Raw genomic sequence first — 212,581 nt, 5'->3', positions numbered from 1 at the left:
GGATAGACTTTTAGTTCTTAGAATTGTCTAGTCCTCATCATTAAATGAAAATTTTTCTGGCAGACCACTTACACATGAGAATGTAGCTGCACTTGTCAATCATTTAAATATGTATTTATCTGCATATACATATGTTAACTATAGCAAAAGGTATTTGAAAAGACATACTATAAAATAATTGTTAAAAATATTATCCGTTAAACCAATACTTGTTTTCAACAGATGTCTCAAGTAGTTGTTTGAGTATAGTCTCTGTACTATAGATTCAGATATAACTGTAGTTTAATGAGCTTCCTAAAGACATCCACAGACACCAAAGCAAGAGAAATCAAGGAAATTGAGTCTGTTGCATTCTGGAGGCAGCTATAAGACAATTTATCACTTATGAAGGGTCTTCAAAAGCTTATGAGCATTTGGGACACCATATATCAGAAAGTTCATAAATGATTCACCAAATGTTACAAAAGGAGGAGAATGATTCTGGATATCTTAAAGTACAGTGAAATAAATCCAAAGACCGTTTTGGAGTAACAATGAAACTGAGGAATGGAAATTGCATGTAAATATTCTCCTGTCTTCTCTACATATACCTTCTCTTTATATCATATAATGGTAAAATAAAGCTATGGCTTAAAAATAACATCACACTGCGTACAGGGAACAAGTTCAAAGGGACAGATTTTCTGTGTTTCTGAATTTTGTGCTTCTCAGTCAGTAAGGAAAGGGAAGACACAGGGCTGACAGCAAGGATAGAATGAGGGAAACACGATGCAACAGCTCCCCAACCATAGCTGCCGGTCTTAATGGGGGAAGCGACCACAGCACCCTTGGGAATGGTGATGAGGGGGACCCCAGTCCCAGTGGAAAGTAGGAAGTATTAGAGCATTTCCCAAGCTGCTGACATCTGTTATAGCCAAAACATAACTACAACAGCAAATAATTTGTACTACTCTTCCAGTTCCTCTAGCCTCCCCACTGAGCAGCAATTTGCTACAGGAAAGAATTATGTACCTATTGAACAAGATTTCTTGCAGTTCTTGCACTAAGGAGTGCCTCTATCCTGGCCATGAGAAGGTTCATCTCAGGGCTCACACTGTCTTTCACACTACCCTTTATGAATTGTTTATATACTATAGACACTACTAAAAGTGCTCAGGATGATGCGCATGAAGATGTTTCCTGTAATCATGACTGAAGGCTTACCACATCACTTCATACCTATGTTTATATAATTTTGGAGGTAGATTGGATTTCCAGGTGCTACTAAACAAGTACACTTCAAAAGGATCAGGAATATATTTTTTCTTTTTCTTCAAGCAGAGCATGACCAGACTCTCCTCAGTGGTGCTCATGACAGGACAAGAGGAAATAGGCATAAACTGAAACATGTTCAATTCCATCTAAACATGAGAAAACACCTTGAGGGCTACTGAATACTGGAATAGATTGTTGAGAGTAGTTGTGGAGTCTCCAGTCTTGGAGACATGGCCCTGAACAACCTGCTCTAGCTACTCCCCCTTGAGCAGGGCTGTTCGAATCTACAAGTTAAGTGTAACTCACTTCACTGTTTAGGTGTAACCTCAACTATTCTGTGATTCTGTAATTAGACTACCTTCCTTAATGCAGTCATCATGATTTATGCCTTTTACTTTGAAACTGGAATACTGTAATTGATTCAATAGGGCAAGGCCTCATGACCACTGAGAGAATGAAGCTGTTTGAGCTGTTAAAACCTAACGATGAAAATGAGAAACCAAAAATCAAACAAATCACATCAGTGTTTCATCCTGACTTGGTTGTGTTTGAGGAGGAGTCTTACAAGAACTGGGCTAACTACGTGTTACCATCCTGGATTTGCCCTAAACGAGAGACTACATCTCTCCCTCTCTGTTCCACAGTGAGCAGCAGAGGTGATAGAGGGAGCTGTCTTGCACTGGCAGGATTGTCTGCCAGCATCTCTCCCCACTGGCACATCCTCCCTCTGATCTTTAACTGGCAGGTGTTGCTAACTTGAGCAAGTCTAGAAAGCTGCAGGAATTTCACAGGGGAGAGATATTGCTGAGAAGATTCTCTTTGGAATTAGAAGTGGGTTTACTCTTTCAAATGTTCTGAAGAGAAGCACTATCTGCTGTTTGCTGCACAGAGTTTGTAGGCATTACTGGCTTATGAAAGGGTAATTTCAAAGAATGAGAAAGATTGTGAGTATTTTGGTTGAAAACATCCTTTGTCTTTCTATGTTCCAAACAAACAGTTTAAAATTCAGCTTCTTTAGACTCTGTTTTCTCCCCCTAATTGTTAGAGATTAAGGGCCATTCAAATGTGATGGAATATTTTTCCCCTTTTCAAAAGCCACCCATAGAGAAATGTTTGGCTTCCCTTCAAACGGAACAGTTCAAAAAGAAAGAACTGGTGAGCACAGGGGTTAACAACAATTGCACTTGAAAATGATTGATACTTTAAAATGACTAGGGGACTGGGTTTATACTTGTGAAAATGGAACAACAGGTACAGCAGAAAGGCGGCCTCATAAAATGTGATTAGATTATTAGCAATAAAACTTGCACACATGGAGTTAAACGTATTTGTAGAGAGGCCTCAGCTGTACTGGCTTGGAGGAGTGCACCTGTTTAACAAAAAATTTGCCAACAAAATGGCTCACTTAAAAAGTTGATGAATAAAACTAGAGATTTTGATGTTATACTTCCCAAGGTGAGCAGATTGTTTTTGGGTTTATTTTAATTATGCTTTTCAAACTCCTTTCAAATGATAGTAATTTAAAAAAACCCAAACAAACCTGCACAAAAACCTCAATACCCAAACAGACAGAAAAATCATTAGTAATTTTAAATATTGTTTCTATATCATTGGAACTAATGGTAAGTATTGTCTATTTCAAATGTTAAAGCCTTAATAAAAACTGAGTATGTATTTAGCCAGCCCTTTCAATATAACATTACTGAGGTATTAATATACCAAGATGCAGCTTCCCTACGCCACCAGAAAAATGATCCCATTTGTTATCTTTCCAGTATAGCAAGCTTTTTCATCCATTTCTTTTACAAGCTGCTGTTGCCACTATTCTCCTTGAGGAGTCTTGACACTTACTCAAGCTGATGGGCATGCTTCTACAAACTGCTGTAGAGGAACTGCCAAACCTGTTTTCTACCATAAGTCTGGTGCTTTCTCTAACTCCTCATGAATTTGCTCTTAATATATATATCATTTCATTATGTATATGTTATTGTGGAAATTATGTGTCAAGTGTGGAGCAAAAAAAAAAAAGCTGTTTTCTTTTTTGCTCTCTTGCTGAAGTAGACAAATATTGGATTTAATGTACAATAGAATTCCATTGCACAATATGGCTAGAACAGGTGAAAAAGCCTGTGTTTTAAATGTAAACTTTTCTAATGAAAAAATAAAAGAAGAAAAATTAGTTGAGGATGCTAATAAAATAGTAGAAAAAGCCCTTAAGGAAGTATGATGGTGTTGAATGTGTGATACAGGCCAGTTTTTAACTGAGGGAAGAATGGTGGTATTAGTTAAAACACACAAGATACGGGCCCAGAAGCAGAGATTATTGGCCATAGTTCTTGTGTTTTGCAGACAATAGGAAGTAGGGGTGTGACTGGCCATCTGGTCTGCATGCTCCAGCTCCAGCTGTGCTAGCAAGCTTAAAGGAGGAGCTGCAGCTGTGTAATGAATATTTACAGCAGAGGAGGGTGTGATTTATGGCAAAGATAAGAATTGATGAAAAAGTAGGACTGGACATGCTTGAGATTTAAGATGTCATTTCAAATCCTGTTGTCTGTGATTCAATACTGGACATTTCCTTAAAATATTCAGAGACCTGAAAGAAGACATTTGATTCATAAACTTGCTTTAGTGTGTGTAAATACAATGCTGGGAATTAGGCAATTACAGTTGCCCAGGTCCAATTGTTATAAACATAGTTGCACAAGCACAAGAGTTTCCCTGCTAAGTAGAATGATCAAAAGGCTTTGATAACTTAGTATCTAAGAGTTAGAAATGTATTTTAGATAGTTTAAACCGTGAACACCTTGAGTACAATTAATTTGATACTATTCATGCCAACGAATCAGACTCAGAATCAGATCATCAGATGGCCTGGGCGGAATAACAAATTATCATCACAAGACATCTTCACTGATGTACTTGTTGGTATTTAAAGTTTTGTAGAAGAAAATAGGATTTTTATAAATAAGATTTCTTTGTATTTACATACATACATATATGTGTATAGCAGATGCTAAACAGTTCTACCTACTGTCCCTTCTAAAGAGATGTGGTCAGCCTTCAGTCATGATTACAGGTGAATAAATAATTATAACTGTCTTAAAGTATACCTTGTCCTTGTTATTTAGCTGCCACAGGTAAAGCTATTTGTGATGGTCCATATACTGGTAGAGAAGTACTAACCTGCCCAGCAGTTACAAGCAGGCAGCAGCTAACCTGCAGTTGTCACAGCACACAGTACCAGCAAAAAGTTAACTTGTAACTGTGTGGAAAAAGAATTGCCAGCAAGATTTCCTCATTTTTTCCTTGCTGAAGAAACATATCTTGGATGGTAGGTACTGCCTTGAAAAAAATATTTAGCTAGAAGCCTTTGAGTGGGAAATAGTCACATTCTTGGTTGCTTTTCCTGTGCCCCAGAGAGTTTGTGACAAGCACAGAGAAGTGTGAAAAGCTTTGATATTAAATCTAGAGATAACATTCATCTGAAGAGTTGGTGTCCCTGGAGATTGGAAGGAAAGTGTTATTCTCTAATATTCCTTAAAACACTCAGAGCAAGTGGTTTTATTCTGTCCATGAAAACATTCTCAGAAACCTAATTCTATTAAGTGCTACTGCCTTAAGAAGCATTCATTCTGTAAAAAAAAACATGCCATAGGAAATCCTTAGATATAAGGGTGGAGGTAAGTAGCTGGCATTTGTTTCTAATTCATGTTTATTTTATTTCATTGCAAATTCTAGTTTGTCTCTTCCAAATGAATATGGAACATTTCATTTGCTGATCTTCTGCATTAATGTGGTCAATATAATTGGAGCTGAAGTGAGTGTTTGCCAGACTTTCTAACTGCTGCCAAGAAAAACTTGGGTGTCATTTTAGAAAAATCCATGGGTGGAGGAGGACGAGATCATGACCATCTGTCTGTGCATCAAAGGATATATCATTATAGGGGAAAAATAACTTCTCTGTTGTGTTTGCCAGCCTTGTTCCCCTTCAAAGTAAGTTCAGTTAGTACGTTTGGAAGACAAACATCTTCAAAATTGTCCTGTGGGCTCAAACGTTTCTTGGAAGGAAGTTGGGGAAAAATTTAAAGGTCAAAACTGCACAACTTAGAAGTGAATGAGATAGCATGAGAATAACATTTGAGGAACATTATACGGTCTCCTTCAAAACTTCCCAAATGCTTTCTGTTGCATCCTTTTCAGTTCCAGAATGTACCAGGTAGCCCATAGGAAGCACATAATCTCTTTCTTGTCCTGAAGACAATTTGAACACATTCTGTGCCTCACAGCATTTACAGACTTCTTGACTTAGCATTTAACAAAGGGACAATAGACTAACAGCTTTTGAGAGATGTGACAGTAAATATGCACCTGGACCTACCTGAGCCTTAGAATTTCTGGTTTTGGTCATGATAATAGTCTGAAAAGTAAACATTCTGCCAAAAAAAATTGCACAGACAAGTGGGGCCTTATCTGTACTATAGCTAATACTTTGCTCTTTTTATTTGGTTAGGTTTTTATTTAATACACTGCAAAATTAAAGTCTTGGCATCATGCCAAAATCCATCATAAGCAGCTAAACTAGGAATGTCTCTGAAAAGCCATCAGTCCTTCAAACCTGGAGTCACTATTGCAGTCGTGCTGCAGACTCCTTTATCAGTAGTCACTGTGACATGAATGTCTCCCTGATGAGAGTGAAATGACAACAAATGGAAAATGCTGGTAACCATGGGAGCTCTGTTTAGACTGCCACTTCCAGGATGCTACTGCTCTAGTTCAGTCTGCTACTGTACCCATTGCAGTTCCTGGAAGTTCCAAATTCTAGCATGCTCTCTCATCAAAATGTTTGCATTTTGCAGTGTGTGACATCTAAGTCCAGAAATTATTACTTAAAGATATCACTTGGGCTTCTCTGAACAGGAATCCTTCATAGTGTCAGTCTTCAAAGGAAACAGTTACAGTTCTTATCAGGAGTGTGGAGATTTTCTTTCTATTGAGATTCTGAATTCTCTCCTTCTTTGAAGATAAGAAATGCCAGGCTATCACAGCTTTATCTGAATATGAATGGGTCCCTGGATTTGATAAACTGTTTAGGGCTACCAGGATCGAATCCTAAATATGTGTACATTGAGAGTTCAAAAGGTGAATTAATTTCACCTTTGTATGCTTGCTATTCTTGATGTCTATCTTTCCTAATAATAAATAGTAAAATTTAAAAACATGATGTGAAAACAATTACAGCTTTTTGGAGTTATACTTCCTGCTCCAACATTTTAAAATTAAAAAAGAAAATATCTTACAGGCAGATCAGGGTGTGACTTTTGGGAAAATAATCCATGTTTCATTTTTAATAAATGCAAAACTATGCACAAGTGAATTTTCTAAATGAAGTCAAATGTCAATAGCATTTTTCACACATTGAAATGTAACAAACACAGTGTTAATTTGCAGTGCATTCTGAACAGAGTCACAGCATTCCACCACATCTGGAATCTTTGCAGATAGAAATATTACAAGTTTCTTCCTAATAGTAACTACAAAGTATTACCTCAGCCTCATGTAATAAAATGCTGTCTTGAAGATAAACATAAAAAAATCTAACCACTGAATAAAGATTTTTAAGCAGTACTGACAATTCAGAAAAATTATATTTTTACATTATTGAAGTTGAATGATACCCTGAAAAAGATCTCAAATTCTGCAAGTTTTCTTCAAAATCAAAGTGTTTACTGCAATGACATGTCTGAGTTTGCTAAAATATTTGTTTGCATGAGGCTTCTTGAATTACCATCTTTCTCAGCCCTTAGTCTTGAATTTTAACAGGATTTGTGTATTCAAAAAAAAAGTTTAAAAGAGTAAAACCTAGTAATCAAGCACTCCTGTGACACTTGCAGAAATCTTGTGGTAAAGAATGAATTTGGTTCATTATAGTGAAAAGTGTACATATACATACAGTTTCAGAACACTCTCCTAGGACTTTTATGAAAAACAAGAGTATAAGCCTTTCTGCCCTGCCACTCTCTCACAGTCTATGTGGTCAACAAATAGCTGACCACGATTAGTAAAATTTACTGTCTGAGATAAGTAATAGCAAATCCTGTAAAGCAGCAGTGTTAGAAATCTGCGTGGAGGATTGAATTAGAAAATTGCCAGAAGTTCAAGGGCCACATCCATTTTGCATAAAATGAAGCAGATGGTAGCTGACTTAATCTTTGATACCATGGTACAGTCCACAGAGATTATAAATCCCAGCATGAAACACTCAATTTCTATCTTGCATTGAGCAGGTGATAAAGATATAACATCTTGCAGATATTTTGAAATACCTACTTCAAAAAAAAGCTCTATGATGCATTCTTGTTTCTTGTCTACATTTTTCTAGCAAAGGTTCTGGTTTTAGCACCAGCACCTAACAACAGCTGATTAGCATCCACAACTAATTGGCAGTTTCTTAGCCATGTTATTGGAGCTTTGCCTATGCTGGCCCAGAGATTCCCTGTTTCTCAGGAAGCCTTTTTTCTATGTTACACAAGCATTTATAAATCTTCTGTCATTATATTTGATCTATCTGATGCCATTCACAGGCATAACCAGGTCAACCAATAGAACAAATGCCCAGTCCCTATTTGAAATTCTTACACTACTCAAGAGCTGGTGGGATATTAACATATTGCTTAGGAGAGGGTGTCTTGGGTTGTCCCCGAGGATCATCATCTAAGAGGTATTTTACATGACATGAGTGACTATCAGCATTTTTGGTTGAGAGTGTAAGAGATTTAGAGCCTAATTCAGCAATTCTTAAATTTCAAAATGTTTCCTTTCATATTAAGCAAAGCAAGTAAACATTTTGAAAATGACTCTAAATCAAACTCTTAATGTGTACGTCAAAATTTCAGGAAATCCACATCATCTACACTTGCAGACCAAGGAAGCTTATGATAAAACCATGTGTTATGAATAGTACGGAGTAAGTCACTCCCTGTAGACCGCTCTGTGCTGCACCATATCAACTTAATGTTGGGCATGATTCGTGATTTAATTTAAAGGATCTTAACTGGTTTTAGTTCTATTGCTAATGTTCAGATACAAAATACTAATCTTAAAATACTGGTATTCCAGCCGGAAGAAGGCTGAAGTCTGAAGTCAAAGAATAGAATAATCTTGTTAATTGTTCACAACTTGTTAATGCAGTGTGAAATCCATTGGATATCTGGTAATAAAAATTGTGTTGTCCTTTGGAAATACACATTTTCTGTAATAAGATTTAAAATGTAAGTGCTAGAATATTCCTAAACCTTTAAAATATCCAACTATGATATTTGGAGATGTTTTACTTTCATTTAATTTGTAGACCCCTATAAAGGCATAGATGGACTATGACAGACTTTGTCAGGAAGTAGTTCAAACACGATTACTGAAGACTGATCTTTAAAAGTAAAGATGACTAGAAAGCATCTGTAATGTGAAATTGTGGGTGCTTCTCTATCTATCTTTTCCTAAAAGAAAAACGGACAATGTTTTGTCATCCAAAGCTATAACCAGTGTTATTCAGTACTTGTGGAGCCCGGCCCATCTGCTTTGCTCTGATCTGACTGCACAGAGCAAACTCAAATCTGGGTGGGTTACAGGAAGCAGAAATCCCTGGCATTGCTGCATGTGTTTGAGGCCCTGCTGCCCTTCTCCCACGCAGGTGCTGCCAAAGACTGGATGTAGCTTTGCAGCTCTGTACTGCTTGTCCGGGTCTCTGGCTAAACCCTTAAAAACTGTCTGAGAGCTGAGAAGCTCAAATACTTTCTTTGTTGGAACCCGACGAGGCTGCAGCTCTTCCTGTTTGTACTTTCCAATTTTTCATTAATAGTTCCAATCTCATGATGTGGTAACAGCTACAGAGCCAACTACTTGTACCCATTGCTTCAACTGGAACAGCATTAGAGCTGCTATGATTTGTGTCAGGGTCTGACTCAGTGCAAAACTTCAGGGGCATCACTGCAAACTAAGGTTTTCCATTTCTCATGAGAACGTCCCCGAGCCTATATAAGCTGTAATATTTCAATTTTATAGATGAAAGAGATCAAATTATTTCTTTTGATATTACAGACATGTCCAGAATATCCAGAAATCTCTGTTCTTGCCCTAGTACTGCAACAGGAAAACAAAAAATCAAGGGGAAGAAACATTTAGAAATTACTGTAACTGCATCTTTTTTCTCCCTTTGAGGATTTTGTTTTTAAGCAATGGCTTCCTCGCACAGCTTTTAATACTTAACTAGTCATTTTCATCAGCATGGAGTTGTTCTAATTTGTTACTTCTACGTGCCAATTATGAAATATGACAGAATTCTAAATATTTAATAGGAATGGGATTATTAGCAATGTGTCCTTGTTGCATGCTGCATTGTTATCCTCTTCAGTATTGTAAAATATATGATATACCTGTAGAAAAGAGACCTTCGTAGAGCATACAGATGGCATTGAATTCCTAAAGCAGTCATAGGTTTGCAAGAGTTATTCTCAAGGTCTCAATACAGGTTTTTCAGATTATTATACATGAACATTGGTGAAAAAAGGCTTTGCCATCTTTTTTAATACAACAAGTCCACATATTATTTAAGGAGACACTGGTACAAAATGATCAGTTTGATTACACCCTAAAATTGATGTTTTGGTTGGTATTCAACATATAGTAAGTTTATAATTTAATATTTTACTGTATGGGATATATTTCTTGTAGATTATAATGACCCTCAGGTTATTTAGGTTCTTGCTCACATTTAAAATGAATTCCTCTAATATTCTTTGAGAAAGGTCAGATTCAGACAAAGGTGTATAGAGCAATACTGTCACTTAAAATGGAATAGTACAAAACATTACAGTTTAACACTGAGAATTGTGTAGTGAGACCTTTGGTTAACGTGCTAACCTGCTGAATGAAGATTATTATAGTATCTGGTAGTCAGTGCAAGAACTTGGGGGTGGAAAGCCTCCTAGATTATTCACTTGGTTTTGGTGCTTTTTGTAAGAGAAATTCATGGTGTGAGAAAAACAACACCTTGTTTACAAGGTGATATATGGAAAAAGAAGGACAAGTGCTTTATGGCTCCTAAGGTAAGCTTTTCCCACCAAAAGAGCTAATTCTAGGTTGGCAGTATATTTGCAAAGGTTGAAACTAAAGTTTCATTGGCCATTTAAAAAAATGTAGCAAATCAGTGTTGGATTTTGATATAAGCAAGACATAAAAATAGAACAGCAGCCCAAAACATTCATTGCTCGTAGGAAGACACACAGAGACAAGCTTGCAAAGTACTTTGTGTTGTGTTACAGGTCAAGCTCTGCCAATGTTAAATCAGTTGTGGGAAGAGGAAAATCATTACAAAGTCAGATTTCCTGTACAGAACATCTGGTGAGACCAATAGAGTTACTCATACAACAAAGAAATTGCAGCAACCATAGACAGAGGCTGCATTAAGAACAATTAAATTTATTATATAGTGGCCAAAAAGAACATGAAATGACATTATTTCTGAGTTGCTGGGGTGAAGTGAAATATGTGGTTCATCTCATGTAGTAAAAGCAAGAGTTCTGCCAAAACAGCAATGAACTACCCACCTTTTTTTCTGCTGCTGAATGTTCTCAGGGCCACCAGTGACAAAGATCAGGGCAGTGGCAGTCACTGATTCCTACTGCCTTCGTGGCACTGTAAGTCACAGCAGTCCACCTGGGTCTGCTGAAGCAAAAGCTGATTTTCATCTCTCATGGGTCTTCTCTCACTTCTGTGAGGCTCTACCACAGACCAGACTATCTCCTGTGCCCAAGTTTCCATTTATTCAGCCATCTCGCCATCTGGATCTTGACTACTGCAGATATAAAGCAAATCAAAGGCATTTTTTTAAAGCTTTTTTCCTCATTGAATGAAGCCCTTCCTCCTCACTTCAGCGTCATGTTGAGATTGTGTCCAGGTGACAGACAGGATAGCAATTTTTTCCACTAGTCAAAAAGAAGACTCACTTCAGACTATTCCTTAAAATTCTCATAATGTCCACTTTCTCACTATACCTTATTAAAAAGTCCAACAAGAGTAATCAGAAAGCAAGCACAATATGTGCATTGGAGAGGTGGTTTCCTTGAAAATGCTGAATGAATTAATGTATTTTTCAAAGGGTGAGCATGAAGTCTAATTAAGATCTGGCTTTTCATAAAAACATGGAAATCACGTGCAGGGTGTTCTTAGCGCTGATTTCAACTACCGGGAATTAGAAAATGGAATTAGGTTGCAATATGCTGCATTTGGATGATTGACTTCTTAATGACTGATGAAAAGAGAAAAAGTAGTTAGGCAGAAAGAGTACCAAATAAATTTGGGTTGGTTTTTTGCTATGAAAAAATTCTGAAGATGCTGTGTCCTATATCTGTATGGGATAGACCATAGAAGAAAAGCATAACTTAAAACTGATGTCATCACAATTATTGCTATTCTGCACCTGCCTAATTTCTAGTTGCTTAATTTAGTTGTTTAACTCCTCTTCAGACAGGATTTTAATTTATGGTATCTGTTGCCCTTTCCTTGGTATTTTCTAAAATTCATAAGAAATGGAACCAAAACAATAAATACTTGGGTAAAGACACTGCAGAAACCTTTCTAACTTAGAAACATTTTATTTTAATAAGCTACAGTAGAAATTAGTAAAATTAAATAATTTTTATGCAAATCAGCACAATATTGTATTTTTATATGGTGAGGAAACTATGTTGTGTTAATGGACACAAGAATATCTGGGGGTGGATGTTTAAAATGATAAGTTTATCATGTGGATACATTTCATTCCTCTCCAAAATAATACCAAATTGAAAGTACCTTAGAAGAATTAGATGACTGTATGATTCCACGGAAACAGTATCACTTCCCCTATTATAGATCATTAGGTGGCTAACAATGTGAATGAATGTGGCTGCTCCTGCAAATCGTTTTCAATTAGCTGTTGAAATAGAAAACTCATCTGAAAAACTGCTCTAAAATAATAACACAAGTTCCCCAAGTGAGCGCTTTGTTACTGAACAACAAGAGCAGTCCTGCAGTTTAAGCCACTAGAGACAGTTTATAATTAATGCCTAATTTTTCACAGGTGCATTTTTTAATATATTTTGTCAGGGTATTGGCATTTTGTCTGAAAGTTGCAGCTTTAGTCCACACAGTATATATAGATAGAAGCAAGGTGTGATGTTAAATCTGTAAGTGAATTCCACTTGGTTAAATTCCAAAAAGATTATTTTATTTAAAAATTAACTTTCTGTCAATGCCAATGAGTCTTCTCTAGAATAACAGCTCTGAACAGAAGGTTAAGTACCATTGCTTCATATATGCCACTTCTTGATATTCTTCTTGAGATCTCATACTTCTCTTTCCTGAAAAGTAAAATATTACCCTATCTTGAACCACCAAAATGATGAGCTGTTTTTCACTGACTTGCACATTAGCCTTTTAAAACACACATTCTGGGGACTGGCAGATCTGGTGGGTAATTCTGGCTTATAGTAAAGGATATGCACAGTGTTTACAGTAGTTTAGAAAACACGCCAAAATGCAGTTTTTTAAAATTGTCAGATTCACATAGGTATCTTGTTTATTGTAGAAGGTTAATACCTGTACTCTACCTGTCTAAACAGAAGCAGAGCAGTTGACTGATTCATTGTTAATGCTTCCCAAGGAACCCATACCCTAGAAGTGGGACACTAGAGAAAACTACTAGTCTGACATCTTTTTGTTTGTGACAACGAAATTATCTGCAAACCACAAATTGTTTAGGGCTTCAGTGTGTGGCTAGGTATTTAAGGTCTAGGAAAAAAACCTTCTACTTCACACAGATTTGTACTAATATAGTAGCATAATTAAGGAAATCACCCTGCAAATGTCTCCTGCAGGCACATAAAAAACATTTGCTAGAAATCTGTGTGATGCAGACTGTTATGATCAAGATCCCTCAAAGAATTCTGTGCAGCTTCTGTTCATCTGTATTTTTTTGTCAGAATGGATCTTATTGCCATTGCATTGTTGTGATTTAATGCTGCTTATTCATATAATGTAAAGTTAATCTTTAGCTGTTTTAACACCAGAATGGCATTTCTGTTTTCCTCAGTCCCAAGAATTTTCAGCTAGTGCCTATGTAATACTATCAGTTGCAATGTCGTATGAAATTCCAGTTTCTCTCCATGAATCCTCACTCAGAGATCAAACAAGCATCTGTCAAACTTAGTTGTCCTATAACTCTACTGTTTAAGATTTAGCTCTACAGTCTTTTATTGCTCTGATGACGTGTTGGCCTCTATTGCTACCAGCCCATTATGTGAGTCTACAACACACAGCTATTACCTTTACTGTAGCTGGGCTGAAAAGTTATATTGGCCAGCCAGACACAGAATTTGAAGTGAGAAATTAAAGGATATTTTTACTCATTTTATGCATTTATGCAACCCTGGAAACAGGGATAATAATAGGGTATATTGAGCGGAAATAGAGCAGCATGGAGTGTTGAGATACAGGAAACAGAGCAAAGATACTGAACTGGAAGTAAGGTTAGCACAGAAATTGTCTTCTTTCCCTCTTATGTATGCTGCATAAAAAGAGCTGTAAGTTCTAGTTTAAGACTTAAGACTATCATCATTTTAAGAATACTTGTCGGACTAAGAAAAGTAATACACAGATATTCAGCAAAATAGTTCTGTTTGTGAAAAACAGCTAAGAAATGTTAGAGGTGATAGAATGACACACAGAGTGTCATTTGGACTTTAGCTGTTGTTTGGGAGCCAACTCAGACTCTGATTGCTCATGTGCCATCCGTGGCCTCAGAGCTCAGGAGTTACTGGGATATAACGGTGCTTTCCCTTTCTGAACTCAGGTCTGTGAGAATCACAACGAATTGTGATTCTTGCTTGCAAGCTGACGGAAGCCACAGAGGCAGCATTTCTCAGACCTCTCCTGGAGAGAATAAGCATCTCTTCATTCTAAGTTTCACCCTGGGTATTTTCTTTTACAAAAATTTGAAGTTCTGTATTACTTTAAAGGAGTATCTACTCTTTTATCAAATTTGTCTCAAATCAGCCTATGTGCTCAAAACCTGTTAATAGGGCATGTGTGCTATGGTTGCAAAAATCTGCTTTCCTTAGTAAACTGGGCCAAATACCTCTAAGAAGCCAAATGAAAGTTTAATCTTTTAGAAATGACATTTTAAAAAAATAATTTTTTGTAGACAAGCCTACCAAATTTAATATCATATTAATTCTACTGTTCAAATGTACAGGAATAAATAAGAAATTATATTCTTTACATTAATTTTTGACTCTTTCTCCATGCTTCTACATGACAAGTATGATTTTCCATCAAGCTATTTAGAACACCTGAGATATTCCCCAGCAAATGATGGCCTTGTTTTCTTCAGAGCTGAGTCAATACTGACACCAATCAGGCATGCATCACCATGACATTCAGATGCATTTCACATTTTGATTGAAGTACAAACCACTCCAGGCTGTCAGACACATGTAGTCCAGGTAGGATGCATGTATTCTGCTTTGCAATTTGGCAAGAGAACTATAAACTGGCTAAATTTTAGTCAAGGACCAAATATTCAAGAATCTGGAGATGACGGAGAGCCCTGATAATATCAACTCTGTTTTAGAGTTGCTGCTCACAACTTTGTTTTGTAGCTTTTCTTGAAGAGTACAAAAAACTTCTCCTAAGAACACTATATGCCCAACAGAAGGGACCATGAAGTAAAGACAAACAAGTTGACTTCTGAATACTGAGGCAAAAAGGAAATAGCTGTGTAGATATGAGGCCTGTTGGACAGCTTTATAAATAGCAGTCAGTGGATCACAAAACATATGACAAAAATCCCCCAAACAAAACAGCACAATCTTCTTTTTTTTTAAATAAGGTTTTTAAAAATACATACTTCTACTATTTTAAAGTTATCATTCATGTGCTATGGGGGAACTTTCTAAAACTGAAAAAATGTTTATCTTCTAGAGACTGCTCTCAGTAGAACCTGGCAAAAAAAACTGTTCAAAGAAAGGCAATGATACAGTAGTCACATGAAATACGCAGAATATTTAAGAGGGCAATACTTTCTTTTGTTGGTTCCTAAACTTCATAAAGCAGTGTGAATGCAAAACCCCAGGACACAACTGGCTAGATTCATAAGCAAGAAAAGGAAACTGGAAGTGATACTGCCTTTCATCCAAAAGTCCAGTCACTAATGCATTCATCTGGGAGAAGGCACTAGACAGAGAAGACCTGTGCCTGTTTGAGGAGATTTTTAGCAGGGATTTTGGAATAAACCTCCTTGTTTTGTTTCATGTAAATGTTCACTGAGTCAGAATGACTCAAGTCTGATATGTAAACCAGGAACTGGGGAGGTGGGGCATCCTAGACTTTTAATCCCTGTTCAGATAGACATTTAACATTCTTAAAGTGGAACGGCTAAATCAGAGAAGAGCACTCCAAATATCCTGCAAAACTCTGGTTAGATCAGACCTGTGGGAAATGTTGAGCCTACGAAAAATAAGATGTCTCCCCTTACGGACTGTAACTGATTGGCTACTGGACAAAACAGCAATCCCCGTTGTCTTCTGCTTTGTTATCCTAATATTTTCTTTCCTTTCAGTTTGGCAGCCAATCTGATAAATAAAAATCAGTTATTGGCACAGATTTTATCAGAATTCATGGATAAGTTTTAAGACATGATGATAATGCCAAGAAATTAGTTTCAGTTCTAGTTTTCTGAACAGAAACTGTGAAGCAAACACATGATTAAAGAATATAAAGAAATTTAACAATGTAACAGTGTGTCACTTTAAGGAGAAAGTGGTTGGTCCAGAGTTGCTGATACCTCAGCAGAAATTTTGAACAATATTGTGCTAAAGGAATATTACATTTAACAGATTTTCTTTCTTTATTGCCTATTCTAAGTTTTGAGGTTTTGGATGATGAGAAAATTCTGCTTAGAAGCTTAGTAATGTGTTTCTATGTTTATTCTTCAGGTATTTTTAATATCTTCCCAATAGCAACTCATTGAGAGGTAATGTGAGTTATTTTACGATTTCAAAGTAGAAATATCATTTATCACTTCCAGTACTATCTGCAATAGTTTAAAAGCTGCATTGGAACATTGTACTTCTACAAGTTTTAACTCACTCTTTTGGAGTTGTCTTCTCTCTTCTCTCTCTTCTCCTCTTCTCTCTTCTCTCTTCTCTCTTCTCTCTTCTCTCTTCTCTCTTCTCTCTTCTCTCTTCTCTCTTCTCTCTTCTCTCTTCTCTCTTCTCTCTTCTCTTCTCTTCTCTTCTCTTCTCTTCTCTTCTCTTCTCTTCTCTTCTCTTCTCTTCTCTTCTCTCTTCTTTTCCGGAATTATCCTCTTTTGTCTGCTCAAATGAATGTGGTTTGCTTGTGGGATCCTATATGAGCAATGGTTAATATTTTGCATGAGGTAATTAATTTTTACAAATCACAACAAAAGGAAGCATCACAGCATAAATTTTCACTTCCTGTTAACAAGGGCACATGCTGTTGGATATCTGTTCACCATATTTTAATGAACTACAATATCTATCTTGGTAAAATAACATATCTTTCTTTCTCTGACAAGGCTTGTGAGAGAGGCAAACCAATCTAGCAGTAGGCTTCTTGCAGTTTAACTGTTGTCAGTATGACAACTGCTGTCAATAAGACAACTGCTCCAATAGATATATATTACTCACTTTTTTTTTAAAGCAGTAAATGTGACTGCAAACTTTACCCAGTAGTGCAATTTTTCAACAGGGGTCTCCAGGTCATTTGTTGAGTTGGTGTTATGTCACCTTTCATGCTATTTAAGGCTTCTGCTAATATAACAAAGTCTGGCATCAACTCAGTGGAACAATGTTCTTTACTACTGAATAACTTAATTGAGTGAAGTGGATGCAGAGGCTAAACCAAATAGCTGTTTGCTTGGATTTTCTTTACTACGTGGATTACACACAGCAGTAGACATTTTGGATTGAATTTCTTCAAACAGGAACGATAAAAATCCAATAGACACGGTGTATGCCCTGTGTCTCTGCTCTGAGAACCGGGTGAGCAGTTGCAATAAATGGATGTACATAGTATCATTTTTCCAAGACCAATTTCTTAAATAAAAACTAAATTATCTCAAGTCTTATTTCTTTATGTTAATCTACTGAACTTCTTTCAACCTGAAGTTACCATGAAAAACTGCTGGGAAAAAAAATTTTAAGAAAGATTTTTCTTTTGCTTCCAAATGAACAAACTGGATTCGTAGCTCTGTAGCCATTTTCACTCTGATACAGCTCATCCGATTCAAACATTTCTTGTAACTTCAAGCAGTTTAGACTGTGTTTTCATCTGGTGAGTTAGGGTAATGTTGACAGGAGAAATACATACACGCTGATGAGACACTGCCTCTCCTAGATGCTAATTTTTTATTATTATTCTGCATAATGATATGTTGGAAGGGTTTAAAAAGGTAATTTATGGTTTGGGTTGGTGTTTTTCTCCTCATTTACAGAAGCACACTTTTAAAGACTGGAAGCTTACGCTTTCTTCAGGGTTGCGTACTTGAGACTTTTCATATTGTCTCAAAAAGGACACTATAAACATGTTACATGTGCCTAACAAGCATTACAAAATAATGTTATAAACAGATTAGATCACTCCTTAGTGTTTATACTTGTGCCAAATTCCTGAAGCTATGATACTGTAAGAACAAGCCACAGCAGACTAAATGCAATCAATTTTACAAGTGTACCTTATGGAATATATGAGTAAACCATACATGTGTTGAATAGTGTTTGTGTTGCAGATGTTCATTTAGTATCTGTTTGTGCATTCATAGTTACAGTCTTCCCATCTGAACATATCTATTCTAATGAAGCTTTGGCAGCAGCTACAGTTGCAATGTCATGCAGGTTGGTACTTGCTGTCTGTGCCTAGAGCCTCAAAGAATAACAAACAATATTAAACAAACCCAAACTTCAGTGCTTAATGAGCAAGATGTCCCCACTCTGCTACTGACATAAAAAATCAGGTTTTTTACTGACATACAAAATCAGGATGAGACAATTACCCTCTGATTCCCAGATCACATTCAAATAGTGACCAGACACAACATGGAGTTTAGCAGAGTTTAAAATAAAAAAAAGTAATAAAAGAATCATCATTAGGTGTATTTGTCACTGTAGTTTAGTAGTGCTTTCCCCAGTTCTTTTAACCTGCAGCAAGCAATAGAAGCAGTTTGGACCATTGAGGGATACAGCAATCAGTCGATTTCTCTGGCACAGATTGTGCTTTTTAAGACAAAACCCAGAAACTGATGAAAGATTGCTGTCAATACCTCTCTAGAGGCGAAGGAATGTCTCTTTAGCAAGTGAGTCCCAGGCCAGTAGACAGTAATAATAGATGAAATAATTCAGACTAGTTAACTTTCAAGCTTAGCTGTACTGCTATAGTCAACAGTGCATGCATGCTGCCTAACTGCATGAAATACAATTGTTCTCTCAGCTTCTGCTAAATTTTTCTTTAAAGTGTATCATATGTTTGCAGTTTTCCCTGGTTTTTTGGGTTTTTTTTGTAATTATGGGGACTACTTACTATGCTTTATTAATTTGTGTTTTAGAGTTATGAATGCGTATTAATTCTCACTTCATAAACTCTGGTTTGCTCCCACACCTCTGTGGGATGGTGTGAAAACATGACACTCAAACCAATTTGTCCAAGGACTTAGGGCTTTACAGAACAAACAGTATGCAATTGTGCACCACTGGAATGCACAAATTTAATTACAAAAATGTGCAGAGTTGATATTGGTTTTGTTATTTCAGAATTTTTCAATGTTTTACCTTGTAATCTTAATATTCTCTTTATGTTTATCTTGCTTTAGAAGGAACATAAACACCTGTAATGATTTCTCAGTAGGTAGATTAGTAGTTGAAAATACATGTTTCAAGTAAACGGACTACTGCTTAGAATAAGTTCCACTCTCTGGCTCCCACCTTTTGCTCCATTTTCTGCCAAATACTAAGAATATTTATTTCTCACTTTTTTCTTCCTTTCTTTGGCAGAAGGACACAATTTAGTAATTGTTTAACTACTAAACTGCAATAATGAAATTATTTAATGGCATAATCACTAAGCACCAATTATTTAATTACTAGTGGTTTTTTTTTCTTCACTTCTCTAAGGTTCCAAACTACTCTGGAAGCATCTCAAGGCTAAAGATATTATTTAAAATGAATAGAATATTTTCCAGGCTAAACACAGTACTCAAATTTTAGAGCTTAAGTTCACACAGAGGTGGACACTTCACTTATTCATCTGAAAAAATACCTATATTTGAGAGAGAATTTACACTAACTAAACTGTGTATTTCTGAAGGCAGTTATGGCAGATAATACAACAATCAGTTGTGAGAAGTATGGGCTGAAGAAGTTGAGATATAGATTACATATGTTTAAGTCCTTTTCTATTATTTATCTTTAAAAATGACCAGAAATATTTTCATATTTTACTAAAGGATCATACTTTGGTGGTGGGTTTTATTGTTTGTTTGGGTTTGGGTTTTTTGGTGTTCGGGTTTTGTGGTTTTGGGGTTTTTTTCGGTGTATGGATTTTGTGGTTTTTGTTGGTTTGTTTTTGTTTTTTTCGGTTGTTGTTGTTGTGGGAGTTTGTTTGGTTTTTGTTTGGGGTTTTTTTTGTTAGTTGGTTCGTTGGTTGCTTGGTTGGTTTGGGGTTTTTTGTTTGGTTGGGTTTTGTTTTTTTATTAGTATAGAATGGACAGCAAAACTGGAAAAAAAAACAAATTCAAACTCAGGAGCATTCTTAGTTGATGGCCAGGGGGAGACCGCACTATAGACAAAAAGGCTTGAGAAAAACTGCATTTCTTAGTCACCTTTCGATTCAGAAATTTTCATATGCAAATTCTTAGGCGAGTGAAACCGCAGCTCTTGGAGGTGCTGTGCTCCAGGGCTGTTTTCCAGCGACTGTGGCTCCGTTGCCGAGGTAAGGCTGTGTCCAGCAGTTCTATGACATCCCACTGAAAAAAATGGGAATGTTTTACTCAGTAAAGCTTTAGAACAGTTGATCATGTATTTGACTGATATTTAACCCAGCGGGTATATGAGAACACAGGTGCACAACGAACCTTCAGTCTGAACAGCGTTTAGTATCTATGCTGCTCCGCTGACTGCAGCAGCACGCTGTGCGGATATTCTCCGCTGTCTGTATTGGATGTTAACTCTGGGCACAGCTGTCCCTGGCTTTGTTCGGCCACACGGCTGTGGGAGTTCCTGGTGCTGCCGCTCGGGGGAAAGGCCTGAGCGGCCCCCCGGGCTGCCCCGCGGCGGCACCGCCAGCTCGGCGGGCGGGGTCTGCGCCGGGGGCCCCGCTGAGGGGAACCGTGCTGGGCTCTGGGGCCCGTCCGGGACCGGGCCGCGTTTTTGAGGAACCCGTTCAGGGCTGGCAGCTCCGGGGGCAGCTGCAGTTGGAGCTGCAGGCTCAGCTCTGGGCGGGCGGGAGAGCTCTGGCAAGAAGCCATGAACTGCCGACCCTTTGCCCAACAAATGGCCCGGGGACCTGTGGCCTGGCCAGGTGAGGTACACACAAAGACGTGGCAGGAACCAACGACCCCCCGAGTTTTGTGCCCTTAGACTGTGAGGGTATAAAAACCCAGAGGGCCCTCCTGAGAGGCATCCAGCTCGAGTTGCTATTTTATTATTTAGTTTCTACACCATGATTAAATTATTTTAAGAATAGGGATGTCTGAGACATTGCTGTGTGAGACCTGTGGCCGAGCTGGTAAGGAAATCTGGTCTGTGTGAGTGTGGGAGGTGCAGCTACCAAGGGGCTTTGGTCCCAGCTCAAGTGGTGCAAATGTGACAGCCAGAGTGGTTCCTGAGTGGTGGAGCATACAATCTCAGAATGGTTTGGGTTGGAAGGGACCTTAAAGATCATCTAGTTCCAACTCCCCTGCTGTGAGCAGGGACATGTTCAATGAGACCAAGTTGCTCAGAGCCCCATCCAACCTTGAATATGCCCAGGGATGGGACAGCCAGAACTTCCCCGAGCAACCCATTCCAGGGCCTCACCACCCTCACAGTAAAGAATTTTTTCCTAATATCTAATCCAAACCTACTGTCTTTCATTTTGAACCCATTCCCCCTTGCCCTGCCACTACATGCTTGTGGTAAATAGTTTTGCTCCATCTTTCCCATAAATTCCCTTCAGGTACTGAAAGGTTGCAATTAGGTTACTCTGAAACCTTGTTTTTCCAGGCTGAACAATCCCAATTCTCTCAAGCCTTTCCTCATAGAAGAGGTCTCTGTACCTCTGATCAACTTGGTGGCCTTCTCTGGACTTGCTCCAACAGGTCTATGTCCTTCCTGTGCTTGGGACTCCAGAAACAGATGCAGTACTTGAGGTGGGGCCTCACCACAGTGGAGGGGCAGAATCTCCTCCCTCCCATGCTGCCCACACTGCTTTGGATGCAGCCCAGGCCATGTTTGGCTTTCTGGGGTTTAAGTGCGCATTGACGGCTCATGTCAAGCCTTGAATCCACTAGCACTCCCAAGTCCTTCCTAGCAGGGCTGCTCTCGATCTCTTCAGTCTTCAGCCTCTCTTGATACTGGCTGGTTTCCCTAATAGCATGGCAGTGGCCCTGTGTGCCCTCACCAAAGCAGTGAGCAGCCAGCACAAGACTGGGCTGGGACTGCTGGGCATGAGGCCTGGCCCGTGGCAGCAGTACAGTACTGGGGCCTGAGGCCCAAAACCAGCAGCAGTTCCTGGTACTGGAGATATGAGAACCTGCGCATGGTGGCGGTGCTAAAGCACGGTGTGAGGCCCGGCATATGACGGCAGTTACTGGTACCGGGGTGTAAAGCCCGACACACGACGGCGGTGCCGTCCCGGGGTGTGAGGCCCAGCACATGGCGCCAGTCCCGCCCCGCCCCGGCCCCGCCCCGATCGCGGGCGCCGCGATGTCTCCGACCCGCGGTTCCCGTCAGGCAGCGCGCGGGGCCGCGGCCGCCCCCGCCTCCTGCCCGCGCTCCCCCGGCGGCGGCGGCGGCGGCGGCGCTGAGGTGGCGCCGCGCCCCGGCGAGGTGAGTGAGGCGCCTCAGCCGGCGCTGCCCCATCCCCCGCCGACCCGGGCGGCAGGGCGCGGCGGCCACGCCGCGGCCCCTACGGACGCGCAGCACGGTAAGGTCAGCCCGCTCCGTGCCCCCGGCCCGCCCTGCCGCGCTCCCTAGGCGGCGGGAGCCGCGCTCGGCGGGGACGGGCGCGGGGGGATTGTCGCCGGCGAGACCGGCGCCATCTTAGGTCGGAGCGCGGCCTGGCGTCCCCGAGTGGGGCCCCCGCGCTGTGAGGGCTCCCGCGAGCCGCCCGCGGGCCCCGCTGGCACCGGCCGGTTCTGCCCTCGAGGGCGGCCCGGGCAGGGCTCGCTCCTCCCGCCGCTGGCCGCGCGGGGCTCTCTATGGGCCCCGGGCGTTAACAGCAAGAGCGGTGCTGGCGGCGCGGCTTGGCTCGGCCTCCTCCCCGCCTGCTGCGGTTTTGCCGTGCGGGCCTCGCCCAAACACGAGCCCGCAACCCGAGCCCAGTGCCGGCGGTCACCCGGCGCGGGGGGCGGGACGCAGGGCGGTCAGGCTGAAGCGGCAGCTGCTCGGCTGCCCTCGGGACTCCGCTGCTCCCACGGCCTGGCACCACCGCGGCTCGGCGGCGTGAGCTGCTGGCGGGCTGGCACCGCCGATATTGCCCTTCCCTAGGCGGAGCTTGTGCCTTCTCATGGCACAGAGGGCAGCGTTGGCTGGTGAGGTTTGTGTTTGAGGAAAGTTGGTTTATGTTTTGGTTTTTTACAGTTTTTAGGTGCAGTTTCAGCTTGATCATTGTTTCTTCGTTACTAAACAAATGCAGCCCTCGATTAAAACCCAATTGTTCCCAGTCTCGGTGGAGCTGTGGATTGCGCACCCTCATCAAATAATGTGGTGCAAATTTATGTGCCTGCATGGGACGTTATCTGAGAAATACAACGTGTCCATTGTATGATCTGTGTTGTAAATAAGATAACTTCTCTGGGCATTTGAAATGCAGGTATTAAAGTGGGGGGGAAAATTACTTGAGTAACAGATGATAGTCTTACGAGGCGTGGCTGAGGTCACTTGGTCTGTTCAGCCTCAGAAGAGGAGACTGAGGGGAGACCTCATGGCAGTCCTCATGAGGGGAAGAGGAGGGGCAGATGCTGATCTCTTCTCTGTGGTGACCAGTGACAGAACCCAAGGGAATGGTTTGAAGTTGTGTCAGGGGAGATTTAGGTTAGATATTGGAAAAAGATTCTTCACCCAGAGAGTGGTTAGGCACTGGAACAGACCCCTTAGGGAAGTGATTACAGCAGAAAACCTGACACAGTTCAGAAGAGTTTGGTCAGTGCTCTCAGACACATGGTGGGATTGTTGGAGATGTCATGTGCAGGACTAAGAGTTGGACACTGTGATCTTTGTGGGTCCCTTCCAACTCAGAATATTCTATGATTCTATTATGGAAGGGTGACAAGGCTAGTCTGAAAAATTTGTGGTTAGTGTAAATGTCCTCACTCTTTAAGCTCGCTATCGGTTTCATATTAGTTGTTTGATTTTAAGACAATCCAAGGAAATTTTGAGTATTGCAAGGCTCACTTGAGCTTAACAGTGGAACAGATAAATTTCCATTTGAAGTAATAACTGGTTTTTCCAATAATTCTTAAGTCCCATTGGGGCTGCATCTACCGTGATTTTCTGTAGTGCCAGTTTCTGTCCATCCTTAGGGTGCTCTTCTACAGATCATTCTGCTGTTTTCACTATAGCTGTTACTCTTGATGCATTTACTAACATTATATCTTTTTTTGTTGTTTCTATGTGAGACCTTTTAAGCTCTAACTTTAAAAAAAAGAGGTTATAAATACAACTAGCTTTTAATAAAGTTAGGTGTTTTTGAACCTAACTACCACCATAAAGATGGCTAAACTAGTGCTTCTAAAACAATTACTTTATCAGAAGCTTGTTGCTGTTTTGTGCAGTGAGCTCTCATTTTTTTGTCTTTTATCAGGTTTAGTTCACCCCTTTTCTAGTAACTATAATAGTGTTCCGGGGACTTGCAGTTTTGCAGATTGTTGGTTATTAGTGCCTGCCTGATGAACTTCCATGGCTATGCTTAGTTTTAGATGAGCAGTTGCTTTTAAAGCAATATCTTGACATAACCTAATGATATTTTAAAAATGTTTTAAAGGACTTGTTCATGATTTTGATGCTTTACCTTACAATACTGGTTTCAACACTTTCTTTGAATCTATGCATACAGCATTGCATTGGAGTTTTGGATCTCTCAGATGCATGGACTACCTTTAAGGAAATGTGTGTATAAACATATATATGTGCTTATACATATTAAAAAATGAGGAAGATAAAGTCTATTGTCAGTTGGTTTGCTTTTCTTATACTGGTGTCTGCACCTCCGCTGGGAAATATTTGAGCAGGGTGGGGGAAGGATTCATGGTTGGTTTTGTCTTTGACAGCAGCTGCTAGCAGGATTCCTAGAACACATTTTGTGAGTTAATGTAGTTAAAGAAGCTAAAAATTTGGAAGCTGTTTGTACTCTAAAAATGGATGTAGATGTTTCATTTGGCAATGGAGACCACTTGCAGGAGCTGTTCCTGCGCACCTCCTCTAATCAAATCCATTACCCCCTACTGCAATTTCGATTGTTCAGGCTACAGATTTTTGACCTCTCAATTGTGCCAATAAAACTTTTACTGGGCCAGGTTATTTTTAACCTGCTCTGCTTCGCACCATAGTTTTGTGCAAAGTTGTGCTGGCACAACTGAGGAAGCAGTGCAGGAGCAGGGCAGGAACTCATTAGGCCAGCTTTCTTCCCAGGAAAGAAGTCAGGGAAAGCTTGGCTTCAGATTATAGCATTGAAATTTAAAAAATTAGGTTAAAAGATGTGAAATTAATCTTGATACTTTCCTTTTCAAAGCTGCTCTGCATTTTGAGTCACCTTCCTGATTCATAAAATGAAGTATCTATAAGAGGTGTCACCAGTTACTTCGTGTCACTTTCTAAAAGCACATGGCTATGTTATCAAATTACTTTTAACTGTATTTAAGAAAAAAATCAGCTGTATTACAGTGTAGGTGAGGTTATCACATGTGTCTTTTTAGGATTCAGCTAACATATAGATTGCTTGTGCCTATTTTGTGTTTTTAATATAAGTTGCATTGCATCCTCCAAGCACATTTTATAATTTATTACTTTTTTCCCCTGAGGTCAAGTAAAATTAAATTCTGAAAATAAAAACTGCTCATTTATGTTGTCTGTTCTATAAAAGAAGTTTCTGAAATAGTAATTTATTTTGCCTTAAAATCTGTTAAACTTTAGAACATATTTTTTTATTTAATAACACAAAGAGTGTCCTACAGAAAAGAAATTATAGAGTTAAGCTTTATTCTCTTTCCAAGACCTGGCATGTAGCCCATGTCATCTCTGTCAAATGGAAATTCACTTCAGAATCTTCCTTTTTTCCCCATACAAGAATTTAGTTTAGTATCTTGTTCTCTTCTTTCCTAGCACCATGTCTAACTTCAGCACCCTAAACTGATGGAGGAAGCAAAGAAAGAGTTTAGCTTTGCTACTTAATTTTATCTCAAGACTTAACATGTGCTAACACCAGCATTCCCATTCTCATACCAGTAGAGGATGATTCTGTCTGCTTCCCTGTTACAGACTAATTATTTCTGCAGTCTTATTAGATTATTAGTACTCTGTAAAGAAATAGCAAAGTTTTTTATTTATTGTTCTGTTCAGAAATACTTTCAAGATTATGTTAAAGAATGTTAAAAGAAAGAGAAAAACTTTATTTGCCATCTCTGTTCATTTAAAAAACAAATAAAACCAGTTGTGATAAGAGATGCTGGTCTTAATTTGGTTAATTCCAAAAGGTGCATATTCTTCTTTACTGTATTTGTACATGAGTTATTTTTACTGCAACAGAAAGTCTACAGGCATGAGGGACTCAATCTAATGAGATATATGAGAAATTTTTATCGAGTCTTAATTGTTAATGAAAGCAGTATGCAATGCATTGTAGGTATGGCTTGGGGATTTTGCTGTTGTGTAGTTTTTTTGTTCGAAATGTTTTTTGTGGGTAGTTTGCTTGTTGTTGTTGATATTGTTTTGTGGGGTTTTGGGAATTTTGTGTAGGTTTTGTTGGGTTTTAAAGAAAAAGTGACCATATGGGAAGTCCAGGCAAAATCTTGGAAAATTCTGGAGGCTGTGGTAGGTTGTGGATTAGGGTGGGGTTTTGTTTTGTTTGTGTTGGGTTTTTTAAGATGCAAAGAGAATAAAGCTGTAATCAGTGTTTCACTAAGTCAGTTGTGCCAGATAAATTATGTGCTTTGTAGAAGGCCCTTCACATTTCTTGTGAATTACTTACCTGGAATAGGAGTATTTTTTAGAAGATACCTTTCACTGTGGCTTCCACTGAGGCTTCCTCTGATAGTTACTGGTGTTTTATACAAAAATAGGTTAAATTCTGTGGAAGATGTCTTTGGTCTTTTCTCTTCAATAGGAAAGATGAGCATTCAAGTAATTGTCAGAATGGTGATGTGGCATCAATCTTTGAAGATCTCTTGTATCAGATCATGTTTGATCTATAAAGAACAGGAAGGGAGGGAGACCATTCTATGGGAATTACTGAGTACTGCAGTATTCCTTACTGAACAGTGAAGCATTTAATGAAAGTACTGATTGTTTGCCTATGTGTGTTTTTTGGTTTTTTTTACTGTCTAGTCTCAAGATGGCAGAATTATTTATGGAATGTGAAGAAGAAGAGCTAGAACCCTGGCAAAAGAGAGTGAGAGAAGTGGAAGAGGATGATGAGGATGATGATGATGAGCCAATCTTTGTTGGGGAAATCTCAAGCTCGAAGCCAGCTACTACATGTAAGACAACACTTTTCCATAATCTAAAACAGAAATTTCAAGGTATAGAAAGTTAAACTTAGTTTGAAAGTATAGAATTTTTATCAGTATGACTTAAGAAATTCCCCATCTTAAAGCTGTACGTCTCTGTCTCACTGAAAATCAGAATTCTTAAGAAATTTTGTCCGAACCCCAGGTTCTGGTTACCTCTAACCTTAAATCTCTGAGGTCAAAATAAGGACATTTGAAGGTTTTAGCATTAGTGACAGAGTTTAGAAGCCAGTATATACAAGGCTGAAACCCTGCATGCAATTGCTCTTGGTATAGTTAATATTTAGTTATATATTTGGGAATGTCTGCCTGCTAAAAGAATATGCATGAATTTAAGTCTTCCTGTTACAGTCTTTTTTTTTTCCTCCACCTCTTATTTCATATGTTGATGAACGTCATTCTGGCAAAACCAAGGTAACTGTGTTAAGTGTCTATAGTAAAAGCAGAATCTGGAAACTGTTTAATATGAAAATTCTGAAAATTTCGCTTCATCTGTGAAGTAGGAGATTTTTTATTGATAAATTTACCCATCCTTTGTGAAATAGAGAGGTTTTTTTCATCAAGTTCTGGAATTTTCTCCTAAATTCAGGCAGTGCAGGGAGTGAGGTTAGGTGGTTGTGATGACAGGAGATGTGTCTGGATTCCACATTTGTCCTATGCTTGGGCTTTGGCAGGTAAGTAAAAGGAACATTTTTTTGTTGTTGTTACATTAATTAACTTTAGTAATGAAACTTTTTGATTTCTGTGTATCCATCTTGTATCAATTTTCAAGAGCTTTGACCTAAGGTTTCCTTAGCAGTCACATACCCAAGACTTTGCCTGGTAAGGTTTACTGCTCGCAGTTTCTGCCTCATCTCTGCTATGCTTGTATCCAAGATTTCCTAGTAGTTTTCTGAACGCCTGTAATTTGCAGTGGAGGATCTCAAGACACAATGTTACACTAGACTGTCTGTCACACTGTTGCGTGGATTTCAGAGCTGTCATTAGCTGTTCAGTCCTTTTATTTCACAATACTTTCATCTTGTATCTATTACTTTGTTGCTCACTAGGATAGTAAGTTTAAGGCTTCTTACACTAGGTTAAAAAAGTGGAAGCATGATTTTAAATATTAAAAGAATACTGAATCTGATATTTAAGTTCTCTCACCTGAAAATATTTTTTAAGAGTGAGTATTTTAAAAATACTCTGGATGCCTTGAAAAATGTGAAGAATATTTTAAAATTATTCTACGTTTTCTGCTGTTACAAACTTTTAGAATGTCTGAAATACATTCTAACTGTTTTCTGGAAGGTCCAGAGACCTCTGATTGCTGTTGGTCATTGGCAGTAGGTCGTGGCATAGGACAGCTATTAAGGCACTAGCATGTGTTGTAACAATAAATATGCCAAGTTTGATTGCAATTGTTGTAGCCTCAAGATTTTTTTTGTAGTCAAAGGATAGAAATAATTCAGGTGAAAACTATAATTTTGGTATGATTCTGTGAACTTCAAGAACTTTGATAAAAGATAGAGACTTAAAATGTTTGCTTCTTATTCTAGTGCTGTCGGTCCTGACACAAGTAAAATCACTTATGGTATGACTTTTTACTTTATCTTTTTTCCTTCCCTTTCCTCAACTTTTCTCTTTTTAATCTTCTACTTCACTATCAAAAACAGCTATGGAAGAATGGCCTCAGTTCTTCTCTGGCTTGTAAGTAGTACTACCTGGCACTAGTCAGGCTTCAGTTTGTTATTGGTGATAGGCAAGATACCATGAACTCAGCTTCGCTTATCACTGTTTAGTTTGCACCTGATCACATGAAATATTGATGACAAATGGAAACTCACGTGTAGGTCTTAATTTTTCTGAAAGGTCTAGTTTCTACAATGCTTGCATTTTCTTAACCTTTTCCTGCAAGTACAATCACTAGTTTTTGTACAGACTGTGTGGGAAACTTGAAGGAAATAGTTAAAACCCCAACTTTGACCTGCTGGCAGAGTGTGGTGTAGAATCAAGTGTCCCTCCTGATGTACTGGGGGATTATTTTGGCTGAGATGAAAAGTAGTTCACACTTTGTTCCCTTTACCTTTTTCTGCAACTGCTCATTATTCCTACGGTTATCACTTGTTGTTCTTGCTTCCTTTTTCATAATGATACAAATCTGTAATTTGTTACTGCTTTAAAATGTAATTCTGCATGTCAGCATGCTTATGCTTCAGTGGTGTTTTACCTGAACAGGACAAATAACTCTTTGATGGAAGAGGGGAAAGTGCAAATCAAGCCTTTGATGAATCAGTTGAGTTGTGTGAATGTAGTTTATAATTTCAAATAACTGGTTTCCTGAAATGATCTTTTTAAAAGCAGTAAAACTTTCCTTAGTAAATTAGCATGTGTGCACATCAGACTGTCTTGACTATGCTTTGTGAGACCTAACTTTCAGGATAGTTTTTCTTCTGTAGGTAGATGATACTTTAATTTAATTTCCCTCTGGAATTCATGTATGAGGTATAGATTTGTTAACAATCACAAAATGTATGTGTTCAGCTAAATACCAAAATAATTTAATCCTTGTTTGTAGTTACTGTTATGTTGAAGTAAATATAGTATTACTGTTACAGGGCCAAATTTCATCATATCTTAAAAAATGCAAGCCTGTTTAAATATGTTGGTTGCAGCTGCTTTTTTGTTAGTGTGATCTAAATGCAGGTGGCAGGTTGAAAGCTGTGGTCTTCGGAATTCTACTGCTATTAGATTTATTTATCAACTTGAGAAATGTATGCTAATGAGCCATTGCTGGTGGAAATAGCCTTAAGGTTATTAAACACAATGTGTAGATACTCTAATGGGTGTTGTTTGAGAACCTGATGTAATTTGACCCTGGTTTGAGAAGTTACTTCAAGCCTTGCTGGTTAGATATTGGAGAATCAATCTAATTTCATATGCATATTTTCACAGGTCAGAGCAAGCAACTTGTCAGCAAGAATCTGGGGATAGAAAAGTATTTTGATTTGATGAGTATTTTTGTAATGTTTTGGAATTGTCAGAAACCTCAGACTAAGTCATAAAATGTCAGGGACTATCAGTGGCATTAGTTAGGGAGCAAATGTAATTTAAGAAATTGCATGTGCTTCTGCTGAGCTAGAACTCTGGACAGAGATTACCATGTAGGATATGTAAGAAAATCAGTGCTCTTGTAATGCAATTACAGTATGACTCCTTTGGCTGCTGATCTGTTGATTCTCCTTTCACATTGGAAAATGGCTATCATGAAGTCTAAAATCCAGTTTGTAAGTGCTGTATTTTGCTAATACAGAAGCAAATTGTGTTATTGCTGGTTTAGAGAAAATGCATCCTTTAATGTAGAGCAGTTCTAGTATTTGGGAAACATTATTACATGTGAGAAAGAGACATAAATAAATGCATTATAATCAGCAAATTAAAATGTTAATGAAATGTCCTTTTTTTTGTTGTTGTTTGTACTCTTATGTGTGTGTTCATCTGTCTCCAAGAAAATAAACACTGAGATTCTTAAGCAAACTAGCTTAACCAAAGAGGAGTGGAAGATTGTATCCTAATTTGTACAAATTACACTTGGTTTTACCAGGTTTTTGTTGTAGAAATAGTATTTTAATTTATAAGTCAAATCCTAATTGGCTCAATTAATGTATATGGAATACAGCTTTTAAATTTGAAAAGCAATGAAGCTATTAATTTATTTGCAATTAAGATAAATGTAACTTTTGACAGATATATTGAACAGAGTCAACCTCAGCTCACCACGAAGGGGGATACAGAATGGTGCACCCAGTAGAGGTACTTTATTGTCCTAATATGGTAATTAAAACCAAAAAAATCCACAACACTTATGAAACATTTGATTGCAGAATTATTTAAAGATAACTTTGGAATCCTTTGCAGCAGGTCCAGTCACTACATTCAAGTCTGAGAGTCAGCATTACACAACGCCTGCCTCCAGCCCTGGTGCCGTGCCTGCTCTGTCAGTCTTTCCAACTGTACCCAGACCTGCGACTGGCTTGGTGGGAGTTCAGCAGTTGGCTGTAGCAGTGAATGTTTCAGGAACTTCACAAATACTGCAGAGACCAGTTGCTGGATGTTTGTCAACACAGCAGATGCCTGGGTCAAGTTCTGGCATAACACAGCCTGTTAGCAGACCTGTAACCATTCCAGTAACAACACAGCCAGCATCAAGAAATATCACAGTTCCTGTAGTGGCTCAACCTGTATCCAGGCCAGAGACTACTGCAACAGCGCAGCCTGTGATACTCAATCAGGTAAATCTTTATTCATTTAAAATGTAAGAGGTATGATTACTTTTGGAATAAATTAATGAAGAACATACTCACTCATTCTAGTGTTTTAAAGATCTGGACTAGATTATAGATTAGCATTACGTAAACTGCAAAGATGCTAGGACCATAACCTTGCACTGGTAAATTAAAATATATATTGGGAAATACTGATTTGGAAGACTCAAAGATGATAGCTTTAGTAAGAGTAAAATGGCATTAAATGAAAATCCTAGATGCTAGAGAAATTACTACTGTTTAGATTCTTTGTGTTCTGTGGAGAAATGATGCAAATTCATTCTCTAAATTTTGCAGATTTCTTTGCTCAGAAATGGATCCTCTGTATTGATAAAATAATTTCATTTTTAAATAGCTTGCATTTAGTGTGTAAAGCAACTTTGTGGGTTTTCCACCTGTTTTTTACAGTGCCTTGCTTGGGATTTTTGGTTCTAAAGAGCGTGCTGTAGTGGTAGTTCCTTAGAGAGTTTTGCTTTTCATTCATGTGGCACAGGAATGAAAACCTTGTGAAACAATAGTATGGTAAAAATGTTTAAGCAACCAAAAGTTGCATGATCAGCAGTTGAGACAATTTGGCAATGTATTTGTTTTGCTTGAAAAGCCTAAGGGAGTTGTGCACTTAGGTCATGTATCATAGACCTTCCTGATTTGCCACAGAGCTCCAGAACGTTGCCATGAAGGAGTTGAGTTAGATGCTGGTTTTGTTGCATTATCTATTGGACACATGAGAGAGAGAAAGAGGATTAAAATTCCATATTTGTATGAGGTAAACTATCATGCAGTACCTTTATAGAAAATAATTTACTCTGAAACTGTTCAGACAATGTGCCTATAATACTGGCTGCTATGTCAGGTTAAAATGAAGCCTTACAGTATGCACCATCTCAGTTGTCCATGCAAATAGACATACCTGAGGTTGTTTCAGTTGTTAGTCTTTTGGTGTAAATAAAAATCATGCAGCCTAATGGATTCTGCATTTGCTGAGCAGGGCAATCAGTCTGAATGAACAGAGTTAATTAGGCCATTAAAACATGCGGACTGGAATTGGGTGTTCTTAAGACTTGTGGCTGAAAAATTGCTGATGAGAGGCTGTATTTTAAGAAAAACAGAATTAAAACAATGCAATGTAATAATTGCCTATAAACTGGCTAGCTACATCTTCGGCAAATTCAGTAGGAAAAAAACTCATACTTGCTGATTTTGAGTCTTCAGCAGTTGATTGATAGTTTGCAGAGAGAAATTGTGGATGTGTCTGGTGAAGTGGGTTAGCTAAATTAGTCTGTCACTGTTAAGAAGGCCTAAGAAATGATATAATTAAAAGTCCAGATATCAGTAGGATATCAAGGTTGCTTCTTTAGTCTTCTTAAATCTGTCTTTTTAAAGCAAGATAGATTAATACAGGAAGGATTGCTACTTTACATGATGGTATACACATATTTCAAATCTCTGAATTTTTTTGCAAGTTTACTGATGACATAGTATGCTTTATTTAAATCCTTTAAAAATGTGCTAGTATGTCCTGCGGAATATTTACTGCAAAAGAAAGCCCTCTCCTTTACTTCCCTCACACACACATACTCATGTTTTTGTTCTAACAGAGAAAACTGGTTAGGGGCTTCTGCATTGTTTTTATGACAAAACCTCAGAGTAAACAGAGCTAGGAAAGCTGAACTTTTCCACGGGGTATATGTAAGCTGGATGTAGCTCATCAAGACAGTGATTTCCTTTAAAGAAAGCATGCAGAGTGCACTTCTTTTTGTGAGACTTCTTTCTCATTCATTGAGTTTATGTATGTCACAAATGAGGCTTTAGTTAAGTATTTATAGTGTTACTTTGTCAAAATCTGCAGGTTGTTTTTCCATGGCAGAGTAGAGAAACAGCTATTTGAAAAAGTTGCAGCCTGAAATAGGACATGGAAAAGGTTCTTTAACTGTGTATTAATCAGTTCTGTCTATTCCAGGTTACACTGACATGCTTTAGAAAGTAATGCATCCTTTTCTGGGTTAACCAGTGCATACAGATTCTGTGGTCTCTTAAAACTTCTGCTGTTTGTTGAAATTATCATCTTGTACAGTTTCTTTACTGGCATTTTGATCATGGTTTTCATGAGCTCTTAATTTTTTTAAAGCATCTTAAATGTAATATACTGTGTTTTGGATGTTAAGAAATTCTTGAGTACCTTTAGGAAGTTTTGTTTGTGTTTTTTTTTCCCTTGCTTAAGACGTGGTAAATCTTCCATCTCTTCAGCTTAACTTTTCTGGATTCAAAACTGTATTTTCACTTTCAGCATTATCTAGAGTTTGTTTTCTTGTTTATATTGTTATTACTACTTGATGATGTTACACTTTTTATGGAGGAAGAAGCTTGGTTGATGTGCCTTTTTTTTGAGAGGTACTATAGTTTCTTGGGGCAAAGTTCTGTGATTTTTAATCCCTCCTGCCATATTGTCATTTGCTTTCTTAGTATTCTATGTATACTACCTGTATTTTGGCTCATGTCCTTGGTTTGAATTTTCTTCATTCAAGAGCTCTTTAGGGTCTTTTGGATTCCTCAGCCCCTCCCCATCTAGTGTTTGTTTCACTGGGGGCTGCTTTTTTATAGTGATGATTTTCTGCCTTGGGCTTTCTGTGACATTTTTGTTCACACATGTTCTGGTTCTTCCCAACTTCGTGCTTCCCAAGTGACAAAAGCTTCAAATAAGTTTTTCTGGGGAGTGTTTGTCGTTTGGATCTTCACCTTCCAGGTGTTGAAACTTACCTTTGAAAATACCATGTTGTGAAGATCACTGTGAGGTATGACTGACTAGACACTGGCAGGACCCCTTTTTAGCTGAGCATCCTTCAGAGTGCCTTTGCATTCTAAATACAGTGCAATATTTTTTAATCTTAGGATGTCAAAAGATTTTTTTTTCTCTGGGAACTGGTTGCCTTTGATTGTCTACTGGGTTGAAACACCTTATCAATTTCTCAACAGGTCTATAATTTGGCCCTTGTCAATGTCTGGTATTCCAGTTTTATCACTGAAATACCCCTTTCCAATCACATGCTTGATTCGCTGACTTCCTAAGTAAGTCAGTCAATTTTTTTTTGTGTTGTTACTGTACTATGTGCTATGTACTAACTGCTGTGCAGTTCCAGAAATTCAGAGATGATTTTTATTTCAGTCATACAGTTTACAATAGTTTTAATTCAGTCAGAGCTACTGTTGCATTTCATTGCATAGGACTGTCCTCTTCTTTAAGAAAAATTCGTCCTTAGCAGTGAAGATGTTCCATAATTCAGTGTTCAGAATGCTCTCCACTAAGCTACAGCCAATTCTGTCTTTCCTTTAACAGGCACTTTCTTCAGTCAGTGTGATTCAGGTTCTGGTTGTTCCTACGTAATTTTGGGAGAACAAAGGTCCAGTACTATGCACTGTGGTTTTTCAGGGTGGGTTTGGTTATGAGTTACTGTATGGGCTTCCACAATTAGAAAATCTAGGATGCAGACTATGAACCCAATATTTTCACTAGTCCCTTAAAAAATTAGAAGTAGTGGTGTATTACTTGACTTCGCTTGAGCCCTAGGAGATTAATTTATGAAGATGTAGGGTTTTGCCTTTCTGCATGTGAGAGCACCTATATGTGTTAGCTTGATTTATTTTTTGTTTCATCAACGTGGTAAGGCTGTTTTGTTTTGGTTTTTTTAAAATATTTTTGTTTCCTAAAGCATTGGACAATATTGGGGGGGTTTGTATGTAAAATTACAGAGCCAAATTACATTAAAATAATACTTGTGAATAGAAAAGGACTTTCTGAAAATTGGGAGATGGAGTTTTCAGTGTGTCTGTTTTTACCTTTTTTTTGCTTGCTGGATACGCTTAATATACACTGGGGAGATGGACCCATGCCATCAAAATACCCAAACTATGATCTTAATGAAAATTAAAATGTTGGCAAATAAAAACAAAGACACTACAAACTAGTAAGAGATGCAGAGTTTGTATGTAGCTGTTGTATTGGTCACATTTCAAATATAAATGGTGTGCACAGGGCATTGCACGCAGAGCCTGCCACAGGTTTATCCCCTGAGCATTAGTTGTGCTTGAGGTGTGGCCTGCAGGCTGAGCTCTTTGCTTGTCCTTTCATTGGCTCTTCTGAAACTGCTGTGACTACAGTAACACCTCTATTGTGACTGCAACTCATGTAGTTGTTACTCATAGCAAATACAACACAGGCATTTAGTAACTTTCCACAGCTACTCCTGAATATCTATCTTTAATTCGGTTAGAGTGGATTAGGTGTCTCACCAGAAGAAAGAATAGCCCTTTATTAAGGTCCTGAAGGTTCTTAGTTAAGGAGATGTGCAAGAAAAAGGCAGGTTGGGGAGCAACATCTTTCTTTTTGTTCTGGTATTTAGGAGTCCTAAACCAGATTATCATACCTGATTGTGTACTTGTGCTCCTTCAGCTTTATTTCCATTCAGTTTGGTTAACATGGTGGTAGTTAAAAACCACTGATGACATGGTCTCTGTATGTGTATTGGGTGTTTTTTCTCATTTGTTTATATTTTTTTATTTTAGGAAAATAGCACTATTGTCAATTTTTTTTTGTTTCACAGTACAGCTTGATGAAGTGTAACCATTTGAATTATTTCAGAGTTGAAATCGCCAATACTTTTCCATTTCTACCTTAGTATTAAATTAAACCTAACTATTGTGTTTTTCTTAACTGCTTATTGCTATTCCTGAAAATATTTCATATTTCAGATTGTGCTAGGATGAATGGCCTATTAAAATGTCACCAATATTGATGAATCTTAAAAAATGTTTCTCCTACCTCACCCTCTTAAGTTTGAATATTTGTAATGAGAACTAAATTTCAAGTTTCTTTTTCCTCCAAGTGTTACCTGTTGGGTGATCAGTGGAATTGTTTAGTTTTAACAGTTTCCAGTGCTGCAGACAAGAAATGTGGACTATTTAGTTTTTTAGGTTATATGTACTGAAGGGCAAACCTTTTAAACTGAAGAATAAAAGAATACCTGTACTTGGAGATGCACAAAATTTAACAAGGTGCTGGGAAACATGAACCAGCTTTTAGGTTAGCTGGGCTTTGAAAAGAGTGTTTGATTATATTCTTTTCAGAAAACCCTACAAAATTACTCTACATAAAAGAAAAAAACCCCTTGATGATATCAGGAATGAGTGCCCTTCCCAGTCAAGATGTTATAGATACCCCTTACTTTCATTAAAGCTTGAGCACTTAGTAGAATTTGATCTTAATATCATCTTGCTTTGAGAAGCTTCTGCTTGCTACAAGTTTGTGCTACTTTTGAGTTCTGGTTTTTGATCTTTTAAAATGCAGCTAGGTGTTACGTAGGAGTAACAGGCCAAATGCCTGAGTTTAGGTTGAAGGAAGAAAGTATTTTGTCTCTTTGAAAAACAATCAAGTATAATTTGAAACATCATCAGACTTTTTGAACAAAAGCATTTACAATTAGCAATTCAAACAGATTAGTGATATTTCATTAAATGGTCTTTCCCAGGACTTAGGATTGTTCTTACTGTTCTGAATACACAGCTATGAAAAATTAACAAGCACTGGTGAGAATTGCAACCTTAGTGAAGTGTCAAAAGAAACTGTTTTGGGGAGATTGTAATGAACTTGATTTTCAGTTGAGTACTTCTGAGTACTTTTAAGTAATCATATGTTTTTAAAATAAACCCTTTGAAGCTTGCAAGTAAAAAAATATTAAACCTCAAATTTCTTTTCCCTCTTGAAAATATCTTATTAGGATTATATTATGGATTCTCCACCAGATGCACCAGATAATACATCTGGTATACTGTTTGGTGTGAGACAGAACTCGGGAGTTCCACAGTACCAGACTGGGCCAGCAGTGAATGTAACAGGTGGGTATAACTGTAGTAGTTGATAAGAGAAAGAAACAACCTAATGTCGTTTAACTCTAGTGCAGATCTTTGGGGTTATAACTTTAAATAGGATTTCTGGAATATAGTATAGCTACTTTTTTCTTCCCCCTGTACATAACACTGTATAATGTTTAATGAAATAAACTTTGGAGTCTTGTGTTGTCAGACTTTGCTTTTCAGTGCATTAGACTGACTATAAAATCAACTGATGTCATCTTATAATGCTCATTTAGGTGGGAAAAAGCATTGCCAGATCCACTGTATCTTTATTGACAGGTAAAGGTTTGTTTTCAATGTATTCATTGCTCTTTGGCCAGTGGGAATAGGAAAGACTGTTAGCAAAAGAGGGGCTGTACAGTACCTGAAGAATTGAGTCTGCTGGATGGATTCCCTGTGATGTTGATCTTGGTTTTCTGACTGCTATAGGCAGGAGTTGGAGTAGATGAGATCAAAAGGATCATTCCTGAAAAGGAAGGGAAGGGAGAGAGTATGTAATTTGACAAAAAAACCCTCTTTTTTTCAACTAGCTAAACTGCATTTCAGCAGTAAATATTTAACCTACTTAAAAACCTACTTTTGTGTGTGTGTCACAGCAGATGAAATAGATTTGAAGCATGCAGTGTATTCAGTCTTAAGAAGGCTATAACTTGGAACTTCCCTCCTCCTTTCTGAAGGATTGTACTTTTATGATAACTGGCCAGAATCCCATTATTCTGTCTATAAGTTATGGGTGACAATGGCTTCTGATTCTTCCCTGAGGTAACTGGCTAAGTGCAGTGAATGGCCTTACTGGTCATGCTAAGAAGTTACGTAGGACAGAGGGATAGCTAGTTTGCTCAGCTTCGTGTGATGATTTTGCATTTTTAGTTTAGTTATTTGCTCCACATATGTATTGATGAAGGTTTAGTAGTGTATTTTCTTGCTTGTGTCCAGCCATTCTCTTGGTGTCATTCTTGTCTTGGGTTAAATAGCTTTTCATCAAGTAAGGAAATGGTTTGTATTTTGCAAATGGTTCAGTATTCCAGCCCTTGTTCTCCAAATAATAGTTATTAAAGTTTAATTGTTTGTGGGTTTAAGTTTTTTAACTTTGGAGACTTACTTGCTTACTTAAAAATTACTCGTATTAGTCTCTCACAGGGAAAAAATAAAATGCTTAAAAGCATTGAGGATTGCAATTCAAAGCATTTTAAATGTGCCATACTTAGTCTATGTTTATTTCTGTAAGATGGAAATAGGATTTGAAAGTTAAAGTTTTATTACTGTGGATTGAAACATGAATATTTTTATGACACAGAAGGCAAATTTAAGATAAATTTTACTTTGTGAGAAGGAAGTGTCTGTGTATTTTGTGGTTTGGCTTGCTTGGTGAGGCCATGTAATGAGATTACATTCGAGTTCATGTATGCCAAAGCCTACTTGCCTGTGTTGGTGCTATGCTTCCCTAATTCATATGCAGCACTGTGGGCACAAAACATTCTGGAACATGGTATTTAAAAACAAAATCCTTTTGGGAACTGGCCTTTGATACTCTGCAGGACAATTTAACTTACGCATATGGGTCATTAAAGACATTTTTTAGCTCAGTATAGCATAAATATTTCTGAGGACTAAGCAGGGAAATGACAGGTTGCTAACCAAGCATACTGTTAGGCTGCTAAATAGGTGGTGGTGTTTGGGTAAACAGCATTGGTAGCTCTTATCTGCAGGTCAGATGGCACTGGGGATGTATGTACAATGTAGCTGGCTTTCTGAGAATATTGTGAGAACGTTCTCCCACAAACTTCACCCACTTGGAGTAATGAGAAATTGCTGTAACTGAAAGATCTGACGTGTGGAGTTGACTGGACTGCATCCATGAGTTCCTAGCTCCTGATTAACAGGAGGTGTTGGTGCAGGACAATGCACGAGAGGCCTGAAGCAATTTGGCTTTCATGTGCCTATTCTGTTATCACGGTACATTTGGTGCTTTTATTCTAGGTTACTATTTCTGATGTCTTTTTTCAGCATTTATAAAACCAGGCCCAGCCAGCACAGATGCACAGAGCAGCATTAAGGTTTTTACAGTGGTGGTGTGTGTTCAGAAACCTGTCTGCGAGGTGGTGCTGCAGCAGTATACTTTGCTGCTTCTTTGTCATCATGGATGTGGTACACAGGAATACTGTGTGTATAAGGATAGCCAACTGCTGGGTAGTAGCTACAGAAGCATTCACTAATAGCACAAAGTGACCAAACAAGAATTGTTTGGCTGCTGCTTTTCCCTGCTGTCCTGAGTACTTGGGAGTCCCTGTGGCCTGCTGTGTAGAGGATTGGACAAACTAGTCTGGAACATGGGTGATACAAGGAATTCTTGTGTCCACACTCCAGCTGAGAGAGGCACTTTCATGATAAGAGGGGTCAATCTGATTTATACCAGCAAGATATTAAATAATACTTGGAGTTGGTGTGATTAGTTTTCAAAATAGGCCTAATTTTTTATTACATGAACCAACAACAGAATTAAAATGTAAACCTATGTGTATTCTTCTAGTATTACAGTTCTTCTGAGAGAATTTACTAATCAGAGTTGTATAGACCAAGACTACTTACCTTTATCAATATATAAAAGAGTCTTCAAAATTTTTATCACAGATGCATTAAGCTTTTAAAATTGGAATTATGAACAATTTTGTTAACATATGAAAATAGTCCTTGTTTCCAAATGGGGTTTTCTACAGTCAAATAAAATACTTCACTGAAGATCCCTGTAAAAACTATGTGCACAGCTACACATAGTTTAATATACAGCAGCAGTTCCAGCTGTAGGTTGACGGCCAGATGCTCAAATAGCCTCAGTGATACAAAGAATGCTAAGGGTTATACAGCTCCCTGGAAGCCTTTGCTGAGCAAGACATATATGTCAATGTAAGCAGCTCATATACCTATGAGGGTGAGTATAAGTGAATTAAAACCCCCTAGGAAGCAGTAGCATCTAATTAATAACCTGATGATTTTGTGAATGTGTGAATGAATGAACCTTAGGTAAACAATGCATAGAGTGAGACATTTGAGCTTAACATGTTCATTTATGTCAAAAAGAAGGAAAGGTATGCTACAAAGGAGAATGTTTGGATGTTTAAGTATCTATATATCAAGTGAATTATGTTTCCCCATGTGTGAGGCACAGTGTTGCAAATTCTCCAAGATGTTCAGCAGCATTCCCTGCCGGGAGTTTGCCTATGTGCATTGAATGGGGAGATTCTCCATATTGTTGGCTAAGTGTAGGTGCTTCCCACTGAGTACGCACAACTGTGGGTGCCAGGGGGCTGTTTAGTTTCTTCTCAGAAGTTTGAATAATTTTATGTGACACAAGGTATCTCTAGGTATTGAGCTTCTTGTTACATGCTGAGAAATCATTGAAGCAGCTATACCATTGGGTGGGGGATATACCAGAACGTCCTTAGCTTAGATCATTGTGTCCAGAACTGAAGCCCTTGACATAGTTTATTATAGTCTTAAGACTATTTGCAGTCTGTGATTGTGAGAGGTTTACAAGACTAGTGCTGGCACTTCAGACTACTTGGTTTGTAGCTGTGTCTTTCAAGTCTACTTGAGGACTGATGTCTGTGTTGAGTTTATATTGTCAAGTGACAGAGACAAGGGTTTCTGACAAGATGGAGTCAAGTGTTTATGGGCATGTTAATCAGCCACTGAACCTCCCAATTTCGAAGTTGTTGGGGGATTTTTTGTTGTAGGGTGTTTTGGGGTTTGTGGGGTTTTTTTTAGGCATGTTGTTTTTTGTTTTGTTTTGTTGGGTTTTTTTGTTTGTTTTGTTTTTATTGCTTTTCTTCAGAAGAAACACTGCAAATGATAAGGATGTGTGATGTTCTTTCAGAAGAGAGCAGATGTGCTGTGCTTGATCATTAGAAGTTACAACACTGTTTTCATTTTGCATGCAAACTGAAGTTTACAGAGTTAAGTAACAAACTAAAACAGCATTAACACAGAACCAGAAAAGAAAGTGTTTTTCATCACAAGTGCAGATCTTGTTCCAAATAGAGGGCATTGCAGAAACCAGCTGCTTAGCTTAACTTTATTACTCTGAACTCACCTTGTCTCAGATTAGAGTGGGTCAAGATGTGAAAAGTAGGCCAAATAAATTCAGGTGGCCATAGTATGATTTACTGCGGTTTCAGATGTGGGTCTGTATCTCTGCATTTACTCTTTCCTGCTTCACTGGCCTTGGCCTTCAGTCTGAGTTGGGTATTGTTTTCTTAACTTCGGTATGGCATATTAGTTTAGGAAAATCTTAAAAGTGCTTTGTGTGGACTCTAAATTGCAGGTATCACTAATGTGTTTTGATTACTATGGGAAAAAAACTAAGTTCGTTATTTTTAAAGTGCCGTCGGTCTACATGAGAGTGGTTTTGTATTTAAACCTCCTGGTACTTCTGAAGGTGACAGTGTAACTCCAAAACAGGCCAAGCTTAACGAGGTCGGTGCTAGAAGCAACTCGGCTGTTTCACCTACAGATACTTGTCCAACAGTTACACAGACACAAAATGTATCTTCAAGCGTTAGGAAGATGGAATGGTCTGGCTAGCAGTCCATGCCTCTATGTCATGGAAAAAGCTAACACATCTGTAGTGTTTCAGTTGGTCAGTGTTTTTAATGCTCTTAAGGCAGTGTAAGTAGGTAACTGTTCTTATGCCATAAAATAAAAATAGCTATTCTATGCAAGGATTTATACAGCTTTACAAATTATTTCATCTGAGGTTATTACCTATTCAAATTTTAGACCTTTATTGTTTAGTAGGTAGGTTTGAATTCTGTAGAGCAGTAATTAGTCACTTGAAGACAGATGATAAAAATAAATGCCCCTGACCTCATTCTCTTAGTTCAGATTTTCTATGTCGAAGAAGCAAGTAGGGGGTTGAAACTTCAAAACACAACCAACCAGAAAATCAAGATAGAAAGAATTCTTGAGTTGATTCTGTGACTACTGAATTTCTGAACTAATTCTGATTAGATGAAGGAAAAAAAGTCATTCTAGCAATGCCAGGCAAGGCAGTAATGACTTAGATTGTAGAATCCCCATCCTTGGACATATTCAGAAGTTGACAGGGCATGGCTCTGACCATAAGAGAGGACTTGCTTTGAATGGGGGGTTGCACAAAACCACCTCCAAAGGTCCAACCTAAATTATTTTGTGATTCTGTACTTTGACTAGCTATTGCAAAGTGCGTTTTGCAGTTTTCTCCCCTTTCTTGCAGCAGCAGCAGTTTTTTATACAGTTTGAAGTAGCAGTGGGAGGGCAGAAGGTCTATTTCAAAGAGGGAATATTTTTGGAAAGATCTTTCCTTCCCTGCAAGAAGAGAGCTAGTCTAGCTGTTTCAGAGTATTAACAATTAGGGGCATTTTTTTCTCCTGAGCCAAAAGGTGCTTTCTAGTGATTGCAGTAGGCAAGGACTTATTCTTGACTTTGAGACATTTCCAAGACATCCTTTCTCCTATAATGTTAAAATGATTTTTTGGAATAAGTTCAGATTTGAGTTTTTCTGCATGTCTTATTTAGAGCTTTTTTGGTCTTTCCGGCAACCAGAAGGAAGTGGCTATAACATGAACAGTGCAGCAAAAAAATTTCCTCCACCCTGTTTCGGGTAAATTAGATATTGTGCTGCAGCCTGTAATAAAAGATAACTGAAGGATCTTGCTAAATTCAGTAAAAAAAGAAGTAGATCATATTCACTGAAAACCGTCTTTTGCTGAGTTTGTCTCTAAGCCATCCCATGCTGGCATAGCAATTTCTAATCTGTCGCAGAATCCAGCACTGAAGCACTGCAGAAATGACATTTTGCTGCAGAACTGGTTTTCTTCGACTCCGTTTGCATGTAGCTGTGATGTGTCAAAATGTTTTACCAACTGTAATAGTGAAGACTTGCAGCACTGTTCTGTGGTGCATCTTTTACATGGCCATCCGATCGTGTGAAGGACTTTCTGCTTAATAATGATTCTTAGCAAAACTATTATCTTAATGTAAATTACTGTCTACCTATGGTCTAGACAGGACTGGTTTTGTGTAAAAATGTATAGCACTGTTGCATGATCATCTCTTAACTCATACGTTTACTCATTCCCTTGTATTTCGTGGAACAGTTGACTCTGTTGAGATGTTTTTTCTGTGTTTAACTTCTAAACTACTTACTTAGTATGGAGTCCTCCAGATCTGTGAATGACCTGAGAATGCAATAAAATTTCATCTGGAAAAGTAGCTCTTGCTCTGATGTTTTTTGGCAGTTTGGAGAAAACTTGAGGCTTGGTTTTATTCATTAAAGTTTAAACGAATGCAAAGCTTTAATACTTCTCTTTTGTTCAAAAGGCATTAATCATTTATGTTGATAAGAGAATGTTATTTCCTTTAATTACTGGGAGTAATTATTAATTTAGAGGATTTATTCTCTGGATTCTCCAAAGACACCTTTGCTTAACAGAAAGCATGCATTTGAATAGGCCTGGATTCCAACAAATATCCAGAGAGAGATAGCTTCATCATTAAGAACCAAATGGCGAAATTCCTTTCCAAAACCAGTTATCTGAACCCTATTGTGATGATAATCGGGTCATGGCAGTAAACAGGCTTTATGTGTTCATTTGAAAATTAAAGTTTGTAAAACAAAAGCATCAAAAATCCATCCTGTCCAGGATGGGGTGGGCTGATAGTGCACAGAAAGAGTGCTTTCTCCCTACCATGCTACCTGTATCTCATGTGTTTTCTCCTTGTTTGTTGATAAGATTTTGTAAAATCTGTTTATCAGTCTATATCAAATAGAACAAACTCCAAGTCAGTTTGGGGAAAAAGGAAGAGTAATTAAAAGATGCTTGTAAAGCCTTGCTTATGGTTACTACAGCTTCATTGATGGTAATAGTTTTCATTTGAAATAGCATATTTTGCTAGAATTCTACTACTACTATTAAATTGAGTGTTCTACTTGGGAATTCTGAGTTTTTATATGTTTTAAATTTTACAGGGACAAATGCTGCATCCAGCACCATTAAAAATGGAGGACCTTTTCCACGGGCCTGTCCAAAGTGTAATATACATTTCAATCTTATGGATCCTCTAAAAAATCATATGAAGGTAAAATATTTTGGGGCTGGTAAACATTAGAACAAACTTTATGGGCTTCTCTTTGGTCATGGAAGAGTGCTTTGGTTTGATAGGAAGCTGGTTTGGCTTCTGTCTGGTACCAACCAGAGCCAAATGCTCAAAGTCTTGCAGTCATGAAAAGCAAGACAGGAGTAGGGGAGCTCTAAATCTTTTTGCTTTTTGCCTCATTTTTCCAATGTGCTGAAGGTAAGTATCTATGGTAATAGGCAGCCAGGTGACCCACATCTGTATAAGATTGCAGCTGACACAAAGATGACTGTGCAAATGTACCTTTTTGTCTTGATGTATCACTTGGTACATCAAGATAAAAATACTTCATACCTAATAGATAAAAAAGTTGTTAAGCTGGGGGAAAGAATTTAATTTGTAGTTCATACTTAAACACTGTGGTAAACAAAACTTTTAGAGACTGATCACTTCATCTGATTATTAAACTACTTACTACTGTTTCTGAAAACATTGTTCTCAATAAACTTATGCTTGTCAGCAAAATACTTGCATGAAAACTGCTTTTTGTTCTTGTTATTAAATGTAAATAGAAATTTTTCTCAAGAGTAAGGCAACACTAGTATTGTTTTCTTGATTAAATCTATCTTACTTGATCCTCTAAGAATCTTTCTTTTCAGTTTTATAATATATAGTGTTTTATTACTTAAACACTAGTTAAAGATGAGTCACTGTTTAAAATTGATTATGACTAAGGTCAGTGTGTAAGAGAATTAAACTTTGCATCTAACTCTCATTAGTGCCTTCAGTTTTTAAAATGCTTTTCTCATTGATGCAGTTTGGTGAGACTGATACCTTTGTTTCTCTCTGTCTCATCTCTTCTTCCTGTTTGCATCCAGTATTGTTGTCCAGATATGGTAAATAACTTTTTCCCGGGAGTGATCAAAACAGAGTGTTTGAACACAACAAGTAAGACTGCTGAATCTGAGAAAGGAAAATTGATTATGTTAGTTAATGACTTTTATTATGGAAAGGATGAAGGTGACCTCCAGCAGGTACAACAAGAGCAGAAGACTCATACGACATTTAAATGCATCAGTTGTCTCAAAGTTCTGAAAAATAACATAAGGTATTTGAACTTGCTTCCTTAATTATTTGTTAATCACTTACAACCCATAGTAGTCTCGTGTATTAAAATTTTGTCGCTCTGGAGTAGAGTTGCTTTCATACTGAAAACTGATAATATTGGGTAACTGAAAAGAAATTGAATTAATTTTTGCTTTGCATGTATGGCCATAACTTGAAACCTTTTACAGATTAGAGTATAAATTTTAGTGGTGCCTAACATAAAGACAGAATTTTGATAAGAGCAGTTGTAGGACTTTGGGGTTAGAAAGGGCAACACAAAGTATTTTACAATTTGCTGTCTGGATTGATGGCTATATTGGTAGATGCAAGTGTTAATTCTCTTTAGGGACACCCAAGGACTAATAGTCAGTCGTTCACTTATGTAACATCTGTTATTTTGTTGGAGTAATTTTACTTCCAAATGCTGATAAAACCCCCGTAAGCTGTTTTAGTAGGTAGACAAGTTTGTGTCATCGTTCCTTTGGAAGTTAAGGTCACTGAACTTTTTTACATGTGCTCTTGAAGGGAAGCTGAAGTAGCAGAATGTAAAATTGAAAAATGGACTATTGTTTCAAAGGGCACAGTCTGCAAGTTAAAGTGAACAGGTTTATGCTAACATTAGACAACGTATTATTGAAAAAAACCCAAGTTTTCTGTAATTAAAGCAGTGACATTTGCTATTAATCATTAAATAGGCATTATTTTCTACTCAGCATTATATTGTAAGCAATCGCTGCTTTGGTGCCTATGTGTTCCACAGCAAGTCATTAAAAATGTACGAGCCCTTTTTTTTTTTTTCAATTTCTGTAGGGTTGACTTAAACCATATTAATTTTGCCTGTAACTTTGTAGCTTTATTCCATAGTTCTGTGACTTAAGAATTTTTATTTCAAGGTGTATTTTGCACCTTTATATATAGTGGACAAAATAAGTACATATTACCTTCATTGTTCAAGTATAAGTTTTTTGACCAAAATCAAAAGCAGAAAGTGATTCATCATGGTAATCCCCTACTTTCTTTAAACGATCTGTGGTTGAACATACCATTACAATAATTTTCTGTTAAGGCATTATGCAGTAATAGTGTCAGTTCCTTTTGTCTGCTTAGGAACCTGGATAGACTCGGTTGGCTTTTTCTGGTTTTCTTGTTTCTGTTTTTCAAGCAACTGTACGATATTAGGAGCTTGAGCTCAAGAGATTTTTCTCCTTGCTCATTTGTTTTTTCCAGTTCCAAGGTCTACATTCCTTTTTTGAGTATGGTCTACATTTAGTAGTTCTTCTGGCTGTATTGAAATGAAGTGCATTCAAAACAGGAATTTTGGAAATTGAACAGTAATGGATTTGCAGCTAACCTGTCCTTGTGCTGCTTCACCAGTAACAATGACCTGCTGATGCTGTTGTGGGTGCCTGGACTTCTCAGCCAGAATAGGTTCCTACTTCAGACAGGTGGACAGATGAATGAGGAAAAGCTGGTGACTTAAAGTAGCAACATACCAGTTTCTCCATCGACTCTTTTGACATCGGCTGCACAGTGACATTTTGTCAACTGTCCTTCATAATTCAACGTCAGGCCTAAATGCTTTAGACAAAGAAGGCTCCTGGAGCCCTGCCAGTTTTGAATGGACGTGGTTTCACATAAAGCTATCCGGTCCAAATTGCAGATATGTTCTTGCTACTTCATAGTCTTCAGCAGAGCTAAAGTTAAACTTGTTTCAGAATGTGGCCTTGAGATTGCTGGTGGCAAATGAAGTGTGAACAGTTGATGAATTCTTGTTGTCTTTGCTTACTTCCATTTATTCCAATGCAAGAATTTTGTCTAAGCAGACATGAGAAATGTGATAGATTATTTAGTCTTAGAACATGTTTTAGGCTTGCTGTGTGTTCCTTAAAGTCAAAGATTTCTAGTGAGCTTTAAGTTTGTTGCCTTTTTTTTAGCAAGCACTTATTACTTAGTTGGTTTTTTTTTTTTAAAATTGAGAAGTCCATACAGAGTAAAGTTTCTAAAGAATCCTGTACATTTTGCATGTGATATGTATAGGGAATGTTAAAATGTAGTTTTTGCACCTGTTCACTATAATTTAAAGGTTTATGAACCACATGAAACATCACTTGGAGCTTGAGAAGCAAAGCAATGAAAGTTGGGAAAGCCACACCACCTGCCAGCACTGTTACCGACAGTTCCCTACCCCATTCCAGCTGCAGTGCCACATTGAGAGTACACACACACCTTATGAGTCATCCAGTGAGTTGGATCCTATCATAATGCATTTTTTTCCTAAGCCAAAACTTTTAGAAATTTTCCAACTTTTATTTCATGGTTTGTAATTTCAGAATAAAGCTATTGTATTTAAAGAACAATAATCTTGAGATTTAATATAGGAACAGAGCGTTTTTAAGAGCAATGTATGTGCAAAAAAGTATTTTAAAAAGCTTTTTGATTTTTTCCTTGTGTTTTTTGTTTGCTTATTTGTTTATTTTTAATTGAAAGCTTTACTTTAAGAACTCCTGTTTAAGGCCCTTGCCTTCCTGGCCTTCTGAAATTGTGCAGGGAATTTCTTCTAAAGCGTAGAATAATCATTAGATTGCTTTATATTTAGTGATATATACAGTTCACATTATATATGTATTATAATTTATCTGTATATGACCCCTATCAAATTTTTACCTTTTTCTTGTTTTTCACTTTTTCTAGCAATTTGTAAAATCTGTGAATTATCATTTGAAACAGAGCAAGTTCTTTTGCAACATATGAAGGACAATCATAAGCCAGGTGAAATGCCGTATGTTTGCCAGGTATCTGAGTGACTTTTGTATTTAGATGACACCACTCCCCTGTCTTCACTGTCAATAAACTTGTAACAAAAAAGCCAAACTTTTTATTTTAGGTGTGCAACTACAGATCCTCAGCTTTTTCAGATGTAGAAACGCATTTTAGAACAGTTCATGAAAACACAAAACATTTGCTATGCCCGTTTTGCCTCAAAGTAATTAAAATTGGAGCACCATATATGCATCATTACATGAGGCATCAGGTAAGCAGGTATTTTCAATCATTAATGCTAGAAAAATGCTAAACACATCTAAGGAATCTTCCTCTGGAAGAAGAAACACAGCTGATTTGTATGGTGGTTACTGGATAAGAATAGTTAATAAGAGTACTTCAGAAGAATTGCAGAAGTCTTTAAACTAATCATTAGACTTGGTCTTGTTTTTGTGTGATAGCAGCTCCCTGTTTAAAATAATCTCTGAATATCCTTGAAAGAATTTTATTGCTATTTGGTTTCTTCGTTACATTGCAGTGATGTGATATGATTCTGCTTTTCTTGAGGTTACTATAGCAAACCTGCCACTAGTTGAAATAAAGAAAAAGATAATGAAGTACTGTGTCTTGTAACTGGTAATCTGATTCCTCCTCCTTTTAGTTATTGTACTGCCTTGCATTTTCAAGTATCTAATTCCTACAGAGTATCCTGTCTTTGTACAGTATTAGGAGTTTGTTTATTTAGTTGATGTTTTAGGAACTGCATAAGCACTGCTTGAGACAAGCTAGGGCTAGAGTTTTGTTTGTCATGCCATCCATGCTTACTATAGATTGTCATTTATCTTTAAAAGAAAAAGGGAATATACCGTTGCACTAAATGCAGACTGCAATTTTTAACATGCAAAGAAAAAATGGATCACAAGACTCAGCATCACCGAACATTTAGGAAACCCAAGCAATTAGAAGGCTTGCCTCCTGGAACAAAGGTGAGAGTTCATGCAGGAAAACTAGAGGGGACAAAGGGAAAATAAGCCTTGCTAAAGAGTAAAATGAAAGAAGTGCTTTTCTCCTTTCTTTTCCCGAACAAAGCGTTTGGGATTGTATTGTTTTGTGTGTGTTGTGTTTTGGTTTTTTTCCTCACCTCTAAAACTAAAACTCTAAAAAACACTCCTGTTTCAAGAATTACCAGGCACAGTTTATGGTTTCTTCCTGGTGATGCGTGGTTTTGCTTTCTGTCCCATTGTTCCATACACCTACATGCATGCTAGTAGTCCAGCCAGAGCTGCTGCTTTCTTGAGTTGATGGTTTATTTGTCCCCTCCCATTCATCCTTTCTTGTGCTGGGAGCTTCTTCTGCATCATTTCTTGTGAAAAATTTTCAACTTAGGGAAGGTGGTGGCAAAAAACCATTTAAAAACGCAAGACCTCCTTCTGCATAGAATATATATGCTCAAAACTGAGTTCAGCAGGTCTTTTTTAGGTTCATCATTTGAAGGTGTGTGAGGGAAACTTGGGTCCTCTCAGAACACTTATGCTGTCTTTAAGTCATTCTCCCATTTCTCAAGAAGGAGCTACTTAGACTAGGATTTTCTTGTAGATTTTGGGACTTTTTCCAACAGTTTTTTAGTAGACTGTTAAAATATATGTCCTTTTAGTTGCAAGGAAGAAGAAAAGTTAACATTTTGATCAGCTCTTACAGTTCATTTGCTGTAGAGTCAGGAAGGGAAAGTGACTGCAGTTGCTGTTCATTGTCCTTCTTAGCAGAAGGAATGTAAAGCACTGATTCTTTACTCTGTGACAATACCTCAATTTTTTAAAGATTTCAGGGTCTTCATGACCTAATAAAAACTTAGATTATGTTGAAATTCTCATGTTAGTAGACCTTGACAGGATGCAAATGATAATACTGAAGAACCTGGAATCAGGTTTAGAAGACAAGGTGCTTCTAAACTAGGAGTATGGGTATGAAATATAATTAGGAGTCATATTGTGAGTCAAAACCACATTTGAGAGCATGACAAGGGAGTTGGAGAATACCAGATGAGAGGTCAGAAACCAGAATTAGTCCTTGGAGTTCTAGGATGAGGAGCAAAATTACCTGAAGGGAGTAGACTGGCTCATCATGAGGCAACAAGACACGGACTTTTTTGTTAAATCCGGGCACTGATGGAATGGTTTGATATTCATCTTAGTAGGGCTGATTGGCCTGAGACTTCTGCTACATTTTTTTTTCATTTAAGAAAGCAGGATATAGCCAGTTGCAGCTCTGAAAAGAAAACTGTGTTTTCCCACTTCAACCAAAATGAGCTTTTTAAGCATCCAGTAGGCTATTTGAGGTTAACTCTAGGCCAACAGTATTTTCAGTATTTTGTATTCTTCAAAGTAGTCTTTAATCAGGAGAGTTTTTTTATGCTATGATTTGTGCTGTAAAGTGGCTTAAACTTTGAGACAAATAGAAGTGGGAACTTGGAGAGCTTAAATCTAAACAAAATTTTTTTTATTTCATACTTATAGGTGACTATTCGAGCATCTTTGGGATCTCATCAGTCAGGATCATCAGCTACATCTTCTGTTAGTACAAGCAGTTCCACATTTCAATTATCACCTAAAACTAAAAATGAAACCACTAAAAATCATAACAAATCTAGTACAAGTAAGTCAAGAGGAAAATCAAAACAATCTACATCAAAGAAACAAAATGCATGGACGAACAGCAGAAAAAAAAAAGAACCTACAAATATAGCATTTCATAATCTAAGGTAAAATACTAGCATTAAAATTGTCTTTAAGTACACTTTGAATATAAATCATCTGATGGTCTTTCAGTAACTTTAATACTGTAATACAGAAGATCTGACACCTCAGGTTTGCCGAGAAAGCAGATGCATAAACTTTCCACATACTGTTATTGTGGTTATAATTTCGAATCTTCATTCACTGATTTTGGTGGTGGCAGACTACTTTATGATGGAAGAACAAGTGTTCTGGAAACTTCTCTGTGTCACATTTAGAACTTTTCTCTGCTTGGAGTCACAGACTCTTGAAATACTGACTCATTATTCAGATTTATGTTTAGAACTTACCTGTGGAGAGGAATACATCTGCCTGGGTGTTCTCTGGAAGTTTTCTTATGGAGAGAAACTGTTTTCTATTGTTGTTATTGTTCTCATTTTATTTGAACCTGTTAGTTAAAAGATTAAATCCTATCTATCCTAGGAGATACCCCATTTTGGGGACCTAATAAAAAAGAAATCAGGAAAGTAAAAACAAGCTATTAGGAGAATACTGTCCTTATCTTTACAATTTATTGGGGTTTGCTGTCCTTATGTTACTGTTTTCATGGGTGTTATATGGACTAGAATGTAATTTCATTGGTTATGATGACTTAGCATTTTTCTTTGTCAAAGATGGTAGATGTCACCCCTCCAGTACCTAACTTTCTCAGTGTGTAGCTCTGGGAGACATCCAAAAACAGTCAGCAAAACTGGGGAAGAGCAGGATTACATTCTTGCTTTGTAGATGTTTGAAAGCTTGTGGGTAATATTGGGGTGACAGAAAAGCCAAGGACTTTTTCTGTGCATTGTGATGGATGGAAACAATTATTGGAAATACTTCTCGAGTGTATAGAGACAACAGCAGCAGCTGAAGTTGGAGGTTCCTATCCACTGCATTATCTCTTGTTTCCAGGAGTGGCCAATAATGGATGCTTACATTACCTTGCACATTTTTATTAGGATCATAATGAAATCATAGTTCAAGTAAAGCAAAGTTTTGTTCATGTGTGCCAGTGTAACTTAAAAGTATTTAGCTGATGCATTTTTAAGTTTCTCAATTTTCCCTAGTGTAGGCAAATTTGCTACTTACCTAAAGCAAGAAGTTTGAAGTAGTTATCTCTTCTGGAAGTGTTGCTATTAACTGATAACTTTTTCATGTTACTGTTAGGCATCGTATGGGAACGCACAAATGCATTGAGTGTTTCTCAGAAATAAAAGATTTTGCGAGTCACTTTCCTGCTTACGTCCACTGTAGCTTATGCAGATACAACACCAGCTGTAGCAAAGCCTATGTGAATCACATGATGAGGTAAGAACTCTTCGAAGTTTTTACTGGCTTAGCAAATACTTCCTAAGTTCATGTAAGGTGTGAAGTGTTTGTTAAGTGAATTTTGAACTGGGTCCTCAGACTGGTAGGGAAATGTGTGCGGTTGGATTTTTTACTTTGTAATGAAGGCTTAAACTCCATGTTCCTGTTTTGCTTTAAAAATCAGTGGTTCAGGCAATGTTATGCGTTTGCTTCAGAGTTTCTATGGGATCTTCCTTGATCACTTCAGCCTGACTTGTCAAATGATGACTAATGATTGCATGTTCTCTGGGTTTCAGATTGAATGCCTCATCTGATTTTACAAGTGCTGAATGCCCATGGGCCACAGCTATTGCTAGTGAAATCTGTGCTCAGATTTAAAGGATGTCTCAAACAGCAAACTCAAGTGGATACTTTTTCTTACACTACTTCTGGTCATCCATAGACATAACATCTCATTTTGTCACCAGTTGTGGGGCAGCGTAGAGTATTAGTGATGACAGCTGTAAAAAAGCCTGTTAAGAAAACAAATGCATTAGTTCTCAGAGCCATAGAATTATACTGTCCAATAATTAGATACAGATCACATAGCAGTGACAGTAAAACTAAATTTTAAAAACCTACTTGTTAATCCTGTGCCCTGAACAAGCCAACTGTGTTGTGGAAAATACTGAATGTGATTTTCTTTCTGAATTCATGTACATAGAAAATGCCTTGACATTTGTGAATGCTATAATTCTTGAATCTGTGACCTAAGTCTTTAGATATATTTTATATACATTGACCCTATGCATACTAATTTCAATGCTCATGGAAGTCCTAGGCTGAAATAGTTTACATGCTTTTATGTGTATAATCTATGCTTAAAAAAAAACCAAATTAATTCCAATTGTACAAGAAAAAATATACTCTGGAAGGGGAAAGGAATCTAAGGTAAACTGTTCCTGTTGTTGCCAGTGGTCTGGATGACAGGTCAAATTCATCCATGCAGTAAATTGGCCAATCTTTTGTCCTTTGTCCCCTCGATTCACTAAAGTATCTCCTATCTGATCCTTTGCAGCACCTACCATCACCTCTTTTTTGGTGAGTGTAAGGAAAAAGTAATGGTGAGGAGGAGGACTGTTAGAGGGAGGGTGTTTGTGGAGGAGCAACCCCTGTACTGAGCTGCCTGCACGTTGTTCCATGGGAGAGAACAGTGTTGGCACATACTTAACCTGCGTAAGAGACAATTTACAGGTTATCTGAAAATTTTATTTCTCCTTGAAAGCCATGTCTTTAGGAAGCACAAGTTCAACCAAGTTTTAGCTCTTTTGTGGTGCACTCCATAGCTACAGCCATGGTTCTTCAAAAGCTGATCTGCTCATGGAAGCAATAGAAGTATGTTCTTGCAAGACTGTGCCAATAAAGTTAATCTTTTCATCTCCCAAGCTCATTTACAAGGGAGACAATGTTTTACGCTAGAGCTGAGATTCACAAGTCCATAAGCTTTAAGCAATTTAATGTTTAAGAATAATGCAGTTCAGTAACTTAGGCTTCTATTTTCATGTCTTGTCATAAGCAAATTGCAGTACCATGAATAGTGAGGTGAAGAAAGTCACTGTACCAACACAGCCTTTCAGAGGGGATATGTGGAGTAATGTATTTAAGAAAACTGGTCTAAGTGGTAATGTTTTCATATATTTAGTTTTCACAGTGCTCGTCCAAGTAAAAGATTTTGGATCTTTAAGAAGCATTCAGAAGAGCTACGGTAATTCAGCTTTTTTCAGTTACAGATCATGATGTTTTTACTTTCTGATGTTGAACTAATAACTTAGTTGAGATTATAACCTCTTGAATTTCCACAATTTAGAACAAAGAAATAAAACCATTAGCTTTTCCAATAGCAGTGTTCTGGTCAGTGACATATACTTATTTGTCCACATTTATGAACTTAATTCTGAGCAGTCTTCAAATTTTTTTTATTATTATTTTTTTGGTTATTCATAAGGTGCCAAATGGGGAGGGGGTCAGGGATAGAAAAAAACAACCATCCGAACAGAGAAATTCATGCTCTACAGATAAATTTCTGTCTAAAGTCATGTTCTTTGTACTATATCCAGCATGGAGATGCCCTGCTCATTGATGGGAATTTCCTGATACTAGTTGCAGTAGAAAAAGTAAGATTATGTTTTTGTGAATCATCTCATCTGAAGTTGAATGATTTTTTTTTTTTTAATAGTCTGTCTAGTTGCTGTAAGTTAAGAAAAGTGTTTCCATGACCATGTTGTATTTACAGTCCCTTTTTACTTTGTATTTCCTAGAGGTGTGACTGTAGTGTGTCTTAACTGTGATTTCCTGGCTGATGCTTCTGGCTTGGATAGCATGGCCGCACATCTGAGTGAGAACCACACTCATACGTGCCAAGTTATTATAGAGAAAGGTGAGTACAAGTAGTATCTTTATTATACAGTATATAAATATTTACATGTAGATAGCTCTTGTGTTATCGCAGTCCTATTTTGAGCTGCATTATTTCTGTACTTGCATTTGACAGTGAGTACTTCTGTATTTCCACATTTTAAAATATTCTTAATTAAGTCCTTTGTTTTTATTTTCAGTTTCCACAGATAACCCAACTGCTGCACAAGTGTCTCAGTAAGTTTTATTTTACTGTTTAATGTTTTTTTTCTATTAATTTAGTGATAGATGGCCAAAATTTGCACTTTGAACTTGGGCTTTTTTTTAATTCCATAGAATTTGAAATGTATGGATGAACACAGGCCTTTACTGTTCTAGTGCTTTTTCATTTTACCATGTCCTCAATTACAAGAATGAAGAGATAAAATTACCTATTGCAGCTAAAACAAAATCAGGCTTTTGTTTGGAGAGACATAAATAATTGTTGCGATGTTGGAACTTCTGAATTCTGACCTGTTTATACACAATGAGACTGTTACTTCTACTTAATACTAGCTTTATCAAATTACTGGTTTATGTTCTTTATGTTATATGAATATGAATGCAAAAAGGAATGTCCTTTACTGAAATAGGACAAATTCAGTCTTAATATTTAAAAATATTTAGGAATTATTTTCAAAATTATATTCTTTATATGACAGAGTCACACTGTTTTGTATTAGCTTTTTTGTTCTGACTTTCAAAGAAGAATTAGTATGTATTAATCAGGGTTTTTTAAGGATTTGAAAGAGAACTTGCAGTATTGTGGAGATTGTTTCAGATTGAGTTAGTTTGGGTTTTTTTAAACCTAAGAGGAATCAGACATGCTAAGCCCTTCCTGATTGTCCTGGAACAGTTTCTGAGGCTTTGCAGTGTAGTTTATGAGCCTGTTTATGCCTTAATTCAAGGTTTAGAGGTCAGTTAAATCAAACCATTTGTGTTTTCTTCAAACCATTTCAGAACACAGAATCAAAAATGTCAATTAGACTGCAAAGAACTATTTTAAAAGATAGAAGAAAATGGTTTAACCCTGGTAGAGTCCATCTAGCCTTTAGCAGGATTCTAAAAGGAATTTAGATTGTCTCATGTATGGTGAGAACTCTGCCAACAGAGGGATAAGTTCTTAGGCCTCTAAGGATAAATCAGCTTTCACTGAGCTTTGGAAATATCCCAAATAGATTATTTAATATTTATTAGGTATTTTATTAGTTTCCATCAAGTGGCTAGTAAGAGGGGGTCCTCTAGTAGGTTATCTTTCAGTGCAACTCAAACAATGAGAAAATAAAGTGTTGAGCTATGATACCAGTGGAAATCTTAGCTTTTGTATTTGGAGCTGGCATTAGGTGTTGGGAATTTAATATTTGCTGAACTGCATGGAAGGAAAGGTTATAGATGTGTTGAATGGTGGTTGAAGATGTACAGCTGTGGCAGGCTGTTGTCAGTACTGCAAAAGGATCTTGCTGTCTTGAATACATTACAGAGATATACGGAAATACGTAAAAATGTTGGATATAGGGATATATATGTATTACTCAGAAGCAGATGGGGAAGCACTGCAAAGATTTGAAGTGAAGTCAAGAATATATGCAGGTTTGTTTCTGCAGGATGTTAGGTTAGGACAGATGCAGATAGCCATTATTTTTGAGAGTTCTGATGCCAACATAAAATTAGTTACTGGCACCACATGAAGTGATGTAAAATCCTTGATGGTGTTTTTTGAAACTGTCAGGCTCATAGACTTCATTAACTTTAGTTAGTCTTGTCCATTTCCATATACTAGTTCTCTGATACTTTGGGCAAGAATGTATCATTGCTAAACTGAAGAATATGAAATGCATGTGTAGCAGATTTTTAATTCATAATTTGCTGTACAGAGTACAAACAAAAAATGTTCATCTTTTTGCGGGCTGGTTCTTAGTGGTACTCTTTGGTTGCTTTGGAAGAAGAGGAACTTGCAGACAATATTCATAACTTTTGCTGTATAGTTTCTCAATGATCTCTGAATGTTCCTTCCAATTCTTTGACCTATAACTCAATGACTTGTTTATGAGACTCTTCAGAATCACTTCATCATTGGAAACAATGACTCACAATTACAATCTTGAACACTTTTGGATCTTCTCTTGCATCTCTCAGATGGTGTCTTTTGGTGTCTTTTATTATATATTGGATTGTCTGCATGTGTTTTAAAACTCATCTTTATTGCTAATGATCAGACATGTTCCATGAACTCTGTACTGTTACAGAGCCTGTCTTTGGACCAGAATCCTGCCATTAGTAATACAGATAACCTAGCTGGGGATGTTCCAGAAGAGTTTGTTTTTTAAATTTTTACTCTACAGAGAGTCTCCTTGTTTATTTGGTGATCCACCTTGTGCTGAGGGAGTAAGATGTAATAACTATGCGAGTACTCTTCTAATGCTCAACTCTCTGCTTTGCACAACCATTAACATATTTTTAAATGAACTGACAGCAGACATTTTTGTTGCAGGGCAGTTGAAAGTGAGCAGGTATCCTATACTGCCTTGGCTCACTGATACATCATTGTGGACCAGAAAATTGAACCCAGTCCAGCTTGGGATTATTTTGGTATGTAAGCAAACAAGGATCTGACCAGACCTTTTCCTTTTTCTTCATGCATTGAAGCTGTGGTATTCTCTTCTTGCATCTTTTAGACAGCAGGTCTGGTCTTTTCTCCCAATATTGTAGTCAAAGGCCCTTTTTGATAATGTTCTCTGCTTTGCAGCATTGATTTGCAGCTTTTTAGGGGCTGTACCCAGTTGAAGAGAGGCTTACCAGGAGTTATGTGATGCAGCGTTTCTTTGCTGCTCATGTGCAGTGTTTCTTCCCTGTTCCAGTCTATCAGTATCATCCCAAGCTAGAGTAGTGTGTAAATGGGATGTATATGAGCTGACATCAAAGCCCGTTTTGTTCTGAACTTGATCCCACCTTCTGAAACTAAAAGGCTTTGTCATTCTTTTTGGGTGTACACTAAAGCATACAAGTCCTGATCTATTTAATATTCAAGTAAGTTGCATTTTTTTTCTGCCAGTGACTTTACGGTATATAGTGGCAAAATATGCTTTGAATGACTTCTGTTGCATTTAACTACATAAACTGAGTCTTGGCCAAAGGAATTTATTAGCTGTTTTGCTCTCTGGTAGGTAAGCTTCTTTTTGCTCCAAAATACTGTGAGAGGAGGAAAGCACTTAATGGAAGTACATACATTTATTGAGCCTTGATTCTGAGGGTGGAGCAGCTACAGTTCCAGTTCATTCACACCTTGTTCTTTTAGTATCATGTCTCATCTTCAAGGATGCTCTACTCAAGCTGCTGAGACATCTGCTGCTTTTGATTTTACTGCTTCTGACTTAATCTGCAGTTCTAGATTATGGCAAGTTTATCCATCAGGATATGTGATGACCTTTCCTTTTGCCATGATGAACATCTAATGTTCCTCCAAACTCAGCCTCCTGTTTACAGTGGATATATCTTGATTGAATCTCTCATTTTCTAGCCTGCAAGCAACGTAATAGATAAAGCTTACCTCACTCAAGGATAAGTCACTGATATAACTTCCTAGTTGTAAGAGTTTGGTTTTGGTGAATGTAAGCTGTTCTTGATTTGCAGCACTTCCTTTTTCTGAATAATCAAATTCTCTGAGATTAATTCATTTTGACCAGTTTTTTTGTCCTCTTGACTTTTAGTACTCAAACAGTCACAGGTCTGGTGATAGTGAGCTTCTGCAGCCATCATAGTGTTGCTAATAATGGCAAGGATCCTGTCATCCATTGTCTCTTTGTTTTGTGACCGAGTGTCTGCACACTTAGTACTCTAAAGTCTTGTTCTTTTTGCTACTTTTTTTCCTTCTGACAGAAGCTGTGTTCCTTCTTGATTGCTGCTGTTCAGCTTCAAGCATCACTTACCTACTACAGGTTTTTCTTGCAGGACTTAATTCTGTTTTGACACAGCAGCATTCAAAAAAGCATAGTGGATTTGTGTTTTCATTGTGAACATGCTGTTCATTTCAGAGGAAGTTGAATCCGTATTTCACTTTCATTCAGGTTTGCGACAACAAGAAGAATGGAATGTGATTGCAGGTTTTTGTGGCTTTCAGAAACATTCTCTAAGAATTTCTCAGAAATTACACTAGATAGACACTTGGATTTGAAGTTATATGAATTATACATCTTTTGAATGCTTATTTGGAGTATTATCCTTCTGTTCTTTTGCAGCTTTGCTACAGAAATTAAGATTCCAAACTTGTATTTTGAAAAATTATAGACTACTTCTACTTACAGATATGAGAGATTTGTGGAAATGGTTCATGTAGACTCAGTTGGCCTTGTGACATCCTGTTTCCATTTGTGTGAGGATCTCAGAAAAGTTACTCATGTGGAAAACTCATAAAACCACTTCTAAATCATGCAAATAAACCTGCCTGCCTTAGTGTTAAATCTGTCTTATGGTCCCAACAATTTATGTGAGTAATGCGATATATTAGACCACCTCTGCAAGGGCAGAGCATGAATATGCATGATATAACCAGTTTAGCTTATGGTCAAAAAAAAATTAAGATTTCATTTGTATGTGCTTTAACCTCTCTTTTTGTTATTTCTAGGACATTGAGTGTTATTGCTTGACTAGCCAGTTATGTCTTATATTTGCTTTGAAAGTCTTACAAACAAAGTAAATGTTTCTGTAATTCTGTTACATGTAATTGTGCAGCATTTAAAGTTACATCTGTCAAAATAGAGAAGTTCTGCTAGACGGTGGGATTCGTTAAAAAAAAGTGCCAACACCCAAGAATCCCAAACCCAGTGACCTTTTCATTCTTTTGGGTATGAATAGATTTAAATTTATTAATGCTGGATATGATTCAACTGAGTGTCTGGAAGATACCTTGAGTCACTTAAAGTTGATTTCTATAAATTCTTGAAGCTACAGTCATCCCAGAAAAGGTTGCTTTTGATTAGGTGTGGACAAAAGAGAAATATTTGGCAAAAGATTCCAGCTGAGTTTGTTCCGCTTACCCAGTGAGCCTTTGGTAGTAAGAAAACATGAGAGATTGCTGGGAAGACAGTGGCTCCTGATTTGAGCTCTGTGTGTGGGCAAATATATAGAATTTTGTTATGTGAGAGCAGGGCAAGCAATGAGACTGAGTTTCCGTAGAGTACTCCTATTTGTCCTTAACTGCCTTTTAGAGTCTAGTTTTTGTTACTGACTCCAGGTCTCTTCCATTAGTCCTAGGTGGCTCTTCTCTCGACTAAAGTTTCAGATCAAACTGAATTTAGACTTCAAGGTGTCTAAATTATTTTTCTTATTTGACTTTTGCTCTGAATCTCTTTGGTTTTATGGCTGATCCATTCTATTGACTATCTCAAGGTGAAATTTTGTGCTCAGGTGCTGCTTTTTTATGGGCAATTTTTTTAAAGGCTTGACAATTAAAGGGCATATTTTCATTGTTCTTAACTAGAACTTTTTGTAGAGTGAAGAATCTTTGGAGGGTTCTAGGTAGGTTTCAGAATTGTTCAAAATTGTTGGACCAACAGGCTGTACTTACTGGAGGTGGTCAAAATCTTTATTTTCATAATGTTCTTTCCAGAAGCACTGTAACTTCACAGATGTAAGAAAGCATTGCCTTTGTCGATGTTGAGACCTATGGGATTTAAGACTACTTGTAGCATAAAAGTGTTGGGAACATCACAAGGTGATAATTTTCTATGGTTTAGTGTCTATTCATGCAACTTCTGCCAATTACAAATTAGAAGGAACTGCTTTCTAAAACTATTCCTAAACAAAATTAAGGTTGAGAGTATACATCATGTATCCAAGGTAAACCATAATAACAAAGATGTGGTTACTACAAAATGTTACAAACTGTGCTCATTTCCAAACCAGCACAAACCATTAGCCAGTTTGAATCCATTCTATCAGCTATAAAACATGAACACAGAAATCTCTCAAATTTGATCATGTAAAGTAACATTTATAATGGATTTAAAATAAAATAGATATTGGATCCAATTCACATCCATTTAATTTAGTGGCAAAACTTTAATTTATTGAGACAAGAAGAACAGTTTTGTCCTTGGATACACAATACCTGATATATTTGTGTCTAAGTTGTTCTGGTCTTTCAGGAGTGATTGTTACATGACAAATGGCTATTTCCAACATACTTGTTTTAAGTTCTTGCATAGAAATCATTAAAGCGGTAAAGCTAAGCTAAGTATTTGGTGTTGCATCATCTTCCACTGGTGGGACTACTCATGATTAAATACCTCAGAGTATTTAAGTCCTGACCCCAAAAAATGTGTTCTCATTTGATTTATCCTGATTATTTCTCTGTTAATTAGAAGAGTATTTTTACAGTGCTACTGAAACCAACCCTTTTTTGTAGATATTATTGCCATCTATTGTTGCAGAGTAAGATATAATAATAATGTGTAGTTGTTTATGCTACAGTTTAAGATGCTGGTTAGCTCCTAGAGCATTAATGTTAGAAGATATTCATAATGTGGTGAAACTATGTGCTTAAATTCTTTAAAAGGTGTGGATTTAGGCTGCTCTTTCTGATTTAGGAAAGTACATGTGGTTGATCAATCTAATATTTGTATACAGTTTTCAGAAAATTTAAGTGGTAAAGCTGTTTTTTGTGTCAAGTATTTTGCACCCTGTAGACAACCATTAAGACTTGCTGAGGTTGTGAATAATTTAATTTATGATTAATAACATTATCTAAATATAATAGAGGCGACACCATACTTCAGCAGATTAAATTTGCTTTAATGCAGCATCGACAAAGAAGATACAGGCATAAGCAATTTTGAGGGCTTTGTTTGGTTCTGCTTTTCTTCTATAAGAAACCTTTGAAAGGTTAGATTTTGTTAGAACTGATGACTTAAGAAGTTTTGTAGGAGATGCTTCTTGCTATCTGTGCGATAACATTTACTTATAGAAACACAGAAAATCAATTTTGGTGATGTTGTGATAAGCTGTTTAATTAATGTGGTTTTAAAAGTCAATAAATTTAAATAATTTATAGCTCATCTAATGTATGGACTGTGCCTGTAAAGGTATTTTGCAGGAAGCATCCCCTCTAGATAGTAGTTGGAGGTCAGCTGCAATGTTTTACAGTTGTCCTAAAGTAAACTACAGCTCTGTTCTGGGTATCTGGGTTATGGTAGACAAGTAAAAGATAACTGAGCTTATACTGTGGAATTTTTTTGTCAGATAGCTTTATGCACTAAATTTAACATTTCAGATCTTTAAAATACTTCAGTTATGGTTTAAAAGGCCTTTCTGGTGAGGAGATCATTCCTCAGGTATAATTAGAATAAAAGTAATGCTCACTGTCTTAAGAATGTTGCTTGCTGGTTTTCCTGAGGCAAGATAACTGGAAGAGGTTACATAAAACAAGTTTATCTTATAATTTCTGTACACCCAATAAAACACTTCGAAATTCTGAAGTATGTTTAAGCTCAGCACAAGTATCAATTTTAAAAATCAGATTCAGATTACCAACTTGCTTTCTAACTGTAGATATTTTCATCCTTATCTCTATTTCAACCATACAGTGTTTTCAGACATAGAATCTTAATTTGTTATCCACACCGAAATCTCCAGTAGAGAGATAGAAGCTAACTTGGGGGTAATGTCTTGTCTTTTCTACACACAGTCTAAGAGTATGTCTGAACTTTGTATCTAGTGTGAAGATCCAAGACAATTCTTTAACTATATATATATATATATATTACTGATCATGGTGTTCAGACGATGTGCGTGGTGTAAGAATCCAGCTCTGTGTTTTACTGCAGAAAACTGGGCAGTGTCAGAGGCATACCTGTGGTGGGGCTGCCACCCCAGAGATGTGCAGTTTGTAGTCAGTCCCTTTGGTTGTTGAACATCAGACTCCAATGAAGGAATGGTTTGCTTTCCTTGTGTATCTTCATATTCAGGGAACCTGGAAATTGGTAACTGTGAGAGCTGAAATAATATTGACTCTGAACTGTAATTTTTTGAGGCCTATCAGAAATCTAAATGATCTCACAGTACATATTAACATTTTTTGAAAATATCATCTTTGGATTCTGATCTTACAGATTTTTTTTTTTTAAGAAGTTGCCCTTCAGAAAGGGCAGTCTTGTTACAGAAATCCCAGATGGTAAGAGAGTGGGAGAAGTCCTCAGACCTGGGAAAGATTTGTCTTGTAACACTGCTTGCCAGCTTTCCAAAATGCAAAGATTTTGGTGAGTTTCTTTAACAGAAACAATGGTTTTGTAGAAATGAGAAGACCATTCATTTTCATTCCAAAGTGTTAAGAAGGATTGTCTTACACAGTCACATCTTTTCCATAAATTCCATTACCACTTCTGGTATGTTTTCTCTTAGTTTTTCTTTTTTATCCCATGTAGTTTTTCAGCATTATAGATGTCAAATTTGCACTTCTTTTTCTCAACAAAATTGTGTTCCATAATACTGGCTTTCATTTAAAAAGTAAAATAAAAAATGCAACCTCTTCTGTCTAAACCCAAATAAAAACATAACTAAACCCAAATCCCACACTGTAGCTCTTACAGTTGGAAAAGATGGAGAACACAGAACAAAAAAAGCTACTTTGATGTTTACTGAGTTTACAGCGCATCTGACAGACCTTTCAGAACAGTGAGTTGCTGCTCGTTCAGTGTGGTCTGGGCCATGTGGAGCCTCTGGTTGTTTTTTCCAAGGTGTCATGGAATGCCTGTTACTTTGCTGCAGCCAGATGCTTGACATTTTGGATGTTTGTTGAAATACACAGCAGGAGGTCAAAGGACAGACGCTTAGGGTGCTGAAGAACCAAAAATACAAATGGATGAATCAGGTAGTTTAAAAACATAACATTTAAAATTTGAAGAGATAAGTCAAAAAATCTTTCTTTCCTGATAGTTCTCAGGGGCAAATAGGTCAGCCAGGGCAGAGGAGAGTGGTGGGTAGAGAAGGAGGTTCTGTAGGAGAAGATAGAGTGCAATAGTTTTGAGTTGGAAATAGTTTCTTAGCATGGCTCATTTGTGTTTGAGTTTTGTATGCAGAAATAGAACAAAGTACAAGAACCATATTCCAAAGGGCATTTTAAAACATAGAAGAAGCTTAACTTTGCCATACAATTTTCAAATACTTGCCGTGTAATTTGCCCTCATTGAAACAAAATATACCAGTTCTGTGGGGGAAAAGTTACTATGCTGAAAGTATGTAGCATTGTTTATGTAGTTTTAAATAAGAGGTGATACAAATAATAATTTTAAATGTTCATCTTTATATACAGTGACCTCTCCTATTTTTGAATCAAAATTAACTCACAGTTGTATTGAGACAGAAAAAAAAAAACCTAAGTAATTAATTTTGTCACTTAGGCACTTTGTATTTCCTAAATAAGAATAATATATGAGTAAGATGCCCTGTCGTGTAGAAGAAGATGCTTTTAAAAGACTGGTTGGCTGTTTCTAAATGGCAGTTTTCATTCAAGTGCTTTTCTACTGTTATAAAAACGGAAGGAAAATTGAATTTGTTCATGTTGTTTAGAGTTAAAAAGTTTATTTCATTGGGTAAGTTTTAATAGAGACTCAAAAGTTTCTTCTGTGACAAGCATTCTCTTGACTCTTCAAAATGTTTACACTTAATGTAGTAGCATTTGGAGGGCTCAAACACTGTATAATGTTTAAAAATGTATTAACTTCAACTTGCTGTTCTTTTACTTTTTTCGCCCTTTTTGTGCTAGCAGAACACAAGTTTAGTTCAGAAACTTTTTCTGTCCAAATATAAAACTGTCCAGACTTAGTTTTCATCCTATTCACTAAGGCATAATTTAAATTGCGTGTTTATGGAAAAAGCTACAATAGTTGCTTTCTAGTTTTGCTTTGTTTCTGTGGGTTTTGGTGATTTTTTTTAATTTTTTTTTTTTAAATTTGAAAGACTTTTTGGAGACATCTTTACTGAGATCCATGCTTAATCTCTGTTACATAACAGATTTGTGGGAATATCAGTGTGAAAATATTTCTACAACTTTATATTGTCATCAGCTGCTCATGAATGTAAAATAAAAGAAATATCATTAATTATTACAGAAAATTTCAAGACCTAGTTTATCTGAAGGAAAAACAGAAACACCAGCTTTTGAAAGGTAAATACAATGATCAGCTGCATCTTGAAATCAGGTGCATAAAATAACACATGCTGTGTTATATATCAGGTAATTGGGCAAAAAATGTTTGATTAGTATTTTCGTAACATTTCCTATGATAGAAATTTTTCAGTGGCAGTTGTAAGGTACTTCCTCAACAAGACGTGGAGAATTTAGGTTCCAAGTGTTAAGACACATTTTAAGAAATGCTTAAATGGCAAATTAGTCAAGATTCATAGGATAGTAAATAAATTGACCAAATGGTTAAAAGAAACTTTTTTATCTTTTTCTCTGTGAGTTGACAGTATTACTGGGGCTATTGGGAAACAATTTTAAAATATAGTATAAAATGTTAATTCTTGTCTATTTCTTTAGGCCTTTAAAGACCTTGTGTCATTTATGGAAAGTGTACTCAACCAAATTCTTAGCAGAGCAAATATTTGAAATTCTTGGGTAACTAGTAATTACAGCTCTACACTTAAATAATGCCAGTCTGGGAAAAGAATTGAAATTTTACACCTTTTAGTGGCACATATTGTGGATAGACTTACAGTTATTCCAGATTCAACAGCCTGAAATTGATTATCCCACTTAGTGCTCTTTCACAATTGTTGGTGCAAATTTAACCTTTAACAACGTAGTCAAAACTTAATTGTGGTTATTTGCTATATAGTCATTAATAGTGTCTTATACAAAAAAACCACTAACTGCTTTCAGAGTATCTCTGTCTGCTTCATCACTTTTTATTCTGTCATATGCAGTGTGGGTCAAATTATTTGAAATTCTGCCTTTCCGTAAAATGCTGGCTTAATAATTGAGACTAAGTGGTTCAGGTGTTGGATGTTGTCTCTGTCTTTAGGCTACGGATTAGTAAATGGTCACTGTAATGCTAATTGAATATGATGTGCTACTTCTTATCATTGTGTCTAAGTAGACAAAAATAATTTTATTATATAAATCTGTTCTGTGCTTTCTGACAAAAACTTTGATGCTATTTCATAGGCTTTAAGACAGACATTTCGAGTATTGTAGCTCTAGCACTAGAGATTCTCAGTCCTCACACTTTTCTCTGTTATTAACCCAAGGTAGTTATGTTGATATTAGCAAGGAATTAGTGCTCCAGGACCAGATAAGTAAATGAAAGCACTTGACACTGAAAATGCTGCATCTTTTCACTGCATTGAGGTTCAGAGGCATTATTTTGGACCAGACTCATGATCCCTGGACAGAGTGCTCATGCCGTGCATGCATGCAGAGCTGTGTGGAACATCCTGTGTTGGTTTGGACTCTGGAGGACTCAGCTCCATTAGGGGTTGGAGCACTTGTGGATCAGAGCTTCCAGTTCATTTTCCTCAAAAAAGAAATGTAGTTTGCATGTCCCAGTACTGGCTTATAAACCAAACCAGTTATGTGGGAACACTAAGGAATGGATCACACCAAACTGTTAATGTAAATGCAGCTGTAATGCAAGTTTTGTTACCTGGAGAAATACTTTTCCGCAGACTGAAGGGAGTGTTTGCACACACTTTGTAACTACTCTGTATGTAGATATGTAAATGTCAATTATTTTATAGGGTTGGGATTTTTTCTTGCTGTAGGATTTTTCCCTGAATTATTTTTAAAATCCTAATGTGATATACCAATATAAAATAATAAAATACTCTAAATAAAGTGCACTAAAGAAACTTGAGCTAGTAGGATTTTGAAACAAGTGATAAGAGCCTAACTTTCTTCAGACTCACTTGGCACCCAAATCTTGCATTTTCTGTACAATGCGAAAAAAGAAAATTGAATTGCTTTCATTTTTAAGCTTCTGTATCCTGTTGTATATGTATGTTTCTACTTGGTAGACTCCTCTCTTCGATTCAGAGCTACAGCTTGTGCTGCTCCCTTGGAGTAGTCTTACTGTAAGCCCTGATTTCAAATAGACTCTATCACAGCCAGCTTATCAACATATCCCATACTTGGTGGTCAGGTCATGAACCTGGACTCATTGGTTTCATTAAACAGAAGTCAGATTTTGCATTCTAACTGTTCACTGACATCCTCTTTTCTGTATAATACAGCTGTTAATATTCTTGCATTCTCCTGTATTTTTGATGCCTGAATTTTTAGTTCTCTTACACTGTAACCAGTCCTATCTGCACATAGAGTACTAAAGTACTTTCAGTTGCTAGTACTGGATAAAAGGCTTTTCTTTTTCAGCTACTGACATACTAAGCGAATTAATTATTGAAATATTGTATGATTTTTCTTTTTATTGTGGTATTTTAGTGCATCAAAATCACTAGGGTCTGCTGATTCATCTGCAGTTCTCAGCAGAGGCAAATTATTTCATTGGAGAGCTGTTCCATCTAAAGGAACTTACTGTTGTGCTTAGCAGTCTGAAAGATCACTGTTGTTTGTGGATAATTGTTCTTGCGATGTGATTGTTGCACAACTACATGTATATATGGATATATATTTCTTTTCTTCCCCCACCACTTACTATTTCTTCCCTTTCTGTGTTTTTCCAAAAATGACTGAGAATAAGGGGCTGGGTTTGGATGAAGGTAGGATTTTGGTTACTAGAAGATGAGGAAGATTGCAATTAATTTGTTTTATATGTTAAGGGTATATTTGTCCTTTGAGGAGTTTCTTGATGTGAATCTTGTCTCTGTGTGTGTATGCACATGTGTAATCCAGCTGGGTTTTTCAGTGTGGAAGCACTGCTCTTTGTGGGATAAGTAGGCATTACTCACCCCTTTATTTAAAACCAATTTTTTGGGGTTTTGTATATCTGTGTTCAAAACTTCCCACATAAAGCACAATACTGTGCCTGTTAGCTCTGCAACTAGATCTTGCCCTCAAGCTGCTTGTTGAAAAATAGCAGCTAGGGGTCATATGTGTATACACTGTTTGATGAAGAGTTGACTAGATTTTCATATGTAAACAATTCTAAATATTGAACTAGTATTTATAGGACTCTGTATAACTGAAGTCTTTCTCTGGAATAGATCAAGAAATTAGGAACAATTATGGCAAACCAGTTATGTCAGCCACACCTGATGGGTGCTCCTGAGCATTGGCTTTTATGCTGGAACTTAGTCTTGAGTTTTCCCTCCAATGTTACCTTTTTTTCCTTTTTCTTTCTAGATGTCTGAGAGAAAAGAACTTGGATAGATAAACTGTGTATTCGAGAATGTTATCTACACTTTAGGTAGTCCACTAAATGAGAAAAAAACCCCCAAACCCTAACATTTCTGTTTGACAAAAGTAGCAAATATAGGTTGTAATTTGTTAAAGAGGTTGGCCGATCTCCTGAGTTCATTCCTTACTATGAATGAAAAATCGGTGTAACAGGATGAAAAGATTCTTATGACTACCCCAGTGACCAGTAAGATTTCACCACTGAAGGATATCCCAACAGCCTCTTACTCCTGCTCAAATTGTTCCTCTGACCTAGAGTAGAAGTAGGAAGTGGAATATTCTTGGATTAGTTTATATAATTGAAAGTAAAACTTGAAAAGAGATTTCTGAATGTTTGATGCTCCTTTTCCAGAATAACCATTTTCTGTAGAACTCAATATCATTTATCATATAAATGAATCACTTGAATTGTATTAAATTCCTGGATGAGTAGAACACAGGTAGGTTTTCAGCTTGAAAATATATCAAAAAACCTAGTAGCAAAGAATTGGTTCTTCCTTTTAAGAGTTCTGAACTGCGTGTTGCTTACATAATTTAAATGGCTTTAGCCAAAAATTGTTTCAAACCACTCTTTAAAACCACTTGAAGAAATAAAATAAAAATGCATTTTAATTAATGCGATATTTGGTGATAACTGTGTTCCTCACAGCTTTTTTTCTGCGTGTTACTGTTCAGAGACTACTTTCAATTTAAATTTTAATAGTTCATTTGGGAGACTTTGCTCTTAATTCCACTTTCTAGATACAATTTATATCTGAAATCAGACAAATTACTGTTCTTCCAGCTTCCCCTTTCCTCTCCCCCACACCTTCTTTTGTCTGTCATCATCATCATTTTAGGTAATTCAATCTGCTTATCATTCTGAAAAACTTTGGATTGATTGAAAATTATATTAAACTTTTACCAGATTTCATCTTTACAGGAAAAATTGAACTTCTCTATTTCTGTATTTCCTCTTTATAAACACATGGTTTTACTCTGAAAGGTGAATTAAAATACTACTTCACAGATTCACTTTTTCAGTGAATCCAGATTGTGATTGCTCTAAATAAATTTTAGATTTGTAATTTAGATTTCCAGCTGTTAGCTTTATTCTCATGAGTACTGCAGAGTCAGTTGGTGGTATAAAGCACTTTTATCTGCATCTGTGTCAGAGAGGCAGTGCAGGTAGAGGAACTATAGGTATTGTTTTTGGAAATTCTGTGTGTCACATGAAGGCAACCTTCCTTTCTGGAGCTGAAATGCAAGAACTAGAGTACTAATTGACTGCTAAATACAAAGCTGAGTTTGTAAATGGATAAGAAAAATGCAGCTGTTAATTAAATTCTTTCTTGCTATGAAACCTCATGACAAATCCCAAAGAGGAAATCTTCAATACCCCTCTGAGTGTCACTTTGCAGAGTATAGCCATGCATTGCTTTATTTCATTTATAATATGAAAATATAAAAATCATACCTAAAAATAACCTGTTTTGGTTTTTTTCAGCAAACAAGAGCATGACTCTTCAGATGAAACAAAAGAATGCAGTAGAAATCAAACTAAAAAAGTTGCATCCATTGAAAAGAGTGAAGACAACTCCTCACTGTCAAATACAGAAAATGTTCCTAGTTTGGAACTCCCTGGCAACAGCTCAAAGAGTTCTTTGCATCAGAAAAGAGCATACTGTGATTCAGCCAATAACAAACAGTTAGTAGATGAGAGACAAAAATGTATTCCTGATGAAAGTGAGATGAAAACGTGCCAAAGTTCAGATGACGTTGTCCTGAAGGAGCAGACTAAAGCGAGTACCTTGGATGAAACTACGCTTTCAGCAATGAACGTGAGGGACTTAAAGCTGACGTTGGGTGAAGATGTCAGTTTTGAGCAGTTCTTGAGAAAGAGGGATGAACTCGAATCTGTTAGTTCAGACATAAGTGAGCAAGGCAGTATTCATTTGGAACCTCTAACTCCATCAGAAGTACTAGAGCATGAAGCTACTGAAATTCTCCAAAAAGGTAATGTCACACCTTCATCAAAGAAAGCAGGACAGCTTGCTGAACAAACAGATGAGACTTCTAGAGAAAGCAATCCCAGCAGAATGGAAACAACTGTAAACAAGACAGATGAAAATGAAGCAAGCTGAAATTGTGTTAATTTTATTGTTTGTTTTAAACTATGGTGAGAACACCATGGACCATTCCTGATAAGTGTGCTCGTGGATGCTAAATATTAAAAAGTTTTAAAGGGAGAAGAGAAAGAGACACCAAAGGGAAGTTTGCATATGGAGATGGCATGTATGTGTATGTATGACTGAATTCATTAGGCTTCAAAAAGGTAACACGTTCAAATATATCTTCCTGTCTCTTGGATGTGATATATTATTAGATTGATACTTGAAAAGAAGGATAAATTCTAATTTTTTTATAGTTATCTAGCCCAGGATACGGTGATTTGTTCGCCCAAAAAGTATTTTTCTAAATTCTTCAGTGTGAATATCATTGAACTGGGGATTGAGTAGGAATTAACTTCTGATGCTGATATGGAGCACACTTGTAATGAAGGTTATTGGTCTGCTGATAGCTTAGGTAAATATAAACCTTGGGACTTGGTGTCACATTCCTGTCTGTAAAAGCAAGTAAACAGAAGTATATTAGTTTGTGCACCTCTGTACAGGTGTAATTCTGCCAGGCTGTAAACTTACCTTAATAAACTTTCAGTGAAAGTGAAATTATTACAATAAAATATATATTTGTGGGGTTTTCACTGTGCAGGCTGTGCAGAAATACCGAACATAACTGTATAAAGTAGAACATAATGCTGAAAGTACTGTAGCTGTTAGGCTTTTACTATTGGTTTAATTATTCTTAGCCGTAGACCCATAGGAATGGTCTGTAAGTCACGCCAAAGTATGGTTTAATGCAAAAATGGTTTTAAGCAGAAATAAGGAAAACTCCAAACTGGAAACACCACCTGGCATGAGTTCTGCCATTTTGCAGCTGCTACTGGCTAACTTAAAAATAGAACACAAGGGCATATAAAGCAGAATTGTACAGTTTAATTTCAGGACTTTTTGTAGTCTAAGTTATGTACAGAAAGATGGCTGCTGGTTTTAGTTTGGTTTTTTTGTTTTGGGGTTTTTTTTGTTTTCTAGTTAGCTAGATTTAGGAATGCATATGATTAACAGTAGCTTGCTCTTTTGATTTCATTGCTCCATTTGAAACATTCAGAATGTGCTTTTGACTTACAGTTTCGTTTTTAATGAATGTTAAATGTTTTGAACAGCTGTTGAAACACTGCTGTAAATTATTACTTTTTGAGTAAATATTTGCAACAAAAATTTGTCTTTGTGTATAATTTTATGCTCAGCTGGAAACTTTGGGCATAGGTTTCTCCCATTTTTAAAAAAGATTTAGTGGCAGTTCCCAAAAAATAAGTAACTTCAATATTGTGAATTTGAGATGTATGTTTCATTGGGGATTTTTGTTAGTTTTTGGTTGGTTTGTTTGTTTGTTTTATTTTAGAATTAAATGAGCAAGTGCCTATGCATAAACATTTTTTGTACCTGTGTATTGTGGTATGATGTGCTAACCTTTCCAGACTACACAGATTTTTTTCTGGCCCATCAGCCTGCAACTGAAGTTTCCTCTGTCCTCTTAAGTTCACCAAGCTCAGCTGCTAAGTGAGTCTAACAGTATTAAAATCCAGAGACTATCCAGCTTACTATTGGAGCCTCTAAATAAACCAGATCTCAACAGCCTCAAAAGTTCCTTCAAGCTCTAAAGAGATGTATGATTTACATTTTGGACTGCAGCTTCATTGTCATCCGTGCATGTGTAGAAGACTTTTAAAAAAGAAAAGTGGAACAGTTTACATACTCACAGCTCTTTGAGATCTGCCACTTTAAGAACTTCAAATACCATGACAGATGAAAAAGCTGAGAAGAATAAGTTGCATTATTCTTTTGTTTTTTAAAGATTTTAGTGAAATCATTAAATAGTGCTTTGGTTAACCAGTCTGATGTCTTCATGCTTTTACACATGGAAGATTACTCATTGCAATGCTTTATTTTATGCAGTTTAAAGCGCTTTTTCAGCTACAAAACTGGATGTGTATGTTACCAAGGGAGTTCCTGAATGCATCTGAGTTGAAAGCCAGGGAAATCTGTAGTAGTTTTAATCCAGTTGATGATCTTCCATGCAAATTATATATTTTGAATAATGCTCTGATATGTGGTGTTAGAAAAGATTAAGTTCAACTGGAACCAGTTGCAGTACTTGCAATTTCCTCACATTTATCTTTTATTATGAAATTAAATTTTTCAAACATTTACCATTTTAATAAGAATTTGGAAGGATTTGGCCACATGGTGTTGAGAGAAGGTGGAAAATAGAACTCAAAGTTAAAAATCTGCATATTTGGCAGAATTATATCTTGATCATCTCAGATGCTTATTACATAAAGCATTTTTTGTTTCAAACCATGTTGACAATACTTATGCAAAGGGTAGTGTTAGGGATAAACCACTCAAATGTCTTTTGGTCCTTCTGAAGGAAGAGGTGAAAGAACTCGATTGTTCTAGCAAGAGCATCAGATAGCTTTTCATAGGCAAGAAAGGTATATAATGAAAACACTGGCATAGTATTTTTGTGAAGAGAGAAACTAAAATTCATTATTCTTTTTCCTATATGAAGTAATTGATTTGCTCCCTAAATGCTGTAGGAAACTGCACAAGTACGAGGATTAATTTCCATCATGTTATTTGGGAGGTTTCCCTGAGATAAGTTAAATTGACGCTTTTGGTAGAAGCTGCTCTGGAGGATCAAGTTTCATTAATGCATTTTCAGTTAATTGAACATAACTTCACATGATTCATTTTGGTGTTTCCAAGTTATTTAAAAGTTGGTTTTCCATCCAGCCATTAGTAGTTCTTACACTGTGTCACCTCTGTCTTGTACTGGGGAAGACATTTCACCTCCAGTTTTCATTGCCTTACCAAAAAACAGTCACTTAATTCTTGGTGTCCATAGTAGAATCACCCTTCCCCCTCATCTCAAGAGCTTTATCATACTTGCTTGAATAATCATTGGAGATTGATTATATAGTGCTTAGTTTTAGGGAAGTCGTGTGGCATGTGCATGCTGTCTACATTATTGACATTTAATGGAGAACAGCAGTCATCATGATGATCAGTGAATGCTCAGTCACGTGGATCTTCCTCAAGTGCAACCAGTGTCTGTTTACCTTGTGCAGCTTGGGAGAGAAGCTTTGGTTGACCTGTGATTCAGATTTTGCTAAATGGAATGTCTGAGTAAACACAGGGGGAAAAAAAAAATCCAGTTGTAGCACATACTGAATTCTAAGTATTGAATGATGTATTTTAAACAAGAAAGTTTATAACAATATATATCTATTTTTCTTTTCCTGGGGCAGAGTGAGAGAGAGAAGAACCCTGCACAATACATGTTAAATCTCATTTCTGTGGTGCTTTACTTCTAGAAGGAATCAGAAACTAAAGGTCAGGGTAAAGAATCTTGAGTAATGCTTGTGTTCTGCAAAACCTTAAATAAAAGATCTTAAAGCTTTTCTGCAGGCATTAAGCATTGTTATTTATATGCTGGCGTGCAGAAAGCAGGGTTTTTTTATGTTGTTGGGTATACAAATATTCAGCTAAAGACTGTGACTATAGACTGTCACAGCAGAATTTTGTTACAGACCACTTAGAAATTTTTGTGTAGGGCAAATTTATACCTAATTGTTCTCTTTTTGTTTTCATTAGTGTTGATTTTTGCAGCTTATGAACTTCATTATCTAGTTGCATCCTGTATATTTTGATCTATGTTTCATATGCCCTTAATAAAAAAAAAGGTAAGTATGTTACAAGATTACATTGAATGATTTTTGCTTTTAATAAAATGTTTATTCCAGTTTCAAGGTAGTTCAAAAGAACAGTTCTCAGTTCCATAATGAAGGCTGGCATGTTATCTCCTTTGAACGTTACGTTTTTATGCAGGATTTTGACTCTAATCTTCCTTATTAATTCCATGCTGAAAGGGAAAGTATGTTGACTGGTATTTCATACTAGTTTACAGATACTATGCAGAGAGTTCCTTTGAATTTTGGATCACTGTTGTAGCTCTAAGACAACTAATTAAAACTTTTTATTCAGTCATTTCATTGACCCAAATTAACCTTGTGAAGCTGATATTTCCTTTTTGCACCAGATTAAAGAAAACAAAAAAGTGGAAAATGTTTATCTGTGAAACACTTACTTTGAGGGAGGTGAATGTAGTTGTGCCTTCAAGGTGTTATAAAGCTAATGTGTTTATTGACATAAAAATGTGCTGGGTTTGTTGAGGGGCTTTTTACTGTTGAAACCATTATATCAGAGAGGCTGAGTTTTTTCTGACAACCAGAAAGATAACTGTGATGTTACACCTATATCTGCATTTATGTTTGGACAAATTTATCTTCATATTAAGAAAATTGAATGCTCAAATTACATGTGTGGGCTGTAATCTGGCCAAAATAAGATCAAGTCCATGATCAAAGCCAGTAACTTTTCAGGAAGCAATTCTCCATTTTTAAGCAGCATTACTAAGTTGCTTATGTTATGAATCTAATGTAAAGAAACTGCATTTCATATATTAGTTCACTAAAGTCTTAGTGTTAGGCATTTAAGTCAAAAGAGCTATTTTCCACAAAAACTTTTGTGAATATACTGGTTTCTTTATGAAGGAAGTTGTCTCATACTGATAGTGTGGTAGCCTTGAAAATATACCCTTCATATGTTTTGCTCATAAATAGTGTAATTAAGAATGAATCCTTTTGACTAAAGGAAAAACACGTGTGGGTCTGTTCTTACAGCCTCTTGTGAGTTTTTCCTATGGATCCATCATGATATTCTAGCAACAAATTGAAGCCCTTGTTTTCCTCTCTTTTAGTGCTATAGAATTGGAACATGAATGCTTAATAGTTTTTAAATTGGATGTATTTAAATTACCTGTGTGTTTACTGCCTGAAATGAGGACTGAATTTTGTGTACCAGTTTCTCAGGTTTTCAGATGAGACTTGTCTTTCCACCTAATCTTCTTGGAAAGACTTCACTACTTCTTGGGGCTAGCAAGTTGATGGCACATAATATAATTTCCCAGGTTGTTTAATGAAATCCAGTGTGTTTGTTAGATACCATTTAAGTGGGACAGACTAGAGGGCGTCAAAATGAATCCCAGTACTGTGAGTAATTAGGAAGAATTCAGCCTTAAAGGAAAACTTTAGAAACACTGAACTTGATAGAGTTGGCAGCATAGGAAGTCAGGTGAAGTCTTAGCTACGTTGGTCTGTTCCTGCATTGCCATTACTTTTCTTTGTGTACACACACACACAGAGTTGTTTATGTGCAACTATAATGAAAACATAACTTGGTTTTATTTTCCCTGATGTACCTGAACAGAGTAATAAAACACAAAAGCGATCTTGCTTTTTATCACGTTAAAAATGAGGAGAATTCAGCAGCAATCCTGAGGCTGTTTTGAGTATAAAGTTATCTAAACAGATTGTTCTAAAATTGCCATTATACTTGAATTAGAGCATCTTGCTAATCCAAGCATGCTTCTGACTAGGTGAGATACTCAGTGAAGGGAAATGGGATTTCATCTCCACTCTCCACAAAAGCAGGTGAGATGTGCAGTAAGGAAGCAGGGCTCCCTGAGGGCTCTGGGAAGCACTGTTCCTGTCCAGGACCGCTGTGCCTCTCAGACTTTTGCTAGGTTTGTGCACTTCCACCAGGATAAAGCTGGCCCTTCATAGTACAGTTGATTTCATGGGTACTAGTATATATGTGAAGGTTTATTCATTGTTAAAACGAAATAAAATTAAAAATAATTCTGCATAGAAGTGGACCCTTTCCTGACTCTCAGCTATCACTGAGTGATTTAAGTGCACTGGGGAACTGGTGTTTAGCAGTGCTATCTTGGAAGCTTTTAACATATTATTGCCTCTTAATTGCCATTTGTATTTTGCTAGTAATAAAAATGTATATGTTGTCCTCTCACATAATTAGTGGCTTATATTAATGTATTCTTTATTTAATGTGTTTACACAGTCCTTACAAATGTGTTGGTTCTTTCCATCAAAAAAAGTATTGTTTGAGAGAGCTTACAATCTGCTTGCACTGTTACGAGAATTTCTTGGTCACGTCTGTTTTATATGTATGTTACCCTGCAAAACATACATGGAACAAGGAGAGGGAACTATGAAAAAAATGTTTAGAAGGTCAGTCTTTTGCTTATCCGTAATTAGAGTGGGTAAAATATATCCACTCTGAAATGACTCCATGCAATAACAGCCATATTCTCTTCCTTATAGGCGATGGTAAAGCTGATAGGAATTCTGAACAGAATCTCCAGAGAAAATGCAAAGCACCTAACAAAGAGTGTCATTGGATTATCAAGATGTCTCATTGCAATAAAAGATCAATAAGAAGCAGCAGCAAATGGGAACTTTACTGTGAGTGGAATATAGAACATGTACAAGCAAAATGCTTCTACTTTTAGTCTTTTATTTAGTGATAGTTTGGTTAATGAGAGTAGACATATCTATCAAGAAGCATGAGATTCTGTGCAGCATCTGACAAAACTGTTACCAGCCACTTCACAGCACAAAGATTTGACCTGACTGTAAACTGATAGTCTTGAATATAATGTACACCAATTAGTTAAAAATCAGTAATTGGCAAAGGTCACTTGGTCCAAACATAGTTCCTGTCCATCAAGTAAAGTATATATCATTGTAATATCTGGCTCAGGGGAGGTGAAAAGCACTTTCTGCACCTCACGTGTATTATCCAATAGGGTCTCTTTTGTTTCATTTACCCTGCTGAACATGCAGAGCAGGAAATGTTTATGCTTGCTGGAAATCCAGAGAAAATCCAACAAATACTTGGGTATAAAAGTAAAAAAATTGACTTCCCTACTGTGCCAGCAGACAGAATGCTGTGATTGTAGAGGTCATATCACAGAACCATTGATCAGGCTCTTCCACACAGTGTCCAGTGAAGCTCTAGAGGAAGTTATTGAAGCTGAAAACAGCTACAAAAAAAAAGCAGATTCATCTGTTTAGGTTTCACAAGAGTGCCCTTTAAAATTCCAGTGGGTTCTGCTTCAGATGCTTATATTTTTGTTATTCCCATCCATCAGCAAGTTCTGTGTTGCAAATTGTGCATGACTAGAAAAGTCAAAAGGTAAAAGTTGATTTAAAAAAAGTTCACAGTAGAATTCTTTGTTCCACACGTAGTTGTGTGAGTAAACTGAATTGACTGGGAACATGCATGTGAAAAGGTTCTCCATACAGGGTCTGAGCTGGAGCAAAGGTATGAGCAGCCCTTCTACTGCCTGGGAAAGGCTCTGCCTGCAGCTGCTGTGAAGGTGAAGCAGACAAGCTTCTGTGGGTAGAGGGATGGCTGCAGTAGGTGCCTTATGAAGCCACAGCTCACTGGTATTTTCACCCTTTTATGGACTGTTGCAGTATGTGGTGGGGTAAATGAATTGCGGGGTTAACCAGTGACAGTTGTGAAATGGAGACATGCTTAACTAGATGTGATATGAGAGATCAGAACTGGAGTCCCTACAGGCAATCCAAACAACGACTTCTATTACTACAGAAGCAAGAGGGTTGTTTAGGGGGGGGGATTTGTTGTTTATTTTTTTGTTTGTTTTAACAATACAATATAATTTTCAAATTATTAGTGAAAACTTGGGTGAAACTCTCTGAGCTTCAACAAACTCAGTAATGGGCTAAGATAGCTTGGTTTGCAGTAGCTGTAGTGGTCATGGAGTCTGTAACCATTACAAGAGGATATTAGTGAAACTGAAAATAGGAGTAATTGGACCATCTTCAGATGTTTAAAAGCTCTTTGCAAAAGGGCAAAGAAAACAACTGTAAAATATTCTGGTCTTCCTAAAATGGAATTTGAGAGTCTTCTTGTCAATGAAACATGATAGGTTTATTAAATATGCTGTAGAATGTATGAGAAAGTTGGTTTTATCTGCTACAGTTTTTCTCCTTAATTTCAGCTTTATGTATGCTACTGCAGCTTCAAAACATCTGGGTACAGTGATTTTTTTCTTTTCTGCACCTGCAAGTGTAAGTACACACATAAACAAAAAAGAAATTAAATCTTTCACAAAGCCAAAGAGAAAGAAAAAACCCAACCAGGCATGAAGCTCAGGGGAGCAGTATGACAAGTGCTGAGCTGTAAACAAGCTTGAGAGGGATTTAATTCTTCTGACAAGCGCCAGTGGTAGCATCTCACATGGACTCAGCATATGCACACATTTCAGAGGGGGAATCACAGAGGACTTAATGCAAATATAAAAAAGCTCAGAGCACATCAGCCTATACCGTTCTAAAAATAGCCTCAAAAATCAGGATGAGCAAGGGTTGTAATTATCTTGATTTTTCGGAATTTTGCCGCTTGTAGGAGGGTTTGTGGTTTATGCTCACACTATAATTAGGCTTTGTAACATACAAACTACAAACTCTTTAGGGTAGGGATTGGTTCATATATTTGTAGGGCAGGTACAGTAAGAGTTCATTGGGTGGTATTTTCAGGGTGATAGTAATATACAGCCACCGAGTAATAGCTGCTGTTCTAGGTTTTAAAGAAGCTTATTTTAGGTCATAAGATTTTTGTTGCTGTTTGTTAAGGAAAGAGAAATAAGATGTAATTTGGTATCCAAATTAAATTTTAAAAGCCTCTAGTGCACACTTCTTCCCTAATTACAGTCAGGTCCTTTCTTTTTCAAATAAGCTTGTAATTCCCTCATTTCTCTAGCAACATTCTGAAAAGGACACACTACAAACCATCCCCAGCAGTCCGTACTTAAGCAGATTTCCCCATGGCAGTTGATGAGTTAGTGCTGCAAGATGTAGCCTGTTTTCACTTAACCTTCAGAAAGCTTTGGGATGAGTAGCACATGCTTCCTGTGCTCCAGCCACCGGATAGGTTTGGCTCATTTAAGAAATTAGACCAGTGCTCTATTCACCTTAGATCTTCATTCTGATGTTTTCTTTTCTTCTCTCCTCAGTCTGCAAAAAATTAATTTAAAGGTTACATTTACTAGCAAAGGGTTAATAATCCCTGGAGATCTGCAGGCTTAGCCAAATACTACTGTGTTGTATTGTAGTTAGCTAAAAACTGGTTTTAACCATAGTTTAGATTTCATCGCAGAAGGTAGACTCTAGGAAGAGAGTCTCTCTTGGACCCAATCTTTCATGCTCACTTAGATGGCTGACAGTTAGAAAAACATGTTATTTTACAAAAGTTCTGTTATGTTTTAAAAATGCTGAACTTTAAATTCCAGTTTACAACACTGATATTTCTGGATTCAAATGTGAGATTTTATGTGTGTGTGCAAATTACCTTTCATTTGTATGATGTTTCTTAACCCATTTCTGGATATGTGTTTTGGACATCCCTTTTATTGCAAGTGATTGAAAATGGCCCTGCATTTGCAGTAGTTGTGAATAACCTTCAAAATAACAACAGACTTGACTTTACCAGTGGAGTAGTTTATCACCTTTGGCATGGAAAGTGAAAGCTACTCTTTCCTTCTCTCACAAACACATTAACATCAACTGCTTTAAAATATTTTTTTATTATTATTTTTATTTTTATAATTTTTCTTTGAAGGACAAGTGAGCATAGGAGGGTCTCATTTTGTTCTGCAGTGAGTATTCTAATGGATTGCAAAACTGTAAATAAGGATTATGTCTTCTTGGACCTGTAATTATTTACTAATTGAAAATTACCTGGATAGATCAATGAAGAGAACACAGTATCAGGATCTTTTTTAGCAAAGAAAAGAAAATTGTTACCAGAGCAGACGGAAACTCAGTCTGAACTATCCATTATTTACAGAAGTTTTGAGAATCATGTGTATAGTTTCAAATACTGAATTAAAATCCAAGCATCTCTGAATCTTGAAAGCCAAATCTTGCTGTAGTTTGGATCCTGTAGTGTTTATTTTCCGTTTGAGTATTGAGTATAGTGCTTCATATTGCAGAAAGCCACATAGTAGTTCTTGGCACAAAATGCTGGAACTTTGGAGAGCACTTGTATGAAGGTAAGAAAAGATGTTTCATAGCAGTGGGGATAAACATAAGGCAAATATTTCCGTAAACAAGACAAATATCTCTTCTTAAGGAGAGTCTCTGGTTGTTTGGGGGTTTTTTTTGTAATTAACAGAAATTGAGTTCATTGAACATTATTGTATGCTCTATTATTGAACCTTGCTCACACTTCTAGTGGGGTAACTAAAACAAGTGAATAGCAAGCTACCAGCAGCTTACAACTTAAATCTTGCTACACTTGAGAGCAAGACAGTACTTTTAGTCCTCTGGTTGCATATATTGGTCTGAGCATTCAGAAGGTTGAAAATGCTACATTTAGTGGATTTCTCTTGGTAAAAGACAGACATTCATTCTGGGTGATAAAGATGAGTTTTACCAGAATACAAAATTATCCTAAACCACCGACTGTGTTTAAACCTTGCTCCATTAATTTCAACCCTCTGTGGATGCACAGGCCAAACATCAGTAACCTGGAAGATTTGTTAAAGGCTTTACTCTTCTAATTCCCACTGGGGTATTTTAATGTTGACAGCTGTTAAAATTCTCAAACTGGAGCTTCACATCAGTATTCTCTTCCTCACAGACACCTGTAATGGGATTCATCTCTTTTCTTTGTTATTCCCTTTGCTCATTTAAATGTAATGTGCATTTCTCATCACACCACTGGATTAGTTCTATATAAATTACTAAAATACACACATACATGAACACACATACGTTTGTCCCAGAAGAACAGAGGATGGTATTTTGGTTTTGATTAAAAAGATGGACAAAGATAAATACAGCACTATAATTCTTGTGCATTTCTTTAAAACAAAAACCTTTTTTTATTATGTGGCCAGTAAGGTGTGGCCTCTTGAAGCTCTTCCTGAGATTTTCATCTTCCCTATCCCTTCATCACTGAGCTACGTTCTAGGAGCGGCGAAATTAATTCAATTTATACTTCTGGTGCTTTACTACCACTCACAGGCTCCTCCCCTGCCCCTCCAGTCCCTCCAGTTTATACTCGTGTGAATTGCAGCTTTGCTAGTTTTACTTTCCTGGAGGGCTTAGGCAGATATTGGGCAAGTATTGTATTGCTTTAGAGATTCCAGGGCCTTTGTTCTGCAAATTATGTGTAAATGGATGTGCTGATGGGTGTTTTCACCTGATGTCTGATTGATATTCCTATTGAACCAGTCTTGTCTGCCTTGTTCATCCACAGAGCAGGCAGCTCAGGATGCCAGCCGTGTATTTGCACGAGTGAACTCAAAATAACTCGGGTCCAGTGATTGGTAGAGCTGAGGGAGGGGTGGCTGAACAGTCCAAGACAGAGCTGTGAAGCCATGCAGCATTGTCTATTGCCACAGGCCTGGTTGGCTGGGGCTTTGGGCAGCCTGGGCTAATGGAAGGTGTTCCTGCCCATGTAGGGGGGTTGGAGTGAGATGATCCCTAAGGTTCCTTCCTACCCAAACCATTCTATGATTCCGTGATAATATTTGATTTTACAGCCTGTATGAGGTTGGCTGCTTTCTCATCAGTCAAGGCTCACTTTTTGTGATAAAGTGGTACTTAATCACTTAGATGTTGACAAAGATGGGGATAGACTTTGGTAGTTTAGTAATTGATTTATGGTCTTGTGAGAAAGTAATGCAAGGAAAAGATGTAAAATACTTCATCTGTACAAAATCACTTCTAGTCTGCCCTGGCTTTTTATTTTAGCTACTGGTAATTAAACACTGCTATTTTAACTGTGCAACCTTAGCCTTTTAATCCCAACCCTTGCTGTCATTTTTCGCTTCACAGCTGCATGCAGAAGCCCAACCCAGTATACATGGTATAAATATGGTACACTTTTCTTACCTAGTTAACAAAAAATCCTGTAAAAAGTTGACAGTGAGAGGTTGGAGAAAAGAAAGGATTTTAATGGATCTAAGTCTGAAATATGGAGAATAAGCAACTTTCTAATATTAGCCCTCAATGAAAATCAGATTAAGCAGAGAATATATAGTACTTATTGTAGAAACAAAGTATTTCCTTAATTTCCATTCCAGTGTTTTCATTTACAAGGATGTTCCTAAGCAAATGACCAAGGTGTAATTCTCCAAATACAGGGAGAAGCATCAGTCATATAGAAAAGAAGATTTACTTTGGAACAGTACAGACAACTTCAGAGGTATAAAAAAAATCCCTACAACATATTTTGCATGAATAAAGAAAGTAGGTTTTGAATCTTGTTATTATTTTCAATGGTGTAAAACTCATTTACATATTTGAATAGCAAGATTTTGAAATCTCATCTAAAACCTTTTCCTGACATAAAAGCAGAGAGTGCACAGTTTCTAATAATAAAAATCTTTACTCTCTTTTAACATAGGCACATACTAGTATAAAGATACTACCTGTGCATTAAGCATAAAGAATATGTTGTCTTGTTATAATGTGTCAAAATATTCTTTCACGAAGAGAGGTATATAAAACGTACAAAGCAGGATAAACCAACTACTAATACCTTCATTACTGTCTATCAACAAATGACAGTCCTATCAGTAAATGAATGAGCTAGAAGGGATAAATGGACAGGTTATAGAAATTGCTTTCACGGTGATCTCTGAACACAGAAGATGCAGTTTTTAGCTTTCAAATTTCAATGCAATCATTTTGGCAATAGGAACATATGAACGTATCAGGTGTCAAAAAATGTCTTACACTTTATATTCCATAATTAAGCTTTGTAGTATTTTTTAAATTTTAAATACCCGTTGTGAAATATCAGTGAGTTCTACCCTTTCAAATTGTGTGGCCGCTAGCATTATTATGGACTGTAGAATTCAACCTGCTAATTAGACTTCTAACAAGTGTAGTTGATGGGGGGGGCTTGGCCTTCCAGAATTAATAGACCTCTTTGTCTTGCTTGAGGCGGCATATCAGAGCTTAATACCATGAACAAAATGCTGATCTGACCTTTGGTTCCAGGATGTGATGCTGGGTCATAATATTTTTGAGGTTCATTCCAATAATAAATTACAGTTTTAATGATGGCTCTGCAAACATATGGCAAACAGAAGACACTTTTCATAGATTAAAACAACATAGCTTCCATTAAACCTCTGGAATAACTAAACCCAGTAACTTGTTAAACACTGAAGTGTTTGTTTGTTGTACTTTGTTTAGTTATTTAACACCTGCCTCCTTCCTGCTTTAAGGTATAATCAGCATTAGAAATACTATTGCTAATCAGGTTGTCCAATCTTAAAGCATATATACAGTTCCTGCTACTTTGAAACTGTGCTGCTGCTGCTGCTTCTTTAAAGCTGTGTGTGATGTTTACCTGTGAAGCAGTGAGACTGTATTTCTCATAAATTAATTTATGAATATTTATATACCAGATGGTTTTTCAAGTGCTAGCCAAAACTGATGGTGTTTAAACCAGTGTAATTGAGAAAGATTGAAGAAACTCATGGAAATATCCATGATGGGGTAGTACATTTGTGACTTCTAACAGCCAAATTATTTATGCATTTGGAAGTACAATCCTTGAGCTTCTCATTCTTGATTGTACATTTGATCCTGTAGTTAGCCTGTGCTTTTAAGAGCATTCTTATTGCTGTATATAGCACAAGATTAGCAAAGGCTGAAGGTATGATGATGCCATTGATATGAATATCTGTCCACATTGTCCCTCAGAAGTCAGACCCTGACTGTGCACACTTTGAAAGACAAAGTCCTTGAGATGTGGGCAAAGAGGGAGCAGGGGAAAAGTGATGGTTTACTGTAAAAGGTGCATTCTGTCTTCCCTTAAGTTGTGTCTGTTTTATGCAGTTTAAATTGGCTACATGTCAGTACATACATTTTGATGTATTTGCCCAAACATTTTGTCAATTCCCAAGTAGCATTTGCTAACAGACTGAATTTTGGTGCCATCATCTGTTGGCCGTGTACAATTGCAGCATGGGCAGATGGGGATCCTGAAATACTTCTTCTATGGCTTGTTTCACATCCAGTTTCATTTCTTGTGCTCATACCTTATGTATTGTGCTTTGAAAAGAAAAACACATACAGAAGTCTATACAGTGGAGCAGCCATTGTCTGTTGGGCTGGATGTCATATGTGAATATTGGCACAGACAAAACAGGCTTTTTACAGGGAAATAAACTAGACAGTGTGGACCCTAGCACTGCATCTATAAAGCTGATTTACATAGCCACTTTATGTCAAAAACTTTAGGTGGTCCTGATATTTGGCAGCAACAGTATGTATTGTAGTTTTCTGTTTGGAAACTTTTGCTTTATTTCAGTAAAGAGTTTGACCTGCATGAGCAAAACTGTTTGAAAGTAGTTAATAGGGACTTAATTCTGCTCTAGAAACTAGAGCTAAAACTCCATTTTTGGGGGGGAGTAAAGTATCTTGCCAGTATTGTGTGCTCTCTTCAAGACTAGCTTCTGTGGAAAGATGATTAGTTTCTTTGCTTCATCAAAGTGATGTCTTTACATCCAGCAGATCATCCAGAGACAAGATTTAACATGATTCTTACTTGCTGGTAGTAGATATGTACACTGTAATCAGGCTTTTCTAGCTGCGAGGTGGTGTAGTAGTAATAATCCTGTCACATTTGAAGCTTGTTATCACTAGGTGAAAAACTCTCTATTTGTAGCTTCAGCCTCCATTTATGAATTTCTATCCAAGTCCAACAAAAGAAATAAGTTTGAAGATGCTGGAGAGATGTCTGGCATAAGAGTCACAATTGTCACAATGAAGAATGAGCCTTGGCTACACCTCAGGGCTAAGAGCCTGATGTTTGTGAATGCAAGTCATTGTCCAAAGGTGTCTGTGTCTGAGTTATCTTTTTCCATTAACAGCCAGTACAGAGAGCTGACATGACCTCACCCTGAGGTAGATGTTTCTAACTGGCAGGCACACCTACCTTCTATCCATCATCAGTAGCAGGATTCGGGAGATGCTATGGTCTGAACTTTACTAAGATGGATCCCATACAATACAGCCATACTGTCACTACATTTCTGTCACAGAGAAAGAAACTCCATCATGAGTATTTACAAAGGATTGTCAGCTGAAAATTAATTACTTGGAAAATCCCCCAGCAACATACTGTTAACTGGCCCAGCTCTGAGCAGAGGGTCAGACCAGAACACTGCCAGAGTCCAGTCCACCCTCAGCTTGTGTTTCTGGGTTTAAAGCAGGTACCCTTTCTCAAGGGTGAGACTCAAGGGGAAAGTTTTCTGTTGTAATGTGTGTGGGATTGCTGTGTTTGATCCTTAGCAACCAAACAGATATGTAACATTTATAACTCAGTGACAGATCTGTGCTGCGCAGTAAGCTGCCCAGGTGGACTCAAAACTTGTCACTGATTTTTGCACTCTCTTAATCTTCCTGTTTATTCTGTGCTTCATTAAAGTCAATCTCTGCTGGACAGACTGTCACTCAGGCTAGGCCAGTCCTGCTGTCTGCACTCTCTGGGGATCACCCTTCATCCTGATAAATGGTCTATTAGGAGAGCACGTGTCAGAGAGAAACCCTTCGTTGAAGCTAAATAGATTAGAGCCTCTTCCCTCTGAAAGGTCTCAGTGGAATGGGGTAGGCGTGATCATTAAAGCGGATTTAGAATGAGAAGATACTATTCCTCAGGATAGAAATTACTCTGAGTTTACAAAGGTATGGATTAGTTCTAGTAAATATATAGAATGAAAACCCTCAACGTTAGCACTTGCCACCAGAACAGATGTAGTGTGACGATCTGGAAGTTGCTGAACTTTCTCATGGTACCCCATTGGGAATTGAATAGATCCAGCCTTTCTCTGTGCTTTTGTAGTATCTTTCTATACCTAGTGCAATTGCCAGCATGAAGGAGCTATACAAATTTAATATTCTTGCAATGCAGTTTAGCAGCTGCAGGTACATTAGGACTGGTATAATGACCAGCAAAGGGAGGGGATTTCTGGTTCTTACAGACATCCTATCCCCCAGCTATGCCATTGTGTGAGTCATTGCTGCTCTGTCCTTGACCCTCTAAACACATCATGGTAACAGCAAGGCCAAAAAATCCCTTGCAAAAGCAAAACCTGCCTTTGAAATCATCTGTTTACTAGCGTGACTTATGTGGCATCACACACCCAAATGCCTCTGGTCCATCTTCTGGTGCTGCCTTTACCTGGTGCAGGTTTCCTCAGGGTGGGACATGGGGAGAGGAGAAAGGGGCTCAGGTTGCTCCTGTTTGTTTCTCTGTGGAGTTTGGGTAGTGGTAGGGACAGGAGGATGAGCTCAGTTGATGCTCTGAGATTAGTGGATGTTTAGCAGAGGTTGCATCTGTTTTGCAGACCCTCGAAGCAGCTTCAAGCTCTCAAAGCTGCTCTTTTTTTTAATTGCTTTTTAAATAATTTTTTTCTCCCTCACTTTCATCTTCCCTTTTTCTGCATTACTGAGTGAGGGTGAAGGGAAAATGGATTCAGAGCTTTTCCACACAGCTTTCTGTGTCCTGAGCAGCCATTTCCATTGGCAGCACAAGTCTCCATATCTCTGGTCTTGAGCTTATTCACTGCTCTGTGGCTGTTTGGTGTTTCAGGGATGCCTGTGGGAAAGGAAAAGCTTGTGCAAAGAGTAGGCAGGCGAGATCTTGGTGCTTCTTTTTTGTTGCTTGAAGGAAAATGCAGAAGCTCTGATTTTCACCCTTGTTGGAGCCAGTCCAACAGAAACCTCTCAGTTCTCTTGGCACCAAAGAGAGTGGCAGGTCCTCACTGGTGGTATTTGCACCAAAAATGAGGAGGGAGTGCTGCCAGAAGACTCTCTTGTGTGAAGAATGGCTATCACTCAGGAAGAGGATAGAAAAATATTATGCTGAGGAAGTTAATTTTAAATGAATTAAAGGAAGATAAGTTCACATTTTCCAGATGAGCATCTTCCAGGCAAAAGAAATCAAATAAAATAACAAAAGTTATAAATGGCAAATTCAACATTAGTTTCAATGAAGGATTAAGCAAATATTGTAGACTTTTTAATAATAGCAATAAAAACCTAACCTAAGTATCATAACAATATGCATGTTGTAAACTCATGTAATCACATGCAGTTATTGTTCCTAAATTGCATCTTGCTTTTTGCAACAGTAATATATTCTCTGTCTGCCTGGGAAGATTTGGTAGACAATGGCTGCAATGATGGTACAAGAGTTGAAGGAGGTAATGTGGGGGAGTTCTGGAAAACTCTTTTCAGCTCTCTCTTTTGTTGTCGTTTATTTAAATGCAAATCTTTCAGGAAAATAAAGTCCAAAATCTGATAAATATTCAATAGCCTTGGTGCATTCATGAATGTGAGGCTGAATTTATGGAAATGGTGAGTCATACAGAAACTTGCCCAGGGAAACAAGGCATTTCTGTTAGAGGAAGAGCAGGGTACAGCAAAACTCTTAAATTAAGCCAAGGCCTTAGAGTGTATTTTCATGTCTTCTAATTGGGAATTTTAAAGATATACTATGTAGGAAAACTGTCACTTTGGTCATCTTCAGGCAGACATAGGCAACACTGCATTCAGACAGCTGTAATCAGTGCAGCCTCTGCTCCCAGGTCCAAGGAGGACAAGTGCCTGTGACAGCCCATGATGTTACTGTGAGAAAAGCAGGTGGTTACGAAGCCTGGGACCAGGTCATCACACACAACTGGAGTCACAATTAAGGGTGTAGAGGGTGGTGTCCAGGAATGTGGTTCTGCCGTGCTGTTTCAGGTTCTGGTTTGTGCCAATAGAAGAGCCCTCCCCTGTGGAGATACAGCTAGAAAGCAGAAGTGAGAGCACTGCTAAACTGGTGTCAGAAGTGGACGCACTAACACTGCTAAGGCCGCAAACCATGGCAGGCAGTACGGCCTACCAGGAAATAGCTAGTATAAGGGAATGGCATGCTTGGTATGTATCTGTGTTGGCTAGTGCTAGCTTTTAGTTTGGCAATGTTATTAAGAAACATAGATAGGATTGTTATAGTGATTGCTGTGTATAGAAGAATCTATTTTTAGTTACTGCTGAAAAGGTATAAATACTTAGCTCTGTATCAATAAAATCGGCTTCTTGCATCCAAGCAATCTGCCCCATCTCTTCCATTGCCGACCGTCACACGACACTCCCCAGGCCAGGATCCTCTCCCAGGGCTGGACACAGTCTGATGCAAATAGGTGCCAAAGCTCATTTTCCCTTTCTTTTCCTTGCTAAATCAGTGTTTGTACTGTGACTTTCATTCCCTGGGAAATATGCACCAAAAATGTGGCCTGAGGAGACCTTCTTTTCCTCTGTCAGTCCTGAAGAGGAATATGAGAGACAGCTCCTCCACCTGAACAACATTATGGAATGCTGTAAATATGTTAATTCTCTAATTTATTAAGGTTAAAACTTACTTGACCTATTTAAAAAATGTCACTCTTTCCAGGGTATCAACAATTAAAAGGATACCTGAAAGAGACCTACAGAAAAGCTTGGGTGTATGTCATGAATGTCATGTTATTTCATGGCTTTACATTTAAGCATCTTAGTTACCGCATCTCCTTACTCTTAGAAGATTACCAACTAGAACAGGTTCAAAACTTTGTGTAAGTGAAATCTGCAGAGCATAAAAAGAATTCACAGTAAACATCTTTTGCTTGTAGGTAGACGTGACACAAAAATATGGGGTTTGGTATTTGTTCTGTACTGATACTGTTATTCTTGTCTATTTGTTATGTTTCCACCATAGTTCATTTTGAGTTCATTACAGAGCTTTGCCTTACAGTATGACATGACTAAACTTATGCTTAGCATTATTAGTATATCATTTGCTTGTAAGCTCTGTCTGTTTTATTGCTGAATTATACATTTTTAGCAATATTATTTAGAAAATAACTGTCTGCAAATGTCTAGGATTTTTTCCAGGTTTTACTCAGATCAGTTTAAACTGTTCAAATCTTAGATAAAATAAAATACAGCTTAGTAGAGCCTATAGATATAACCTTAACATTTGTTTAACGCTGACTAGGACTGGCCAGAAAATTACTATTTAGGGAGGGTTTCCATACATTTTGGGATGAAAATCATCTCAATTTTTTTTCACAGCTTCTTGAGGAAAATGGGACAAATTCTCTATCTGATGCAGTTGAGGGCATGGAAGATGGATCTTCTACATCCAAAACTACTGGCTATTTAGTATTATCTATTATTTAAGATACATCTCACTTTATAGTCTACATTTCCACATACCACTTTGAAGGCACAATTTGATTATTATTGGTTGGTTGTTTTCTTGCTTTCAGTTGAGGACAAGCTGCTACAAGGACTCAGGCTTCTGTCCTCAAGCTCAAGGTGTCCAGAGAAGGATTTATGCAGAGGGACTTCCTTCTACACCTTAGGTCTAGTCTGGCTGGACACCTTTCCCATCCTAGGTTTTGTGCAGAGTAACAGGATGCTTTGCCATGACTTGCTAAGCCACCTTGGGAGCCAGGCAAGGTGGGTATTTGCTGCCTGGAAGGCAAAGAGAGTAAGTTTTTCAAATACTGAATAGCAAAATACTGAAGTTCAGAAGAAGAAAGGCCCCCCCCCCCCCCCACTGGAAATAAAATAAAAACCTATAGTCCTTCAGGAAACTAGCACATTGCATAACAAGCAGATAAGAATGAATTGTTCCTTTCAAGTCAGTTTTTAAAAGAGGAAAGTATTTAGAAAGTAAATCTTGCAGTCTAGGTAAAAGCAATTTTGTTTTATGCAGCTGCCAGTGTAGAGTCCTGGTGCAGTGGTACTTATAAGTCATAATCAATAAACATGAATTATTTAGAAGACACAGGATAAAAATGAATGAGTATTAAACCAGAATTAATCCACTGTATAAGCACTAAGGAATGTGTATGTGTTCCTAGCAAATTGGTAGTGACATCCATTTGGAATCTCAGTTTACATGCATGAAAAAGGTATAAGTGAATGTTTCATCATCTAATTGTAAATAAATTTTAGCTAAAATGCATGAACTAACTGTTAAAGATCAAGTATCTTAAATTAGAATGTCTACAGTATATAAAAGCAGACATTCTGGGCAGATGGTGTGAGAATAAGAAGTGACTGCACTTCAAATAAATAACCAGGAATCATGTGCCATGGGGTTCACTTGAGCACCACACATTAAAACAACCTGCAAAGAAGAGATGAGGCAGTTTAGGAGAAAAGTTTTTGTGTTGGAGGGACAATGAAAAATCTCATTTAACATAGATACTGTGTTAGTCCCACTTTTTGCTGCTTCTGTCTGCAGAAATGAGGTCTCAACAGAGCTTTTGGATTCTGGAGAAACCTGATGAGAGATATCATTCCAAACCCACTGACAGAGAAGGAAGAGGAGTAATAGTACTCACATGTAAATGAAGTGAGGCAAGGCCTGAAGAATGCTTCATGACAAGAGGAAAAATTGAGGAATTAGGAGTGCCCAAAAGAGTACTTTGTAGTACAAAGACCTGTGGGATGGGAAGAAAATATTAGACAGGTAATGGAGATGACAGAGGGTAGAGATAATTCCTCAAAAAATACTAAAATGATGTACTTGAGCTACAGTTGTATCTCTCTAATATACATCTGAATAGATATGGAGTCAGGAAGTGGTTATTTATAAGCTAAAGCAAAAAGTCCATTGGTATTGCTTTCAAACATAGATACTATCTAGAAGGCAAGCCCATGTAAACTGTTTTCCAAATGAACTTGGTTAAAATTTCAGAAGTATGGGTGGTTGGGAATGAGAATTTCCAGCATATCTGATAGCAGAGGAAAAGTAGAAACTGCTGATCTTAACATATCCTGTAAAGTTCTGTAGGTCACCCCGGTTCAGGTCGTGTGCCCTTATTAAAGCACCAAGAATGTTTCTGGACTAATTACAGTAAAATCAAAGTTGTTCAACAGTGGTGTTTATCTGTTACAACAGCACAGTGATCACTGATTCTTGCATGAGTGACAGAAAGGTTAAGTTAGAGATCTTCTGAAGGAGGACTTTTTTAGCCATAGGGGACAAAAGGAGAGGAAAAAAGGACTGACAAAGGTTGTATACAACGAAGCCTTTAATGCAGATTTGCCACAAGGCAAGATAATAGTGCTTGAGTGTTATGAACTGCAAAAACTGCATGAACACATTATATTTTAAACACTTAATCTGTTTTACAAACTATGTACATTCTTCTGCTAAATAAGATGAATTGGGATTCAAGAAGCAGCACATCCTGACAAATCTTCTCCTAAAGGCATCCATTAATATAAATCAACAGTAGCAATTTTGTTTGATCATTTATTTGCAAGAATCATTAAGGTTTATTAGCATAATTATTCCCTGTGGGACTTTATGTCACATAAATGAAAAATGGCATTATCAATATTTAAAAGATAAGTACGTAATGTTCAGAGTACTTAAACAGTACTCTGCAGGTGGTGTCCAGCTGTAGCAAATTAGATTAGGTTTGATTTCTAAATTCTAGAGATATAACTTGAGACAAAACTAGGTTCCTTATTGTGCAAGGCATAAGCACAACCCTGAACTCTGTAGTTACTCATTACATGTGTGTAACACTGTTTTCTAATTTCAAGGAAGCAACTTGTCCTAAGATACCAAAGGGGAAGAGAATATTGCTTACTGGTGGAAATCCTTCTATAATCTCACTGCTTTTCTTACTTTTAACAGTTCTATATGATGACCTGAAATTTTCTCAGTGAAACTTTTCTCAGTGAATTTTCTCAGACAACTTTTTCCCTTATCTCAGTGGAGACATGGAGAAGGGCCTTGCTTTCCTGCAGGAGCTCTGACACCAAAATCAGCTGGTTTCTCTGTAGTAACACTGTGATCATCTCAGTACCACCCATGAGGCTTAGCTTACAGGAGCACTTTTTGAAACAGACACAGGGACTGATGCATAGCAAAGCCTGGGGGTAACACTGTGGTGGGGACATTTCATGGACAGAAATCTGTGGGCTTTGTCTGGCCCACAGCAATGCAGAGCCAATTCACTGCTTCCGCGAGGAATTTTTGTTGGGGCACAAAATTGCTGTTTTGTCAGCAGCAAAATGTATCAGTAACCACTGTGTACTCTTCTCCTCTCTAAAAGCTCTTGAATAAAACATCAGTGATTTTACTAAACATGCCCCAGGACTCCTCCAGACATATCCCTGTGTGGGGCAGGGAAGCAGAGCCTGCACCAGCCTGGGGCTCATCACAAGGCTCTGCCAAGGCTGCTGGGCAGGAGGAAGAGCCAGTGTAAGAGATGGATGCAGGCAGCAGAATGGCTTTCACCTTGTTCTCTGACCTTTTTGGGACTGATGTTTGTTTTCTGTTACTGCCCTTCAGTTGCCCTTTCCATTGGTTGGCTTGAGGTTATGGCTACAGATTAGTTTGTTTAATACTCTGTTGTTTGCAAATGATATCTTTTTTCTTAGTATTCTGCTCTTTGCTAAGCTCCCCTTTGGAGCTCCTCAGTTTTTTAATTATTCACAAAAGCTGAACGGAACTCTTTGGAATTAATTGTGTTTGGTGGTATCTTGCAGGAATGAAAGGCGTTCTGCTTTCTTCTAAGTACATTTCTTGGTGCTTTCAAGTCTGCCCTCAAGTTAGAACCCATGCCAACACCTGGACTTGGTGCTTCCCAGGAAATAGGCAGTCCCCAGGAAGAATATGGCATCTCACCCTTTTGCTTGGTGTGTACTTTTTTATGGGTGCTGCTATAGGAAGAGTAGTAAAGCTTAGTACTTAACAGTTTATTTCTCAATATGTCATTCACCTTTGGAAATTATAAATCTTCCTTCCAGAGGTGTATGTTCTGATGGCATTGCATACAAAATACTGAAAAGGAAACGGTGATCTGGTCAGTGCTTAATGACAGCCAAAATCTGCTGGGGGGATGATGATCACTGTGTGGAGGCCATGTCTGGTTTTAGTTTTCCCTCTGCCCATTCAGTTGGGCACTTTGGCAGTCAAGCTTGCAGGCTGATTACTCAAATGCCTCCTCTGCACCCCGAACAGAAAAGACAAGGATAGACTAGAATAGGAAAAAATCTAATCTTTCTTTCAAACTAAAAGCTACAAATGAAACTTGTTGTCTTGAAGGACACTTTTGACAAATACTTGTATCAGAGGTCCCATGTCAAAGTCTCAGTAAATATATACTTTTTAAAAACCTTTTAGAAACAGTACTTTCATGCTCATAAACATCCAGATTCTCTACTAAAAATCTCCATTCACTTTCCTACATAAGGACTCAGTCTTTTTGCTTGAATTTACGATCTCTGTTCTCTTTCATTGGTTATGATAGGTAAGTGGATAAAGGTCTTGCTGCAAAAAAACAGAAGTGTCATTATAGCAGTGTTTTACAACATTCTTTATAGAAGAACTATATTGCTGTACCTAGACCAGGTGTTCAAAAAAAATTCATAGAGGTGAAGCAGAAAGCCTGGTATTCTCAGCAGAAAGCACTTGCATGCTCCCCAGTGTTTGCTAGTTGAATTAAAAGAAGCACGGTGGATGTGGCTCTCTAATTGTGTTCAAATCACTGAATGCTGGCAAAGTGGTGCCAAACTCACAGGAAAAGAAAACTGAGTTCTACAACTAAATACTTACTAAACCCACATTTGTCACATCAGAAACAGATGTATTTTTGTTGAACACATTAGAAGCACTGAGTATTTTTGTTCCTTGTAATATTTTTGTTTATTGTCCATAATGTCATGAGTAAAAGATTGCTTCTGCCTACTGCTGCTATGGGACATGTTTTCCCTACTACTGCAGTATAATTTAAAAAAAAAAAATTAGTACTAAGACTTTGTTGACAGTGATAGCCCCTTAGCTCCTAAATCGGCTATCCCATCCATCACTAATCTCAAGCAATGCAAGCATTAGTTTCTCTGTGACTTATCTGGGTCCTTAGTAGATCAATAGCACAGCTCAGATGTTTCAGACTCTTCCCTGTTAATTTGCATTTATCTTTTCATCCAAAGAAGGTAAACTACCTCACAGAGAAGCTGTGTTATCCCCAATAGTGGTTTATAATGTTGCCAAGTCAGCATGATCCACATATCTCAGCTGGAATGCATTTGTCACTGTCTCATGTTATGATTATCTGGTAAAATGCCCTAGAAAAGAGGTAAACTTGCAAAATGGCTTCACCGTTTTCATTTAATGACCTTTTCTGCCATGTGTTCCTGCATCACCTTCAACTGAAACTGCTAAATAAAGGGAACTTACTTTTTCCCTTTAATGCTCCATTTCATCATTTTTACCGTTAGCGTTCCTCAGCAGTCTTCACTTCTGCTGTCAGGAGTTCATCAGTGGGTGCTGATACTGAGTTTAAGAACTGACTCATTTATTAAGATGCTGTGTTAACCCTGAGATAGGACTGCTGAGTTTAACTCTACATTTGTACAATTGGCTGCTGATTACCTAAAGCTTTTCAGGCTCTAGGAGGGTTTAATGCTCTTAGGAAAAAGGAATGAGAATCAGGTCACTGACCTGTAGCTGTAACCAGGCTGCTGCAAGAAGAAATGCTCTATGGAACAAGAGTTTGTTTGCAATTATGCAGCAGGGACTCATTCCTTTCCATGTTATAGGAAGGTAGATATTTCATTTATCTGGTTTTCTAGAAACTTCATAAGCTATGTAATGAAAGAAAACTGAAATATAAACACACTGGATTTCTAAGAAGTCTGACCCAGCTGGTTGCTAAACCAGTGCGTTTTTATTCTCCTTCTTCAGAAGAGCAAAGCAACTCTGCCAGGACTGAACTCTGCTCTGTATGTGTGAAGTTCGTAGGTCTTTAACTGAGAAATTAATCAGTGCTATCAAGGAGCTCTTCTTTTGACACGAGGAGAAGGTAGGTCTGTTTTCACCACAGTGCTTGATTTCTTCCCAAACAGGAAGGTACGAGGGAGGCCCCTCCAGGGAGGGGGTCACTTGCTGTGACTGCACAGCTGGGAGGAGGAGCAGCAAAAACAGGTGCTTGCCTCTCAGGTGGAGGAGGAGCACCCAACTGAGATGACCTTGATGAGGAGAACAGGATGTGCTAAGAGGGCCTGGCACAGAAGTGCTTGGCCAGGTGCAGGTGTGTGGAGAGCCAACAGGGAGATGCAGCCAGTGCTGGAGAGCAGCAATGGTTGCAAACTGAAAAAGGGGAACTTCTGGCTGGATGTAAGGGGGGGAACAAAAAAAAAACATTAAGATGCCCAAGCTTTAGGATAGGAGTCTGCAGTTCCTGGGGGTTCCATCCTTCAGTTCCATCTCAAGAAGAGATGAAACCAGTAGTTGCATCTAAATTGAGGGAAACATTTGTTTTCCATCTCTTATGTATTCCATTTAATGGAAGAACAAGGCAAGGGTGTATTGGGTGTTTCTGTGGAGTTTATGGGTTATTTTCCCCTCCTGGTTCTCTACGTGGGGTGCTATGTGCTGAAAGGTTACTTACCTTCTTTTGGAAGTCTGCAGGCACAGAACGTTTACTGAGCTGCCCCTGTGGCTTAACTTATCCTGGGGAAAACAATCAGGGCATTAAAGGTAAGAGTTTCTGAGCACAAACTGCCATAAGGTATTGAGGATAAAGGAATTCTCTGGTTGCATTTTTTTTCTTCTTTGTATTTTAAGCACACTTTAGCAGATGTGAAATGTATAGGAAATAAAAGAACAGTGAGGTTCCAAGGACTGGAAACCTCAAAATATTTTCCCATTGGGAATCTTTCAGGATATTAGTCCTGTGGTCTGTCTCTTCTGTGAAAGATACACTGCTAGCAGATAGTTTACATGCAAATACAAGCCACCTCTTAATTTTAAAAATAACTTTGTGAACTGACTCATTGGTCTCTGATATGTATATGTATTTTGTTCAAGCATTTTTACTCCCACTTTTCTGAGTACCTTGCTGTCCTGGAGACTGACTCAAGGTGCTCTCCTTTTAGAGGGTTGCTGTTCCAAAATGAGGGTGTCATGTGAGCAAAGATGACATTTTATGTCTCAAGGTTTTTTGCTCTTATTTCCTCAAATGCAGGGCAGGGACTTGATTTTGTTCTTTTGTTTGGTAAGAAAGAAAATTCCATTTATTTCCAGTGAGGCTCATATCTGTTCACTGAGGAGAAGGGGCAGCAAAAGTACCTTTTGCACCTTTATCCCCCCAGCCCTGCCACCTCCAAACCTTGAGCACTAAAAGTCACTGCTGTGCCAGAGTAGTTAAAAGATTCCTTCTTTCTAAGTCAATGCTTTGGAATCATTGGATGACTGGGGAATGGGGGGTGGGGTGGGGGTGGTGTTGACATTTATTTGTTTCCTTGCCCAATGGTGAAGAAACTGATTTTTTAATGTTTGGGGTGTTTTGGTTGGTTTGTTTGTTTGTTTGTTTTTGTAAGAGAAGTATAGTGGTAGCACCTCTTGCAAAGAAGAACTAGGGAAAGTTTATGATCTTTTTCTGTCTCGTCTCTTTCTGCTTGTATCCTTTTAAAGACATGGTCTCCTGTAGTTTATTCCTCCCTTCCCCAAGCATTGTGGGAAAACACTTTTCTTATTAAGAGGACAGAGAATAACCAAAGCTCCAGAAAGAATTCCACCATTGTGGGAAAATTTGTAAAAGATTTAAAATAGTGTTTTCATCCCAAAAATATATAGATATAGACACATCTAGCACTGCATCAATAGAAACAAGCAGACTTTTAACCTAATTCTCAGAGGTGTTCTTCTCTTAAGCTTTATTAATTTTAATTAATTTTATAAAGTAGGTGACATTAATGAGTTTGAAATACTGCTTTTTAAATAAGCTTAAATGTCTTCAGTTTTACTTAACTGCGTAGGAAGGAACATAAAGGTGAGGAAAGTGGGTAGGCTGAGTTTGGGGAATTGGGTGCCCCAAGGTTGATTTCCTTCCTGGAGCAGAGTCAATCCGGCCAAACACTGGAGGGAGCAGTTGTGGTCTGTGTAAGGTCTCTTTCTGGAATATTAAAGGCTGGGTTTTCTTGAATAAAGCATACTCTGTACCAAGTAACCTTACCAGAATCAGGTAGAGTCATCTGTTTTGGTGATGTTCATGTTCTGTGTGTTGTGTTCTGCCCTGTGCCTGTATCTCCCACACCTCTTGGGGATCCATCGTCAGAGCTATGAAGGAGAGAAATTCCTAATTAAACGCTGCCACCTGAGGCTTGTGTTTAGAGGTGAATCAAGTGCATTAATTCAAAGTCACTATTCAAGAAATGCTTTTAAATATCAACTTTCAAAGGTCCCCCTCGCCGTGACGTCACGCGGCCCCGGCCCCGCCTGCTGCGGGGGTCACGTGCCAGGGTCGGGTCGCCATCTCGGCCAATCAGCGGGGGCGATTCGCCCAGGAGCGAAATCGCGCCCGGGGGGCCGGCGGCGCCACGCGTTACCACGGCAACGGCCGGCGGGATGGTGAGCGGGAGCGGGACCGTGAGGGGAGCGGGATCGGGGGCGGCGTGGAGAGCGGGACCGTGAGGGGAGCGGGATCGGGGGCGGCGTGGAGAGCGGGACCGTGAGGGGAGCGGGATCGGGGGCGGCGTGGAGAGCGGGACCGTGAGGGGAGCGGGATCGGGGGCGGCATGGAGAGCGGGACCGTGAGGAGAGCGGGATCGGGGGCAGCGTGGAGAGCGGGACCGTGAGGGGAGCGAGGTGGGGAGCGACATGGACAGCGGGACCGTGGGGGGAGCGGGACCGTGAGGAGAGCGGGATCGGGGGCGGCATGGAGAGCGGGACCGTGAGGGGAGCGAGGTGGGGAGCGACATGGAGAGCGGGATCGGGGGCGGCATGGAGAGCGGGACCGTGAGGGGAGCGGGATCAGGGACGGCATGAGGAGCGGGGGCGGGTCCCTGCGGCTGTCCTGCGCCACCGCTTCTCCCTTGTCGCCCGCAGGCGTCCGAGGAGCGGGTCTGGGGCAGACGGGCGGCCCGGCTGCGGGCCGAGCTGGAGCGGGAGCGGCGGCTGGATGAGGCGCTGCGGGCGGTAAGAGCTGCGGGGGCGGCCGCGCTCGAGGGGGGTGGGAAGGCCGAGGAGAGGTGTTCGCCTGGCTTTACCTTTGCCCGTCAAAACCTTTCCCCAGTAACAATCATTTACTAACTTGTATAGTCTTGCTGACTGCACAGTCTCCTTGCTTTCTTCCAAATGTGCGTGTGCGAGAGTTGGTAAGGAAATTGTTCTGATCAGGCAGAAGAGAACAGAAAGCAGAGAGCGCTGCAGCTGGAGCGAGAGCAAAAGCTGGCGGCTGAGCTGGCGAGGCGGGACCTCGAGAAAATTAAAGATGAGAAGATAAGGCAACAAGTCAGAGCAAACAGGTAATTCAGACATTTCCCAGCTATATCAAATTGGCTGCTTGTTATCATGATTTGGGAAAGTTGTAGAAGGAGTGGAGAGGACTCAGACCTGGAAGGAAAAGTTAGTTTGAGATCCAGGTATAATAAAAAGGTAGTTTTAAGCAAATTTTGTCTATAAAAGATGTTGATCTACAAAATCTTCATTTTGAGGATATGTATATGTACTTTTGGGCATATCCGTGAGCATATATGTGCATGTATGTGTACCTGTGCTTATATAGTTAGAAGTCAAGTATGCAGAACTGTTGATAGCACATGTAGGAATATAGGTAACTCTTGTTTTTAAATGGATTTTTTTTCTTTTTTTGCCCTTTACCTAGAGCAGTACTTTTCATCAGGGTTTCCCCTGATGAAAAATATTGTGTTTAAATAGTGATGGAAACTTAATTTTTTCCCCTAGATACCTACCCCCCTTGTAATAGGATAATTTTTTTCCCCCTCCAGTCTTGAACTTCGAGAGTTAGAAAGAAAGCTGAAATCTGCTTATATGAATAAAGAACGAGCTGCACAGATTGCTGAAAAAAAAGCTATATACGATGAGAAAATGGTAATTAGTGCATCCCAGCACCTGAGTCCTGTAACTCTTTGTATGGATTGTGCAGAAGATTTTTCCTTTGACGTTTTTCATCTAAAATATTGTTCAGGCATTCGGTGTTATTGAAAATATATTTTGTGTTATGATGGATTAATTAACCAGTAATAACTAGATGTAAGAAAAAGATTTACTTTGCCATTGCAATTGAAGGAGTAGTGAATTAGCTGTATGACTGGTTATAGTTGTTATTTAACTGGTTTTGTAACATTTATTTTACTGGGTTTGTAACATTTGTAACATTGGAACATTTGTAACATTTTGTAACATTTGTAACATAGTAAAAACTATGATACCCTTTGTACAGTAAGTTTTTACAGTGGTGAATCTGTACCTCAGAGTCTGGTTGTTGAAAACAATGTTACTATTGTTAAACAGTGATCTGGGTAACTTCAGAAAGACTTGCAAATTTGTATTTATGTATAGAATAATACTGGTGATCAGGCAGATGCTTCTGATTATGTTAATGCTCTATACAGAGTTCAATGGAGGCAGCTGCTGTACAGCAATGTACTCATTGAGGGTGTTCTCTGTAGCCCAGCTTCATTCCAGTCACTGTGCTGATGTAAGTCCCACCTGTACTCAGTGCTTTGTCCCTTAAGTACTTTTAGTGCTCCTCAAGTTGGTTAAATCTTGAGGATGCCCTTCAAGGGTTCTACTGACTGGATTAAGCTATTAAGCATGTTAAGGCTCTATATTTATAGATTGAGGTGGAAGACATTTCTTTCTGGTAATGCAGCATAATTCCTTTTCATACTGTGCATTTTTTCATTACAAGTTGTAGTACAGGGAGTGAAAAGAAATCTTGTGTTGCCTTTTTCCCCCCTAGAAATGGGAGGATGAAGTAGCCCAAGAGATGAAGGAAGAGTACCACAGGTTTCTGAAAGAAGAGATGTCTGCAGAACTGAGGCGAAACCAGGAGAAGAAAATGTACCATCAAGAACTGGACAAGCAGGTTGAGGAACAAGAGAAGAAGAAACAAGAGGCTTATGAAGAGTTTCTAAGAGAGAAACTCATGATTGATGAAATTGTAAAAAAGATCTATGAAGAAGACCAAATGTTAGTTACTTTGAATTTTTATTATTTATCAATTTAAAACATAACTCATATAAATCTGCACAGAAAGCTGATTTGTATGCACCTATTCCATATAGACTAAGGCCTATTTTAGTTTTCCTTGGTCGCATTTTACTAACAAGAGACTGACTTGCATGAATTTTCCTGTTGAAACATCAGAATGTCCCAGACAGTCTCGTGTCCTTGTTCCTCAAATATGAAATCCAGCTTTATTTGCAGGAGGGCTTCCAGTGGGCCCATCGTGCTGGACACAACAGCATATTGTGTATTTCTGCCTTGCCTTGTGTCCCTGCCTTGCCACCAGATGCTTTGTTTGCATGTCTTAGGAACAGGGAAGGAGGTTTCTCAGGGCAGGGTATGGGGGGGGAGGGTTTCGTGTAAATAAAAAGTTTAGGAGTTGTGGTGCCATTTGGCTTTCTTTTCTTCTCTTTGATGGGGCATAAAATGCAGCAGCAGTGAGTAATTTTGTATACAGTCTGTCCTCTGGAAAGGTGTTAGATATGAGATTCCCTTCTTCAGGCAATTCATTACTAACTATTTTCAATTTAGCTATCTACTTTTTAGCTGAATGGTTAAGAAAGTAATTTAAATGTTAGTTTCTGGAATATATTGTTAATGGCGAGCATCTGGTTGATTTAACGTTACTCTGCAGTGTGTTAAATGACTATTTGAACTTTTTTTTTCCATCTTCTACAGGGAAAAACAACGGAAGTTAGATAAAATAAAAGAAACTCAGACATATATTGAAGAGTTTATAAAAGAACAAGCTATCTGGAGGAAAAGGAAACAGGAAGAGATGGAAGAAGAAAATAGGAAAATTATGGAGTTTGCCAACATGCAACAACAAAGAGAAGATGATTGGATGGCTAAAGTTCGAGACATTGAGGAGAAAAAACAGAGAGTTCAAAACATGGTATCAAAAATTGAAATTGTAGAAAAAATTGTTGTATGTTTTTATCTTTCATTTAGAAACCTTTCCTTTTTTGTAATAGGTTGCCAAGACCATGGAAAGAGAAGAACAGAGGCGTAAAGAACAGGAACAAATCCGCCAAGATCTGTATCTGGAAAAACAAGAAGAGATGGAAAGGAAGAAGGAGATGGTAAGTGCTGGCAGGTACATGAAGGGGTTTTTTTACACACTTTGGATATCTAAGTCTGCAGTGTTATTTGTGACTTTGGGATGTGTTTGAGGGACTCCTTGAGCCCTTTTTGGACTGTGAGCTATCTCAAAGCAAAAGGCTCAATTCTGATACAGTTTTAAGAGTCTTAAATGAATTTGAATTGTTTCCAATTCTGTTTTAGCACAAAGTATTTATTTTCAACTCTATTTCCTGAATGTTCTCAGTCAGACAGGCAGTTTGTACGTTAGCTTAGGTTTTGGAGGGAAAGTTTTGTACTTTGAGTTTCCTTTTCCATTCCTAATGTATTTATGTTTTAATTTCAACCAGGAAGACAAGTGAAGGTTTTGAATACCCTTATGGCCCCATTTATACATTTACTTATCATGTGAAGTTACTTATCAGTAACTTGGAAGTTTAGGTTTTAGCAAAGTAGTTTAATTAGCTGCTTTTCTTCTGCATATCCTTTTTCTATGTGCCTGGCCACACTCTGTCTTACCTTGCTGTGGGTGAAAAACAAAATGTAACATAGGTTGAGATACCAAACACTGCTATTTTTAGAGTGTTGTTCAGGATGACTGTCTTGTTGATTCCCTTCATCACAGTGGGGAAAAAAAAAAATCTCCTTTTTGTTTTGGACTTAATTTTGAGAATCATGTGATATTTGCCAAGCTGATTAATACTGGAGAGCACTGTCAGATACAGAATGTTTGCTCCAGTTAGTTATGCTAGAAGTTAAGAACTACAGTAAATTTATTCCAAGACAAATGGAGTAGATTGGCTGCTGCTGCTCAGAATTTTTCAATGTTCAGTAATACTGCATTTTACTGAATTCCTTTATAGGCAGAAATTGAAAAGAGAATAAGGCAGCGCCTAGACTTAAGGCAAACATATGAAGAGCAAGTTGCTCTGAAGGCAGCAGCACAACAAGCTATGAGAGAAGAGGAGGAAGCCCTCCGGCAGCAGATTTTGGCCAAGTTTGCCGAGGACGATCGCATTGAGCAGCTGAATGCGCAGAAACGGAGAATGAAACAGCTCGAACACAAAATGGCCGTGGAGAAAATTCTCGAGGACCGTCGCCAACAGTGTATAGCAGAAAAAGTAAGAGTTTCACATGCACCTTTGGTTTGAGCAGAGTGTTTAATATGGGAATACTTGTGCTATCCTAAGGGACAATGCTGGTGTTGCTAGGGAAAGGTGATGGGAATTGCAGGGGGGGGAAGCAGGACTTTGTTTTGGTTTCTGACAAGAGAAAAAGTATTTTTAGAGCCGACTATTTCTTGTTGCTCAAGAGGCTGGGGTCAACACCATCCCTGGCCCACCATGTAGCTGATGTGCTTTGCAAATACCTCTTCAGGAGCCATGAGATCAACAACACAACTGCTGTCCAGTTCCACATCCCTGGTCAGCTGCACTGATAATGATGTGTGAGGAGTCTTTAGGTTAAGTCTCTTGAATTGAGATCTGAGGAAGAAAAGGTGTAAGCTGAAAGCAAGACACAGAATCCCATACTGCTGTTTTCATAACTGTTTATAGGGTATAAATCACCTGTGTAATGTGAATTGCAATTTCCAGTCATCAATGTGAGAATTCATACCTATTGCACCTTCTCCTGGATTAGAGCAGTAGGGCAGGAATAGACTAACTTGTCTGAGAGCCAAAAAGCCACCAGAACTGAACATTGCCTGCCTTCAGAATGGCTTCTGACACCAAACACTTGGACAGCAGACTCATCCCATGACTTGCCATTCAGTTTTCTCTTTTATCTAGATGAGATTGTTTTCCAGTTGCCAAACAGGTACTGTTTAAACAGTGCTTTGTGGGGTTTTTTTACATACACTTTTCCATTCTTTTCAAGAGAATTTCCTGTGACCAGGAATTAGTAAATGGAAGTTCAAAATTTACTCCACTAAAATTTTTCTCTTTATGCTGTGGTGGATAGTGGTGGAAACAAATGTTCACAAGAGCTGAAACAGCATTTGGGAAAACTTGTTTATTGTAGGAGCGTGAACTTGAAGAAAGAGAGTTAGAGAAGAGGAGACAAGCAAGTATCCGTGCAATTATTGAAGAAGAGAGACAGAAACTCTTGAAAGAGCATGCATGGAAACTGCTGGGTTATCTTCCTCGAGTAAGTGAACTGTATTTTAAACACCTTTAATATCTGTCCTGTAAATTGGTATTCTCTTGGATAGTTCAAGGTGAAGTTGCAGAACTGTGCAAGTTCCTGGAGTCAGTGGACGTCCTTATTGTGTTAGCTCACTTGCACTCACCTCTTCCTTTTTCTTTTGAGGTGGGATGCATTTACAGTACTGCTCTTTCTGCTGAGGGGCGTTGGGCTCTCTGGCACTATCGATGCCTTGTACAGAACTCGCTCAAAGCTTCCACAGCATTTTGCACATCCAGTGTTTGAAATATGGAACGCGAGTTCTGCAGCAGGGCTTCTCTAGCTACAAAGGGGTCCACCACATCTTGAAACCTGTTTCCACCAAATTTCTCAGCTGGGGTTTTGGCAGCAATTTCTTGCAACTCTGGCTTGTCTGCCAAATATTCCATAACTATGGATTCTGCAGCAGTGCAATGAACTGCAGCATTTACAGAAGCATTTCTAAGCTTGCTCTGTTCATCCCTGTATTTTTAAAAGTTAAAAAGATGGAAGCAGTTATTGCAATAGGAATAAACTAAGATTTCTTTCGTATTGTGCTTCATAATTGGGAAGATCTCCTAATAGTACACAAATAAACAGAGAGCTGCCTTAGGGATGTAAAAAGGCATTTACAGTAGGGAGGGAGCTATCCAGCTGGTTAAAGAAATTCTGCAATACTGGAAAATATTAAGTAGAGCAGAGTTTCATTTTTATTCAAATATTAATACAATTATTGGTGCAGGAATTTGTAACACTTGGAGCAAGTTGTTATCTAATGTAGATTTTGTTAAAGGGTAACTCAGTGACAACATTTTGTATACTTTTCTGGTTTGAATTTGCTGCTGTAGGAAGCCTTGGCAATTTCAATGTCCAAGGCTCACATATGTGCCATGTATGATGTTCTACTTTTCTGTTCTCTGCTTCAACACTGTGTCTGAGTTGGGTGCTCCTACATCACATTACTTCACTGAAAATGGTTAAATAGCAAAGTGCTACCAAATCCAAAACTTTCCAATATAAATGCAGTTTGTAACTTTTTCCTCTTTTTAAAATGCTGCAAGGTATGTTCTGTGGGTCATACATATTTTTAGCTGTATAATTACTTTAGAAATTTAGATTTCCAGGTGCCCCACTTCTCAAAAACATAGTTTTTGATTAAGTTGTCCTGCATTACTTGATTTCCCAAGTTATTTCTTTGTATGAGCTAATACCAACACAGGCAAAGGTGGAGACAGAGCCTCAGCCCAGCCAGGGCCTCTTTTCACTGCAATTGCTTGATTTTACTAAACCTGCTCCTGTGCTGTACTGACTGCAGTCACTTCTGTGAGCAAGAGAACACAGCTAAATGTTGTCTTTTGGCAAAACAAAAGGGGTCTCTGGGTTAGCACAAATTTGTAACTCATCTGCTCAGGTTTTGTGATGGTTTTCAGGCTTGATTTTCAGGCTTGTTTTGAAGGTAACATAACAGTATTATGGATACCATTATGGATGCAGTATTTGCTTCCATGGAAAATTTCAGAGGTCCATAGTAATCTCTTTGTTTTACCTTCTGATGTGTGTTTCTTTCCTGTTAATGCAGGGAATACTCAAAGACGAAAATGATATTAACATGCTTGGAGAAGATTTTAGGTTGGCTTACCAACAGAGAAGAGGTAATGAACTTCCAGAAGAGAGCTGAACCTTCCCCCAGCTCAGCTCCTGCTTTTACCACTAGGTGTCAGCTGATTCCCAGTGAAAATTTCCATTTGCTGTTAACAGTGAGGAATTCCTCTTTAGTAGCATTAAAAGCCTTCCTTTTAAGACCGAAGTTCTAAACTGACGAGCAGTTAGTTTTACATAAGTGTGTGCTCCACTTGCATTTTTCACAAATAAACTGTCCTGGAGTTCTCAATTATTCTCAGTCATGTAGCAATGTTAGAAATGTTTTCTCCAGCAACACAGCAGAAACCTAAGCTTGCATGTGTATTCCAGTCTGGACTAAAGGATTCTCCTAATGCACTACTTCTGGGAAGATGTGGCTGTCCTGACATTACACTACTACAGTCCTCATCCAAATGTAGTGTCTTATCTCCACGAGGTAGGTCTGAGGTACTTCACTGGCAGGTTCTAAGCAGAGATGTTGTTCCATTCTGAGGTCAGAACCACTGTTTATACCTTTCTTTCAGTGCATAAACTGACTAATTTTTATCCCATGTTCTTTTTCACTTACTCTGAGGCAGGAATCCATTGCAATAGCTGAGGTCTGGCAGAAGTTCCTGCAAGCAGCACAGGCTTGTATTGCTCCTGTTCATTAATGTATGCACAACAGGCTCAGCTCATCTACCTTGAATCTGTTTTCTAGTTATTGATTACAATGATGACTAATGAAATTGTTAAGGATGTAATGCTTGTAGAGCACCTGTGAATGTGGAATCATCGCTCCTGCCAAAGCAGCAGCTGATGGCCAGGGAAAGGTTTAATATTTTCACCTTGACTGAAGGAACACTTTTACACAATACAGCTATATGGGACTATGGAGTCAGTCTGGGCAATGAGAGGCAAGTCTCATGTATAGTTATGCCAGCCAGGGGCTAAGATGTAATGGCTAAAACAAGTTATGGTCATTTCTATAAAAGAGCTGTTGGTGCTTAAATTAGATGCCAGACCAGCTAGCTTTGAGGGGAGATCTATTACAGAGAACAGACCAGGCCAATTTTCCAACCATGTGTTTTAAAAAGGACATGACATTTTCTTCTCAACTGGATCACTGGTTAATTTATTTCTGTTGCAACAAGGAATTTTCTGAGACTAAATCCTGACTTCCTTGGACTGAATATTACCATAGGTAAGGTACAGTTTTAAATGCTAAAACAGAGCAAACTGATAACCAAGTTCACTTGTTGGAATATTCCTTGCACGGTCTGAGCTTTTCTGCTCCTTACAGAATGGGCAGTTTGGCCTGGCAATGAAGTAGAAATTTGTATTTCATATGACATTACAACACAAGCTATCAGGCTTACAAAAGTTAAACAATTTAAACATAAGTAAAGTCAACAAAATCAATTCAGTGGGATATACAGTTATTAACTATTAACAAGGACTCATACACAGTCTCAATGTACCGTCTGACTCCTCTTTCGAACAGGAGTTGTTATTTAAGGGGATCAATAATTTCCCCATTCAAGAGCTTTCATGAATTCCTCTTCGGTAAAAGAAAGCATCTTGGCAGCTTCAATGTGCATCTGAAAAAAAAAAGAGCAGAAGGTAAAATAGTGTGAATGACCAATACAAAATCCTGGATAACTGGGATATTTTATGGGTTTTAATGAAGCACAGAAATTCCTGAAAATCTGACAACTCTTGTCACTTCTAAAGAATACATGTAAGAAAACTGGTCCACGTTCTTTCAAACTGATCAATATAAAATTTAACATTAAAACTATTACAAAGCAAATCATCCTACTCCTGATATTTAATGTCTTTAGGGAATTTTTTCCCTCTATCATTCTTCAGGCGCTGTCTGCTCTGTGCATCTGAACCTGCCACGCAAATACTACACAAATAGCCTAAATAAGGTTTTTCTAATTAATTCAACAAAAGGCCTGTTTGAAGCAGACTTGAAGTCCTTCCACTGATTGTGAATATCGAGCACATGTGAGCTTGAGCTGCCCCTCCCCAGTGCCTTTGGCCAGAAGCTGCAAGGCACAGGGTTAGCCCCAGTCTCATCTACGTTCCTCCAGTCACAGTCTCTTCAGAAAGGACAATTCACAGCATCCTTCATCTGTCAGTAACACTTTTTGTAAGAAAAGTTAAGTGGCTTTCTTTCCTATCTGCAGTTCTGATACAGCATTTGTAATTGTTTAAAAATGTATTTAATGCAGTTTGTGACACTTGTCTGAGACCATGGGTTTGGTTCCCAGTCAGAAAAGAACAGAAATGCTGCTCTGTGACACCCATTTCAGTGAATTCACGTTCCAGAGGACAATGAGCTACCTCATCTATAACAACATATTTTGAGTGAATGCTGTGTAGCTTTAATTCTCAAAATAAACTTGCAGAGCTAGAAAGGCCAGCCAAAGGCTGAGCTAGTACTGCTGCTGTTAGATGAATCCCCAGGATCTCCTCTGCATCCTGTTACTGCCGGAAAAATTCTCTTGCACTGGAAATGCACAAGCAGCCCTGGTTCCTTTTATTCCATGTACCTGTCCTCCTTTGCCCTGTGTTGGGGAAGTATTCCAGATTCAAGGGTGTAGTTTCACATTGCAATTCCCAGTTCTTAGGATAAATGTGTGTATTTTGCTCCTCGAAGTTGCCACTTCATACAGAACTATTCTTCCTCTAGGGGCTCAACAGCTTCGAAAGTGTTTACTAAATGTCTGGTGATCACTGAGTACTCAAAGGGTAAATAAAATGTTCTACTTTATCTCTAAGGCTGGCCCTTCTTAAAGGGGGTTCTGTTTAACAAGCCACCATACATTGCTTGCTTTAGCTGTCTTACAGATTTGGTTTGAGAGTGTAAGAAGTGCACTGACTCCATCACAAAATGAATCCCATGAGATTCAGCAGAGTAAGCAATTGGAGGTGACCCAGTCTGTCCAGACAGCTATGCAGCCCATAGCTCTCCATGTCTCATGCAGCCTCAGAAGGAAAACTGATAGAAATGGCTGCACACATCCCAAGTTTTTAAGTGAAAGGTGTGATGGAACTAGTAAGTGGAAAATTGTTCCATTTGGGCAATATCTCTTAGTATACTTTCCTCTCATTTTAATTTCCTTCCATGTAAACTCAGAGTTTTCAATATTACTTTATTGGACAACAGACACATTTAGCTAGAGGTTGTTAACTGAAATACACCCATACTCTGCTCCTTACCTTTTGTCTCTTCAAAATATCAATTAACTTTAACTGCTTTTTAAAACCTGTAATTAGCTCTCCTTTTTGTTTCTGCAGTTTCTTGTTTTCTGATTTTAAGTCTTCGATCATTTTGAGTTCTTGGTTAACTACATCCTACCAAGGGAAGAAAAGGAGAAATGTATTAATTATAAAAGTGGTGCTTTAATCAATGAAACCTGGCATTACATAAGAAAATGACAAACAGTAGCCACACATGACACTTCTGAAAAGAAATGGGATTAATCAAAATACTCCCACATCAAAGCTTAAAAAAGAAAAGAAAATCTTGGCAGGAAGAGCTGTGGTTTGTCTTTGTATGTATTAGGTGTGTATGTGTACTTCTCTCTTTCTCTAAACATGTCTCATTTTCACACAAATGAGGAAAATCAGAAAGGCTTTAACTTTATTCTGTACATTTCCTCCTCCTGCAGAGGTTGCAGTAGTGTCAGCTAAGATAATTTACTGAGGCCTTTTGTGATTTGTTCCAATTTTGGGGCTGCCTGTAAGAGATACGATGCTTCCAAAGCCCATCAAGCTTTTTGTCTCATTCTAGCATTACTGAGTGATTACAGACTGGAATTTCTTTTCGTAAGCCACAGTACCTTGTTGCTTTGCTTCAGTTTATTAAGCTCCACTTTATACTTCTCCACTTCTTCCAAGGCCCTGTTTAAACGAACCTCTGTTGCACTCTGAGTGGCTGCAGCCTGCTTTTGGGCACGCTTTAGATTCTCCAATTCCTATTTAAGAAAGGACAAACCCAATAAAAACATCATGATGTTAATGGTGTTGTAATGAATCCTGTATCAACAACACACTTACAAAAGGCTCACCCTTGAAAGCTGAAGTCTGTGAACTTCTTTGGCCTGCAGATAAAATGTGTCTCAAAGACAATTCTACTGTTAAAACATCCCCTTCTCCTTTGAAATCTTGAAAAAGGATCTTTCTCATCTTTATTTTTTTTAAGCTTCTCTTGGAATAATTGTGAAGCTGATCATGTAAGACCCCAGGACTGACTGAAAAACCTTGTATGATCAGTCAGAAAAAGAGAAAAAAAATCACTGTGTGCACTCTGGGGCAGATTTTGGAATGGTGGCTCATGTTCCCAGCTGCTTCTTCCCACCTGTTCCTTTCACCTCTTTGCCCCAGAGCTTACTACATGCATTTACCACCAAGAAGTTAAAGCAGCCTACTGAAGATGGCTGAGGTTAGTAACTATTTCATCTGGCAGAAAATAGTTCATCAAGTGTTATGGCACCAATCAAAACAGTTGTCTCTTGACTCTGCTGACAGTATTTCATAGTGCTGTAAGTGGGGAAATGAGAGAAAGAGACCAAGGTGAGGAACAGAATAATGAGACTAAAGATCAGGGAATATAGATAACAGACAAAGTAAAAGAAATAAACAATTCTGGCAGAAAGAGCACATCTTGTTTTACAAAAAAGAAATAAGACATTTTCTTTATCAAACTTATAGTAATGGGAACAGAAAGATTCTTTTAACCAACTCAAGGTAGAGAGGGGGCTTCCTTATAATGAGGCAGCCCTCAGACTGCCTCATTTCTGAGTAATTATTCTATTTTCTCAATTCTACAGCTGCTCTGTGGTGGTTACTTAAGACTTCCACATCATTTATCCAAGAAATACATACTAATTGACCTCTTTGTCTCATATCAAGATGATGGAGCTGTGAATAAAGTCAACTGAATCTTTTGTGCTATGTATTTTATTCTGCATTAATATGAAAAGCTTTGGAATATAGTCTTTCAAGCATTAAATGACCAAAAAAAATAGTCTATATGCAATGCAAATTACTTATCCGCTAATCAGATCATTTAATGAAAGAATTCTAAGAATTCTTTTAGGGATTTTTGTCATTTACTGTCACATGTAACACCTTATCAAGGACTTTTCTGCAAGTCATCCAGTGAAGGTATCTTGTTAAATATAGTCAACTCCAAGTTTTTAATCTCAAAAATGCCTGAAATAAGTGTCTTATTGTGTAACTAGGCAAGGTTTCTGCCTAAGTCAAAGCTGGATTAGTTTTCTCACATAATGTTTCTCTAAGAGGGGAGAGAATAAACTACTTTGTTTTAAATTTGTATCCCATTTCAGTTGCTGGATTTTCCCCACTGTTCTGACATGGCTGAGGCACATCATGGGACATCAGCAGGGGCTGTGATGGCCCATGAGGAACCCTCACCAGGCCACCCGTCCTCCCAGCAGCAGTGCAGGCAGCACTGCTATCTTTAGGAAGCTCTGCAACACCTCCCCATAAAACAGTTGAGAGAGAACTTTTACTTAACATCAAGCCTTTCTTCAAGGCAAGTGATAAACCCCTGCAAAAAGGCCTAAAAAGAGTAAGATAACAACTTTGGTGTTCCCCCGACTGCTATCTAATGTTAGAGCTGAGCTGAACACACAAAGGAAGGAATGTTCTTGTAGACCAGTGGTGAAAAAGAGATGGGAGAGGTGATAGCATTTATTAGATCAACTAGATAGAAAAAAATTTGAATGCTGGAAAGAAATGGATGGAAATTTCTGGGAGCATCAGAATTCAGCTGCTGCCTTAGGTGAGTGCTGCAGCAGAAATGTTTACAGAGACCAAACACCAAAAGAATGAGATGTAAAAATAACAAAGTAGTTACCATGTTTCAGGTAAATTGTGAAAAGCACGGGAGAATCTTTGCCTAGACACATACAAAAAGTACCTGGGGCATTAATGAAGTTACAAAAACTTGATAATCTAAGGAGTATGGGGACGTACGTATCACAATGTAGGTCTATTATCTACATTGCAACAACAGAAAAAGCAGTAAAAGCTCCAAAATCAGAGGTTACATTTGTGCTCTCTCAGCTATACAGAAAACTTTCTTTAGACTGCAAGTAAGAGTTGTGAGAGTTTAGCAGCACAGTAGCACCATTTCAAGCCTGTGTTCATAGGAAATGGCTTTTAAATGTCTAGAATTGAACTACACTACATTAATTAAGTAGGGTTGAATAATACTTCATATCTAAAAAATAGAGCAGTTTTCAGACTCCTAAATCCACAGGAGATAAAAGCAGTTACTGCAAAATTATTTTTACATGCATGGTTTTTGCAGTTAGATAATTTATTATAGCAGAAAAAATATGTAAAATAACTTCTGAATTAGAGAACCTTTCATTACATACATTTGCTTTTTTTGCTGTCTTAGTATTTTAAAGAATTACCACTATTTTTCATGATCATGACTGATGGGTAACTTTGGTGAATTCTAGAAAACACAACCTAGGAGGAGTAATTGAAGCAACTGAGGATGGTAAATCCAAAGCAAAGACCAGTGAGGGAAGTGACCATATTCTGGATATGGTACCAGTACACTGGAAGTGAATAAACTTTTCATCCCATTTCCTAAATACTTTGTGACTGTGTGCAAGGAAATGGTTGAAATTGCCATTCCAGATGGCTTTAAGTACAGGTTAAACAATCTTATGTACAGGATGGTTGGAATATAATTTGTTCTGTCTTGCTTTAAGATAAGGGACTAAATGACTGTAAATCTCTAGGCCCTATTTGCTGTGAGCTGATGAGTAGGATAAATACTGGTACTGAATATTTTTTCTGACAGAATCACAATCAGTGTAAGGGAACTTAAAACCTCCAAGTATCTGCACAAAAAGAACACAAAGATCATGTTAGTGTTAAAATGCCAGAACTAAGAAACATTAAGATACAAGCATGCCCACACAAATCCATAATATGATTTAATGGAAGTATGAGACTTTGATGGGCTGAGTTGTGTTCTATTTCCCCCAAATTTTTAACTGAAACATTCTCCTGGTTCTATTACATGTACTACACAACATTATGTGTATTATTTTGTTTTGAAGTCAACCCCTCTAGCTCTGAGGAATTAAAGAAAAATATGTGCTGCCCTTAAGATTAAGTTCCAAACAAACAAAGCTGTGTATGCCAGGCACGGGCACCACTGTGCGTGTGTGGGACAGCAGCAGCCACGCTCACTTGGACTCAGCCACTCTGGAGTGCCTGCTTTTCCAACAGTCCATTTGCAACAACAAAGACCTCCCTTCCTTTACCTGCAGAAGATACTATTATAAGCTGCAGGTGCTTTTTAAGAAAATGTTCATTAGGCTCTACAGCTTACAATAGAACTTACAGAAGCAATTTTTAAAAAATTATAATTAAAACCTGAGAAATGGAATTTCCTTGTACTTTTCAGGATTCCTTTTTATATTTGACAGCAGTTTCTGAAAAGGTAGTTTTGTCTCTTGTGGGTCTTTTACACAGGAATTTAATTTTAAAACAAAGAAATATATGATGGTAGAAGCAGAAGAGCAGTTAGCAAAATATATTATTTCTTCCTTTTAAAAAAAATTATTAGGCCATTTAAAAATACAATTTATAAAGCTATTAACAGACATTGAAATGCTAATCAGGTCATTGGATACAGCTCTTACCAATCCATCAGGGAACAGAGGGTAATTTGATGTGGGTTTTTCCCTTATTTGAGATAAATGAGACTAATATCTGCAATACCTTTTCTAGTGCAGTGACCTCTTGTTGTAACCCTTCATTTTTTTTGTTTGCTTCTTGTGACAACATTTTGTACTTCTCAGTCTGAGACTGCTGCAGGCTGATTGTTCGTTGCAGTCTTGTGTTTTCTTCTTCAGTATCTTTAAGCCGAGTTTCTAAATTCTGATTTTCATCATCCTGTATGGCAGTAATTAGCAAAAAAACCCAGCTAAATTATTGCAAGGAAGCAGAAGGGTAATGCAGTAATAATGTCTTGTAAATAAAAGGTAGTAAGAATATATGTGCTGTAGATCTAGAAATAGCAACAAGTAAGACTAAGGAAACAAAACACTGTTGTACCAAGCTAATACTTTAAAAACCAGTAACACTTGCCTCATTTAATTTTCTGCAGTCTTTTACTTGAAAGTGTCTTGTAGCAGTATGTAAAACATTTCTCATAGGCCCAAAGGTTTTGCAAATAATCAAAATGTTATAGAATAATATGAATAACAGTGGCACATAGGTATTTTGTAACAATTTCATGAGAATAGCTAAATGCACACATTAGGAAAAATTATGGGAAAAGGAAGAGAATGTAATTACTGATAAACCAATCCATTATGTTTTAGGATATTATCTGGTTTTGACTTAAAAGCAAGCTAATGATCCAGGATACATCAAGTATTCAAATTTAAGATTCTCTTAACATGAAGTGAATCCCGTATTAGATTCATGACCTACTGGCAATTACATCCCACATTAAGCATTATAATTCAAGGCATTTTTCTTTTATAACCTTTCAAACTTTATAAGTGAATACTAATTTAGATTATTTCAGAGACACATTATGCCCTGCTTTTCTTTAAGAAAAAGAAACCAGGCACATACAGAAATGGAACTTACATGAAAAAAGTCTCTCTCTGCTGTTCTCTCAGCCCCTTGGAATACAAGCTTCCCACCTGGGAAATCTGTGCTTTATCCTAAGCTTCTCATGACTTCACGCACCTCAGAAACTCCCACCTCTTCATATTTAAACAGATTTACTGCTTCCTTATAACAACTGGACTGTGAATTGGAACCAAACTCAGAATCTATCTCAAGGCTTTGTCAAAATGAAATTTTTGGGACCTTCTATGTAATAAAGTTATTTTCACACCAGAGAAACTAGAACCCAAAATGATACATTTACATACACAGTGCTAAGGGAGCAGGACAAGAATAAGTACAAGGTTGTCTGTCATCTGCTACAGTAACTGAATTCTGTAGTGGTTTTGGCATGGAATGATGAAGTTCAATAGCTACTGACAAAATTATATTTGATTTGAAAATGAAGATGTCTTTAAAATCTAATGTAACAACTTTCTTCTGATCACAGCATAGAAGTATTGAAATGCAGAAGCACCTGTGTTGATAAAAATAAAGTACAGATATAAAATATCAAAATCTAATTACTTCTGAAGATTTTCTTCATGTACTTATCTCAAAAAACTCATTTAATATCATCCTGCTCCTTAACGCTACATTAAAAGCTTGTAAGAAAACATATAGGTGTTTTGCCATATGTTCTTAATGTCATAATCACATTTGGGCCTGGGGAATAGGTGGAAAAAAACATTCTGAAGTTAAGAGACCACAACTAAAAATAATCCAGTTATGTAAAATGGAAAGTTAGTTCAAAAACCTTGCTTGATTACAAATACATGAATAAGAAGTGATCTCTCTGGCAGACAGATATGAACTACTTAAGGTTTTACAGCTCAAGAGCTGTTTGAGCATCACTTTAAAATATATTGCCAGACAGTGCAGATCATAAAACTCACTTGTACATTCTAACTGTGAAATATCAGTGTAGCTTCACAATGCCTTAAGTTCAGTCTAATCTGCCCAAATATGTAATTCCAAATATTGTCCTCTGCATCAACTGTACTCTTGAGAACAGAGACTCATCTCTGTTTTGATTACAATACTCCACTTAAAATGGAAGCTCTTTCCACACTTGATCCACTGAATACACCGAAAGCACCCAACTGTATTTTTCAAGCTTTTGTATTTCTCAAGCTGTTCTATTTCTCATTCTGCCCTAAACATCCATCTCATCCCAGCAGCTGGCTCTGGGCACCACTCTCTTTCTCTCTGCATACCACACTCTGCATTTCACTGCTACTGTTTCTTCCTTCTTTTTCTCAGGCTCTGCTCTCCTTCCCAGCAGTGATGGTTTAGGACTTCGCAGCACCATAGTGGCCCTACAGCTGGGGCATATCTTCATTCCCAGTGGTTCTTTCTGGCCCCAAATTATTTTCCATTAAGTGCCTTTTGCAAGCTTTTAGCCCAAGATCACATACAGAAATTACCACCCCTGACCCTAAATTCATAGGGTATTTAAAAAAAAAAACAGAACTCTTAACTCTTTAATCCTTGAAAAGGAAAGGTTGAGAGAATTCTGTTTTGTGTTTATTTGTTAAAGAGGAACCTATTCCATTTCTACATTAAAAAATTCATCTCTTACCTTTTTCCTGCATTCAAACACTACACTTGCCAGGTCTTCCTGTGTCACACGTAACTTTGCCTTAAGAAATCTGATTTGGGCTTCTGTGAACATAAAAAGTTACATTTAGTATATTTATACAAGTACTCATTATTCAATGCAGGAAAGAACCAAAACTGATGCAAGAACTCACTTTCATCTTCTTGTATTTAAAAACACAATACATTGTTTATAATTATTGAAGAGAAATAGACAAATAAAAACTCAGATTTCTAAAAAGGTGTTGCGGGTTTCTCACTCTTAGGCAGAGCTTTGTACAGATTTTTTTCTTTTAATGACTGAACTTGACATCTTTAAAAGACTCATAATTCTCAAAATTGAAACTTGCATCGTACCATGCTGTACATGACAGCACTTACTGAGTTTGATGTCAACAAAACTATATTGTAGGGCATGCCTACCTTGCAATCCAGCTGGAGCTGCAGCTTCTGTAGTTACAACCAAAGTAATTTTAAACTGTGCACAACAAGGAATTCTATGTAGACTGCAAACCCCTCTTAACAGGTAAATATCCCTCCCACACAGTAGTCTATGCTTTTTTAAAGTACACTGCTAACATTCTTCAACTAATAGTTTAATATTAAATCCATTTAATCAGATGGTTTTTTCAAATGAAATACTTTCTTGGTCCTGGACAGCTAAGAAATGGACTGGCATGATGAAACAAGCTGTATGTGAACAGTCTGTTCTCATACTTCCTGTTCCCCGGATCATTCACAAGGAACTTCCACAGGCATAAAGCATGGAAACAGTCTGAGGATCAAGCTGACTAACACAGGAATAACCATTATTCACAGTAGCTACAAGGGGAAAAGAATAAAGTGGAGGAGGAATATCTGGATCTAAGAGTGGAGAAATGGATGGGTACATGTGTTCACTTGCTGTAACAGGAATTCATTTACTTTCCCTCACCTTCCCTCATCAATTGCAGCTTAAGCTCTAACTCTGCAGAGGCCAGTAGTAAGTACAATTTAGGAAAACACCATGAAAAAATACGATACAGACTGACTTGTATTCCTCCCGTTATATCCTTGCTAGCTTCTGGTAACTAGTGGCTATCAAGATGGAGACTATAACGAAGCCTTCATGTTCCCACAATCTCCTTTCACATACTTCTATATGATTGTTTGATTTACTTCATAAAACGTACTGTAGTTTGGCATTTACCATATCCTTTGGCAATGAGCTGGCTAATTTAATTATGCATTATGTGAAACACTTAGTATAGCTCCCTTTAAATCCAATTTAATGTGGCATTTACTAGTGTTTGCACTAGAGAAAGACAGCTTTCCCTTTACCATTACTGTTTTCATTGCAGATCTTTCATATTGCCTTTAATTGTTTTGTTTTCAAACTGAAGATTCAAATTCAAGCTGTTCTACACTTCTAATTGCACTGTACACTCTGAACTGTATTTTTGCTAGTTCTACATCCTGGATTTGAGATGGGGTGTGCAGAACTCTGTGCCATTCTCAAGATGGGGTAGCATCAATTATATAATAGCATAATGGTAACAGTACAATATTGTTTTCTGTTATCTTCTGAAGGACTTCTAAAACTTAATTTGCCTTTTCCACTGTGGACAGGCAATAAGTTTATGCTTTTGGAGATTGTTTAGTTATCACTAATTAAGGTAAATCCACTCAGTAGTAGGTGTAACTGGAGCTGTGTAGTAGGTGGGATGGGATAGCTGTGTTTTCTGTCAGTGTTACTCACCACTCTTTAATACAGAATACAGACTTGTACTCCATCACCTCACTCAGTACCATGAGATTCTTTTGCAATACTTCAGCATCAGTTTTAACTACCCTAAAATCATTGTTTCACAGACAAATTTCTTTACCAGCTCTCAATGTAAGCTCCATGACAGATTCCTCTAGGGCTATACTACTACCTGTAAAAACTGGTTGTTTTTCACCATTTTGTTTCCTCTTTTACTCAGCTATTAGTCCACAGAAAACTTCTGTCTTATCCAGCTGTGTGTCATTAAGAGCACTTAGTAGTAAAACTTGTGGAAATTCAAGGGCACAAGTAGAACCAGATCACTCTTGGGAGGTGCCTATAATCCAGATAATTTGAATTCTGACAAGGGGTAAAGATAATTAAACAATTAGCTTCCTAACTGGTCAATTTTAATCACCTGATGAGGCTGATAAGGGGGAGTATCACTTCATAGGATGGTCTTAGGTTATACAGTAACCAATGGTTTAGGGATTGGTAAAGAAGAAAAGGACATCTGAGAGACTCTGATACCTTACAAAAAAGAACTGCTGTCTTGAATTCTTGAGATAAGCTGAAGATTAACATGAAGTGCAACAATTCAGGTAGTTTATTCATATGTGTTTTATCATTAGATAAAACCAGACTTTCATGTTCAGCCTTCTTTATGTCTGTGTGCTTCTATCATTGCTGGTTACTGCAGACTTGAATTATAACCCACAAAACCAGTCCCAGACTAAAATGATGTCTGAGCTACTGTGTTGGCAGAAAAATGGCTGCACTGTGCTAACCTGTGATCATGAAATACAGGGAACACAATTCCAGGAGGAGTGCTGCAAGAAACTCAGGGAAAGGACAGTGCTATGAAATCTTATCAGCACGTTGGCCTAAATAGCTGGGCACAGGCACACAGGCCTAAGGAATCCATTATGGATTATTCCTCTCTGTAACAGGCCTGGTTAATACCTGTGTCTGCTTCCTTGTGAACACTCTTAACTGTTCTAGGAGTCTGGCACTGCTGGAATGCTCTGTAAAAGCTTATTCACCACATTAAGGAGGCATTCAGAGTGTTCTAAACAGTCAATATCAAATTCAAAATGCAAAAATTAATCCAGAGGATTTTTATTTAATCATTAAAGTTACAAAAACAATCCTCAATACTCCAATACATACCCTTGGTCCCTGATTACAAGGCACCAGCAATAACTCTTCTTGAGTTGCCTTGAATTAATTTGGTGTAAGTTTCCAATGCAAGGCAAAACAATTTTTTTTTTGGTTCAGGAAGAGAACTATAAAAAAGTTATCTGAGGGTATGGTTAGGGAGACTTGGTAACAGAAGATATGCACAGAATTATATGAGGTTAGAAACCAAGCTACCTCTGTGTTGGCATGCTTGTTGACATCAAGCTGTTAGATTAAAAGGAGAGGGCTCGGGCACTTCGTGCTACTGCAGTGAGTCTCTGACTTCATGCTCACTTTAGCATTGTAAGGAACTACACAAACTCACTTTTATCACACCGGAGCCAAAAAGACAGATGTGAGTCATGCTTTTAGCCTTGCTGGCAAATGCTGCAATCCCTTCCCTGCTCTGTTTCTAGGACAGACATTAACACACCATTGGGAGTGGGAAAATACCTGGAGGATTTGAATTCAAGCACTGTACCTGAAACATTACCTCGTTTCAGCCACTTGCTAAGATCCACAGCACTAGTCTGAGGAAAGGCTTTAGGCTTTTGCCTCTAAAGGCAGAGTCTGTGCAGAGACTGAAGCTCACCTTTTTGGAAATACAAGCTTAGCATCATGTACTTCTGTTTCCCCAGTGAAATGAATCAAATGTTATGCACTTATTGAACATACATAACCATCCAAACACCCCCCTGCAAAGGTGAAAAGTAAGATAATAATTCACTTTTCCACATAATCATTCATATGTGACCTGATCTTCCTCTAGGACTATGTAAAGAGGAAAAACCTTCTTTCCCTTTAAGTTAAGGGCTTTAGAATTTCTGTAATTTTTACAGAAACTCCTTTTGTCTCTCCCCAGGAAAACCCATTTCTAACAGTCACGAAGCAAGAATAAAGGTACTAACCATGGAAGGAAACTTACCTGTTCCCATTTCATTTCCAACCCTTGGAATAATATCATCATCTTGACAGTCTGGTAAGACTCCTTTCTTTAGTTTTTCTTCAACTTTGCTTATTGTTTTTGTTAAAGAAAAACCTATGCAGTCTTCCAGTACTGCAACACCATCAGCACTTTGTACTTCCATGTTTCTTATTTTTGAACTAAAAAATGAAAAATCTAGATTTTAAATTTATAATACATTATATATTTTTTTTTTGTATTTGCTATTTTTAAGAGTGTAAAGTTATTTACATAGTGCAATTTCATTACCTGCATTCATATGAAAGATGCATCAATGGCAATTTCTCATTTTCTTTCTGTAAGATACCTTTACCATATTCCACATGAATAATTATAGGATTCTTACATACTGTAATGTAGAAGACAGAGAAACCACTACCATTTTTAACTGAGAAGATTCTGGCATGGTCTTCTCGTCTCAACAAATCTGTAACTAAATCAGAGTAAAGCAAAGAAACAGAGGAATGTTCTATTGGCTTTGGCTACTATCCTCTGTTTTAATTTCTGCTCTTTCCACCCCCCACCACATAATCTTGTAGAACTCTGTTGCCCCTGGATGTACTCCTACCCTACCACAATTTCTGCATCATTATGCCCAGCTTAGGAAACTTCACTGATCCTCGAGGTTGCATATCAATATTTTCATAAAACCAGAACACAGGGTAACACATCACCTACACAGGGTATCTCCTCTGCTTTCTCCTATAGAAAGGTAAGCTTAGTTCTCACAGGATCTGAAGCTCCTAGCTTCTTATTCCAACATATGCTCATGCCAGTGCAGCCTCCAAACTCCTTCTAGCTCCTAACTTTCTCCCACAACTTTGGGGTTGCCCCACAGGCTCTTCATCTGTACAATTCCACTTCTGAATCTCATGATGGGGGTGCCAGCATGACAGCCTCCCCTGAACTGCCCAAAGGAGGTCTGAAGGGCCTCCAGGGATTTCCAACTCCTGTAAGACAGTCTCAGCCTCTGTCAATTCCATGTCCTGCCACCTTGAAGATAATTTTCATCCTATTTTGGTATTATGCCATATCCCATGGGAGTTTTAATTTGCTCCCAGGATCTTATGGATTTTTTGACTCTTCTCTTTTTGTCCAGATCTCCATTTTTTGGTTTTGCAACCTTGAATTTGCTACCTACAGAACTGAAGCTTCTCAGCTTGGAGCCCCTGACAGTTATGTTGTATTACTGAGCCTCTTGTCCTGTGAGCCCAAGATTCACTACAATAGAGGAGGCCCTTCAAGGCCTCATGTTTCCCAGCACCAGTCTGATCACAAATCAGGCTGTAGCACCCAAGTGTACTCTCCCAGGTTGCCTCAGGTGCTCTATTTTTGCTCGTTGGACTTCCTTTCATTGAAGGAGTTTACAGAATTTAGCCGTCAGCCTTGAGAAGTGCTAAAGCAGAAAGCAACAGTTTCATTGGTGTATTATTAATCACATATGTCCACTGATAATTTTTGGTGCAAGTAAATAGAGATAGCCACATGGTGGCGCTGACTGAGGAGGACCAAAAGTTTGATACATTTATTTGTATAAATATAAAAGCATACATGTATAAAATAACTTGATAGACAAAAATAGCAACTACAGGATTTCATGACAAACCAAATGAGATGTTTGGTATACCTTGAAGTTGCTCTTTTTCCCTTACTTGCAGACCATGGTCTGTTCTGAGCTGTGGGCGCAGAAGGAAATTTCTTCTTGTTTTCCACCTAAAAGTTTTTTCAGAAATTAGTGGGGCATTATTATTACTGAAATACTTTTTTCATGCTTTTTTTTTCTTCTTCATACATCCATACTCAAGGATAGTTTTCCAAGTACGCTTTTCAAACTTTCAAAATGACAACATCTCAGTTTTATTTGCACTCATCTTTGGCTTGCAACTTCTATGTCTTTATGCCCTAATTGTAGTATACCCAATAGTCATTGGCTTGTGAGAGTTTTTCCACACATACTCATAATAAATCTATGCACAAGCAAGGCTCTGAGCTTTTATCAAGGTATTAATTATTGGACGTCATTATACCTTCAAAAATATGGTATTTTATGAATTATTTTAATCTTATAATGTCTCCATTGAAGGAAGATTTAACAATATTTCTGTTACTTTCACCCAAATATTCTTAAGAAATAAAAGGGTTTTCTACTGTATTCTGATAAATAACTGCAGATGGTATTTTAGAAGCTTCAGCTCAACTCATGAAAGCTTTAATATAGTTGTAGTTAGAGACTATTGAGATTGTTCTTAATCTCATTTTTCCATTATATTTTCTAAATTCAGTTACTCTGACTGTTTATTATTACATCTAGAAGACACTAGCACTGCCTTTAGTAGTACACAAGTGAGGAAGGGAGAAAGCAAGAAATTAATTATATTCTAATATTTTGCACTTGGAATTCTTAATCTGATGTTCAAAATACAGTATTTCTCTCTAAGCTGAAGAGACAACAAAATACAAACATTAAGTATGATGTAAGTCAGTGGCAGTGAGAAGCCCTGGTAACACTGTCCCTGCATCACTTCCCTTTGTCTTGCCACCCACATAAGCCCCAGTGTAGCCTCAAAGCCACTAGTTATTATATTATTGAAATTATGCTAGAAAACAAATTAACCAGGATAGTTTTGGTACCTTGGCAAGTGAGTGTGTAAGAGATGAAACTGTGGTACAGAGTGGATCTCTGCATTAAAAAAAAAAAAAAATTAATTCACTGAACATCTGTAATAATGTAAACACTTTGCAGTTAAAATACAACCCCCCTCTCAGGATCAGGAGAAAAACATTTTATATGTCTAGAATAAACAATATAGCTAAGGTAGGAACATACTGAGTTCAAGCATAAATTCAGTCTCATTCGCTGTCTGTCCAGTCTACCTCATCTGCGACCCAAATCACCTGGTGAGTCTATGGTATCTAATACAGCAGTACTTATGTACCAGAATCCTGATCTTGTCTCTTGGAATTCAGGCTACTGGCTTGTTAGATCAATGATTCCCTGTACCAGGGAGTACTCAGCCAGGAAGCAGAGAGTTACAGCTTCCCCAGGACTATCCAGTACCAAAAATTGCCAGCAGCTCACTGAGTAACACCTACCTGACACACAAACCCCTAAACTCATACCAAGTGAAGATAAACCAGCATCCTCTACATCCTGTGAGCAGGTAGCTCCACCTGTCCTAGCACGGTCAGACTGACTATTGTCAGGTCAATTGACAGGGACTGTCAAAGGAATATGAGGTGGAGCAACTTATAAATAAAGCCTCACAGAATTTTCTCTGAAATAAGTATTATAAATGTGGTATGCATTTTACAGACACGGAATAAAACCAGGAATAAAAAAAGCAGCTTTCTTATCTGCTTATTTGGCTGAAAACTGTGCTTCTTAGTAACTGAATTTCAGGTTAAATTATTAGTTTTCAAGTCTATTGAAATTAAGTAGAAAGATTGAGCATGCTGTCTACTAGTCAGGTCAAATACCTTGTCAGATACAGATATATATATATATGTAGATAAATACATTAAATTTTGCTTTCAAAATGAGTTATGTGAATGTATATTATTGCAATGAAAGGCTATTTTTTAACTACCCTTTATAAATCTTTTACTTCAATTAAAATGCCGGCTTATAAAAGATTTTGAATAAAATTTTAATTTCTGGCTCATCAAATCACCAAATTTTTTTGCCAGGCTGATTTGAGCAAATGTTTAGATCTTGCCTTTAAAAATTTCACAGACATTCATCAACAAGAATTATCTGCACAAAGCTCCATATTTTATTAATCAAAAAAAAAAAAAAAAATCCCCCAAAACCAACCCCCCCGCCCCCAACCCCCCCCCCCCCCCCGAAAAAAAAAAAAAAAATCTGGAGAAATCATCTGTGTGTAGCTGGCAACAGACTTCAGGAATAGGATGATTAGTTTTTCTCTATTTACCCTATTTTCCTCATGCTTCCTCCCTATTGGTTAGCTCTAGGAGCATGCAGAAGGTGAGGATTTGCTGCCACAGAAATAGCAGTTATATGTTATTCTGAAAAAACCTGAAAATACAACATGCTCTTTACTCAAGAAAACAAGTATGTTCTTTCCCCCGGTAGACTAATTTTTTCATACTGTATCTGTTGTCTTAGGGTCGCCTCAAAAAATACAAAATCGAAAAAACCCAAACACGAACAAAGCAAAACAAAAAACCCAGCCTCACTCTATCGCTCAAATTCTCTAGCTTGTTTAACCCTGATGGTTTCTTTCCTGTTCCCCATCCCTGACACCCCATTTTGAAAGCCTGCTTCCCAGTTGTGTGGCTGTACGGTCGGTGAAATGACTGTGTAAATGGCACATAGGCACACAAACAAGCAGCCCGCGCTGTGTAAATCCCGCAGAAGCGCACAGATGAGCAGCCCGAGGCCGTGGCAGCAGGGGTCACGCGCTGCTGATCCCGCTCCAGCCCGCTCCAGCCCTTTCTGCCGGCGGCTCCCGGCGCGGCCCGGCCCAGCCCCAGCCCCCAGCCCCCAGCCCGGGCGGGGGCTGCCCATGCGCGGCCCGGCCCAGCGCCAGCCGGGCGATGGCTGGAGAGGGAAAGTGTAAACAAAAGCTCTTTGCGGTGCGCTCTCACCGGAGCTGCTTTGTTGCTACGTAAATCAAATTTCCCTGCAAAAAATATCCTGTAAGAACTCCAGAACAACTTCATTTAAAATATACGCTGACTTGGAGAGTGACTGAAGTATTTGTTGTCTTTTTTTTCCTACTTTGCTTACTCATTTGTTTTTTCCTTTCAACCTGTCATTTTTTTCCCCTTGATACCACCTCTTTCTTTGCTTCAGTTCCTCCCTTTCTTTCCAGTTGCTTTAGTGTTTATTCTCCTTAAAGGAATCAATAGAAATTTCAAGGAGATATTTCAAAAATACCTCAAGTGCTTCCTTTAGATTTAAGGCCCATCTGCTTGCACAATTTAGAAAGAAAAGAATTTTTAATTAAATATTAAATACTTGGAACTAATCTAATTGAATGGCCTCAGTGTTCACTCATGGATAATCAGTGTGCCTAATTCCTAGCACACATTTCCAGTTTTTTTCACAACAGCATGCGATTTCCAATCTTCTCTCATGTAAATGTTTACCAGAACACTATGTTTACCAGACTGTGGTTGTTTTAAGGTGTTTTAATTTAAGTTCGTAATTGGTAGGTCAGTTGATACTCTGACATGCTAATTGCCCTTCTTGTTTCTTTTTTTAAATTCTTCCAACACTTTAATTTATTTCTAATGTGTACCATCAAAGCTAATAATTCCCTTTGTGGGGCTGAATCTTCCAATCACATTACTTAATAAAGCAGCCCTAAAACTCAACTCCAGTTTGAAGTTCTTAAAAATTCTCCATCTAATGTTCAAAATCTATCTAACAGAACATAAAGTGAGATCCAGAATTTGTTTAAAGAGCATGATTATACTGATGGATAACACATTAAGTTTCTTGCCCATCACTCCCTTGGCTATGGCTTTAAAATAGGTCGGGAATAATTTTAATTGTAGTAACAAACTTTTGCTGGTAGTCAGGCTTCTATCACAGAAGCTGACTTGCTGTCACACCTTTTTGTGTATGGAAAATCCTTTTTACTTTCAGAAAAACTCAATGTTTTTGCTTTTATTCTACACAAAAGTAACTATTTGATCATCTTTATGAGACTTTCATATATACTATTTGAAAAGTTTCCCAACTGCAGCTTAACATTTGAAGCATTTTGTAGTCTGTTCCTGTATCCTTCTTATCCAGATTAGTGGCATCATAAATTTAGGAACCTACAGATCAGATCCTTGATAAACTGTGTATTAATCTATCTTTAATTCACCCATTTCCCACACTACCAATATACAAACCCTTGAACAACTAATAATAATGCCCCTGAATGCCTAAGAGAATACAGCCATGTCCCCACTCCTGAGCTGAGGGGTTTGAACACTCAGGTTGTGATCATCCAGGCCAAAGGCATGCGGGCCCCAGCACTGTAATGGTATCCACATTCCAGAGGGTGGCAGCTCAATGTTTTCGGGTCTTAGAGTTTTGTGTTTGTATTCATCAGGCATTTCCTGTCCCAGGAACACTAAGTTAAATGTGAACCAGTATCTATTCCTTCACTTTGTCAGCTGAATTGTTAAAAACCATCCACTGCCAAGTGCCGACTGTTTGGTACTGCAATGAAACCTGTTACCTTACCTTGCTCTTTTACAAAGGTCAGCACTACTTAGTATCTCAGATAGAACATTCCAGCAAAATTAAGCCTTCCTTGAAATAACAAGGAACAACACTTGCTTAGGATCACTTTTTTTTAAATAATAGGAAAAACTTTAAGACTCCACCAATGCAGTATGCAGCAAAGACAGATAAAATAGGAGCATGATTAGGACACAATTTAAGGTGTGCAGGATCAGTGTGAGGTTCCTCACCAATTATGCACAGCAGTTGTAAAGCACATACCTTTGTCTGTCATCTTCAAGTGACTTACTCTGTACTGAAACTGGCTGGGATACTATCTTCTGTTGGCCTTTCTTCATTAAGAAAAGAAAAAAATCTAGTTGATTTTGGGGGAATATAATCTATTAAAGATGAATTACCTATTTGTAAATCACAAATCACAGTAACTACAGTCTACTATGGAAAAGAATGGAAGCTATAGTCTACTGTGGAAAAGAACTTTTGAAACACAGGAAAAGATGTCTAAAAATGAAAATGCCGTTGCTATTTTGTTGTTAAATGTATATCTGTACAATCTGGCAGTGCCATGTGGTATATTAAGTATCCTAAGAATATTTCATCTTCTGCTATATTTAGAGAAGAAAAAACCAGTGGTTTTGTTGTTGCTGTTTTCTAAAGGAAAGAGACTAGATGCTATTTTGGCTGTTTCATCCGCTCCTGTACAAATGCCAAGCATTTAGGCTCAGCTTGTCACTGCTCAAGAGAAGAATATGTTTTCACAGGCCATAAAATTGAAGTTTCAACAGTAGGAGAAGTACATACAAGTACAGCTTTCCAGAATACTTACTAATTTGCTTTTTAAGCCTTGTTTATTTGAATGAATGTACTTACAATGAATATTTCTAATATGCAGAACACCTTCTCCAAACTGTTTTGGGTATAAACCATAACTTCCCCATTCCCTTTTTATTCATTTTTCCAACTTTCATATAAAGTCTTGACTCTCTCTCGTACACAGCCACACCAATGTTAAATGATAATACTGATAATAAGCAGGAACTTTTTCTGTTTTGAGAAAGTTTCCTTCTTACTAAGTTCATGTTATCTATTTATGTTGCTTATTCTTTGTATCTCTTTCAGCTTGAACAATGTAGATCCTATTTCACTAGGAGGTTACTGTAACAGTATCTGGTTTTCAAATACTAATTTTTAGTATTTAAGGCATAAAACCACCTACAGATACTTTTCTTAAGCAACTAAACAAGTTTTTTATGAGGTTTTATGTATGTATCTGCACAAATGCTATAGGCAGCTGTGTGAATACCTACCTGATGAAATTATATAGAAACTATTTTTGAATGTGTTTTCAATAGAAGTTTACAACTTTGAAAAGAAATAAAGTAAAGCTTACCTTGCATTTGAAAGCAACATGCTTTTAGTAGTCATGGTCTAAATTTCTTTTGAAGCTCAGCCCTGTGTGCATGCGAATCCAGACTAAATTATGTAACAGTCTGCATAATCTACTCACCATTAGTTCTTCAGCCTGACGCACCAGTTTTTCTGTTTTGGCTTCTAATTCTGCATTCAGTCGCCTGAAAGAGTAAGAATGTTTGTCACTAAGTTTTTGAAAGATTTAAAAGGAATAAATATGAGCATGACAGTATTTTTGCCTGAACTAAGTGAAATTTTAATGATTCCTACAAAGGAATGCCGAAATACACTTCAGGGTATTAGCAAAGTTATGCTTCAACAATTTCCTGTGTTTCAGCCAAATCAATAGTAATAAAACACGTATACCCATTAAACAGCAAGGTTTAGACTATAATTGTGAGAGGTGAGGGAAGTCTTTGGTTTTGGACATGCCATTTCTTAATACACATTGTATGTCTTTATTTCCTAAAGGTTTTCTGTGTTTAACACAATCCTTCCCTTCAGTATACCCAGCAGCAGGGGTTGGGGAAGGACTCATGTATGACATTGCTTATCATGTAATTAAAGAGGCGTTGCTATATGGATGTACAGGTTACAGTAGTGTGGTGTTCCTGCATGTTCACACACAGCCCTGGTGCTGTGACTGTCAGAGTTTGAGACGTAGCTCTCTGTACGCCCTCACCATTCACAGGGGCTGAGCACTAACAGGTAACAGGGCCAGAGCTTCCATGTAAAACCTTTACAGCTTTTAAGCTGTTTTTAACAGGCTTAAGCTTTTATATAGTCATAATTTAGAACTCAAGTCAGTGTTCAAAGCGCAGAAGAACCTCATGGCCGGGCCTAGAGCCTGCCTAAGGCGGCGGTGTCCAGCGGCGCTGGGCGCTGTGCCGCGGCCCCGGGCAGTGCCATCCGCCCTCTGCGGGACCCGAGCCGCGGCACCCGGGTACAGGGGACCGACTGTGCGCTGGTCCCAGCGGGGCAGGGCCTCCTTACTTGTACTGCTCCTCCTTGGCCAGCCATGCTCCGCTCAGCGCGCCGGGCCCCGCGAACGCCGGGGGGCTGCCGGCCGCTCTCCGCACCTGCGGGGGGATGGGATAGTGAGCGGGGCGGGCTGGGCACGGCCCCGCTGCCCCGAGTCCGAGCCCAGCCCGAGCCGCCGCCTTACCCCGGGGAAGTCCCCGCCCCGCCGGGCCGCGCCGACCGCCGACATTTTGTCCGCGCTGAAGCCGCTATGGCGTCGCCTTCTCCCGGGCAACCGGCGGCCGCCTTCCCCCGCGCCTTCCCTCCTTCTTTCCCTCTCTCCTCCCTTCCCTGCGTATCAGGGCCCCAGCGACAGCCGCGGGGACAGGACCGTGCGTAGGGACCAGCTGGCACCCGGCATGGTGCTGGGCTGCCACGGATTCAGGTGAAAAGGGCTGAGGGGCCATTACCACTGTTAGTGTAATAAATATTTATTACAGCCCTTCTGGACTTGCTACACGTTGTCCTGCCAGCGTCCCCTCATTTCAGTGCATTCAACTCCTGTTTGCGGCATGACGGCAGCTGTGCCACCCTCTCTATAGCTCTTCGGTGCTGTCATGCCTCTGCATTTCCTGAACTCACTTTTCTGTGATTGTCGCCTGGTTTTAGTCTCGTCCTCCACCACTGCTTTGAATCCCTCCATTATTTTTGTCCCTCACTCCCACAGAGCTTGATTTTGCTACATTTCTCCTTCCAATCACCCATGAGCCTGTTCCCACTCTGGTCTGTCACAAAGTCTGAGAGACACAAGAAAACAGATGAGGTTGGAAGGGACCACAGTGGGGTCATCCCTGAGCGCGTGGCACACCATTGAGTCCAGACGGTTCTGGAATATCTCCCGTGAGGGAGACTCCACGCCCTCTGTGGGCGGCCTGTTCCAGTGCTCTCTCACTGCACAGTGGAGTTCTTCCTCAGTTCAGCTGGAACTTTCTGTGTTAGTTTGTGCCCGTTGCCTCGTGTCCCGTTGCTCAGCACCACGAAGGAGGTTGCAGGTTACTTGCCCACTCATCTGCTCATTCACTCCCATGTCCTTTCCCAAGTTCCTAGCGAATTGTGCTACTCCATGTGACAACAGGCCAACTGTCCTGCACGAGATATCTATAGAGCAAGAATAACATAGTTCGATACTGAGTTACGTGGGCTGTCTATGATTTTAATTAAGAGATTTGCACAAGGGAAATCAGAAGGGCTTAGCTGGCTGGAAATAAAAGGTCTGTGCTGAAGGATTTCTGCAGAAGTATTGCTTGTGAGACAGAAGAAATACTTGGAGATTTTGAGCATTGAGACAGGCAATGTTATGGGATAAATAAGGTGAAATGAAAGGACAAATGTGATTAGTGAAAGGCAAAAAATAGAAATATCAGTATAGAAAATGAAAGTGTTTAACACTAATGTTGAATCAAGAGTATTGACACATGGGGAAAACAGTGAGCCTATGAAAAATGTTATGGGGATTTTGAAAAAAGTTACCTATCAAGAAGTCAGTCCATTTCCATCATTTTTGTGTTTTTACTAAAAAGACTAGCAGGAGGTTAATGGTGGCATTAAAAAAAAAAACAAAAAACAAAAAACAGCGCCATAATTTAACTCCGTAATTTGTGCTTTTGGTTTGGAAAAGCAAAAAGGATGAGGTCAATAGTAGAGATTTAACCTCCACAGGGAAAAGACAGATTTTGTTAAGAAATAAATTGTAGATTCTATGAGACATTAACACATCATAACCAAAGCCACGTTTTAGAAACCTCTCTAGTGATATCCTGGGGGATTTTAAGAGAAACAGGGGAACTAGAGAAGGAAACAAAGGTTGGCAGGATGAAAGCTAAGAGGAGAAATATGCTCTTTCCAAACAGGAACTTTTTTTCCCCAAAAGTACTATTTCTTTTTGCAGAACTAAAATATTGTCTTATTAATGTCTTCATGGGTTTTAAAGTTCTTGTACAAAATAGCTACAAGAGCATGACACCTTAAAATGCCAAAAGTATTAGCTAGAAGATCTCTGCTAGTTAGATACTGAGGAAACAAAATCACTGGTTGAGATTAGAGAGATTAGAGCAACAGGTTTTCTAGCCAGCTTTTCGCTAAGACTTAATAAACAAAAGAGGGGTAATTTATTATATCATAAATTATTAAACATGTTAACAAACACAGCAACACAAGGTTCTTCTTGTTTAAAACTCCCTGGGATTAATAACATATGTACATATTAGGATTGCAGATTTGCACAATATTTCTAAGATCCACAGCATGATTTATTTAATATGATTTATTTTTGGAAATATTATATCAATTGGATTTAGAATTCAACTACCTATATTTGAATATGTATTTCTTAGTGAACTTTGAAGTATTTCTCCAGAGATGTAGAAAACAAAATTAGAAAAAATAAGAGGTTTTGTTACATTCTTGATCCCTTACTCCATTAAGGTTTTATCACTTTAAAGTTGACCTGATGTGACCTTAACAGTTGTGGTTAATTCTCTAATACATAGCTGGTAACTGGGTAGAGAATGGGCTTATATTAGAGACCCCAACCAATAGCAAGATACATAAGGAGATAGGAAAATTTATCTCAGTATTTATTTGGAGTAAAAAAAAAAGGCATTTGAAAGCATAGCATTGGTATATGGTGTGAGATTTAGACAACAATATTTGTTAGCAAATTCCCATTTTCCATTTAATCATTTTTAAGGGTTGACTCAAACATAGAGACTGTAAAATGAAAATGTTTTTATCATTTTGAGGTGAAGTGTACAGCAGGTTAGAGACAGGTTTTGACCAGAGTGATATTTGTGATCATAATGAGCTGTACTTGGGACCTCTTTCTAGGGACCTCGTGATTAGTGATTAGAGTAGTACATCATAGAGTAGCATATCATCATTCTGTATTTTTCAAGTGTTTCAATTTTTATTTTCTGAGGATTATAAGATCCCAGAATTAAATTACTCTGACAGAAACGTTAGATTCAAAATGAAGTTGTTCACTATGTTGCCTTTGTTTTTCTTCCAGCAAAGGAGGAGATAGGATAGAGAACAGAAGAAAAGTAAAGCTGCTAGGAGTGGTTTGGGACAGAAGGGTGTGTGTCACTGCTGGGATGTTAGAATAGTTTACTGCAGAGGACTGCTGAGGATCAATATACAGTGTTTACTTTTGATTAAACCACAGCACATGCATTATTTAGTTGTTACCCGTGGCCCTCTTCCTTCCACAGGCACATTTTTGTGATCTCTCTTTCCTCCTTCAACAAAAATACAAAGGCATGAAATTTTTATATGAGCCTATTATCTTCATGGTTTTAGACACAATTTTTGTTCATAATATCTTCTTATTGGCTTAGAGATTCATTACACAGAATTTTCCTCTCTTTTCATAAAAGTTGTGATACTTAGTAGAGACCTAGAAAACTATCAATGAGGAGGGACAATGACAGGATTTCACTGTATATCACATTACTTGTCAGAAACAGAAGAACAGTAGTGGTTTGGCACAGTGTTTTCTTCCATAAAAATCGTTGGAAATGTATCAGGCCAAAGAGATAACAGCTGATACCCTGGCTCAAGCTCTTTGTTTTTGTGGTTTTTTTTATTTTAAGGCCCATTGTAAACAAATAAATAGCACATATAGATGCTACAAATGCATACTATTTTTAGACCAAGAATCACATTAAGGGCTATATATTGTCTTTGGTATGTGGTAGAGCTAAATTTGATTAACCTTCTGTTACTACAGGCCTCTCTCATTTGTACATCTATTGATTCCACTTCTAGAAGAAAAAGTCTTTCATAGGACTTGCTGCTGCCTGCTGTACCTCCATCCTAGGGAAGAGGGATGCTTCACCAAGGCAGTATGACTCAAAATGTTCCATGCTTCCTTGTCAGCAAGCTTGTTTGCCCAGGACCGTTTTTACTGCTTAGATTACCCTGCTCCGGGCCAGGCAGCCCCAGAAGGACTGTTTCCCACACCATATTTCCTCTCTCAGGCCCGAGCACTGGTGCTTCCCTCAGTGAGCAGCCCTGTTTCCAGGCACGGGGCTCCAGAGCAGAGCGCTGCACCCTCGCAGGGGTGTGTGTTGCCACGGGGCTGCTCCACTGCGTCGCTGCCACGTCTCTGGTCGGTGTGACGTGGGCTGCTCTTCACAGCATCCTCCTCCAAGCAGGGCATGCACAGGGAGCTTCACACTGCACAAACCCCACAGCCTGTGCAGGCTCAGCCCAGCCACAAGGAAGGAAAGCAGAGACAGGCTGACTGCAGCGCTCGCACATGAAGGCAAATAATGTCAAGCTAGCAGGCAGTTGTTTGTTTACTTATTTATTCTGAATGTGCAACAGAGGATGTCAAATCCAAAGCATATCACTGTAACCTAAGCAACTGTAACCATTCCAGCCACTTCACCCTTGAATAGTTTCCCTACCTTAAATTTCTCCTTCATTTTTCTAGTTCCAATTTCCGGGAGGGGAGAGAGGGAAGAACAGGATTTTGGAATGAATTGTAAGTGGAATTTAATACTTAGCAGATTTCTGGAAGCCTGGATGGGTTTTGGTTGGTTTGGTTTGGTTTGCGGTTGTTTTTTGGGGTTTTTTTTGTTTGTTTGTTTTGCTTTTTGATTTTTTTTTCTTGTTAGCTTTAAATACTTACCTTGGTTTTTACTTTAAAAGATAAAATTGCTATTTCATATTTCTGTTGTGTGGAGTGTATAATAGTTAATCTCGAATTCACCTAAAAATCAGACTAAAATACATTATTATTGTGCAATCATAGGGGAAAAAACCCAAAAACTTGTGTACAGTATTTCAAACATTAGCGGAATGGTAGGATCTAGACAATATATAGCTATTAAATCAATAATCCAGATGTCGAGGGAATTCCCCAGACAGCTGTTGGATATTTCCCCCTAATCAGTAATAATAATCCAATGGTGTTTGAAATGGCATGATTGTATATTGGAACATATTTTTGTGCTGATTTCTCATGCATCTCTAATGGCTCCCTAAAATATGAAGAAGACCAAGTATTATTCATAGCCATGGATCTCCTGTAAAAAAGCTGCTGTTTGAATACATGAAGTCCGTGCAAGTTCTTTAGCCCTTACTTACAGACACTAGGCTGGTTTAGCACCACTATACCCTGGCATCTTTTGTTTCCTGGCAGGATAACCCTGATGGATGTCAGTGGTGTATGCCAAGTTTTGTGTGGCAGAAGTTGGGGAGGGGTGTGGGAACCAGGTACACAGATTTTGAGGGACAACAGAGCTGGGGGATGGGCAGGCTGACCTGTTAAGTCTCTTCCATCTCCAGTGTCTCCAGTTTTGCTTTCATATAGATTTCAGTGCCATGGAAATGTTTGGGTTTTTTTTCTATTTCTAGTACTTGTATAGACATATACAATACCTAGTTTCTAGGCTGGTCTAAGTTTTTTTTTTTTTATATAATTATAACCAGCATACTTGTGCTATCCAGATTCCTATTTAAAAATATAAACATTTTTCTTTGTTCTTCTCTGCTTCACTGCACTATGGGGGCTTACTTATTTCAGTGTCATCCTTCCTAACCTAATCCAAACAATAACCTTGGCTCAACAATTTAAACATATTGAATCCCCAACCAGAGTAGTTTTCCCTAGTAATACTCTGATTACAGCAGCTTTTATGTCTGAACAGGAAAGGACCTTAAACACTAAATCTCATCAGTACTGTAAAAAATAAGTGGTGAGCATCAGTCACATTTTCTTGAAATACCACAAGTCTTTCTTGAGGCCTAATCCTTTAATCTCTGGATTTTGGGCACTTCTGTTCTGATTACTAGGGATCAAAAGGTTTGGCAAATACTCTTCAGACCACTCTTCAAAGTGGCCACTGTAATATTACCAGGTTGTTGTGACAATTGTATGATTTTTTTGTTGTTGTGGTAGCTGGTATTTTTGGGAAAAAAAAGAGAAGTTAGTTTATCAATGCAATGGTCTGCCACATGGAAAATTTTTTAAAAAGCAGATGGTCCTCCAGTACAGAGGTTCAGAGGATTTGAGAACATGGCAATGTCAAAGTAAAGGAGAAATATCTTTCACTGATGATGGAAATTCCTCCTACTGTGTAAGAGGCAACCTTTCTAATGGAGGGTACCCTTAGAGGGCTGCTGCAACATATGCTAAGGCTTTTCTGAGCTTGTTCCCAAAGCTACAGAGTGACCTTTCATTTCACTGCAAATGGAAATCTTATGCCATTTCCTGCCTGAAACACTGTCATGTGTGAAGTTACATAGAAAAAAGGAAAGAATTTTGCATGTCACTCATGGACCAAAATCTACTTCTTAGACCCTCCTACCAGATAGTTTTGTTAGATGTTCATTGGTCTGCTCTGGAAGTATACAGTTTTTCCCTAAATGAGATCATTTCCTCATCCTGTTTTAAACAAAAGCAACATGAGTTGAAACAGATCAGTGACTCCTCCACAAATTTAATTTTACTTATTGCAAACTAGAAACAAAACTAAACTGAATTTTTCCCACTATATTTGATCACTGAAATTCCAAAAGACTGTCACTTTACATCTTAGATCTCTGTCTAAGGAAGACAACCCCTCCTGACTTAAAGAGAGCTACCAAGGTGCTTTTAAGAAATCACTGACTTTCAACAGAGAGGCTTTCAATTAACAGGGTAGATTTGGAAAAAGAAACAATCTTGTCACTTAGATGCAGGGCCCTGCAGTTATAACAGGAGCAAGTGCAAATCTCTCCATGCTGTTGCTGTTCATTACAGCCTTCATTGCTGGGCTGCATTTATTGTTTCTGTCCCTGCTGTTGTCAGTAAGAAACCCAACTGAGTATTTAGAACCAAAACCCCAGAGCCTGAAAGAGCCAAATACTCTTGTGCTCATCATGAATATTTTATCTGCATAGGTGTGTCATCACCTGCATCCAGTTCCTCTCCACTTGGAAGATTATGTTCTGCTACACAGCATAAAATTCATTTGGAAAAGGCATTTTGTACTGTTGCTTTCATGGGATTTGCCACGTTGTATATTCGAGTATGTATATCAAGGGTGAATGCAGGTGAGGGCTTTCAAAGTTACTTTGCTATGTTGACAACACCACAACAGATCTGGCCTTTACTATCAAATTGCATGTTTTTATTAATTTTTCGTTCAGTGAAATATTCTGAAATATTCAGTGACTATAGTGGGCTATGGCCAAGCAAGTTAATGTTATATATCAAGTACAAACAAGTTCTAAATTTTCAATGTGCCAATGTTAGCATTCAATGTTAGCCTTAAACTAGAATCACACATGTTTTTGTGTACACTGTGTTGCTTGATAAAAAAAGTGCTCGTTGAGTCTGCAGTGCCAGTTCAGGCCTTGGTGTCCCTGATAATGCCTGCTCTCTGTGAGAAAACTTGTGCCAGTATAAGAAAAGGAATTAAAAGTCAAGCACTGTGCCCCTGTGTAAACCCCCAGTATGCATACACATGACTTGTTTGTGTATTAAACTGCACTGAAAAGTTTTTGGGCTTATGGGAGGTAGGAACTTTTTCGCTAGCTGGAGGAAAAGATGTGCAGCTCCCTGTCAGCTTGGGGGAGAAGGCTGGTTTGTTATCTTTTGCCTGTTTTCATAAACAAATGCCGACAGCAATTGTTGTTTTTGCAGAGCCAGCAGAAATTCATAGGAGGTTTCTTTTTGTTGTACTGCCACACTAAAAAGAGATGTTATTTTAACAACAGAATGTTTGATAGCTTTTAAAAATACAAGGCCTAGTTTTTAGGCATGCTGAGCCCCATAATTTCTATTGAAGTCAGATCTTGCTGCAGGTGCCCCAGAGCACGCTAAGGAGTCCCTCAGATTCGAGATCCAAGTACAGCATTAGGGAACATCTGTGATGTGAGCACAGTCACCAGGAAAAGCACAGAGGCTTTGTTTTGTATACATGAACACAAATTGGGCTGAGTCTTTTGGGAGGTACATATATTGAATGTGTTCATTAAACTTGCCGGGTTATCATCTCAGTAGTCAGCCTTAGTAGAAAGGTGCAAGTTAGCTTAGACTAGAGCAGAATTTCTCTAATGGGAATTGCTTTGTGAGATGGAATGCAGAGGTAAGATTGCAGCATAACCACTGTGGGACACTCAGGCACAGGGAAACATCTGTCCTATGAAGAAACTATCTATGGCAAAAATAACCCCAGACTGAACACTGAGCTCAATTCCGAGGCTAGGCCTATCTGACAGAACTTTAAAGATTTCTGTTGTGTGGTCAAAATGTGTTTTTTCCCCTTATTGCAACTAAGGTTTTCCCAGGATTCATGCCTCATGAGGTAACAGTTAGTGGAGAAAGTCTTCTGTAAAAAAAAAACCAAACAAAACCTAAGTATTTAAGATTTCAAATCTGTAACAAAAACAAGTACATAAATACAAAATGTATTAGTTGCATATGCAAATAAAATGGGAAGATTCCCTTGCTTCCATCCCATCACTCCTTACTGTTTTCTTTCTCAAACAAAGATTAATCCCTGCTTAATTTAGGTGTTGTATATTCATTGAGTGTTTTAGGACAGATATACAAGCATTGTAGTAACAGATAAATGACTCTTCAATCCTTTAAAATTTATTGTCAACTGGTTTATTAGCATTATTAAGTGAATGTGTTCAAGTGTTCTGAACCTTTAGATAAGAAGGTAGGAGAGAATCAAAAACTGGCTGAAGTTAATTTTGAATGAATTCAACTCTTACACCTTTTGCTGTCCTGAGTAAAAAGAGCACTCCAAAGGTGTTGAAGTTCAAAGACTAGGTGGTGGGTTCTTTTCCCTAAAACCTGGTGAAAAGAAAAGGATCCATTGGAACAGCTATTTTGTTTACTTAGATTTGGACATTCTTCTTCAGTGTTGGCAGCTCAGATTTTGCAAGATCATGCCATTGCATAAGAAGCAGCAAGGGGAATGTAGAGATAAAAGCCAATGTTTGCAATAAAAGAAAAGTTGAATTCTTACTGTAAAGAGATAGCTTGAAGAGTGAAAATATTAATTGCAAAATTATTGCTGGTATCAATAAATTGAAAAATTGACACTTAACATTAAGTGTAAAGTTGCATTTAATAATTTTTTAATGCATATTAAACAGCTCTGGTTATAAGCATAATTCTGTAGTATATATTTTCATTGTAAAATGAGTCTTAAAAGATACTTAAGGAGAATTAAAACTTAAAATTATAAATTCTGGACTGAGATTGTCATAAACTGATACCTCCAGAATGACGATTTCACTTCTGTGAGGATCACCTGCCTATCATTTCTTAACCAGGCTGAACTAACAGCTGTATAGCAGAAGATAGCCTTAATGCAAAATTAGTCCAAAAGTGCACTAAAAACCCACACAGCTGATACTGTGAAGCATGAAAAGCTACTGTACTCACTGTAAATGCACTATTTATAGAGGAAGTAATTATCTCTGACATGAATTTTAATGCATTCAGTGGCAACAAACATCAAGACTTTTCCTAGGAACTATCTAGTTAAAAGTAATGTGTTAAAAGTGTGATGCTGGTCATGGAAAGTTGCTGAAGTCTATTAATTAATCTTTCTCCTCTTTTTAAATATTAGAAGATTAGTAGTTCAAGTAGAAGTGGAATAGTTTTAAACTAAAATCAGGTTAAGGAGATACTGAATACAATAAAATCATCTTATTATTTTGTACAACCCAATCTAGCAGAGGAGTTTCTGAGACAGTATCAGACTCTCAGGGGCTTGCTCCCAGTGTGCCTGGTTTCTGTTCTCTTGCTGTCTAACAACTCTGCAGCAGGCCTGAGTTACTCCTGTGTTCTTCTGCTCCATTCACTGGCCTGAGGCACAGTACAATACTGTCTGTCCCATGTGCAGAGGAAATCAGAGAACGAACTTTCTCTGGCTGATTTGGGAGATGATGCTAGAGATCACACGAACTGAGCAAAAGAAACACAGATCCCCAGAAACGGTTGTCAGAGCTCATTTAGCCTTGGTGAATGATCTAAAGAAAGGGTCTCCAAAGCCAGGCTGGGACAGCAAAGAGAGAGCTGTTAAGAGTCGAGCACCCGAGTTGTAAGTAGCAATGAGCAGAGTTAGTGGAAGTTTGCCTGATAACTCTTCCAAATCAAGCACAGGAAGAGAAGAAATCACTTAACCAGCACACAGTGGAAAATTAAGGCCTTCAAAAATCTTTGTAACGTACTGCTTGTGAAAGAGGAAAAAAGCAGGTAATGGCAGTAAAAAATAAGTTCATTTTTCCTTTTTATTTTTGAAGTCAGTACAGCATTAACAGCAATCATGCATCCTTTCTCTGTGCTCCTCTAGCACCATGAGCAAGTGCTGGCCTGTAGGAGAGAAACCACCTCCACTAAGGCTGTAGTTTAATTTCCAGCCTTTCCGACTGTGTTAACATTAACCATGAAGCTGCATGTAATGTTATTCCATGCTATGTATAATTATGTTTTTCTTTATGTGGTCAGCTGTCCAACAGGAAATGAAAATTAACTTCCTCTTTTCTGGGCTGTGTTGAACAACTTTTTCATAAGTGCCGGCCTCTTGTGTGTCTGAGCATTCAGTGTTTCACAGAGCAGCGCCCAGGTTTATGTCAGCAGAGTTTTACAAAGCTACCCGAGTGACGAGGGCATTTGTCCACCTGAAGGGGTTATGCTGAAGAAAGAAATACTTGTGTAAACCTGAAAATATATTTTTCCCAACTTGTATAATATTTTTTAGATTTCATCTAACAAAGATTTGAGTTTTGTTGGAGATTCATTCTAATGTTGGAACTCTGTTTCAGGAAAGTGGTTAAGCTCCTATATAGTAATAAGCATGTGAGCTGTTACCTAACTAGGTTGCTGAATCAGATTTGTTTCATTTCTTTTTGTCTGGAAATTGATCCATCTTCTGAAATACTGCTCATGCTAATCAAAATATATTTATTTTTCCAGAAAGCCATGCTAGTTGAGTTAATATTTGCCTTTAAAGTTTGGTTTCTCCTGGCAGAGGGAATAGTTTAAATTGTGTCTGGGCTACAGTAGAACAAATTTCGTAATGAATATGCAAGAGATGTGAGAAGCATATCTAGTTCCTGCAAGTAATATGAGGCACCCTATTTTATTGTTTTAACTACGGCTATGCTGTACTGTTTGAAATTAAAAAATATTTATTTTGCTTTAAATCTGTTTGTAATGTTTCAGTTTGTCAAATTATTTATCCTTTGAGTTAGTAACATGGTATGAAACAGTACTGTCTCTTTCCAAGTTCTGTTAGAATTTACTTTTTTACGTGAGTTTAGCTCAATTTGTAAAAAAGTGTTTATGTTAGCTGTTTTCTACCTGCATTCCTTCACTTGCCTGATCTATTTGTCAAGTTTTTCTATTCTGTATATAATTTTTGTGGCAGAGGCTAAGATGCAGAGACCCACTTTGGGACTGGTGCTGTGTGATATGGAGTCTTTGCAATGCACATTGCAGTCATTGAGACAGGGTAGACCTGAGCTCATTAACTCAGCTTTGCAGTCATGCTGTGATATTTGTGTCTAGGTGACTTTAAGCTTTTACTCTTAAAATATCTCATTGTTGCCACCGCGGGTTCAGCTTCATGAGAGCTTTAGTCCACAGACAGTTCATGTAACAACCAAACTTCTGTGTTGTAGGTCAGCTGGTGTTCAGACATTCATCACTAAAGCAGACAAAATAGTGGCAGAAATAGTGAGAAATTGCTCCTTTGGTAGAGGGAGAAGAACTGAAGAATGGAACGGGCATTTCATTATCTCAAACACCAGAGTGCTGACATTGCGAAGTGTTGGCACATGCACATGGTTTGACAATAACAGCTATCATGCCCAAATTTCCATGGCATTTATTCATAATAATCCCTCTTTCTCAGTAAAAAAGCGAGGTTTTGGTGACTTACCAGAATTTGTTTTCTGCTGAAAACTATGTATCTTAAAATCCGGATTCAACTTAACTCCCTGGCTAAGACTGATCTGTTTGTTTGTTTGTACTTTGACCAAAGGATTATATTGATGGTTTCCCAGGATCCAAAATTACATTTAATCTGTTTACAGAGCTACAAATATTATTTGAATGAGAAAGAGGGAAATGAAAGTGGCCATATCTACATCAGCTGGTAGCTGTTCACAGGAAGCAGCAATTACTGTCTAGCCTTCTTCCCCAGGAAAGCCCTCCTGACTGCTTCCTGTACCACGGAGCTGCACCATGCATTGGCACAGAGCATGGCCACACAAAATAGCAAATAAAGCACCCCAGAGCAAGAAAAACTACTACATGGGGGTAGATTAATAAGGATGACAATAATTCCCACATGAACAGGACTGAAGCTAATTTCACTTGCAGTCGTCAAACCGAGCTAAACTGGCAAGGGAAGGAATGTGTGTTTGTAATCAGTAGCTGTGCGCTTGCAGTGGAGGAGGAATTGGGCATGGCACGCTTGGACAGTCTCACCTCTTCCAAATTTGCTCAGCCTGTACAGTACCCTGCCTTTTTCCTCTTTGCTTTTTTTGGTCCCAGCTCACATATGTGTGAATCATCCGGGGGAAAGTTTGAGAGATGCTGTGTGTCAGGTCAGTCCAGGTTCATTCACCGTTTATCCTTAGAAAGCCAGAAACACTGGTGTGTAAACAAGGGGGGAGGGGAAAGGAAGGTTTAATAAGACAATCAGGGTTAATCTTTTCTTTCAATATTGCATATAATTTGGTTTTCTGATTATACACTGAACAACAGTTGTGTTTTCTTTAATTCAGTTATACAAACACAGCAGCCAATTAATATTCCTGCTCTATGTTGTGAAGGGTGCACAGAGAAAACCTTTGTTATTTTTCTAGTGCTAAAGCTGTTCCTGTTAAACCATATTCCTCTACACAGCAACAGCAAAGTAAATGACAGCGTTAATTCAATCCAGAATGCTTGATAAATTGAGAGGAGTTGTTTACCTAGTGTATGAAAAAGTCCCTTGGGGATGGGTTTTATTGCGATCTGCATAGTCATCCATATTCCTATACTGTCTGTGCTCATGTTTGTGAGTTAAACATATACAGTAATTTAGCATTCAGATAATCCCATGGCTATAATCCAGACAGATTTAGCTCAAATTTCTCTGGGATTTCTATTATCTAGATTTAGCAGTGTGGTGTTGACTGGATATTTTAAATTGCTGCAAATGCTTTTTTTCTGCAATAAACAACATATTTTGATGTTCTCATAATTGAAGCTGTAGATTCTTTCTGGCATTAACCACACGTAAAAAATGCATCTTTTTGAGGACAGTGATTGCACAGCTGGAGCATGCTTTTAATGGATTCCAGCTATTTGACTACATACTACATAAGATCATACAGTGTTTATATGAAAACCAGTATAGTGTATGTGAAAATAGTAATGATAATAATCTGAAGAACGTTTATCTCCACACATTATCCATTTGAAAATGAACTCAACTGTTTCAATTTTAATAATGTTTTATTACAATATATTGGACAGTATAATAATATAGAGCCTGGCTCTCTTACAGCACTTTTCCTAAGTAGACCATAGCTTTTATTGTTTTCAGTTTCCTCAGACAGAACTTCCAGTCTTTCTCGCTCAGCAGTTTTGAGGAAAAGAGAGAATCTGGGGGGAAGAAAGAGCATCATTATCCACATGAAATGAGGGGATATTAAGTCCAAGTGCACTGGGTACCTTTCACAGCAGACCACCCTTTGTCATACGTTGCTCTGATTAAGTGCAAATGTATTCAAGGGAGCAGAGCAGACACTATAGAGAGGGTCCAAATGTTCGTGTACCAAAAATGCCAGCCCTCCCACAGGCACTAGCATTGGTGGGGCTGCAGGAGTAAGAATGCTTGTGTGGGAGATTTTTAGGAGGGAAGTGTACGGTGGGAAAAATTGTAAAGCTGCTTCTTCTACCCGAGTAGCTCAAGTTGAGAGTGTCTGAATTGAGGCAAACTGCAGAGCAGGGTAATGCATGCTCTGTCCTCTGCCTTGTAATTGTGTTGCAAATGCACCAAACACATTATTCACCCCCGGGCCAGATCTTCTGGGAAGAGGCTTGTGCACACTTGGCAACAATTTGATGCTAAGATTGTGTCATCCATAAGTGTCTCAGAAATTCAAAATAAGCAAACCACTTGGAAATATTTGGAAAACAAACTATTTGGAACCATTTATGGGATCTGGGAAGCTGTGTGTCATATTTTTGTTCCCCGAACTGGAGGGTTCAGACACCAGTTCAGTAAGTGAATTCAGGTATGCCCCTGAAAGCACCCCCATCATGCTGTGTTCCAGGAGCCTTCTCTGACTGTGAATTATTGCCAGCCCCAGTAACTGTAAAAATCTTTAGAAGTATTTTCAATGTGAAGAAAGAAAGAGGATGTTCATTTAATCAGTTGTGATAAAACTGTTTCATGTATAAAATTTATTTGCTTAGTCTCCAAGCAGCAGGTTTGCAAGAATGATGGAAAAAAAAAACCCAACCAAAACCAAAAAGCATGAATGAGAAAGACTTTTATAGCTAACAACCATACTTCTGGGTAAAAACCTTCTGAAAGAAATATGCCGTGTCTGTGTGGCAGTACTTTTGGTTTCATACTTGCTCTGAGTTATTCTTTGCAATACTACAGCAGCTGGGTTTCAGAAGCAGCAGCAGCGCTCATGTACTTGCCATGAAAAAGAGTCTGAGCGTTCACTTGCCTCGCTTCAGTGCCCTGCTAAAGCAGAGGGCCCGCTCCTGTCGCACTAAAAGCCCCCACTTCTGGTCTGAGAAGTCATATTTATGCTCAAATAGCTATCAATATCTGTGTTTGATCCCTAATAAGTCAGAACTATGAAGCTGTAATGCCAGTGAGATGGAAAAGCCATCTGATAGCTCTTAAACTGCTCTTCTTCCAGACAATACCTGTGGCACCCGCTGTTGTAGCTGGGAGTTTTCAAGGTCCAATCCTTTTCTTTCTCAGGAGAATTTCTTTAGGCCCCTAAAGAGTGATACCAAAACCCCAGATGAGCAGAGGAGTTTTAAATGGACCTGACATAGCTATGTATTAGCTGCATCTTTTTTGAAAAGAAGTATAAATCAATTTAAATTTTTACAGTCAGTGTCTGAGGAAGTTGCCAGTGCATCCACAGACCTTCTCATTGCTGCACATAGCAGCTCGACTCACCAGACTCACCAGCTGGATTCTGGCTGCCTGCTTTATTTTCCTTTGCATTTTTTTTTTCATCCTATTATATCCTGACCTCTCATTCAGCAATTATTTTGAATCATGCTGAGGACACTTCTCCTTACTCCCTTTGGATTTTCTCTTGCTGATGCAAATGCATCTCAAAATACCATCTTCCCAAGTTATTAGATCCAGGGCTTGGTGATGCATGCTGGGCTTAGCTGAAGTATCAAACCAGCAAAGAAAGACCAAGAAATGAAAGAGCACCATGTAAATATTGACAGATTGTTTTTATGACTAAGCTATGATTATCCTTCATTAATTTGTCTATGCTTTCAGAAAGAGAGGAAATTGCTGAAAAGCAGAATAGTATTTTTTTGCAACAGACAACTGTGTGCTGTGATTGTTGAAATTTCTATTCAAGAAATCCCTCAAAATGAACACAAAATCAGAAAAAAAACCCACTCTCTTACAGAGATGCAGGTCTGCAATATTTAAAAGTAACACCAGTGTGTTCTATATCTACATCTATAATTTGAGATTAAATACACTGTGGATAAGGTTAAAACCACAGTCTTTTCTAACCACCTACCAGGCATTTATGCAGTATATTGTTTCCTTTTTGACAGTTAAATTACTAGTAATAAAGCTCTGTAACTGTGCCATGACAGTGTTTGTCCTCTAACATGGCTGTGCAACTGCATCACCTCCTCTAAGCTGCACCAGTGGTGAGGGCAGAATCTAGGCCTGGAACATTTAGTTAATTAAACTATGTGCCATTAGGAGAGCTGATACCTTTCTTCCCCCTCCCTTACCTTGGTGCTGGAGGAATAAAGCAACTCAAACTAGTCAATTGCTGCAATTCTGAAAACAGATTTTCTGTGCACAAACGTGCCATCTGCACAATCATCCTTTTCCTCTTCAAGTAGCAAACAGCCAGAAGGTACCAAGCCATCTCTCTGAGTTGCAGAGGGAAGAATCCCAGACATGGCTTTGGTAGCTGAGACCTGCTGGTTTTTTTAACCCATTGAAGTATTTTCTAAAGATGCTCTTCTTTCCATGTGCTTGGCTGGTGTTATGGTGACCATGAGTGAATGTATCAAGTTACTGGTATGGGAGTAGCCCTGCCAGGAAGCCAGAGGGCACGGTCAGTGCAAACTGTTTTTAGACGCCTGAACAGGCACAGCTCTAAGTTGGGTGCCTGCTAAGTTAATAAAAGGACTAAACAGTATTTCTCCTACATCCTGCATGTGGACAGAACACAGCCTGTATCTGAGACAAGCCTTACTTCTGAGCTGATGTCTCATTTGGCTAATTGGCCCTTACAACACTGTGTAAATAGCAATATTCTAAAACTGTGGTTGAAATTTTTGAGCTTGGGTCCTGCTAGAATTTGAGGAGAGGACTTTTGAAAAACTAAAAGGGGAAAATCTAAGAAAAGAAGTGAACAGAGAAATGCCCCAACATGAGACATTTTTATGAACAAAATGTGATCAATTCATTCTCAAAGTTAAAGCAAGTGAGCAGAGGGAAAGCTGCCCCTACATCCTTTCTTCTTAATGCTGAAAGAGATTTGTTCCTTGCTTCATGAAGGAAAGAAAATTATTTGTGTCAGGAAAATCAAGTTAAAGGTGACCTACCAATTTATTTATTTTACTCTTTGCATGGTGGTATAAAAGATCCAGCTGCAAAGTGTACTGGTTTGTAAACTGGGCCACTCCACTAGAAATTGTTCAGATTAGAAATGCTGAAGAACCCGGAGCACCATCCCAAATAGTAAAGTCCAGTATTTTATTAATTATAAGCTACACTCTTTCCTCCTATCCCCAGATCATATAAGTTGTAAAGTGGCAGCTTTTTACGTAAATTTCCATAATTTCACACATATTTCTTAAAAAGTTATTTAAATACATGGGTCATCCCTTAGGTTCACTTAAAAACAGCAGAGGACATGAAGTGCTTCTTGTATTGAAATTTATACCTTTTTTTCTTTTTTCTTTTGAATTGTTAGGGCAATGTTAGAAACCTGATAGTGTGGGAACAGCTTCTTTCTTGGCTGTATGCGGTATTGATTTGTAAGAGTAGTGATACAGAACTGTTCAACTAATTAAGACATTGATAAAGCATCTTGATAAAGGATGCCATTCTCTTATCTAAACTGATTTTGATACTGGGTTTCTTGCTGGGTTGAGCATCCAACCCAAACACAGTTAAGACCACAGGTACTGAGAAGACCATAACCACCACTGCTGACTCATTCACTGCCATGCTCATCTGACATGGGAGCTGCTCCCCAGCCTTTTCCTGTCACCCTGTTCACGTGTTGTTATCTGCCCAGGGACAGGGTTCTCTCAACAGCTTTCTGGCTTCATCCCCATCTGACTGGTACCTCTCTTGATAGTCTAATTTTGGCTCTGAACTACATCTAGTGCTTAGATAGGATAAGATTTCAGCCAGATGGATTATGAACAACATTTTCTTTTCAACGTTCTTGGCTCCAACCCCACAGATGATTGCTTTAGCCCAACAGAACAAAGTCCCATCCTTCAGAGAGCTGAGCCAGTTCCCTCACTTTAGCATGCAGTGTAATTATTCTGCATGTTCCACAGAGCAGGCATTCCACTCACAGCTTCTGTTTTGCACCTGGAATCTGAATGTGCTGCTGACATCAGGACCCCACAGTGCTTTATGAGGGCAGATGAAGGCATTAAAAATCTGGACCTTTGTACAGTATCCTAAATAAACCATCTTTCATTTCTTATATTTCACCCTGATAAGAGAGTATAATGTCTCTGCTCCACTGAGCTCTATGCTGGTGAGTAAAACTCTGTGTGAAGCTTATAAATTCATGCAAATAGATAATATGACTTTTTCCCACCTTGATCCAGATTATAAATTAATGAGATTTAGTCCACCACTCCTTACTGAGTAATTCTGCAGTCACATATTCATGCTGAGGAAAACTTTTCAGTGAGATTCTTTTCAAGATAAGTCTTTGCCAGCTATTGGAAGTGCAATCATTGCAGAGCCACTAACATTTTCCTGCTCTATATCAAATGCATCACAAATCTGCCCAGCATCTTTGTCAATCATTTAAAGTGTAGCAGACAAAAATAATATTCTTAGAATTATTATTGGAAGAATTTATGCTTTCTTATGAAGTGAAAGTGATTTTGATATATGAACAGCATTGGGAGGAACTGCCAGTGTGAAAACTCAAACCAAACCTGTGTGTGTAATATTCTTGTCTCACAGGAAGTAGTGGGAGTAGTATGTGAAAAAGAGTTGTTCACAAGTCAGAATCCTTAGGAGCTCTCTAGATGACTCTTCCTGCATTTTGTGATATTCTGCTAAGAGAAAGTTCCTCTTTCTCCTTCTTGAGCCTTTTTATGTCACAAACTGTGCACACAAAGGCATGTGGGTAACAGCTCATACTGGTTGCTCAGCAAAGGATGTGGAGTAGGATCAGGTACAAAACAAAGGTTCCACTCATGATGGTGGTTACAACTACAAATCTCTGTGCAAAATAATGATAATCATTAAAAGAAAGGTATTCTTAAAACTGTCTCCATTGTTAAAGGTTGATTTATCTTTCCACACTATAATGAGATGAATACCAGAGAAGCCTTTGCATTGCCTTCACTCACAGCTTAACTGGAATCACAAACAGTTTTCATAATGAAATATACAGCCTGCAAAAAATTTGTATTCCAAGTGTGTGCACAGGCCCTGTTGTTCCAGACTGTACTTCTTTCCCAAAGTGTGCATTGACAAGCTCTTCAGTGTGTTTATTACTGTACAACACTGTAAGCCAACTGATATTTACTATTGGCTGTGCAGTAGGTCAATCCAGAGTTTCACCACAACAAGGTACATTCTAAATGGCTGTGCCTGAAGGGCACTATCCCTTATGGATCAGCTTAGTGGGGAGAAAAATGTGCATCTTAGTAGGGATGTGCTGAGCACCCGTCTCAGCCTCAGGGGAGAGCAGGTAAAGTGACAAGTCCTGTCCTTGTAGTCTCCAAACACAACCACTTGATTTGTATCTGGCCTTTTTCCAGGTCTCTGTGGTGGAGGAAATCCTTCTCATGTCCTGCCTCACTCCATATAGCTGCACTAAGGCCACCTGCAATTACTGGTATGTGTATTATGTGGAATAATTAAGTCTATGTAACATAATAAATACATATGTATTATACCTGTTATGTTCATAGAGCAAAGACGCAGCCATTAAAATACACACCAGACTGCTCTGTACAAAGAAGACAGATGGTATTTATTCCATATTAATTAATATTGCTTGCAGAATTTCCTCCCTCTTTAAATATCTTGAACATCCTTTTTCAGAATTTAAATGTACACATACAGATTCTTTTTGTTTTGACAGCTGACTGTTGTATTTTATCTCCATTCAACATAGGTGGCCTTGGTTTGTTCTTACAAGTGCTATCTTGTGTATCTTCAGTCTGCCTGTCATTATTATAGTTCTCCTTTCTGCTTAAATCAAGTTAATCAATTGATTTAATCAATTTAAAGATGGAAAGCAAACAGTGCAAACCCTCCTGAAATTTGGAGGATTAATAGATTAGGTTTGACAGGATTTGTGTCTGCAGGTTTTGGCTTCACTGGCCCTGATCTTATTTAACAGTTTGTTTTTTCTCAGTTGCTTGTTTCAGAATAACATTACCCATAAGGATGAAATGCAGCCACTGCTGAGATTTTATTGTTCAGTGTAACTTGTTCACAAATACTCCTGGAGACATGTGGTCTTTGCCATCAGAGTTTTACACTGGAACATTTCTGTGTTACAACTAGACCCACACACAGACATGGCTAAAAACAAAAAAAGCTATGGCACTATCATGGATATTCCAACCCCATTGCTTTAAGGGATGCTCCAAAGGAAACTAGGCCAAAAACTTGACCTATTTTAAAAGACATGGCAATCTGTTCTTTTAAAAAATCTTTCACACTTCATTGAGTCCTTCTCTCTCTCCTATACCATGAAAAATATTGTACAGTAGCAAGATTCAGAACTCTTCTCTCTGTACTGTTACCCATACAAATATTTCAAGCTGAAATCTCCAGTTTAACAAATTAATTTTTCTCCATCGCTGATCTTGAGAAAGAAATCATCTTAAAAATTACCAAATGCATAAATTGAACTAATTAGGTGTAACTAACTAAAATTGCTACATCACTGCACTTTCTCCGTAGTGTTAGCTGCAATGGATCAATTTGGCAACAGGAGGTCTTAGGATCCATAAAGGATTTTTGCTTCTAGGGACTTCAGTGTTTTGAATTTGAAAACCAGAAGCAGTGAGCCATATTTCTCAGTTATTTTGCTGTTTGAAATCTGGCTGTGAAACTCTGTTTACTTTGTGTTGGACTCCCGCCAGAGGAGGCCTGGTTTTAGCAGATGGTCGTGGAGAGGAGGCCAGACGTTTCCTGCTGCGTCCTGACGAGGCACTGATAGCACCGCTCCCAGGCACAGCACTGATGCCTTCAGCAGCCACCGAGGCTGGAGAGCAGGCACTGCTGACAGAAAAGTTGTGAAGAGTCCATGAAGCAGCCCCTGGGGCAAAAGCATTTGTGGAAAAGAGGGTCCTGAAGTGGTGCTCAGAAGTGGTGGAGCTGTCAGCCAGAAGATGAGCAGGGGAAGGACTGGACTTTTGACCAAGAGGAACTGAAGTGTTAAAACGAGATGGGCATAAACCAGTAGTGAAGAGATGTGATTGCTTTGATCTTTGAGGCACTCCACTGTCTTGTCAGGGAGAGAGCTGAAAGAAGAAGGTCCGAATGGAAGGCTTTACTGTGGTGTGGGTCTACCCGTCTGCTCTATAGTCACAATATGCAGGGAGCATTTTCCTTTCCCCCATTTCTGGGGGCAACTTCTCTCAGAACAAATATCCTTAATATGTCCTCAGGCTGGGTTTGATCTTTCAAGATGCTACCTGCTCTCAGGATGGGGAATCAAAGGGCAACGCCATAATCGCAAGCACTTGAGTATTGCTGGATTGCTGCCTTGGCAATTTGCATACAGGAGAATATGCAAACAAGTTTCTCAGGAGGCTGTATGACTTGGAAATCTTCCAGAAATCCTTCAGGCATCAGTAAGATTGAGGACATCCATAGCTTATCTGGGGATTCAAATATTGAACCAATGTAGCTGAAATTCATGGTTCCCATGCCGCATGGCTCTGTGTTTGGGAATTTGGTGCTCTCCCATTTCCTGCCATCAGATACCTGGAGCCACTGCTTTACTGTGTCAGGCTAATTTGGGTGATGATTTTGTGCAGGTGGCAAGGCCCATGTGAACTGTAGCTGACCCCTTCCTTGCACTCCAACCATTCTGCAGGTAGGCAATGCTGGATTTTTTTTTTTTTTTTTTTTTGCTTCTACCTCTCCAGTTTACTACTGGATCTCAAAAGGAAAGAAATCCCAGGAAGACTGAAGTGTTGGTTGCTTTGTTACATGTCACTTGCATATATTTCTCCCTCCTTGGCCATTATTCAGTCAAAATCTCCCCAGACCTGAGTCTCTGGGTCAGCACAAGAGACAACTTACAAGATCAGGCATCTACATAGGGGTCTGACTGAAAATATTTTTCCCTGAGCTTCTACCTGCAGAACATTAACATTCAACAATCCCAAAAATGAAAAAAAAAAAAAAAAAGTTTAAAACCTCATTCAGCTTAGTACCAAACTTGGGTATTTCTTTCTGTGACAGCCCTTCCTTTCTACTTAACAGTCTTGTACAGGACAGTCCGAATCACCACTTTCCTGACCCACTGCCCTCTTTGATGTAGTTTTCTTAGGCTGTAGTAGTTGGGGCCTTTTTCTACCTTATTGACTTCCAGCTTGAGGACAAGAATGCAGTATCTAGGAACACCCCACTCCATTTTTAACAGCTCGGCAGCTGAGCCCATTTGACATTACACGCACACAAAGATTTATTGTACTGTACAGAGAAGACAGTCTACAGAAATGAAATTTCAAACTATCTGTATCACCAAAGAACATGGATAGACCTTGGGAATTTAATCTGGTCATCATAACTTACGGAATGCAAGTGATCTGTGTCTTACCCCAGCAAAATGCCACACCCTCATCTGACCAGCCACGGCAAGCCATAGCCAGGCTGGGAGCCTGGGCCTCACTGTCCTGCGCTTTGTGATCGTCCACATCCGCACAGAGGAAGTGCTCTTTTAGGCACTAGTGAAAGGGATATAGCGAATATCCCTTTCACTAGTGCCCTAAAGTTGCCCTGCAGAGGTCTGAAGCCCATTTCCATCACTAGGCAGAAAGGTGGTCAATGCTCATCCTTTGCTGGAGATGGACTCATGATCACGAGGCCTATCTCAGACTTCCCTGGCACATTTTTAACATTTCTGTTTGCCAAGTGGCCATACTGTGCATCACACAACTCTCCTTCCCACTCCAAACAGATGCTGCAAGACCCAGAAAAGCTTAGAAAATTTCTGGTCAAGCAGGCGTTCATTGTAATTAAAGTAGCCCTCTTTTCACTGCCCGGTTTGAACACAGACCACTTTCTTCTGTCAGCTGGGATGATGTGAGTTTGAAGCTGGGAAAACTGGCTTTTTTTTTTTTTTTTTTAATAATTGAAATCATAAAAGCTAGAGTTTTCATTAAAATTTGTTAGGTGAATTACTAGTTATTGCACTTTGATTTTACAGATAGTACACATGAACGGAGATAACAAAACAAACAGAACCAGAGCTAAATGTCTTGGGCATAGCTCAGGATACACAGAGACAGATCCCTAGGGAAGGAGAGTTGCAAAAAGGCATCAAAATAGAGTTCACTGAACTGGCGTTTAAAGCTTTTGGGAAGTGTCTTTTTTTAGCAAGCCTTTAAAGTCAATTATCCTCACAGAATGTGCTTCATGTTTGTCTTGAGAATAAAGATAGTGAGATTTCATAATTTATCTGGTGCATACCTCAGGTTAGCCTCTGAGTATGCAGGTTCCTGGCTCTGTGCTAGACAAGAGGCGGCAGATCCCTCTCTACTGACAGGAGAGCGGGAAAAGCGCCTTCCCCTCCGTGCTGGCTGTGAGCTGGAGAAAGGGCAGCAAGGCATTCCTCCCTGAAAGTGAGAGACACTGTATTCCCCAACTGTCAGACACAATTCATAATGGAAAAAAAAAACAAAAAACAAAGCCATGCTGAAGTACAGTAGAGAAAATCTTGGGAAATCGCTTAGACAATACTTAAGCACAACTTTTCCCCACAGAGAGGGCTTGTGTTAGATCCCAAGCTCCGGAAATGGAAGGAAAATAAACAGAGCTTTTGGAATTAACCTGACAAAATGGAGTTAGCTCTCACCTGTCACAGGACTGCACAGTGGAGATTGTCCTCATGCAGACAGCCAGCTCTTTCTTTCTCTGAAATGACTCTTTCATTTTCTTTTGAAGATCATCCTTGAATGAATATGTCTGTCTGGCACAGGACACTTCCAGTGCTTTTGAGTTAGACAGGAATTTTTAGTACTAGTACAGCAACAACAGTTTCTAGACAAGTAAAATCTGTCTGCAGAAGGAGAGAGGAAGCCCCCACCTACTCACAGTTCAGCTGCTGTGCTCTTCAGTAAGGGCAGATATTTGGAAAATGGGAAAGAACAGGAAAGATCCTGGTCGTGCCAACACTAGTCTGATTTCTGACATGCTTAAACTTTCACACATGTCTTTCTTTACAGTAATGGGACTTAAAATTAACTCTTTTGTATTACTTTTGGTGTGTTTCTTACACAGTGCTGACCAGGAGCTAAATCTCTGCATCAAATGAAGATCTTCAGAACCATTAGGTACAAGAACTCCAGCAGATGGTTATAGTGGTCCTTGGTGGATAATCCCCGGAGATGTCCAGTCAGTCCATATCATAGCTGTTTATCTCATAGCTGTTAAATAATTCCCTTCAGTATCTTCAAGTTAACTCTGTCAGCTCTTTGTCGCCACAGTAATTCGGGATCTGTTTGTTCTTTGCTGCAGTTATGGCCATGTAAACTGTGTATGAGTTACCACCATTTTTGCCCATTTTGCACAGGTGCAGGGACTGTACCAAACACAAGGCAAGTTGAGCTGGTTGTGTGGGAGGCAGCCAGAATGGCCCCCATTTATGAGCCCACTGCTGTGTAAAGGGCAAGACTATCTGCTCAGTGTGGAAACAGGCATGTAACAAACCTGTGCCAATGCCAGGAAAACACTGAGGGAGAATTACTCCTAACAGGAAAAGGCTTGTGGAAAGCAGAGTGTGAGCTTCTCTGCTGTACTTATACACAACATGGCCCCATTTCTTCCAAGTATCACACTGTGAAAAAATGTTGAATTCTTTTTTATTGCTAGGCCTGAGAAGGAAATCTCTACACAAAATAGTATCTCAATCTCATTTTGGGCCTTTGTGGAGTCTTATTTTGGGCCTGATGCTCAAACCCAGCAATAACAGGCTTACAGCTGAAAGGCTTCACACCAAAGGGCACAGAAAAAAAAAAAAGAGGTTTTTTTATAGAACAGTTGATTGATGGTGAGATATGGGAGCATAAACATAGCTAATGAAGCCCATGGACCATTTTGACCACAGAAACGCAACCGGGGAATCTGGCTCACTTGTTTAATCTCTGTGCCAGTTTAATCCCGGTCTCCCCTAAAACACCTGGTGTGATTTCAGGGTGGCACTGGTGGCCCTTGGGTGCCAGCCTGGCATGGCATTGCAGATTTTGCAGAAGAGAAGTGACTCATTAATATTCTTTTTGTCATATGATGCCCATACAGCTGTAAATAAACATGCTTACAAGGACGTATCTGGGAACTAAATTCATGAGGAGCTAAATAATAAACTTGTCTTCAAGCTGCTGGTTTAGACTGAAAGCAACACTGAAATAATGTGTATTTTTTACAATTTATTGTAATAGTCTCTGATCCTACAAACATGATGCACATCTGTCGAACTTTATTCTGAGATGTAGGACCATCAGTTTCAATCTGGGGCTAATAGATAGGCATTGGCCAGAATGATTTTATGGCTTGGATCCCTGTGGGTTAAGTTCTGACCAGGCAGATTTGACAGAGTCCAACAAAAGATCTCAACAGAAGCAACCCTGGCTGTGTTGATACAGTTGCTATTAAGTGGAAATTGCCACAAAACTAGAAAATATCACCAAGGACATTCACCCTTGTCTTCCTGTGCCAGTTTACCTGCATACTGATGCAGTTTTCTTGCAAAAAGCCTAGCAGTTAGGGATTTAAAATTGATTACTTTTCTGTTTACTTCTGATTACAATTTTACTTGTATTTTTTTTTCTTCCTTATTTTTTGGATGACCTTCAGAAATTTTCAATTAACATTAAAAAATGTTTTTAATAAGAGGCAAGAACAAGAGAGCTTAGGGTTTTTTTGTTCTGATGAGAGGTTTTGTAAGGGTAAGATCATCATTGTCATAGCCATTAATGTTCTGATTTTGGAGCAGTGGAGACGTAAGCAAATATTTATTTTTGAAAGGCCTTTGCTTTGGTTGATGACAAAATACTCATCTCCTAAATTTAGCAATGCTGTGTCTCCATGTGTATATTTATATTATTAGTCACCTTTAAGCCCACATTTTCTGCGATCTGCACAGGCTGGGGAGTCACTCCATCCTTGTGTCAGAGGGGGGTACCTGCATGTCCATGCCCCTGCCAAGTAGGCTGAGTGTCCAAGTTGTGAATTCCAGCGGGAACAGACCAGAATTGGAGTGGCTGGGAAAAGAGGGGCAACAGGGGGGCAGCTTGAGCAGTCTTTGTTACCATAACCCTAGTAGGAAGAGAAACAATAACCATGGAATACCCAGAGTTGGAAGGGACCCATATGGGTCATCGAGTCCAACTCCCAATAATTACTTTAATAATGGTCACCTTGTATCAGAGTCCCTGAATTTAGGTATTTACCTGTCCAGTATCCCAGGCTGTGCAGTTCCTCTGGCTTTTTACATGGAAAGCCACGATCCCGAGGAGCAGAAATACGGTTTGTGCCCGTGCTAGCTGCACAATTTACATTTTGGGAAAACGTTGTTCACAGAAAGGTTGTGGGTAAAGGCCAGTGAGACTAATGGCAGCCCGGCCCCACTTAAGTCTAGGGGACACACAGGAAGCCCGAGGACAAGCGATGGCCCGGCCTACCGCCGCCCATGCCGGTGTCTGGCTTCCTCAGGGCCATGTGAGCACGGCGGCACTTGTTATTTTGTTACGAGCCGCGGCGGAGGGGTGGGCCGGGCGCGGGGGCTGCGGGGCGCACCCGGCCGCGGTGCCGCAGCTGATGTAATGCTGCTGCCGCCGCAGCGCCTTCACGTGTCTGCGGCGCGCCCGGACAGCGGGGCAGCAGCGTGTGCCGCACGGCTGTGTGCGCTGTGACACACGGGGACACACGCACACAGGCACACACACATACACACACGTGTTATTTGCGCCGCTCCGGGCGCAGTCCATCCTCCTCCCCACCGCGGCCGGGGTCCCGGGGCTGGCGGAGGCGCCGCCCCCCCCCCGCTCTGGCTGCGCTCGCCGCCCCCGACTCCAGTCGTGGTCCCGGCCCCGGCCCCAGCCCCCTCCCCAGCGGCGGCGGCGGCGGCGCGGGGCGGCCCGAGTGTCGGGCACGCCGAGCCTGCGCACTCGGCGGCCGGGCGGGCACGGCGGCCGCGGGGCGAGGAGCAGCGCGGGGCGGGCCGGGCCGGGCCAGGTGCTGCTGCGGGGCGGGGGAGCGCGGAGCGACCCTGCGCGGGGGCGGCGGGGGCCGGGCGCCATGCGCCGAGCCGCGGGCCGGGCTCGCCATCCTGCGGCGTAGCGGCGGGACGGGTTCCGCCCGTGATGTCCCCCGGGCAGCGGGGGAAGGCGACTCACTCGAGCGCTGCGGCAGAGGCCTAGTGCGGCCAGCGCCGCTTGCGTCCCATGGCCGAGGAGCAGCAGCCGGAGGGAGGGCAGCCGCCGCGGCGGCTCGCCGGCACCCCCGCCCCCGGCGGGGCCCTGCCGGCCCTGGTGCCGGGGCTGCAGGGCGGCGAGGCCAGCGCGCTGCAGCACAAGATCCGCAGCTCCATCTGGTAAGGGCCGGGCGGGGGAAGGGCCGGGGGGCTGCGGGGGTGGGGGTGCGGCCCCTTTGTGCGGGCAGCGCGGAGCACACGCGTGTTCGCGGACGGGGGTCGCGGCCGGGTCGTGCTCGCGGGTGATGCCGCCCGGGCAGGACCAGCCCCGTGTGCGGGCGGTCGGCGGCGCTGCCCGGCTGCGGTGGGGCGGTGGGCACGGGTCACCTGCCGCGGGCGCTGGAGCCGGGCGCATCTTCCGCGGCCCGCGGCGCTCCCGGCCGTGTTTGTAGCGCGCACATGAGCCCCCACCACGGCGCTGGTGCAGCGGGGGTTGCGGAGCCGGGCAGGGAGGGTGCGATTGTCCAGCCTTCTGTAAACCTCTGCTCTTCTGAAGTCCCAGTCAGGCAGTTCAAATGCAGTTTTGGCTGGAGCTTACGATGGTTTTCAAGTTTCTGCATAGGAAGCCAGGTTATTTTTTTGTTGATTTTTTTCCCTAAAATTTCAAATTCCTTGTAAAACCAGCATTTTAATTAAGAATTTTATTTTATGTGTATTGGGGGAACGAGGTGAATCGAGTTTAGCTTGCTGCACATAAAGCACTTCATTGTTTTTTGTTGTTTTTTTCTTAAATGTCTGCAAGAGGCTGTCACCTGCAGCATTTGTATTTTATGTGTGTTTTTAAAAGCTGCTTTTGGCTGAGGGCACTGATTAAGAGTAGTGAAAGTTAGGAGTTGTAAATACAGGTTACTCATATAATGTTTTCCTTTATATACACACACACCATGTGTATTTTATACATATACTCATCCCAAGAAAAACATACTGATCTGTCTTGCATATTACGTCATATTACAGTTAGATTGTATGGTTTGAATGGATGTCACTAGAAAATAAAGAGAATCTAAATATAAATTTACCTTCAGATTCTTTTATTGCATGGCATACTGAAATTGCATTTATTCTTGGGATGGTAGTTGTTTTATTTTTATTTATTTAAACGGTAAATAATAGTTCATTCTCCCTAATCCACACTTGCTACCTTTTGTTTTGGTTTTCTCTGCAATGTGACCTAGAGAAGGAATACGAACTGCAGAATTTTCTGTCTTTCTAGATCATGAAATCTTCACACCCTCCTAATATATTATGGTATTTAGTGGTGGCCTTTTCATGTTTTCTTCTCTTTGCATGAACATGCTGTTTGGAAATGAGCCTCGGAGAGCATGTTTACATTGCATTCAGATTAGGTATCATGTCCAAGTTGAAGACAAAATGGCTACTAAGTAAAACCTCTGCTTTTATTGTGGGTTTTCTTTTCAAGGAAAAAGAGCACATATGTTAGCTTCTGAAATGAAAGCTGCTTGTTGGATTCAGGTGAACTTGTTGAATAGCCCAAGCCCACATTTGCTACAAAGGAATGTAGCGTTTTGCCCGGGGTGAGTGGCTTGCCTGGTGCCAAGTGCCTGTGACCAGCAGAGGTTTTGCCAGCACCTTGCAGCCCTGTCTCCTGGTACTTTCACAGGCGTTCCTCACCTTCACAGAGTGTTCCTCCTGGCTACCTGCTTCCTGCACCGGGTTTCAACTTCCCTGCTGCTCTCAGGCAGCATCCATTCCCTGCAGGCTGTGCTGTTGAAATGCAGTATTTGAAGATAAGGTTATTTTTTATAAGAAAAGCTTTTCTTTTGGTGTCTTCAAATCTTATGTTTCTCTGTTGTGATTAAGCAGTCTTCATTTGAGTTGGAGTTTAACGTTAATTTGCGTCTTCCTGGAGATTTGGTGGTTGTTCTGGAGCACCCAGGATGAAGAGCACTGCTGGAGCCGTTGTGCACACTGCGCCCCAGTAAACAGTGAAAAGTCTCCTTCTGTTCTGGCAGTCTGGGGTCTGCTCTCTGTTCAGTGGGTGCTGGTGATGGATAAACAGCGGGAGAGATTGTGGAAGGCTGGTTGTGAAAATGGCAATACGCTGCTGTTAACAGAACGAGCTGTAATGTGCAGAGCAGAGCTTCCTCTATTCTCCTTCCCTCCTCTTCCTCCCCTCTTCCCTTGCCGTGCCAGTTTCATATGCTGGCAGGTTGGTGCATTCAGTTTCCCCTTTGCTTTCCAGTGGGTTTAACGCATCCAGATCAGTACTCTGTTGTCTTCCCCCTACCTCCTTTTTTCCTACACGTGTTTGTGCATAGTGGATGGAGGGTTTTAGTTGGTTGTGTTTGTTACAGGGTTGTTTTGTTTGGTTGGTTTTTTAAAAGGATTCAGTTTTCAAATTGTATTGTCAATGAAAATAGTAGTATAGCAAAATATAGCAGCTACTGAAATACTGGACTTGAGGATCACAAACAAGTCTGTGCTTGTCCCTCTACTTTACAGACAAATGTAAATATAGAGAGTGATGCAGGCCGCGAGTGGGACAATGAGCTATTCATTATCTCAACTCATACTTAGTTTATTCTGTTTATTAAATTAAAATGTAGGTTGACAAAAACATATTAAGTAATTGTGTACATCTGGAGTGCCTTGTATGAAACAACAGGTTATGTCCTGCTGGTTACATTTGCAGACATGGTGAGTGAAGACATAAAAATGTGCAGTTTAGGTGTCCAGTCTGTTGGGTTTGGGTTTTTTTTTTTGGTTGGGGTGTTTTTTAGCATATAAAGTGACCACTAGTTTGAGCTAAGGAGGGGAAGATAAAGAAGTGACCTAGCTGTGCTTAAGAACAAATCAGGAAGTATTTATTTGCATTGCAGCATCACATACAGGTATTTAACTGCTATTTGGTTACAGTAATTGAAGCTCATCACTGTCTATCTGTATTTGTGTCCTGCCTGCCCCACTGGAACACATGCAGCAAAGTGGTGTCTGGTTTTGTTTTGTGCTGTGCATGTGAGTTGCTGAGGCGGTCGGATGCGTTCTTACGGTGTGGGTGAAGCGGGCAGAAATAATACTGGATGTCTTTTCCCATTGACGGATTAGAAGTCTAGACAGAGAGAACACGTCTTTGGGAGCCCAGCCTGGCTGATTAGTGTCGGCATGGGTGGGTTTGTAAATTGCCCTGGTCCTCGCTGGACACTGGGCCTTAATCTGTCTGTTTTTATTTCTCTGTAGATTCATTAAAGCTTTCATATTTATTAATAGCTTTTTGTCCAGACGTTAGAGCCTGAGGCGGGAAAACCTCCCCAGTCAGCTGTCTGAGCATATAGACTAATGGGGTTTCAATTATTTCTTCGGGTGAGGGTGCTGTATTACCAAATGTGTGTTATTTGTATATGATGTTTCTGTACCCAAACATATGGTGGTGAAGACAGAGTCTACTCAGTATCACATTGACTTGCCAAGGAATGTCTTACAGCTGAAGACAGCCAGCAAAGTATGGATGTAAAAGCAGCGTGGCATGAGGATTGAAATGCAGAGATGGCCAAGGGAGGGTGGTGTCAGCTGAGGGTCTGTCATCACTGGCATAAAAGAAAAAGACCAACAGTTTTAGGCAATTTAATCCCTCCACTCCCTGTATTAATCCAAAATCCAGTAGCTGTGAACATAGAAGGAACAGACAGGTTTGTTTTCTTGTTCACTGTTGCGAATAACTGGTGATGATTCTGCAATGAGCACTTGTTTACTGTTGTAAATAGTAATCTGGTGCTTGCATCTGTGCATGGATTGGCCCCAGCTTCTTTCACCTTGTCTGCATCTCAGCTCTTTTTGTCCTAAAAGCATCTGTTAGGATTTGAATATAGCAATTCTGCTCGAGAGATTAATTTCTGTCCTTCCCCGCCCCAGTGTCTCATGTGTAAACCAAGCTGAGGACCAGGCAGTGTGGAGTGGCAAACACAAAGCATTGCGTTTGCAGCCATTTCAGCTGGACGTGGGTGTGGGTTTCTGACCAATAATTTTTGTCCTCAAATCACTCTTCTAGCTAGAAGTTGTATTGGAAAACCACGAGCAAGTCCAGGCAGTGCCGAAATTATGTGTCCTAAGGCCTGGTTTGTCTCATGTTGAAGAAGGAGTAGGAGGTGAATTGTGCCCTTGTTAGTTTTGGGCTCTTGGTATTGTGCTAGAAAACCAGATTATCTGGTTGTAACACCAGTGTTTTCTAATCTTTGGAAGGCTCCATTCTTTCTTATGACTTAAAACAATCCTGCTCCCTCCTGCAGTTGCATCCATCACTCCTCATTAGGCATTGTCAGCAAGCGTGGATTGTCACTTAGCTGTTGGCAGAGCAAATGTTCTGCAACTTGGGAAATGCAGTCAAGGTTTTTCATAATAAGAATTGCTACTTATTTGTATAGTTAGGTCAGCAGAAAAAATGATTGACAGTCTTGATATTTTTGATAAAATTCCTGGCAATGAAGATGGAAGCTTGAGGGGTATGTGTTTCAGGCTTTTAGCAAATGCAGGTGGATATACCTTTCTGGTAGTTTTTTTCTGCAGTTGAAATTTCTGTATGTATTTTTTTAAAAACAAATATTTCTTGAGTCAAGTTGGATTAACATGTAAACCAATCCATCTGCTTTTTTTTTCGTAGCTTGGGAGAGAGAGACAGGAAATAAAGGAAAAAAACCCCAACATAACCTTCAGTATTTTGTTAAGTAGCCTGTCAAAATTGAGAGAACTCAAAATTTCCTCTGATTACAGAGTAATTGTGGTTATTCTGTGTCCTCAGCCCAAAATGCAATGGCTGTCATTCCCTTCTTCATCCTGGTTAATTCATTATTGGAGGTGAAAAACACAGGTTATAATTCTTCAATTACAGATTACTGATTTCTGTGAGGAGAATCAAATCATTATCATTGACTGGTGTACAGGCTGCACTCATTTCACTAAATCTGTGTGACATCAGAAGTGTGTTTATCTCCTTAGAAAAAGGACCTTGAGCTCCTCAGCTGAGAGATGATGTGTAAAACTGCAAAGATTTCTTGTCACTGACTCAGTTTTCCCTGGCTTTTTGGTTCCACTGTTTGCAGGTGATGGGGAGGTTTCCCTGTCCTGAATGTATTGCCTGCTATGGTGTATAAGCAGTCAAATACATAGGAAAAAATTGAACTGTGGACCCATATTTTAGAGTAGTTCATGGTAATTTCAGGGAAGGTCACCCCTCCTTGGGCAAAGCATTTAGGAGCTTGTCATTCTCCTTCACACTCTGCTTCTCCAAATGGATAGGAACAGAAAGTGGAATTAGTTTCATTTCACTCCACCTTGTTCTGTGCAAGTTCCCACATAGTTATTGTGGAGGAAAAAAATGCATTTCTGAGGTGAGGGCCAGCTCTTAGGAAAGATGTTTTCATAAAACAATCCATCCCATCACTTCATGTGCCTAATTCTCTGACTGCAAACAAATTTTAAACCAGGGTGTAACCATCTGTGGTGCAGAACTCACGAATTGGGCAGAATAAATCCTACACCGTTTGTCACTTTCTCAGCTCGACGACTTCTCCTGAAGATGGCCTCCGTGGGTTGTTCGGAGACCTTCCACTCCTCTGAGCAAGGGCCAGGTACACCCGTGACCTGTTACTACACATTCCTGTGTACAGGAAACTCTTCTTTTGCGGGGAAGCCTTCCAGAAGAATTCCTTCTCAGCAAAGCAGCATTCAGATGCTTTTGCTGTTCCCTGCTGCAGTGCATCCCTGTGCTGTTGGGAAAGCCTCCAGGTGCCAGGAGCGGGCAGGTCAGCGGTGCAGCAGTCGGTGCCAGGGCGGCGTGGGAGGAGAAACAACTTTCCAAAACGGGGCACGGCTGCCACAGTGGTGGAGTTTCTAGGTCAGCAGGTGTGGAAGCCAATTTGGTCTGCAGGCGTTTTTACAAGGTTAGAAAATAAACCTGAGTAAAATGAATGGTGACCTTTATGTAACCTTTGGAGAATGGAGCTGAGGTTTTATTGAATATCCTGGCTCCAAGTTGGAGGGAATAGCTTTGCAGAAAAAAGGTCTTTATAAACCTGCTTTTAGGAAGAGTGGATTTTTCACTCTTGTTTGTGGGTTTTGTTTGTCTTTGTTTCTTGAAACAATAGAATCTAAAAACTATATGGGGGAAAGCACTGTTCAAGTAATAAAAGATTTGGAGAAGTTTTACTGCTGTTCATTTGGAATGCATTGGAGTGCATGGAATTGTTGACTTCACAGCATCAAACATACGCAATTCCTTGTTTCATAAACATTTTACTTTCCACTGCAGGAGTTTCTTCATTGAAGCAAGTTAGATGGTGTGACTTTGTGATTCAGAGCAGCAGTTCTAATGAGTTCTTAATAAGCACAGAATTGCAGGATTGTCATCCCAGGCCTCTGTAACTGGGTTGCTTGCCACTTGGGAGAGTTCTGTGTGATTTACATGTGTCTGTATGCCCTTGCCAAGTAGGAATCCAAATCTCTACCTGAGAAGAACACTTGGAAACCCTCCCTAAAAGTTTCTGGGTACTGTATAAATTAATCAGAAAAAAATCATATAATTGGGTGAGATGACAGTACTGCTCAGGTTGGGGTAATCAGACTTACAATGAAGCACTGATTAATCTTTTAATTAATTGGAGCTTGGGGTGGTTTTGTTAGTCTTTTTCTCTGTGTGTGTGTGTGTAGTTTTGAGAGCAGGGGTTGAGCTTAATGTTTTTATACAGATCCCATAACTTATGTATGTTGCCTTCTCTTGTTACTCTCCTCAGCCGCTTGCCAAACAGAAGTATTTGGAGAAGGGCCAGAGCTGCAAAATTCAGATCGGGATCCAAATTTGGATTTTTGGTTCAAGCCTTTCTAATATCTAATATTACAAAGGCTCATATATAAATAAGGAACTCTTTATTTTTAAACTGGCAACAGGGACAGGGAGGTAGCTTCCTGGCTTCCCTCTGGAGCAGTCCAGGTGGAATGCTGGACTGTGTGTTACAAAGCTATCAGCAGGTGATTCAAATGGTAAATTGAATAGGTGAAAAAGCAGTGAGTGCACTGTCACCCAGAAAGAGCCTGAGCAAAAGGCCAGCACAAATTGGTGCTTTCAAGCCAGCAAGAAGAATCCCCTAAATCTAAAAATTCTGGAGGTGGTGGGATGTTTTGTGGTGTTCCATTAGATCTTTGGGAATTTCGAGGGTTTGTTTTGTTTTGTTCTGAATGGAGTTAGCCATATCTCAATTTTAATGCTTTCTTGATTTAATGGAAAAAGGATTATCTTTCATCAAGTAGGATGCTTGTTATCGGCTGCTGTGCCATCAAGAGGCTTTCAGTAAGCTGCCAAGTGTTTTGTGTTGTTGAATGTTTAATCATTAAGACAGTGGAAAAAACCATTCAAAACTTCCCAAATATTTTCCTTGTTGCTGCTTTTTAATTGCTTGTGGTTGCTGCGGTGACACTGTACCTGTCAAAGGGAGGGGAGGCCGGGTGTTGCTGCAGGGCTGAGGATGGGGTGGCTCTAGCTGGTGGGACCTGCACTTGTCTTTATTGTATTTATTGCTTGTGTGATGTGAGCTGTTGTCCCTCCCTAGCTGTAACCCACAGACACCCTGCATGGGCAGCACTGGCTGTTCCAGGGCAGGGGATGTGTCCGTGGGTTTCTGGGGGTGTACCTGTGTTTCTCTGCAGCAATGAGTCCTGCTTAGCTTTTCCCTGGAGCTGGCTGGAGGTGCTATCACCTGCCCGTTGTCAGGTACTTCAAGTTTGGGAAGAAAATCTTGTTCCTGGGGAGAACTTGTTTATTAAATGAGGCATATTTGTATCTCCCCCTGAGAGGAAGTTTGTGGTTACATGTCAGGGTCCATGATCGATGGCTGTCCTTTCTGATGGATGGCCTCACAGGCATGCAGGCAATCTGTATTTCTTTGTCAGAAATTCCTAAGTGCCATTATAAGGTTGTTGGAATACCTGTGCATAAAAAAGTTGGATTGCACTGGACAGTAGGAATTAACAGTTCATGACTTTGCCTATAAAGCAGTGAATTATAACTGTTTTTAAAGTGGTCAGCAATACAAACTGTTGGAACTTTTTCTTAGTGTGAACGAGGTTGCCTTGTAAGTATCCACCACAAGCATCCTTTGGACAAACAAGAAGTAGTTTGTGAGCAAAGTGTGCTGGATAATAGGATGGGGAGTTTGTTCTCCTGTGTTTGCCTTACTGCCTTCTTGAAAATACGTGGAGTAGTCTTTCTGACTTCCTCTTCAGAACCACTGCTACAGTAAAATGCAGACTGGAAAGGCACTTACTCAGTACCACAAGTGGTAACTCTTTCAAGGCCTCTAAACTGAAAAGCTTTAACATTTATTTAATATTTTTTGTGGATGGAATTTTAGTCTTGTTTTTTAATCTGCTCTGAAAAATGGTGACAACTCCTTCTTCCAGAACCACATGTTAGTTTTATTGCTAATTCATTAGAGGAAAGTACTCAAGAGGCTTGGCTGCTTATTAAACCAGGGGAAGAATTCTGCAAGGGGATTCTGGATCCTGTGTGAATTTGGTGTCTGGAGGCAATCTGAAATTGAGACTCAAGGCTTCTACTTCTGGGCTGGACATCCTCTGGCAGAACCAGTTTGTTGCCTGTGCTCAGGGTGTGCAGGCAGTAGTTTCCTGGGAAGAGCACACAGGATGCTCTGCCAAAGAGAGCTGTGCTCGTTGGTGCTTGGCACCATCCACTCAGGGTTCCCATCTCCCCCACCCTGCTTGGTTCAGATGCTTTGTGCTTCAGTGCAAGGTCAGTGATTGCTCTGTGGTCCATGCGCTGCTTCGGTGGAAGTTGGTCACTGTGGGTGAGGCATCTGTGAGGCCAGCCAGCCCTTGGTGAAAGCTGCAGCTCCTTCTGCTGTGATGGGACTGTCTGAAGAAAAGGCCAAAATTCATTTTGAACTAATCTTGTGGGAGTCAGACTGGGCCACAAAAACCTTTTATCCAAGCTCTGACAAAGTGTGACAAAATTCCTTTCATTAAGAGCGTATAAAAGATTGGTCTATTTTCTTTATGGTTTGACTTTTTTAATGTATTGGCATGATAAACGATGAGGGCCTACAGTTGCTGTTAGTGGTCATATAAACTAAATGAATTAGTTGATATTTAAAAGACAGTCAGGTTACTCACTGGCAGTAATTGGAAGCTGCACACCTGGAGCCACTGTTTGCTGAAGAGCTAAGCCAGCTTTTGGCTCCAGGAGCCTGCTCTGCATTACCTTCATTATGCTTGATTCCAGCGGTATAGTTCAATCACTGACTCCTAAAAAGTTGAGAAATGAAGTGGCAGCTGAGGGAAAAGTGTATTTTCCTCTTCCATTCAACAAGTGAGTGAAATGGGAATGATAGATATAGTTTTAAAATGCTAGAAATATCCCTGGAAAAGGATATTTTGAACATAATCTATCAATTTTTGGGAGATAGCTTGCTGAATCAAAATATTTGGAAATGCTGGTGGTTTGTGTGTGTTTAATTACACTGGACAAAGGTTTGTCTAAATGCAGTTTATAGTGAATTTTCAGTTAAAAATTAATCTTGAACATCATTTTATCATGCAAAAAAATGCCAAAATGCTAACCCTTAAGATTTAGTAACCTGTATAATTAAGTCTGTGTTCCACAAAGATATCCACACACCTATCTCTTATTGATTACTTCTGAGTAGAAACCAGCTGTCTGATTACCCTGTAGATCCATGCCTGAATGTACTGAGTAGTCAGTTTTCAGTTAATAGCAGCTAAAAAAATGGTAATAGTCCTGAGCTCTAAGGCTAAGAATAAAAATGAAACACAAAATACTTTGTTGTGTTTAGTACCAGTGAGTTTAAGCAGTCCCCATTTAGCTCTCATGGAACATATCTGCATGGACTGCTTCTTTTTCTTGCTAGCTTACTTCTCTTGGAGGGGTTAGGAATGTGGGTTCATATATCACCATGGTTTGTACCACAAAGTTGGTGAGACTTGTAACTTAATTGAAAAACAAAGTTTAGATCATGTGTACCATGGTTCTGTGTGTGGAAGCCCTTCTGTGAACACTTAAGTCACCCATGTATGCACTGGGGCGCTGTTGGTGAGTAGCTCCAGCTGTTCAGGGTGAAAATACTTGCAGTGGGTAAGTGTTTGCAGTGTAAAACTAATAATTGTTATTTGTCACTTCACAGTGATCCTTGTCACTTTAGTGAAGTTCTTAGTTATTGCTGAGTACTTTAAATAGCAGTAGCTTTGTGGTGAGGTCCAGTGTAGGATCAGGAGATTGCTTGAGTGTGTTGTATTCTGCTGGAATTTGTCAAACTCAGGTGAGTTGCAGTTTTGTCTTGATTAGTTCAGCTGCTGAGCAAAGGAGTGGCAAAGCAGCATATAGTTCACCTTGAAAATTGAAATCAAACTGTGTTAATAATCAGGAAAGGACATTTTCATTCTCTTAATGCGGGCATCTGCTCTCCCACTGGAATGTTTACACATGATGTTCACAGGAATGAAAATCCAGACTGATTAATTCTGTAGTGCTCTTAAGCAATGTCTCCTTCTGGAAGGACCCCTCAGACAAGTAATTGTGGGTAACATTAGTGTGAAACTTTTACAGAAACATAATTCAGTGTATTGTTAGATGCTGAAAACGTGCTGCGGTCTACAGGTGAATGTCAACAGTGTGGTGACCTCAGTTAGTATTGCTTTAGAACTGTCTACATATATCTTAAATATAATTCTCTGGCATTATGATTTTTGGATAGTCAGAAGTTTAGTACATCTTTTCTGAAATCTGATCTAGATTTAATCAAGGACAGCCTTTTCTGGTTTTGACTCTTTACCTAAGTAAGTTGTGGTGTAATTGTGCAGTTCCCTGGGATGTTTGGAATATAAATGCTATGGATAATGAATCTATGCAAGTGTTCTGTAAGTTGTCTGAATAGGGTGCTAAACTCAGTGGCCTGTGTGGCTCTGGCTTCAGTACTTTGTACTAGAATGGGTCACATGCCCTCTGCTGCATTTTCAAAAGCAAACCATGACAATATGAAAACTTCCGAAATATATATCAAAATGATTATGGATGGTGCTGTGCCTGCAAAGCAGGTATGTTACTTGAGAAGAAAATGGCTAAGTTCTGAGGTTTTTGGGTCCTGTCCCCCTGGTTGACTGTAGAGGCAGCAAACTGGCTGCACGCATTGTTCCCTGTTCTGAGGACTCCGAGAACTGAATGCTAAAGTTGTGGGTATTAAATACTCGTCAGATGCTTGCTGTTTGTAATTTCCATTCGTTAACAGGTTTTAGATGAAGTATTCTGATAGACTCACTTGTTCATTCATCATGGCTGCAGAGGCAGCCTAGCAGGAAAGGAGGCAGTGGGTGGAGTGGATGGTGTTGGCCTGCCCCACGCTGCAGGTTCTGCAGTGCTGCCCTGGAGCTCTGTGCTGCTTCTGTGGAGCTGGGCTGGCCTGATGGTTGCAGCCCCAGAGCTGACAAACATGATCCAGGTGGGAGCAGCCAGTCCTGCCTTGCAGGGCTGTGTAAGGTACCTGTTGGACAGTTAATTTGCCACCTAGGAGTGAGTGCAGTTGTGTTTAAACTCAGCTTTGTAGGTGCAAACTGATACGGATGCATGCACATATGAGCTTACAAGGCTTTAGGTTAATTAAATTTTGTGCAGCTTTAATTTTAAGCAAGTGCAGCTTACAGGTTTAGACGAGCTTTTGAATCTGCAAGGAAACTAAAGTTTACCTGGTTTGTAGGCTAGGGGAGCTCAAATGTTTCAAAATAAATCCATGAGAATTGGAGTAGCATGTGTTTGTAGTTTAGGGTTTAAAACCATTTTAAAAGCTGCCACGTGGATTATTTTTTCTACCCCCAGAAGTACAGGGATGGAAAGCTGATGAGTTACACTGCTTTAGCATTCAGTGAACTGACCTTTGAGATAGGCAAGAGTCTTCTGGCTACTTGCAGCTCTTTATTTGCAGAGACCAGACAGTTTCTGTGCCTAGAGTGGGTTGAAGCTGATAAGCAGAGGTGAGTGAGAAGTGCCTTGGTGCAGGTGCAAGGCTGAAGGATAGATGCCTGTAAGAACCTGTGGGAGGTTGTATGATCACCATCAGGCAGCAGTGCCATGTTCATCCTGCATATGTTCAGCTTTAAATTTTCACCTGACGATAAAAGTCAAGGACAGGAGAGGGTTCTGCAATGTGCCAGTGAGCAACATGGCACAGGTTGGAGAGGGAAGTTGCCTTTCCTATGGCAGTGAAGCCATGCCCATCTAGCAGGAAAGAAGTGAGTGACCCTTTTAGTAGGCAGGTGCTTGGAGAGTGCATGTAGATACTCAGGGCATTACTCAGCACAGGGAAACCTAAGAGGTTGCAAGAATTGCATTCCGTGGGAGTCAGCAATCGGGTACAGGTTCCTCAAGTGGAAAAAAGGGTGCAGAGGAGCTGTGTGGTGGGCAGCTATGAGAGAAAAGGGAGCAAGGAGAAAGACGAATGCATGTGTCCAGAAATCAGGGCAGAAGCAGGGGTAATAGGATGTTGCAAGCAGCATTGGTAGGAGAGGGCTAGATAAAAGCTGGATTTGTTTGCAGAAAGACAGGCTGATGCCTATGGGGGAGCCATTCAGTGTGGAGGGGAGAGATGGATCTCTGTGGCATGGAGGAGGGACAAAGAGTGTGCCAGGGAAATCCTGTGGGTTAAGCTGGGCCTCCTCAGTGCAGTGTCTGTGACAGGCCTGGGCAGCCCCGGATTGCTTCTCTGCTTCCCCGTGCGTGCCAGGCCCAGGGAGCACCGAGATGGCAGTGTATTGTGGAGGCTGGGGCTCCTTTCCAGCCTGACAGTGGGACACCTGCAGCTGCTGACCCTGCAGGTGTTGGAGAGGGGATGGCTGTGTGCGGTGTTTGAGTGCTGGCTTGTCGTGACTTGAGCGGTGTGTGGGCTCGGCGGGGCAGGGGGGTCTTGTCTGCTCCCTCAGGATAAAGCCACAGAAGGGCTTGGAGGGCACTGGGTTGTGGCACTGCAAAACAGATGACACCCCCCGGGTATCGAATGAATAGGGGAAATAAAAAGGTACAACCAGTAGCAGCAAATCTCTCTGTTAATAGAACATAACTAGGATAGCTGTGGGTCATGAAAACGTTGAAGGAAATAATGTGAAATAAAGAAGAAGAAACACAGCTTTTATCAGCAGGCTTAAATCTGCCATCCTGGGCACCTGTGCCAGCACTGGAAAACGTGTGGTAGGAAAGCCTTGCTGCTGCAGAGCTGCTGACACTGGGAGCTGTTCTGCTCTTCTGTTGGATTCCGCTGAGCTCTGAGCTACGTACAACAAACACGGCCCTATGCAGACTTGTACATTCATGGGTGTGTATTACATGTAAACAGTGTAGAACTCTTCCTATTTTCTCACATGAGTATTGTTTTGCTTTGCCATCAGCTGTCTGTAGCCACCATTTCCCAAGGGAAAGGCAGCAGAGGACCAGGTCTGTGCCCTGTGGCTGGCTGTGATGCACAGCAAGGTGCTGCCTTCCTCCTCCTCCTCAGCTTGTTGGCTCTGCAGGCATGGAAGGGAAACAATTTTATGCATGTGTTTTATAGGTACACTTAATTTCCTGTTTGGTTTTCAAGTGCTGCTGAGGAGTGTCACCCCCTTGGTTTCACTAGGCATCCTTTTTGGAGCCATGTGGGACAAAGGCTGGAGAAGAATGCCGGTGTCTCATAGTTGGCTTTACAGCACCTCGAGTTCAGACCCTTAAGTAATAATGTGATGGGGCTTCTGCTGACCATGGCTGAAAATAGCACAGCAGATCTCTTAGCTATCTATAGACTGGATTCTGAAGCAACCAAAGGTTGATTTGTTTTTTCATAATTAGTTTTAAACCCAACAGTTTTCATTGTGGAATACGTGAGTTGTTGGAATGGATTATTTGCTGCTTAGCCACAAACCTGCATGTCTGGTGACTGTTTCCATCTTTCTGCTTTCAGTGGGACATTCCTGAGATAAAATTTCTACTGAAACAATCTTTTTTCATACTGCTTTGTTGAGATCGTAGATTGTTAGTAATAAATATAGGCTGCGGCTCCTCTGAAGTCATATTATCTTCCCACATCCTGTACAGAGGGCACCGCATCCTTGGAACAGAATCTCCTGCCTGAATGTAACAATATGTACTGATTTTAATTCAGAGCAGTGCTGAAAGAACCAGGGTGAGAGCGGTGTAAAAGCATTTTCTTTGTCTCTTCTCAGAGTTCGTTACAGTAACTTGTGGCTTTTACATTTAAATAAATGTAAAAAAAACCCCAACCCCAGGAACTTAAATGACTGTCTTGTTGGAATAGAGCACCTGGCAATGTGTGGTTGTTGCAAGTTCTTCCCAGTTATTTTAAGAACAGTGGAACAAGCCTTTAGCATTGAATACAACTAGATTTCTTCAGAGAGCTGAAAGAGATGTTTATAGACCTACATTTCAGACGTAGGTATTCTGATGTCTGCTGGCTAATTATTTCTTGGCAGTTCATTACAATGGGCTACATTTGAGATTTGGGCATTTCATTAGCAGCCTTATCTTCCTTCTTTGTTCAGCTATTTGTATAGTTGGCATTATTTATACTCATAAAATGATCATAGTGTCAGAAATGGTGAAGGGATTAAATTTTTATCCTCTATGAACTATTTTAATTGCATTTATTTTAGTAACAAGTATTGAAGTCACACGTTTGACACATTTTAACCTGCATTAACTTCAAGGCATGCCTAGCCACTACATTTTTCAGCACTGTGATATAGCATTGCTCCTTCCTGTGTCTGATGGAAAACTGGTCTGGCTTATTCTCTCTGGCAAGTGGAAGGAGGTGGATTAGGTTACAGGGAGGATGAAATAATTGCAGCTCACCCTTCTTGTTGCACTCTTTTATTGGCTTGCTGAGCTTTTGCTTCCTGATTTTGCTGAGAAGGGTGGTTTGCCTGGGATTGAGTAGGAATCTGCCTTCAAACTGAAAGAGACAATATTTACCAGTTGGTGAATACCTGCTTTGTTTACTTTTTGAGGCCTGTGAGTTGGACACCTTTCTACATTTCCAGTGGACACTGCTCTATTTTTATACTTCAGGGAATTAACGATGCTTCATCATGATTCTAGGATGCAATTATGGTCCCTGTGGCTTTTATATGGAATAAAAGTATATCTGCATTTGAATCCTGAAAGACCTAATTTGTCCTGTATTAAATGTTTTGCCGCTGTTTGCCTGTGTTTGTGCTAGGCTCAAGTGCCTGGTGTCTGGGGCATGACTCTGGATTTTCCCGGGGGAGGGAGCAGTGCAGGCAGGGACAGAGCCCCTAGGTGGCATCAGAAGCCACCTGATTTTTGGCTGCTGCACGCCCGAGGGTGAGAGATGCGGATGGGAGGGGAGTCCTGGCCCTGGGGTGCAGGGCCTTGCCCGGCTGGGGTGTGCTTTCCTTTCTCAGTGCCCCGTGCTAAATCTCTTACACCATTAGCTGAGCAGTATGGATAGTCGTCATTTTGCTAATTCAAACATGTTTCAACCTTGTGCAGCTCTGCTTTCTAAATATTTAATTGAAATGCTTTTACAGCCATTTTACTTCTTTATCACCGTGAGCCAAGCCAGACAATGTAACATGGCATATGTTAAGATGTTAATTGAGTAGCAGCACACATAGGCGGCTGTTTCATAATTTTCTCCTTAGATGATCCTTGGCTCCAGTTTAACATTTCTTTGTGCTTCTGAGTGGAAGGTTATATAAAGATATATTTAGAGCTGTTAGTCTAAGAAAGAGAAGCATTAATTCAGTAAGATTAAGAATTAAGGGCTGATTCCTGCAGGCACTGCTGGGACACAGTGCTTGTCGTGGTAAGGATGTGATAATAGTACCTTTCTGATAGTACCACTTACTGTAATGGGGTTGGTAATCCTTTTATTGAGTGGTTTCTCACAGCATGCAGAGTAAATAGAGATTTTTTTTTTTTAATGTCACCTGATGTCATCAGAGTTGTGGAATTCAGACTGAATCTTTCCAAAAGGATACGTGGTCAGTTTAATAATGACCCACCCTATTTTAACATGGCTTTTAGAAACATGACTTTGCCAAAACTGTCACTGTTGGTACTTTGTAGTGCAGTCTGACTTGCTTTCCTTGGGGACGTAAGTGGGTTTTTGCAAGAGGCAAGGAGGCAGCAGGACACTGCACAGGAGAAGGAGTTCCCGGGTGCTGTCAACACCCGAATGCCTCCTGTGCCTTGGAGACACGTGCCTGGCAGTGCTGCTCAGGTGCTACAGCTCCCGACAGGAGCAGCCCTTCCAGACTACCTGTAGGCCCTGTTGCTAAGAGGTTCGACGAACAGCCTGTGGGGATGATTTGGGGGAACAACTGATACAGTGGGAAATGGAGGCTTTTCAGAGGCTTTCCTCAGTAATTTTTGAAAGGCCATGTGGCCAAGACAATCCTCCTTGGCAGACAGCTCTAACTGCTGTCTTGGGTTGTGGAAGGCTTGTTTTCAGGTGTGAGTAAAATACCAGGGCAGCAGTGTCACCATGCACTGTCAGGGTTATGTGCGCTGCATGTGAGCCACTTGGAGGTTTCCTGTGGCCTGAACAGTCCCTGGTGGGTTTTTGATTTCGTTTTGGTTTTTCCATTTTTCCAAAGAAAGTTTATTTTATAACTTTGTAAACATTTTCTCTCTCAGATGGCTGAAAGGGTGGGTTTGCAGTCTGAGGTGATAACTAGGTAACTGTGCCCACAGTAACTGCACACTAGCCTTTTCCATTTTAGTTGCAACTTTTTGCTATAAGTCCTGCATGTTGGGTAATAATGTAACTTAATACACCAGTACTGGAAATTGGAACCCTGCAGAGGGGGAACCCTTGCTGTCTGGTCAGGAGTTACGCCCTGCCTTCCTTATGTATGGCTCAGCTCTCAGCAGTGACGGAAAGTAGTTCCTTTTCATCAATTGTGTTATGGTTTGGCAGAAATAATATTTTCTCTAGGCTGTCCAATGAGTGCCAAGCACATGAAGCACAGCTATACAGAGGCTGGTTTTGGGAGGATTTTTCAGTTCCTGCAAATATATTCAGTCTTGGGCTGAATGGGATACAGAGTATCTGTGGCAATTTCACTGAATGCACCAAACTTCTAATGAAAATATCACTCTGGGCTTCCGACATTTGACCACCCACTCAAACCATTACTAAATTTTGCACAATAAGTTGTAGCTCCACTTCTCTTCTGAGTTTGGTTGAACTGGATCTGTTGTTGACATCTTCCTCCATTTGAGGAATGAGTCCACTGCCAGTGCCTGAATGGTGAGAGCCAGGTCTTGTGTGACTTTTGGGGTTGGGAGATCTCTCCTGACTGAACAGAACAGTGGTGTCCTGGAGGTGCTGCTGTCCCACATCTGCCAGGGACTCAGCCCGTGAGCCCCTTTGGCAGCATCCTGCTCTGCACACGTGTCCCAGGAGAGGAGCTGTGCTGCAGGGTGGGTGTTAAGAGGTGTGTTCACTGTGCTTCCACAGTGTTGGTTATGCTGCTGCCTGTCACAGGGGCTGAATGCTCCCAACTGGAAAGCTGCCAAGGGTTACTTTCAGTGCTGTGCAGGCTTTGGGAAGGCTCAGGGTTAGCTAGGCAGTAGCTAATAAACTTGAGGGCTTTCTTTTACTTCTTCCAATGACCTCCCTTCTGCTCTTACAGACATAAGGCTTCTCTTATCCCTTGTGGTTATATGGCTTCTACTATTTGCAACATTAAGGAGGTACTTGGTGTGCTCAGAGGAACTGAATTCTGCCACTTCTGGTAATACAATAGTCCCAAATTGCTCAGTGCAATTCAGCTGCCTATTCCTGAAAGTAAAGTATTGCTTAATTAGAGAAGGTTGGCAGCATCTGGTTTACGCCACTTGAAAAAAGAATTGCATCTCCTTGCCTTATCTTCCTGCTTTTTTCCCCTCTCCATCAGTTCAAGGTAAACTCAGCGGCTCACCTGGGAAGAGAACACACTCCTCTTTCTGCCCATGCCAGGTTAGGGCTGTTCTGAGCAGAAATACATAAATAGGTCAGGGAAATAGAAATGCATACTTTGGCAGAAGATAGAAGAGGAGTTTGAGGAAATACTTTCATCTGATTTCTCCCTGTCTCATTCTCCCAAAGATAATTTCAGGAGTTTGTCTTCAGCATTTAGAAACTTCAATTGCTACAGCCTTCAAAAGTTATCTTCAAGAATCCTTCAAAGGACTTGGTCCTAAAAGTCAAAAGCTGAGGCTGTTAAGGTGGGCTGGAGCCTTTCCTGTAAGGCTTTTTCTGCAGACCCAAAGCAGCCAACACATGTTCCCTGGGAAGTTGTAGGTCCGGGGTTCTCCATAAAACTCAGCAGCTTTTGCAGGGAGCTGCCCTGCGTGGCTTTTCCGAGCACAGCCTAAGAAACCTCCTTTCTTTGCTGTTTTACTAATTAGTAGAAGTGGGGTGCATGTTTTTGAGTGGCTGATGGGTCGGTGACTAGAGGTGACCAAAGGTGACCAGATTGATTCACACTGGTGGTGTTTGGAGCAGAATTGACATTTTTTGAGGACCGTTGCTGTAGACAGTACAACAAGGCACACTCAGTGTGCCTTGACTTTGAAACAGTCAATAGGATGGTACCCACTCAATAAGTGTATCGTTGTGGTAGTATCTCTAATTTTTGGTTGGAGAGGGGCACATACAAAGTTTTGATATAAAATTCTATGCTCCATGGTTCTTGTGTTGGGTCATTGGGCACAAGTTGGTAAATCCAAGGCAGCTGTAAAAGCAGCCACCTTTGTTACTACTCACAAGAGACAGCTACCCCCAGAATCATAAATCTTGTCCTGGATAAAACTGCATGAAGTAGCCTGAATTAAGTTTTGTATCAAGTAAGTGAACTAGTTTAACTTGAGGGAGACTGTCATCATGAAGAGCTACAAAAGAGAGAGTAACACCAGCTGCACTTCTAGATGGGGGTGAATCTCAATGAGCCCCCAGGAGCAGCTCCAGGAGGAGCAATGCTGGCTGTGGGCTTAAGTTGCAGTTTGTGAGTTTCCAATGGGCTCAGGTTCTGAATAGATTCAAATGGTTATTTTCATTAGAAAAGAACATCATTCCTGCTACTCTCCTGCAGCTACTCCTAGGCTTACAGCAAAGCATGTGGGTAATGGCCTCTAGATGTTAGAAATGGCCCTGTGTAGGGCCTGATTCAGCCTGGTTGTTAGGATTGCTGGTTGCAGGCACTGTAATTGCAGTAGTAATTAGGTAAGGGGTGCACTTGACAGAGACAGAAGCAGACTTAACTTGTAAATGAAATTTCAGCTTTCAAAGCATGTATGTCCTATTAGTGAAGAAGAAGCAGGGCAAAATAAACAAAGGTGGCAGGTATAACTGGGATGGCTGTCCCCTTGCCACCTTTATCACTTGTCCTTTTATCTCCTGATGTGATGTCCTGCAGTGTCACCAAATAGAGTGTTTCTGTGCAGTGCTCAGGACCATGAGAAGGTCACTGCCCCAGTACCATCCCAGTCAAAGGGCTCATTCCTCAGAGTTGCCACTGCTTGATTTTCATGTGGATCACCTCCACTGGAAGGGAAATAAGCGTTTTTATCGTTAGGCACAAGCTTAATAAAATGAAACAATGTTAACCTGTGCTCTGGTTAGGAAGCAAGAAACCTCAGTTTACCACTAACAGATTTTAATTATGTCCTCCCAGTACACTCGAGAGCATGGAGCAGGAGATGAAAAAAATTGCTTTTTAAATAGAGATCACACTTTCCCCTTCTGAAGCAGTGGGACCTTTCCCTTTTAAAATGTCACAACATCTGCTTGCACATTGGAGGACATGAACTTGACTGTCCTTTTCGTTCCACCAGTTGACGAAAAGGAAACATAGCGAAGCTGTATTTACTGGCCCTATTATTGCTCCTCTGCTGCAGCTTCTCAACACTGTTGATCAGTGCTGTAGGAGCAGAGATCACAGCTGGAAGAGCCTGAACTAAATTTGAGAGTTTATACTTCCTGACTCAGACTGATATTTGGAGATAAAAGGACAGCTCTAGGGATCTCCTGTCCAGCTGCCTCCTGGCAACTTGCCTCTTTCTCTTTGCAAGAAGAAACTGTTAATGCAAATAGGCATGCTGATGCTCAGTTTGGCAGAAGGGAAGCTGTGCTGGCTGGAGTGTGCTCTCCTGAAAAGCCCAGTGCATGGTGTTGCCTGCAAGTCTGTAGAGACTGTATTTGGGCTAAGTTTGCTATGTCTTTACCCTGCATCCCCTTGTCCTTTATACACTCTTTCTGCATAAGCTGTCATGTGAAGCTATAGAAGAGGTTTAGGTAGAAGAATGAGTACACAGGCCTGATTCCTGTTGCCTGCTGCTTTGTAGGAGAGGCTGTTGATCTGTAGCAGCATGGGGACTGTGGGACCTTGCTAGGGGTTGGAGGCAGTGAATAGGTGGAGTCTGGGGTGAAGAAGTGCTGCTGGAGCAGCTGTGTCCCCATGAATTTGGTCAGCTTTGGGTCAGACACACCCTGGCAAAGTTCAGCAGCAGCAGGTTTCCGTGCTTGGTGTCCTTTGACTTTTCTGGTAAAACGGTGGTTTTTGATGAGTGAAATGACATTTAGTTCCCTTCTTCAGTTGCTACAGTATATGTGAGCATCTTTTCCAAGGCAAGGCAAAGCTTCCATTTTACCGTCCTTAGTATTCCCTGTTCTTAAAAATCCCCAGCAGCTCTGCTTTACTGTCTCTTTGGTGTTCTGAGTGTCTACCCACCTGATGGCTTCTCCTACACAAAGTCAGCTGAAGGGGATGTCTGCTGACGTATCTACTTCAGTGAACTTGTAAAATATTTTTACCTGTTGAAATATTTTATTGTATTCTGTCACTCTAACATGAGCAGTTCTTGTATGGGAAGGGGCATCACTATTAGCAGCCTCTACAAACCAGATTTTTAGACTGTCTTGTTCCAAAAGAAGTCATGTAACAAGCAGGACGACCAAACTCCTGCCTCTGAGCATTTAATGCAACAGTAGATGCTGGTTCCTATCACCACCAGACACTAGAGGCATTTGTTTTGCTTGTTTCTTACAGTTTTAGTAGATCCATCAGCTGCCTGACTTAGTCTAGCTTTATATGCGATAGCATCCATACAGAAGTAAAATAACTTCCATGAGATGTTTTGTTGCATGAGGAGATTGAATTATGTTTTATTTCACTAGGAAAAGAATTGCTCTCTGAACTCAAAAAAATGGTTGTTTGATGCTTGTTCAGGTGTTCAGACTGGGGTTTTCTGTATGGGAAACCTCCTGCTTCTCTTCAGAGCAGTGATAAAATGCCTTCAACTAATGCTGTCAGACCAAGCATGTGAAGTACAGCACCCTTAAGAAACACAAAAGCTGCTCATGGGTGTGTATATAGGAAGTATAATAAGTTTCATACTGTTTGCCCACCTTGGCACATTTCAATTCAGTCCCCACCCAGTGTCATCTTAATAAACCAACTGAGAGGTAGAGAGACTAACTTGGAAAACTCCAAAGTTAACAGTGGAATAATAGTTGTGTGCCTTCTAGCAGCTCTTTGGAAAGCTGGAAATAGATGCCTTGAAGTGGTAGGATTTACTGTAATATGGGGAGAGGGGGATGTTAGTTGTGTTTACGGATAAACAAGTCAAATGCATTTGAATTGTGTAAGAGCTACAATAAAAGTAGTGATATCCATCCTGGCTGCATTGCAACTTGGGATAATAGCTCCCAGTTGCAATGGTATTTCATTAAAAAAATACAGTTCTTATGTAAAAGAACAGAACAGCAAGAATTCTAACAGTTACGTTTGGGTGACTTTCTATGTAAAAATAGCTGACTGAGTATTATTCTGTAGACTAGCAGGATATTTCAGAGCAAGATATAAAGCCTGTAGTGCAGTGATAGAAATTCTAATATGTAATGTTTTTGTCATTGATTTTAGACTAACTCAGTATTTCTTTTCTCTCTTTCTTCCCTCACATCTAGCAAAACTGTACAATCTAAAGTGGACTGCATTTTGGTAAGTACAACTCCAGAATGCTTTTCAATATTTAATGAGCTGCAGGACCAAAATAGATGACTCTGGAGACTGACAGCTATTATGAAACCTTTCCTTAGCAGTACTTCAAGGTACTGCCACTAAATGTGATCAAAATTAGTTACCATCTCAGGTACCTTCCCAGAAATGTGCAACACTACAGGTCCTGTTAACTCTGCTATGCTGCTTAGGGCAGAGAGATCATTTTTTGAAGAGGGGAAAGGCCCTTGTATTGCAAAAACATCATCTTCATTTGTGCATTAAAATAACAGGATCTAGGCAGTGATAAGAGATTATTTTTGGGAAGCACTAGTTTGGAAAGAGGTTTTATTTGGTTTTAATAGTGAGCAGGTTGCAAGTTTCTTTAAATCAGAGTCTGGAGTTCATAAATCTTAGGACTGGAAGGGACTGCTTATCCTGACTTTCTGCCTTCAGCACTTCATCCAGAAGTACCAGTGGATAAGATAAAAAAGTGTGATAGACAGCCACCTGGATACTATCAAATAGTATGGCTGAGTTAACTAAGAGTACTCCTCAAAGTCACATTATCAAAGGCTAATTCAGACAGTACTGAATTCTCTTGCCTTAAAATGTCTTAATTTATTGTTGTATAAGATTTAAAGCTGTATTGTGTTGCAAACAAACTTTGGACCCCATTTAACCTCTGTTTAAAAGTTCTTGGATGCACCCAATGTAAACAGGGATGCGGAATGTAATTTTTGTCAACTTTGTTCCTCATTGACATTTGTGAACACCAAGCAGGTGCCTTAAGATCTTAACTGTTTTGTGAGTCTTCAGTGGTAGGACAGATTGCAAAACTGCATTTGTAAAACTTTTAACACCAGGTATTTCTGTAGAAAAAAAATGGGAGTTGGGGTAGGTGTTTCTAAGTAGCATTGGAGAGGGAGTAAATAAATAGGAGATTAACCATCTGCTTTTGGCAGTCTGTTTTAAGAAAATGGAATTACACTAGGACTATTTTTGCATTAAATTCTGCAGATTTATGGACTTTGTGTACTGAGGTAGGGATTATCAGTTTGTGTGAGGATAGTGGGTAGGTCTCATCCATTGGATTGACAGAGAAGTCTTGGACACAAAGCCGTCTCCATGGCTTGACTTGGAACAGAGCAGCAGTGTCCTGATGATCTAATTTTCTGTTCCAGATGCCTCCTTGTCTGTCCTGCTGATGAGTTCAGAGGAGTCGTGTCAACAGTGGAAAAGCCACTCTAGGTTAGCAAAGGTAGATCTAATGCTGTTCAGGTAGTTTAAAAAAGAAAAATCCAAGATCAGAATAGTTTGACGAAATCAAAATTCGGCTGAATTCTAGCAAAATGGTTTCTGTGGTTTTAGGTGTTTTGGAAAGCTGTGAGCTGCAAGACAGAATCTAAAAGCATGTTGAACTGAAAAGCTGTGGCTGTGTAGCTCTGAATCCCTCTTTTGGTAGCACCAGTCACAGCCCCCATGTGCAGAGCCACACACAAATGTTTGTAGGCTGCCAAGTTCAACACAGTTCAGCAAGGAGAGAACTAGGAAGAAACAGAGGTTGGTGGCAACAATCTGTTGTGGAGGTCACCCATAGCAGAGGGCTGCGGAAAGCAGCCAGTGCAAGGGCACTGAGACTGCAACTGCTCATACAAGAGTCCAGAGTTACCTGCCTTTCACTTGTTACACTGCACCACCCACATTCCGACATACTGTCAGTTTCTAGGAGATCATAAGAAAATCAATGTATACTGTGCAATCCAAAGAAGATAATTAGCAAGAATTGTGGTGTAAACAGTCATTAAAAATTCATTATAACATCTTTTTAACTGTAGTAAACATGTCTAGCAGTAGATTCTCTTAAGACTTCGCTTGTTATATTTGTAGCCACATACTAAGTGAACTTTTGAACCCGATTTTTAGACTGGGCTGCTCCATATAATCACTCAGCAAGAAGGCCAAGGTTTCTTTCTTTAGTCCTCTGGAAAGAGGTCGGTGCTGGTGTGAGAGTGCTGGATCGATGGCCATGGAAACCAGAGCTGCTGGTGGTACAGGGTGTGTTGGGGCAGCGTCCGTCGGTCCTGTGGCAGCAAAGGTGCCACTTGTCTGTTGGGCCCTACAGGAGACAGGCAGAAGCTCTATGAAGCCTTGGCAGCTATGCTTGGGCACTGTCAGAACAAAGCTGCCATGTGTTTTTAGGGCTTGTTTGGAATGTTTAGCACCTGAAATGCGTTCCTGCTTCTGCTCAGATAAAGCATATCAAATGTATTTGTTAGATGCTTTCTAGAATAAAAGGGTGTTTACAGTATTAGTTATTTTCTGTCTTGGTAATATTTCAAACAAGCCATCTGACCTAGAGTAACTTATTTAACCTTTGCTTTTTGTTTCTGTATTCACAGAGTGGGGAGATGATTGCTTGACTACTTTGCTATTTTTAGTTCTAGTTGTTAAATAATAGATGTTTGTTCTGCTGAAGTATGACAAATTTTAGGGCCTTTCCGCCTGTAGGTGCAGGTTACATTGCCACTGGCACAGCCTTTTTTACTTTGATTAGAGTGTAGCTATAAATACTCAAAATGTGGAAAGAAATATTTAGAGCAGTCCATGCTCTCTAAAACAGTAGTCTTGCGTAAAGCTTGCAGAGTCCCCCTGGCCTTCAGCTCTCCTTACCCAAACTCAAGGACAGAAATAACCTGTAATTCTGCTTTCATTATGGACATTTGAAATAGTTCAAATTTGAATAGCATTTGCACTGTGTACATTACAGAAGTTGCAGCTCTTCTGATTGTTCCTTAGTATATTCTTCCTCTATCTTATTTAAAGTTTGGCCTGACTAGGTAAACAATCCAGAAAAAGCACATGCTTATTTTCTTGTCAACATAGGAGTTGTCCTATGGTAATCCCTTTTGATGACTTTAAAATGAAGCTTGACGAATGTTTGTGACCTGACAGTAGATCAGCTGTCAGAGAAAACAAGAAGAAGAGAACCAATCCACCAAGGTCAGGAAACCTGAAAGATATTAGTTGATTTTGGGGACTCATGTTCAAATCTCTAGGTTCTCTGGTTCAAGTAGAAACATTAATAAATTCTGTTTCCTAAAACACAGATGAAGTCCTTAACCTCATTCTATGCTGAATAGGTCTTTGTCTCTTTGTGCTGCAGAAACCTGCAGTGGCAAGTTAGTGTCTCCCAGAATGGAAACAGGTATCAAAACCTGGTATTTTCATTAAAAAAGCCCCTACCCCACAACATTTTGGTCATACTGGTTTACTTCACAGGTGTTTATTTAGCTCAATCAAAATGCCTGTTAGAAGGAAAAAGAAAGTTGCATCTGTTTCAATGAAAATCTTGTTCTATGTCAGTCTTAGGCAGCAAAAGGACAGATTCATTTGGAGCAGATCTGTGTGGCCACTGATCTGTGGTTTAATTTGTTTGCTGCTTATTTTAAGCATTTCTGTAGTTACCTATCTATATTTGGTAACTGTCAAAACAGAAATAGCAGATATTTCTGTTCCTTTATATGTTACTGAAAGTCTTTGCTTAGCTGTGACTTGAGGTTTCTAATTCCTTGTCCTTAGTTTTTCTGTCTCAGAATATAAGATCACTGAGATATTTTGAGTACTTGATGGATTTTTGGCTAAATTGAAGCCAAGTTGTGAAAATCATTATGAGCACTGCCTTCTCCCCATCTTCATTGAATCTTCCTTTGTTTTATATGGTTCCAGTTGCAGGAGATAAAGGTAACATGTGAAGAGCAAGAGTACCAGAGGCAATGCTTTGTGCTGGCTTTATACCTCAGTCCTGCAAGCAGTTTAGCATGCTTGTGCATTTTTCTAATGCAACTTCAAGAAATATGATTTATAAGTAGCCTTTGGAGAATTAGACCGTCTTCATCTGATGTGATAGAACCGGTCAGTCAAGGTCAGGATACTTCAAGCAGGATTTTTACTTAGATCCTTTTAAGTAACAGAAAAGGTTTCCCCAGACGTTGCACGGGCTCTGTGGTTTTTAGAACAACAGCAGCATAAACTTCAACAGGCTGAACAAAGGGGAGTTTGTCCAAGATGGTGCCAGCATCACATTCTTCCTTTTGATGCTGTGACCCTCTTCCACTCTAATGACCTATTTTTTCCACTCTTATTGACCTATTTGGAGATTTGGAAGGGAATTTATAGTATATTTTGTGTTCTTGTTTCTTTTTATTTATTTCCATATGCATGTAACCTAGCACAAAGAAAAGCTCAGAATGAATGAACCTTTTTCTTGGTCAGTTAGTAGGCCAGCTGAAGTGTTCCTCCAATTTCCCAAATTCTGTGATTCTGATTACATTAAAAAATTGGAAAGTTTTGATGCTTTGAACAATTGCAGTAACAGTAACTGCAGTTACTACTGAATTCACCAGACCTTTAGCATTGAGAACTGGTGGATGTCAGCTGAGATTGAAGAAGAAACTGTACTTACCAAGACTAACCAAGTTTTGAGGTTTTCAGAAATGTGTAGAGAAAACAGCCTAAACAAAACAACGCTTAACAAATTTTAACTAAACAAAATGCAGTACTTCCTGAATATACTTGCACTGACTGTCACACTCCATCTCCTTGCTGCCACTTCTTCAGTTTTAAGATGATTTTCTCTAAATAGATTCAGTCTCATCTAATAAGCTTAGGTTTATCTAATTATCACCCAGGTAGGATTACCTCTGTGAACTGCCTGTGACTTCTTTTAACTCTCCTGTTCTGAGGAGGTCCTGCCTTCCCAGGGCTTCTCTGCTACTGTTGCTGAAAGCTGAAGGACTTGTGCAGAAAGTGCTGCCTAGGGCCAGGCATGGAAAGGAGTGGGGTTTGAATGCAAACAGGGAGATACCATCACTCTGCAGCTGCCTCTGCTAAGGATGTGAGGAAGCCATAATCCTCAGCCACCTCATCTGTAGGGATGCGGTTTTGCTCATGGGAGAGTCACCGGCTCACTCACATCCTTTGGAAAAGGTTCTGCTAACATAATCCCAGTCAAATCTTTCCCTTTTTGTTGGAGGTTTTTGTTGTTTTGTTTTTCTTTAATTAGGGGGGTTGACAGGTGGGACCTGTGTAGTAGAGCGGCTCAGACAGGGCCCTTCACACAGCCCCTTCCTCCTGCCATGACACAGAAATGGCTTCAACTGCGGTGGGCACTGAGACTACTGCAGTGTATTTTGATAAAAGGTTTAGTATTTCTTCTAAAACCTTGCCTTCTGTGTTGTGCTTGGGCACATTAGATTTGGAAGAGAGAACTTGTCTTCCACTTCAGTGTTGGAGTCATGGGGGGGGGGGGATTTATTTTGCCTGGGATGCTTTTGTTTCATGGATTAGTGCTTACCATGCAAGGTAATCCTACCCAGAGAGTGCCCTTTGGTGTGTTGCTTGGGCTTTTGCCATTTAAAACAAAAAGAGCTAAGTTCCTTGGACAAGAGAATGTCTAATAATGAGGTAAAAGTTTTCTTGTTAAATTTCTGTCTTCTCAAAAATTATTAATTTTCTGTAAATTCTTTCTTTGGAGAACATTGACTTTGCAGTAATGGGCTTGCTAAAGTAAAACCCACCAGTTTAAATGCTGTGATTCATACAGGAAAGGAAGGACAGAGAATTTGACAAAATGCACCCATTATTAAGAAATACCTCTCTGGATACTTGGTGGTCTGAGTACCACTGCGGTGTAAGCTGCTGCAGAGCCACGCAGAAATTGGTGTCAGCAAATTTCAGGAGTTTGAGGAAAAAAACCCCAACCAAATGGTGTGGTTTGATGCAGCTTATAGAAGCAGCACATCCAGTGTCTGTTACCTGTGTGCTGCTGAAGTGTTTCTCTTGGCTCTGGGAAGGTCTGTTGCATCGCTGGGGGCCCCATTCTGTGCAGCAGTTCTGCAGTGTGGTTTGCTTGCCGGGATTATTGAGACCCTGCACTCTCCCAGCATCCTTCCCTGGATACTGTGTCCCACCAGTCCTTTCCCAGGGTCTGGGGTTAGGGAGGAGGAAGTGGGACCTCCTCTTTCTGGTACTGTTGTCACTTTTGTCCCAGCAAGGTTGGTCTGGACGTGACTGGGTCTGATAGGGAGCCCCAGTTTAAAGTGAAGTTTGTTTTTAGTTTCCCCACTCCATTCTGCTGAAGTGAGCCAGGTCTCACTACATGTTGGTCCCTCCTCTTTTCTCTTCTTTCTGGAAAACCTTACATTGGCAGTAAGACACCAGTAAAGACAAAGAGAATTAGCAGTAATCCAGAAGCTGCATTCTGACTTAAAAAAGGATCATGTGAGTCTCCAACTCTACTGATGGTGCACCACCTCGGGCACTGCTTCTGTAGCATCTTCCCGAAGGAAACCCCCTGTGCTCCCTGGTGCATGGCTTTCCTTGCACTGCTGCCAAGCAAGCTCTGAGCATCTTACCTCAACTGATTTTCCTTCTGTTTCTAAGTCCATGTAGCTGGTTTCAAATGACCAAAAGCTGGTCTCTGTGTAGCAATCACTGGCTGCGTACACCAGGTAAAACTGCCCCTCATGTCTGATCCTCAGCTGGTGTCCTCTGGAGGAGGACTCTGGCATCACTGAGATGGATGTTAACTGAAGGGCTTGTGTGCAGTAACAGTTTCAAATAACTGATTTCCAGAGGAAACAAAGAAATACATATGTATATAGATAGGTTTTAAAATTACTTCATTAAAGCCTGTGACACTTAACTACTAGTAAATATAGTGGATCACAGTGTCAGGTCTGGTATTCCATGTTGTTACATCATAGCTGGATTCTCAGAGGTGCTTCATGTGTGCTCTGACAAGGCCAAGTTTTTGTGTTACATGTCTGGTTACAGAAGTGATCCGTTGTTGGCATTTTTCCAGATTCTGCTTTTATTGCATGTGAATTTTGTAATTGTAACTAGTGCTTTCTGGTGTGTGATAATGTGCAAATAAAATAGGAAATCACATTTCTAGTCACATAGTGCTCACAGTCATGTTCTTTCACGTAAGTAAATATATTCTTGTTTGAAATTATATTATTTAGGAATACACTTGTCAGATGACAGTTTTTAGCTGTCAAGCTCAACTATTCTTATTTGCTTTTTTCTCCTCTGCCTCTCTCCACCTTTTGTTTTTTCCAAACCAAAACACCTTATCTAGCAAGAAGTTGAGAAGTTTACAGATCTAGAGAAACTCTACCTCTACCTTCAGCTGCCTTCGGGTCCCAACAATGGAGACAAAAGGTATGTGTGTGAGTGGAAGGGTGAGCAGCCAGTACTGAAGAGTTGCTTTACTTCCTGTGGTACTTAACTGCTAAGGAGTCATTCACATGATGTTGGGAGCAGAAGCAACCTTTATTAAACATTAAGTACCCTTGTTTTCCTGAAGATCAGGTGTTGGGTTTTTTTAAAACTTTAGGTTATTTTATTGCATGAAAAGCTTGTAATTATAAATCTCCTAAATGCAAGAGTCATCAGAGAAAGTGTTTCACAGTGTAATTGTTCCTTCACTGTTTATGTATGAAGTCATAAAATAGCAACACAAATGTGATGGTGGGTGAAAGAAAAAACTGATGGTATTTCTGGTAATGCTTGTTTGACTAAAGGAAGTTCTAGAAAACCAACTTGCAGATCAGTGTCACAAAATAAACGTGTTCCTGGTAGGATGGTTATAGGCAGGCAGGTGCCTATAGGAAGCATATTGATTATCTCCTGGGAAAACTGGGTGATTCCAGAGGACAGCTGGCAAACTAAGTGGGCAGAAGCTTAGAGGTGGCCAGTAAGGAATAATAAATTTAAGAGGGGAGGTAGAACTCTTACCTGTCACTGTCTACTGGGAGCTGTGTGTCAGTCAAGAAGTGGAGCGTGGAGTCTCTTTGTTAAACTGTGGATGAAAGAGGAAGAAACTGCTGCCCATGACTCAAGGAATAGGTAAATGCAGGAGGTGCAGGCCCTCTTTGGTGTCTCTCCATCTGTGTAGGTAGACAGTTATTAAGTCTTGTAAGTGAGGAGGAGCTGTAGAGCCATGTCTTCATCAGCACTTCTTGTTCTCTCCCCAGTGATCAGATCTCCATGTCGTCCAGCCGTGCCCAGCAGATGCACGCCTTCTCGTGGATACGCAACACCCTGGAAGAGCACCCCGAGACATCCCTTCCCAAGCAGGAGGTTTATGATGAATACAAGTGAGTGCCATACACAGGACTTTAGCCAGTGCAGCGTTGTGTGACACTGACTCTGCAGGTACCCCACTGGTGTGCGTGGACACAGCCTAATGGACCATGCTGCTGTACCTGAGAATACAGTAGCTGCTCTGTGGCAAACTCTATTCGTTACTGCTGCCTCTGGAGATAAGACTGTGGTGTTTAAATTGTGCATTACATGTACAATTGCTGAAGGAAGTACCTCTTAACATGTAAATATCTGTATTGGTTTTGTGGGCAGAGTGTCACAGTTAAAAAGCATCAGTTACTATCTTACAATATGTGTTGGTCTGCTTGTTTGCATATGTATATGACTGCCTTAACAAGGGTGAGGAGTTGAATTGTTCCTATAGATGCAGATATTTTGGATGTACAATCTTGCCCATCACACCTTTCTTTCCAGAATAATGCATAAATATTGGGCCTTCCCTGCAACAAGCCTGGTTTCTACAGAGGCACAATGTATCTGAATATGTATGAAACCAGTAACCAAGGCCACTGTGAGTCTATGTTGTCAAGTCTCAAAGCTACCGTGTAATGAGAAAGCAATTAGAAGCAAGGGAGAGGGAGCTGTCTGATGAAAGCTGGATTTGAATTCATTTACAGGATGTACCCCGTGGGGGAGGGGGAAAGAAATAATCATCCTCAGCCCAGTTGCCTGAAGAGGAGTAACAGATTTATGATCTAGTATGAGTATTTCCATAATCTGAACGATTACAGTAATTTGCAGGGAGCTGAATCCCTTCACCTCCTAAGTGCCTACAGGATTCACCCCATAGTAATTGTTATTGCAGGGTTGCCTTCTGCAAATATCTCGTTTTAATTAACTCTCTCTGCTGAAGTGTTTCACTCTGATTGAGCTGAAGCATGATGGCATTGGCTTGCCTGGGGTTGATAAACATGCACACACCTATTTCTGAGCTCCTGCCACGGCCGGGAGCGGTGACGCAGCCTGGCAGTGCAGCCAATGGCACAGACGTGCCGGGGTGGCCAATCCCTGAGCAGCAGCCGCTCGCACAGACACAGCAACAGCGGCAGCTGCTGTGCGGGAGAGAGATGGGAGCCTTATTCTTAAATATATTTCTTATTTAATAATTTATGGCCTGCTTCAGCAACAAATCTGCTTGGCTTCCATGCTGTGCCAAGCTGCAGATGCCCGGAAATATCATCATCTACAGATTGTGGAGTGTGAAATTTGGATGGCTTTGTATGTAGCTGCATCAAGTATTTGTGTATTGTATTTTTTTCCCTAACAAAATAAGGGTGGTAAGCAAATATTCAGGAAAATATCAAATGTTTGGAATCTGTTCTCCTTTGAAAGCTTCTGTTCTGTTTTTAAAACATTCAGTTTCTTTGAATATTTTCATGAGCTATTCTTACACACCAAAGGAGAAGTAGTCTTGGAGTGGGATGTGGGGAACAGGCATATAAATATGAGTTAGTTTTGATAAGTCCTTTTTCTTTACCTAAGGGTGCTAAGACCTCTCAAAATTCAGTTCTGTTATATTAACCAATTACCATTTCTCTCTTCTATGTGCAGAGATGGATGTTGCATGAGCTCACAGTGAGTAAGCTTATGCACTCTGCATGTGTAAATCAAAAGTGCAAGGCTTCAGAAGACTGCTGCATCATACCAGCATCTTCATTCCTGCTGTATATTTTGGTCAAAATAAATCTTGCAAAACTACTGGCCTTCTGCATCACCTTTCATGTGGTTTGTTTTTTTTTATGAAGAGGGAAAGACAGAAGCTTGCACTCCATACAGGTTCACCATTGGCAAGTGTTGATAGTATTTTCAGCTCCTCCACATTTCAGTAGCCTCTTCTCGCTGGGCTTATTCAGTACAGCAACTCTTCTTTCTGTTTTGTTGCTCTTCAATATAAGTGTGAATTCATCTCTCTAACTGGATAAAAGTGAGCGGATTCATCTTTCTTTTGAAAGGGATAAAATAACTTAAAAATGCATCACAGTATAAGGCGGTAGCACTTGGGAAGGCTGAGAGCTTGCAGCTGAATTTTAGAAAGGAGGTGGATGAGAGCTGGTTCACCTCTTGTTGGTGCTGTGATGCTGCTTGTACTGACAGAATACATTGAGCTGTAAGAAGCTGGGTTTCTGTTGGGTGCTCACAGTTCTTCTGCCAGTTTCCTCTGGGAGTTATGTGGGAATACAGGCTGGAAAGTATGGGAGCTTAAGGGGAAGTGCCCAGCATGTTATCCAGTCTGCAGTGAATGGATGCTGCTTCCCATCAGATCCTTTCAATGTTTTCTTGTAAGTCAATTTTACTTGGATATCTTGTCCCTGTTAAAAAACATCCTGCTGTCTATACACAGCCATGTATAGATTTAGCTGAGTTTAGAGAATTGTTATTTCAAGTCTAACTGCAGTCCTGCAGTACTTATGCAGCCAAAATCCCTATTTGCCCACAAAACAGTTTGTTGAGCCTTCAGTAAACACTTGAGTCCTCTTATCTTACTTTACTGCCATGACGCAAGGGAAGAAAGTCATTCATATTTAAGTGTGGTGTCCTGAAGATTTACTTGATACGCTTAATATGGATTAGGAGGTCTTTGAGTCATCCTGTATCTCTTTCCTTTAGTCTGTAAATCATTAATCCTTGCTTTACTGGCTGCTGGGCCACTTGGGGCCACCTGATGCATAGATTACATGTACTGAGTGTTAAGAATATTAACCAACAAGTTAGAAGAATATTCAGAAGGTAACACAGAAAAGGGCAGTAGGTATAGGTATACCATATCTGTTGAACACATAAAGGACACAAGGTACATCCTAATCTTGTTGGTTAGTGCTTATCCAGTATTTTTATATAAAATTCCCTGATAGGAATCGGATGAATAGGATGGGACCTTTTGTGTTGCAAAGTCTAGTCCCATGTCATAAGCAACTATCCATATATTCCTTTGAAAGCCAATCAAACTCCATCTAAAGCAGTTGTTTCTCACCTCTGCTGCTGTTCTTGGGAGTGTGACCTGCAATTTCATTTCTCTTACGGTTTTCAGACATCTGTTTTTCATCCTACCTGATTATTTGGACTCATTTATGTGCCAGCATTGTTTGTCAGTTTAATGAGAGCCTACCTCTTTCTAAGGTTCTTGGCTCTAACCCATTTTTGGAGACCAGTTGTTTTGGGGATTGGATAAACCAAGAACTCTGTTTTGTTTCATTTAATAGGTTCTTAATCATTTGCTATTCATGCTGTTTTTTTCTGCCCAGGAAGCTGTGTAAGCTGGGCTGCATAGCCTGTCTTTATCAGCTTTTTGGTTAATTTTTTTTTCTTGTGGTTTAATTGAGGTGCATTGCCGGAGTATTTTATGTCTGGAGTACATTCAATTCAAAGATCTTACCAAAAAAAAAAAATCATTTTCTTCTTATCATGTAGGGGAGCTCTATACAAAGGAACAAAGCATCCACGTGTCCGTTGTCATTCCTGTCTCTGCTTAGACCTTCCTTCAAACCCCCACCCCCCGCCCCGGTCTGTTTCCCACCCACCCTTCAAAGAGCAAAACAGCTCCTGGGCTCAGCGATGTGCCAAGAGTGCAAGTAGCAGAGAGAAAAGCTTCAGGGGAGAGACTCCTGGTATGTGTTGTCAAGTCAATGAGAGACCACAGATGGACATGGAGGTCCTTGGCTAAGCCAGGAGGGGGAGGGGTGATGTGGGATGATCTGTCTGAAAACTGAAATTCCATTATAATACTGATGGCTCAGAAATTACAAGCTTGCAGGAGCTGCCACTATGGATACAAGGGGACCATGTAGACTGTATGTTTTTGCTGCTGGCAAGTGATTGTCTTAAACCAGATGTGCTAGACTTGAGGAATGGATAATTTTATTCCCTTTTTATTTATTTATTTTCTCCTAGGGAGGGAATAATTTTAACTTTGAAGTTAATAGATTGGTAGGTCCCTAATCCTGGTGTTTCACTAGCTTGTTCTTTTGGGTTTTTTATTTTGCTGACGTTGAGTTTCAGTCAAAGATACTGCTGACTGTGGCAGAGAAATTTGGAGAGTCCTCCTTTGAATGGTATTTGAGACTTAAAGTCTTGTAATCAGCATCAGTAAGCAACAGAGACCCACCTTCCAGGAATTTTCAGACCAGCGTTTGAATCCATGGAGGCCTGACAAGATGCAAGGGACAAAAACCACACAGAGATCTATTTGCATATCTTTACACATAAATTAATGTGATTCCTGTGAGGGTACAGTGAAGCAGGAGGAGAATTCCTTTGTAATAACTTCAGAGGGACATATCTAGAATCCAGCTTCTGAGTGACTTATATTGAAATGTGTAGGTATATAAATTGGATATAGAGCTTCTTGATGTTCCACATAAAAGCTAGACTGGTGCCTGACTAGTGTACCACGTTGTAGGCAAGATGTCCTGGTTTGGACAGAGTGGCCCCAAGACATGGGGCGAGGCTCTGCAGGGGAGTGTCAGAACCAAAGAGCGTTGGTCATCATCAAAATCATTACATCTGTGGTGGTGCTTTCTGAGCAGAGGATACCAACCTACAGCCAGGGTAAAAGCAGCAGATACTTGCTCTGTAGTAACTGGTGTTCTTACTGAGAAAGTAAAGGCAGTGGAAGTATCTCAAGAAATATATACAGCTTTCTACAGAGCTCCAGCTTGAAGAGAAGACATTTTGACTGGCCTCCTTGGATGCAGGTTGTGACTAGGTGATGCTGGGGATGAAGTATCTGTTTCAGACTGCTGCTTTTTCTTTGCATCTGCCTGAGTTTCCAGGGGTTTGTTTGTGTGTATGTACCTGATTAGAGCAGCAGGCAACTGTGGGGTGTGAAGTCATTGTTTTTCTGCTCTCCTGCTGATAACCACACTGGATCATGTACAGTCACCTTTTCAGAGGCAGGTTGTTTTTGTATATTGCTGGTAGGATTTCTCACAGGAAAGGAGGTCATTGCTATCTGGTGCTGATGCTGTGGCTGTTGGGAATCTCACTGAGAAGGTTTTACTGGTACATTTTAGGCCACAGCACATCAACGTCTGTGAAACAGTGCAGGGAGTTGCTGTCTTTGTGCAGCCTTAAGCACTTCCAGTTCAGGTCCTGGTTTTCTCCTTTGCTTTATGTTTCTGATTTTCCAGAGCATTCACCTTTTGCAGCAAAATCAACAATTCTTGTTCTCTGCCTCAAGAACGTATTTTTTAAATGTCTCAGATGCTGAAACAACATTCTTCCTGCTGCTTTTGAGAACTGAAGACAGAAAACAGTGCCCACTTTACTAGAACAAGTAAAGTTGGCAAAATAATTACTTTTTGTTTCTTTATTCCCCTATATCATCAGGTTGTATACTGAGTCGCATGATGACGTTCATTTGCCGCAGCATTTGGAATGTCTGTTAATTTAGGACTGTTAAATAGGGTCCTGTAATCAAGCAGCTCTCATGGTTCAGTAGGGTCACAGTGGTAGGAGGACTGGGTCCTCAGTATGTGCTTATGTTATACCTATAAAGCTGGTTCCCTGGGAAGGCATCTTTTAAGTTTAGTTCTGTTAAGGTCTATTAAATTGAAGCTGTATATGCAAAATCTTTCTCTGGACACTGACACATCTCTTACCTACTGCTTTTCAAATATTCCTGCAGGACTTCAGGCCTTACCACACTCAAGTTGTGCTTCTGGCTAGAACAGGGTCTCTGTTATGTCCTGAAATAAGTGAATTGAAACATATGCTTCAAACTGAATTGTGGGAGTAAATCTTAACTGTGCTCTAGATAATGCCACTACTTGTTATTTCTTCACATGACTTGTCTTTGAACTCAGTAGAGAACAAGGCAAAAACTATGGTATTAATAGCTCTGTTTATACATTTTTAATGCATTCAATTCGTTGTGGATAGCTTCATTAATGTTAAATGTGGTTCTAAATATGGACGGGGATAAGTGTTTTCTTTTGAAAACCTTTGGAGTCTAGCATGTAGGCTGGCCTCTTGTATTAACTTTGATTCCATTCACGCTTTCTTTCTCTTTGTTGCAGGAGCTATTGTGACAATCTTGGCTACCACCCATTAAGTGCTGCTGACTTTGGAAAGATCATGAAAAATGTCTTTCCAAATATGAAGGCCCGTCGTCTAGGCACAAGAGGCAAATCAAAATATCCTTTGCTAGAACGCTTCTCAGTAACTTGTTCTGCACTTGCTTGGAGAACATCTGTCGTTATGGCTTAACTACCAGCTAAATGTAGAAGTAATGTTGAATAAAAAATGCCGACACTTTTCCAACGTTCTTTAAAAATTATTAATTGCAGTAGTGTTAGGTTGCAAGATATAACTTTGGAAATGAGTACTTATATTTAGATTCTGACACTCACTTGTCACAGCAGCGAGGCATCCAGAAAGTTTTATAATTTAGTACAAGGAGATATTGGAATAAAGGAACCAGAATTGTTAGTGATTTTCAAACCATTTTTTTCATCAGCAGCAATTTTTTCTTTTCCAAGCTGAGAATTACACCTTCCCATGAGAACCCTTAGAAGCTGTGGTGAAGTAATGTACTACCTGCTGCATTCCCCAGGGCTGGCTCTTGCTGCGTCCTGACATGCTGGGTAGGCAAAGCCACTGCAGTAAGCAGAGAAGGGAGAGCATGAAGAGGCTAAAAGGCATTGAGGTGTTCGTAGGCTCTAATTAAAAACCACTCAAAAGAAGCAACAGCAATGATACGAGTGTGCTGTAATACTGGTCTTTGCCAGGTCTCACTTGAAGCATGCACTTAAAAAGAGAATTAAATTCTAGTGGGCAGCCAAGAATTGCTTGTCTTCCACTGAGGGGAAAAATACCTTCCATGTTATGGTAAATGGAGAAGTTACGTGTCAGTTAAACTGTTTCATAAAATACAGTGTTGGATTATCTAGTAGTGAAATCCAAAACTCAGTACTCATGTTCTGGATAGAGCTAGAGAAGTGTTAAGGAAGAAATCATATGATGTAATTGTAGCTTGACCCAGGGGATCTCTTTAAGTTCTATTTCCACTGTTTCTAATTCAGAATGATTAAAATGTGACCTTGTCTCACACCTACCATAATTCCCAGGCTCCTTAGATTTCTTTTACTGTAATTATGCTCCATCCAGGTTAATGCAAGCAATTTCAAGCTCCATGGCCTAGGAAAGAATACAGGCATGTTTACAGAATGTGAAAAATTGATGATCCTGGAAAGGATTTGTGTGTCATGGCAAAAAGACACTGTGTGTCAACTCCCAGAGTAATGCTGTGGAGAGGAAAAAAAAGGCTGATTTGATTTCTAGACCTAAGTGAGTACGAGTAATAAAGGGAGTATATTTTTGTGTACCAATTTGATTCGATCAGTGTAAGAAAAAGTCTGGGTCTTTATGTCTGTGTTTTTACAGAAAAATTATCATGAATAAGGAGAGAGTGCCTCAAAAATTGTGTGAAATCGTAGGAAGAAATGTACTCATCAGGCACTTTGTCTTGTCCTGGGAAACTCCAGTTTGAGGAAGTCCTTTAGGAGAAGGAAATAAAGTAGAACCTAAATTTGAGAATGCATTTTTAGTAGTGATTAACTTTTGGAAATTTATTCTCCCATTTTGTTTTAGGAAGAGAGTTTAGTCCAAACTTATGTTAATGATTTGAATATTGAGTAGCTAATTGAAACTGCCTGGCATGGTTTAGTGCTTGTTCTAAGTCATCACATGAAATTCATCATACCTAGCATCTTTGCACAGATGGAGAAGCCCAATGACCTGGCCAAGAATGCAGCCATTGATAGGCTTTTGATTCTGGCTGGCTGTGAGATCATGCTAATGACAGAAATTCTTAGTTCTGTGTTGAGTTTGCTTTTAAAGCTTATGAGGATTATCAGAAGAATTACTGCTCTTCTCTCCTATCCCCCAACTAACAAGCAGACAATTTAGACCTTAATTGTTGTTCACATATTGCTACAGTGGACTGAGGAAGAAGGCTTTTGTGCATATGCCAACACTGCCCAACCTTGACTTTCATAAAACTGGAGATGGGGTATGATATATATTTGCTTATTTATATATCTTTCTGCAAGTTAACATTTATTATGCTGTTTTTCTGTCAGAACTTTGCAAAACAAAGTGAAGATCTCTGCAGCTTTTAAGGTTTTTCTTTATGATTCTTATAGTCTGAATCATTGTTTGATGTTTTTTTTCTGTAAAGTTCACAGTGAATTGCAATACTCTTGAACTAATTTAGGAAGTGAAGTAGACTTCCACAGTGTTTCCATCCACCATATACACATTTTTAACTCTGACTCTCTTTTGCTTTTACTGTATTTTTTTAAGTCAATGCTAGGGAAGAGATACCCCAGTGAAAGTAGCCGTTCCTGGGTAACAGTGATTGCTGATTTGATAAGACTCTGGATACAGGGAAAATCAATTGTTGGTGGTCCAAATATTAGGATTCTGTCTGTGATTTTCTTCCAGAAATGTCAATTTAATATAATGCCTTTGGAAACAACCCGTAGATTATTGTCAAGACATTTAATTTTGAAGGATATTGATGTTGTGATCTCATTCTCATAACTTCATGTAAAACTGTGAACATACTATTCAACCTTTGGTGTGATTCTGATAATAATTTGCTTTCTATTTTTGTTTTCATGCCTTAGTGACCCTTATTAATTAAAGTAACCTTTCCTCCTTTGTTTGTTTGGTTTAGTTGGATGGAGCAGAGCCATCTGGGCAGCTGCAAAGTGCTGATGAGGAAGTCGTCTCTGCAGCCTGTCGGCTTGTTTGTGAATGGGCCCAGAAAGTGCTGAGCCAGCCTTTTGATACAGTCCTGGAATTGGCTCGTTTTCTTGTCAAAAGTCACTATATTGGTACCAAGTCAATGGCAGCTTTAACAGTAATGGCAGGGGCACCAGCAGGTAATGAGATAATGCTGGATGTTGAAATGGGGGATCTTCCTACTGAGAGTAGTAACAGCTTGGTTTGAGGAAGCTCTTCTCTTCAGGGCAAACTTTAACACTGACTCTGAGCATTGAGCATTCATTTACCTGATTTTAGTCACATTGGTGCAAATTACTGTTCGTGCTGGTAGTCTGGATAAAGATCTGAAAATCAACACTGGTCTCAGGTTTAGTTGATGATCCTCCCATTCCTCTGGTGAGGACCCTGGTCTTCAGGGCATGTGAGTACTTTTGCTGAATTTATATACTTGGCTAGAACAGGAGTTTGGTGCTGCTACAATGCTGGTTTGTAGACAGACTGCTGGTGTAGCTGTGTTTCTGTCTGATAACTTGCCCTAATTTGGAAAACATTTTCTGTCAAGAGCAGATTTTTTCTGTGGTTTGTTTCCTTCTGCATGCTCAAAATCAGTCGCTTAATCATTTAAAGTGTGTTTTGGTGACTGTGGATACAAAAACGAAGGATGAGAAGGGAAATGCGGGTGCACAACATGCCCCCAGACTTGCCTCTGAGAAGTTCTGCCTAGGCCTGTCAAGCAAAATGAGTTCAGATCAAGGCCAGCCTTTTGAGACTGGCAATTTTAAATGGAGGAGTGGTGTTCAGGTGATCCCCTTCTGGATCACATCTTTTCTCCTTCCAGCTCTCTTTCCTTTATTCCAACTTGGACCTGACAGGTGGCAGTGCTGGGGTTTTTTTGCTGCCTGTGTGCTCTATTGTGACCTATTGCTTGGCTACACTGGTTCTGCTTGCTGTGCTGCTTGAAGGGACACTCAGTGTATTCACGTAGCTTCTCCCCCTCACTTCCTTCAAGACAAGATGATTTCCTTCAAGGAAAAGGGCACTTACTTCCAGTGCATGCTTCTATGGCTTGGATAGTCATTTTAGAAGACGTTCTTCCTGGCATGGCAAACAAAATATTTTCATTCCTCTTGCAGGGAACTACAGTGTCTCTGTGCATTAACTGAGGAAACAGCAAACTTTTACCCTCAAAGAAAAGTTTGAGGTTTTTTTCTTATCAGTATTGCTTGCCCATATAGAAGAATTGTGTGCCAGTAATTGCAATATATTTGGGCATTTCACTGCTCTGTGAAGAAGAAATTGTGAAAGTGGAGATGTGTTGTGACATTCAACCCGTCGTGGTATATGCAGACTGCTGCTGAGAAAGTGGGCTCCCAGACCACAGTTGCTAAGCATGTGCTGGGCATCTAAAACCAAACAATTTGGTTTAGTATTGTAAAATTAGTATTAGTAAAACTAGTAAAGTAGTAAAATGGTGTTGATTCATTTATAATTAGGAGTTACTTTAAAACTGTGCAACCTCAAAGTGTAAATGAAACAATATTGAAGCATTTCTAAAGGGGTATTTCAGCAAGGTTATTTGGTCTCTAAAGAGCACGCTAATCCTCTTGACTGTTAATAAACAAAAGATCATAAATGTGATGTGATTTTGTAAGGGAAATTATTACTAGCTGCACAGAGGACACTAATTCTCTGTTTTCTCCCTGAAAGCAGCACTTGCTTGCTATGTGATCAGCAAAGTAATTTCTCCAGAAAAAAAAGTTCTTCTGTTCTAATTTTCATTGTTTTTTCAACTTTTTCTTCTTACCTTTTTTCTTTTTTTTTTCCTGAACACTTCTCTTACTGCCCTTTTTTCACCATTATCCCTGATCACACAGAGGCTTTGATCCATTCTGATATTAGATGCACCGTATTTAATGCCTTGGCCATTAGATAATGTCATCTGCTCAGAGCTGCTCCTCTGTGACACAGGCCCACAGCTTTCTGGAAACATTTTTCATTTAAAGCTGCCTTAGAAGAGGTAACAAAACAAAACCACGGCAGATGATGGATTTTAAAGGCTCATCTGAAACGTGCCCGCCGCCCTCTGCTGCCAGTTCAGTGAAGTGCACCGGGCTCAGATTGTGCTGACACACGTTGCCATTTGACAGTACTAGAAACAAGAGGCCCATAAAAAGTATTTTAGCAGCTAATGCCCAGCTTGTCTAACAGACAGAGATTTTGCCACAAATGTGGAAATAAACTGAAGCTGAATAGAATTAAGCATGAAGTGGATGGGAGCATCTCATGGAGATGTTCTCAGAATGGTTTTGGAGATGCCTGTCATATATTCTCTGTTAGAGACAGAAGCGACACCACAGTGGACAGGGTATGTTTGGTCGTAATTCATTCTCCTTCTTTTGTTTTCAGGAATAAAAGGGATCCCCCAGCCCTCAGCTTTTATACCTACTGCTGAAAGTAATTCCTTTCAACCACAAGTGAAAACTCTGCCGTCTCCTGTTGATGCTAAGCAGCAGCTGCAGCGTAAGATCCAGAAGAAGCAGCAAGAACAGAAACTGCAGTCTCCTTTGCCAGGAGAGTCTCCAGTAAAGAAAACAGAAGGCGCTGCAACCAACGGTGTGACCAGTATATCTAATGGAAGTCCTGCCATCCTGTCCCCTCCACCTATTGGCATTGTTGTGGCTGCTGTCCCCAGCCCCATACCGGTAATGCTCTCCAGCAATTCTCTAGAGAATCCACCCTATGAAATTGCTGTACATCGCCAGTAACTAAGCAGTGATGTCAGTGGGATAGAAGAACAGTTTCCATTCAAAGGCTTGGATGCCCTGACACTTCTCTGTCTGGGCTGTGTTGTACCACATTAGTTACAGGGTTGATACAGAGGCAGCAGAATTCTGATCACATAACATAGGCCAAGTTCATCTCTGAAGGCGTTCAAGTGAGCCTTGAGATGAAGTTTAACGAGATGAGAGAGCTGACACCATTTGTGTGGGTTACTGAGGCCCTAATATGGAATCTCAATTGCCTTTTATTGGCCCAGTGCATTTAGTGACAGGTGCAATTTTATCTTGAATGAACTTCTGTAGTACAGAACATTTTTGTCTTTCAGTCATATAAAATTGGGCTGGGGAGCACAGCAAGGTTATTTGGTTTTAAGATTTCACTGTGCTGTTCATTTTGATAGTTAAGCCAGTTCTTCTGCCTGATAGTGAGTTTGTATTTAAATCACTTTTGAAACCTTAACAATGAGCAGTATTTTGAACACATCCTCTCCTCTTTAGCCTTTGTACGTCTGTCTTTTTGTCCCAGGTGGTGAAGGATTGTATGAGAATGACCCTTTCATTAGCAGAAGAGCAGACTAGTGTGTAGACCAGTGCCTCACACCTTAAAAATAGGAGGCATGTGTCTGACTGCCAATCCTTAGGCAGAGAAATAGAAATTGTCTTGGACAAGAAGAACAGCTTATTTTGTTTCAAACTGACATGCACTAGCTTTGGTGTATTGAGCTGTGTTGTCTTTCTCACCTTTGAAATGCTTGGGGCTGAGGTGGTGTGTGGGCTTTGGGGACTTCCTGCTTCATTGCCACGCCTTTTCTTTTTCTCTCTCTACAGGTGCCAAGGACCAGGCAGTTGGTGACATCCCCAAGTCCTATGGGATCATCTGATAGCAAGGTCCTGCCGCTCAATGTTCAGGTGGTCACTCAGCACATGCAATCAGTCAAGCAGCCACCAAAGACTCCCCAGAACGTTCCTGCCAGCCCTGTTGGTGACCGCTCTGCCCGGCATCGCTACCCGCAGATCTTACCGAAGCCAGCAAACACCAGTGCTCTCACCATCCGCTCTCCCACAACGGTGCTATTTACCAGTAGCCCAATCAAGACTGTTGTGCCAGCTCCACATGTGAATTCCTTAAATGTGGTAAAAATGACAGCAATATCTCTTGCCCCGAGCAGCAGTAGTGTGCCCGTTAAACAGTCGCCTTCAGTTAGCACTAGTGCAGGAGCAGTGGAAGAAGGGAGGACTGGTCCACAGATCAAAAATGGATCTGTTGTTTCACTTCAGTCTCCAGGATCCAAGCCTAGTACTGTTGTAGCCACACCTGCAGTCAAGATCAAAACGGAACCGGAAGCATTGCTGGATGAGAACTCGATGCAGGGCCAAGAGAGCTCTGACGTGTCTAAATCCATAAAGGCAACCCCTGACCTGCCTCCTGCACAGCTAATTAATTTTGAGGTTGCAGCCTTGAAGGTTTCAACAGATGATGTCATGGAGCTAAAACCAGGTAAGGGCTGTGATCAGGAAGCTGAAGAAGCAGGGACCAAATATAAGACACAGTCTAATGAAATCACGCCAGTTTCTTCAGCAGGCAATAATCAAAGCACTCTCAAACTCACAGTTGCCAGTCAAAACTTGTCCAGCACCAGCATCAGTTCACCTCCTACTGGTGAGTCTATGATTAAAGACAAAACATGCACTAAAAGTCCAAGAAAGCGACAACCTTCCACACTTCAGGATTCCCAGTTACCACCTGTAAAGAAACCACTAGTGGAGCAGTTTTCGACTGGTAATGCTGTGGAGGGTCAAAAAGCTAACAATGTTAAGAAGGCTCTGAAGGTTGGATCATTAGCTAACAGTGACAATACAGCAACACTTGCTCAAGTTCCCAGCAAGGTACCTGTGACAGTATCTGTACCTTCTACAGCTGCTGCAAACTTAGCAACAGACCTTTCTCTGAGCACCAATTTAAATACCTGTGATCCTGCTTTAGAACAGCAGCTTGCATCAGCATCATCTCCAGATATAAAAGTAAAATTGGAAGGAAACTTGTTTATCATAGAAAATGATTCAAAATCTGATGGCAGCTTTAACCCAAATACGTGGCACCATATCACCAAAACCTCTGACTTTGCATCTGTGAATTGTGATCAGCAGCAAGATATCAGTGTTATGACTATTGCTGGGCACTCTGGCTCTAGTGACTTACAGGAATCGGCGTGGGAGCCGGTGCACTGCGAAGGTATACAGCAGGATGTGTACAGCCAGCAGTTACAGAGCCAGATCCAGGACTCCTTGGATCAAATACAAGCACAGTCTTCAAATCAGTTACCTCTGCAGTCTGAGCTGAAAGAGTTTGAGCATACAGTCCCTCAGTCAAATGAAAACTTCTTTTCATTTGATGATGACCTTACCCAGGACAGCATTGTGGAGGAGCTGGTGCTCATGGAGGAGCAAATGTCCATGAATAATTCCCATCCTTATGGTGGTTGTCTAGGAATGGCACTTCAGAGTCAGGCCACAGCTCAAGGAGCTCCTGTGTCATCTCATCCAAGCAGCACGCACTTTTACCATTCGATCCATAACAACAGCACTCCAATTCACACTCCCACCCCCACCCCCACCCCAACTCCCACCCCCACCCCGACTCCAACACCCACCTCTGAAATGATTGCTGGATCTCAGACCATGTCTCGAGAGAGCCCTTGTTCAAGACTGGCTCAGACGACTCCTGTAGACAGTGCCCTAGGAAGCAGCCGGCACACACCCATTGGCACACCCCATTCCAACTGCAGCAGTAGTGTCCCTCCAAGTCCTGTGGAATGCCGAAACCCATTTGCATTTACTCCCATCAGCTCCAGTATGGCTTACCATGATGCCAGTATCATATCAAGTAGCCCTGTGAAGCCAATGCAGAGGCCTATGGCTACCCATCCCGACAAAACCAAGCTCGAGTGGATGAATAACGGCTACAGTGGGGTTAGTAATTCATCGGTTGCAAACCACGGCATCCTGACGAGCTACCAGGAGCTGGTGGAAGATCGCTTCAGGAAACCTCACGCTTTTGCAGTTCCCGGCCAGTCATACCAGTCTCAGCCGCGCCACCACGACACTCACTTCGGTCGTGTGACTCCTGTTTCACCTGTGCAGCACCAGGCAGCCCCTGTCAGTAGCACTACCAAGCAGGAGGGCTTTGCTGTTCCTGCTCCTTTGGACAGCAAAGGAACTGGTTCATCTCTCAACAACAGTCTGAGATGCCGGAGTGTGAGCCCTGCTGTCCATCGCCAGCGTAATCTCAGTGGAAGCACTGTTTACCCTGTGTCAAATATACCACGCTCTAATCTGACACCTTTTGGAAGTCCAGTGACTCCTGAAGTTCACAATGTATTTGCTAATATCCATGCAGACACCAGTGCCAATAATATAGCACAGAGAAGCCAGTCAGTCCCGTTGACTGTGATGATGCAGACGGCCTTTCCGTCTCTTCAGAAACAAACAAACACTAAAAAAATAACCAATGTGTTGTTAAACAAACTTGATTCTGATAGTGATGATGCAGTGAGAGGTTTGGGAATGAACAACATGCCCTCAAATTACACAGCCAGGATGAATCTCACCCAGATTTTGGAGACATCCACTGCTTTTCCTAGTGCCAACCCACAAAGTATGATCAATTCCAGCACTTCAGTTTATGAATTCCAAACACCAAATTACCTCACAAAAAATAGCAGCACCGATCAGATCAGTTTTTCTTCTGGAGATAACCAAGCACAATCAGACATCGGAGAGCAGCAATTAGATTTTAGCAGCACTGTAAAAGACCTTTTAGGGGAGGACAGTCTGCCAACAAACCAGCAGCTGGTGAATCAGGTGGCATCAGATCTCAATAACGTTGCATCTGTCTTTCCCAGCGACATCAGGTTGTCTTCCGAGCTCTCAGGCAGCATTAACGATCTGAACACTTTAGACACAAATCTACTGTTTGATCCAGGTCGTCAGCAGGGACAAGATGATGATGCTACACTGGAGGAATTAAAAAATGACCCCTTGTTTCAACAAATCTGCAATGAATCCATTAACTCAATGACTGCATCAGGTTTTGAGTGGATGGAGAGTAAGGATCATCCTGCTGTTGAAATGTTGGGTTAATCTTGTTTTATAATATGTATGTAGCACACTGTATCTAAAAGACAGACGTATTGTATTTGTCTTAATGGAAGTGCCTCCCGCAGCAGAAACACTTGCTATGTATTGTGGCATTTTTGAAAAAAGTTTGCTGTACCTGTTTGCTCATTCTTCAGTAAGGAAAAGGCAGTCTTACCAATTTTAAACAAATCTGAAGCTGATGGGCTATCAAAGAGCCAGTATTAAAATTTGAATTTTGGAGTGTTTCCCATTCAACATTTCTTGTTTTAGCAAATAAAGAAGTGGTTAATGGCAGCCAGTGATTACAGCTCTGGTTGATGCTTTGGGAGGGTTTTAATTCAAGCTCGTTAGTAGGCTTTCCATACTTTGTATTGGTAGTTACTTCGTAGTAGGTGATCTTTACTGACCTTTGTCATCCAGGTTTGCAATGCAGGGTGCCTGCAGGTAGGTAGGTGGTGGGGAGCGGCTACAAGTGGAGCAGGTGACATGCAGATTGCCTGATCATTGTGTAGCTGTCTGGAGCACTGCTTCATGGTGAACTTCGGGAAATCTCTGTAGCACTGGTGCCACTGGCATCTCCAGTAAAGCACAGAGATGAGAAAAGCTAACAGGAATGATCAAGGAAAAAGATGCACTAAATTTTTTTATTTAAGAGAAATAAATCTATGTAGTTATTTTAGCCATTAATATTCATGATATACTTGATATTTTAGTTCTCATGTCAATGTTTTTATATTTGGTAAAATTAATGCAAAAATATTTTGAGCACTGAGATTTAATCTAGGCATAACACCCTATTTTAAAGTGATAGGTACTGTTTATCAATGCTAGAGAAGAAACATGATATTTTCCCTGGGTTTTTTTTTCCTTTTTTTTAATAGAGAGCTGCTGGAGCTCATTAAAATACTGTTTCTAAAGGTTTATTTTTTTTTAAGTTTGCTCTTTCCTAACCTAGTGGAGGGCGTAGGAAGATGTTATTTTCTCTCTATTTCGGTAGGTTGAGCCTTTCTGTCTTTCTTGCTCACTCTCAAACAAAAGATTATTAAAATATTAGAAAATATGGTTAATCTAAAAATATTTCATATAGAGCCATAATACTGCCAGGCACTTTACAGATACACAGTAAGACATGTGTTCTTTCTTTTGGTAAAACTTCTTTTAAAAGTACTTACTGTTTTAGAAGCCTGAATTCCATTTTCAAAAGTGATTTGACAGGGTTGATGAGTCTAATTTTTATTTTTTTAAGAAAAAAAAAAAATGCTGCCCCTCTAGAAAATGAGAATTAGACTTCTGCCTCACTAGTTCACTCAAACCAAAAAGACCTTTTATTTTATCAGCATGGCGCACATGGATCTCTCTAATGGTCAAAAGAGAGAGGTATTTAACCAGCCATGGCCCTGATGCTACAAAGAGGACTTGCAGAGGCAGGTTTTTACAAAAGAAGTGGTGCACCGAGTATGCTACAATACCATCCCTTAAGCCTAGTATAAAATGGATTACTTTTCCTGTGGCCTGACACAAAGTAGAAAATAGAGCAGGAAAAATTTTCTTCTTTTACATTTCTTTGAATGAATGGTCATCGATTTATGAAGGGGGAGATGCAGTAAACCCCTCTAGATTTCTTTAAGGGGAAGATGCTCAGATTTTTCATGTGATTGGTGTTTTTAAGTGTCTCAGTGGTCTTCTGTTTCTTCAGTTTTGGCAAATGACTCAAGATCCCAGTACTAGTCAATTTTTTTTGGCAGTGCTGATTGAATTTGTGCTGCTGCATTGGCACTGGAGGTGCTGGTATATCATGGCTTCTCTTGCCCTTGCCCCAATTCATCACCAGTTCATGGCCTCTTCTGCAGGGACAAACAGTTGTGCCAAGCTATAGCACCTTATGGGGGCCTGATTTCACTGTGCTTGCATGAGAAGTTTTGCCACTTCATCAGGAACAAACTTGGAGAGTTCTGATCCCTCCTTGAAGCACAAGGATGTTGCGATAACGTGGTTTGCTTTAAGACCAAGTGACTGTTCCAAGGCAATGGGGAGGAGACTGAAAGCTGCATAGTAACCTTTTGCTTATTGTCCTGCCAGGTGTCTGTCAGTAAGACTTGAACCATTTTTCTTGTAGACTAAAGTTGCTGAAGGCAGGGCTTGAGTCCTGTACTTGCCCATGGCCTTTTGACAGAGATGTGCTGAACATCCTCTCACCCTGGTGGGAGGATGGGTCTGAGAGACACTCAGCACCTTTTTGTTTCTGTTTCCTGACCCTGTGTGAAGTGCCAGCACTACTGTGAATAGGTGAAACCTGCTTCGATGAAGGGGGAAGGGTCCCTTCCAACTCGGCTATTGTGTGACTCTGTGACTCAGTGGCAGCGCTGCGGGAGGAGCTGCCCGGGTGCTTCAGCAGCCCGTGTTCCATGGCGGGCTGGCCTCACCTCGGGTCGCTGACACTGACACTGACACTGAGTGGGGCTTGGGGGAAGGAAGGTTTAGCCTAACTACTAGTTTTTTTAAGATTTCTCACAAAAGCAAGAGTAGGTTTAACGTTGATGCATTCTAAATTATGCAGCCAGCACCAAAGGTTTTTAAAAGTGCATTTAAAAGTATCTTTAAATGCAAGCATTACATTGGGCCTAACATGTGACTTAATTAGCAGAAATATTCTATAATCAGTGAGTTTAAAGCAAATATATGTTTAATTTAAAAAGTATTAAATTCGTTAAGAATTGTTTCAAGTAAAATCCAAGGCACAGACACAGCTTTGTACATTGGTATGTATCATTTTAGAGATGTTTGTGTGTTGGTGTTATAATTAATGTTAGGTCCCTGTACTTAGTGCTAGTTAGTTCTTTATGATACATTGAGACAGAGCACTACTGCACACCAAAGTATGCAATACCCAAAGGAAAATTCTGTGATCCTAACAAATGGAAGCCTGTCTTTGTCAGATACTCCAAAACTATGAATTTGAGACAGTTCTGACCCCTTGTTTACATTATTGGCTTCCTACTAACATAAGAAATAAATTATTTTGATAGCAGTTTTTGCTAAAGTATACAAACTAGTGAATTTGTACCCTGTGTACAGTATTGCAGCAAACACTTTAAATTTGATTGCTTGGTTAGTCCAGCAAACTTTCTGGGTTCATATATTGCACTAAAATTCTGTTGAACCTGTGGCAGGCACATTCCTTAGGATAAATGCAACAAATACGGCCCACAGATTTAAAAAAAAAAAGGCAAAACAACAAAAAAAAACTTTTTAATGTGTTTCATTATTAAAAGGCAAAATGTCATTAAAAGTGACAGGTGAAATTGTCTTATGTAGCAATGTGCATTGATCTCAATGAGATATTTCTATTTTTGATTCTCTTACATGAGAATATTGCAGCAGGAAAAATTAAGTTTAGTTTGCTTCACCATGTTAATACATGATCACAAAACGTGCATGAGTGTTAATGACTTAATCTTGTACAGTACTAGATATATTCCTGTAACCACTTTTATTTTTTTTATTCTTTTGCTGTATTGAAGCTGGTTCAGTGTTAACCAGGTGAGCATAGTTATTCACAAGTTATTTACTTTTTTTATGTTAACTAATTCAGCTTAGTTATTGTTGAATATGTTCCTTTCTTGGATTATTTTTTATTGTTCTGGTGTTGAAAAACATTTTTGCATCATTTTATCATGATAAGAATTCATGAAGTAAATAATTTGCAAATAATTGCAATAAGCACTGACTTCCGAACTGAAAAGAAGGAAAGCGTTTCTTGTGCAGTGCATCTGAGGATCATATAATAGTCTTGTACTATACTGTGCTTTATTTACTGCACCATAAGGAAAGAAAAATCCCTGTTCCACATTTTCATTTAGTGCAGGAAATCCAGTTTCTCCCCTCTTCCCCAGTGTTTTGTTGTCTGTTGTACTGCTGAAACTACAGTAGTTGAATATTGCAGTAGCATTTCAGTTATTTTTTTTATTGAAAGTGCTCAAAAATTGTTTTTTAAATGTTTTCAAAAACAATAAAAACATTTTATATTAAAATTATTTCTGGAGTTTTTTCTTTATGTGGAAAATGTGCTTTAGGGCTGACCTAAAATACAAAACTTTCTAGTTTGTGCAATGACAGATGACAGCTGCCCAGTGGAACCGTTCTGCATTTGCTGAGCCCAGTAAAGCTGAGCATGAAGGTAAAGCTGAGCATGAAGGTAAATCTTCCTTCCTGGGGTGCCTTGGTCAGTCTGTCTTAGCCTAAGTGTTGGTTTCAAGCCTGGGTGCTGGCTCTTGCTGTTGTGACATACAATATCCCATTGCTGGCATTGCCATCCACTGTGTTGGTGCTTGCATGGTTTTGCCTTCCCCTGCTGGTAAAGCACTCTTACAAGATGGTGTTAGGGTGGCTTGACTTGCTAGCATAAAGAGGACAATGTGTGCTTTGATCTATGGAGTCATGTATTTGGATTGTAAAATTGCATGTAAACCTATCAGTGTACCCAGCACAGTCTGTGTGAACAGGATGGAAAGGCATTGCCACAGAGCAGGAACTGGCTACAAAATAATGAGAATAAATATTCAGGTTTTCATGCCAAAGAGATGGCACTGGTGGACAGACTACATCCCAGACTATAGAGGTGCTGAGATGAGCTGGTGGGCAACAAGATTTGATGGTGGCATAGAATCACTTAGGCTCATCAACAAAGAAAAAGGATTACCAGGGAGACATGAGACAACATAAATGAAAGAGAATCAGAAGGAGATTAATTTTAACATGTCATTGGAGGAAATACTGTTAATATATCTCACTGGATTCTAAACATGCTTTACAAAGAGTTCTCAATGAACAACTGACAGACACACTTTCTTTATGTTCCACAGTCATAAAAAATGCAAATTAAAAACCCCCAAAGTGTGAGATGAAATATAATGTAGGAGATAATAGAAGAATACTGTAGAAATGTATAGTTCATCTGAAGTGATAATGGGTTTTAATTGGCACCTCTCAGCTGTAAATTTGAAAGAATATGGCTTAATGGTTAATAAAAAGGATCAAAATAACAAACAAATCTGTGAATGGAAATGTCCTAACAGGAAAGATTTAAGAAGGTAGAAATGTTGGAACTGAAATAATGAGCTTTGTAGGTTTCACATTATTAGATGCTTACATGCTTAACAAAGACATCCCGAGTAAGTCCTAAACAATTGCTTCGAAATATTTTTACATCTCCAGAAATACAAATCTGTATGTATGAATGCAACTGGTATTCCAGTAAACAGAATTCTACCTCTGGGATTAAGGATTGCTGTGTCACATAAGGCAGTGGTTCATGTAGTCCATACAGTGTCTCTGCAAATGATACCACCGTGTTCTCTGGAGAAGAAGACCTGCATTATTAGGTGGTCAGAGTAAATGGCCTCTGTGGAAACTGTTCTAGACTCAAGAGACAGAAGCTCCATCTGAAGCCAGTGCATTAGAGCTGGCATTAGAGTGGGGAAATGGGTTAGGAGACCTCTGGAGCTCCCTTACAACCTCACTTTAGCAGCATGTGCATGTAGGCAGGAGGGTTGAGTAAACCTAACTGGATCTGACTGTGCAGCATGTGCATCTAGGCAGGAGGGTTGAGTAAACCTAACTGGATCTGACTGTGCAGCATGGCTGCTCTCAGGTAAAGTTTAAGCATAATATTTGATGACTATCAAATTCATTTGACAGCAAACTTGTAATTATCTGGGCCTCCTCTGATGCATTAAGTCAGAGTTAACCAATGCTTGGATCTTGCTGCCCTTCTCCGTCTCTTAAAAATGGTACCAAGTTAAGCTTGAATAAGGAGACAAAATTGAAGAAAGATATATAGTGAGGCTTACAGATTGGAGCAGTACTGGGAAGTTATTCCAAACTTAAGGAAGGAGCAGTGACCTGACTGTATGCTTAAGCTGTTTCTGAGCTGGGGATCCACATAATAGTTAACAATTAACCTGAATGTGTCCAGGCCTGGGCTATGCTGTCCCTGTACTGTGCTGTGTTTGTCCTCTGGCTGCAGGGAAACCTTGGCTAGGTAGCCATAGCAGCAGAGCCTGCAGGCAGCTCCCACTCAGTGCCAGCAGTGATGCCACTTGTGTGTCCTTGCCTCTTATCTTAAAGTGCAGCTAGAAGTTCTCATGTGAATATCCTTTCTGCTTGACCTTTGAAGTAATGAGCAGAGTTGTTTTCTGGTAGGAAAGTCCTGTAATAGCTCAAATAAGAGCCCTTCCATGGACAAGATGTGTGTGTGGATTGGAGGCCCATTCCGTGCTGCACAGTTGGGGGATCTGAGGGGTGTAAGGCTGTTTCTACTGTCCTCTCTTTCTTTGTAGTGCTCACCCCAGCAAATGGCATTTTAAGCATTACTTCACAGGATCTGAGTGCCTTTGTTACTGCTGTTGTAACAAACCAACACCTCCTAGTGCATAATTAACATTACCTGATGAAATCGCAAATCTTTCAGTCTCTTTTGCTTTTCCTACCCAACTTGTTAAAAACAAAAAGGAAAGAGTGAAATATAAACTCAGGAAAGCCAGGTCAATTAAGCTGGAAGTGAACTGAGGACATGGAAAAAATTGTTTAGAAAGCATTTAGTGCTAAAAAGACAGCTGTTTCTTGCAGATTACAGTGTTTAAATACCCCAAATAAAAGACTACCTTGATATAATGCAGAATACATAACTGAATGATTATAGTTCGTGATAGGTCATAACATTTCTGCTATGTGCTTTGGATATGTAGGAAATATCCTACTAGTGATGTAAATACATGAAATGTGTTCGAACATTTGCATATCTATTCTCCAATGGCTTTGTCGTGCCTCCTCCTGAATCTGTTCTTCCTGGGCCTGCCTACCCATTTTCTATATCTGGTAATACCTCAGCTCTGAAATCATTAAAAGGGTCCATTTTTGTCCCTGTGGCTCATCTTTTCTCTGCTGTCAGCTTCCTTTTAAATAAACTGCTTTTATATGGATTATAATAAATTATGTATCATTGGAACTTTGCCTATCCACACTACCTAATTAGATGAGGCCTATTAGAATAAAATTTTCAGTGGATCTCAAGCTGCTGTTTCAAGCAATGTTAGCAGTATGCTACTGATCCAAAGCATACGCTGCTGTTTGTGTAGGGGGGTTTTGAGTCAAGTGTTAAAATTGTACTTGAAAAATTGGCCCAAGGACAGAAATGAGCCTCAGCAGCTTGTGAGTTTCATTTTAGCCTACCTAGGCATACAAGGGGCCACTTTTTGATGGAATTATTTTTAAAGTTGTGTATATATTATATCTAATAAGCTGAATGTGCTTTTAAAACCTTCATATGTGGTAAAGGTAGGAAGAAGAAGATGCATAGGAAGCTGAAAATACATTTTTATTTCTTCAGGGGTTGATAGCCTTATGTTCACTTATTAACTTGTTGGTAGCGGATTTTTGCGATGACTAAACAGAACAGGGCATAGCTGACTGGTGCTGTTGCTGAGTCCATCTGTAGCCTCAAGTTTTTGAAGCACTTTGTGGAGGAGGTGGCTAGTGGGAATCAAGAGAATCTGTCCCTGCAGCCTTCCTCAGGTAGCCAACCTACCTATTGCTTCAAAACTGTACTTCTCAACATACTTACTTTAGAGAGCTATTGAGCTCTCTTTTTGACAATATTCTCCTTTTGTTTCTAGTATAGATGGGAAAACACAGCCCTGTAACTTATACTACATTATAAACTAACTGATAAGGACTTGGTCATTTCCTTTCCCTATCAAGCATACCCTTGAGTGTTCTATTTGCCTGCAGTGTATCAGTACTTCAAAGCAACACTTGTTCCAAGGGCTATGATAATTTCCCAGAGAGATCAAGCCAAAACACTCCTTGCTCTGAGACAAGAAGAGGCATATTGAAATGTGTTGTTTAAAAAGCTGTGTATAAGCAATGATTATTTCTGACTGGAAAAAAATATCCTATTTCAAATAGCTTTGAAAAATTAAAACCATCTCTCCTGCTACATATATAGAGATGAGAAGGATGATGAAGTGCCTGTGTCCAAGAGGCCCTGCTCAAAGGTTCTTGGTTCTTGCACCAATGGCATAACTAAAATCTACTCTGACAAGGATTAGTTGTGGACAGCAAAACTAATGCTGGGGCCTTAAATGGCTGTCTCTGCAAAAGCAAAATAGGAGATCTCAGTGCTTACTAATAAGGAATTGCTGGAGACCTGTTATGGTGCATGTAACTTTAAATTACTTTAGTGTTTTAAGAATTATCTGAGGTTACCTTTTTATCAAAAAGAGTGGCTGTATAATAACAGGAGGATATTTGCATTTCCCTTTGCTTTTGGCAGAGGTAATACTCTAATAATTAATAAATATCATTTTACAGCATGCACAAAACCCTACATTCTTCTCAGTCATCCTGGTTTTTAGGAGTACCTTCTTGTGGGATTACTTTCTATGCCAGCCAGATCTGAAGATACGTGGACATTTCTTGGATGGTGGGCTATTAAGTGGAGTTTGGCATTATTGGTAATTAATTCCCAGTGACAAAACTTTCAAGGTCATTGGAAGTCAGTCAGTGGACCAAAGATAACACATTGAAAATCTGTGTAGTCAAAAGTATTTGAACATAAAAAACACCTCAGAACTAATTCAAACTAAGTAAAACCAGCAATTATTTACTATTCCCATTTTCCTAATGAAATAAGAGAGAAACACTGTAAGAAGGAGCATCTTGTGTGAAAATGGTTTGTAGAAAGATGGGAGTGCATTAATGATGCTCAGTCACACACCACATCAGAACATAGCTTCCTGGTCTTAGCAATGTTTTAGGCACTGGCAAAGAGCATATAGCACATATTACTTCATACACATATGGAGAAGGATAATCTCAAGGTATTTAAAGAAGAAAAGCCCAAATATATAATGCCCGGAAAGTTCTTACTTTTCTAGCATTGCCATGGGTTGAGCTGTTAGCAAAAATATCCACAATTACTGTGTTAAACATGGGATCACTGGTGGATAATTAATCTGGGAACAGTGTGACAGCAGTTGACTGGAGCTCAGCACCTCCAGGTTTCTGTTCTGGCAGCTCTCCTCCCCCTCAAGCTGAAAATAGGGAGAGAAAGATGACATCTGAGTGGTGGTGATTCAGACAAGTGTTTACCATTTCATTCAAATGCATATGCACAAAATGAGTGTGACTTTCCACCTCCACTACAGTTGCTCTTCTTACTATGCAAGTTTGCTCATCAAGACAGAGATATTTCCAAAAGAAATTGCTTGTAAACTGTTACACTAGTCACAGAAATTAGGAAAAACATTTTTTATATCTTTCTCTTCTACCCTGTGAGAGGTGGAGATCTCAGCATCTTTCCTGGGAGACAGGGAAGAAGGGAGCTGCCCAGGGCAGGAGGTGGTGGTGCCTTGGGAACACAGGCCCACGCTTGGAGAACAGTGTTAAATTTTGTCTGCAGGTTGCCCTGGAAAGGAGTTGCTTGAGCAGAGAATTTCTGGTTCACATCTGGTCTGTCCCTGGGTGATGGTCACACCTTGCTGTCATCCTGCAGGAGCAAGTAGAGCTGCAGGACTTGAGATAGCTGAAGGCAGTGGCTTGGCTTCAGGCAACACAGAAAGCAAGGATATCTAAACAAGGATATGTTGCTTTTAAGGGAAAGAAGAAAAGCTAAGGAAAACAGAACCCGTGACTTTGGAGAACTGAGAGTGAAAAGGAGCAGGAAGGGGCTGGTGAAAACCTGAGAATGAGCTAATACCAGCCCAGTTGCAATGCAATGCAGAGACAGCTGCCAGCCTGGAGTGACTATCAGACTGAAGTTCTTGCTAACAAAATTTAAGCCTTCATGTTTGTATCAGTTTTGCATCTTGTTGTCATGGTGTTTGAAATCTAGTACTAATTGCCAGGATCTAGCCCATATTTAACAGTAGAGCCAACAAGAGTGTTAAGTCTTGGGCTCTTAACTACATCTCTACATTAGTCTCTTTACTGAGACATTGCCTTGATAGCAAAGAAATTTAGATTATTAGGATACCAATAGCTGTTTACTTCTCTTAGTCATACCAATGACTCATGGCCAATACAAATTTTTTCTATTAATTCCCTGTTGTACACAGTTTTCAGTTTACCTGTCACTGTGACATATGAACCACTGTGAGTGGTTCATAACATTTTCTATGGTATGACTCAGTAGAACAAAAGACAATAGGACAAAAATCTGTTTCTGCTATTTGTATCTTTTTTGTTTAGTTGCAGTTAAAATTACTTCTATTCCTTTGGTTTAAAGGAAGACCAGTGAAGATAATATATCCAGTCTGATTTAAAACCCTCTGTAGCAAAAGTGTATCCTGCATTTAATAAGTTAAAATGTACTTTGATGTTACTTGATGTCCTAGCTTTTGTCACTTAACCATCACTATAGTTAACATATATTCTTAAATGAAAGACTATTGTGATAATCCTTTGGAATTCTGAAACAAATCTCCTTTATCCACATAATTTCCTCCTTTAAAAACAAACACTGCTTTGTTGGATTTCTTTCAAAGTAGTTCAGTATTATGGTGTACAGATTCTCTTTGGCCTAGAAAAGCATTTGTGATAAGGAAAGACAGAAACCAAATATCATAAGTGTATCTAAAATTCAAACCACAAATTGGGTCTATCAGGATGAATGCCATTAGCTTAGAGATGGATTTTTTTTTAAACTTTGTACATTTTTGATCTTTCATGGGACTGAAGATTAATTTAGACGGGAAGAGAAGTCAAACTTGTTACCAGATAAGAAGTCACTATTGGGATGGAGTAATGAGACAAAATATTAACAGATTTTTAATGGTGCAGACATGCAAAGTGCTCCATTGCACTCAGATGATCCAAATTCAGTTTATTCTCTGCAACTGCAAATCAATTATTTGCTTTCAGAAGAGCTCTTTTCCACTAGTAATTTGTAATAGCATAAGACCATAAAATATTAAATGCTGGAGATATATATCTAACATAAGAACTGAATGTTTGTTAACGAACATATTGTGGTTTATGTTCCCCTGTTTTTAAGTAAAACAATAATTTGGGTGAAGTGATAGATGTCTTGCTGGAATATTGGAGATAACTATTGATCCCACTGAAAATGCACATAGGCCTTACCTTAATATATGGATGCCTCCGGGTAACAAACCCAGAAACACAAGTTCTGTTTTTCAGAAATGTTCATAGCAGGTCATCTGCTTATGGATTTGGGCATTGACAGTGTTCTAACTCCTATTCTGGACAATCAGTGGTCTTTCCACACAAAAAATTAGTCAGTGCTGTGTTACTCTGATACTTTAAAAAAGTAATATAACAAAATGACTGTGTTAATGTCCTGTTGTGAATTTCAAAAGGACATTATTTTAAATTTCAAAGTTATTGAAAAGACACATTACTTAAAATTAAGTGTTTGAATTTTGATGTCCTACAGAAAAGCCCAATAAGTAATGTGCTAATAAAATATTCACAATGAAAACCTTTATTAAACAA

The 212,581-nt window shown here is 39.4% G+C and overlaps 4 protein-coding genes and 2 long non-coding RNA genes across 13 annotated transcripts; 4 read left to right on the top strand and 2 right to left on the bottom strand.

Annotated features, from left to right (window-relative positions):
• Positions 1-22,310: 22,310 nt before the first annotated feature.
• ZNF280D (zinc finger protein 280D) lies at positions 22,311-72,326 on the top strand. 7 transcript variants are annotated; one of them, XR_011154130.1, is made up of 18 exons: positions 22,311-22,388; positions 27,102-27,253; positions 31,010-31,075; positions 31,181-31,554; positions 37,359-37,476; positions 44,501-44,610; positions 45,486-45,715; positions 47,798-47,955; positions 48,406-48,506; positions 48,599-48,745; positions 49,326-49,460; positions 50,988-51,232; positions 52,416-52,556; positions 54,238-54,300; positions 54,854-54,972; positions 55,151-55,187; positions 57,481-57,578; positions 69,824-69,911. XR_011154130.1 is itself a non-coding variant. In XM_069025644.1 (17 exons), the coding sequence occupies exons 2-17, from the start codon at positions 27,109-27,111 to the stop codon at positions 70,458-70,460; spliced, it is 2,823 nt and encodes a 940-aa protein (XP_068881745.1). In that variant the 5' UTR covers positions 22,311-22,388; positions 27,102-27,108; the 3' UTR covers positions 70,461-72,326. The 7 variants fall into 7 exon arrangements, 6 of the variants coding, with proteins under 6 accessions (XP_068881745.1, XP_068881743.1, XP_068881749.1 ...); XM_069025644.1 differs by lacking the exon at positions 57,481-57,578 and having other exon boundaries at positions 31,184-31,554; positions 69,824-72,326; XM_069025642.1 differs by lacking the exon at positions 57,481-57,578 and having other exon boundaries at positions 69,824-72,326.
• Positions 72,327-89,459: 17,133 nt separating this feature from the next.
• On the bottom strand, positions 89,460-97,517 carry LOC138116255 (uncharacterized). The gene is made up of 3 exons (XR_011154087.1): positions 97,429-97,517; positions 90,793-90,891; positions 89,460-89,914 (listed from the first exon to the last, which is right to left on the bottom strand). It is a non-coding gene; the product is annotated as an uncharacterized lncRNA (long non-coding RNA).
• MNS1 (meiosis specific nuclear structural 1) lies at positions 95,441-105,588 on the top strand. Of its 2 annotated transcripts, none has more exons than XM_069025317.1 (12): positions 95,441-95,588; positions 95,876-95,951; positions 97,654-97,823; positions 98,301-98,390; positions 98,592-98,719; positions 99,203-99,305; positions 100,180-100,409; positions 101,124-101,340; positions 101,420-101,527; positions 102,389-102,646; positions 103,548-103,673; positions 105,268-105,588. In XM_069025317.1, exons 1-12 carry the CDS (start codon positions 95,445-95,447, stop codon positions 105,364-105,366), a joined length of 1,749 nt encoding a protein of 582 aa, XP_068881418.1. In that variant the 5' UTR covers positions 95,441-95,444; the 3' UTR covers positions 105,367-105,588. The 2 variants fall into 2 exon arrangements, with proteins under 2 accessions (XP_068881418.1, XP_068881420.1); XM_069025319.1 differs by having other exon boundaries at positions 95,478-95,588; positions 95,883-95,951.
• Positions 105,589-105,687: 99 nt separating this feature from the next.
• TEX9 (testis expressed 9) lies at positions 105,688-128,335 on the bottom strand. Its single transcript, XM_069025320.1, has 12 exons — positions 128,263-128,335; positions 128,091-128,176; positions 127,195-127,258; positions 125,949-126,019; positions 122,114-122,162; positions 121,110-121,195; positions 119,444-119,622; positions 115,579-115,661; positions 113,097-113,270; positions 109,163-109,297; positions 108,540-108,674; positions 105,688-106,909 (listed from the first exon to the last, which is right to left on the bottom strand). Exons 1-12 carry the CDS (start codon positions 128,305-128,307, stop codon positions 106,832-106,834), a joined length of 1,185 nt encoding a protein of 394 aa, XP_068881421.1. The 5' UTR covers positions 128,308-128,335; the 3' UTR covers positions 105,688-106,831.
• Positions 128,336-140,533: 12,198 nt separating this feature from the next.
• On the top strand, positions 140,534-153,815 carry LOC138116254 (uncharacterized). Its single transcript, XR_011154086.1, has 3 exons — positions 140,534-140,681; positions 147,334-147,410; positions 152,042-153,815. It is a non-coding gene; the product is annotated as an uncharacterized lncRNA (long non-coding RNA).
• Positions 153,816-155,036: 1,221 nt separating this feature from the next.
• Positions 155,037-205,101, top strand: RFX7 (regulatory factor X7). Its single transcript, XM_069025482.1, has 9 exons — positions 155,037-155,351; positions 177,221-177,254; positions 184,396-184,478; positions 185,294-185,416; positions 191,438-191,558; positions 193,351-193,431; positions 194,101-194,308; positions 196,557-196,852; positions 197,759-205,101. Exons 1-9 carry the CDS (start codon positions 155,203-155,205, stop codon positions 201,068-201,070), a joined length of 4,407 nt encoding a protein of 1,468 aa, XP_068881583.1. The 5' UTR covers positions 155,037-155,202; the 3' UTR covers positions 201,071-205,101.
• The last annotated feature ends 7,480 nt before the right edge of the window (positions 205,102-212,581 follow it).

This window comes from Aphelocoma coerulescens, chromosome 10, assembly GCF_041296385.1.
Source record: "Aphelocoma coerulescens isolate FSJ_1873_10779 chromosome 10, UR_Acoe_1.0, whole genome shotgun sequence".
Lineage (NCBI taxonomy): Eukaryota > Metazoa > Chordata > Aves > Passeriformes > Corvidae > Aphelocoma > Aphelocoma coerulescens.
This window is presented reverse-complemented; position numbering and strand designations above follow the sequence as displayed.

Excerpts from the sequence above, each read along its gene's own strand:
- TEX9 (XM_069025320.1), bottom strand. The coding sequence starts at position 128,307 with ATGTCGGCGGTCGGCGCGGCCCGGCGGGGCGGGGACTTCCCCGGG. Across the intron at positions 122,163-125,948 it reads CTTGAAGATGACAGACAAAG|AGATCCACTCTGTACCACAG; the intron begins GTATGTGCTTTA and ends TTTTTAATGCAG. Across the intron at positions 108,675-109,162 it reads AACTGAAGCAAAGCAACAAG|GATGTAGTTAACCAAGAACT; the intron begins GTACTGTGGCTT and ends TTCCCTTGGTAG.
- MNS1 (XM_069025317.1), top strand. The coding sequence starts at position 95,445 with ATGAGGAGAACAGGATGTGCTAAGAGGGCCTGGCACAGAAGTGCTTGG. Across the intron at positions 97,824-98,300 it reads CGGCAACGGCCGGCGGGATG|GCGTCCGAGGAGCGGGTCTG; the intron begins GTGAGCGGGAGC and ends TGTCGCCCGCAG. Across the intron at positions 98,391-98,591 it reads TGGATGAGGCGCTGCGGGCG|GCAGAAGAGAACAGAAAGCA; the intron begins GTAAGAGCTGCG and ends TGTTCTGATCAG.
- ZNF280D (XM_069025642.1), top strand. The coding sequence starts at position 27,109 with ATGGCAGAATTATTTATGGAATGTGAAGAAGAAGAGCTAGAACCCTGG. Across the intron at positions 27,254-31,009 it reads CTCGAAGCCAGCTACTACAT|ATATATTGAACAGAGTCAAC; the intron begins GTAAGACAACAC and ends AACTTTTGACAG. Across the intron at positions 37,477-44,500 it reads GCCAGCAGTGAATGTAACAG|GGACAAATGCTGCATCCAGC; the intron begins GTGGGTATAACT and ends TAAATTTTACAG.
- RFX7 (XM_069025482.1), top strand. The coding sequence starts at position 155,203 with ATGGCCGAGGAGCAGCAGCCGGAGGGAGGGCAGCCGCCGCGGCGGCTC. Across the intron at positions 155,352-177,220 it reads AAGATCCGCAGCTCCATCTG|CAAAACTGTACAATCTAAAG; the intron begins GTAAGGGCCGGG and ends CCTCACATCTAG. Across the intron at positions 177,255-184,395 it reads CTAAAGTGGACTGCATTTTG|CAAGAAGTTGAGAAGTTTAC; the intron begins GTAAGTACAACT and ends CACCTTATCTAG.